Below are 230,655 nucleotides of genomic sequence, written 5' to 3' on the forward strand. Positions count from 1 at the left end.
AAAAAACTTTGCATCATATTTTAAGACAGGGGTGCAGTTTTTCTAGTAAGAAAGCTCCTAATCTGGGTACTATGCTTTCGCCTTCTCTATTTCGTTCCACTTCTCCTTCCATTTCATGGTTGGGGACAGTGCGCTTCTATCCCTGTGGTTATAACTGTGGTTATAACACCTGTAAACAGTGTAAAAGACACAGAAAAAGCAAGTCTGTTATTTCTTTTTCAACAAGTAGAACATATCCAGTAAAAAGTTTTATAAATTGTAATTCAAAGATGATTGTCTACCTAATTGATTGCAGTACTTGTAGAGTACAGTATGTGGGATGCACTATCTGCAATCTACGTATTAGAATATCAGAACACTACAATGACACTTTAGCAATGCAAAAAATATTTCAAATGTATCTAAACATTTTAGAACAGTCCATGGTGATAATCTGGAGTCTTTTTCCTTTTGCGGTCTGAAACAGGTGAGAAGATCTGTTAGGGGGGGCATACACACCATGCCCTAGTTCAGCGGGAGGTGTGGTGGATACACAGATTATTACTTGATTTCCTAGTGGAATGAACAGTAGAATGGATGTGAATTTGTTTTTAAAATAAGTTAATTTGATTCCACAGGGGTTTAATAATTGTTTGCCCTTGAGTTTTCAGTCTGTGTTTCCACTCTCCCCCCCCCCCCTTTTTCTCTGGTTCTACCTCACATGATTTTAATTGTTAATTGATTGTACTGCCCCCCTTTTTTTTGGAGGAATGGATACTTTTTCCTATGTAAACTTGATTTTATTGTAAATCTGTATGCTATGAGGAAGGCTTTTGCCTGAAACATGTTAGAGTTTTGATGGCTGTTTGTGCTCAATAAAGATTTAAGAAGAAGCAATCGAGTTGCTGGCATTCTTTTTGCAGTAAAACAAGGTTACCATTAAAAAACCGCTACCCGCTCCCTCTCATACCTGAACTCTTTCAAAGATTTTGAGGGGCTCAAGTCTTCACTAAACTAGATCTCTGGGGTGCCTACAACTTAGTCCGAATTAGAGAGGTAGACAAGTGGAAAAGGCTTTCTGAACCAGTTTCGGACATTTTGAATACCTTGTAATGCCTTTCGGACTATGCAATGCCCCAGCCACTTTCCAACACCTCGTAAATGACATCTTTAGAGAATTCCTGGATCACTTCCTTATTGTCTATCTCACAGACATCCTCATTTTCTCAGCATCTCTCGAATTGCACCGTGTCCACGTAAAGAAAGTCTTGTCTACCTTCAGAAAGCATGGACTCTATGCAAAGGTGGAGAAATGCAAATTTGAAAAACAAACCATCCAGTTCCTAGGGTTGATTATATCCACTGATGGTATCACTATCACAAAAATGTTGAGTTCAAACCCCACATACAGCTACGTATGAATGTAAATGCAAGGTTTAACATGTTGGGTATCTATATACTCAGCACAACCTCATCTTTTTTTTTACTAACCACAAAATGTGTAATATATTGTGTTTATGTGCCCTAAAAATGAACCCATTTATTTTTTGCTGAAATGTTTCGTAAACTGCTGTGCTAATATTGTGTGGCATAAGCAATTGGAACTACTACTAATTTATTCTGTAGGGTGTCTGCTTTCAGAAAAAAATATAATGTTGGGGTTTTAAAATGTATTTTAACATTTAAAAAAAATGCAAAAACTGCTCTGCCAGTGAAAGTGTTAAAGGTAAAAGAGTTAAACCTTGAGGCTGGGTTCACACCTATGCGAATTGGATGCAGCTTTCTCCGCATCCAATTCGCATAGCAGGAGAATGTGACTGGCTCTCTATGGAGCCGGTTCACAAATCTCCGCAGCGGGTTCGATGTGTTTTGCAGGAAAAAATGTGTGTCTTTTTTGGTCCATTTCAGGTCTGAATTTAGGCCAAAATTCAGGCTAAAATCTGACCCGAAGCGGTGAAAACGAGCCTCAAAAGGTGGACTTTGCTCCAAGAAACATGTTGAATGAATAAAGCATCTATACTGTAGGGAGTTTTTTGTTACCATATTTCTAATACTTTGGAAGCTAAAAATTTTATATTTGTGATCTTGGGAAACTTGTTCTACTGTAAACTTTGGAATAAAGAAGTTCTTACAAACCCTTGGTGTCTTTAATTGCTGTATGCCAAAAAAAGGTGCCCCTAGATGCATACCATTTTACCAGCAATATAACTCAGTTAACTTTGAACTTTGGACCACATGACAAATGGAGTGTGAATGTGACATCAGACATCAGAGGGGAAAATAGTCTGCAGCAGAGTCTGGGAGGAAGAAGGAGAGAAATCACCTTGTACGTGAGGTGCAGCATGGTGCGGAGGTCAGGGGCAATATAAAACTTGCATTGAAGTAATGCAGCAACAGTTCACAATAGACCCAGTGGGACAGCTACCCAGCCGGGCACACCCACAATTTCCAATGACGTAAAGGAAATTTAAATCCAATGACGTAAAAAGAGAATTTCACCCAGCCTGTGTGTTTTTGAACCCCCTGTTTAGTCAGTCCAACAGATCAGAGGATTTATGCATACCACACATTTCTGCTGCTACCTAGAGAGTACTAGAGGGAGGAGAGAGGGGCTGCTGCAGAAGGGCAGCTACAACTGACAGTAGGAGCGTGCAGGCTGCAGGTGCGCACTTTTAGGTCTCATGCACAAAGGGCATTTTTCCTGCTGTTTTTAAGAGCTTCAGGCGTTTTTTTTTTACAGCTTAAAAATGCCTCTCTATGTTATTCTATGTGTCCATGCATACATAGACTTTTAGGAGTAGTAGGTGACGTAGGCATTTTCAAGCTGCAAAAAAAACATGGGCCAGCGTGTCCTGGAGCAGCAGCGCTACAGCTGTAAAAACATCTGACACGGCTAAACATGTGTTAATGCTGTATACAGCGTTAAGCTGCATCAAGCATGTTTAAGGTGTAGTAATTGGATTTGGGAGTGTAAAATAGAAGAGAGCAGAAAAATGCTGCTAAACGCTAACGCAGCTAACACACATTAACGCCAATGCCAAACGCTTCTAAAAGCGCATTTTACAGCTGCTTTTTACTGGTGTCAGTACTGGTTTTGCAGTTCATTTTTTTTAATGCCCTGTGTGTATGGGGCCTTGTGCTATGCACCCCGGCCCCCCCATGGAGGGTTGTGTGTGACAGAATTGCTGTAACTTGCCCATATAGAAGCCGGGCTCCTGTGTTTGCAAGTGACAGTAGTGGACAGCAGGCAAGGGGCTAGCAGCAGAAATGGTGGAAATTCGTTCTGTCACGTTCCAGCTGAAAAAAAACCTTGGCCCTGATGAGGTTGATGAGGACAGCATAATTAGAGGCTTTCAGAAGTCCTCTGATTTGCAAATTTATTTTGGTGACTTCTACATTGTATTTTCATGGTCCTCCAACTATACTATAGAAAAAGGAATCTGATAAGGGAGCTCTAATGGTTCCATTTTGGTTTTCCCACATTTACCATTCAGAAGGCCAGAGCCTGCAAACCCGGAAGGAAGACCAGGAGAAGATGGAAGCCCTGTCAGCAGTAACAACGCACCACTGGAGGGATCCATGTATTTCTTTCTGCCATTACATTGCAGGGGGCCCAGAAGCTTTTTGGTTTTATATTTAAGATTTACTACTGCTTTAAGTGAGGAAACCTCTGACTTAAATCGGTGTTTCACCCACAAATTTTTTTTTTTTTTTTAAAGTCAGCAGCTACAAACACTGTAGCTGCTGACTTTTAATAAGGACACTTACCTGTCCAGGGAGCCCGCGATGTCGCCCCCCCGAGGCGGATCTGTCTATCGGATCGGGTGCAGGCGCCGCCATTCTAATTGAGGGAAACCGGCAGTGGAGCCTTGCGGCTTCACTGCTCGTTTCCTACTGCGCATGCACGAGTCATGCGGCGCTTTGTGAATGGCTGGCTGTCTTCTGGGACACACACATGTCCCAGAAGACATTGGGGGGGGCTCGCCAAAGAAGAGGATATAAGGTCCTGCGCTGTGGACCGGATGGATCGGAAGTACAGGCTGTACTTCATAAAAAGGTAAGTTAGAAGAAAAAAAAAAATTTTTAACTAACCAAAAACGAGCAGGGGAGAGGTGGTCTTCCATTTAAGACCACCTCTCAAAAGTGGGTCAACCTCCACTTTAAAAACTACTGTTAGAGGGTTCTCTATTCCCTCAAGAAATGCTGACACCTCCTCTGTAGGGGGGGGGGGGTTGTGTTGTACTGATATCTTATCTGCAGAGTTCACATTTTCACTCTGGCTCACCACTCTTTGGATTAGAGGTGAGAGGGTTATCTGAGCTCTGTGTCCTCCTCTCTAAGCTGTCTGCAGCCATGCTCCCTCTGTTATTGCTCCTTTGACCCCAGTTATCTGAAGCAGTGCCAGCACACCCTCCAGTGTTTCAGGCAGCCTGTCAGACAGTGGCTAAAATACTGCTCCGGCCTGGTGATCTGTATCTCCCAGGTTTGAGGTAAGAAGAATCTTCTTCAGCATGTTTACACTGTTAATGGAAGCTGGACCTGGGTTATAAGATCCTCCACGTTATCCTCTCCTTATTACGTTTTAAAATAGAGCAGGGCACACTAAAATAAGAAAAACAGAGCTGAGCAGCTCTCTCACAGGCACACAACAGGAGAAATAGGGCTGAACAACTCTCAGCCCCTGTTCACAATAGTGCATGTTTTCTTGTGTTTGCTGTCACACTGACATGCACAACAATGGAAATGACATTATCCTCTTTGATGCTGATTCACATCAATGCAGTGCAGCACAGGCTGTTTTTTAAAAAAAAAATATAGGCGCTTCTTTTGGTGCAGTGGAGTGCACCTCATGGAAAGCGCATGCATACCCCTGGCCACTAGGGGGTCTTAAAGGTGGATTAAACCGAATCTTCGCCTACTGTATACAATGCTCACATACATTATCTCACAAAAGTGAGTACACCCCTCACATTTCTTTAAATATTTTATTCTATCTTTTCATGTGACAACACTGAAGAAATGACACTTTGCTACAATGTAAAGTAGTGAGTGTACAGCTTGTATAACAGTGTAAATTTGCTGTCCCTTCAAAATAACTCTACACACAGCCATTAATGTCTAAACCACTGGCAACAAAAGTGAGTACACCCCTAAGTGAAAATGTTCAAATTGGGCCCAAAGTGTCAATATTTTGTGTGACCACCATTATTTTCCAGGACTACCTTAACCCTCTTGGGCATGGAGTTCACCAGAGCTTCACAGGTTGCCACTGGAGTTTTCTCCCGTGACGACATGACAGAGCTGGTGGATGTTAGAGACCTTGCCCTCCTCCTTTTTCCATTTGAGGATGCCCCACAGATGCTGAATCGGGTTTAGGTCTGGAAACATGCTTGACCAGTCCATTACCTTTACCCTCAGCTTCTTTAGCAAGGCTGTGGTCGTCTTGGAGGTGTGTTTGGGGTCGTTATCATGTTGGAATACTGCCCTGCAGCCCAGTCTCTGAAGGGAGGGGATCTTGCTCTGCTTCAGTATGTCACAGTACATGTTGGCATTCATGGTTCCCTCAATGAACTGTAGCTCCCCAGTGCTGGCAGCACTCATGCAGTCCCAGACCATAACACTCCCACCACCATGCTTGACTGTAGGCAAGACACACTTGTTTTTGTACTCCTCACCTGGTTGCCACCACACAGACTTGACATCATCTGAACCAAATAAGTTTATCTTGGTCTCATCAGACCACAGGACATGATTCCAGTAATCCATGTCCTTAGTCTGCTTGTCTTCAGCAAACTGTTTGCAGGCTTTCTTGTGCGTCATCTTTAGAAGAGGCTTCCTTCTGGGACGACAGCCATGCAGACCAATTTGATGCAGCGTGCGGCGTATGGTCTGAACACTGACAGGCTGACCCCCCACCGCTTCAACCTCTGCAGCAATGCTGGCAGCACTCATACCTCTATTTCCCAAAAAAAACCTCTGGATATGACACTGAGCACGTGCACTCAACTTGTTTGGTCGACAATGGCAAAGCCTGTTCTGAGTGTAACCTGTCCTGTTAAACCGCTGTATGGTCTTGGCCACTGTGTTGCAGCTCAGTTTCAGGGTCTTTGCAATCTTCTTACAGCCTAGGCCATCTTTATGTAGAGCAAAAATTCTTTTTTTCAGATCCTCAGAGAGTTCTTTGCCATGAGGTGCCTCGTTGAACTTCCAGTGACCAGTATGAGAGAGTGAGAGCGATAACACCAAATTTAACACACCTGCTCCCCATTCACACCTGAGACCTTGTAACACTAACGAGTCACATGACACCAGGGAGGGAAAATGGAAATTGGGCCCAATTTGGACATTTTCACTTAGGGGTGCACTCACTTTTGTTGCCAGTGGTTTAGACATTAATGGCTGTGTGTTGAGTTATTTTGAAGGGACAGCAAATTTACACTGTTATACAAGCTGTACACTCACTACTTTACATTGTAGCAAAGTGTCATTTCTTCAGTGTTGTCACATGAAAAGATGTAATAAAATATTTTAAAAAATGTGAGGGGTGTAATCACTTTTGTGAGATACTGTATATCACAGTGCTTGTGCTAAAAAAAAAAAAAATGATTGTGCCACAACTGACAGTCTCACAGACGCAAATAAACCTCAGGACAAAGGATCATATACATACACTCACCACCTTGTTAGTACCGGGTAGGACCCTGTTTTGCCTTCAGAGCTGCCTTAATTTTTCGTAACATAGATTAAACAAGGCATTGGAAACATTCCTCTGAGATTCTGATCCATATTGATATGATAGCATCACGCAGTTGCTGCAGATTTGTCGGCTGCACATCCATGATGCAAATTTCTTGTTCCACCACATCCCAAAGGTGCTCTATTGGATTAAGGTCTGGTGACTGTGGAGGCCATTGGAGTACAGTGACCTCATTGTCATGTTCAAGAAACCAGTGGTGAGATGATTTGAGCTTTGTGACATGGTGCATTATCCTGCTGGAAGGAGCCATCAGAAGATGGGCACACTGTAGTCATAAAGGGATGGACATCGTCAGCAACAATAATCAGGTAGGCCATGGAATTTAAACAATGCTAAATTGGTACTAATGGGCCCAAAGTGTCCCAAATATCCCCACCATCACACCACCACCAGCCTGAACCTTTGATACAAGGCAGGATGGTTCCTTGCTTTCATGTTGTTTACGCCAAATTCTAACCCTACCATCTGAATTTTGCAGCTGAAATCGAGACTTATCAGACCAGGCAACGTTTTTCCAGTCTTCTATTGTCCAATTTTGGTGAGCCTGTGTGAATTGTAGCCTTAGTTTCCTGTTCTTAGCTGAGAGGACTGGCACCCGGTGTGGCCTTCTGCTGCTGTAGCCCATCTGCTTCAAAGTTCGATGTGTTGTGCATTAAGAGTATTATGCATACCTTGGTTGTACTGAGTGGTTATTTAAGTTACTGTTGCCTTTCTATTATCTCTAACCGGTCTGCCCATTCTCCTCTGACCTCTGCAACCAACAAGGCATTTTTTGTTCACACAACTGCTGCTCACTGGATATTTTCTCTTTTTCGGACCATTCTCTGTAAACCTTAGAGATGGTTGTACATGAAAATCCCAGTAGATCAGCAGTTTTTATACTACTCAGACTAGTCCGTCTGACATCAATAACCATGCCACGTTCAAAGCCATTGAAATCCCCTTTCTTCCCCATTCTGATGCTTGGTTTGAACTTCAGCTAGCGGTCTTCACTACATCTAGATGCCTAAATGCATTCAGTTCCTGCCATGTGATTGGCTGATTATGAATTTGTTTTAACAAGCAGCCTTAGGTTGGAGTCTTCAGAGTCCCCCCTTACTCCAGAATCCAGTGGAGTAACCCATTACATCAGAATCCAGCAGAGTGCTCCCTTACATCAAAATTCAGCAAAGTGCCCCCTTACATTAGAGTGCCCCCTTACTTCAGAGCCTAAACAAAAAAGAACCCCACCAGTAAAAACAGTTGAATAAACAGTTGAATAAAAAGGTTAAAATATACATGCAGAAGTAATGCATATGGGCATATGCGTACAATACATAGTGTTATATGGTCAAAAATACCCTATATGTCCAAGATTTCACAATGTAAACTGCCTAAATATGGCTAAGTAGCTCTGACATGTAGCATTAGGACAGAGAAGCCCAACGCTTTTCAGAAATATATATTTCTTCTTGAGGAAATGAACAGCATAGACCATGTATTGTACAAAATGCTAAATAGAAACATCTGTCAAGACGAAAAAAAAAAAAAGGAAAGGGAAGCACCATCTTAGTGCAATATTAAAATAAGCTGATTTATTTGCAAAGGGTTAAAAACACTCACAAGATGTGGAATGGAAAAACACTCATCAAGTGGTTTACACAGTATTGGCCACTACGCGCTCAGAGCCTCTGGCTCCTTCTACAGGTCTTCTAGAGGCCTGTAGAAGAAGCTAGAGGCTCCGAGCACGTAGCCTGTCATTCTTCCGGTCCTGCTTCTCTTCCGGTGACATCACATCGCCCATGCTTTCCACACTGGTTAGCGTGGACTTCCTAGTTCCTACTAGGCATCCTAGCCTATTCAACACCATCTATCGGGACTCTGATTGGGGATGCCTGCAGGATGGAGAGGAGTGGCCAATACTGTGTAACCATTTGATGACCGTTTTTTTCCTTTCCAAATATGGTGAGTGTTTTTAACCCTTTGTAAATAAATCAGCTTATTTTAATACTGCACTTAGGTGGCGCTTCCCTTTTCTCTTTTTTTTCCCTCCACACAGAGCTGGCCAAACTCTGAGGATAGCAGCCACCGGTGTACAATTTACCTTTTACTAATATATACAGATTTATGAACTTAATGGACTTGTCTGGTCAATTGCTTACCCAAAGTGCCATTTAAGTATATGTATATGCTTGCTGGACATTGAACCTCTGTGAGCCAGAATACCCTCATCTGTACCACTGCCAAGGCAAAAAGCATATGCTGAACCAAGCTGGACTCATCCATCTAAGAAAGGATTTCAAACAGCAGGGCACCCCATGAACATCACCAGGCATACACTCTCGCCACCGCAGGTCAACATCAATCTCCTCCTCTGGCCCAACCCCTACCTGTTTAAATACCACTGCTATGGAAAGCTCCACAGACCAAAGAGAGCAGAAACATCACAGCATATTAAGTCCTAAATCACTAGACAGCAGCTTTTAAATACAATACACAAATTATATTTTTAGGCACCTGCCTACACTTCGTCACACTTAAACCCAGTAAACCTTTGTGCTATAAAAAAAAAAAATACTGGCAGTACAATACTGGTAGTACATACTTTACAGTAACATGTGCAAATTGAAACCAGGTAACAAATAATACACTCGCTCATACAAACCAAGATCAACATGGAAATGCAATATTCCAACATACTGTGGTACAAACATTAAAGGCAAATAAATATTGCATGACTAGATGTAATATGCTGGGTCCAGTAGGTTCACCCACTCCTCAGTGTTCAGGTCTTTATCATCATATTAGCATATCATCACTGCAGTTGGTAGGTGTGGGTTGTTCACCCCAGTCCCCACATATGAATGTCAGCAGAGGTGAATTGGACAGATCAGGCATAAGATCCGGTCCCATGTCCTGGGTTGATGACTTCTGCAATGAGGTTATGGTGGTGGAGATGGCTAGCACCTCTCCCACCACTGTGAAGTCTGGTTCCTCTGTAAACTGGAATTGGGCAAATGTGGGATCCAGTTCAATGAGGTTATTGTTGGGATGTACTGGAGGCTCTGACAAGACACCTTCTTCGGTGGATCCGCCACATACTGACTCAGCACCTTGCAGCTTGGGGGAATTAGCTCAGCCGGCAAACCATCTGTAATATCCTCTGAGATGAGATGGACTCCATCACAGCCTTAGCATCCCCCTCATTTAAATCTCGTGGTTCCTCTACTAAGTCTAGTACCTCCAGTGGTTGACAGGGGTTTCTAAGTGGCACGTACCTGTTAGTGGAACTCAAGATGTCAAGGGTGGCCTCTTGCAAAATTCCTGTCCAAACACCCTTAATGGTGGAGACAGGGACTGCTAGGGCAGAAAAAGGTCACAAGCCAAGTTCATTAACAGCCAGGCAGATAGGTACAGAATCACAATCAGAATCCAGCTTAGGTATGCATTGGCAACTTGCTGGCAACGCGGGAACAAAATAAGCAAGCGGAAAGTCCAGGCTGGGGTCACTAACACGAATCAGTAGCAGACATAAGCAAGGGGATTCCAAAGAAGAGTCAGATGGAGCCGGGAAAATAACAGGATCAAGAAGGCTTTCAGGAACACACATCACAAGTCAAAAGTGTAAAGATAAAGACCATCCAGCAATTATACTAGGCAGGCCTCAGGTTTAAATAGGCCACCAGGTGCCAGGATCTGTGGGCATACCCGTTCATTCATATGTGCACTGTGGCACACGTGTGCGAGTGTGCTTGTGATCTCATTCTTGCAAGTCCAGTTACACATCTATGCGCACGAGTATGACCACGTCTCTGTGCATGTGCATGAAAATGAGCATGACAGGCTTGAGGTTCCTGACACTAATGCCGTGTACACACGAGTGGAATGTCCGACAGAAAAAGTGTGACGGGAGCTTTCATCGTATATTCCGATTGTGTGTATGCCCCATCGGACTTGTTATGTCGAAAATTCTGACGGACCTAGAAAGAGAACATGTTCTAAATTTTTCCGACAGAACCAATTCCTATCTGGAAAACCGATTTTTCTTATTTACTAGCCACCAATGTAAGGGGGTAGTTCTACAATGGCTATCATTGTAAGGGGGCATTTCTGCACTGGCCAATGTAAAGGGCACTCTATTTTTCACATTCTGTGTGTGTTTTTTTCTTCTTCGTTGTTTAATCTCTTAATCATTATAATTACAGTATATACTATTATTGTATTGTTATAGAATGTGCATGTGTGTTGGGGGGGGCGGTCAAAAATTTAGCTACTCTGAGTAACAAATATGCAGTACCTTTGCTTCATTCACAGCATGAATCCTAAAACAAAAACCTAAGTAGGCTTTTGAGAATGGTCCATTGTCAAAAAAATGATTAAATATGATTTACAAAGACATAAAAAATCCCAGTACACAATGTACATATTTTGGTCATTGTATTTCCTTTTTTTTTAAATGCAGAACTGTTTGTTTTTTTCACCTGAACATGACTCACATTAAGTTCTATCTATCAGCACTTACATAATACACAGCTCTGCAGCACATTACACGGAAGTGGGTGGAGAAGATTTCCTATTTACTACATTGCAGAATGCTCTCCTTATTGTTGGTATGTGTTTTTCTTGGATATATATCTTTGCTACGTTTAATTTTCTCTAACTTTAATGCATAGTGTAACATGTTACTTTTGTAAATTCAGAAATGCAGGAGTATAACACATGTCAGATGGACTCATTTGCATGCTCTGTGCAATTAATGTCAGAAGCTGAGATAACAGAAAGTGGTAAGCGGAATCACAATTCCTTCATAATGTTAAAACCTGATTTCCTTATATAATTGTAAGATTTATGTGGATACGGTACTTCCTTTTGAGGTTAACAGATTATTATGATAAATCATGACTACAAGAGCTTAAATGCTTTTATTAGGAGTTTGCAAGTTACTTCATAGTATAGGGCAGCAGCATTAAAAGAAATAGTTAGGATTTTTTTTTTTTAACCCTTCAGTATAGTTTGAGTGTACTGTCAATTTTAGGAGACCAGAAAAGCTAAACTTGAAAGATAAAGCAAAACGTTGTCTATGCAGCAATATACCCACAGTATTATGAAATTTCCTCTATGGCAAGCAAGATATTATCAGGGCTCCAAGGCGTCATTTAAATCATGAGAACACACCTATATATTCTAGGCACCAAAACATTTATTATTAATTACTTAATAATTCATTATTATTAGTAGTAATTATTATAAAATAATAATTGATATATCCAAAAAAACAAAATTCAAATATACGGTGCCAGTCACATACAAAGTTTATTACATAAACACACATAATAGAAACATGTAAAATGAAGGCTTTGATGTGGTCTTAACTCATCACATTATTGTCACATAAGTTTCATTCATAGATACTGTAAGTATCTTAAAATCTTTCTTCCATACATAGTGAGGAATCAATGTATGAAGACTCCACATCAGTTCCCATCAAATATCACTAATGCCGCGTACACGCAGTCGGATTTCCGATCGTGTGTATTGGAATCAAGCAGAAGAGCTGCACTGGCTATTGAACTTCATTTTTCTCGGCTCGTCGTACGTGTTGTAGGTCACCGCGTTCTTGAAGTTTGGAATTTCCAACAACATTTGTGTGACCGTGTCAATGCAAGACAAGTTTGAGTCAACATCCGTCGGAAATAAATCCAGGGTTTTGTTGTCGGAATATCCGATCGTGTGTACGCGGCATTAGGATCAACTGTCATGCCATCCAGCCGAATCCACAAAAATGTTTAAACGAAGACAAGGGTTTTAATTTTTGATCTACAAACTGTCAAATGTATTGTTCAATTTGTCCCAGATACCAGAAACAATTGGACAACCAGAAGGGTTTTTCATGCCCCTGTGGATCATAGGTAGTGTAGAGAAGAAGGGTACTTTGTAATTTTCCACAAATTATCTTTTCTTTTTTGACATCAAGCCATCCTCAAAAGCTTACTGAAGTTTTAGAATTTTGCCCCACATTGACTCTTGTGCACAGCAATAAGGCTAAACACAAAGATAAACATAAATCTTACATATGTATACCTACACAAATAGGATAATTTAAAGAGACTCTGTCATTAAAAAACTGCTGCAGGTAAAAAGACACTTCAATATCAGTGGCGGCTAGTGTTTCTTTTTTTTGGGGGGGGGGCGGAAAACAGGCTGTAGGCGGAGGCACTACCTCCAACGCTCGCTGTCTGCCGGTCGTTCCAGCACTTACCCCATCTAGGTGGTGGGCAGCGGCTCCGGTGTCCTCTCGCCATGCATTTCCGCTCTCCTCCTCCTAGGCGCTAGGTGTCCAATAGGATCGCCTGATGTCTTGGCCAATTGGGAAACGGGTCTCACAACCCACTTCCTGATTGGCGGGTGAAAATGTTAATTCGCTATTGTCACACAACTGAGTGGGATTGGGGCGCAGTGCTCTGGGCCCAGAGCCCACCATTTTTTTGAAGCCTATTAGCCTCTGACTCAAATCACGTGCTTCAATCTCCCCCCTCAATTGAAATCCATAGTGCGGCACCCTGTATGTAGATCAGGGGGCCGGATGCATGGATGGGGGGGCGGTGCACGTGCCCGAGCGCCCCTAATGGACGAGCCGCCACTATTCAATACTGTATTGTTACAGCCAAATGCCAGGATGTTTTCACAGGCAAAACTTCCTTATAGAGATGAACTTTACCTGTTCTTCTTGCCCCTGCATATGTCTACTAATCAGTAAAGCAGCCCATCATTGTGGGCCAATAGGAATGTGGGGGCTGCAAGCATTTGTGACCCAGAAGTCATAGATGCTTGTGAACAGCCACCTGGACAGGAACTGGTGTGCACCCCTATATGGGAACCGCCTGCATCCAGGGGCAACACATCTGTCCCTGTATGCATGTAACCACTTGGATGTGTGGATTCCAGAGTACAGCCACAGTCAGTCATTGGTTTGGACTGGCAGCTGTACACAAACACATGGGACTCCTCAGCGCAGATATACTGTATGTTGTATACTGAATTCTAGCATTTACATTCATTGTTTAGATTCTCCCATAAGCCCAATCATGTCAGGATCTGTTTCAAGTACCCCTAAAGTAGACAAACTTTTGATTTTGGGCTTAATACCACATTAATTTTTGCTTTTGTGTCTCGCTCTCTGCTTTTCCAGAAATCTGCTCAAAGTTGCAAGTTAAATAAAGTTTCATTTTTATTACAAAGTTTTTAGCTAAAGGGATGTAGATAGATGGTACTTCTCTTCTGTCTAAAAAAGCACATCTTGGTATTATGAAAGTAGACATTCCCTTGACTTTTGTTTTAACAAGAATGGAGTTTAATTTCAAATGTATAAAGCTACTAATAATGCTGCAAAGCAGGCCATTTCCCAGCATGTATTCTGATATCCACAGAAGAGAGGGGTGGAGTAACTTTCTTCAGGACCAGAAGTTTTAAAGGATAAGTTCACCTTTCTAAACATGTTACAGGTTACACCCATATTTAGGGTGTAGCATGAAACATGTTCAGCATCTGACCCCTCTCCGCCCTTGTGAAAGTGGACCAGGGGATCTCTTTCCCGCACTCACTGTCATAATTCAAAGAGAGCGTAGCTGTGCTCCACCCACACGGCCGCATGATTGATTTACAGAACACGGCAAAAATGTTTTTGTAGTATACATTATAGGATTGTAAAAGACTAAGGACATCTTTGGCTGCCTCAAGGAAAGTAGTAATGCATATATAGTTACATAGTTACATAGTAGGCGAGGTTGAAAAAAGACACAAGTCCATCAAGTCCAACCTATGTGTGATTATGTGTCAGTATTAAATTGTATATCGCTGTATGTTGCGTTCATTTAGGTGCTTATCTAATAGCTTCTTGAAACTATCGATGCTCCCCGCTGAGACCACGGCCTGTGGAAGGGAATTCCACATCCTTGCCGCTCTTACAGTAAAGAACCCTCTACGTAGTTTAAGGTTAAACCTCTTTTCTTCTAATTTTAATGAGTGGCCACGAGTCTTGTTAAACTCTCTTCTGCGAAAAAGTTTTATTTCTATTGTAGGGTCACCAGTACGGTATTTGTATATTGAAATCATATCCCCTCTCAAGCGTCTCTTCTCCAGAGAGAATAAGTTCAGTGCTCGCAACCTTTCCTTATAACTAAGATCCTCCAGACCCTTTATTACCTTTGTTGCCCTTTTTTGTACTCGCTTCATTTTCAGTACATCCTTCCTGAGGACTGGTGCCCAGAACTGGACAGCATACTCCAGGTGCGGCCAGACCAGAGTCTTGTAGAGTGGGAGAATTATCGTTTTATCTCTGGAGTTAATCCCCTTTTTAATGCATGCCAATATTCTGTTTGCTTTGTTAGCAGCAGATTGGCATTGCATGCTATTGCTGAGCCTGTCATCTACTAGAACCCCCAGGTCCTTTACCATCCTAGATTCCCCCAGAGGTTCTCCCCCCAGTGTATAGATTGCATTCATATTTTTGCCACCCAAATGCATTATTTTTCATTTTTCTACATTGAACCTCATCTGCCATGTGGTTGCCCACCCCATTAATTTGTTCAGATCTTTTTGCAAGATTTCCACATCCTGCGGAGAAGTTATTGCCCTGCTTAGCTTAGTATCGTCTGCAAATACAGGGATTGAAGAGCATTGCAGTGAACAGTGGGTGCGGCCAAATTGCAATAACAGTGGGAGGGAGTTTAAAGGGCATGGTGAAGTAAAGCAGTGAATGGTGTCAGTAGGGCAGTCGACTGTGTCAGTAGGGCGGTGGATGGTGTCAGCAGGGCAGAGGTTGGTGTCAGAAGGGCTATGGACAGTGTCAGTAGTTTTTGTTTTTTGATTATTTTTTACAACTTTATATTTTATTATTTTTTACAAAATTGTTTTTATTTTTTTTACAAATTCTCACTTTTGAGAGAGAAAGGGACTGAGTACAGATTACCCGGTCATTTTCTTTGCAGCCTCAGCTGCACTGGACAGTGAATGAATAGGAAGCTGTCTGTGCTGAGCGGCTTCCTGTTCATTCACAGACTGAAGCATAGCAAACACAGTTTGCTATGCTTCCGTTATGAATACAGACCATTCAGAACAGGAAGGGGCAGGTAAATGACATTTACTGGCCCCCCTCCCCCACTCTCCATTCTGAAACATTTCCTGCAGCAGCCGGTGGGAGAGGAGAGCAGGGGAGCTGTCATCGCAGCGAGGGGAGGGGGAGAACGGGGCAGCAAAAAGAAGAGGGAGCTAGACAGGAGGGGTGGCATTTACTAGAACCGATCCCTTGTATTTTCCAGCTGAATGAAGGTGGGAGGAAGAGGAGGAGAAGACAACATTCAACTGCTACAGATATTAAATGCAGGTGAACAGTTCTAGTAAATGCCGCCCCTCCTATCCAGATGTGACAGGGAGGCCACTTGGGGCCCCTGAAGCATGGGCAATGTTGCCATTGTGACCCCTGCGACCCCAAAGCTATGTCCATGGTCCACTCTGAATAATGTGTTCAGGTTTCAGGCAGACTGAAACCCGGACACATAATTCAAAACCCGGTGAATCCAAGATGGCAACCCTATGGGTAGTATGTTCAACAGAGGGGTGCAGAATGTATGATGGTGGGTAATATGTTCAGCAGAGGAGTGCAGAGTCCACAGGGCAGTGACATGCATACAACTGAAGCCGGATGCAGACATACAGCACCAGTACTATCCTGCCAGCCGACACAGCCACCTCTAACCCCCCCTTTCCCTCCAGACCTTCCCTGCCACCTTAACACCTGTTCAAAAGTCCTTCCTTCCGCGCCAACTTACCTTCCTACACACATCCCTCAGAATGAACCTCTGGACATGCATTCTTCCCATCGGCATCCCTGAACTTGGCCAATAATCTCCCATTCCACCAGCGGCCGGCAGTAGAGATGCTCCGTCTCCACCCCTGTAATCTTGCTGCAGCTAGCGATGGAGCACACTGATTGAGAGTGCTCGGGGAAGACAGAGTGGGTAGAATCCAGGCAGGCGGAAGGTTGGTTTACAGAGTGGCAGTGTATTGCCTAAGCAGAGGTGTATTTATTTAGCGGGACAGTTGGCAAGTATGTGAATAATGTTCACATTATAATTTCAGGTGGCCTGAAACCTGGACACATGGTGCAAAACCCAGGCTGTCTGGAAGAATCCCAGGCATTTGGCAACCCTATGCTCTAGCCTATGTTGATTATCGAGCCCTGACCTAAAACTAGCTATAGAATCCCAGACCAGAAGGGACAGGGTTAACTAAATTAACAGGAGCTGCATAAAAACTCTATTGCAATAAACAGGTTTGCCTTCTCTGATACAGCAAGGTGACCACTAGGGATGAGCCGAACACCCCCCGGTTCGGTTCACAGCAGAACATGCAAACAGGCAAAAAATTTGTTCGAACACGCAAACACTATTAAAGTCTATGGGACACGAACATGAAAAATCAAAAATGCTAATTTTAAAGGCTTATATGCAAATTAATGCCATAAAAAGTGTTTGGGGACCCGGGTCCTGCCCCAGGGGACATGTATCAATCCAAAAAAAAAGTTTTAAAAACGGCCGTTTTTTCAGGAGCAGTGATTTAATAATGCTTAAAGTGAAACAATAAAAATGAAATATTCCTTTAAATATCGTGCCCTTTGGGTCTGGTATGGATATTAAGGGGACCCCGCACCCAAATTAAAAAAAAAAATGGCGTGGATGTCCCCCAGGCACTATATACTCTGAACTGCAGTATATATACTATACGGCCTGCCCTATATACATACATACATATATATATATATATATATATATATATATATATATATATATATATATATATATAATTGGGCCTTAGGTGTTGGTGGTACCAGAACACTGTAAGCCCTCACAGTTACTCTTGGTGAGGGTAAGAATGGGCCCTACTGTGAAATACTATAACATAAATTGTAATTACATGCCCCTGTTAAACAGGGGCATAAAAATTGGGCCTTTGGTGGGGGTGGGGGTGGGAGTGGTGGTGGTACCAGAACACTGTAAGCCCTCACAATTAATTTTGTTGGACGCAGGAACGGGCCCTGCTGTGAAATTGTATATCAAGAATTGTAATTACATGCCTCTGTTAAACAGGGGCAGAAAAATTTGTCCTTTGGTGGGGGTGGTGGTGGGGGTGGTGGTGGTGGTGCCACAACACTGTAAGCCCTCACAGTTACTCATGTTGGGCGCAGAAATGGGTCCTGCTGTGAAATATTATATCAAGATTTGGAATTGCATACCCCTGTCAAACAGGGGCAGAAAAATTGGACCTTGGGTGGTGGTGATGGTGCCACAACACTGTAACCCCCCACAGATACTCTTGTTGGGTGCAGGAACGGGCCCTGCCTTGAAGTATTATATCAAAAAAATTAATTACATGCCCCTGTTAAACAGGGGCAGACAAATTGGGCCTTGGGTGGTGGTATCTGGATAAAGGGGGCCTTGAGAGATAAGGAAGTCCTCCTCTTCCTCCTGCTGTTCTGCCTCAAGTGCCCTGTCCATTATTCCATGAAGCGTGTGCTCCAACAGGAAGACTAGAGGGACAGTGTCACTGATGCATGCATTGTCGCTGCTCACCATCCTTGTGGCCTCCTCAAATGGTGACAGGACAGTGCATGCATCTGGGATCAGTAGCCATTGGCATGGCGAAAAGAAGCCAAGCTCCCTTGACCCTGTCCTGGTGCCATACTCGCACAGGTACTCATTGATGGCCCTCTTAGATTGTAAGCTCTAAGGAGCAGGGCCCTCTGATTCCTACTGTATCAAATTGTATTGTATTTGTACTGTCTACCCTCAAGTTGTAAAGCGCGGTCACATAAATCTTGTCGGAAATTCCGAACGTCAAGAACGCGGTGACGTACAACAAGTATGACGAGCCGAGAAAAATGAAGTTCAATAGCCAGTGCCACTCTTCTGATTGATTCCGAGCATGCGTTGAACTTTGTGCGTCGGAATTGTGTACACATGATCAGAATTTACGACAACGAATTTTGTTGTCGGAAAATTTGAGAACCAGATCTCAAATTTTGCGTGACGGAAATTCTGATGGAAAATGTCCAATGGAGCCTACACACGGTCGGAATTTCCGACAACAAGCTCCCATAGAACATTTTGCGTCGGAAAATCCTATCGTGTGTACGGGGCATAAGGGGGGCTGAGGGGGACTGCTGCACACTGAAGGTTTTTTAACTTAATACATAGAATGCATTAAGATAAAAAGCATTCTGCCTTTACAACCACCTTAATGCATTACCATTAAGGTAAAAAAACCTCTCACTAAAAGTTTGCTCCCCCCCCAAAATACTTACCCGAATCCTGCATCAACCCAGTGCTGTGCCCATGCGCAGCAGCACTGCTCTTTCTCCCTGGTCTCAGAGAACAGATTGATAGCAGTGGATGCCCTTGGCTCCTGCTGCTATCAATCAAATACAATGAGGAGGGAGTGAGGGGCAGGGCCAAGCTGTGCTGTGTGTGTCTATGGACACACACACAGCCCAGCTCAAGAGCAGGCCCACACGTATTGTGGAGGACACAGAAGAGGAGGAGCCGAGATCACCATCATATAACATTGTTTTTAATATTAGATTAAAAAAAAGGAGCATTTAGAATCACTCTACTGCTGCATACACATGATCGGAAATTCGGCCAGCAAAAGACCGATGAGAGCTTTTGGTCGGAAAATGCGACAGTGTGTATGCTCCATCAGACTTTTGCTGGCCAAATTCCAGCCAGCAAAAGATTGAGAGCATGTTCTCAATTTTTCGGTTGGAAAAAGTTCCGAACGAAAATTCCGATCGTCTGTAGCAATTCGGACACGCAAAATTCCTACACATGCTCGGAAACAATTCGACGCATGCTCGGAAGTATTTAACATCATTTTCTCTGCTCGTCATAGTGTTGTTCGTCACCGCGTTTTTGACGGTCGAAAGTTCAGCGAACTTTTGTGTGATCGTGTGTATGCAAGCCAAGCTTGAGCGGAATTCCGTCGGAAAAACCATCCAAGATTTTTCTGACGGAAAATCCACTTGTGTGTACGCGGCATAAAATGGAGACTCTTGGTCCATATACATCTCTTAGGCTCTGAGCGACATGGAGCAATGCTGCAGCGTCTTTTTTTTTTGCACAATTTTTTGGTGCGTTTTTTTAATGGCACTCCCTCCACTCCAAAAACATGCCAAGGAAACTCATGTACCAAATTATTGCACTGAGCCAGGCACGTTTGGAATTGCGTTTTTTGCCACGATTTTCATGTTTTTGTCGCACAACAGTTACGGCAAAATCGCAGTGTTTGGGGTGCCATTAAGGAATGATGGCAACACAACAGCGTCCCGCATATTACTGCAATTCTGGAATCTCAGGCAGAATTGCGCTAATCTGCCCGCAATTCCAAAACTCTCAGGTGTGCACAGGACCTTAGAATTGTTATTTCCCTCACTTTGCAGAGCTTTCCACTAACTTCCCGTTATATCTACAGGACAGAAAGCAAATCAAAATCTCCCCAGTGGGAACCAGAATGAAAAAATAAAACTGGCAGGGGTTTTACCCATTCCCTGATCCCTATATCTTTCGATTTGTGTACAACAATGATGATATACAACCAATCTTAGTTCTGGCCTGTAGTGTAACAGCGCTTTGAACATTGTTTTTAGCCTTTTTTGACTAAGCCACTCTGTATGCAAACACACATTATAGTCCACATGATGCAAAGAAGTAACAGATGCATGTTACCTGTAAACTCAGGACGAAGAGGAAAAGCCTGGAAGATTCTTTAACAGTTGAAATGTTTCTGATTTGTTTTTTTGGCAATTAGACATTGTCATGTACAGGCAATGCTAGATCAGGAATTTACCTTGCAAAATTTCTAGTAGAGAAATTTTGCATGTCTCTGCAGTCACACAGCTATGGAGGGGGAAATCAATTTCTATAAAATCACCATCTAACAGTGTGATTCCTAATGCCAGGGCACACTACGTTTTTTTTCATTCAACTCAGCGGGCTGAGCGAAAAAAACCTACAGATCACCATACTAACTCATGTTAATACAGCGATCTCCCCGCTGAGCTATTGTGTTCTGAAAGGGGATCTGAAAACCTGATAGGTGTTGCAATCCCTCTCCATTCTATCCAAAACTAAAAAAAATAGTTTTGCCTTTAATTATACTGTAAAGTGATACTAAAGGATTTTTTTTCAAATAACAAACATGTTATACTTACCTACTCTGTGCAATGGTTTTGCATAGAGAAGCCCCAATCCTTCTCTTTTCAAGTCCCCCGTCAGCACTCCAGGCCCCCCCCCCTCCCCCCTAGAGTGCCTCCATTGCAAGCCACTATGGACGCCCTTGTGCATGTTTGCTACCAAGCCCAGCCCTGTGTATCTATTGACACATAGAGCAGGGCTTAGCCCCTCCCCCTGCTGTGATCCACAATAGTGGGTGGCAATGGCTCTTACTGCTGTCGCTGAGCCAATGAGGAGCAGATGCCCAAGAGCCCAAGAGCGGGCTCGGTTATGTATTAGGGGGGCTGGAGTGGAAGCTGCACACAGAAGGTTTTTTTTACTTCCATTTATTTATTTATTACAGGTACTTAAATAGCACCATCAATTTGTGCAGTGCTTTACATATATAATGTACATTCACATCAGTCCCTGCCCTCAAGGAGCTTACAATCTAAGTTCCCTAAGTCATATTCATATATAAACGTACGTGGGCAAAGTTTAAGACAGGAGCCAATTAACCTACCAGCATGTCCTTTGGAGTGGGGGAGGAAACCAGTGAACCCAGAGGAAACTCATGCAAGCACAGGGTCCGGGAGAACATGCAAACTCCAGGCAGATAACACTGTGGTTGGGATTCAAATGGAAGACCCTAAAGCTGCTAGGCAGAAGCGCTAACCTTCTGCCTTTAGAACTAGTTTAAGTAATGCCATGGGATGCCTGCAGACCTCCATTTACCTCTATAATGAACACCTGCAGTGCAAAATATATTGGGCTCAGTTCTATATTTTATTCCTATACCCCATAGACAGCTGTTTGGTACTGCCCTTTTAAAGTCTTTGTGGGGACGCACAGTTCTGCACATCTCAACTACTCAAAACTGCTGAGTTTTGAGTAGTTGAGATTTGTGGAGTGATGGAGATTAAATTAGTTTATCTGTTATCTCTGGCATCTTTTCCCTTATTCAAAATGAGGATGCTGTTACCATCCGAATCTCAGACTGAGGCGTGGTTCTTGTATATAAATTTCAGTGAGTCAGCACGCATCCCCTGCCCCAGGACGACGTCATATTGTGACGAAATGTGTCGGAAGGTGAGAAGTGCTGACGTCACCGCGTTGTTTGTATCCCGAAAGGACAGGTATTTGTTTTTAGCCGGCCGACTTTTTTAAACCTGCTATATATCATCCTATTTGATATAAGTGCATTACGTTTAATCTATTAAAGTGAATGTAAACTCGATTTTTTTTTTGTTTTTTTTTTATGTCATAATGTAGAGTATAAGATTTCCTATCATTTGAGCCCAGTCTTGCCACAAAGAGTTAATCCAGCTCTGAGCAATCCTCTTTTATTGTTCAGTGAGATAAAACTTGACAAACTGAGAAAAACTTTGTCAAATCCTCCCCCTTGCTGTGAGTGACAGGTGATTTACATATCTGGTGCACTAGCCTAAGACATGCATTATTTTTTAATTTCCTCCCCCACTCCTTTCTTCAGCAGCTCTGCAAGGATTGGCTGTTCCACACCTCAGCATGATTTGGCATTCTGAAGTCATGTGGTTACTTTCCTGTCTTTTCACTGGATATTAGGGATCATAGCAGAAGTTCAGTGTAAGAAATACACAGGAGAAAATGCATATTGACAAGGGGAGTGTAGAGGTGGGCGGGGGGTCTATTGACATCACGACTCCACCCACCGAGCTCCAGACAACAGACCCGCCCACAGAATATGCAGTTTTTTGGGTCTAATAAGAGACAGAGGGGAGACATTTGACAGGTAAAGATACATGCAGGAGGCGTGTATATCCTTATAGATAACCCCTATGGCAGTAGTTTAGAAAGGATGACATTGGGTTCACATCCACTTTAAATGATTAGTTTGGTTTTACACTATGGTGAGTCTCTCTCTTCTCGGATCCACAATCATGGTGCCTGAGTGACGATCCTTATCCAGTGGAAAGTTTGTTTATCTAGCTACCTCTGTTCTGAAAGTCTATCTGTTCTGAGTGGTATCTCCCTGACATCCTGTGAGGAAAAGGCCCTGGCTGGGTATTAGTCACAAGCGATTCAGCTTGTGTAAGCTGGTGCAATGTATGTGGTGGTGGATACTCACTTTGTTTGTCAATGTGATCTGATACATCACAAGGAGAATTTACAATTACAATTAGTGGTTATGGTGCCATATGTCACCCATCAAGGTACTATACTCTTTGAATTATTTATGGACATTTATTATACAGCATAACTGGTTCGTGATTATATATAGCCTATTCATCATGGGTTGTATCTGTTGTGAGGAATTTGTTTCTCATTGTTTATTTTAGAGTGCAACTGCATTCCTTTATATATAATTAATGGCTGTGTGTTGAGTTATTTTGAGGGGACAGCAAAGTTACACTGTTATACAAGCTGTACACTCACTACTTTACATTGTAGCAAAGTATCATTTCTTCAGTGTTGTCACATGAAAAGATATAATAAAATACTTACAAAAATGTGAAAGGTGTACTCACTTTTGTGAGATACTGTACATATGGAAAATGTGAAGCAATTAGTAGTACTCTGCCCTAGGTTCTGGCCTATATAACCATTTACATGTTAAACCTAGGCCTACTGTAGATGGGATTATTTACGACTATTTCAAGAAACTGGTGTTTTAGAGTGATTTAAAAGTGGTAGATTTAAATACAGTTAATTAATTTTGCATGTTGTAGGCCTAAGGCTAAAGAACGTGTGTGCATTCAATGAAATACTTTTGCAATGAGTCATAGAAGTATACATGGAAAGTTTAAGCGGAAATTCTTGTTTTTCTTTTTACTGACAATGACACACTGCAAAAAACAAACATGTTCCTTATCTGCGGGGGGGAGATGTATGTGGAATAACACCCATGACTAAGCTTCTTTCCAGAACAGGAGGGTAAGGTCCTCCTGAGCAAGGTATGCTATGGTAAGGTAAGTTAGATAATGTCTTCTATAAAATGAAATGTTTTTCAGACTAAAAGGCTTTGACATATGAAGTTCTTGTTTCAAAGTCTTGTCTGTCTTTTTTACATACGAGAACAATATGAATCCTCTCTTATGTCCACTCCTAAAACTTTAAGAACTCAGAGTACCGGATTTACTGGCAGCCTTATTCCAGTCCCCTACTTAATTTAAACTATCATAGGGGATGACTAAAAGGGGGCATTTCAATATCCAATACCTGTGGCTTTTATTCTGAAGGAATCAACCCTTGTTCTGCAAATTCCTTCTTTCATGGTTTGCAAAATTGTTAACTCATCAGGTGGCACACACAAAAGCAAGCATGAAATCCAAAATTTACTTAATGGACATAACAAAATGTAGAAGAATTTCACATCCATGATCCAAGCAGGGGGACAAAAATACGCAATTTGCTCTCTCTGTATTCTCACAGTTTTTCACACTTTCTGTCAAGGGTGCTGAACCCTACAATGTGCCTAGGAGGACTTGTAGCAGTTGAACACATGGCCGCTGGTGTGCGCATTGCAATGTTTCCTTTTTTTTCACAAAACTTTATTGAACTATCACAAGTGACATTTCTATGGAATGCTATACATCTTCGTGGTGGCTCACATCACAGCTTTCTGCAATGAAAAAACGTATTGCATGCAGTGCTTTTTTTCTTCACACACCACAGCCACGCTGAGATGTGAACGGTGCCATAGGAAGCAGGGCAATTTCCCCTGCCTATGGGATGAGGCTGTGCTGGAAATAGCAGCCAGCCCTGCACCATCGCATCTGGTGCGCAGTGTCCCTGTAAGCAGCTTCCTCTTTTTACCTGCTTGCACACTTTTAACTGGGAAGGAGTCTGCTTCTTGCAGCAATTTTCTCCCAGACAGAAATGCTCTACCAAGCCAAAAGAGATTAAAACTGAACTCAAGACATAGTTAAAGTGACAATAAAGGTTCAGATTTTTTTTTCTTAATAACAAATATGTCATACTCACCTGTTCTGTGCAGTGGTTTTGCACAGAGCAGCCCCAATCCTCCTATTCTTGGGTCCCCCGCCAGTGCTCCTGGCTCCTCCCTCTTAACCAGTGCCCCCAATAGCAAGCCGCTTGTTATGAGGGCACTTGTGCATGCTTGTTCCTTATCTGCGGGGGAGATGTATGTGGAATAACACCCATGACTAAGCTTCTTTCCAGAACAGGAGGGTAAGGTCCTCCTGAGCAAGGTATGCTATGGTAAGGTAAGTTAGATAATGTCTTCTATAAAATGAAATGTTTTTCAGACTAAAAGGCTTTGACATATGAAGTTCTTGTTTCAAAGTCTTGTCTGTCTTTTTTACATACGAGAACAATATGAATCCTCTCTTATGTCCACTCCTAAAACTTTAAGAACTCAGAGTACCGGATTTACTGGCCCCATGTGGGCCCCATGTGTTCCTAAGACACACAGAGTCACGGCTCAGGCCCCAACCCCACTCTCTCATCATTGGCTCACTGGCTGTGATTGACAGCAGTAGGAGTCAATTGCGCCCATTGCTGTCTCAAACAAAGAGGAGAGAGAGTTGGGGACAGCCGAGTCTCTCATGCACATTGTTGGTTTGAAAAGGGCCCAGGTGAGTATTAGGGGAGGCTGTGGGGGGAGTAGCACACAGAAAGGTTTTTATCTTCATGCATAGAATGCATGAAGGTAAAAAACATTCAGCCTTTACAACCCCTTTAAACAACACCAATTAATGCAGTACCACATCCATTAAACATCAAAGAAGCCCAACTGAGCTTTGACAAGGCTACCTTTATACCTACCTCACTTATATACTTAATGATACATACGTGATTAAAACCTTTTATCTATATATGAATCAACCCATGAAATTAAGGACGAATTATACCTGTTCGAAAAGGGGAACAATCTAATTTATTTAAACTTACTATTGTACAGAAAAGAAACTTGTATTAATATGAGATTAGCAACTATAACATAAATGATTCAACTTTAAAAACAACAATGTTACCAATGATAATAAATATTGCTATAATGGTCATACCCATGCTATCAAGAGATTAATAAGGTATTAAGGCCAAATCCTATGATAGAAAAGGTTACAGGAAAGAAAAGAGACATAGAGATACATTGTATGGAGAAGTCTTACGTAACCATCCTTCATCTAGACCGTCAGCCGAAGAGCCCTAGCCTCTCCAGGTTTTTGGTTTTATATTGTTAGAACCCACTCCCACCAATCAGAACTTAGGGTCACCTCATTGGTTCAGAAGTGGCATTGAATCCTGATTGGCTACCCCTGAAGCCTAAAGTTCATTGGCTTACAGTTGCCTTCAATTCTGATTGGTTACATCTGAAGCTGTCCAGAAGTTCATGCTAAGATTTTAAGAGGTCCGGTGCCATTCTGTCTGAGAGCCTGATTACTTGTTTAACTATCATATATTAGCATTTCAAGGACTCGAGAGACACAATGTCTGCCAATACTCTTTGATTCAATTAACACCTGGGGACCTTCCCTGGTTCCATTCAGTGTACTGGAAAAACAACATTAGCTGTGTCCTTTAATGATATTAAAACATTTATATATATATATACCCATACATAAATATATATACACACACATATACACGTAGATATATATATATATATATATATATATATATATATACATATACATATATACACATACATACATACATACATCCTATGGGGCAAGGCAGTTTAATTGGAGTCCTTGCAATGGTCTGCTTGAATCTCATTGATATAAATAAGGAATTCAATATCTCCATCACAGCTTTCAGTTTAAATTAGCTAAGCTCGATAATTACTTCCTATTAGAGGCGAAAGTAAACACCACGATTATACAGATCATCATCTTACAGAGGACTGACTTGTCCTTTGTACTGGGTTCCCGGAGGCCATTATGGGGAAGCAGTGTCTGATTGGACATCAAGTTCTCCTGAGATATGGGCAACCATTTTGGACCCAGAGAGGCTTTTAATAGCTCCTGCTGGGTCAGTCTGGTGCACCTGCAATGTGGGAAGTATCTTGGCAGTGACAGTGCACACACTGGCTAGGGAAAGGTAGACCTAGTGCAGGGAAACATTCCTGCTGAGACTGGACACAGTAGAGACAGTCCAGAAAACCCCTGGGACTGCTGTAAATTGGAGATAAACCTGGACCAGCCTGCATTTGGTCTGACACATTTGTGCAGCCAGAATTGACAGCCCAGCACCCAATTGAAAGGTTACTTTATATCAACCAAGGTGGCCTGTTTAAAGAGGACTCCTCAAGCACACTGCCACCTTTAAGTTCTGCATATATGTACTGCCTTGTTACAGAACTGTGAAGTGCCCTATTGTATATACAATTATATGTTATCACTACACGCTTACTGTAAATTTCATGTTGTGCAGACTAGACCTTTGCACAAACATCAGACACATCATACACTCAAATAAAGATAAAGTACAGACCTCTGAATGCTTAAAGGAACACAGTCTCCTCCTTCCCTCCCTCTTTGTGCCCCAGTCCCTCCCTCTTTATCCCTCTCTCTCTACCCCCTCACCCTCCTTGTCATTGATGTAATGAGAGAGTGGTGACACTAAGGTAATGGGGGGGGGTAACTGGTATAGGAAGGGAGAGAGGACACTGATATAAAATGGACACTGATGTAAGGGGAGACTCTGATGTAAAAAGGGAACTCTGTGGACTCTCATGTAAAGGGGAACTCTGATGTAAGGGGGGACTCTGGTGTACGGGGAACTCTGCAGACTCTGTTGCAAGGGGGGGATTCTGGGAATTTTGATGTAAGGAGGAAAAGCTGGGGGAGCACTGAAAAAAACAATAAATGATGAACAAAACAAAGTCCAAAGAAAGTGACTATAGGTGCTCCAATCCAAAGTGAAGGAAATATATAGGGTGCTTCAGAAATATTCAGGTGTACAACACCCCCTCATGTATCCCCACTTACCAGATCAAAACGACCCCCAGCTTTTCAGTCTGGTGGGTCACTTAAAGCTTGGTAAAGATATCCTGGGATGGTGGATATGGTGTCAAGTCATCAAGACCAGGATTCCTTTATGAAGTTTCTCAGCCAGACAAACAGGTACCCAGAAGTAAAAAAGAATGGGACTGATAGTGAAGTAACATTAACAGGTGGATGGGTACTTACAACAAGTGAGATCAAACAAGCCTCAAACATGGAGCTGTGAGTGTAAAAACGCTGTTCCTGGCGTGCGTTCCACGGGAATGCCGTTTTTTTACACTCACAGCTCCATGTTTGAGGCTTATTTGATCTTACTTGTTGTAAGTACCCATCCCCTTGTACAATAAAACCTTTTTAAATGGTACTTCACTATCAGTCCCATTCTTTTTTACTTCTGGGTACCTGTTTGTCCGGCTGAGAAACTTCATTAAGGAATCCTGGACCTGATGACTTGACACGATATCCACCATCCCAGGATATCTTTACCAAGCTTTAAGTGACCCACCAGACTAAAGAGCTGAGGGTCGTTTTGATCTGGTGAGTGGGGATACATGAGGGGGTGTTGTACACCTGAATATTTCTGAGCGCTATATTTATATTTATATGTGCATAGATCAAGCCAATCTTGCTGCAGCTCCTACAGTAAAGTTAATAACAAATAACAACACTATTCTAAAAATAAAGATCTAATTTATTTACACAGATGGAAATATTTGCTATAAATCAAATAAAATATAATGTAGCTGATAAAACTTAAAAGCAGTGATGTTACAAATAAAAATACAGAATGTTGCCAATGGGCAGAAACAATTGCAGAAAAAGAAAGTTACAGATAAAGTAAAAGAAATAATGGAGTTAGGCGAGGGAGAGAGAGAGAGCTGTGTCTTGATTTTATACACTTATTCTGATGCCACGCCTAAACCCACCCCCTCCCATCCCTCACACTTGTGCTATTCCGATTTCGAGGCCACGATTTTGCCGCGATTTGGGAGCAGTACTACTTTGTACGACTTTGCCACAACTTTGGCATTAACCATTCTCAGCTTGTGCTTACAAAGTCATACTGAAATCATGTCTATATTATTCAGGTACGATTTGCATGCTACTTGAGGGTTTAACGTTGAGGTCTATGGACATCAACTCGCATGGAAATTGGACCAAAGTAGTGCAGAGACTACTTTGAAGTCGGCATGACTTAAAGTCGTGCCAATATGAGTGGTAGTCATTGAAAATCATGGAGAATGACTTGTCATGCGATTTTGCAGTCCAAAACCGTGGGACAAGTCGTATAAGTGTGAAAGGGGGCTTAGAGTTTTCAAATATCTTAAGATCCTGCCATCACCATCATTGCCAACGAACAGATGGCGCTACTTTACTACGATCAAATCTTAAGATAATAGTCATCTTTAGGTAACCAGCTGGCATTTATGAAGGACATATCTAGCTGTGTCGCATCTTTTCAAGTCAATTTCTAAATATCTATTTTATGACCCCTGTTTATGGAATTCTAGTTAATTCCCAAACAGTGTTCTTAAGATTGAAACTACAGACTAATTTTCCAAAAGTTCCTTATTAATAATGTTTATTATTAATGATGTCTATAAGGGTAAAAATCGCTGTAGGCCCATATTTCCAATTTCATGACTTTGGGGACACTGGTGTAGAAGGGACTCTGCAGGCTGTGATGTAAGGAGGAAATCTGGGCACCCTGATTTTACAGAGGAACGCTGGGGACTTTGATATAAGGGGGGGAAATCTGATATAATGAGGTACTCGGGGAACCCTAATGTATATGGAAATTCTGGGAATTCTGGGGACTTTGATGCAAGAGGGGACTCTGATGTGAACATGGGGGTAATCCTGACTGCTATAATCCATATGCTGTTTTTTTTGTTTGTTACTTACACCTGACCCCTGTTGTATGTTACATAGTCCTGACCAAGATGTTCATTGTTTCAACCATTGCTAGTTTTAATGACTTTGTTCTTTAAGGTTGGCTCAGTAAGACAATATTGATGTGTGTGCATACAATTATATGCAATGGAAATGTTTATTTAAAAAAAAATAATAATCCTTTGTCCTGAAGTTTATTTGTATCTGTGGGACTGTCAGTTGTGGAACAGTAATTAGGAGGTTTTTTTTTAGTACAAGCACTGTGGTATACAGCATGTGCGCAGTGTATACAGCAACTATAGGCACAGATTCTGTTTAAAGCCATAGTCAGGGCCGGTGTAAGGATTTTTGTCTACACAGGCGAAGGTGCATTTTGTTGTCCATCCCCTCTGTCCTCCCACCACCTGCTTGTTATGTGATGGGACGCAGTGTGAAGGACATAATGCTGCATTTAAATTTGTTATCAAACAGCCTCTGAACAGTGTGTGTATTAGGGTGGAGGACTTATTTCCTTCCCACATCCCCTCACTGTCTACAGCCATGCTGGTATCTCCTTCACATTGCACCCGTAATATGATGGGTTGCAGCTTGAAGAACGTCACACAGCATTGAAATTGGAGATGTGCTGAACTGCCACTAAATGGCAGGTTGTAATAAGGGGGCAGGGTTATACATTTCCAGCTTCCCCTTACCACTGGCTATGGGCAGCTGGCAGGTGAGGCAAATAAAACTTTCATGCTGCGCCGGGTAGGGGAGAGGGCGCAGCGTGACAAAAAAATGGTATTTTAAAAATCCAAATACCCAATAAGTGGCTGGAAATTTGGATTTTAAAAGAGAAGTTTAGGAATAAAAAAAAAAAAAAAAAATGTACATACTCACTCTGATGCTGTCCCTCACCGGCTCTGCACTGTGAACTGAGTGATCAAAGACAGCTGATCACTCAGTTCTCCCCTCCGCTCTGAGCAGAGAGCCATGACTGTCAGTCATTGACTCTCTGCTCTGCTACTCCAGGGCTCAAGTGCTGGTCAGGCATCTGGGTGGATCTCGACTTTAAAGTCGGGGTCTCTCCAAAGTCTGGACCGGCTCTGGACTATCAGCCGACAGCAGGCTTTATTCTGCTGTTGGCTGAATCTGGGTAACAGGAGGGCAGAACAAACTGCACTCCTGTGATCCTTAGGAGAAGTATAGCCAAAATAGCTTTGGCCATACTGCTCCTTTAATGTCATCTGTGAGATTAGTTAGAGAAGTGCCATAGGTGTGAACTGCAGCCAGGATTTCTTTTAAAGAAGGTTCTGAATACATCATCAGTAACAGAGCAAGCAATATCAGAAAGCTGAGCAGCCCTGCTCTGTGTTTGAAGGGTATGCCAACTTATGCAGCCTGACTCATGCAGCCTGTGTGTGCTCCAGAGATAGTGAAGACTCTGCAGGCTGGGGGGGGGGGGGGGGGTCGGTACAGCAGGAGAGGGTTGGGAGCAAGTCTGGAGTCTAAGCAAAAGTTTGGAAGCTGTGTCTCTCTGCTTAGGCTTGGTGACTCTTGAAGGCAGTGCTCTGCTATTCTGGATCCGCCAGCCGCTCTGCTACCATTTTTCAAGAGGATTTTGTCATGGCTTGGGTGCAGTGAAGTAGCAGCGACAGAGATTGATGGGTACAGCTGGTCTCCCTGCATAAGCAGCTCTGTGGGGGAAGGTCTGTAGGTCTGGACAGAAATGTGAAAAGTGTGGCGTGCATTTGTATTCAGCCCCCCTGAGTCAATACTTTGTAAAACCAACTTTCGCTGCAATTACAGCTGCAAGTCTTTTTTGGTATGTTTCTACCAGCTTTGCACATCTAGAAAGTGACATTTTTGCCCATTCTTCTTTGTAAAATAGCTCAAGCTCTGTCAGATTGGATGGAGAGCGTCTGTGAACAGCAATTTTCAAGTCTTGCCACAGATTCTCAATTGGATTTAGGTCTGGACTTTGACTTGGCCATTCTAACACATGACTTTGATATGATCTAAACCATTCCATTGTAGCTCTGGCTGTATGTTTAGGGTCGTTGACCTACTGGAAGATGAACCTCCGCCCCAGTCTGAAGTCTTTTGCAGACTCAAACTGGTTTTCTTCTAAGATTGCCCTGTATTTGCCTGCATCCATCTTCCCATCAACTCTGACCAGCTTCCCTGTCCTTGCTGAAGAAAAGCATCCCCACAACATGGTGCTGCCACCACCATGTTTCACGGTGGGGATGGTGTGTTCAGGGTGATGTGCAGTGTTAGTTTTGCGCCACACATAGCATTTTGCTTTTAGGCCAAAAATTTCAATTTTGGTCTCATCTGGCCAGAGCACCTTCTTCCACATGTTTGCTGTGTCCCCCACATGGCTTCTCGTAAACTGCAAACAGGACTTTTTATGGCTTTCTTTCAACAACGGCTTTCTTCTTGCCACTCTTCCATAAAGGCCGGATTTGTGGAAGGCACGACTAATAGTTGTCCTGTGGACAGATTCTCCCACCTGAGCTGTGGAACTCTGCAGCTCCTCCAGATTTACCATGGGCCTCTTGGCTGCTTCTCTGATTAATGCTCTCCTGTCAGTTTAGGTGGAGGGCCATGTCTTGGTAGGTTTGCAGTTGCGCCATACTGTTTCCATTTCCGGATGATGGATTGAACATTGCTCTGTGAGATGTTGAAAGCTTGGGATATTTTTTTATAACCTAACTCTGCTTTAAACTTCTCCACAACTTTATCCCAGATGGTGTGTTCCTTGGCCTTCACGATGCTGTCTGTTCACGAAGGTTCTCTAACAAACCTCTGAGGGCTTCACAGAACAGCTGTATTTATACTGAGATTAAATTACACACAGGTGGACTCTATTTACTAATTAGGTGACTTCTGAAGGCAATTGGTTCCACTATTTTTTTTGCACGATTTTAGTTAGGGGTATCAGAGTAATAAGGGCTAAATACAAATGCACGCCACACTTTTCAGATATTTATTTGTAAAAAATTTGGAAAACCATTTATCATTTTCCTTCCACTTCACAATTATGTGCCACTTTGTGTTGGTCTATCACATAAAATCCCAATAAAATATCTTTACATTTTTGGTTAACATGACAAAATGTGGAAAATTTCAAGGGGTATGAATACTTTTTCAAGGCACTGTATGCTGGCTTTGGCCCTGGGCGTAGTTCACCTTTACCAAAAAACTGCCTGTGCAGATAAGAGGTGTCTGTAGATAAAAAACAACTTTGCAGCTTTGGATAAAGTTGAATAATGCCCTTGTTATAGGTGTAGGTCATTTACATACCTTAGGAAGCCTGACCTGAAAACTCCCAAGACGTTGCTAACTGAGCCTAGTTAATACTGTTCACCTTCCCCATCATAGGAGTGAGCTCTTTCTCTGATTCAAACTCAGTGTTTAAGAATGCACTCCTGTGATGGGGAAGGTGAACAGTAATAACTAGGCTTCGCTTAGCAATGTCCTAGCAACGTCCTGGGAGTTTTCAGATCAGACTTCATGAAGTACATAAATGTTCTACACCTATAGTAAGGGGTTTATTCAACATTATTCAAAACTGCACAGTTTGCTTCTATCGTCAGATGCCCCTTATCTGCATAGGCAGTTTTTTGGTAAATGTGAACTAACCTTTTAATTATCCCCTTTAAACCCCTCCCACAAATTCTGGCCATGGCAATTGTTCACCATCATGTGCTGCGTGTGCTATGTGTGCTGCAGGGCTTGTTTTTTTGTTCTATTCCAGTTTGCCAGGGGACCTATTCCTAGGTCTTTCATAATCTTAGTCATGCTTACATTTAGTCAGGCTGTTTTGGCTTTTTAATTGTAAAGCCAAGCAGATTACTTGTTATGAGCATCCTAAATATTGTAAGTTTATACTTTTTAAATATCGATTGGGGGGGGGGGGGGGTGTACTTGCTCCCACCTCTCTGTGGTAAGACCATACCTCCTTGACAATAAATTGTGTGTACACTTCTGTTGGGAGGTATACAGAATCTAAAAGGAACTACCATCATGGTAGAGGCGGAATGCATCCTTGAGGTGAGGGATGAGGGGGTAGTGGTTCAGTAGTGCAACAAGAGAAGGTCCTGCTCTAGACTGCTAGTTTAGGAACCTCTCTTGTTCAGCTACACCCTCAACTGGCTATCATAGAACTTTAACAGTAATTTACATGCAGTTTATGTAATAACTGCATTTGACTTGGTAGCAACTTCTAGTAATTCCCTGTGCAGCAGCACCTAGACTAGTGAAGCGGTAACCTTGTAAGGGCTGCTAATTGACTCTGTACCCCACTGGTTGCCCCAACTCTGCAAATCCTCCATCACCTCTGACACCCTGGGTTCAGTCATCTTACCAACTGTATCAATAATAAGAGACTCACACACTGTCAGTGAAACAGTTCAAATTGTTTACTGTATTAATGAGAACACAGAAAAATGTGAAACACACACTGCAAATGGTATAAGGTATTTTAATCTGAACACTATAACTTTACTTATGAAAAGCAAACATAGTGATTTGAACCCTTCAGTACACAGTATGATTCAGAGGTCTGCAGAAGGAGGGGAACTGGCACTTTATTTCCTATGTCAGACTCACTCCCTTCTGTTTCCTCAACCCACAGGCTGTTATCAGTATTACAACCTGACAAACAATATGCAAACTATTGTGTTAATGTTGGCTGCCTCCTATAAATAAAGTTCCAGAGAAATAAGAACAGACCCTCTGTGCTAGAACAACTTTAGTCACTTGAGCAGATGAAGAGAGGGTAAAAAGGGTTAAAGTGCTACTCCTTGAAATCCAGAAGTCTTCAGCTAGCTTTAGAATGATGTGATCAAAGGGATCCTTGGCAATAAGGTATAACAGATTTAGTCCATCTGGAGTTTATCTGTATATTACTTTAAACTCTTCCTGTTTGATTTTAACTGTGTGGTATCCAGTCAGATTTAGTAGGAAAGATGTGAACAGGCATTGATGTCTGCATACAGTGTCCTAAATAATATATGAACTAGCTTACAGTGGCACCACAAGTACCAGCAAACTGAGCAGAGCAAATAGATGTCTGTATTCAGTGTTCTTAATAATCTAATTGGGCTATGCCCGCTCACCACCCTGGATAAAGAAGCTGCTGGAGCGATGCAAGCGATGGATGAGACTCTTTCAGGAACTCCCTCTGGATCCTGGCTCTTGGAAACTACATCTGGCATCCACCACACCACGCTGCGGCCTACCCAGATCTGAAGTGCAGGCATCGCTGGATAACTTGGAACAGCCTCCGGTCTGCTTGAGAAGAGAAACTAAGCTGTCCGCAGAGGTCCCTCCGGGTACAGCTGATTGGCTCCCCGCTGTGTAGGCCACAAATCAGCAGCAGCTCGCTATGACACAGAGCTTCCTGTTGGCAGATTCACACTGGTGTCCCAATAAAGCATTGTAGGCTGCTGCAGCCCTTTTTATACCCTTTCCCAGCAGTCTGTTCTTCTATATCCCAGCAATCTGGATGTTGTAGTTTAAGCCATTCCCGCTGGAATGGAAACTTCAGCGTTCTGAACTACACATCCCACGATACTTTGCTCTGAGTTTTGTCACAAGAAAAAAGGAAATGACACATAGAGTCCAGCCAACACAAGAGGGAGCCAACCCCACATTAATAATACTGCAAAATGTCTGAATTGCAGGCATAATAGCCAGCTCCTGGCTATATTCTCCCCCCACTTGAATTCTTTTGTCCCCAAAGAGGCGGAGACATTAAATTTATTCAAACTTTATGGAAAGAAAGGGTTAATAGCAGGTCTATAATGACAACCACAAACTGAATTCAACAAATATTGACGCACACCTGGGTTTTGCTGAAACCATTTCTATACATTTTCAGTTAATTCAAAATCAGTTTTTTAACAGGCCAAGGCAATTGCCGTGTTCTGTTAAAACAACAGAGTCGCCCTCTACCCAATTGACGGTAGAGGGATTAGGCATTGGAACTTGCCTTTGAATGGTATGAATCCGTTCATCAGAGTTCTCTCCTAAAGTATCATAAGTGAGTCTTTTCGGAGAATGTATATTTCATCTCAACCGAATAGGAGAATACTTCTCAGAGGGTTGAACAGAATTTCCTGCTGGGCTCCTGGCATGATCAGGACTGCTTGATTCCAAAGGGAGATCCATAGCTGCAGACCCAGAACTTGGCCATGGAGAGAAAAGATTGATCTCCTCAATAAGTCCAGATATATAGTTGTGCTCATAAGTTTACATACCCTGGCAGAATTTATGATTTCTTGGCCATTTTTCAGAGAATATGAAAGATAACACAAAAACATTTATTTCACTCATGGTTAGTGTTTGGCTGAAGCCATTTATTATCAATCAACTGTGTTTACTCTTTTTAAATCATAATGACAACAGAAACTACCCAAATGACCCTGATCAAAAGTTTACACACTCTGGTGATTTTGGCCTGATAACATGCACACAAGTTGACACAAACAGGTTTGAATGGCTATTAAAGGTAACTATCCTCACCTGTGATCTGTTTGCTTGTAATTAGTGTGTGTGTATAAAAGGTGAATGAGTTTCTGGACTCCTGACAGACCCTTGCATCTTTCATCCAGTGCTGCACTGACATTTCCGGATTCTGAGTCATGGGGAAAGCAAAAGAATTGTCAAAGGATTTGCGGGAAAAGGTAGTTGAACTGTATAAAACAGGAAAGGGATATAAAAAGATATCCAAGGAATTGAGAATGCTAATCAGCAGTGTTCAAACTCTAATCAAGAAGTGGACCAACTAAAATTTCAGCCACAACTGCCAGGAATATTGTTCAGGATGCAAAGAAAAACCCACAAACAACTTCAGATGAAATACAGGACTCTCTGAAAACTTGTGGTGTGGCTGTTTAAAATACACAATAAGGAGGCACTTGAAGAAAGATGGGCTGCATGGTCGAGTCGCCAGAAGAAAGCTATTACTACGCAAATGCCACAAAGTATCCCCCAAGGCCTATGATGAAAGGTACACCATTGCTACTGTGAAACATGAAGGTGGATCGCTGATGTTTTGGGGATGTGTGAGCTACAAAGGCACAGTAAATTTGGTCAAAATTGTTGGCAAGATGAATGCAGTATGTTATCAAAAAATACTGGAGGAACATGACAATGATCCAATACACAAGGCCAAGTCGACCTGTCATTGGCTGCAGCAGAATAAATTGAAGGTTCTGGAGTGGCTATCTCAGTCTCCTGACCTCAATATCATTGAGCCACTCTGGGGAGATCTCAAACGTGCAGTTCATGCAAGACAGCCCAAGAATTTACAGGAACTGGAGACTTTTTGCCAAGAGGAATGGGCAGCTTTACCATCTGAGAAGATAAAGAGCTTCATCCACAAATACCACAAAAGACTTCAAGCTGCCATTGATGTTAAAGGAGGCAATACACGGTATTAAGAACTGGGGTGTGTAAACTTTTGATCAGGGTCATTTGGCTAGTTTCTGTTGTCATTATGATTTAAAAAGAGTAAACACAGTTGATTGATAATTAATGGCTTCAGCCAAACACTAAACCATGAGTGAAAGAAAAGTTTGTGTTATCATTCATATTCTCTGAAAAATGACCAAGAAACCATACATTCTGCCAGGGTATGTAAACTTATGAGCAACAACTGTAGGCATCTGACAGCCTCTTTTTTTTTCACACCCATCCGGGGAACTTCAGCCTCTCAAGGGCAATCTGGTTCAGGTAATAACAAGGTTTCATCAGAAAAACGAATCAAGTCTCTTACTTCTTTCTCAGAGGTTGGACTGGTACTCTCAACCTTGATCTGGTCAGCTTCCCTGAATGATGGTAGGATTTCAACGTCTGGACTGGCTGATCTTTGTATTGACTTGGTCAGCTCTCCTCCTTCTATCACATTTGTTGTTCTTGCATCAGTCTCAGTTTCTGTAAACCACATCCAGTAGGGCACTATTTCCTCCTCATCTTCTTCCTCTTCCTCATTATCTTCCTTTTCTACTGGCAACACAGTGGGAGTAGGAACTTGTCGCTGTGATTGAGTCTTAGGTGGAGTTGGCTACGGGGGAGGCGAAGGAGGCACCCTGACTGCATCAGATAATGGAAGCAGATGATTTTGATACCACATCTTCAAGGGCCCTTGCTGCCCCTCAGGTCTGATTTGATAAACTGGTAACCCAGGAAGCTGTTTACAAATGACATAGGGTTGTGATCGCCAAAGGTCGGCTAGCTTAGGTTTCCCTGGTACCCCCAAGTTCTTTAACAACACACAATCTCCAGGCTGAAAATCCTGTACTCTCACTTCTAGGTCAAAGTTCTTTTTGTTCTATAATTCTCTAGTTGAAGTATGTTCCATGGCTTTTTCATATGCTTGCCACAGGTTCTTTCGTAACCTTTCAACATACCCTTGATGAGAATTCAAAGAGGTGTTATCAATGGAAGTTCCAAAAGTTAAATCAATAGGAAGGTGAGCTTCTCTTCCAAACATGAGTCTGTAGGGAGAATAGCCAGTTGCATCACTCACAGTACTGTTGTAGGCATGAACTACAGCTGTAATATGATTTCCCCAGTGCTGTTTCTTCTCTGGGGCAGAGTCACCAACATATTCAACAAAGTTCGGTTAAACTTCTCAGGTTGAGGATCCCCTTGTGGGTGATAAGGCGTGGTCCGAGACTTCTTTATGCCTAGCAAGGTGCATAGCTGACAGACGTACCGGCTTTTAAAGTCCCTTCCTTGGTCAGAGTGGATTCTGACAGGCAGCCCATAATGCACAAAAAACTTCTCAACAAGGACCTTGGCCACAGTGGTTACTTGCTGATCTGTAGTGGGATAGGCCTGCGCATAACGGGTGAAATGGTCAGTCACCACCAGGACACTACTTCTTCCACCTGTGTCAGGTTCTAGGCATAGGAAGTCAGTGCAAACCAACGCTAAAGGCTCCTGGCTCTGCAAATGTCCCATGTGAGCAGCCTGACCCGGTAATGTCTTACGCTAAATACATGCTAAATAGGAGTGACAGTAACTTTCTACCTCTCCTCTCATATTGGGCCAGTAAAATCTATCTCTGACTAAACGAAAGGTCCTTTCTGTTCCTAAATGTCCGTGGTCATCATGCAAAGCAGTCAAGACAGTTTAACGATGTTTTTCAGGAAGAAATACCTGCCGTCTTTCCTCCCTATCCTCTGAAGGTCCTCGCCTACACAGCACTCCGTCCCTTAACTGTAATCTATTCCATTCCCGATGTAAAATCTTCGGTCCAGCCACAGAGCTCTTCATGAGTAAGCCTGGATCCTGCTCGTTCAGGGTTTGAAAAGCCAGGTGGCATTGCGGACCCTGATCCTTTCTCAAATCTCTTTGACAACTGAGGAAGGCTCTCGCCTCAGACTTTCATCATCCCACAGTAGTGTCTGGGTATCCCCAAGGGGTGGACTCCGATGGATTCAGCTGCAACATCTCCCTTCATCTTTCGAGCCATGCCTTGACACAAGGCCCGCACACCTTTTGCAGTCACATAGGCCCAATCTCCTGGATCCTTCTCCTGCCTATAAGGTCTACGAGATAAGGCATCTGCATCTCGATTTCCTGCCTCAGATCGGAATTTTAGACTGAATTGAAACCCAGCAGGGGCAGCCATCCATCTATGTCCTGTGGCATCCAATTTGGCAGAAGTCAGAAGATAAGTCAAAGGATTATTATCTGTCTTTACTACGAACTCGGCTCCATACAGATAATCCTTCAATTTGTCTACTACAGCCCATTTTAGAACCAAAAACTCCAGCTTGTGAACAGGATAATTTCTTTCTGATGGACTGAGACTGCGACTCGCATAAGCCACTGGTCTGAGACCACCGTCTTGTTCCTGATAGAGAACTCCTCCCAGACCATCTCTACTGGCATCTACATGAAGTTCATAAGGCTTGCCAGGGTCAACAGAGGCCAGAACTGGAGCTTCAGTGAGACTCTTCTTTAGGTGCCAAAAGGCCTCTTCACACTGATAAGTCCATTGATCTTGTACTGATTCTCCTTTAATACGACAGTCAGACTTCTTCTCTTTGGACTCATTCTCTTCTTCCCCCACAGCCACTTGTAAACAGTTCATTAAGGGGCTGAGCAATCCTAGCAAAATTTGCTACAAACCTTCCATAATAGGAGCAGAATCCCAGGAATGCTCTTAATTCTGTCACCGTCCTTGGCCTAGGCCATGTAGTGACGGCCTCCAATTTATTCGGGTTTGTGGCAACCCCTCCTGCAGAGACAAAATGACCCAGATTAGGGGATCTGATAGTACCCACTCTTCGGCCTCATGCACACTGGACGTTAAACTAATGTTATAAAAATGGCAGTAGCTTTGCAGTGAGTTTTTCAACTTTTTTTTAACATTTTTACAATAGCATTTAGTATCATTTTTTATCGCTTTTTCCATTTTAGCTTTTTTTTTTGGAAAATTGTATTTTTTATTTCAATGGATCAAAAACGTTAAAAACTCTGGTGAGCTGCATTTTTGAGCGTTTATCAGCGTTATTTGAAAACAGTTGAAAAATTTCTCTCAGAACCCACTAGTTTTTTTTTTTTTTTTTTTAAAGCCAAAAAACACCCAGCCCAAAACTGCTGATAACAACCTATGTGTACTTCGACACATAGGATAACATGATGGGGAGTTTATTGACTGTAAAAAAAAAACATCTGAAGCCAAAAACAACTGCTGTAAAAACATCCAAAAAACTCCAGTGTGCATAAGGCCTTCAGGTCAAGTACACTGAACCACTTGGCTCCAGTAAGACACTGGAGAGCGTCTTCAAGACGAGGGGTTGTGTACTGATCAGGAATAGTGCTGCGATTCAAAGTCCGGTAGTCAATGTACATGCCCGGTAACCCATTCTTCATGCATTCTAGGAGACGCATAGGGGCTTCTGGACTCTTGAATGACCCCCGATCTCTTCAACTAGGCCAACTGCTCTCGAAGATCTTCCAGGTCACTGGGAAGTATTCTCCTAGCTCACTCTCAAAAGGGTTTGTCCTCTTGTAACCGAATTTGGTGCAGAGCGCTTTTGGCACTTCCCACATTGAAATCATCCTTTGAGAAAATCTTCTCCCATCTAGCCAGTTGTGACTTAATTCTTCGCTGCCATGCAGGGGGTTAAGCTTCAGTACAATGCTGGAACTCCTTCTGCATCTGCTGACAACTTTCTCTCTCAGCAGCCTCTTCAGGAAGCACAGGGGTGGCTGCACCCACTCGTTCTACTAGCATACATGCCTCTAATCGGATGATCTGTAACATTCCGAAGACTAATCGGCACCTTCTTTCCAGTTCGGGACAGGTCCTTGGTGGGGACCAACTCAGGGACCATCTCTAATCCAACAGCTTGGGCCTGTTCGTCAGTTTCTAGCACAACGTAGGGGCTGGGTTGGTCCCACGTCAACTTGACTGTAGCCTTAAGGCTAGCAACTTCTCTAGGCTGCAACACTTTCTCCCTGGTTTCCAGCTTCCACAAACATCCTACCCCCTCGGCGGGGGCTTCTCTGTTCCTTGGCCACACGTTGGCAAGCTTGAAGTAGCTGAGGGTGAATCTTGTTGGGGAAGGAACCATCTTTTCCCAATATGGGCGATAACAGTCTCCTCACCAAGTCAGTGTTCGTCCCTATCAATATAGAATTTCTTCCGGCCCCTGGTGGCCTGGGGCACACAACTGCCACCAAATTCTTCCACTTTCCCAACAGCTGCTGGTCCGAATGCTATCAAGATGGGGATATACCCATCATATGGGCATTTTGCAGTTCCAGTTCCCCAGATCTCTAGTTCTTCAAGCATGCAGAGAGGAATGTGCTTCAAGTATTTGTCATAAAAGTCTCTGTATAGGAGCGTGACTTGAGCCCCAGTATCTAGCAGGGCCCTAGTGTAGATACTCTCCACTTGTACAGACACAATTAGGGATGGCCCCACTAACTTTTCTGGGAAGCTTTCTAGGTTATTTCCAGTAAGGTTGGGTCTGTAATCTCTCTTTGGTGTACTCTGAGAGGACTCAACAGTGGCCCTAGGTGGTGATAAGACTTACTTGACTGCAAGGCTGACGAAGATGTCAACCCCAGACCTTTCTTCTGTTGTCCCTTCTTAGCCTTCCTCCATTTTTCCAATCCTGGAGCTCTGTTTCTTGTCGGGGGTTCCCAGTTGGCTTCTTCACTGAGACCCCTGAAAGTTTCCCAACGTCTGATTTGAGAATAACTTTAGTAACACTTTCATGAGTTCTGAAAGAAGTTCAGCATTCCCTTCCTATTGTGGGCACTGTGCCCTGAAGTGTCCGGGTTCCCCACACTGGAAGCAGTTCCGGATATTGGTCCTTTCAGCCTTAGCTTTTGCTTGGACTTCCATAACATGCATCAAGGTCTGTTGCATCTGCTCTTGGACTTGGGCCGCCTGTGCAGGCAATTTAACAGGGGTAACTTTGGGTGTAGATTGCACCACGGGAGACTTGGGGCACTCCCCCCACTCTGACTCTTCGTCGCTTTCCTGCACACCGGTATCCACTAGTTACTACTTTCTCTACCTTTGGTGAAGTCTTCGTCACATCCCGAGACCCTTGAGTTTTTTCATCCAGCAAAGCTTCTTCTTCCCTCACCAGTTTCATTAATGCTGGGTAAGTCAGAACCCCTTTTGTTCCTTTCAGCAACAATCGGAGTACGATTGGGTGATTAGGCCTAGCCTGGTTTTCCCCTCTTCAGGATTGGAATAACATCAACTGCTGGACTCTGGAGACTTTCACTGATCCGTTGTCTCTTCATCATCTTGGGTACATTCCAGTCTTCTATGTATAGCTTGATCCATCCAACTGTCAAACTCTTCCTCCCCTTGTGGAGTGGGAACGCGGCCCGAGAAGAATTACAGCTTCCGATACCCCTGGTTAGCAGGGATAGCGTGATTTTTTATCAGGCTCTCGACCAATCGACTCATATACGTGTAGAACAAAGCTGGGGGCATTCCAGCCATTGGACCATCCGTGGTTGGACCGTCTACAGTTGGACTAACTTTAGCATCCAAAACTGGGCTCTCCAACTGCAACTGGGGGGAGTCTTCATCGAGGTCACCTGTTGGCAGCAATGGGATCACTTGAACATCCAGGCCTTCTGCCAGACTTACAGCACTCTTCCAGAATTCAACTGGAACACTCGTCCGCCATTCCTAGGGAACATACGTACAATCGTCATCATATTCGTATTTTAAGTCTAGGAAATAAGACCCTTGTTCTGGAACAGTTTTCCTCATCAAGTGTCTCACCTCTTTGTCAAACCACCTGACTCCAGGCAATTTCAAGATGGTGGTTAGCTCCAATCGGCTCCCCTGTTCTCGACGCCAGTCAGTGGCAGCAACCGAGTCCATTTTCTCTTCAATCCTGGACACGTCACCTGACTTGCTCGAGCATCCCAGATGGGGTATTTCGGTGGGACCTCCAAATGTAGCCTTACCCTTGTATAGGCTGCTAATAGACTCTGCACCCCACTGGTTGCCCTGATTCTGCAAATCCTCCATCACCTCTGACACCCTGGGTTCAGTCATCTTACCAACTGCCAATAATAGGAGACTCACACACTATCAGTGAAACTGTTCAAATTGTTTACTGTATTAATGAGAACACAGAAAAATGTGAAACACATACTGCAAATGGTAAAAGGTATTTTTATCTGAACACTATAACTTTACAAGCAAACTTAGTGATTTGAACCCTTCAGTGGTTAATAAAACACAAAGTACACAGTTTGATTCAAACACAATTAGACCTTACCCAAATCACAGAAACCTTTGTGAACAGGTCAGCAGAAGGGGGGGGAACTGGCACTTTATTTCCTATGTCAGACTCACTCCCTTCTGTTTCCTCAACCCACAGGCCGTTATCAGTATTACAACCTGACAAACAATATGCAAAGTATTGTGTTAGTGTTGGCTGGCTCCTTTAACCACTTCAGCCCCGGATGGTTTTACCACCTTCCTGACCAGAGCACTTTTTACAATTTGGCACTGCGTCGCTTTAACTGATAATTGCACGGTCATGCAATGCTGCACCCAAAAAAAATTTCCCCAGAAATAGAGCTTTCTTTTGATGGTATTTGATCACCTCTGCGGTTTTTATTTTTTGCGCTAAAAACAGAAAAAGACCGAAAATTTTGAGAAAAAAATGGTATTTTCTAATTTTTGTTATATTTTGTTATTATATCCAATAAACTCAATTTTAGTCATACATTTAGGCCAAAATGTATTCAGCCACGTGTCTTTGGTTAAAAAAAAGTCAATAAGCGTATATTTATCGGTTTGCGAGTTATAGTTATAGCGTCTACAAACTAGGGTACATTTTCTGGAATTTACACAGCTTTTAGTTTATGACTGCCTATCTCATTTCTTGAGTTGCTAAAATGGCAGGGCAGTACAACCCCCCCCCCCCCCCATGACCCCATTTTGGAAAGTAGACACCCCAAGGAAATAGCTGAGAGGCATGTTGAGCCCATTGAATATTTTATTTTTTTGTCCCAAGTGATTGAATAATGACAAAAAAAAAAAATATTTTACAAAAAGTTGTCACTAAGTGATATATTGCTCACACATGCCATGGTTATATGTGAAATTGCACCCCAAAATACATTTTGCTGCTTCTCCTGAGTACGGGGATACAACATGTATGGGACTTTTTGGGAGCCTAGCCACGTACGGAGCCCCCGAAAACCAATCACCGCCTTCAGGATTTCTAAGGGCGTACATTTTTTATTTCACTCCTCACTACCTATCACAGATTTGAAGGCCATAAAATGCCAAGATGGCACAAACCCTCCCCCCCAATGACCCCATTTTGGAAAGTAGACACCCCAAGCTATTTGCTGAGAGGCATGTTGAGTCCATAGAATATTTTATATTTTGCCACAAGTTGCGGGAAAATGACAAACTTTCTTTTTTGCACAAAGTTGTCACTAAATGATATATTGCTCAAACATGCCATGGGAATATGTGGAATTACACCCCAAAATACATTCTGCTGCTTCTCCTGAGTACATGGATACCACGTGTGTGGGACTTTTTAGGAGCCTAGCTGCGTTCGCAATCACCGCTTTCAGGATTTCTAATGCCGCGTATACACGACCGGACTCTACGGCATACTTGGTCCTGCGGACCGGAGTCCGTCAGACAATTCGATCGTGTGTGGGCTCCAGCAGACTTTTTTTCCCCAAAAGTTCAATGGACCTAGAAATGAAACATGTTTCAAATCCTTTTGACGGACTGGAGTCCGGTCGAAAAGTCCGCTCGTCTGTATGCTAGTCCGACAGACAAAAACCAACGCTAGGGCAGCTATTGGCTATGAACTTTCTTGTTTTAGTCCGGTCGTACGTTATCACGTACAAATCCGTCGGACTTTGGTTGATCGTGTGTAGGCAAGTCCGTTCATTCAGAAAGTCTGTTGTAAAGTCCGTCAAAGTCCGCTGGACAAAGTCTGCCGTAAAGTCCGCTCGTGTGTACACGGCATAAGGGCGTACATTTTTGATTTCACTCCTCACTACCTATAACAATTTCGAAGGCCATAAAATTCCAAGATGGCACAAAACCCAACCAAATGACCCCATTTTGGAAAGTAGACACCCCAAGCTATTTGCTGAGAGGCATAATGAGTATTTTGCAGCTCTCATTTGTTTTTGAAAATGAAGAAAGAAAAGAAACATTTTTTTTTTCTTTTTTCAATTTTCAAAACTTTGCTGACAAAAAGCGAGGTCTGCAAAATACTCACCATACCTCTCAGCAAATAAGCTTGGGGTGTCTACTTTCCAAAATGGGGTCATTTGGGGGGGGGTTGTGCCATCTGGGCATTCCATGGCCTCCGAAACTGTGATAGGCAGTGAGTCTTGAGGCACTAGATCTCTCTTCTGCCCTCAAAGCATCTGACCACACCAAGATCGGTGTGATAAAATGCTTTCCCAATTTCCCAATGGCGCTGTTTACATCTGGCGAAATCGAAGTCATGAAATGCTTGTACCTTCCGGTTTCTTATGCCATAGAGTTGATTGGAGCCATTCTGGTCTCTGATCAGCTCTATGGTCAGCTGGTCGCATCACCGGCTGCATTCTTGGGTTCCCTGTTGGGACAGGAGAGCCAGAGAAAAACATGGAAGACGGTGGGAGGGGGGGGGGGGGACATTCCCTCCCACTGCTTCTAAAAGCAGTCTAGAGGGTAATTAGCCGCTAGGATTGCTTTTACATGAAAGCCGACCACTGGCTGAAAAGAATAATACCAAGATGATACCTAAACCTGCAGGCATCATTCTGGTATAACCACTCAAAGTCCAGCAACATACCAGTATGTTGCTGGTCCTTGTTGGGCATATATTGTAATCTTTTTTTTCATGCAGCCTGTGGGTTGAACGAAAAAAAGAGATTGATCGGTTGGTATGTCCACCATTAGAATATCTCCCTTCATCCACCCACTTCTAATGATGGGCATACATGCACCATCTATATATGCCGAAGCATGGGGACATCCGCCCCAAAAGTTAGGAGCAAATCGCTCCTCCGCCCCTGCTGCCCCCATGCTTCGGCATATATGCTCTTTTTTTTAACTGTGGTGGTGAAATCACCCCCCACTGGAGTCTTGGCTTTATGTATCATGGGAGCAAACGCTGTTGCTATCAAGATAAATAAATCCGCGCTGCAACTGAATGGCGTACCTGCTAAGCAAATGATGGTTAACAATAAAACAAAGTAACATTACAGTATAACAGTAAGACATACCATACCTGCAAAGCAAATAAAAAAAAACATAGTAAAAAATAAAACATTTTTTAACGCAACCTGTGCCTAAAATATATCTATGCCGAAGCATGGGGGCATCCACCCGCAAAAGGTAGGAGCAAATCACTCCTCCGCCCCTGCTGCCCCCATGCTTCGGCATATATGCTCTTTTTTTTAACTGTGGTGGTGAAATCACCTCCGACAGTGCTGGAGTCATGGCTTTATGTATCGTGGGAGCAAACGCTGTTGCTGTCAAGATAAATAAATCCACGCTGCAGCTGAATGGCGTAAACTGAAAACAAAAAAATGGTTAACAATAAAACACAGTAAACAGTAAAGTATAAAAAAATTACATACCTGAAAAGCAAACATGATAAAACATAATAACAATAAAACATTGCAGAATAGAATACAGTAAAAAAGAGCAGAACAATAGAAAGAGTATAGAGAGAGAGAGAACAATAAAACGACGACTATTTTTGTTTTTTTTTATCTTATATTTTTTTGTGTATTTTTTATTTTGTAACTGTAACTTTTGTAACTGTAACCGGTTCCAGGTTCGGGTCTCTCAAAATGCAATGGCATCTTGGGAGACCCTGTGAAAGTGTGCCTAGTCTGTGCAATGCTGTTCCCTAAGCTAAAACTCAACTAGTGTATGGTAGCGCTCAAAACATTCACCAATGCAAAGACCAGGAATGTCAGGACAGGAGGGACAATAATAGCGGGTGTCACGCCTATATCTGCGCTTTCTACAGACGCGACATTTTCTTTGGGAGGCTCGTTGGGTAGGGGTACTCGGGAGGACATAAGGAAAATGCCTCTCATGCAGCCGGCTTACTGCATTTGGTTGGGGAAGGTGAGGTGGAGCACCGTCTGGAAAAAGAAGGGCTCTGACGATCTCTTCCTGGAATTTAAGGAAGGATCCAGTCCGTCCTGAAGCTCTGTATAGCACATGAGCGTTCAGCAAAGCCAATTGAAATAAGTATACAGACACTTTTATAACAGCGTCTGGCCTTACGAGCAACTAGGTACGGCGCCAACAAATGGTCGCTGAGGTCCACCCCTCCCATATTTTGGTTATATTCGTAGACACAGAGGGGTTTCTCCACAACACCAGTCGCCGTAGTAATTTGGACAGTCGTGTCTGCATGAAGGGAGGTAAAAATGAAAACATTCTTATTACCCCTCCGCTTTATAGCGAGCAAGTTTTTACACTTCAAGCAGGCTCTCTCCCCCAGTCTAAGACAGGAATCTACAAGCCGCTGGGGAAAGCCCCGGCGATTAGATCGCACAGTGCCACATGCTCCAATCTGATGATCCCACAAGTGACTAAAAAGTGGCACGCTCGTGTAATAATTGTCCACGTACAATTGGTACCCCTTTCCAAATAAGGGTGACACCAAGTCCCACACAATCTTGCCAGCGCTTCCTATGTAGTCAGGGCAGTTTGTCGGCTCTACGTGACTATCTTTGCCCTCGTAAACCATAAAACTACATGTATAGCCTGTGGCCCTGTCACAGAGCTTATACATCTTGACCCCGTATCTGGCACGCTTGCTGGGAAGGTACTGTTTGAATGACAAGCGGCCAGAAAATTTAATCAGGGACTCATCAACGCAGACAACTTGATGGGGAGTAAACAAGTCTGCAAAACGTTGGTTGAAGTGGTTTACGAGGGGCCGAATTTTGTAGAGCTGATCGTGTTCAGGGTCTCCAGGAGGACGACATAGTTCATTGTCATTGAAGTGCATGAACCGCAAAATCAGCTCGTATCGTGCCCTGGTCACGGAGGCAGAGAACAAGGGCATATGGTGAATTGTAAACCCGAAAAGAAAAATACTGCGCTATCCCTTAAGTTAAATTTACACACAGATGTTTGGTGAAAAAACAAAAAACAGAATGAACCTAAAAACTCAAAAAACAGCTGCAACCTCAAATGTGAGACAACCCCCACCTTAATAACCATGCAAATATTAGGCTGAGCTACCAGTGAATAAACGTGGTCATAATTAATAAAACCAACTGAGTGACAATCAAGCATAGACAGAAGAAAAAAAAATTATTAATTTAAAAAATTCAATATCAGCAAAATTTAGATCACATTGATAAAATGATGGTGAAAAAAAGGGGTTCAATGATCGAAAGCAATTAGAATGAGTCCATATAATCAGAAAATAAAGTCCTTATGGATACAAAAACTTTATAGATAGAAGGAGAGAGACACCCTTTCTTCAAGTGATATAGGCATGCAAAAAACACTGTCTCCCTAAGGAGCGTGATGTTGCTGGGAGTTCCTCCACCTCAAGTAAATGGGCCCCTTACCAGATCCAAAGATCTCCTGTCACAGAGATCTTACACGCAAGTCTTCCCCCAGCCACTGGGTCTCTGTTGCGGTATATGTCACAGGCCACCGCTCCAGGAAATCAACCTAGTGAAGATGTTTCCGCTCCCAATCCACAGGTAATCAAGAAAAGAGAATGCTCCATAGCGTAATACAGTAAAAAACTCTTTAATTAAATAAAAGAATAACACTTACAGTGTGTGCAGTAAAAGATCGCTTAAAAATCGTTAAGTGACGGCCGGGTTCAGCTGCTGCCCGTTCCTTCTGGGTTCAGCGTGGTATGGTGGTGACGTCAGCACGCCGCTCCTCCCTACGCCGTTTCGACAGAGCTGTCGTCTTACGACCCCAGGAAGACGACAGCTCTGTCGAAATGGCGTAGGGAGGAGCGGCGTGCTGACGTCACCACCATACCACGCTGAACCCGGAAGGAACGGGCAGCAGCTGAAGCCGGCCGGCACTTAACGATTTTTAAGCGATCTTTTACTGCACACACTGTAAGTGTTATTCTTTTATTTAATTAAAGAGTTTTTTACTGTATTACGCTATGGAGCATTCTCTTTTCTTGATTACCTGTGGATTGGGAGCGGAAACATCTTCACTAGGTTGATTTCCTGGAGCGGTGGCCTGTGACATATACCGCAACAGAGACCCAGTAGCTGGGGGATACAGCCACTTGCGTGTAAGATCTCTGTGACAGGAGATCTTTGGATCTGGTAAGGGGCCCATTTACTTGAGGTGGAGGAACTCCCAGCAACATCACGCTCCTTAGGGAGACAGTGTTTTTTGCATGCCTATATCACTTGAAGAAAGGGTGTCTCTCTCCTTCTATCTATAAAGTTTTTGTATCCATAAGGACTTTATTTTCTGATTATATGGACTCATTCTAATTGCTTTCGATCATTGAACCCCTTTTTTCACCATCATTTTATCAATGTGATCTAAATATTGCTGATATTGAATTTTTTAAATTAATAATTTTTTTTTTTTCTGTCTATGCTTGATTGTCACTCACTCAGTTGGTTTTATTAATTATGACCACGTTTATTCACTGGTAGCGCAGCCTAATATGGTGAATTGGGTCGGTGGACCAATATGACCGCAACTCACTCTTTTTGGTTATGCTCATGAGGAGGGATAGGAGTGGCGATGTGTTGACCAGCGTACAAATTGCTGGTGCTTGGCAGTTCACCGGAGGGAATAGCGGCGCTAGTACTTCTCTGCTCCGTACGAGAGCCCTGCGGTTCTTGCACCTCAACAGCAGAAGATTGGGGTCTGGTACGCCTGACCTTGGTAGGGACCACAACTCCGTCATCAGAGCTATCTGTCATGGAGCCGCTGCTGTCTACAGGTTCGTATTCTGAGCCTGAATCTGACAGATGAGTGACTTCCTCTTCACCATCTGTCATGCTCAGAAATGTGTAGGCCTCTTCACTACTGTACCTTCGATTTGCCATTTTGGGCTCTAAATTTAGTGTTACAGTAGTGAGACTCACAGGTAAAAAAGCTCCTGACTGTTAGCGACTGTATCAAAACGCTACCAAAAAAACTGTTAGCGATCGCAGGGATCAGGCCTGACTCTGCGAATGCTGCAGTTATGTGTTTAGTGTTTTGTAAGAGACAGTGATCGATCGATACTGCACTTGGGTGGGCTGGGCGGAGGGGCAAAACACAGGTGCTAACAGGTATCTGGGCTGATCCCGCTAACACTGCGTTTTTGGGAACCTTAAACTGCTGGGGATGCTAGTATAGTTCTGATCAGATCAGATATTGATCCGTTCAGATACTATACCACTAAGGGAGGTGTATGCTGCGTGCGTGGGTGTTAGCGGTACTGGCACTAACCTGACGCTGCCTGGGACAACGCAGACCCTATCTGACCCTAAAACCTAACTTATATCAACCGCCGGGCGATCAGGGGGTTAAACCTTTATTAGGTAATAAACGGCGGGTGCCCTGACACTATAAAAAACAAACTAACTAACCAGCGTCACCCGTAACAGTTATACGGTGATCACCGGTGAAAGGGTTAACTAGGGGGCAATCAGGGGGTTAAAACCTTCATTAGGTAGTATATGGGGGTACCTGACGCTATAAAAAGCTGACGGCGAACCTAAATACTTACCTGCCTAACTAGCGTCACCTGTGACACTAATACAGCGATCAAAAAAACGATCGCTTAGTGACACTGGCGACGGGGGGGTGATCAAGGGGTTGAACCTTTATTAGGGGGGGGGGTTAGGGGGGTACCCTAGAACTAAAGGGGCCTACCACTAACTGCCTACCACTTATAACAGTCACAAATGACACCAATGCAATAATCATAAAAAAAAGAAAAACTGATATTGGTGTCACTTTGACAGGGGGCACAGGGGGGTGATCGGGGGGTGAAAAGTGTGCCTGCGTGTTCTACTGTTATGCCCTGTACATATGGTCAGACATTGATCGGACATTACGACAACAAAATCCATGGATTTTTTTCGACGGATGTTGGCTAAAACTTGTCTTGCATACACACGGTCACACAAAGTTGTCGGAAAATCCGATCGTTCTAAATGCGGTGACATAAAACACATACGTCGGGACCATAAACGGGGCAGTGGCCAATAGCTTTCGTCTCTTAATTTATTCTGAGCATGCGTTGCACTTTGTGCGTCGGATTTGTGTACACACGATCGGAATTTCCGACAACGGATTTTGTTGTCGGAAAATTTTATAGCAATCTCTCAAACTTTGTGTGTCGGAAATTCCAATGGAAAATGTGTTATGGAGCCCACACACGGTCGGAATTTCCGACAACAAATTCCTATCACACATTTTCCGTCTGAAAATCCGACCGTGTGTACTGGGCATTAGTGTAGTGTTTAGTGCAAACTTACTTGATGTCTTCCCTCCTCGGAAGCCGGAACGAAAAGGCTTCACGGGGTGCGATGACATCACTTCCTCCGCTTCTGTTTACAGTTCAGAAGCTGAGGAAGCCTGTCATTCGCCAGGAGCGATCGTGAGGGGGTGGCCATGAATCAGTGGCCTCCCCCTCAGCTCGGATCGCTCCTGGAGCTAATCCATCTACCGCAGGCACCGGGGGGGTGCGATCGGACCCCCCGCCCGCAGGCAGGCAGGGACGTACAGGTAAGCCCTTATGCCTGCCCGTGCCATTGTGCCGACGTACATCGGCGTGTGGCGGTCGGCAACTGGTTAAATAAAGTTCCAGAGAAATAAGAACAGACCCTCTGTGCTAAAACAACTTTAGTCACTTGAGCAGATGAAGAGAGGGTAAAAGGGGTTAAAGTGCTACTCCTTGAAATCCAGAAGTCTTCAGCTATCTTTAGGATGATGTGATCAAAGGGATCCTTTATTTGTGTATCCGTATTAACTGTGTGGTATCAGGTCAGATTTAGTAGCAAAGATGTGAACAGGCCTAGATGTCTGCATACAGTGTCCTAAACAATATATGAACTAGCTTCCAGTGGCACCACAAGTACCAGCAAACTGAGCAGAGCAAATAGATGTCTGTATGCAGTGTTCTTAATAATCTAACTGGGCTATGCCCGCTCACCGCCCTGGATAAAGAAGCTGCTGGAGCTGGCTTCTTGGAAGACTCATACAGAACCATATAGAGGGTTGTCTGGTGCCCCTTATCTGACGCACCTGACCCTTCAGGGCACAGATCCTTATGGGTGGCAAAAATACCCTTGCCTGGACTGTATCTATGATCAGGCCTACATACTTCAGATTTTGAGCTGGTCTCAAGGCTGACTTTTCGGTATTTATGACCCAGCCAAGCTTTCTAAATACCGCACTGTGCAGGCTATGCTCTGTTCCAAAGCCTATAGTGAGTGATCTCTGAGCAGGAGGTCGTCCAGGTACCTGAGCACCAAGATTCCCTGGGCCATTAAAAGACCCAGTACTGGTGCTAGGACCTTTGTGAACACCCGGGGTGCTGTGGAAAGCTCCAAGGGCAGAGCCACAAACTGGAAATTACGTTCCTCTACTGCAAATCGCAGGAACCTCTGATGAGGTTAAAAGATAAGTATGTGTAAATATGCGTCCTTGATATCGATGGAGGCTAAGAAGTCTCCCATCTGGAGCCAGGCTACTACTAAGTGGACAGACTTCATCCGAAATGATTGGATTAAAATATGCTGCTTCAGGGATTGGGATCTTACATCCAAAATGGGCCTTGTGTCCCTGTTTGGTTTTTGAACCATGAACAGCTTCCAATAAAACCCAGCGCCCCTTTTGGGTACAGGAACCTGTATAATCACCCCCTGATGCACTAAATGATCTAGTGCCTGAAACAATAAGTTTCTCCTTGGAGAATCCGAGGGAACGCTTGATCTTAGAAACTTCTGAAGGGGGAACCCCCCGCAATTCCAGCTTGTAACCACGGGACCCACTCGTCCTGAACCACTGTTCTCCAAATGTCTGCAAAGTGCAGCAGCCTTCCCTCCCCTAACCCGATAGAGTGGGGGCGTCCCCTCAAAGGGAGGGCTTGGTGCCAGGTTTAGAAGAGTTTGGACCCAGGTTTTCTTCTGGCCCAGGCCCTGTGGCTTGCCCCTGGCTCTAGCACCCTGTTGGCGGCGGAACTGCCTTGGCGCTGAGACACCTCAGCGGAAGCAGGAAGCAGTCCCTGAGGTTTTAAAGGAAGTACCTGGGTTTAGTATTTACACAACCCAGAAGGGAGACCCTTTAATAAGGATCACCAAGCCACTATGCAACAATCCTGCTAAGTACCTTAGCCTGCCAACTAACACCTGGTGACTCACATGACCCGGGTAAGGAGAAATTAACTGCTGAAAGTGAATGATTCAAAGCCTGCTCTGTATCCCACAGCTGTCCCCCTGGAAGCACTGCATGTCAGCCATTCTCTGTTTAAATAAGATGGCTATGCGCTGGGACGCTCTGCGCATATGCGTGCATGCACGTGTGTGGTCCCGGCGAATACACGCGGCTGTATTCGCACATGACACAAGTCATTGTGCGCCAAGATCAGGCTATGGCGCATGCGCGGCTCAGAGTGCACACAATATATATGCCAAAGCCGCGTGCGCCATGGCCGCCAACAGCCGCAAATACTCGTGCACTCTGGCGAACGCAGGTGCGCCATGGCACACCCTTGTGCGTGAGCCATCCATTAAGGAAAAAACAGCCAAGATAACAAGAAAAAAAGGTACTCTTTGCAAACAACCGCAGCTAGCCCAAAACTCTGCCCTGTGGTTACCGCACACAGGTGTCCAGCCTCTAGCTGGCTTCACTGATTGTTACAATCACTGGGGCACTCCACAAAAAGTAAATAAGGGGGTTTCGTTTCCCCATCCAGGCACAGGGCAGCCTTAGAAACTAAGAGCCCAATCTTCACCCATCATGGCAGGCTTGGTAACTTGAGGACCCTCAAAGACTGGGTACCCTTTCATTTTTAGGGTCTACTACCTTGGACCTATACAGCACCTTGCAGGAAAGCCTTAGCTCTGTGGTATCCAGGATTCCACTACGCAGGGTCCAGAGCCCGAAGGTCATGTTACAGGCAAAACCTTGCAGGATCCTTGCATCTTCTTTGCGAGGCTTGGGTACCATTTATTTAAGCATATAAGCTTTTTTTCAAATGGATCCGATCGGTCAATCCCTTGATGCATTTAAGAATCGTTTTGGAACTAAAGACCTGGAGCTCTAGAGAGCTTAAACAAATGTGCCCATCCACCTTGCAGACACTGGTAAAAAACTGAAGTGCTTCCTGTATGGGAGGGATTATTTAGGGGCGGACTTCCTGTCTACGACTTTCTCTACCAGTGTCCAGTCACCTAGAGATGGCGTATAACCTAGTAAGTATTGAATAATAGCCTAACTTTGTGTCCTGTGATGTATGATAAAGAAAATGTCTCAACTTTTTTGGGCTAACCACCACAAACATGAGATTTAAATCTGTTTCTCTAGCAGGCTTGCATTTTTGGGGAAATTAGGGTGGCACTGTGTTCAGTATGACTCCCCAATTCTCTCCACACATTTTAAGTTAAGTCATACCTCTTTATCATCTCCCAGCATACATTCCTAGCCCAGAGTGGAGCTAGGTGCTGGAACTATGTAAACTCCAGCTGGAAACAGACTGGCTAAAGATGTCAGTGATAGCAGCAGATTGTAAAGGGCAAGTGCAGACGTCACATCTCTGGAAGAGGACACACTGAAAAATAAGTGTGGCATAAAGTGCATTCTTTGATGTTATTGTAAGAGCCAGCTCCCCGCAATAGCAGTTCCACATTAACACACAGTCTTTGTCATGACCCACTTTACACAAGATCTTCTTCCTTTTTGTCTTATTGTAGGCCCTCCCAGTTATATCCCCTGGTGGGCATCCTGTCCGACGCTATCTGCCGACACGCTATCTGCCGACTTCTGTTAATATGTAAATCATTTACGTTTATATCTTAATTCAGTGATATGTGATTTTCTATTTCTACCTCTATCTAATTCTAACTGTTCCTTTATTTAGGTAAATAATTTTGAAACTCTCAACTGAATTTAACCACTATGGATAATCAGAATTCCAAGTTACTTAGCATCATCAATGACCTGAGCTCTGATGAAAGTAGAGATGTGAACTTCTTGTGCAAAGACTTCGTTCCAAAAGGAGCTTCAGAAATGAAAGACATTTTCATGGTACTAAAGAAACACGGTTACACTGATCAAGAAATCACTGATTTTGTTGCAGAGCTGCTATACTATCTGAAGCGATTCGACCTTCTTAAAAAACATTTTAAAACAAGTAAAGATGAAATGGAGAAAAAACTAAGAATTCCAAAAGTGGCAAAAATTACTCCATTCAGGTAATCAATTGAAAGAAAAAGAAAATGTATAACTGACTTTTTATGAAGTTATTTGTGCTGATTTTCTGCTAGCAGATTAAAGTATAACTAACAGTAGCAGCCGGTCCATAAGGGTCACAGGGGTGCCGCCCCCCTAGTTTGCATGCAGTTTTCATTCGGGACCCTGGACTCATAGCTTTCTATGTGTTTTTTTTTTTTTCAGGCTGGGTTCACACCTATGCGAATTGGATGCGGGTTTTCGCATCCAATTCGCATGACAGGAGATTGGGACCGGCTCTCTATGGAGCCGGTTCACAAATCTCCATTCTGGCTTCTGAGCGGCTTGCACATGAACGTTGTGCGTCTTTGGCTCCATTCCTTGACCGAATTCAGGCAAAAATTCTGCCCTGATTCATACCTGAAACGGAGATGGGGTACGCACCGAACCCCTGCTGCGAGCCGCATCCATCGGAGGTGTGAACCCAGCCTTAAGCACATAGTTAGAGCCTGAGGCTCCAATTGGCTTGAAAAAGGTTGGGCTTGGGGAGCACTGCGCCCTAAACCCACCCACTTGTGACACTAGAGAATCAATATTCGCTATTGGTTTCTGGCTTCTCCTCCCGGCCAATCAGGACAGGAGGTGGATCTAAAGAAGACCGGGTCGACCGGCAGGAGAAGTCGACCAGGGCAGTGGAGGGGGTGAGCTGCGGGGGAGGTTTGTTTTCTGCCCCACACACCCCCAAAAAAGTTTAGCAGCAGTCGTCACTGATAACTAAAGGCAAAACTTTTTTTTTTTAGGTTTGGATTGAGGGAGGAGGGATCTGTCAGAACATCTGTCAGTTTTTATTGCTGTCTGCAGCCCCATTAGGGAGATTCACCCTCTCTCCATGGATGTGAAAGTAAATGAAAATCCCAAATTTTGGATTGTCCCCAGAAAATAGAGGAGAAATCTTCCAATGGTTCTGATGACCTAGGGGTCCCCAAAAGATTACCTTAATTTGCAGGGATTTCTTCCCACTTCCTGTTTTGGCTATTGGATGGGAAGTGAAGGTAAATCCCCCCTTTGAGACAAAGAGGGCAAAAATAAACCTTACAGGAGTTATAATCCTCCCTTACTCTATTCAAAATGAAAAAAATAAAGTTTTGCCTATAGTTCTACTTTAGAGGAGATACACCCTCTCTATTTGTCCTGTTTACCATTATCATTGAAAGTAAAAGAAAATACCACATTTTGAATTGTCCCCAGAAAAGTAAGAGAGGGTAAATCTTCCAATGGGGACCTTAGTTCTGGGGACCTAGGTGTCCGCAAAGAATTCCCTTAACTTGCAGAGATTTCCTCTCACTTCCTGTTTGGCTATGGGACAGGAAGTGAAGGGAAATCTTCACAATGGAACACAGATGGTGAAAAAAATCTGACAGGGGTTATAACCCTCCCTTACTCTATCCCAAATGAAGAAAAGAGTTTTGCCTAGAGTTCTACTTTAAGGAGCATTCACACCTGAGCAGAGTGATTTTCAGGTGTTTATATTTGAGCATCTTAAAAGCATATTTCAAGTATGTTACATGTGTATTCAGTATTCAGGCATTTTTGTTTTAGCCAATGGAAAACACTAGGGGAAGGAGACCAGCTTTTACAGGCTAGAAATGTCTGAAGTATGCCTGAAAAAAACAATAAAAAATGCACAATTTGAGTATTGTTAGGTGCTTCCATTGCAGACTCTAATGACAAAAACACCCAGGCCTGCCTCAAGTAGCTCATGTAGCTTTTGTAGCATCAGGCTACGAACTGCACCTGAGCACACACATACGTGAACAGTCACTATTAAAATACATAGGATTTTGGATGCTGAGTGTTTTGGAGCTTCAAGCTACATAATGCTTAGGTGTGAATGGTGCCTGAAAGTCATGCTGGCTAACAAATGGCTTCATGATGGCTGACAAAGTAAGACCATTGCTCCCCCACCCAATTACCATGACAAGCACATAAGCAGAATTTTGAAATCTACATATTGAGCATTGCTGTTTTAGTAATGCAGTGTCAGACTGGTAACATATAGTTGTTGCTAGATCCAAACGACATGGAAAAATCAGATTGTAATAAACATATATATTATTATTATATAGAAAGGGCAAAGTGGTAGTAGCCATCAACACATCTTTTAGACACTGCCATTCCAGAACATATACTTGCTCTGTGAGTATGTTATAAACTGTTAGCATATAGGGAGTCTTTAGTGGACAGTAATAGGTATTCAGCGCAATTGGTCAGAAGTTCTTCTCTTCAATGCATTTCACGATGAGCTTTATCAACAAGATAGCACTACTTATATATAGATCTGTCATATAAGAAAAGCAAAATAAGATCAAAGATACATACAGTAAATATATACACATTGTGACTGAGCAGAATATATCTCCCTGCAGGTCACCACAAGGCCCTTTCTGGGCCTTGGTGCTGGCTATCCTTGGGTGGTGACCAGTGACACCTCAAGGGACCATTTGATGTATACTCATGTATTGCGCCTACTCAGAGGGTCCCTTGAGGTGTCACTGGTCTTTACCCAAGGATAGTCAACCCCAAGGCCCAGAAGGGGCCTTGTGGTGGATCGCAGGGGTATATATTGTGCTCGGTCACAATGTGTATATGCTTATGTAAATTGAGCTTATTTTTCTTTTAATATATGACAAACCTATATACTGTATAAGTAGTGCTATCTTCCTGATGATGATTGCAAAACTCGTTAAAGAGAAGAGCTACTGTAATGAATACCTATTACTGTCTACTAAAGACTCCCTATCTGCTAATGCTTTATAACATACTCACAACTATATGATGTGGAATGTCAGTGTCTAAAAGATGTGTTAGTGGCTACAACCACTGTATTATTTCTGTAGCCAGGTGCTTGGCTAAGAAGAGAGTGAGTGAAACTTTGGCTGCAGCTGCTTTCTATAGCTACTTCCCTGCGGTGCTGAACTGGTTGGTGGGTGTTTCCAGCGAGAGTAGGGAACTGCTAAGCAGGAAAAGTTCAACAGACTGAGTCAGGCTGTGCTGCATAGCGGAAGGAAGACTAATTGCTGTGTGTGACTGGATTGTGAATTGCAATATCACTGGGACTGGTGAGCTGCCACTCTGCTGCTAGAAAGATTGAGCCCTTTAGGAACTGACTATACAGCTGTCTAGTAGCCTTACCTGCTGCCCGCAGGTTTTATTGGGACTGAACTCAGGTGCACCACCAGGAAAACTGGACCCCAACACTAGCCAGTTGAAGAGATAGGACTAAGGACTGCCTCTCCCATAGCTGCTTCACAGAGGCCTTTGTCTATTGCTTATATTAAGAGGTACCTCTCAGGGGACATTACACCATATCTTAGCCATTCTCTTATGCCCCGTACACATGGTCGGACATTGATCTGACATTCCGACAACAAAATCCATGGAATTTTTCCAACAGATGTTGGCTCAAACTTGTCTTGCATACACACGGTCACACAAAGTTGTCAGAAAATCCGATCATTCTGAACGCGGTGACGTAAAACACGTACGTCGGGACTATAAACGGGGCAGTAGCCAATAGCTTTCATCTCTTTATTTATTCTGAACATGCGTGACACTTTGTGCGTCGGATTTGCGTACACACGATCGGAATTTCCGACAACGGATTTTGTTGTCGGAAAATTTTATAGCCTGCTCTCAAAAATTTGTGTGTCGGAAAATCCGATGGAAAATGTGTGATAGAGTCGGAATTTCCGACAACAAGGTCCTATCACACATTTTCCGTCGGAAAATCCGACCGTGTGTACAGGGCATTAGAGTGCACTCTAAACCACTCATAGTGTTCTTATCCACACTGCAGTTATTGCTTATATGTACTGTTTATTGCTGACTTTGCTGACTAATGAGTCGATTTCAGTCTAGTTGTACAGAACTCTATTCTAAGTTACCATGATTTAGTGATTATACTGTCTAGCAGACTGTATATGAATCCTACCCTCTATCTGCTAATTTGTGTTTATACCACCATTTACTCTAAACCATACTAATACATTGAGTTCATTTACTGCTAAATGGTCTTGTGCCTATTTCCTGACACTAATCCACAGCCAAGATAAAGTATCTGTACTCATGTTGTTATTAGTGCTTGTAGGAATTTTCATTCAGCCAGGTGTGTCAGAGGGGCTGAGGCTAAGACAAATAACTGATAACCCAATCAACCAAGTGGCTCCTGCGGGGGTAGCACTACATTTCTATATGTATGTATTTTAATTTATTGCAACATGTATTTTTGGTTATCTTTTAATGAAATTCTCTTTTGAATCAAAGGAACCTTAAAAGTCCTGCTTGAAATATTTATCTGTGTCCAATGTTCTAGTACTTCAAGATGTGGTGCCTGAGTGATCTCTCATCAATTTTATCTTTTAAATCTGATTGTAGTGTGTAAGGTCACATAAAAGAAGCAATGGTCCTTCTCTACAGCATGTTTTTTCTACTCAAGCTATGGCTGCTTTACAAAGTAATTGAACTGTGTAATGCCCCGTACACACGGTCGGATTTTCTGACGGAAAATGTGTGATAGGACCTTGTTGCCGAAATTCCGACCGTGTGTGGGCTCCATCACACATTTTCCATCGGATTTTCTGACACAAAAAGTTTGAGAGCAGGCTATAAAATTTTCCGACAACAAAATCCGTTGTCGGAATTTCCAATCGTGTGTACACAAATCCGACGCACAAAGTGCCACGCTTGCTCAGAGTAAATTAAGAGATGAAAGCTATTGGCTACTGCCCCGTTTATAGTCCCAATGTACGTATTTTACGTCACTGCGTTCAGAATGATAGGATTTTCGGACAACTTTGTGTGACCGTGTGTATGCAAGACAAGTTTGAGCCAACATCCGTCGGAAAAAATCCTAGGATTTTGTTGTCGGAATGTCCAATCAATATCCGACTGTGTGTACGGGGCATTAGACTTTGCACAAATTTTTGTTTTGATGCTCCTGGAATGTATTTAGCTGATTGAAAGCGGTAGAAAAGTCATTTTTTCACTTGTACCTGTAATAAAGCTTAACTGTAAGTACTGTGAATATCTCCAAAATTTAGGAGATATTCACATTTGTCGCAGCAGGGGGCGTCACAAGCACATGCACACTGCGCTCTGAATGGATGGCACATTCAAGTGTGTCGTTCATTTAGAGTGATGTCCCATGATCGTGACTCCTGTGCGCATGAGCAAGAGTGATTTCATTGCAGCCTAGCCATTCAAACTGCCAGGGAGCGCAAACCCGGAAGGAAGACCAGATGAAGATGAAAGCCCTGTCAGCAGTGACAGCGCTCCGCTGGAGGGATTCATTTTACAGGTAAGTTTGTCATAATGTGGAAGTATGCAGTGCATACTTCCACATTATGACATTAACCTGCAGGGGACCTTTTTTTTTTTACATTTATAGTGCCTTTACTACTGCTTTAAAGTGGTTCTAACGTATAATTCTTCATTCTATACATTAATTTAAACTCTCCAATCCCCCCCACCCCCTTGATCCCCAAATACTTACTTGGCTCCTCTGTCAATCCAGCGCATTCACCGGCAGCACCATTCTCCTCTCTCCTGGTCTCACAGGAGACTCTGAGAGCAGCAGCAGCTGCCATTGGCTCTCAGTCAAATCCTGTGAGGAGGGAGCAGTGGTGGCTTTGAGTCGTGCTGTGTGTGCCAATGGATGCACATAGCTCAGCTTGGGAGCAGGCATGCATGGGTGTCTGCTCCTCCTTTCCTGCAGGTGCACCCTCACCCAGTCCAGTGTTGAGGAAGCATCTGCAAGAAAGTAGGAGCAGACATTGCTGATGGAGGACTTCAGGAGAGGAGGTAAGGGACCATTCTGTGCAATACCATTGCAAAGAGCAGGTATGTATAGCACATTTTTATTTAAATTATAAAAAAGTTTGCCTTTACAATCACTTTAAAGTAAAGATCTAACTGAGCTTTACAGTGTACCAATATCTGCACAGCATATATACTCACAGGACAGTCCTATCTCTTGTAGTGACCTATGTTTTTGCTTTTTTATAGGTTGCTTCTCTATGAGCTTGGTGAGCTTGTACCAGACTCCGAGTTTATGAAAATCAGAAGTGTGTTCAGTGAAGACATTCCCAATGCTAAACTGGACAAAGCAACTGTAGGAGACATTTTTTTTTATGTTAAACATTCATGAAGCTTCAAGTTCATTCAAGTTCATGAAGCTGTTAAACTCTTAGGCCTCTTGCACATGGGAGTAAAAAAACAACACTTTTTTACTGATCTAGATATAGATGCATGTTTGGAACCATACACACAGCTGTGTAATGATGAGTAATAGAGCAATGAGTACAGAGCTGTAAAACAAAAATAGAAAATTTTATGTGCGAGTGCAGTAATTTATGCACATACGCGTTTTTATGCATGTTTATGCGCGTATATTGCAATAAAGCATTTTATGCTTGTATATGTTTACGCGCCATCCACTCCTTTACTTGCATTTATGCAAGGTCTTTACAGAATATTTTACTCAGGCTCTTTTTGTCAACAAGATCCTAAATATAAACATCAGGAAATTATTACGTCCGTGTGCAACTGTGTCGTCGTGAAAAGGTAACCCCTATGTATACTGTCCTATATTTTACCTCTAATACCCATATCTTTTGCACCATATTGTAGCCCCTTATTATTGCTACTACAAATAGTCTGACACCAAAGGTTGGGATAAAACTGTCCGTTTATGGTCCCTTTATTAAATAAAATAATTAACAGTATAAACCAAAAACAAAGCATAAACTTTTTGGTTGTCGATCCTTGGAGGCACTACGTATCCAACTCTTTGCCTTATATCTGCTTAACCATTTATGGTCCCTGTCGCTTTTTTCAACCAACTCGGGGACGAATCACCTTCAGCAGATAACCATAAACTCCCAGTTAACCACGTAACTGGCATTCACCGGTGACCCATACCTCAGATGTGTCCCAAACCTTTAATTCCATCATTTTACTTCCAAATGCCTCCAAATACCCAACCGCCTTCCTAAGAGAAAATAAAACACAAAAGGAAAACAACAAACACAAAAACAGAATCAACATTATCAATTCCCCATGCAACCAATCTCAAATATGTAGGACAGACGGGCGGGATCTTTTCCTTTCCTCGTGTGCTGACAAGATGTCTGCACTTCTGACCTCCCTTTACACTGCCTCCCCCTCACACTGCTCTGACCAATCCCCTGTGAGCTCAAGTTAACTTCAGGAATAATTTCATCCTCACTGACCCAGCCTACAGGGTCCCATTTCATGTAGCCCTGCGCTTATTTCTTCTTTTCTTTTGCTGCAGGCTTTTCTGTATACACAGTGCATGTGAAGCACATCCTGTCCTTCTGCCCTATTTCCCCCTCCCAGTACACAGCAATTTGGCTGTGATTAATGAAAGCTGTATTGGGGTGTACACAGAGAAGGTCGGCAGTTTTAGGCTTCATGTACACTAGCAGCTCCTAAGCTTGAGTTAAGGCACTTTTTGAGTTTTTCTGCCAAAGCTCCTAAACTCAACTCCATAAAAGCATATGTGTCCATGTACACATAGGCTTTTAGGATAGTTTAGGAGCTGTTGCAGGTAGGGAAGGTTCAACCTCCCTTAACCGCCCTCTCCTGAACATGGAAGAATCGCATTCAGAATAGGAACATTTTGACCACCAGCCACAAAACGCGCCGATTTTGCCATGTTTTGAAATTTCCAGCGGCCGGCGGTCAAAGTAGTTCAAGTGTACATGAAGCCTTAGTTGTAGAAAAAAGACGTCTGACAGTGTTTTTAAATAGGAGGGCCCATGAAAAAAAAAAAAAAAATAAAAGTCAGCAGCTACAAATACTGCAGCTGCTGACTTTTAATTGGACACTTACCTGTCCCAGGGTCCAGCGATGTGGGGGATCGAAGCCCCGCTCGTCTCCCCTTCCGTTCAGCGGCGCCGGCATTGCAACTGTGCCGTGATTGGCCGCTTAGTCACCTGGGACCTGTAATGGGTCCCAGATGATTGACAGGAGGGAGGGAGCAGAGCCGAGTCCTTCCTGTGCCGAGGGGGAAGTGATGTCACTAGCCCAGGCACTGGAAGAGGCAGACTACGAGGGACCCCCTAGCAACAGGCATTTAGATGTAAGTTAAAAAAAAAAATTTCCAAATGATTTTTTTTTTTTTTAGGGTGGAACACCACTTTAATTAACACTGCTCAAACACTACAGAAAGATAGCATGTTACATATTGTAACATTTGTATCATTATGCTCATTTATCTGCAGATCAAAAGGGATAAACTTCTATCTGCAGATGAAGTCAGTTAAAGCAATCTGACAAGTAAAAAAAAAAAATTTAACAAAATGTTTCTCTGTTTAACCCCTTATTAACCCTTATATTACTTTAATCAGGCCTAATTAAATCCTTATTTTCCTTATCCATGCAATTATTATTTTCCTGCTGATTTTTCTTTTTTTTTTTTTTTTGTTTGTTTCTATTCTATTAACCATTAATATTTACATTTTTTGTTTGTTCATTAATATTTTTACATATTTAACATAAATTTGCAATGCGTAAAAGTGAAAAAAACAAACAAACACTTTATTTAATTTGAATTGTGTTTTGTTACATTTAACAGTCTAAGAAATGTGGGGGAAAAAATAATTGTTGCAAGACAATAATTCTGACAAAAAAAAAATCCTTGTTTGTCCTTAAAAAAACTATATATGTATTCCCTTGTTATCTTAAGTCATGACAACGTTAATTGCAGAATAAACAAGTCCATACAAAAATTTTTAAATTGGTCTGGCCCGTAGGGTGTGAACAGAGAGGCGAAGTGGTTAATTAACCACTTAAGGACCGAGCCTCTTTCTGAGATTTGTTGTTTACAAGTTAAAAACATTTTTTTTTGCTAGAAAATTACTTAGAACCCGAAACATTATTCATTTTTTTTTGTAACACCCTAGAGAATAAAATGGCGGTCGTTGCAATACTTTCTGCCACACCGTATTTGCTCAGCGGTCTTGCAAGGGCACTTTTTTTGGAAAAAATACACTTTTTTTAATTAAAAAATAAGACAACATGAAAGTTAGCCCAATTTTTTTTATATTGTGAAAGATAATGTTACACTGAGTAAATTGATACCCAACATGTCACGCTTCAAAATCGCACCCGCTCGTGGAATGACGACAAACTTTTACCCTTAAAAATCTCCATAGGCGACGTTTAAAAAATTCTACAGTTTGCATATTTTGAGTTACAGAGGAGGCCTAGGGCTAGAATTATTGCTCTCGCTCTACCGATCGCGGAAATACCTCACATGTGTGGTTTGAACACTGTTTTCATATGTAGGCACTGCTCACGAATGCGTTCGCTTCTGCACGCGAGCTTGGCGGGACGGGGCATGTTTAAAAAAAAATTTATTTTTCTTATTTATACCTTATACCTTTATACCTTTTATTGTTTATTTTTGCACACAAAAATAGTTTCACTTTTATTCCTATTACAAGGAATGTAAACATCCCTTGTAATAGAAAAAAAAGCATGACAGGACCTCTTAAAGTCAAAAAGACCTCAGATCTCTTATTTACACTAAAATGCAATGGTATGAAGATGGGTGGGGGCCATCTCCATACCAAGCCAGGGAGAGGACCCGATCGCCTCTGCTGATACCGACGGCTCCGGTAAGTGGCAGAGGGCACCAGGGGCCCTCTCCGGCCGCCGATAAAAGTGATCTTGCGGTGAATTTGCCACAGATCCCACTATTATCGGAAACCGGACCACTCACTGAAGAAGAGGATACCAGGGTTATGGCAGCTGGTTGCTGCCATAACAAAGATATAAACAAAAAAGTCAGTGCTACTACCCATACATCACATAGAAAGCAGAGATCCCAGATGCTCGATCCACAGTCGCTGGCTGAGTAGGTAAATGAGGAAAAGATGATCCGCACTCCGGTGATTGCTCTTAAGAAGTATAATATTTATTGACAAGCCACAGTGACCAAACGCAAATAAGAACACTTGACGCATTTCAGCCTATAAGGCCTTAGTCATAACCACATTACAGACATGAAACTTTGAAAATAAATAGTAGCTCCAAGGATCACTGGCTCCACCCATTAATTGTCTTAATTGACTACAGGCAATTATCCAAAAAAGGGGAATCAGCTATACTACATATTGAGTGATCCATATGTATGCCACTATTTGTCACACACCTTAGAGTGATAATAAGTGCATGTGTGCACACACTCATGCAGGCACTCATGCACATATACATGATTAAAACACACCATGAAATACAAAAAACATTAGATACAAAAAATAAAAAATAAAATAAAAATAATAATTCAGGTATGTGAAAAAGACACCAGAGGAGGAAAAGAGAGAAAGAGAGAGGAGGCTCTGGGGAGAGGCATGTTTAATGTAAGTGCAAATCCAGATCCCACCTCAGGTTTAACCCCTGAGGCGATCTAGTTTTTAATCTAAAAATCCACCATGCTTCTCTCCCCAGTAGCCTTCTCTCCCTGTCACCTCCTCTGGGCGAGTGAGACAACCGTTCTATTCCTCTAAAGCAGAGAGAGGAGAGATCGCACTGGTGACATTCCCTAAAGTGACGCGCTGCATTCAAAATATTTCTAGCATTTGGGTTAATTGTGTCACAGTAATGTTCCCCTATACGGGCTCTCAAAGGATGTGTGGTACAGCCTACATATTGGAGGCTGCATGAAATACAGGTGATCAGGTAAATTACATAGTTTGTGCCACAGTTGATGTATTGCTGTATAGTAAACTCTTCACCTGTAGCTGCGGCAACAAATGTTTTACCCAGATCACACAAGTTACAGTACCTACAGGTTTTTATATTACAAGGGTAACTGCCAGGATAGGAGAGCCAGGTGGGTTGGCATTGTTTGGATGAAAATAGACTAGGTGATAGTGCAGTCCCCAGTGTGGGCGCATGTCGGCTAGAAAAAAGGCAACCTGCTTGCAGAATTTCATTGAAATCTTTATCTGTATGTAATATTGACAGATTCTTTTTTATTATTCTGACTATTTGATTATATTCTTGGGAAAATGTGGTTACAAATGTGATAGGTTTACCCGTTTTTCTATTCCTAGAGTTGTAAGATTGATGAGGTTTGTTATTATTTTTATTTTTATGCTCTCTCTCAGTTTTAGGCTTATCTGACAGTAATTCATCTCTGTCCATCATCAAAACCCTTTCTAATCCTTGGTGTATAACAGATTCGTTATAACCTCGGTCCAATAAGCGCTGATGGATGACCTTACATTCTAGTTCAAAGGTTAAGTTTATTGAACAGTTAAGTTTAGCTTGAATAAACTCCCCATAAGGGATGGCATCGATGGTGTGGGATGGATGACAACTGGTTGCAAAAAGCGTAGTGTTACCAGAGCAAGGTTTCCTATAGGTGCATGTTGAAACATCACCTGTGGTTGGATCACCCTTTGGGGTGATGTCTAAAAAGCTGATACTGGAAACATCATGCTCAATTGAAAAATGTAGATTTAACTGATTATCATTCAGAAATTTCAAAAATTCATGCAATCCCATAATGTCACCATCCCACACCATCACAAGATCATCAATGAAACGACCATACCAAACAATCTGCTTAGCAAAAGGGTTGCTGGGAGAGAACAAAACTTGTTCCTCCCACCAACCCATACAGAGGTTCGCCATGGACGGTGAGAATCTAGCACCCATCGACGCCCCGCAGCGCTGGACATAATATGTGCCATCAAATAAAAAATAATTATGCTTTAATAAAAGCTCAACACTTAATAGAATAAACTCCTGTAGCTCCTGAGAGTAGGAGCTGTAGTGTTGAAGATGATATTGGATGGCCTGCAATCCAGCGCTGTGGGAGATCGACGAATAGAGTGCCCTCACGTCTAGTGTGGCCCAGACATAGGTGGATATCCATTGGGATAGGACTGTGCTCGTATCTCTGATGTAGCCAGGCAATCTGTATACCAAAGGCTGTAGGTGCCGGTCTACCCATTCTCCCAAACGTTCAAAGAGCCAATTCCAGCCACAATTGGTCGTCCCTGGATGGGACGATAAAGCTTATGAATCTTAGGGAGATGATGGAATACCGGCACCACAGGTTTATCCACATAGAGATACTCAGCAGTTTTGGATGACAGAACTCTCATACTAAAGCCCAACTGTAAATGTTTCAAAAGAGTTGAATGAAAAACAGTAGTGGAGTTGTTAGACAGGGGTAGATATGTGTCACTGTCACTGAGCTGTCTAATGGCTTCAGATCTATATTGTTCCCTAGTCATCACCACCACTGCTCCTCCCTTATCTGCTTCCTTTATCACTAACCCTTTATTGTCTTTTAATTGCTGTAGAGCCTCTTTCTCTTGCTTTGAGATATTAGTCTTTCTAGATGTTGAGCTATGTTGTTTCAGTTGTATCAATTCCCCCTCTATTACAGCCTGAAAAGTGTCTATAGTAGAGTTTCTTGCATTTACAGGGTAAAAAAACTTATCCCCATATTGTGATGTACTGCATGAAGCTCCATAGGAGCCCATATGCGATTCTGAATACAGCTGTTCTAAAGTTAATGATGCAGATAAATTCTGAAACATAAAAGAAACATGCGGGCAAACATCTTATTCTGCAATTGATTGGTTTTGGTCAGATTCACTCACCATCTCTGATGTCAGTGGGTCATCCACCTGTTCGTCAATTCCCTGTTGAAAATGTTTCCGCAGTAAGAGGTTCCTGACAAACCTGTTGGTGTCCAAAATGGTATTAAAAATATCAAAGTGATAGCTGGGTGAAAAAGATAGACCCCGTGACAACAGAGATAATTCAGAATCAGTCAAAACCTCATCTGTTAAATTAACTACTGAGGTAATGGTTGATAATTCACTATTTATTTATTTTTTCTCTGTGGATATCGCCGATCTCCGTCTTTTCCCCCCTCGCCTTTGCATTTTCTTGCAGTGTCCTGTTTTCTGGTTGTTTGTTTTTTCTTCGGCTGTTGGTAGTATGTTGCAGACAAGGCGTTTTTGACCCCTCGGGGTTAACACTTCCACCGGAAAAAACCTTGTCTGAAGAGATTTGGGGAGTAGATGTTCTTAGAGCTGCAGTAGTGTCAGACAGAGACAAACCATACCCCTCAGCTGTATCTGAGACTTCAGATAAGGAATCCTGGCCTGTTGTAAAATGAAGCCTGGATGGGTGTCCTCCTATCCTTGGTGGACGTCAAATGATGTCCACCCACTCACGCACCTCAACCGCACCCCCTGGGGTATGCAGCGGTGCGATCTGCTACACCTGTGTTCACCAGAGACAGTGAAACAGACCGATTGGTACTGGGCCTCTATGATAGGCCAGGTACCATGTGATCGCTGTGACCAATCAGACATATCAGACTGGATTTTACACCGCTTCCTCAAACTCAATCTGTACAAAACCAAGCTCATAATTTTTCCTCCCCCACGTGCCCCTTCAATCCATCCCCTCATGCCAAGGTGCTGGGTGTAATCCTGGACCCTGAACTCTCCTTTTGGCCCCACATCCTATCAATGTCCAAAGCTTGCTGCCTCAACCTTTGCAACATCTCCAAAATACGCCCCTTCCTAACCAACAATGCTGCAAAACTGCTTGTTCACTCCCTGGCATTCTCTCACCTTGACTACTGCAACTCCCTCCTCATTAGCTTACCTTTACATAGGCTATCCCCCCTTCAGTCCATCATGAATGCTGCTGCCAGATACATTCACCTTACCAACCGCTTAGTGTCTGCTACCCTTCTCTGCCAATCCTTCCACTGGCTGCCGCTCACCCAGCAGATTAAATTCACAGTACTAACAACAACTTACAAAGCAATCCACAACTTTTCCTCAAAATACCAACCTCCCAAGGTCTTGTTCCTCCCAAGACCTCCTGCTCACTATCTCTCTTTTCACCTCCTCTAATGCTTGCCTCCACGACTTCTTCCAGGGGCCTCTCCCATCCTCTGGAACTCCCTACCCCAATCTGTCTGACTCTCTCCTAGTCTGTCCACTTTTAGACGGTCCCTGAAAACCCTTCTCTTCAGGGAAACCTATCACACCTCCACCTAACAACTGTACTTTTATTTTCTGTAAGCTCTAATGAGCAGGGCCCCCTGATTCCTACTGTATTAAATTATATTGTAATGTCTGCCGTTACGTTGTAAAGCACTGCGTAAACTGCTGGTGCTAAATCCTGTATAATAACAATAATTACCAAAAGCAGTTGTAAAACAGGGAAAGTGTGTAATCAAACAAACCTTAGAGTGCATATAAACATAATTATTGGTAACCATTCTAGGATCATGGTGAAAATCTACCTATATGACATACATATTCTCAATCTGTTCCAGAATATGATGGATGTTTTTATTGAGTTGGAGAAAAAAAGTCTATTGCATAACCTGGAGTATATGAAAAACAAATCTGAACATTTTGTTAAAGACTTCAAAAAGAAACTATTGGAATATGAGCAAAACAACCCAGGTATGTGATATTTTGCCAAAAAATAAGATATCAGGAGACAATCTAGATTAGTTTAAGGGAAGTTTAGTTACTTAGTTCAGTCAGTGGGAATTCTTATGGGCTCCAGAAAGGAGATCCACAAAGCATGGGTTATTGATGTAAACCAGTGATTCTCAACCAGGGTGCTATGAGCATGGGACTTAGTTTGTCCTGGATTAGTGTCTCCAGTTGTCATGGTGCAGGCAGTATGGTTGCCAGCACCATAACAACCATTGACGCCCTGGGGCCAGCTTGCCCACACCAAGGCAATACGTGACTCTGATTCAGGGCAGACAGCATGGAGGGCTGCCCCCAGCATTCAGGAGAAGATGGAAATGTGCCTTCTCTAGACCTCCTTCAACTCCCACCCTCTGTTGCGCTGCTGGAGCCAAAAGGTAGGGCTCTGATGTGAAGAGGGGACTGTGTGATTGGGGAGCTATGTGATGGGTGGACTCCGATGTGATGGGGGACTCATGCATAGGGGGACCTTGATGTATAGGAGAGACTCAGACGTCATGAGGGGCTCACATGTATGGGGGCTTTGATGCAATGGGGGACCTCTGATGTAAAGTGGGGACTCTGATGTGAAAGCGAAACCTCAAATGTGTAGGGTGGCTTCTTAATTGAAGTTAATTTAATTAAAGGAGAAGTGCAGTCCAATGCTGCAGCTGTCCTCCCCCTCCCCCCATCTCTAAGACATAGAACCAAGCAATCACATTACCACTAATCGCTCAGTTCTCAGTCTTCACTGAGCAGAGAGCGATGACTGTCACTCACTGGCTGTCTGCTCCAACTGCCCACAACCAATTTATATTGTCTCCACCTGACCCACCTCCAAGCCAGGTTACCTCATTGAACTACAGGACTCCCTATGTTTTGGAGATAAAGAGTAAGCATTGTCGCCCTAGGACAGGAAGTGTGTTATTGGCAGGATCACCAGGTGGGAATTAAGGAAACAAAGCCTATACAAAGAAAATCCCACTACATCTAGACTGGTAAGCTGCAACATACACAGTGTTTGTTCTTAAGTTGCCATTTCCATTGCTTTTGTCAAATGGTTAAAAAAAATAATACAAAAAAGTGCTTTTACACAGAGAACTACTAGTTATTTGTACAGACAACCAAAAGTGAAAAATGGATAATTGATGCATGTGCCTGAGATACAGTGAGTTTTGCAAACCCTCTGAACAGGTGAACAGGTCCTGCAGCGAGTTACTTCAGTTTAGACTTTGCGCTGTCTTCTTTGACCTTAGTATGCTATTATCAAGCCATGGAGAGCCTTGTGGTAACTATATCCACTAGTAACTGAGTTTTGTTGAGAGTTATGTCACTGATTTTATGAACTTTAAAATCATTTGACATTTATGAATGCTTTTGTCTAGTTTCTGCCGACAATACTGTATACATACAGTATATTTCAATTATGAAGGATAGGGCAGGATGCTTGGGAACACACTAAGGTGGGTGAGAACACCCTAAACTCCAAATTTGTCAGAAACAGAACCATAAAATACTAAAAGCAAATTTCATGTCTGAAATTTCCCTAGCAATGAACACACCCATTGGTGACTCAACACAGAAAGTTCCTCATGAAATTAGTTTATCAGTTTTAGGTGGGTTCACCTTTTTTTGCAAACTTTTGAGATTAGATTAATACATGGAAATACTTTAGGCTCCATTCACACTTGTACAACTCCAAAGTTGCATAGACTTTGGAGTGCAACTTTGATATGACTTTGGCTTTTACCAGTGATAATGGACAACTGTTGCATTATTATTCTGACTCTGATTGTTGTGAAGCGACTATCCCTTGTGAGACCTCTATGCCTGACCTGTATAAGATATAATCACTGAGGACAATCAGATAATTTGAACTCACCAAATACCGATTCCATCCACAAGATGCTTTTATTCTGAACATCAGGTTACAGCAGATGACAGGATACAAACAGATGAATAGGTTGTGGTTATTATGTGGTCAAAAGATGATATTGTCTGTAGTTTACAATTCAGAATACATGTGCCCTGCTACATGTGGCTTGTAGCTGCATCCATGACACAGGAAGTACAAACACAGGAAGAATGGTGGAGCATTACATATAAAGGAAGTGTGTCATAACATCAGGGGGAAAAAACATAAGAAACAAGTGCATTACCACAAAAGGTCACTAGATGGCAGCATGTGAATTAAATATAAAAGTCCATAGAAAGTGGTTAGGAAAACAGTCTATATAAATTCTATGCCTGTTGGGGCAGCTCAATTGTATAACATTCAGGTACAATTTTCATACAACTTTTCTTGTACAAAAGGTTTTATTGAAAATATATATCAACAAAAAAAAGAATACAAAACAGTGATGGATACATCGTGAATTAACTGGTATTCTGACGTAACGGTATGATATCAGTATGTAATAATATGATTGCAAACATACATGGATAACTAAAAGTTACAATGCGAAATGTTGTTGCAATACATAACTTTAGATGAAGAAATATATACATACATATATATATACATATACACACATATACATATACATATATACGCACATACATACATATACACACATACATACACATACATATATACACACACCCACATATACATACATACGCATACATACACACATACACATATACACATACACATCTACATACATACACACACATAAAAAAAGCAAAATAAAAATTTATAAAAAACCAGTATTAAATTTTCATACAACTTTTGAGGGCTAACATTGAAGTCTATTGTCCTCAAGTTGTATGAAAGTCAGACCAAAGTAGTGCATGAACTACTTTGAAGTTGCTGCAACTTTAAGTCACACATATATGAATGGTTATCATTGGAAAACATGGGAAACTAATTGTCATGCGACTTTGATGTCCAAAGCTGCATGACAAGTCGCACAAGTGCGAATGGAGCATAAGAGTATTTGATGCTCTTCTTGAAAATATGGCCTGTACTGGAGCTTGGAACCAAAGTTTGAAAATCTTGTGTAAGCAACTTTAAATGGGCATTTCTAAGTTCTTAATAACATAGAGAAATCATCTATAATTAAAGTCATATATACATGTTTTAGAAACCAAATTAAGACTTGTTTTTAATTAAATTTATTTATTTTACTAACATATGTCATATACACCTGCAAAGTTACAGACTTATTTTCTTTAGTTGCAGATGAAGATCAAGGTGAAAAAACACAATTACTTTCAGAAGATTATTCAGAGGTACATAAAATAAATACCACTTCAGCATGAAGATAAAGAAAACCTTCTGTGTGCTGCTCCCCCCACAGCTCCCCAATAGAGCGATGTGCACGAGAGCCTCGGCTGTCCCGGGACTCCCTCTGCTCATTGGCTGAGACAGGAGCGGGAGCCATAGGCTCCCACTGCTGTCAATCACAGCCAGTGAGTCAATGAGGAAAGAGCAGCTCTATGTGTCTTATGGATGCATAGAGCAGGGCTCGGGAGAAAGCACACACCAGTGCCCCTATAGCAAGCGGCTTGCTTTTGGGGGCACTGGTGAAGGGGGAGAAGCCAGGAGTGCTGGCGGGGGACCGGAGAAGAGGAGGATTGCGGCTGTTCTGTGCAAAACCACTCCACAGGGCAGGTAAGTATAACATTTTTCTCTTTTTTTTTTTAGAAGCCGAACCTTCAATACCACCTTCAAGGGCAAAGCATCCAAGGTGGTCACCTTAGGCCCCCACAATAACAAGTGCCTGTATGCAGAGTGGCAACAAGGCTAAACAGTCTAGCACCTGGAATTTTACCACAGTTGAGTAGAGTGATCTTCTTCCTGACAATGCCTGCATTCCCCTGACACTGATGAAGGGGGGCACTGTTCTTCCCACTGATAACAACTAGGCACTATTTCTGCAACTGACAACAAAGATGGGACACTTTTGGGGCATTTTTACCCCCACTTCCCATGAATGCTGGGACATTTTAACTCTTACTGACCACCCACTCTGGGGCAATTTTTATTCCCACTGACTCCAAGGTTTTTTTTTTTTCCTCTCACTGGCCACATATACTGGGGTATTCTTCATCCTGTCCTGTCTCCAGGACTGCAAGTGAAAGGAAATCTTCCCAGTGGGGCAAACCCTGAAATATTTTGACCCTTCCCTACTCCATTAAAATTTTTTTTACCCCAACTTTCATATTCCTGATATGTGCCTGCTGTACCATGTACTTGAATGAAATAGTATCTTGTTCTCTTTGTATTGCTTCCTGGTGTTGCTGCCAGTCCTTTTGCTTTCATATTAAAAACTGGCAACACTAAGCAGGAAAACACACTGTAGTCAGTTCTCTAGCTGTGCTGCCAATTCAGCCTGCTCTCCTCCAATGATCAGACTTGTCTTGACACCCACGCCCAGCCATTCACTGGGAAGCTCAGTGTGCTGTCGCTTCTCCTTCCCCCAGCTCTTATGCAGCTAAGAACTGAGGGAACAGAGGGTATGTTATCACTTATAAAAAAAACAGAAAAAAAGGTATTTATAATGTTTTTAAAAAGAAAAAAAAAAAAAAATATATATATATATATATATATATATACACACACACACAAACATTTTGCCTTTCATTTCTATTTTTAGCTTTTACAAGGTAATTGCTTACAATCACTTTAAGTTCTCAATCTAAAATTATAAAAATGTTAGGTTTACATACATTTTAAAATATTATGCAATACATATGACTTAACATTTGTTACTTCTGTCTTACCCTTTTTTAAGGCATCTGAGGAGTTTTACAATATGAGCAGTGAAGTACATGGGATCTGCCTCATCATAAATAATTTTAACTTTGAAAAGGCAAGACAGAACTCTCCTGAATGTGAAACAATGAAAAACAGAACTGGAACAGAAAAAGATAAAAGTAAGAGTGACAAAAAAATGGACCCATATCTTGACACTTTATTCTAAGAAGTTAAGTTAGATAAATTATTTTGCATAAAAAAGATGAATTATAATAATAATAAAAAAAAACATTTTAAGAAAAGAAATCATGGCAAAATTAATCCATACATCTAAATAGGGTTTCCGCAAGTGTTATTGGGCTCTTAAAGGAACACTGTTAATGGCGTTTGTCATTTCTGACTTCTCCTTTTTAAAATGGAACTTATCTGGCTGTCATCATGACGGTTTGACTTCAGAGCTGTGCTAACCTGGAACAAATATAGAAAATAGTAATTCTGGCATTTTTCTTACACTCATTTTCAGTATGTTTGCTCCAGATCTGTGATTGTAACCTACTTAAGTCTAATGCCGCGTACACACGGTCGGACTTTCCGGCATACTTGGTCCGGCGGACCAGAGTGTGCCGGACAATCCGCCCGTGTGTAGGCGCCGGCGGACTTTTCCGGCGGACTTTTTCCCAAAAGCCCGCCGGACCTAGATTTGAAGAAAGTTTTAAATGTTTCCGCCGCACTCAGTTTCGGGCGGAAAGTCTGCTCGTGTGTGTGCTGGTCCGACGGAAAGCCCGCTCGTGTGTATGCTGGTCCGACGGACCAGATACGACACGAGGGCAGGGTATTGCATCTCACGCTCGCTGCAATAGGAAAAACACATTTTCCTATTGCGGCGAGCGTGGGGCATACCAGGCCCTTAGGTCTGGTATGGATTATAAAGGGAACCCCCTACGCCGAAAAAACGGCGTGGGGTCCCCCCTAAAATCCATACCAGACCCCGATCCGAGCACGCAGCCTGGCCGGTCAGGAAAGGGGGTGGTGACGAGCGAGCGCCCCCCCCCTCCTGAACCGTACCAGGCCGCATGCCCTCAACATGGGGGGTGGGTGCTTTGGGGGAGGGGGGCGCCCTGCGGGGCCCCCCACCCCAAAGCACCTTGTCCCCATGTTGATGAGGACAAGGGCCTCTTCCCGACAACCCTGGCCGTTGGTTGTCGGGGTCTGCGGGCGGGGGCTTATCGGAATCTGGGAGCCCCTTTAATAAGGGGGCCCCCAGATCCCGGCCCCCCACCCTATGTGAATGAGTATGGGGTACATGGTACCCCTACCCATTCACCTAGGGAAAAAGTGTAAGTAATAAAACACACTACACAGGTTTTTAAAATATTTTATTAAACAGCTCCGGGGGGGATCTTCCTCCGGCTTCGGGGGTCCCTCCGCTTCATCTTCTCCCGGCGTCCGGTTGGTTCTTCTCCCGGTGTTCCAGTTCTTCGGCCGGCTCCTCTGCTGTCTTCAGGTAGCTCTCTTGCCAGCAGAGGTCCGGACTCCTGGGCTTCTGGGCTTCTGGGCTTCTTCTCTTCTCTTCTCTTCTCCAGATGTTGACACGACGCTCTCTCCGGCTGGACTGCTCTCCGAGGGCTGCGTTGTGACTTATATAGGCGGAGACCCCGCCCCCTTTTGATGTCACAGTCCCTGGGCATGCTGGGACTGTGACGTTTTAGGGGGCGTGGTCAACATCACCCAGTGACCACGCCCCCTAAAACGTCACAGTCCCAGCATGCCCAGGGACTGTGACATCAAAAGGGGGCGGGGTCTCCGCCTATATAAGTCACAACGCAGCCCTCGGAGAGCAGTCCAGCCGGAGAGAGCGTCGTGTCAACATCTGGAGAAGAGAAGAGAAGAAACCCAGAAGCCCAGAAGCCCAGGAGTCCGGACCTCTGCTGGCAAGAGAGCTACCTGAAGACAGCAGAGGAGCCGGCCGAAGAACTGGAACACCGGGAGAAGAACCAACCGGACGCCGGGAGAAGATGAAGCGGAGGGACCCCCGAAGCCGGAGGAAGATCCCCCCCCGGAGCTGTTTAATAAAATATTTTAAAAACCTGTGTAGTGTGTTTTATTACTTACACTTTTTCCCTAGGTGAATGGGTAGGGGTACCATGTACCCCATACTCATTCACATAGGGTGGGGGGCCGGGATCTGGGGGCCCCCTTATTAAAGGGGCTCCCAGATTCCGATAAGCCCCCGCCCGCAGACCCCGACAACCAACGGCCAGGGTTGTCGGGAAGAGGCCCTTGTCCTCATCAACATGGGGACAAGGTGCTTTGGGGGGGGGGGCCCCGCAGGGCGCCCCCCTCCCCCAAAGCACCCACCCCCCATGTTGAGGGCATGCGGCCTGGTACGGTTCAGGAGGGGGGGGGGGGCGCTCGCTCGTCCCCACCCCCTTTCCTGACCGGCCAGGCTGCGTGCTCGGATCGGGGTCTGGTATGGATTTTAGGGGGGACCCCACGCCGTTTTTTCGGCGTAGGGGGTTCCCTTTATAATCCATACCAGACCTAAGGGCCTGGTATGCCCCGCGAGGGGGCTCGCAAGGTGTCAATCTCGCCGATAAAAGCGGCAAGATTGACATCCTTTTCTAGTCCCGTCGCACCTGAGTCACGTTCAAAATGAACGGACTTGTCCGTGTGTGGGCAAGTCCGTTCATTCTGAAAGTCCGCCGTAACTCCGGCGAAAGTCCGTCGGAAAGACGGGCGGACTTAGCCCGCCGGAAAGTCCGGTCGTGTGTGGGCAAGTCCGTCCGTTTTAAAGTCCGGCGCACCTGGCGGACAAAGTCCGTCGGAAAGTGTGCCGGACCAAGTAGGATAGAAAGTCCGACCGTGTGTGCGCGGCATAACACAGCCAAGCATCTGGCATTTTCAAAAGCAGACCTGTAATGGCAGCCCTATACTTCTCTAATGATAGAGTCACTTTAAGACCATTTCAACATGTTGTATTTCTTGAGAATTATACTTCATATGTGAAATGCATTTTCTGGTCAAACCAGTTGCTAAAATAGAATATTCCAATAGGCACTGTCTAAGTAAAAATGTATCTCAAGGGACTAAGGCAAAAGATAATTGTACAATGGAAGATATGGTCACCCATCCAGGCAGTAGATTTTTATCACAGCTGTCCATATTTAAAGAAGACCACTATGTCATTCTCTACCTGTGCTAATACAGTAGAAGTGGGTGCCAGACAATGATACACATGCACAGATATTGACTCCTAGAGCACCAGCATCAGCCACCTTGGCTATTCTATATCTAAGTGTAGCAAGATCCAAGGCCTCCTTTAGTCTAATGAGAACCTCCAGAGCCAGGAACAGCTGACATCCTTCTGTATAGAGTGGGTTGCAGGGCATAGTGGGTGTAATGTAAGGTAGATTTATGGGCGCCAGACACTTCTTGAATGCAATTTATTTTCTCTTGAACAGAACTGTGGGAGAGAGGGTTTAGGGCCAGGACACCCTTAGGTAGTTGCAATGTCAGTTGACAGACTCCGAGACTTCTACAGGTAGACAGCCATGCAGGGAAAGGCACCCAGCAAGGCACCACATCTGCATGTACAGGAGCGCTGTCTCCTATGGCAACAGTCTTAGAGCAGTTCCTAACACAGATTGTAACAAACTCCTTTACTTTTATACAATCACTTCTTGTAGATTCTCAGACCACTGAGCTCTCAGTCTCTCTCACTAGACTTGCTGATTCACTGCCACTGAATCTCGTGAGCTCTTCTGAATTTCTTTATTTAGTATCTTTCTCAAGCGTCACCCCCGCTTCCCTGCTGGGTCCCTGGCTTGGTACTCCAGATACTCCTCAAGCGTCACCCACTGGCTGGGTCCCTAGCTTGGCACCTGCTGAAGTTTTCGGATTCTTCACCGTCCCCGGTTGGTGAGAACATTGCTCCGTTACTTGCTTCAGCTACTCACTGTGGTCCCTGGTAACAAGATTGTTGGTCCCTTAGTGGCGACAGCTTCCCTCTATCTCGACCACAACAGGTTCTCTGGCCAGCAGAACCGTCACTTCTGGTTGGACTGCAAGCTGCAATCCCAACCCTACACTGGTCTCTTGCTTCTGGATAGGCCCTCAGACAGTCTAGCAGCCAGATGTGCCCGGGATAGGACCAAACTCCGGCCTAGCAGCCCGGGCAGCACAACACACGTCCACCCAGACAGCCGTCCAGGTGGCACAGAACCCTGAACACCTGACCTCACCCAAATAAATAGGCTCTCCCAGCAGACCAAGAGACCCAAGAAGATTCCTGCCCATTGGCTGAGATACCCTATCAATTCCTAATCTGTCCTTGCAATGCCCATGTCTTATCTAATGTCACCAGATACCTGGCCATCTAGTGACAGAAGAGAGAAGTGCAGCAATTCCAGACTTAGGGTGAACGCAATTGATCCCTAACAATTGGCCAACGCCAATACACCTGGCAGGTAAATTTAGGAGCAACCCTGCCTAGACATCAGGGTGCTACATCAGCAAAAATGTATATATCTTAAAAGACCCAGATAACCTCCAAACTGCACAAATAATGGCAGATTATTTCTAAAACAACTGATTTTGACCAATAAAAATTGGATGTTTGTGAGCTCACTAAATTTACATTTAGAACTCAGCCCAGGTTCACATTTGGGCGGTTTGGCATGCAATTTGACATGTTAAATCGCATGCCAAATCCGCGGCTATTGCCAGCAATAGCACCGTCTGAATCGGTGCGGCGCCACACCGATTCCCAAAAGTAGTCCCTGTACTACTTTTGGAGACTTCGGGGGTGATTTCAATAGACATCTGTGCAGGAACCCGCACAGATTTCTCTGAAATTGCTGCTGAAGTCGGACTGACATGCGGGCTTGAAATCGTGAGAGTTCAGCTGAACTTGCATGATTTCAAACCCGCATCAGTGTGAACTTCGGCTTAAAGTGGTTGTAAAGGCTATCAGTTTTTTACCTTAATGCATTCCCTGCATTAAGTTAAAAAGTGCCCCACTAACTGTTTCCCTACACACATCCCTAAAAACGTACCTGCTTCCTTTCATGATCTAGCGCTGTCCCGTCTGCAACTATTCTCCCTTCACTTAGTTTATTCCTGTGAGTAGGGATCAAGGGGCGTGTTCCAGTCACTCTCTGTGTGTCTTTGGGTGCACACAGCCCGGATCAGAAGTGTGCATGTATGGGTGCCTCAAAGAACAGGGCTTGCTATGAGGGCATGCGCAGGAAGAAGGAGCAGACAGCGCTGCCAGGGAACTGCCAAAGAAGAGATGAGGGGCTGTTTTGTGCAATATCATTGCACAGAGCAGGTAAGTATGAACCTCTTTTTTATTCTAATTGAAAAAAAATCCTAACCTATTGAATCACTTTAAAACTGAAGTTTAGTGAATTTAATTTTAAAAAGGCACCAGAGCAAGTACTTACCATGAAGGTCAACTGTCCTGTGGCTAGCCCTAGCAGTTGTCAGTATATGTAGAACATCTTCTGAATGGATGTGAAATTGACGTTGTAAAAATGCTAGTAAGCATGGTTCAGGCCCTGGCATCTCCTTAAATATGCTGAGACCTCACCCACACGACTTGGCAATTGAGAAGAAAGTTGTACAGCACAATACTAAAGTGGAACTCCAGGCAAATGGTTATACCCATAACCTAAACACATAATTGTTTACTGTTTTACCCAACAAAGCGTTTGTCATTTTGGCTGGTTATTCTTGTGATAGACACTGCCTGTCATGAAGATCACGCTTTTGCTTTCTGGGTCAACTACTGCTATCTAGGTCATCTCCCTGTTCATTGGATATACAGTGCCTTGAAAAAGTATTCATACCCCTTGAAATTTTCCACATTTTGTCATGTTACAACCAAAAACGTAAATGTATTTTATTGGGATTAATACAGCGGGGAGCATCGCTAATTTCAAAAAAGTAATTGATAAGCACCTGAACAACCACAACATACAGGGATATACAATGTAATACTGACATATAATCACCTCGCCTACTATGTAACTTACGACATTTGATCAATGCTGCTAAGTCTTGTATCTCCTTGAAGTGGAGAGACCCACATCCACCCACACTATCATTATGGTTTCCTCTCCTCACACAACCTACATGAAAATTACAATAAAACATGGCTCCTATGGAATGCCTTTAACTGCTTCAATACCGGGCGCTTTCACCCCCTTCCTGTCAGGGCCAGTTTTCAGCTTTCAGTGCTGTCACAGTTTGAATGACAATTGCGCGGCCATGCAACGTTGAACCCAAATTAAGTTTTTATCATTTTTTTCACACAAATAGAGCTTTCTTTTGGTGGTATTTAATCACTGCTGGGTTTTTTATTTTTTGCTAAAAAAAAACAAAAAAAGACAGAAAATTATGAAAAAAAAAAATCTTTCTTGGTTTCTGTCAGAAAATTTAGTAAATAAGTAATCTCTCTCCTTCACTGATGTGCGCTGATGAAGCGGCACTGATGGGCACTAATAAGGCGGCACTGAAGGGCACTGATTAGGTGGCACTGATGAGGAGGCACTAATATGCCTCACTGATGGGCACTGATAGGTGGCACTCATGGGCACTGAAAGGCAACACTAATGGGCAGTGATAGGCGGCACTTTTAGGCAGCATTGATCGGCAGCACTGATGAGCACAGATTGGCATTACTTGCTGGGCACTATTGGAGCTGCACTGTAATCAGGGCACTGATGATCAGTGCCCTGATTACTTGTACATGTCTCCTCTGCGAGGTGATGCTGCTGATCGGCTCTCCTCACCTCACACTCTGTCAGTGTGAGGCAAGGAGAGTCGATAAACGGCACTTCCGCATTTACATGTGATTGGCTGTGATTGGATACAGCCAATTACATGGTTAAAGAGCCATGCCGGATCTTCACCTAGACTGGGGTTGCGCCGTGTCGTAGGGGTTTGCAAACATCACGCTGCACGCCCCCGTGGGCGCAAGAGCGGTGACACTGGGGTGACGTCATATGACGTCATCCCAGAATGAGATGAGATTCTGCCCGCCGTCATTTCCCAACACGGCAGGCGGTAGGTGGTTAAATATTCAGATGAAGGAAAAACATTACTCGTAACTAGCAGTTGATTTATGACATTCTGGTTGCTCACTAATTTCTTGTCCCTTACCCCCATTCCCTAACCTACATCCCCCCTTTTCCCTTTTGTTTTCTTTATTTACACATTTTATAAATAAATACTAAGGAAGTTATACGTTATTTTTATTTGTTTATTTATTATTTGTGACATTTGAACTATATTGTTCATTATTGTCCAGTGGCGGAATAATGTCATCCTGCGCATGTGTGTGGGAGTGTTTGTTTAATAGAAGACTGAAAGCAGGCAGGTAAGTGTTTGTTAGTGCAGAACAGACATTGCACATCTCTTCTGCAATAAAGAGTTGCCTGCTCGCAGGTTTTTATTATTTACCTTTAGTTCTGCTTTAATGCCTCTTCCTTGTCTAAGCCTGGGAGTATAGGAAATAAGAAGCAGTAGGTTCAGCCTCATTTGGGAAGAAGAGTAATGCCCCGTACACACGGTCGGATTTTCCGATGGAAAATGTCCGATCGGAGCGTGTTGTCGGAAATTCCGACCGTGTGTGGGCTCCATCGGACATTTTCCATCGGATTTTCCGACACACAAAGTTGGAGAGCAGGAGATAAAATTTTCCGACAACAAAATCCGTTGTCGGAAATTCCAATCGTGTGTACACAAATCCGACGGACAAAGTGCCACGCATGCTCAGAATAAATAAAGAGATGAAAGCTATTGGCCACTGCCCCGTTTATAGTCCCGACGTACATGTTTTACGTCACCGCGTTTAGAACGATCGGATTTTCCGACAACTTTGTGTGACCGTGTGTATGCAAGACAAGTTTGAGCCAACATCCGTCGGAAAAAATCCTAGGATTTTGTTGTCGGAATGTCCGAACAAAGTCCGACCGTGTGTACGCCCTATAAATGTGTGTTTGTGCAAACCTGATCAGCTCAGGAGCAGGTAATGATTAGGGGAAAGGTGTCACCCTCCTGGTGGTGAAAGTTAACCTCTCATGGAGCATATGCCAGGTGACAATGGCTTTGTGTTTGGTCAGACACCAAGAGCCCTGATCTGGACTACGTTAAAACACAGACCTGTGTAACAAGTACTCGAGGTGTAAGGGCTTAATGTGGATTATGGATATATGGCCAGGGGTGTGTGGGATCTCAGACCAGCATCTGTGCACGTGTGGGCTTGGGCATGGAATACTATAGGAATAGCCCTTGAAGCCCAGTTTGTAGGTGGGGCCCCAGCTGCATTATGAGTCAGAGCTGGGCAGCCTGCTTTCACAGAAATGGCAGCCCCAAAGTTTCTCTAACCATACCTTTCATTTAAAGGTATAATCAGAGACCTTTTGACTTTAGCATAGTTGTAATATTTCTTGAGCATTAGCTTCGCACATTTATTTTCCTTGTTGCATAGAGTTGCTATTTAACGCTTAATATACTGTATATTTAAATCCAAAAAACATTTTTGTATTGTTTTACAGTTGTCACTGGAAGAGGAATACAAAAGACATATTTTTTTAGTGACAACCGTTTAAGAGGTAGTTTCCTCTTACATTGTATTAGGCCTCATGTACACTGCTGCTCCTAAACTCACATTTAGGAGCCTTTGCCATTTTGTTTGCTAAAGCCACTAAACTCAACTCAATAAAAGCCTATGTGTCCATTCACAAATAGGCTTTTACCAGAGTTTGGGAGCAGCAGAGTTTAGAGGCAGTTAAAGCTCCTCTCCTGAATGCAGAAGAATCACGTTCAGGAGGAGAGCTTTTGGGTAGGGTGGGACCGATACCACTTTTTTAAGACCGAGTACAAGTACCGATATTTTTTTTAATGTCATATGACAGTGGCACATGTGTCAGTCATTTTTTTTTTTTTTACAATTTTATTTTTTACAAATTTTTTTTTTCATTATTTATTAAAATGTTATATTTTTCTGTTATTTTTTTACAATGATTTCTCTTTTTGGTGGTGGTGGGGGGGGGGGGGGGGTGGACGGTAAAGGTGTTTTTTATTTTATTTTTTTTCCTACAGTTTACTGTAACTTTAAATATTTATTACAGTTTTTCTTTTTTTTTTTTTTTTTTTTATTCTTTTTTTTTTCAGCCCTGTTGGGCGAGGGGCTTTGGTGAGATATCAGGGGTTGTCTAAACAGAACCCTCACATCTCCCCTTTGAAACAGGGAAAGGGACTGAGGGCACAGATTCTCCTGTCCCTTTCTCTGCAGCCTCAGCTGCACTGAAAATGAATGAACAGGAAACAGAGGCTCCTCTCCATTCATAAACGGAAGCATCGTAAACACAGGTTACAATGTTTCAGTTATGATGAATGGACAGAGGCAGCGATCACTGATTCTGTTGATCTGGAAAAGGAAGCAGCTGGTAAATGACAGATTTACTGGCTCCTTCCTCCGCTCTCCATTCTGAAAGATCTGGGGCAGGGGGAGACCAGTGGAGGAGCTGGAGAGCTGTGGAGGACACAGGGGGACAGGGAGGAGGACAGGGGGGGACCGAAGGAGGACATGGGGGGACCAGAGGAGGAGCCGGAGAGCCAGGAAGGACACAGGGGGACCCGGAGGAGGACATGGGGGGGACCGAAGTAGGAAATGGGGGGGACCGAAGGAGGACATGGGGGGAACGGAGGAGGAGCCAGAGAGCTGGGAAGGATGCAGGGGGGACCCGGAGAATGGCACAGAGGGGGACCCGGAGGATAAAACGGATCAGGACCCGGAGGAGGATAGGGAGAGCCAGGGAGAACGCAGGGGGACCCGGAAGAGGACACTGGGAGCACAGAGGGGGACAGCAGGGGGTTATCGGTGCGGCGGTGGGAGCAGTTACAAGCATCGATCTCCCTGACAGCCTTGGGAGGGAGAGGAGGAGAAGCGGTTGTAAGAAAAGCTTTACAAGGAGATCAGTGCTTGTAATTCCCCCTACCGCCGCATAGATCACCCCTGAGGCTGCCTAAGTATGGGGTCAAGAATCGGAGCATTTGCATGAGTACAAGTACTCATGCAAATGCTCGGTATCGGTATCGGTGCAACCCTACTTTTGGGCATACAAACCGCTAAACGCTAGGCGCTTTTAGCACTTCAGAGTTTAATCATTTTAATGACCATGATGAATTACAATCCTGGCCAATTAAATAAAATCCCAAACAGCAAATGCTTCTAAACTAACCTAAACTGGTTTGAAAAATGCAGCTTAGGTCATAGCTCCCAACTGTCCCTGATTTTGAGGGACTGTCCCTGATTCGGAACAAAGTCCCTCTGTCCCTCTTTCCTCCCTCATTTTGGTCTGATCTATATAGTTGTATATAAAATGCACTACTTATCTATGAAAAAGTGTTTCCCACCTTTCATCCAATTTCTAAATTGCTGCATTTGTGGATTCCAATAGCCAATATAAAGGAATAGTAGTGGTAAAAAAGTACTTGTGAGTTTAGCCAATCTTTTTTTTTGTTTCTCCTTTTAGGGGGGCGTGGCAGGGGGTGTGTCCTATGCCTAAAAACTTTTGCTAATAGGTGTCCCTCATTCCCATCTCAGAAAGTTGGGAGTAGGATTGGGCTCGGGCGTGTTCGGGATTCCACCTGCCCAATCCCACCAGGAAGCCGACACTGCACACTGCTAATCACAGACAGTGAGACATTTGATGATCAGTAGCTGCACAGATCGTTTCACTGCCTATGATTAGCGGTGTGCAGTGTCGGCTTCCTGTCGAGTTCGGGCAGGTGGGATCCCGAACACGCCCGAGCCCATCTCTAGTTGGGAGGTATGGCTTAGGTGAGTTTTTAATGCTGATTTACGCCTGTCAGGAGAAGCAGCGTTTACAATAAACCAGTGTGCATGAAGTCTTAAAGTATCCTCCTACTCCCTTGTGCCTTCCAAACAGGAAGTAAAGAAAAATCTCCCCAATTGGACACAAAGTAAAACTTAATAGAGGTTTTAGCTGTTCCTTGCTTTATCCAAAACTAAAAAAGTTTAAGCTTTAGATATGTTTTAAAACGGTTTCTACTGTTTACCTTTTTATGAACTAACATGGGATTTCTTTAGTTAAAGCATGTTTGTGATGCATCTTCTGTTTTTCTTTAATTGTATACCATAAGAAATCTATTTTTCTCTGGCAGAGTCGCTCAGTGAAGTGTTTTCCAAACTTGGCTTCCGTGTTGAGGTGAAGAATGACCTTGATGGAAATGAGATTTTTGAGACTGTTCGATCTTACAGCATGAAGAACTATGAAAATAATGACTGTTTTATCTGCTGCATTATGTCCCATGGAAACAAGGGATTTGTTTATGGCACAGATGGGCAATGTGTATCCATCAAGAAACTTACCTCTTGTTTCTGTAGAAGCTCATGCCGCTCATTGGATGGAAAGCCCAAACTCTTCTTTATCCAGGCATGTCAAGGAAGCGAAACTCAGAAATGTGTACCTGCGGAATCAGATGCCTGTAATGCCTCAAATGATACTAATGTGACAAAAGGTGACCTGATTCCAGGTGAACCGGATTTCCTGCTCGGGATGGCCACTGTATTGCACTGCTTAGCTTTCCGAGACCCTAATGAGGGCTCCTGGTACATTCAGTCTCTCTGCAAAGAGCTCATTGCAAATTATCAGAGGTAATATGATATGCTGTGATTTGTTTTTCTTTCCTATAAGGTACTTATAGCTATTAGATAACACTTGCGCAGGCAATGATTTCATATGTATGTGGGTCAGGAAGATGCATGGAAAAATGCACTTGACAGGATAATCTTTGCAAGTCACTACATATGACTCCATCAATTTGTTGCCATTACCACCCTCCCTATGTAGGAGGTAAGTTGCCTGTTACAGCAGGATGAAGGATGACTGCTAAAGAATGTGGCTTTAGCTTTCAGCCTCAATACTTTCCAAGACACCAGGGATGTACCGTTAGTAAAGGCAGGTGAGGCAGAAAAAAAAAAAACCGAGCTTTGAGGGTCATAGCTCGGCGACCTGGGGTCACAGAGACCCCAAATTTGGGGAGGTAGGTAGCTGAAGTCCTACCCCACCACTGGTCAATTTTGGGGCTCCTACGACCTATGGTTCCAGGGATACGGGTCTCCTTGTGCAGCCTGTCAGAAGCTACATACAGAGCAGCCAGTTTAAATACAAGCTGGCACAGTCTGTTTGCAGCAGACTGAGGATGTTGTCAGAGGCACTGAGCTCAATGGACAGCTTGGAGTCTTTGACCAATAGTAGAGTACTATTGGCCCAAGCTGTCCAATAAAAATACTGCAGTGGAGGCATGCCTCTTACTGCAGTGTCATAGAAGGGTGCATGTGTCTAAAAGACAAATGCTCCCTTCCAGCCCAGCCCTCGTAAATTCAAGGAAAAAACATGGGTTTATGTGTATAAGATTTACCCACAATCCCATGTTTTTCTCACACAGTTAAGAGGGAGAGTTAGAATCTGCTGCTGTTGAAAAGGTACTGTTTTAATCAAGCTAAATCATATATTTATATGCAGTATGTTGTAACATAATTTATTATTTATCTATTTACTGTGAAATTACTGGTTGGAAGTTATAACTTCCAACTTCAGTAATTTGTCCGTTAAGCCACCTGCTTGAGTACAGTTTTTGAAAATATAGTACATTTCCTTAAAAATAATATATAATAATTATTTGTATATTACTTACTTATGGTAATTAACCCCTTGCCACCCAGGCCAATTCTGACACCTCTTCTACATGTAACAATAATCATTTTTTTGCTAGAAAATTACTCAGAACCCCCAAACATTATATATATGTATACATTTTTTTAGTAGACATCCTAGAGAATAAAATGGTGGTCGTTGCAACTTTTTATGTCACACAGTAGTTGCACAGCAATTTTTCAAACGCGTTTTTTTTTGGAAAGAAACTTTTTCATGAATACAAAAAAAAAAAAAAAAACACTAACGTTAGCCTCATTTTTTTTTGTATAATATGAAAGATGATGTTACGCCAAGTAAATAGATACCTAACATGTGACGCTTTAAAATTGCGCACACTTGTGGAATGGCGACAAATTTAAGTGCTTAAAAATCTCCATAGACGAAGCTGTAAATTTTTTTACAGGTTACATGTTTAGAGTTACAGAGGTCTAGTGCTAGAATTATTGCTCTCGCTCTAATGATCGTGGCATATGTAACCTGTGTGTATCTGGCTCTGATACTAGCCAGTGCCTCACCAGCCACTGACCTCACTGCAACTCTCTGCAAGACACCTAGGAACATGCATGCAGCTACTGTAATGGAGTGATAGTGAAGTCTGAAGTCTTGATCTGCATCCTTTGAATGAACCCAATAGACAGGCAACTAGCAGTTTCATCAGTCACAGCCTACATATTTTCCCAAGTACTTGTTTTGTTAGGTAGAACTCCAGGCAAAGGGCCAATACACATATGAAATACATATTTGGGAGCTGTTTTACCTGCCAAAGGATTTATATTTCTGTCAATCCGGTCATGAAAAATTTACAAAGCTCTTTTACACAACACAAGTACTGTCTGAGAAGACCTGATTTTTATCTGCTGCAGTTAAGTCATATTTATGGATTTTGTCTCTCACTGAGCCTGGACAGTATAAATTGATGTAGCACACCGATGAGCTCATCTCTCTGTCACTCTGCTCTCTTCTCCTATCCACATGCTTCTTGTTGACACATAAGCACAGCAGAACTCATTGGCTCCTTGTGCTGCCTCTCCATTCCCAGTCTGAGCTCTGCTATACAGGGACTGTAATGCCCTGTACACACGGTCGGATTTTCCGATGGAAAATGTGTGATAGGACCTTGTTGTCAGAAATTCCGACCGTGTGTAGGCTCCATCACACATTTTCCATCTGAATTTCCGACACACAAAGTTTGAGAGCAGGTTATAAAATTTTCCGACAACAAAATCCGTTGTCGGAAATTCCGATCGTGTGTACACAAATCCGACGCACAAAGTGTCACGCATGTTCATAATAAATTAAGAGACGAAAGCTATTGGCCACTGCCCTGTTTATAGTCCCGATGTACGAGTTTTACGTCACCGCGTTTAGAACGATTGGATTTTCCGACAACTTTGTGTGACCGTGTGCATGCAAGACAAGTTTGAGCCAACATCCGTCGGAAAAAATCCTAGGATTTTGTTGTCGGAATGTCCGATCAATGTCCGACCGTGTGTACGGGGCATTAGAGGCGGATACTAAGTTGAATTCAGGTACTTATGCTGCTTTCCAAATGCATTTAATTAAAATCATGCAAATTTACCCTATTCTATCTGTTGTTAATTTTACAATGAGTGCATAAGATCAAGTACTGAAAACTTGCTGATTTCTCCATGGTGCCACAGATGCCCACAATATTTCAGTGACACACTGGAGGTTTAAATTAAAGCTAAAGTTTAAGCATGGCAAATTTTTCTTTATCTTGGATCAATGTAAGTATGTATGTGCTATACCTGTGGGATCCCTGTAGAAATCACTGTAGTAGGCACTGATACCACAGTAATCTCCACTAGCTTCCGGGTCTTGTGCCAAGCTGCACGAGGTGGAAAGGCGGGGCTATGGTGCCACAATCTCCATCTCATCCAGTCAGAGAATGCTTTGCATTCATTGAGAAAATGCTATTTTTAACCACTTGCCCTCTGGAAGGTTTTACCCCCTCCATGACCATTGACCAGGCCATTTTTTGCTATTCGGTACTGCGCTATTTTAACAATTGCGTGGTCATGCCAAGCTGTACCAAAATTTAATTTATATTATTTTTTTTCACACAAAAATAGCTTTTTTTTGTTGTATTTGATCACCACTGGGGGTTTTATTTTTATAATATAAATGAAAATGACTGAAAATTTAAAAAAAACATATCTTTTACTTTCTGCTGTAAAACATATCCAATAAAAAAAAAAAAATCTAATTTCTTCATAAATTTAAGCCAAAGTGTAGTCTATGGTAAAGTAAAAAAAATTCAGTAAGTGTATATAATTTGGTTTGCATGAAAGTTATTGCATCTACAAACTGTGGTATATATATACTGGAATTTTTTAAAATTTTTATTTTATACTAGTAATGGCAGTGATCAGCGACTTATAGTGGGACTGTGATAGTGTGGCAGGAAATCTGGCACCAGCTAACGCTGGCTGGGGGTACACTAACATTAACTGACACTGACTTCAATAGTGACACTAATACAGTGATTGGTGCTAATACTGTGCTTTGTCACTATACTAATGACACTTGCTGGCAAGGGGTTAACATCTAGAGGCGATTAAGGGGTTACCTGTGTGCCCAACAATATATAACGTGTGTAATATGTGCTGCTTTTACTAAGGATCTTGTTATAAAACAGCAAGATCCCATGTTGGTGAACAGAGCTCTGTCTTGTTTACAATCACAGAGCTCTCTGTTCTGTGAAACACTGAGCCAGTTAGCAGGGCACGGCGGTCAATCGTTGGCCAAGACCCGCTGATCGGCTTGTGCTGTAATAAATCACAGCATAGCCAGGCCGGCAAGCGCATGAATCATGTACTAGGTATGTAATCCAGCGCAGAGAGGTCACTTTGCTGCCGTACTTTTACGTTAGGTGGCTGGCAAGATATGCCTGTATAACCTGAATTGTGCCTGTGCTGAGCGAGCGACCTCTTGTGTTCAAGCTGCAGCAGGGCAGCCGCTCAACACGGGAAGGGCAAACTAGGGAAGGTAACTGCAGTAGTCGCGCCTACTACAGGGATTTCCAGCTACCACAGGGACCCCACTGGAATGGCACATATATATTTACATTGGTCCAACTGGACCAATGTAACTATGTAAAAATTGACATACCTAAACTTCCGCTCTTAAACTGAAGTCCAGGTATGTGTATTTTCGCACAGTTACATTGTTCTACATTGGACCAATGTAAGTATGCATAAGTATGCATGTGTCATATGTCATAGGTATGACATACATACTGATATTGCTCCAATGTGGACCAATTAAACTATCCAAGATCATGGATACCTGGAATTCAGCTTTAAGGTGTAACTTGTTGTATCCACATATTTAGTGACCACAGACATATCTTGCTACAAAGAGAGCGACTGAGGAAGTTAATGTGAACCTGTACCTAAACTATGCACATTAGAGTGTTTACATATTCTCAACAAGCAATAAAATAGCTTTTAAAACACCCCTTATCCACCTCTGTAGCTATAGGCACTGTGGAGAAGTGCATCTTTAAAATGCACAACAGAGGTATTTAATTTACAGCTCCTCCTATATTTTCTATAGCAGCAGTGATGTCAGCCCTGCAGTGTTCCAGTGTAAATCTCAGGCGCTTGTAGGCTGATAAAAACTGACTGAAGCTCCAAATTTGGGGTCTATTTTGTGATCTATTTTACTGCTTGTTAGGTATAAACATTAAAGCTCATAGTAGGCACAGATACACTTTGTGAACTAAGCCAAGAAACCAAATACTGCTTGAGCAAGTTAGGTTAATGTGCTCTGTATAGATAAGATAAGTGTCAGTCATTCATATTTATGGAAGGGCTGCCAAACAAACATGGCAGAAGGCAGTCGAGTGCTTTATTGCACAGTACTTAACCATGCCAACAACTCTGTTATCACAGCTTTATAGTATGTAAACTTATAAGTATAGCTGCATTTTAAAGCATTCTTTAACTATTTAACAAAGCTTTAACCAAGCTTAAAGGGGTTGTTTTTTTCACCTTAATGCATCCTATCCTATCCTTTTGTTCCCACGCCGGAGACGTGCACACCCTCTCTGGCCGGGGTTCTCTGCTCTTGATAGATTGATAGTGGGCGCGGGAGCCAATGCGAGTCCAGCATTCTGTGTCTATAGACACAAATGCTGGACTCGGGAGCATGCGCCGTACGGTAATCCCCAGGGAGAGTGCTTCTCCTAGGGGGTTTCCTGATGCAGGGAGGAGCTGAGAGCGCCATTGGCGACGATCTGGGCCACTATGTGCAAAACAAACTGCAAAGTGGAGGTAAGTATGATATGTTTGTTTATTAAAAAAAACAAAAAACGAGGGTTTACAACCCCTTCAAGGAAAAAACAAGGAGGGGGAGGCGCCGACCTGAGTGTAGTTTTAAAATGATGACTTTAATAGGATTACATTAAAAACACTTGGCATTCCACATGGCTCTGTGGGTCCCACCGCTGTTCCGAATAGCTGGAAAGGATTGGGCAGCTGGCTGGAATGGATAACAGTGTTTCTAGGGAGCTTCCTGGTTCCAGGAAAAACACTGTGATCCATTCCAGCCAGCTGCCCAATCCTTTCCAGCTATCCGGAACTGCGGTGGGACACACAGAGCCATGTGGAATGCCAGGACTGCACTTTACATTCAGGTCCATAAATATTGGGACATCGACACAATTCTAATCTTTTTGGCTCTATACACCACCACAATGGATGTAAAATGAAACAAACAGAATGTGCTTTAACTACAGACTTTCAGCTTTAATTGGAGGGCATTTACATCCAAATCAGGTGAACAGTGTAGGAATTACTAAGGTTTGTATATGTGCTTCCCACTTTTTAAGGGACCAAAAGTAAAGGGACAGATTAATCATCCATCAAACTTTCACTTTTTAATACTTGGTTGCAAATCCTTTGCAGTCAGCCTGAAGTCTGAAACGCATAGACATCACCAGACTCTGGGTTTCATCCCTGGTGATGCTCTGCCAGGCCTCTACTGCAACAGTCTTCAGTTCCTGCTTGTTCTTGGGGCATTTTCCCTTCAGCTTTGTCTTCAGCAAGTGAAATGCATGCTCAATCGGATTCAGGTCAGGTGATTGACTTGGCCATTGCATAACATTCCACTTCTTTCTCTTAAAAAACTCTAAGGTGTTATGCATTGGATCATGAGCAGTTCCTTTCCTTCTCCATACTCTTCACTCTGGTACAAGTTGATCTTGGTCTCATCTGTCCATAGGATGTTGTTCCAGAACTGTGAAGGCTTTTTTAGATGTTGTTTGGCAAACTCTAATCTGGCCTTCCTGTTTTTGAGGCTCACCAATGGTTTACATCTTGTGGTGAACCCTCTGTGTTTACTCTGGTGAAGTCTTCTCTTGATTGTTGACTTTGACACACATACACCTACCTCCTGGAGAGTGTTCTCGAACTGGCCACCTGTTGTGAAGGGTGTTTTCTTTACCAGGGAAAGAATTCTTCGGTCATCCACCATAGTTGTTTTCCGTGGTCTTCTGGGTCTTTTGGTGTTGCTGAGCTCACAGGTGCATTCTTTCTTTTTAAGGATGTTCCAAACAGTTGATTTGGCCACACCTAATGTTTTTGCTATCTCTCTGATGGGTTTGTTTTATTTTTTCAGCCTAATGATGGCTTGCTTCCCTGATAGTGACAGCTCTTTGGATCTCATATTGAGAGTTGACAGCAACAGATTCCAAATGCAAATAGCACACTTGAAATGAACTCTGGACCTTTTATCTGCTCCTTGTAAATGGGATAATGAGGGAATAACACACACCTAGCCATGGAACAGCTGAGCAGCCAATTGTCCCATTACTTTTGGTCCCTTAAAAAGTGGGAGTCACATATACAAACTGTTGTAATTCCTACACCGTTCACCTGATTTGGATGTAAATACCCTCAAATTAAAACTGAAAGTCTGCAGTTAAAGCACATCTTGTTTGTTTCATTTCAAATCCATTGTGATGGTGCATAGAGCCAAAAAGATTAGAATTGTGTCACTGTCCCAATATTTATGGACCTGACTGTACTTTGACGAGCATCCAAATTCCATCATCTTATAAGTGTTTTTAATCTAATCCTATTAAAGTCATCATTTTAATACTACACTCAGGTCGGCGCCTCCCCCTCCCTGTTTTTTCCTTACATGTCTTGCAGAGTTCTGGACACACTCTGAAGGATGGCTGCCTTCCTTTTTAACCCTTAATACCCATTTCTTTTCCAAACACCCAATCTATGGATACATCACCATCCAGCTATTACAGCAACAGACTATATCCCTAAGGATTACTCCATTTGGAGCACCAGATAACACTGACTATATTGTTAACCAAGCTTAAAGCCCTGATGAAGCCCACTAAAAGCATTGTGATTTGTAGTCCCAGACTAAAAGTAAAGGGTATTTTAGGGCTGTCCAGAGCTTTATAACACTTATAAACTGAAGCTCATCACACTGTATTTTACAGCTTAAAATTATACAATATCTGTGAGTACAAAACCGTCGGTCCTTTGTCTACTGTGAGAGCCATTCCATTGGTTTTTTATTGATTGTAAAAGATATAAATAATGACATTACAATGCAGATTATCAAAACAAGTATGAGATAGCAATTCTTGGCTATTATTTCATATATACATTATTTTTTTTACCTTTTTTTTCACTTTTCTTGTCTCCTAGAGGTGAGGACATCCTCTCCATCCTTACAAAAGTTAATAGGCAATTGAGCGAGAACTGTGCTCCAGATAGAACACAAATGCCACAACCCTGGACCACTCTCAGCAAAAAGCTTGTCTTCAAGAACCAGCCAGCCCATTTTGTCACAAACTAACCCTGATGTTATAAAACTTGTGAACACCTTTTGGAAAGATTGAACCATGCTGCTTCATCTGACTATGTCTCTCAATTCATTGATCAGCCTGTGAACTGCATTTAGCATTCAAGTCACAGAACAGGAATGTGGAGTGTAACAATTTACACTTTACAGCATCACACACTTCTTCAAATAAATGTGAAACCGCTGCAAGATTGCTGCTATTCTTAAAAAACAGGGCTTTTTTCAGCTGGAACGCGGAGGAACACAGCACCGGCACCTACATGACTGAATGTATGTAATGGCAAGGGGTGCTGAGGTGAGCTGCAGGGTCTGTTGATGCTGGCTGCTGGGGGATCTATTTTTGGGGGGGAGATCTATTGTTGCCTGGGGGTTTGGTCTTATGTTGCTGGGGGGTCAGTTATTGCTGGGAGGGATCTACTTTTAAGGGAGGGGGTCTGTTGTTGCTGCCAGGGGGTCTATTGTTGCTGAGGTGGGGGTGGGGGTGGTATTTTCTTGTAGGTGGTCCATTGTTGCTAGGGGGATCTATTGTTGCTGGCTGCAGGGGAACTATTTTACTGCTTTTCTTGTTATAATTAACAAGTTCTATACAAATAAGTTAGTACCACAAATGTTACTGTATTCTCTAAAAGGGGTGGTCTTGGGAGGTGGGTAGGGGATGGAACCAAGGAACGGTACTCACAGGTGGGTAGGGGCAGAGACAAGGGGTGACTTGGAAAGGGGGAGTTCCTGCATCCATTCTCTGGGGAAGAAAGCCCTTTAAAAAACCATTCCACCATATTAACAATACTGCCTTTCCTGGCAGTCCAGCCGAAGATCCTATTAGTTTCATTGAAGTCCCAGCTGTGCATAGCTAGGGGGTCCTATTCTGCTACAAATTCCTTGAGAGCTAAAAGAGGGGTTTCTTCAAGGATCTGGTCTGAAGGTTTCACTGAGGAGACTGTCCAAGTCCCATGGACACTGTGAGTACAGACCTGAGAGAAGGATTCTAGTGATCGTTGCTGCTGTTAATCCCTGGAGCACTAATATTAAAGCTTGCCTGGCCTGGAACATTGACGATGGTGTCCTAGTGCTGCCCACTTTATGTCCTACTGCTGTAGGGACTGTGTTAAGAATAAGCTGCAAACAGAAGAGTGTCCTCACATTCTTGTTCAATGTTCTGGAGAATCCCACAGCTTCCATAAGCCCCATTCAAGTTAATCTGCAATAAACTTTAAAAAGACAACCCCTAGACTGTTTACGGAGTCAGAGGAGTAAATGTTGCTGTTTGCCTGGCTGCCGCTGCACTAGTCGGCATTGGCCCTTTCGGGGGTGAGAGATGTGCTCCGCCCCCCTTGCGGATTAGATGCTTGACTGACAGCGCATTCCACTCCAAATGGTATATAAGGGGAAAGACTGTAATAGCTAAAGCGATGTTACAGGACATGTGATGTATAGCTCCACCCCTTCCATGCTACGGTGAAAATTGGGACAGTGATTACATGACCTAAGGAAGAAAAAAAAGGGGGGGGGGGGGTACAAACAGCACAGTGTATATACATATGTGGCTGTTGGTGTGCCCGAAATATACAAGGGGTGATAAATATTTGGGTTTACTACGACTTTAATGTGATAAAAGCCTTCAGTTTTTATGGACTTTCAGCGGCTGATTTAATCGCTTACAGAGTATGCAACTTCTTTAACCTTGTCTATGTTCCAGTCTAAGCTGGTGAAATGACCGTTGCCCCAGGTTTCCTGTTTCATGGTGGCTCCTTTGCCTTGCAGTATTATATGGAGTCACCCTTGCATGCAGGGAGTAGAGTTGTGTCTCTCTACACTGTGTACATCAATAGAAACACACAGCCAGATAGCTTAGGGTGGGGAGGCACTCCCCTGCTCTACCTTACATTCTTCATGTTAACAGACTGACTTGAGACTACATTGTCCACTGTTAAAGTTTTTTTGTGAAGAATGGAAGTTCAGGGAATTTGCACTGACTGAGCCAGGAGCCAGCGGCATTGAAAAGTTGTAAATTGCAAGTGCTGGGGTAAGAATTTTAACAAATGGTGTACTGGGGAATGTTTGTTTTACCGTGCTCAATGTGGTAGGCTAAAAACTACTGAGCATTTGATACTATTTTAATAATGTCTGATTTGCTGCATTACTTTACTTTGCACAGCATCTTTAAAAAAGATAACAATGTGAAAATGAATTTTTGTCTTCCTAAAATAAATATTAATGTACAATACATATTGGGGTGACAGTTTATTTTGAATTGTATTACTATGAGCAACATTAACTGATATAGAGGTACACTATACTACCCAAAGTATTGGGACGCCTGCCTTTACACACACATAAACTTTAATAGCATCCCAGTCTTAGTCCGTAGGGTTCAATATTGAGTTGGCCCACCCTTTGCAGCTATAACATCTTCAACTCTTCTGGGAAGGCTGTCCACAAGGTTTAGGAGTGTGTCTATGGGAATGTTTGACCATTCTTCCAGAAGCGCATTTGTGAGGTCAGGCGCTGATGTTGGACGAGAAGGCCTGGCTCACAGTCTCCCCTCTTATTTATCCCAAAGGTTTTCTATCTGGTTGTGGCCAGGACTCTGTGCAGGGCAGTCAAGTTCCTCCACCCCTAACTCGCTCATCCATCTCTTTATGAACCTTGTTCTGTGCACTGGTCCAGATCATTTGGTGGAGGGGGGATTATAGTGTGGGGTTGTTTTTCAGGGGTTGGGCTTGGCCCCTTAGTTCCAGTGAAGGGAACTATTAAGGCTTTGCATACCAAGATATTATTGACAATTTCATGCTCCCAACTTTTTGGGAGCAGTTTGGGGATGGCCCCTCCCTTTTCCAACATGACTGCGCACCAGTGCACAAAGCATGGTCTATAAAGATATGGATGAGCGAGTTTGGGGTAGAGGAACTTGACTGGCCTGCACAGAGTCCTGACCTCAACCCAAAAGGGGGCGATCAAAGGGTTAAATGTGTTCCCTAGGTGTGTTCTAACTGTGGGGGGATGGGACCGACTAGGGGAGGAGACTGATTGGTGTTCCTATATACTAGGAACACACGATCTGTGTCCTCTCCACTGACAGTATGTGGATCTGTGTGTTTACACACACAGATCCACGTTCCTGCTCTGTGACGAGCAATCGCGGGTGCCGCAATGTCCAGCTCCCGTGTGACGCAGCAGGGGCGCGCGCCCCCTATACCGCCGGAAAGCCGAGGACACCATGACGCCTGCCCGGGATGGGAGAGCCATCTTGCAGACATCATATTACTATAGGCAGGATGGGAAGTGGTTAAAAAAAAAAAACAACTGTTCTGGTTGTTATGCTGACCTTCTGGTTTTAAACTTTTTGAGTTCTTACGCAGAGGAAGCATATATTCTAGGAATGTCAGAGTGAAATCAGAAGTCCTTCTCTGCATACTTTATGCAGGTCAGTACTTAAAGCAGAACTCTACTGCAAAAAAAATAAGATAAAAAGGAAATACCCCATTAAAATATAACATAAAGCCAGCTTATGATGCATATTAACCATGAATCCAGAGATTTTCCCTGCAGTGCCTATTTTCTTTACCTAGTTAATCTGATTGACAGCATAATTTAACCTACTTCCTCTGTGCCCAGATCATCCTGAACCTGCCCCAGCCTCTGACTGGACAATGATAGGTGTAGCAGCAAAGTTCTCCCCTCTGTTACTTTGCTTTCTCCTCCCGTCAGCATGCTTCTTGTCCGCACATGATTGGTTCCTTGTGCTGCTTCTTCCTCTCACACTCAAACTCTGCTATACAGGGACTGCAAGAGGCTGATACAAGGTCAAATTCAAATACTTACACTGCTTGCATTTATAAACTACATTCAATGATATATTAATAATTACAGAGTTGCATTCGATTTTGTCTTTTAAAGCTGAACTCTGGAATTTAAAATTAAAAACCTTTGCAGTGGGGCTGCCGCACTACAAGGGTAAATGTTCATTAAGCCTAGGGTTAAAAAAAGACTGTTCTACTTAATTCTTTACACCCCTGGCTATCAGCGCTCTTCTCCCTGATGCTTCAGGATGCGGCTGGGCCCTTGTCACCCTACATTGTATGTGATGAAGTCGTAGTGCGACAACCAGTTAGGAGTACCTTAGAGAAGAGGCTTCGGGGCTGGATGTACAGCATGAACGAATGCTGCTGACGTGAGGAATAAGTTACTGTAAGTATTACAGCTTAGCCTGATAGACACCTTTTTACCCAATAACTATAAAACCCCAATCTGCTACCTACTGTTATATGCCGTTTACTTAACTAAAGAGGCTCATTGATGATTTTCTACCTAAATAAAAAAATGACACAATAGTAGGGTCTGCCCCAAAAATTCTATAAGATCTGGCAACCTTGCATCAACGCACTGGTAACTTGACTTGGCAGGTGTTGTTGGGAATGTGCACCCCCCTTTCTCGAGGACCTGTTATTTGCTCTGTGAAACAAGCAAATATTATAGTCCCCTTGATAATTGTATAGGTGCAGGATGTTTGAGCGAGTGCATGTGTCATTTGTTTTGTGTTCACAAACCTGCAAGTGTGTAATTTGCCAGTTATATAGAAAATGCATACACTGATCAGCCATAACATCATGACCGCACACCTAATATTGAGTAGGTCCTCCTTTTGCTGCCAATACAGCCCTGACCCATCCAGGCATGGACTCCACTAGATTTATAAAGGTATGTTGTGGCATCTGCTGGCCTTCTTCCTATAGTGCATCCTAATACCATCTCTTCCCAAGGTAAGCGACATGCACACACCCAGCCATCCACATAATGTGAAAGAAAACATGATTTATCACACCAGACCACCTTCTTCTATTGCTCCCTGGTCTAGTTCTCACGCTCATATACCCATTGTAGGTGCTTTTGGCTGTGGACACAGGTCAGCATTGGCACCCTGACCTGTCCATGGCTATGAAGGCCCCATGCACAATAAACTGCAATGCACTGTGTGTTCTGGCAACTTTTTATCAGAACCAGCATTACCTTTTTTCCAGCAATTATAGCTACAGTAGCTCTTCTATTGGATTAGACTACACAGGCCAGCCTTTGCTCCCCACATGTATCAGTGAGGCCTATGACCCTGTCACTGGTTCACCAGTCTTCCTCTCCTGGAACATTTTTGGTAGGTCCTGACAACTGCAGACCGGTAACATCCCAAAAGACCTGCAATTTTGGAGATGCTGTGACACAGTCATCTAGACACTACAATTTGGTCCTTAGTCTTAGTAAGGGTTCATTTCTTTGCAGTGCGGAGAGGCCACAGTCACACTGCAAAGTTTTTTTTTTGTTTTTTCTGTTGCCAGCAGTTGGGCTTTAAATATGGAAACAAGGCTTTGTGTATTTTTCTATGTGAAAAAATTATAAAAAATAATTTTTCAAAAAAAAGTATTGAAACAAGGGAGTCACAATGACTTTCAGGCAACTAATATTTGCAGATGGCAGCTTCCTCTTGCACTCAGAAAAGGTTTTCAATAATAATAAAATTGTATTATAGGTGTTGGGTTATAATGAGAAATCATTGTATGGGTATATTGGTTGTGCTGACACTGGTGTATGGTAATGCTGGTATTGGTAGAAGATTAACCACTTCCCGCCCGGCCCATAGCAGATGACGACTGGGTGGTGGTTCCGTTATCCTGACTGGGCGTCATATGACATCCAGCAGGATAACATGCCACTGCACGCCCGCGGGGGCGCGCATCGCGGCGATCGGTGGAGGAGTGTGCCAGCCTGACACACACCGCTACACCGATCTTGGTAAAGAGCCTCCGGCGGAGGCTCTTTACCACGTGATCAGCCGTGTCCAATCACGGCTGATCACGATGTCAATAGGAAGAGCCGCTGATCGGCTTTTCCTCACTCGCGTCTGACAGGGGGGTCTGCGCTGATTGTTTATCAGCGTAGCCCCCCTCATATGACCACATTGGACCACCAGGGATCGCCACTAGGACCACCAGGGAAGGGACAACATGTGGATGGCCAGGTATGTACCCCATGGCCATCCACATGTGCCCAATCTGTGCCAATCAGTGCCCACAAATGGGCACTGATTGGCACTATTATGTTTCAGTTCTGCCCAGCAATGCCACCAATCAGTTTTTCAGTGCCACCAATCAGTGTCATCAGTGCCACCTGTCATTGCCCATCAGTGCCACCTGTCAGTGCCCATCTGTGCCCATCAGTGCCACCTATCAATGCCCCCCATAAGTACCCATCAGTGCCACCCATATGTACCAATCAATGCCACCTACGAGTGCCCATCAGTGCCGCCTATGAGTGCCCATCGGTGCCACCTATGAGTGCCCATCAGTGCCGCATACCAGTGCCCATCAGTGCCACCTATCAGTGCCCATCAGTGCTGCCTATCAGTGCCCATCATCAGTGCCCGTCAGTGCAGCCATATCAGTGCCCGTCATTGAAGAAGAAGGCGTACTTATTTACATAAAATTTTAACAGAAACAAAGAAAAACTTGTTTTTTTTCAAAATTTTCGGTCCTTTTTTATTTGTTGCGCAAAAAATAAAAACTGCAGAGGTGATCAAATACCACCAAAAGAAAGCTTTATTTGTGGGAACAAAATGATAAAAAATTTGTTTGGGTACAGTGTTGCATGACCGCGCAATTGTCATTCAAATTGCGACAGCGCTGAAAGCTGAAAATTGGCCTGGGCGGGAAGGTGTCTAAGTGCCTGGTATTGAAGTGGTTAAAGTGGTTCTAAAGGCAGAAGGTTTTTACCCTAATGTGTTCATTGCATTAATGTAAAAAACCTTCTGTGTTTAGCTCCCCCCCAGCTTCCCCATATACTTCCCAAGGCCTGATCTCCATCCAGCGCCTTGCCTGAGAGCAGAGGCTCTCTCTGCTCTCTCTTCTCACTGGCCATGGAGGGAGCAGTTATCTGTTATCAATCACAGCCTCTAAGGGGAAAGCGGGGGGCAGGGCCAAGCCTCGCTGTGTGTGTCAGTGGACACATCACGGCTTAAGATCGAGCCTGCATAAGTGTACCCATAGCAAGCGCCTTGCTGTAGAGGCACTCAAAAGGGGGGGAGGAGCCGGGGTGCCATTGAGGGACTCCAGAAGAGGATCGGTAATGGACATAGCAATAATTTGGTTATGTTTGTAATGGTAGTGTTGAAATTGCTATATAGATATTCAGTTTAAATTCATTAATTCTTCACCAATTTTACAATAAAAACTTTTATTCAGACAAAATATAAATCAGCAAATAAAACTAAATGTAAAAAAGTGTGTTAATAATGCAAAACTGAGAAAATTTACAATTATATATCATAGCATATAAAGTAGCAGAATTGAATACACATAAGACAAACATTATATGTTTACAATCATAAGTCTGTTTTACTTCGTACACATACAAATTTATTATTTGATACGGAAAATTATACTTGACCAATGTGAAAATGTTGAATATGCAAACCCTATACACTGTATACTTTGATATATTTTACAGGAATAAGGAACAAGCTGTTAATAAAAAACTTTATATCTTCTGTGTAGACAGACAGGTTGTTTGTCGCTACAGATTAGTTTAGGGATGTTTAAAGTAATAGGGAAATTATTGGTGAGAGTGAATTTAGTTATTTAAAGTGTAACTTTATAGATTAAACAGATTAAAATTGCAAACCGCTAACGTGTTTCGCACCGCTCTCACTGGTGCTTAATCATAGCTATGATTAAGCACCAGTAAGAGCGGTGTCAAATGCGTTAGCGGTTTGCAATTTGAATCTGTTTTTGTACGGACTGTATCTACAATAAAGGAAGTGACTATTTTTGGAGTGCAGCTATCCGGATCTTTATTTGCTCATATGCATTCTACATACTGAGCCAGCACCCTTGGCAAGGAAGGTGTTATTCAGATACAGATGCCTAGAGCTCTCTCTCTCTTTATTTTGCCCGGATTGAAAAACTATTACATACTGTATATTTTAAAGTGTATTTCTAGGCACTACCTTTTTTCAGTTTGAGGAAGTATTAGACCCTCTGCTTTTATTGTTGTCCGTTCCCCATTGAGGAGATTCACTACTCTATTTGTACTGGTGACCATTGTCACCAAAACAGAATGTCAGGGGAAATCCAAAATGTTGGTGTTGTGTCCCAAGAACAAGGGAGGTTAGGGGAAATCCTCTGACACCTGTTCTGGGGGAATAATATAGGAATTAGCCTCACTTTGGAAGGTTTTCTCTAACTTCCTCTTGCGTCTCTGGGGCAGGGAGTAAAGGGATATTTCCCCCAATAATACGATGACAGCAAAAAAAAAAACGACCTTCCAGGAATTGCAACCCTTTCCGACTCGATCTAAAACTAAAACAAAATTCTGTGTAGGGCAATTATCTGAAATCTACCTTTATAATAATTTTCCATAATCTTTTGCACACTAGAAATCAGGCTGAGAATGGGAGTGTCAGCATTATGAATCACTTCACAGTGCTGTCATCCCTACAAGTATTTAGGCATTTTAGGAGATGGGGGATTGCACTCAGAGGGCCTCATAAGTGTTGGGAAGTTAATTTATAGTGCACTGAGCAGAGAGTTGCAGTGTCACCCATATTTGAATAAATGGTCAATTACTGGCTGTATAATAATGCTCAAGTGTTTGAATCACAGGGCCGTTTTTTCGCCTGTATAAGCTGGGCAGTTGCCCAGGGGCCCCACTTGCCTGGGGGGCCCCACCTGCCAGCAACCCCAGCCAAGCAGTATGTAGTTCCGCCAATTCAGGGGGGGCCCACCACCCGCCCGTTCACCCTGTGTGAGGGGCACGCCCGCCGCCCGCCAGTGTGAGGGGCCCACCTGACCGGCTGACTGTCCTGTCACTGTATGAGTGTGTGTCCACAGTCCACTCTGGCTGCTGTTTTTCCTTCGGCCCCGGGGAGGGGGGCTTTCGCCCGCTGAGGGGAGATAGAGAAGGCAGAGGCAGCGCTGAGACTGTGGACCGTCCCGCCCCCGCCCCCGCCTATCCAGAGCCATAGTGAATGTAGGGAGGCGGGGCGGACACTAAAAAATTAAGTCAGCAGACATGCTGACACCAAATGAGAGAAGGCGGGGAGGAGCTCTCCCCTCTGCGGCTGCGTGGAGTACCTGACGGGAGAAGGCACGGCCAGGTGACGGAATTCTTGGGGAATCGATTGACTGACGGTAAGTCAATCAAGTGACATTTTGCAGAGCTGAGCAATCAATCCCAACCTTCACCACCTGTGCCTCTTACTGATCCTATCCCCCCCACCACTGATCTCATCCCTATCTCCCCCCATCACCTATGTTGTAGAACTTATGTGGAGGGGAATAGAGATGAGATCAGAGGTGGGTGGATAGGATCAGTAAGAGGCACAGCTGCTACCCCTCCCCCCCAAGTACCACCGCTGCACCGCTGCCACCCCCCAAGTACCACCGCTGCCACCCCCCCAAGTACCACTGCTGCCACCACCCAAGTACCACCGCTGCCACCCCCAAGTACCACCGCTGCCACACCCCAAGTACCACTGCTGCCACCCCCCAAGTACCACCGCTGCCACACCCCAAGTACCACTGCTGCCACCCCCCAAGTACCACCGCTGCCACACCCCAAGTACCACTGCTGCCACCCCCCAAGTACCACTGCTGCCACCCCCCAAGTACCACCGCTGCCACCCCCCAAGTACCACCGCTGCCACCCCCCAAGTATCACCGCTTGCTAACCCCCTCAAGTACCTCCGCTGCTACCGCTCCCCTTCAAGTATCACTGCTGCCCCCCCCTTAACATCACCGTTGCCACCCCCCTCAAGTATCACCTCTGCCACACCCTCAACATCAGCGTTGCCACCCTCCCTCAAGTACCACCGCTGCCACCAATAAATAATTAGTGCTTTTGTACTGTCCCATTTCAATCTGTAATTTCTTGTTTTTCAATTTCTTGCTTTTCAAGCTCGTGTTATATTGTCCAAACGTTGTGTTAATGTTTAAACACTGATTTTGATGGAAGTACCAATAAATATAGCCTTATTGATAATTTGCATCTCTAGTCTCGTAAGTGATTGAGTAGACAGGGCCCCAGTGCACTGTATTGCCCGGGGGCCTCTAATGCTCTTAAGATGGCACTGATCACAGTGGCAAATATGCTTGACTGGAGTTTAATATGAAGACAGCTATTACATCCAACTGCTACCTGTGTGTGAAAATGGAATACATTACCTATTATTCCCTGAAGTATTTGCCATGTAAAGAGTGATAGTGAATGGTTCCAGTGATTGGTCATTTACAAACTCATGCTCAGTACTTTGTGCACCTACGCTCTCTAACACTTTGAACAAAAAACCCTCATAGAGCTACAGCTACAATTAAAATCTGACAGTTTATTAAGTGAAGTAACAGCTTACATGCCAACTGTCCCAGCCAGGACGGGCCAACATCCTAGTCTTCTGTCCCAGTGCTGTGTCCTGGACCATTTTCTGGGATCACAACATCACAGAAACAAGATACAACTACAGATCCTCCCACCCCCACCCCCTCCCCATTGTCCATAACATAGAGGGGTGTAGTTCTGCAGTTCTTAGTGATATTGTTTCTGTTCTCCTGATACAGAAGGGTGAGTGAATATTATCATACTAGGGCAGGAATTATGTTACTGGCAGGATCACCAGATGAAAAAAAGAAAGGAAAATAATGCAGCCACCACATCTGCTGGTAAACTAAAATATATCACAATTTAATTTGTGGTTTGGTTATGCTTTAAATCAAAAACTAGGAAATAGCCAATTTCTTGCTAAGTTTTAATCATTATATATATATTTTTGTAAATCTAAATAAATATTTTATATAAATAGACAGCACTATATATATATATATATATATATATATATATATATATATATATACCCTGAAAAAGTAATATACTTCCATGGGTATAACAGTAGCAGTTTCTGTGCCAGCATTTGATAGGAGAGATCTCTGGATGGTTTTCAGGCAACCTCACTTGGCTAGGTTCCAGGACGATCTCGGTTTCTTTCGCTGTAGAGCTGCTCATTTTTAACTATGAGTTTTCTCCTGTTTAAAAAAAAAAGGAACATTCAATGTAACAATGAAAATAGATATAGCTTTCTCACATTCAAAAAAGGATATTCAAAGCTACACAGCACTTCTTATCAACACATTAGCGCACAATGACTCATCACTGCCAGCCGACACGCCGTTCTGTTATCAACATCTATTATGCTACAGTACACTGTCCTGAGATATTGTATTACTTTCTGGCCTAATACAGAAGGTTTGGCATTACACTAGCACATCGTTTAACAAATTATAAGGCCCATTCGCCATTTTCCTGCAGTCATGTAAAATAGAGTTCAATGCAAAGTATGCATTACATTTCAAAAGGAAATCCAGCTTGTTATCCCCACGTGTCTCCTTCACATCTATGCGCTTAGAGTTACAAATTGGCCCCGTCTGCACCAGCACACTGTAAACTTCTTAGTAAAACTAAATGAATGTAAATGGCTTCAGCTCCCATTCTCCACACATAAAGGGATCCTCTAACGCATTTCGCCCATGTGGGAATGAAAGCTGAAGCCTTTTAGTTTTACTAACAAGTTTACAGTGTGCTAGATCTGAGTGCGGGCGGGCGCCATTTTCTTATAGCCTATAGGGAGCTTGATGAGCCCGTGTCTATCCCAACCAGCACCAGGCAGCAATGTGACCAGTGTGGTGGAAACATCACTCACTGGAGGCATCTGAGTGGTACCGTTTTATTTATTCTTTGGCCTATTGAGCTAAAAGTGTTTGAAAAAATAAATAAAAATTTAGCATATTGATGTGGTTAAATGCGTTAGATTCATTGAAAAAAATACAATATATACCTGCATTTTCAACACATTTGCAACATGGAAAATCTCTGTTTAACATTTTTCTCCTGTCGCACAATGAAACAAAGAAAGAAAAAGATTGAGAGCAGGCAGGTAAGTGTTTGTTATTGCAGAAGAAACATTGCATGTCTCTTTTACAATAAGAGCTGCCTGCTCACAGCTTTTTAGCACTTAGTTTAGTTCCCCTTTAAGGAAGGATCTCCACTGTCTTTTTTGATTCATCATAGTATAATTTGCAGTTTGTCATATATATATATATATATATATATATATATACAGTATAAACACTATATTACCAAAAGTATTGGAACATCCTACCTTTACATGCACAAGAACTTTAATGGCATCCCAGTCTTATGCCCCGTACACACGGTCGGATTTTACGACGGAAAATGTGTGATAGGACCTTGTTGTCAGAAATTCCGACCATGTGTAGGCTCCATCACACATTTTCCATCGGATTTTCAGACACACAAAGTTTGAGAGCTTGCTATAAAGTTTTCCGACAACAAAATCCGTTGTCAGAAATTCCGACCGTGTGTACACAAATCCGACGCACAAAGTGCCACGCATGCTCAGAATAAATAAAGAGATGAAAGCTATTGGCCACTGCCCCGTTTATAGTCCTGACATACATGTTTTACGTCACCGCGTTCAGAATGATCGGATTTTCCGACAACTTTTTGTGACCGTGTGTATGCAAGACAAGTTTGAGCCAACATCTGTCGGAATGTTCGATCAATGTCTGACCGTGTGTACGAGGCATTAGTCCGTAGAGTTCAATATTGAGTTGGCCCACCCTTTGCAGCTATAACAGCTTCAACTCTTCTGGGAAGGCTGTCCACAAGGTTTAGGAGTGTGTCTATGGGAATGTTTGACCATTCTTACAGAAGCGCAATTGTGAGGTCAGGCACTGATGTTGGACGAGAAGGCCTGGCTCAAGTCTCCGCTCTAATTCATCCCAAAGGTGTTCTATCGGGCTTAGGTCAAGCCAGTCAAGTTCCTCCACCCAAAACTCGCTCATCCATGTCTTTATGGACCTTACTTTGTGCACTGGTCCAAATCATTTGGCGGGGGGGGGGGGTTTTATGAGGTGGGGTAGTTTTTCAGGGGCTGGGCTTGGCCCCTTAGTTCCAGTAAAGGGAACTCTTAAGGTGTTAGCATCCCAAGACAGTTTGGACAATATTATGCTCCCAACTTTGTGGGAACAGTTTGGGGATGGTCCCTTCCTGTTCCAACATGACTGCCCACCAGTGCACAAAGCAAGGTCCATAAAGACATGAATGAGCAAGTTTGGGGTGGAGGAACTTGACTGGCATGCAGAGAGTCCTGATCTCAACCCGATAGAGCACCTTTGGGATGAATTAGAGCGGAGACTGCGAGCCAGGCCTTCTCGTCCAACATCAGAGCCTGACCTCACAAATGCGCTTCTGGAAAAATGGTTAAACATTCCCATGGACACACTAAACCTTATGGACATCCTTCCCAGAAGAGTTGAAGATGTTATAGCTGCCAAAAGTGGACCAACTCAATACTGAACCCTATGAACTAAGACTGGGATGCCATTAAAGTTCATGTGCGTGTAAAGGCAGGTGTGTCAATACTTTTGGTAATATTGTGTATAATTTTTTCTCAGAGAATAGGTACAGGAACCCCTTTCCGACCCCTTTTCTCTGCCCCTACCCACCTCTGAGCACTCTTTCTTGGTACCTCCCATTACTGCCCTTTTAGAAAATACAGAATCAAGTATAATTTTGTGGTGATAAGTCATTTGTAGGGAATATGTTAATAATAACAAGAAGAGCAGTAAAATAGATCACCCTCCAGCAACAATAGCCTCCCCCTCCCCCCACACACACAAATAGATTCCCTCCAGCTAGATTGGATCCCCCAGTAGCCAGCATCAATAGACCTGCAGCACACCCCAGTACCCCTTACCATTACATAAGTCAGTGCTGGAAAATAAGAGCCCTTGCACACTGGGGCGGTTTGCAGGCGCTATTGCGCTAATAATAGCGCCTGCAAACCGCCCCGAAAGTGCCGCTGCTGTCATCCCAGTGTGAAAGCCCCGAGGGCTTGCACACTGGAGCGGTGCGCTGGCAGGACGGTAAAAAAAGTCCTGCCAGCATCATCTTCGGAGCGGTGAAGGAGCGGTGTGTATACCGCTCCTTTACCGCTCCTGCCCATTGAAATCAATGGGACGGCGCGGTTATACCGCCGGCAATGCGCCTCTGCAGAGGCGCTTTGCGGTGGTATTTAACCCTTTCTCGGCCGCTAGCGGGGGGTAAAACCGCCCCGCTAGCGGCCGCATACCGACGGTAAAACGCCGCTAATAATAGCGGCGTTTTACCGCCGACGCCGCCCCCCGCCCCAGGGTGCAAGGGCTCTTAGCCCTGTATATAAACATTATATAACAGTGGAATTCATATAAAATACAAAGATATCCTGCATTAAAAAAACATAACTACGAAACAGTGCACTCCATTGACATTCCTTGTTTTTTTTATGACCCCTTTCACACATGTGGTCCGCATGTCCTATTTTTGACCCCTGCTTATAGCAGTATGTCTCTGTGAGTAAGTAGATGTAAGCGGCCTATTTTTGCAGCAGGAGCCATTCATATCAATGATTGACTGTACACTGCACCTAGGCTTCCTGGGGAAGAGATAACACGCCAGCAATGACGCTGAACAAGCTCAGCCAGCCTGTGTGCAATGGCCTAAGGCCACATTCACCCCATGACGTGCAACAGCAGCATACCTCCCAACTGTCCCTGATTTCGAGGGACTGTCCCTGATTTGGAGCAATGTCCCTCTGTCCCTCATTTTGGTCTGATCTATATAGATGTATATAAAATGCACTTTTTATCTATCAAAAAGTGTTTCCCAGTGCTAAACCTTTCATTTCATTTCTAAATTGCTGCATTTTTAGAATTAAAAAGCCAATATAAAGGAATAGTAGTGGTAAAAAAACACGTGTGGGTTTAACCAATGTTATTTTTTGTACAATTTTCCTTTAAGGGGGTGTGGCAATGGGGTGTGTCCTATGCCTGTATACTTTTGCTGATAGGTGTCCCTCATTCCCATCTCAGAAAGTTGGGAGGTATGCAGCAGGCATCATGTATATGTGCTTTTTTTGTGCATTGTCACACTACATGCATTAGGCAGTCCATTTTATGGACTGCACTATGTGCAACTAACAAGCTCATGCAACTTTTTAAATTTCAAATTTCGCTAATTTTTTAACTACACGTTTTACAGCGTTTTTCGTGTGGAAAACTGTGTGTCTGCTTGTCATGTTTGCGCTTGCGTTCTTCTAAGTGAACAGCCATCTTTGGAGGACATGAGATTTTTCATGTTAAGCATTTTGGAGATGCCTTAGGGGTCATTATAAAACTGGTTTTAATACTAAAGTCACAATGTTGGGTTTGTTAAAAGATTTGTGTATTTGGTTTCTTCTATGTGTAGTGCTACTCCCGTAGGAGCCACTGGGAATTTGCCCAGATTCTTTCCCGGTGGATTTCCCTGCAGCCAGGCACACAATCTCAGCCACACTTTTCCTCAACAACTAGTCTAAGGGTGTTGTTTTTTTGTTGTTGTATTTTTGGAGAACTTGGATATGGTTGAGGGAACTTAGTGGGATACTCCAAAAACAGAAAGTATGTACAAGTTGAGGACAGTGAACTCCTTCCTGAAAAACTGAAGCAAGCATCTGTACTCACAAAAAGGTCCAGGAACAGTTGGGTGCCTCCTTCCAACATCCATGCGACACCTTTCTGCAGTGATACCAGACTAGACCTTCAGCAGACAGCCCCTCATCAGCTCTTAGTAGCTTCAGCATCCAGGCCCTCAGGTTGCCCACCTGAGGCCTCACGAACAGCAAGCACATGGCAGCACTACCCTGGAGGGCACAGCGAGACCACCAGGCTGGACTAATGCTCTCCAGGAAAAGACCCAGTGTGCTCAGAGAATTTATACAGTTTCCCGGCATGCCTTCAAGGCCCAGCTCCCTAGGATTGGCCATGGCTACATGAATATATTAATGCTATAATCTGCATAGCTCTACACCTATATTGCTGAAAGCTTTCACAGCTTTTCTGGAAACCAGAGGGAGTAAACAAACTAGCAGCAGCTGAGAACACTGAGCAGGCCTAACTCAAAGGCAACTGCACTGAATACAGTGGACAGCTAAATTTGCCTAATATAACAATTGCAGCCACACTGATTACAGTGTGACAAGCTAAATTCACCTATCAAAAACACAGCTCCAGAAAACACAGTGAGCCAGCCTACACTAAATGTATTTATTTATCTAATCCTAGCACCTATCTAGGAGGGTGCTACATATGCAAAACAATTTTAAAAGTTGTTTTAAATAAATAATAAAATAAATAATAATTAAAAAAACAAAAGAAAGCTGCTTTCAATAATTCTTATCTGCCACTAGATGGCCCCAATCTTCTCAGTTGAATGGCAGCATCATTTAATCCACTTCCCCAGAGCCCAGGCTGTCCTGAATCTGCCCTTACTCTGTAAAGGGTCTGTGAAGGAAAAACAACACAGTGTAGAGACCTTCTCTCTGTAACTCTACTCTCTTCTCCTATCAGAATTGATTGTATTTTAAAAAAATTGCGTCTTTTATATCTGCTTGCATTAAAGCGGTATTAAACCCAAAACCAAAAATGTAATATATTGCAGCTTATGTGGTGGCTGCATTAGTTTTCTTTTTTTTAGGCTTTTTCCCTCTTTTTTACCTGGTGATCTGTCCAGTAACACACCTCCTCTATTAGAGCTCCTCCACTCTGGGTGAAGGAGCAACAGAGACACCTTGGACAGCAATATGGTCAGTCTGGGAGGAGGGGAGTGTTAGATGCAGTAGATTTAGATACACTAAAAAATTAAAGCCAGACTCCAGCTAACACTTTTTAAGCAGTTACAGCAACAGTTTTGTGCCTTTTGGGATAAAGGTTTTACATAAATAAAAGCTGACCACCCCTGACAGCGCTAAATGGTTTGTCCCAACCATCTAACTTCTACAGCTGCAGGACAGCTTGTTCTGTTGAAAAACAACAAATTTACTGATTAGATCACCAGGTGAAAATAAAAGTAAATAGAAAAAAGAAAACAAAAGAAAAGAAAACAAATGCAACCATCACATCTAAAAATTGATAAGCTCTCTTTTGTTTTTGTACGAACTTTATTTGAAGTGTACAAAACGCACAGAAATGTACAGTTGTGCCGTGCGCTACATTGCTGTGCACGAAATGCAGCATGTCTAGCCTTCATTGCTGTGTAAATGGGACACATATTCTCATGTGTCCCATTGCTTTGTGTCCCTGCGGTGTCAGACGTTTTACCATGTGGTAAAACGTCTGCCACCGCATATAGCGTGAATTCACCTTAATACTGCTTTAAGCCTATTTCACTTGCTCTATGAACAGCTGTATAACAGTTTTCAACAGCCTGCCATGACACCTACTGGACATTTGGTGTTACTACAGATTTAATGAAACCATAAAATAGTATGATTCTTTTACCTTAAATCTGAATTCTCATTCATAAGAGTCTGGATTCTGTTCTTGTATCTTGTCTCCACTTTGCTGACATTTTGGTCAAAATCTTTCTCAATTTTGTGAATTTGATTTTTCTTAAAAAGAAAGCACATATTTAAATTAAAAAAAACACGAAATACAGCACACTGAATAGGTTGTATATAGAAATACATAAAAAAATTGAGGTGTATTTTAGCATTGGTTTATAATGATATTTAAAAGTGGACTATGACCTCCCATTAAAAAGAAATATGCACAAATTATATCCGCAGATAGTTTCTATTAGTCCCCCTGGTAATATCCCACAAAAGGTGACCTAATACAGATTCCTGTGATGTTGTGACAAGGATGCTGCACTGCTCCTGAATTCAAAGCAGAGCTGCCACTCTCATGTAGGCTGTGCTTGCTTGCACTAGTCAGTGAGAAGAGAAAATGTTCCAGGGGTGGATAGCAGTATTGTCACTGCACATTCACCAGCCTGTAGGTTGTCAGTCAGCACCAGGCTACACCAAATCCTGCCCACCACTTTTTCGGTTGACACTGTGAGCTGCAGTGTCTAAGGGGAACATGTGAGGGAGGATTTAGATCAGTTAGTTACATACATTAATAGTTACATAGTTGGTAAAGGTTGAAAAAAGACACAAGTCCATGACTGCTGAGGCGCAATGGGCTTAGGTCCCACTTAACGTAAAACCAAGGGATAAAATCCCCCACCACCCTTGCCCTTCACTCCATTAAATAAGACACTTACAACCATTAGGTTGGAAAGGGCAAGGCCACAGCTTTATTAAATTCCAACACGTAATATGTGAACATATTTAACCAGTACCAGTCACAGTCGTACTGTGAGCACTTAACCAAAAGAGGGAAGTGGGGCCTGTCCTTACCATGAGTGCTGGACAGACAGCCTATTTCCAATTTTCCATCAAGGGCACAGCCCATTACAGCAACTTTAACTGCTGGCAAGGTCAAGAAAACCGCAGCAAGCTGTGACATACCAAACATAGGAAAAAAGGGGGCGGGAGGGTGGGCAGCTCTTCCAACGACTCTTCCGAAAGACCCAGAATTCCCTGGGGCACACGATTTCCTGAGCTCAGCCCCATCCCATCCCCATATCCCAACCAATCATTTCCCTTGTCACACACCTAGCCATGCCCCCATCAGTAAAGGCTCTCTTTCCCTATGGGGGTTCAGGAGGCCTTCATGACTGCTGAGGCGCAATGGGCTTAGGTCCCACTTAATGTAACACCAAGGGATAAAATCCCCCACCATCCTTGCCCTTCACTCCATTAAATAAGACACTTACAACCATTAGGTTGGAAAGGGCAAGGCCACAGCTTTATTAAATTCCAACACGTAACATGTGAACATATTTAACCAGTACCAGTCACAGTCGTACTGTGAGCACTTACCAAAAGAGGGAAGTGGTGAACATATTTAACCAGTACCAGTCACAGTCGTACTGTGAGCACTTAACCAAAAGAGGGAAGTGGTGAACATATTTAACCAGTACCAGTCACAGTCGTACTGTGAGCACTTAACCAAAAGAGGGAAGTGGGGCCTGTCCTTACCATAAGTGCTGGACAGACAGCCTATTTCCAATTTTCCATCAAGAGCACAGCCCATTACAGCAACTTTAACTGCTGGCAAGGTCAAGAAAACCGCAGCAAGCTGTGACATACCAAACATAGGAAAAAAGGGGGCGGGAGGGTGACTCTTCCGAAAGACCCAGAGAAGGGTCTCGAACCGGGAAAGAAACGGACGGCAACAGGGAAAGGATACCGGAGAGGATAGGGAGGGAAACCGGACACCGGGAATTGGGGGAATAAGTCGCACCCCTCCAACCCTGCAGGACCCGACAGATCGGAAACGCTTTTGTGATGTCCTCCCACCCAAGGAGCTGAAACCAAGAAGGACAAAGAAGGCATGACCGGCGAAACCGTGGAAACCCGGAGAACCTTTTGTAGGAAATAAACAAGGTAAGAAAATAAAGCCACGCGTATTACCTGAAGACGTGATGGAAAACTGAACGCCCGACGCCTGGACCCATTTTCCCACACGCGGCAATACGACACCCACGTCCGAAGGGAAGGCGACACCCAGAGGACTGGCAAACCTCGAAAACGAGGTTCCACAAGTAGGCCGGACAGGGGAGGCCCTCCGGGGGAAGCCGACGGGGCAAGGGCGCGGAAATGATGGAGCTGTGAACATGAGGGAGCATCGGAAATATCATTAGCAGTTCCAGGGACATGCCTAGCTCTAAATCAAACGTTAAACTGCAGGCATTTTAAAACCAAAAAACGCAGCAACGACATGACCAGAGGGGATCTGGCAGGCTGTTGATTGACCACCTGCACCACGCTCATGTTATCGGACCAGAAAAACCCACCTAACGATCACGCAACCGATCGCCCCACAGCTCAATGGCGACAATAATCGGAAAGTGCTCCAGCCGTGTGAGGTTGCACAAATGATCCATGCGGGCCCCTGAGGCCGGCCAACATTCAGCAGACCAATCCCCTTAGAAAAAAGCATCAAAACCACAGAAGCCTGCCGCATCAGTGCATAGCTCCAGCTGTGAGTTCAGTACCACCTCCAGCAACCAACATGACTGGCCGTTGTAGGACTGGAGGAAGGACAGCCACATCCCCAAGTCATGGGCTTGGTGATACGGATATAATGGTGGGAGGGGCAGCCACCCCCTTTGTGGCCCATGCCAGACGTCTACAGAAAGCCGTCCCATGCGGGTGACGTGGCAGGTAAATACCAATTGACCCAGCAAAGACTGAAGTTGTTTCAACTGCAGATTTGTTTTTGTTTTTTTCTTCTATTGCCAAGCAAACCAGGGAGAGTAGCCTGGCCAGCTGGAAAACCATCTCCACGGTGTCGATTTCAATACCCAAGAAGGCCAGAACCGTCACAGGGCCCTCGGTCTTGTCGACTGACAGCGGGATGGCACTCACAGCTGTTAGATGGGCCCGCGAAGAGGAAGTTATCCAAATAGTTTAACACGGACTGCAAACCAGCAGCCTGGACAACTACCCGTTCAAGAAAACTACTGGAGAGTTCAAAGAAATAACAAGAAATGGTACAGCCCATGGGAAGGCACATGTCAAAAAGTAGCTTCCCTGAAAGTAGCATCCCAGCAGATGGAAGCATTTTCGGTGGACCAGGAGGAGGCGGAATGCGGACGCAATGACCGCCTTGGTCAGCAAGGCCAAAGGACAAGCTGTCCTGATCAAGTGGAGCGCCTTGTCAAATGAGGCGTAGTGGACCCTTGATTCCTCCTTGTCGATGCCGTCACAGACTGAGGAGCCAGAAGGATAGGACAAGTGGTGGATTAGGCGAATTTTTTTTTTTTTTTAATTATCCCTCTTGGGGACCACACCGAGGGGGGGGAACCCCCAGGTTGTGGAAAGGGGGGAGACCAAACGGACCAGCCATGCGCCCCAAGTCCAATTCCTTCTGGAGTTTTGCGGCCACCACGGACTTAAAAAGAACGGCCGATTTTTTTTTTCTTTTAAATTAGGTGCCATGGTCGGCACACCCAAAGGCGTAAAGGGGGGGGTCCAAAAACCACGGTCTAAACCATCCCTCAAGGTCAAGGCTTCTCTATGAAAGGGGGGGTACCGGTCTAACCAGGGAAGCATCTCTGAGACGATCACTGGGGACCGGTTTAGAAATGTCAAGCTTGGCCCATGGCCGGGAAAGAGCATTAGCAACAACCACAGGCTACCATCCTGGCAATCAAGCAGAACTCCTTCCTTGAAGCCTCTTTTTGGTGAAACTGCGTATCATAGTGGAACACAGGTCCCCGTACACCGTGTATGCACCCCAAATGAGATCAAGATAACAAAAATGATGTACCAACTCTGGAAAATGCTCGCAAAGCACTCTGGCGTAAGCACAGAACCGCGGAAGCCAGTTCCTGAATGTCCGAGGAAGCTGCTTGGATTTTTCGCACCGCCACGTGAACCCAACAGGATTTTTCGATCGTTTCACGGTCGGGGAGGGACTAAGGGGATTTGTCGTTCGTTTTACGGTGGGGGGCTAAGGTGAGGAAATCCATAAATTCGCATCGCCAGATTTTATCCTTGACGTCTTCTGACAGGTGCACGCCGGTAGGCAAAACCACCCACAAAGCGCCACCCGCGGTAGAGGCCGGACTACATGCCGAACCCAACACACCCATGCGAGACAGGACCGATTTTATGACCGTGACAATGCGTTCATCCGGTGGACCCGATACGGCAGCGTCAACGGACCTACCCCAAATCAAATCACAATTATACTCACTGAGTCGCAGGTGTGCAGCTGAAGAAGGGCAACCAACAGCAGGTACAGGAGGAACACCCGGTACAGGATCGTCCGTGGGAGGAGCCGTCAGTAGGCCGCGACGGCCATCACCTTGAAGGATGTTGACGGCTGGCGAGGTTGAAGGATGCTGGTGGGAGGATAGGTCCAGGGGGGTGGTCCGGCCCCCGACCCTGAGGAGCCCGAGGGGCCGAGGACAGCAGCCGAGCAGCCTATGGAGCTGCCAGAGACCCAGGATGGAGGGCTCACAGCGGGCGCAGCCCCATCCCTGGCGTGGCGTGCGCATCTCCCGCCCTGCCGGGCGCAGGGAGATAGTGCCATGCAGCAGGCAGGTGCAAGGTCGCATCGGCAGGCCCTCAATGGGAATCTCCCGCCTGCCGGGCATAAGGAGATGGTGCCACACAGCAGGCAGGTGCAAGGTCGCATCGGCAGGCCCCCAATGGGAATCTCCGGCCTGTCGGGTGCAGGGAGATGGTGGGGCAAGGCTGTGGCAGTGGGCGTCCGGAAGGAAGCTCCAGCCTAGCCGGGCGCAGGGAGCTGCTGATGGTCAGAGATCAGTGATGATGGGGATGGGAGCCGGTGATCATCGGCCATCCCCTGCCCAGCCGGGCGCAGAGATATGTGAGACGGCAGGGGTTCGAGGCAGGGGACGAGAAGTCTGAAAAGCACTGCCATCCCCCACCTAGCCGGGTGCAGGGGGATGCGGGATGGAAGGGGTCAGTGGTAGGGGGTGAGCGGCATGCGCCGACCCCCACCCAGCTGGGTGCAGGGGGATGCGGGATGGAAGGGGTCAGCGGTAGGGGGTGAGCGGCATGTGCCGACCCCCACCCAGCTGGGTGCAGGTGGATGCATGAAGGCAGGGGTCATTGGTAGGGGGTGAGTGGCCTGTGCAGCACCACCATCCCCCACCCAGCCGGGTGGAGGGGGATGCGGGATGGAAGAGGTCAGCAGCAGGGTTGAGCGGCATGAGTCGACCCACCATCCCCCACCCAGCTGGGTGCAGGGGGGTGCATGAAGGCAGGGGTCAGTGGGGTGTGAGCGGCCTGTGCAGCTCCACCATCCCCACCCAGCCGGGTGCAGGGGGATGTGGATGCACAGGGGACCTGGCAGAGGCTGTGATGCCTGGAGCTGAATTTGTATCTCCCGCCCAGCTGGGCGTAGGGTGATACGCCAGCTGTGACGCTCCGGTGGAATCATGCTGCATGGAGGAGGGAGGAGGACGGGCGGCCAGTGCCGGAGCTCCGGGCTGGCATGCCCGGCATCTGACAGCGCAGGACACTCTACGTGCGCCCCCCCCTGCTGTTCGCCGGTGGAGCGGGGGGGCAGGGATGGCAACAGGCTGTGGCTCCCGGAGGTGAAAGACGGGGAGCGCAGAGGCCCCCGCACTAACTGACGAGCGGGAGCCGGGGGGGGGGACAGGCTGAGGAGCCCAAGCACAACGCCATGTGACTCTGGGGATCCTGGAGCGGAATCCCGGCCCGCGGAGTGGACATATAGGGAGGGGAGGGCCCGCTGGGGGGTGCTCTGGCAGCGGGGAGAAGAAGGGGGGGAGGGGCCGTGGCAACCGGATTTCCGGGGGGGTGACATGAGGAAGGCCTCGAGGGACTGGGGCTGAGGAAGAAGGGGGGAGGTACATCTCCTGACAAAGCAGCCTGGGCCCCCCGGGGGAGGTGGAGGGGGGGGCATTTCAGGGGTAAGAATACCAGTTACCATGTCCTTAGAGAGCCAGCTCGTAGACCCTGGCCAGCAGAAATTCAGTGTCCATAGCAGAGGTGCAGGGTCCACAGCAGCTCTTCCAACGACTCTTCCGAAAGACCCAGAATTCCCTGGGGCACATGATTTCCTGAGTTCAGGCCCATCCCATCCCCATGTCCCAACCAATCGTTCCCCTTGTCACACACCTAGCCATGCCCCCATCAGTCAAGGTTCTCTTTCCCTAGGGGGGTTCAAGAGGCCTTCATCAAGTCCAACCTGTGCTGGACTTAAAAGTAATAGAAGTAAAAGTTTTTTTGTTTACTTTATGAGACTTGTGCATCACATACTAGCTGGATTTCACACTTTTTCTGCTTTTTTTTTTTTTTTTTTTTAGGTATCCAGGAAGTTTAATTGTCATTCAGTCTTGTGGAAACTAAACTTCACCTGACATCAATCCTTGAGCATGTCCCTGATGAAGAGGAGCACCTCCTTGAAATGTTCCTGCACATACCCTTGGACTGATGTCAGATGGAGGTCGGTTTCCACAGGAGGACTGAATGACAACCTGGATTGTACCTTTCCCTCACACTGATTTTATAGCGGTACTTGCGACTTTGGATCACTCTGCAGCCAATATGCCCCTGACATCAGATTTTCCATTAATTTAATGTCCTCAACTCAATGGATCCATTGTTATATTGTCGGTGGGTAACAGGATTTCCAAAGTGCTGGAATGCAGGACTGTGCTGCCTTGGGGGGTTTCTGTATGTGGTGAAGAAGTAGTTTGCAGGGTCTTTTGGTACGGAACAGTAAGTACATTTTCTAAAATATCGAGTGTATCTGTTCAATAAGTCTGTAGATAGGACAGGACCAAAGGATGTGAAGCATATTACTTGGTCCATGGCCGTATCTCCAGAAGGATTTTGGTACTGAATGTTAAATGGAATTCAATAGGAAGGAGGTACCATACCAGCGAATCACTATTTTGTACTTGGACCCCTGGAATTTGTTACTGATGGAAAACCAACATGAGAGTGAGGATTTTGGACCTTGGTGCTGGTGAAAAGAAATACCATTGCACACAGCAGGTGAGTTTGTTTATTATTTATTTTTTTGAAATGTCTTGAAAACTGCTTTAAGAGAGCACTTGTCCAAGCATCATAACTATTGTAGTTATACCACTTTTTGAACTTAAATAGAACTTAAATTGTTACTTGCGTTTGTTCCAATAAAGACTTACGGCTTAACTGCTATTGTAACTATTCTCTGGCACTCATTTTCTAAATAAAAAAACCTGAGCAAGAAAAAGTGATCAGATTGATGCAGACATGTTTTCCAGGAGCCTTGAACTACCTGATTGCTCCTGACATCTGACTGATTAAATGACTGGTTGAAAAATCCATGCATGCATGGTCATCCTCATTCCATTTTTGTCTTGCAAAACCACATTACCTTTAGACTCATGAAGCTCTAAAGAATTCAGGTGTGCCTTGTTTTAATCATCAGCCCATGAATGTAAATGTAATATCAGGACAAAGAGGTACAAAACACTAATACATAGGGATACTTTCTGACTAGCCAAATTATGACCATTTAGAAAGGTAGACACACAATATAATGTATATTATGTTAAGGTCAGTGCACAGGGGGAACCAGTAAAACTTTGGAATGCCTTTATATGACATTACAACTACTGTATCTGTGGGTATGTGGGGGGTAGAAAATTTAGACAATCCCTCTCATTTGAGCATGTACATATAACACTGGTATACCTTACACTCTGAGACAAACACATGACACAGAGAGAACACTGGACCTTATTCAGTAACGCAAACCAAAGCCCTGCATGCAAAGTGCTGAACCAAAAGCAATACATCAGAATTCGCCTTGTTCTACTCTTACTTCAAAAATTAAATGATTAAATAATTAGTATGAATTAATTCAATAATTCCTATTGGTCTGCTGCACTTTCTTTGTTGCTATTTGCACTATTTATTGAATAAGTCTGTTGCTATGCATGATATGTCTACTTTAGACATTATAATATGGTAAAAGTAGCGCTGGTCCGCACACCAATCTCCAATATCAACAGTATTAATGTGCAAAGTACACAAAAAATATATGTAACAATTGCTTGTGCAATTACACTAAATAAACTATATGCAAGAATAACAATAAAGTGCTAGTGCTGCAATTAGTGCAAATCCTACAATCATGCGAACATCTACTACTAAAGTGCTTATATGACAATCCATTTAAGGTTTCCAAACTGGAAAGTATATATAAAAAATTAAAAAAACAAAATAAATGTTCAAAAATCAAACTTGTGATGTGAAATCCACTCACGTCACCTGACATTGTGTATGCCGATTCACACTCGTGGTCCGTGTTAGGTCCGAAGGTGAATGGCCAGCATAGCTGAGCGTGTTCTTCCCTAGTGCCAGGTGGGCACTTTTTAAATGTGAGTGGAACACATATATTTTTAATGAAAGCCTGTGATACAATTTTACGCTATGAGAGCGTCCTTCCATTTCTTTGCTTTTTTCCACATTTGAATACGGTGTTCTGTGAGAAGGGAACCTGACCATAAACCTGTGTGGAGAGGGAGTTGGTGTTCTGTGATCGTTGAGAGATATTTTGGCTTGTTTGCTGGTTATAATTTTACCAGCATATCCATCCGGTGAGTCCATTTTAGTAAGAATGGTGTAGGATTTGCACATTGTTGGAGCACTGGTGAATTTGGACACATAAAAGCTTGGATTTCACATCACAAGTTTAATTTTTGAACATTTCTTTTGTTTTTTACATTTTTTATACATACTTTCCAGTTTAAGCACTTTAGTAGCAGATGTTTTCATGAATGTACGATTTGCACTAATTGCAGCACTAGCACTTTATTGATATTCTTGCATATAGTTTATTTAGTGTAATTGCTCAAGCAATTGTTATATATATTATTTGTGTACTTTGCACATTAATACTGTTGATATTGGAGATTAGTGTGTGAACCAGCACTACTTTTACCATATTATATTGTTTGTTTATTGTCATTTGCAATAATTACAGTAGCAGCTGTCCAATTGGGCACACATATCTGTGGCACTGTTATTTTTGATACACTACTTTAGACATTGCCTTGTTTGTTCTGGCTTATCTGGAGGATATTGGAATTTGTAAAGTGGTTTTCAGAAGTTTCTTTTATTTTATTCAAGCAGGTTAATTGCTTTCAAGCTAATTTAAAGAACTCTATAGTATTGGTTTCATTTGAGTAAAAACAGCGCTCACTAAAAATATTTTAAAAAAATATATCTTTAGTGAGCACTGTTTTTATTTATATGTTGTTTCCCCATTGGGATTGTGGAGTTTTCTCAGCTGCCACTATAGCCTTGAGGTAGATGATACAAAAAACCATTGGTGCGCTGATTTTTTTATTTATAAGTATTGGTTTCATTAACTTGTATAGTACAGTACATACAGTATGCTAAAAGTAAGAATAGAACAAAAAGCATTTTTTATCTGGTTAACCAGTTTGGGGCATCAGGCTTGCTTTTTGTCACATCCTATTGCTAAAGAGGGTATCTGTTCTTACATTTTCCATTGAAGTCTTTACTGCCTCTGTCTTGCCAATGTACTTGCTAAAACACTAAAGCAATATACTTATTTACATTATTATTATTTTTTTAAGGTACTTATATAGCGCTGTCAATTTACGCAGCGCTTTACATATACATTGTACAATCACATCACATCAACAAATACAAAGACAGGGAGGACATTTTCCCATTTTATCAATAGGGTGTTAGAACACCTATGCTCCACTACTTTAGGACTGTTGGTAACCACATACTCTCACACACACACTTTTATGCATCTTCAGAGGAGGTTGGTAACACTCACCAATTTCTCAATCTCTTCATGGGCTTGCTTTAATTCCATTTTGATTGCCAGTATGGCTTCAGCTTTGTCATTTATCTCTTTCTGTAGGTGCTGAAAAGATATAAACCTCGGATTACATATCACCTAAACTCCAGGCAGATGTGAAAACACCAGTTCATGCATTTCATTTCATTTAATAATGAAATGGAACTTGAAATGCAACTAGTATAAGTACCAACTGATATCAGCCTCTTGTGATCCCATGTAAAGCAGAGCTCGGAATGGAAAGGGCAAAGCAGTATAAACATCTGACTTTCAAATGACTCCTACTTACAAACGGAGGGAGACAACAGGAGGTGAGAGGAAATCTACCCCAAGGAAGGGAAATTCAATTCTGTAAGAGTTATTATGGGAAAAAGCTACCTCCACTGAAGCTTTATCACCAAGGCTTGTTTCCAACCCAAAATTTTAAAAATCCAAATGTCATTGGGACAGAAAGTGAGGTGAGGTGGGGGGGGGGGGGGCGGTCACTGCCAGGTGTTTTTTCACTATAATGCATAGGATGCATTAAGGTGAAAAAACACGAAGGTTTACAACCCCTTTAAGAACAAACCTACAGACCCTATCTTGTTTGTAACCCGGGGACTGCATATACTTGGAGCCAGTCAGCTATACTGCAATTTTCATGTGCATACAAGGAGCATCTTGAAAGGAGGAGAGAACATTAGTAAGCAAGTGAGGAACAAACTCACCTGCCTCCTGCTGCTCCTTCTCTGTCTAGTCACTGGCTAGGGGCAGGAATGTGACCTAGCTGTATTGTCTAACCACAACAGAGAAAAGCCAGGGCACAACCTTGGTGTACTGTCTTGCTAGCTCTAGGTAAATCTTTAGAACTGGCTGATCAGGAATGCAAGGTCCTTGTCAAGTAAAACAGCTATATGCATGTTATTTCAAGAGGAAGCTTAGCTGTTTGCTTGGAGTTCAGCTTTAGGAGAAACTCGCATTTCATGAATTAAATGAAAGATTTGTATCAACTGACTTTATTATTGCTAAAAAAAAAAATCTTATACTCATATTTTATAACTTTTTTTGAACAAAAATACACGCAAAAGGTAAACACCAAATCAAATCCTGCTGTATACATTAACAGTGTAAATGGTAAAATACCAGAAATGAAACATCTAAATTAAAACAAAACCATTAGACATAGGCGTGCGCACAGGATGTGCCGGGTGTGCCCAGGCACACCCTAATCCCCCCATGCGCATTAGCGTTATCGTTCTGTGTAGCATCAGGAACATGGGAAAGATCTCCCTCTTACCGGCTCTGCCATAAGAGAAGTGTTTATCCTTTTCTATTTCACCGTGCCAGCAGGGAGGTCAATGTGCCGGAGTCATATATATGTAGATTCATACACATGCATGTGTGTTTGCGCTTAAGGGTGCACACCCTAATGCATTAGGCTGCGCACATCTATGCCATTAGAAAACAACTGAATGGTGAATACTAAAATGTGTATATCAACACACAAAAGGTATAGTGATACAAGACAGCACGCTAAAATGCTGACAAAGTATTCCCTCTACGAGACAGCACTGATGTAGGTCTGCGCAGGAAAGTTGGTACTGTTAATAACAATTAACATTTATGCACAGTGGAAACATTTCATTACCATTTTCAACACACTAAACATCTTTGTTTCTTGAGTAGCTTCTTTGTATTTCTTCCAGACTTCCTACAAGAACAACATTAACGTTATAACTTGAAACAGACTAAAGCATCTAAAAAGATAGGAACTACTGGAGAGTAGGGATGAGCCGAACACCCCCCCCCCCCCCCCGGTTCGCACCAGAACATGCGAACAGGCAAAAAATTTGTACGAACAAGCGAACACGAACATGAAAAATCAAAAGTGCTCATTTTAAAGGCTTATATGTATCAATGCAAAAAAAAGTTTTAAAAACTGCCGTTTTTTCAGGAGCAGTGATTTTATTAATGCTTAAAGTGAAACAATAAAAATGAAATATTCCTTTAACCAGTTCCCTACCCGCCCATAGTCACATGACGTCCGCAGGTGGGATCTCCCATCCTGGGTGGGCGTCATATGACATACTCGGCTTCCCAGCGGTATAGGGGGTGCACACCTGATGCGTCACTCGGGAGCAGATGCAGGCGCTCATCGGCCGGGATGTCCGCCGGGCACCCGCTATTCGTGGTGACAGAACAGGAACGTGGATCTGTGTATGTAAACACACAGATCCACGTTCTGTCAGGGCCGAGGAGACAGTATATTGAAACACCGATCGGTCTCCTCCTCTAGTCAGTCCCCTCGCTCCACAATTAAAATCACTCCCTAGGTAACACATTTAACCCCTTGATCGCCCTCTAGTGTTAACTCCTTCCCTGCCAGTGATATTTATACAGTACTCCATGCATATTTATAGCACTGAACACTGTATAAGTGTCACTGGTCCCAAAATAGTGTCAAGAGTGTCCGATCTGTTCGCCGAAATGTCACAATCACGATAAAAATCACAGATCGCCGCCATTACTAGTGAAAAAAAAATTATAATAAAAATTTCAGAAATCTATCCCCTATTTTGTAGGCACTATAACTTTTGTGCAAACCAATCACCTGAAGGGCCTGGTATGGATTTTGGGGGGACCCCTACGCCATATTTTTTTTTTAATTTGGTACAGGGTTCCCCTTAACATCCATACCAAACCTAAAGGGCCTGGTATGCATTTTCTTTTTAGTTTTGCGGGGTTCCCCTTAATATTCATACTAGACCCAAAGGGCCTGGTAATGGACTGGAGGGGAACTCATGCCGTTTTTTTCAATGATTTTTATCTATATTGCCAGGATCAGACAATTCATTAAAGCCGCAAGCAGTTTTAAAATGACTTTTTTTCCTTTAGAAATTTAATTTGCTGTGGCATTGTTCTAAACACGGGAAAATGCGCTACTTTACAGGCATACTAAGGACACCCCCCAGGCATGATAATTAAAGGAATATTTAATTTTTATTGTTTCACTTTAAGCATTATTAACCTCTTCAGATCCGCGCTATTGCCAAATGACGGCAACAGCGCGGATCTACATTGCCGGGACTACGTCTATTGACGTCGTCCCATGCACGAGCAGCCTGCGCGCCCCCTGCAGAGCACGCGCGGCACGCTCGGTGATCAGCGAGTCTATGAGACTCGCCTGATCACAGATCAGAGTAAGGGGTCAGTCCCGACCCTTACCACATGATCAGCTGTCAGCCAATGACAGCTGATCATGTGATGTAAACAGAGCCAGTAATGGGTTTTTTTTTCTCCTCGCGCTGACAGCGTGAGGAGGAAAAAACAGCCGATCACCGGCGGCCATGAGAGGGACATCAGTGCCCACCAGTGTCACCCATCAGTGCCCACAGTGCCACCCATCAGTGCCCACAGTGCCACCCATCAGCACCCACAATCAGTGCCGCAACAACAGTGCTGCACATCAGTGCCCATCAGTGTCACCTACCAGTGCCCATCAGTGCCGCCCATCACTGCCCATCAGTGCCACCCATCAGTGCCCCCCATCAGTGCCGCCCATCAGTGCCCCCATCAGTGGCACCTATCGGTGCCCATCAGTGCCACCTATGCGTGCCACCCATCCATGCCACCCATCAGTGCCACCCATCAGCGCCCATCAGTGGCCATCAGTGCCGCCTTATCTGTCCCCATCAGTGCCGCCTTAACTGTGCCTATCAGTGCCGCCTTAACTGTGCCTATCAGTGCCGCCTTAACTGTGCCTATTCGTGCCCATCAGTGCAGCCTATCAGTGCCCACCAGTGCCACCTCATCAGCGCATATCAATGAAGGAGAAAAATTACCTGTTTGCAAAATTTTTATAACAAACTATGAAACATGATTTTTTTTTTTTTAATTTTCCATCTTTTTTTGTTTGTTTAGCAAAAAATTTAAATTCCAGCTGTGATTAAATACAACCAAAAGAAAGCTCTATTTGTGGGAAAAAAATGATAAAAATTTCTTTTGGGTACAGTGTTGTATGACCGCGCAATTGTCATTCAAAGTGCGTCAGCGCTGAAAGCTGAAAACTGGTCTGGGTAGGAGGGGGGTTTAAGTGCCCAGTAAGCAAGTGGTTAAAATCACTGCTTCTGAAAAAACGGCTCTTTTAAAAGCTTTTTTTGCATTGATACATGTCCCCTGGGGCAGGACTCGGGTCCCCATACACTTTTTATGGCAATAACTTGCATATAAGCCTTTAAAATTAGAACTTTAGTTTTTTCTTGTTAGTGTCCCATAGACTTTAATGGTGTTCCGCAGCTTTCAAATTTGCTGCAAACACTGCATAATGTTCGCTGTTTGGCGAACACCCGATGTAGGAGGGTGAACTTACGCTTGACTCGAACATCGGGCTCATCGCTAATGGAGAGTAAAGCGTAACCAACAGAAAGGTATGAAGGACGTCTCTGCATACTAGTTGATAAGGCTTTGTGCAACATAATATGCTAATAATTTTCTTGTGTATTGTGGAACAATTCACTGAACATGGACATTAAAGGTAACCTGCCATTCTGACCTTTCTAAAATTCTTTCTGCACAGCTGCCACTGCTTTTAGAACTTTCTTGCTAAATGACCTAGAACTAGACATACAGCAAGATAAGTCAGAATTTCTGGGCATTTAATATAAAATAGGATTTTTATACTCACTGTAAGATCACTTTCTTGGATTCCATTAGGAGACACAGGAAGTTTTTGAGTAATATTTCTGCCTATAAAAGGATTGAACACTGGCAAACCAAAACCTGTAGGCCACTACAGGTAGGGTTGCCACCTTTTTTTCAATTCAAACCCCAACACTTTATCGGCGCACAGCATTTTTTTTTTTCATAGTATAAACTATACATATATTTTGCTATTAAATAACATTTCTAATCATATGAAGTTAATAACAAGAGTCCCCCTTTACATCTGAACTCACAGAGTTCCCTCTCACTGTAAGAGGGGACTCTGCAGACTCTGATGTAAGGGAGAACTCTGGGGCCTCTAATATAAGGGATGCTCTACGAACCTTGATTTATGGGGGAACACTGAGGACTCTGATGTACGGAGAAGACTCTGATGTAAGGGAAACACTGTGGCCTCTGGTGTAAAGGGGAACTCTGATGTGATGAGTGCTCTGAGAACCCTGATTTGCGTTAGTGAACTTACTCAGAGGCAGGAGAGAGAAGAGGGGCGACTTCAGTCACAGACAGGGATGGATGGTGAGCTCACTCACCCCTTGGCAGTCAGCGCCTCTCATCTAGATGTATCTGAGGCTGTTGGACTTTAATCCCCAGTGCTATGCCTCAGAAAAGGAAAGTTGGGGCTGGAAATTTGGAGTGTGGGCAGCCACAGAGCAGTAGCGGTAGGGGGGAAGAGGTGCAGATTGAGCCCTCTCTCCTCTCCCGTCTGTGTGTGTGTGTTTGGGGGGGGGGGGCGGGGTTTGTTAATGCTGGCTTTAGGTGTTGTGAAAGAGTAACAGACACTCTCAGCTTAGACAACTGCATCCAGCAACCTTGCTGGGAAGCCATAGTCCAGTCTGAATAATGTGTCCGGGTTTCAGGCAGTCTGAAACCCGGACGCATGATTCCAAACCCGAACTGTCCGGGTGAATCCTGGACAGGTGGCAACCCCAACCTCAGGATCACTACCATTCCTCAGTTTTGTAGCAAAGCAGTACTGAGAGCATTGCCATAAATAGAGAGAAAATAATTTTACTGAGAGTGCATTAAGGGACACAGGAAATATTTAACATTCTGAATGTCCAAAAGCAGTCCAATCAGAGGTTGGGAAACACAGAAAACAAACAAGAAGGCCAAAGAAAACAACACTTAGCTAGGAACGCCTTGCTCATCAAATATCTGCCGAAAGGATCTTACATATGAAACTGACACCAGAGGAGTCTGAAATGTCCACCTGGTAGAGCTTAGAGAATAGCCTGTTGGATTCTTAATGTCCAGCTATGATTTATGATGTATCATGGACTCACTGTTGTTGTTGTATTATGAAAATATTTGATGCACCTGTTGGCTTGTGAGTATATTTCTTTCCATTTTTTAATAATAAAATATATGTTTTGAGGATAACGCACTAGGCTGGTGCACCCTCTGTTTTGTTTTATGGTGTCAGTGTACCCTGACTTCCCCAGGTGTAAGAGGGCAGCAAGGCGCAGCATGTCCATTAAAGCCAAAATGGGAATCTAGGCAACTGCCACCTCTAGGGTCAACTCTCAAGAGGTTTTGCATTTGTTTGGTTTAGAACTTGAGAATGTGTGAACAAAAGACAAGGTGGCAGCCTTGGAAATCTGGGAAATAGTTGCGTGATACCAAAAAGCCTAAGAAGCATTTACAGATCTAGTAGAGTGCATCTCAACAGGAAGGAGGAAACCTGATCCTTGGGACCACAAGCTTGGATGATGGTGTGCACAAAACATATAAATACTTTCAGCACTTAGAGTTCTGCCTCAGAGTCTACTTGTGCAGTAGATCTTCAAAAGCAATGGAATAACATCATTCAGGTATGCTTCATCGATTCAACCCTCCTCAGATTGGGAAATCTAGTAGACAACTGTCAAAGAGCACACAGGAGGGCACACACGCCTAGTACATGATCGAAGGTTTATTGTATAAAACAATTGTTTTATACAATAAACGTTCTGTAATGCACTAGGTGTGTGCACCCTAATGTGTGCGCTTTTACAGTTGGATGATGGTCTGATTGAGCTACCAAGAGATGGTGGAACGAGAAGGCATCAACACCATCTTGTCCCTTTGTAGAACCAAAAAGGGTTCCTTGCAGGATAAGGCTAAATGAAACATCACCTTGTGGGTAAAATTAGAAAGAGGAATGTCTCAAATGAGTTCTGAGTGGTTTCTGAAGTGCAGAGACAGGCCAGATTCATATTTCGTGGAGTTATGGGGGGAGCTACATGGGAGACCCCCTGTACAATAGTATGAAGCAAACCATGAGAGGCATTTGAAACAGAACAGAAAGGGCAGAAACCTGACTGTTGATAGTGCTGTGAGCCAGACAATGGTCTAGACCCATTCCAGACCCAGCTGCAGGAAGGAGAGAATTCACCCTATGAAGAAGCTCCTGGGATGGAAGCCCTAACACTCAAATCAAGTGAAGTATGCCTTCCATATCCAGTGATACTGCAGGAAATAGACTTCCTAGTTTTTGGCATCTTATAAAACACAGACTCAGAAATGTCCCTGTCTTTTAGAACCTGAATTTCAACAGCCAGTCTGGTAAATCCAGTGACTGTGAGGAAGCATAGCAAATCAATCTTTGGGACAGAACATCCTAATTAAGCAGTAAGGCCTACAGAGCGTCTGCCAGGAATCTTGCCAGGCGGGCATACCACATTTGCCTGGGCCAGTCCACAACAATGAAAATCACTGGGATGCCCTCCCTCTTAATCCTTCAACACAGATGCAGAAGTTGTTTTAGGAGAGGAATGGCATAGATCAAGGTGTACGGATCCCATGGAGCCACCGGGATATCATCTACTTCAGCAGGAGGATCCCTGTACCTGGAGACCTGTCCAGAGGCCAGGAGGCCCACATCCACCATCTACCACTTGTGAAACTGATCCTGGGAATCTAGGTGTAAGGACCACTTCTCCCTAGGACGAGGAGCTGCCATCTAAGGTAATATTCCTGCCAATTGTCCATCCTTTAAATCTATATGGTTGATAAGTCTGGAACATCTCCAAGACAGACTCTGATCTACCCGTCTTGCCACGGCCAGACTTCTGGTTCTTCTCTGATTATTGACGCACGTCCCTGCTGTTTGACCAGCTCCAGTTTGATAGTCAAAAGTTGAGACAGCCAAAATGCCCAAAATTCCAAGATGCTGAGATAAGTTTTCTCTGATTACTAAATCCCCTGCACCAACAGGGTGCTTGGGACTCATCCCTAGCAAGATCAGATTTTCCATAGACAAGATTGAATTGTACTATGTTTTGTTGTTCCAACTGAATTGTAACGTTAGGACAGTCAATGTCAAGTTGTTCAACAGAGCCATCACTAACTGTTCCCTCAACAGGAGGTCATCTAAATATCCCACAATGGGCATGCCATGAGAATGCATCAGAGAGAATACTGGGGCCAGATCCTTGTGAATATCCAAGCTAGAGATGAAAAGCAAAAGGGCGGAGACAAGAACTAGTAGTGAAAGGGTCACACAGCAAAGCATAGGAATTGCTAATGCACTGGAAAGATGGGGACATACAATTCGTTATTCACAGTAGCCATAAAGTCTCCCTAGAAAAGAGTCAATAACAGATTTGGGAGATTCCATTCATGATCTTTGGAATCGAAAGAAGACATTTTGAGCTTTGAGAACCAGAATAGGGCAAACAGGTTGGAGTAAAACTCCTGAAACAATTATGTCAAAGAACTAAGGCAATGGCACCTTGATCCAGATGAACCAAGATGGATTGATGAAGATCTGCTAATTTGTGCAGTGACACGGATGCTTGTTGTAAGCGAGGCACTGAGGAAGGGCCAGGGAGGAAAACTGTGATACCACCTCCAAGTGTCTGAAATGCAAGCTGCACAAGCCTTCCGCAAAGGTAAACAAATGTCCTATCACGCTGAAAAGTGGCGGTGCACCTTCTTGCAGAGGAAGGCTTCTCTGAGGATAAGGCAGACTTTTAGGATAAGGCAGACTTTTAGAACCTGACCTTGCGGGTTTTACGTGGAAGGTGAAGGAGTGGAGAAACAAAAAGATGCTTCTTAACAGGTAAGTATGGTCTTAACAGACTTTGCAGTCTTTTCCTTAATTTCTTCCACTGATGAATATATGTGTTATTGCCACCAGTAGCATTTTTGATGATATTATCAAGAGCTGGTGAAAAAAACAGATGCTGTCCCTCGAAGGCTATGTTAATCAAACACTTTTTACACAAGGGTTCCACAGTCCAGAACTTTACCCGAAGTACCATGCATATGAACTAGCATGAGACGTGTCTGAGAAATGAGAAAGTCGACTTCTAGCGAACTGTCACAGCTGAAATGTATTGCTAGAGCCATCTTGTCCTTGCATTCTATTAGGAAGTGGGATCAACCTTGACAGCGGTTAGATCTCTTTAAGAAGATTTTGAGCACTCAAACATGGCTGGACAAAGGTCACAGCCAGAATCAGATGACATACAGCGCCAGAGAACAGAGTACTAGAAAATACTCCCAACCACTAATCAGCTGGGTCCTTAAGGACAAGGATGTTTATTATGTGTTACTGTAATAATTTATCACTGCTTAATAAACAGACACCTTGGTGTTTCAGTGAATTTATGTGTAGCGCTGGCAGATTTTTCAATCTACTGCTTATAGGTAAATTTAGTGGGTCATCTGTTCTGTACATAGTTCAGATTTAGTTTATTGTCAGATTTAGCCTCTGTTCCGGTTTGGCTGTGTTGCGTGTAGTTTCACACTGTGCCTGTGGGGTCCTTGTCACCATGGGTCGGTGTTGGAAAGGCAACATGCTGAAGTGTATGAGTGCTCTTCTGTCCCGGAGATAACTCGGTGGAGGTGGTCCTCCGAGTTGCATTCTGGGAGAGGGTATTTATGGAACAGACGCCATGTTTTGAGAGGTTCTTTCGCCTCGTGGCCCTCCTGGCCAAAAGAGGTCTTTCGCCTTGTGGCCCTCCTGGCCTAGAGGTATGTGTCGGTGAGTTCTACCTCGTAGCCCTTCAACCTGGAGGGTTGCGTTGCTACAGCCAGGCGGGTAGACCCAGAAGCCTGTCTGGGGCCTGCTATCGTTGGGATGGTCCTGTGCTGTCTGTCCTGCAGGAAGAAGCCAGACAATTGGGAAGATCAAGGGGAGGACCCATCTTGGAAGGGACCATGCAAGGCTGGTCTTAAGAAGGGCCTGGTGACTCGATTGGAGGACGTATCCTAAACTACCCTACCGCACAAGTACTGCCGGGTCGGCTTAAAGGTTCTGGTACTGTGTTTGCTGTTCATCGAAAACCACTACATCCTGTGGGGATCGTACGGGTTTTATTTCACCCAAGTCTGTGGTGGAGACTTTTTGTTCGTGCTGCGTACCGGCTGCTAGGTTGGTGAGAGAGACCTATCCGGGCGGGCAAAGATCTAACCCTGAAAGGAAAGTATATTCATCCCTAAGATTTCAAATCCTTAGTGCTACACCAAGAAAAGGTATTTGAACTTCCCTGCAACTCTTCTTCTACCTCTTTCCTGCTACTTCTTCCAGTTATCTCCCATTAAAGCATTGGAAAAAATACTCAAGTGACTGGTGCCTACACTGTCTGATAATAAGCTCAACGGGACCCTTTACCCAGTACTGGTGAAATTACAGGTAAAAAAAGGTGACGGTAACAGCCCGCTTTAAATCAACAGCTCCACCGTGAGTTAGTGCTACATGTGGGGGCTCATCCGGGATTGTTTGCCGTTACCCTAAGCAGCCCTGAGAAGTATTTCACCAAGAGTTTATACTAGAAGAGGTTTCTGGACTTTGTCACTTTTTCCAGGAAAAGAAGGGGTTAAATTGCAGGACTTTATTTCTGACTGCATAGGCTGCGGGTGAGAAGTAAAAGCCCGGGGAGCTACGTGATCAGAGGAACAAGTGTGAGGAGCCACGTCTACTTGTAGCCACGTGGGACGTGGGTATGTGTGTCTTGGCGCCAGAGGAGAAGATAGGCCTCGTGATCGTGTTGAGAGGATCAGAGTGCAACCATGTCTTCTTTTCCATTGGTACCATCAACTATGGGGTCCAAGATGTTCCCTACGAGTACCACTGCGGGTGCTATGCTGACCGGAACCCTGCTTACAGATACCGGCATTCGTTTGAAGCCGCAGGGGCGGTTCGTACTATACACAGTTGGAGATATCGAAGGGCTGGGCATGTTTTGCCACAAGTGTGAAGGACTGGCCATACATCTCCGTCCATTTGTTCGATGTTTGCAGTGCGGAGAATATTTGTTCACAGTGGAGCAACCTACAATGTCGCCTCGTGCTTATCGTGTGGACTGGGCTACAGATATCGCCACAGTGGAAGCTGCTACCATTGATGTTGGAGAGCAACAGGCCGTGGTCTCGCCTGCTACCGAGTGTGCTTCCAAGGGAGATGTCGCTGTCACCGCTTCATCAGCGGACTTCTACTTCTACCACACCTATCCCCGTTGCACCTGTCCAAAGCAAGGTGGGATATGTGAAGGCTTGATAAACGAAAAACCAAGCGCTGTAATGGACGCTCCGTAATATACGCAACTAAATGAATATAAATCTAAATCAAATCCTTGAGAAAGTCACGTGTCAGTGACGTAACACGTGGGAGGAGCCTAGGACGTAGTCTGTTGAGAAACACATTGTATCAAACAGCAGCGGCTTGTTTGACAAGCCTCGTCCGCAGCGGCCAACTGAGATCTGCTTATCTGCATGCCCTAACCTAATTGGGCGCACGTGAGTTCATCACTGTGCTATTTTGCTTGTGGACTTTTCTTTTAGCTACATTGCGCAATGATCTTTTCTCTTTGTTTATCTTCTATAAATCACCTGGCACTGAGAATCTATTAGTTACACTATTGCGGCTGTGGTGGAATTATCCGACATCATGAATAACAAGCATTACAGGAATTTAATTACCTTACTATACTGAGGAATGAACTGCTGTGGTAATCTTTAGTTTCATTCCATGGACTAAACCATCTATGTACAATCGCATTTTTTATATATATATATATATATATATATATATATATATATATATATATATATATATATAAATATATAAATTATTTATATATTTCACTGGTATTTAATAAGTTGATATCTATTTATTTATTTATTTCTCCATAGTATGGTCACAGAGTTTATAGTGTTCACCATGGGGAATGTTTGCATTTAATAATATCTAGTAATTATTCAGGAATTTGAACACAAATCCACATGGACTAGTATTTATTTTGGAGAGTTTTTTGCACAAATTCCAGCGCATTTTTATATATTTGCACATTTTTTTCAGTGCATTTTTTCAGAGCATTTTTGTTCAGCGTGTTTGCACACATTTTCCTTACTATTCATTTATTTTAGTGATTTTGTATTTTCAGACACAATTTATCACATTTGGTTTTAAGCACGGTTTTTATAGGATTACATTGATTGAACGGTTAATTAGAGCGCATCAATTTATTTTATATGCTTTTTATTTCTTATGTGAAGGCTTCCTGCGGCCGTGGTCGAGGCCTACCCCAGAGACTACCTGAACCGGAGTCGGAGAAATATATGGATCCGGAGAAGTCCACGCCAGGAACGGGTGAGAGATCAAAGGGGAACATATCTGGGACTCTTTGTAAATATTTGCCAGTGGAAGAGTTGAGAGACTCGGAGATAGATTCTATGTCAGATCTCTCCGGTGATGATGATTTGTTTTAGACAATGTCACAGGAACTATTGTGGGCCCAGGGTGAAGATGTTGCTTCTGCCCTCACTTTCTCAGAATGGACAGCCCTGGATTCTGGGAAGACATCACCTTGTGTGGAGCCACACAGTACTACCAAAGAGACATTGTCTAAAGTTGCTAGTTTGCTTGAGTTTGAGCCGACACCCATCGGATCTATGGTGCGTAAATCACAAAATTCTTGTGTGTCTCTTGGTTTGGGGAAAAATAGAACTTTGCCTAGACTTGCCCGTTTACAGAGAGTGCTCACCAAACGAGTTGCCACAGAATATGGTCTGGAATTTCCCTATGTTACTCAGGAAATTATGCAGGAAATTGAGGCCAACCGGGAATAGTGGTACCGTGAAGCTGTTTGGGACTATTTGTCTGTGCCAAAACCTTTCCGGAAAGCTGGGTATTCTGTTGCCATGGATGAACGCTTCAATGGATGTTTGCTGCATGGAACTATGGTCGGCACATCTATGCTGACAAGGTGGTCATTTGCAGACCTGGAAAAGATGACATTGTGTACCGTACTTTATCACTACCGTGGATAAACTAGGGAAGAAACTGACATTACCAGATCCCCGGTTTTATTGGTGATTATGCAAAAGAACTGTTGTCTTCTATTCTCCTTTAAAAAAAAAAAAAGGGGTATATAGCCAGATAGTGTCAGTGTTTAGAGATCTCCGTGGTCAAGAAATGTTATTCACCTCAGAGCTTTCAAATTCAAAGACTTTTTGCTAGCTGGATTTCCTTTATCGAAAGGATATAATTTGCCCAGAGACAGGGATGGACTGTTCAAGTTACTTTAGTTCATTTCCATTAAAAGGAAAATATGTGGGAAGAGAGTGTCATTCTTTTGTTGGAATGAGGCTTTGCTCCTGAATTGTTTAGTGATGATACTGTATATTTTTTTATGTGTGTGTCTAACTTTGTTTCTTTCAGGAGCAATCAGATCTCCTATCAAGCTCTTAGGCTTTTCAGCTAGGTAGATAGTGGGGTTTTGTAACATGTCTAATGTGATTTCTTTTGCTGATGTGAATATGTCGTTGTATAAATGTTAAAACCGTGACATTTCTATACTGTCTTTTCTTCTTTCTCATCCAAGTTTTAAGTTCAAATACCTACTCTCAGGCTTGAGAGTTATATTTTGACAGACATTGAGGACAACGTCTATTGTAGTGGGTGGAGTATATAGCGCTGGTAGATTTTTCAATCTACCGCTTATAGGTAAATTTAGTGGGTCATCTGTTCTGTACATAGTTCAGATTTAATTTATTGTCAGATTTAGCCTCTGTTCCAGTTTGGCTGTGTTGCGTGTAGTTTCACACTGTGCCTGTGGGTGTCGTTGTCACCATGGGTCGGTGTTGGAAAGGCAACATGCTGAAGTGTATGAGTGCTCTTCTGTCCCGGAGATAACTCGGCGGAGGTGGTCCTCCAAGTTGCATTCTGGGAGAGGGTATTTATGGAACAGACGCCATGTTTTGAGAGGCTCTTTCGCCTCATGGCCCTCCTGGCCTAGAGGTATGTGTCGGTGAGTTCTACCTCGTAGCCCTTCAACCTGGAGGGTTGCGTTGCTACAGCCGGGCGGGTAGACCCAGAAGCCTGTCTGGGGCCTGCTATCGCTGGGATGGTCCTGTGCTGTCTGTCCTGTGGGAAGAAGCCGGACAATCGGGAAGATCCAGGGGAGGACCCATCTTGGAAGGGACCATGCAAGGCTGGTCTTAAGAAGGGCCTGGTTACTCGATTGGAGGACGTATCCTAAACTACCCTACCGTACAAGTACTGCCGGGTCGGCTTAAAGGTTCTGGTACTGTGTTTGCTGTTCATCGAAAACCACTACATCCTGTGGCAGAGGATCGTACAGGTTTTATTTCACCCAAGTCTGTGGCAGAGACTTTTTGTTCGTGCTGCGTACCGGCTGCTAGGTTGGTGAGAGAGACCTATCCGGGCGGGCAAAGATTCAACCCTGAAAGGAAAGTATATTCATCCCTAAGATTTAAATTCCTTAGTGCTACACCAAGAAAAGGTATTTGAACTTCCCTGCAACTCTTCTTCTACCTCTTTCCTGCTACTTCTTCCAGTTATCTCCCATTAAAGCATTGGAAAAAATACTCAAGTGACTGGTGCCTACACTGTCTGATAATAAGCTCAACGGGACCCTAAACCCGGTACTGGTGAAATTACAGGTAAAAAAAGGTGACGGTAACATCCCGCTTTAAATCAGCAGCTCCACCATGACTTAGTGCTACATATGGTACTATAATCTCGTAAAGTCTCATGAGATTCCAGTATCAGGGGCCGTTCTCCACTGTTTAAAGTGTTTGTAGATCGCTTCACTGCTCCACGGGAGAAGCGATCTACAAAGCTTCATAAACTGACATGCAGAGGAAAACGATCTCTTCTGAGAATGCCGGAGAATGAAGCAGTGAATTTTTTTGCTTCATAAACGGACACCAGTACAGTGGGGCAAAAAGTATTTAGTCAGCCACCAATTGAGCAAGTTCTCCCACTTACAAAGATGAGAGAGGCCTGTAATTGTCATCAACTATGAGAGACAAAATGTGGAACCAAATCCAGACAATCACATTGTCTGATTTTTGAAAGAATTTATTTGCAAATTATGGTGGAAAATAAGTATTTGGTCAATATCAAAAGTTCATCTCAATACTTTGTTATATATCCTTTGTTGGCAAAGACAGAGGTCAAACGTTTTCTGTAAGTCTTCACAAGGTTGTCACACTGTTGCTGGTATGTTGGTCCATTCCTCCATGCAGTGATGTTTTGGGGCTGTCGCTGGGCAACACGGACTTTCAACTCCCTCCAAAGGTTTTCTATGGGGTTGAGATCTGGAGACTGGCTAGGCCACTCCAGGACCTTGAAATGCTTCTTACAAAGCCATTCCTTCGTTGCCCGGGCGGTGTGTTTGGGATCATTGTCATGCTGAAAGACCCAGCCACGTTTCATCTTCAATGCCCTTGCTGATGGGAGGAGGTTTTCACTCAAAATCTCACGATACATGGTCCCATTCATTCTTTCTTTTCCCCCGATCAGTCATCCTGTTCCCTTTGCAGAGAAACAGCCCCAAAGCATGATGTTGCCACCCCCATGCTTCACAGTAGGTATGGTGTTCTTTGGTTGCAACTCAGCTTTCTCTCTCCTCCAAACACGACGAGTTGTGTTTCTACCAAACAGTTCTACTTTGGTTTCATCTGACCATATGACATTCTCCCAGTCCTCTTCTGGATCATCCAAATACTCTCTAGCAAACCTCAGACGGGCCCGGACATGTACTGGCTTAAGCAGGGGGACACGTCTGGCACTGCAGGATCTGAGTGCCTGGCGGCATAGTGTGTTACTGATGGTAGCCTTTGTTACGTTGGTCCCAGCTCTCTGCAGGTCATTCACTAGGTCCCCCAATGTGGTTCTGGGATTTTTGCTCACCGTTCTTGTGATCTTTTTGACCCCACAGGGTGAGATCTTGCATGGAGCCCCAGATGAGGGAGATTATCAGTGGTCTTGTATGTCTTCCATTTTCTAATTATTGCTCCCACAGTTGATTTCTTCACACCAAGCTGCTTGCCTATTGCAAATTCAGTCTTCCCAGCCTGGTGCAGGTCTACAATTTTGTTTATTGTGTCCTTCGACAGCTCTCCACACCATAGTGGAGTTTGGAGTGTGACTGTTTGAGGTTGTGGACAGGTGTCTTTTATACTGATAACAAGTTCAAACAGGTGCCAAGGAGTGGAGGATAGAGGAGCCTCTTAAAGAAGAATATACAGGTCCGTAAGAGCCAGAAATCTTGCTTGTTTGTAGGTGACCAAATACTTATTTTCCACCATAATTTGCAAATAAATTCTTTCAAAAATCAGACAATGTGATTGTCTGGATTTGTTTCCACATTTTGTCTCTCATAGTTGAGGTATACCTATGATGACAATTATAGGCCTCTCTCATCTTTTTAAGTGGGAGAATTTGCACAATTGGTGGCTGACTAAATACTTTTTTGCCCCACTGTATGTGCTGTGCATTTACCCATGATTTAAGTTGTACAGCTGTACCTGTTTTTGCCTGCCGCTCCTGCCCCTTACATTGTCTGCACTAGCTTTGCAGTGTGCCTGGCAATGAATCTAATAGACAGTATGTAACTGTTGTGATCTATTAGATTTTAGATTTAAATGTTGCACTTTATTGTTCTGCTCCACACAGCTTACTTCAATCTGTGCTTCATGGCTTTGTTGTATCATGGCTTGTTCTTCCAAGGCTCTTTTCTGTATTTCCTTTTTCTGTATCTCAAACATATCCAGCAGTGACTGCCCTGTGGAGAAACATTTTTTTAATTTTTTTTTTATTTCAGTCATAAGGTTTATGTTGTGTACAAGAAAGACACATTTTTAACAGCCATTTTATCCGCAGTGGTTTACAACCAATAGATTATATAGCAGGGATACGCAATTAGCGGACCTCCAGCTGCTGCAGAACTACAAATCCCATGAGGCATAGCAAGACTCTGACAGCCACAAGCATGACACCCAGAGGCAGAGGCATGATGGGACTTGTAGTTTTGCAACAGCTGGAGGTCCGCTAATTGCAGATCCCCGTTATGTAGCATGTTTCCAATTAGGTTCTGACATGGATGGGCTGGAGCATGCTGTAATGTTGATGACCCTATAATAATAGAGGATCCAGGATCTAGGTTACAGGTGTTGGTAGCTTTTGAGCTTTTGGGAAGATCTACAGTGTCCGAAAGACCAGATAAAGCCAAGCAAAGGTTTGCATCTGGCCTGCTGGCTGTAGTTTGGAAACCACTGATCTAGATGTCTGCTGTAACACCCCTGTCCAGCCTATTGCCAATTTCCAGCACCAGCTAAAGGTTTACAATTCCCTGTTCTAATCTAAGCATATCTGCCAGTCATAAGAAAGCAGTGCTTAGACAGGGTTCCCACTAATTTCTAACTTCCAATTTTCTTATAAATCATTAAACTTCACACTGTACATGAACAAAAAAAAAAAACAGTGGGAGTAGAAAAGTACTTTCTGCTTGTCATAAATTAAAAAAAAAAACTGAGGATCCCTCAAGTTACTTAAGCCTAGGCAACTTAGATCACATGGTCTCTGGCTAGCAGGAGTATTGGAGGTGTTCTTTATCATTATAGACTGAACAGTATCTGTTGTTCTCATATAGGCAGACCCCAGACTGCAAAGCAGGTTAATGGATCTAACAATAAAACAAGGTATACAGTGATTATTGTGTCAAGTACTTATTTTTATATCTGCAGAATTGTATTTGTGATTGTGGCTCCTAGAATACCATGCATATTCAAATGTTCACAAGTGTTGACACACATCAATAAGATAGGACAAAGAATTATTGAGGTCACATTCACGTGGAAGTTTTATGCACAACAGCATGCAGTGTCTCTGTTTTTCAGGCAACATGGGAGAAATGGACATGCTTAGCAAGTGTTTATAACCACATTGTAAGGCATAAACTGCTCTTAAATAATTTACGAGAAGGTGTTACTTTTGTAGTTATTTTCAATCATTTCACTCAGCAAAGCAAGCCTATGCAAGTATATAAGTTGATTTTACTTTGCTTTGACAGTTCCATCGACTTTTGTTCTTCACTTGAATCTTTCCACGTGGCCTCCTTCCTCAGCCATTCCTCATTCACCTCCTCTGACAGGCTCTCCTGCAGCAAAATAATCATCATTTTTATGTTTAATTATACATCGCAGTAACACACTGAGATACCATAGACCAAACAGCAGAGGGGACCTGTAAGATCTTGAGACATTATACTCTAATAATATATACTGTATTATATATCTTGGCAGAAAATGAAATACAGTAATACCTTGGATTACGAGCATAATTAGTTCCAGAAGCATACTTGTAATCCAAAGCACTCGTATATCAAAGCAGGTTTCCCCATAAGAAATAATGGAAACTCAGATGATTTGTTCCACAACCACTGCTGGTGTATGCAGTACTGTATGTGGCCAGAGGTGCGAGGGCGCTGGTGTATGCAGTACTGTATGTGGCCAGAGGTGCGAGGGCGCTGGTGTATGCAGTACTGTATGTGGCCAATGGTGCGAGGGCGCTGGTGTATGCAGTGCTGTATGTGGCCAGAGGTGCGGGGGGCGCTTGTGATGCTAGGGGACACTCGGGCACTGTTGACACTTTCGGATGCTCCGACGCACTTTGCGCCCGCCCCACCCAGCTGGGAGTGTCTGAGTGTCTCTAAGCGTCTCCGAGCGTCTCCGGGTTCTGCAGGAAGCGCTGGGAGCCACCAGCACCCCCTGACCTCTGGGCACATACGGTAATATATACACAAGCGGCTTGAGTCCTGCTCGTCTTGTGAGACAGCGTTCGCAAATCAAGTCAGGATTTTAAAAAATATATAGCTCGTCTTGCGAAACGCTTGGTTACCATGTTACTCGCAAACTGAGGAATCACTGTACATTTTTTTATTTCAGGGAAAAGTGCACTAATGATCTGCTTTTCCAAAGTAAATCATGCAAGTGTGATGACTGTACTATAGAACAATTAAATGAATATTTCAATCAAATATAAACATTCTGCAAGGAAACAGATTGCATATAATTGCAACTAGTATACTGTATGGTACATTAATTTGTGACACAAATTTATTGGCCAGGTGGAATGATTCTTTATCTACATAAAATGAGTTTACTAAGCCCTTTCATATGTAAACTAGTGAACCTGGATTAAAAACAGTGCTTAATTTTACCTGATAAGTCTTAAAAGAGCTTTTCACTAGTTCTAGTTCTTTCCGCAGCTCCTCTATAGAAAAACAATAGAATTGTGACAACATAAAATTAACAATAATGTTGCACTTTATCAAACCTTTGGACAAAAGTTGTAACTCATCAAGTATGATGCACACGCTAAGGGAAAATGCATACATTTGCAGTCAATGTGGCTTTTAAAGCAGTATTAAACCCAAAAGCAAACATTTTTTACATATCAGGTAACCAAGCCTAATGGCGCGTACACACGAGCGGTTTTGCCGTCGGAATAAACTCTGAAGGTTTTTCTGACGGAATTCCACTCAAGCTGTCTTGCATACACACGGTCACACCAAAGTCCAACACGTATGACGGCACTAGAAAAAGGAAGTTCAATAGCCAGTGCGCCACCCTTTGGGCTCCTTCTGCTAATCTCGTCGGAACAGCATACAGACAAGCATTTTTTCCGATAGCAATTTGTTCCGTCGGAAAAATATAGAACAAGTCCGTCTGAATTTTCGATGGAAAAAGTCTGATGGGGCATACACACGGTCGGAATATATGATGAAAAGCTCCCATCGGACTTTTTCTGCCAGAAATTCCGCTCGTGTATACGCGGCATTAGATGTGATGGCTGCATTAGTTTCCTTTTTTAAGTTTTCTTTCTTTTATTTTCATCTGGTGATCCAGCCAGCAAGTCTGTTGTTTTTCAGAAGCTCAGGCTCTCTGGCAGAATGTATTAGTTTACATGGATGAGACAAAACACTTAACACTGGCAGAGGTGATTAAAATGATCAGCTTTTATTTATTAGTACAAAACCTTTATCTCAAAAGACAAAAAAACGGATGCTGTAACTGATTATAAAGTGTGAGCTGGAGCTGTGAGCTGGAGTTTGGCTTCAATTTGTTAGTGTATCTAAATATGCTAATACATTTAACACAACGTGTCATATGACCGTGATCTTGTCCGCTGAGGGGTGTGGGCGGTGTGCTCTGTGATCACAGTGTCCTCCAGCCACTGTTGATCACAGATTGAGTTAAAGAGCCAATCAGCAGTTCTTTGCCATATGCTCAGGTGTGTCCAATCACAGCTGATCACGGATGTAAACAGAAGGCGGTTATTGGCACTCCTTTCCTCATTGTGAAAAGAGCCTTCGCGCCACTAAAAAGTGCTGTATGCAAATTACTAAAACCAAATGGTAAATAAACAGTGACTAATTAGTGAATAAAGTGCATATAGTGCAATCTAATATAAGCTGTCTGCAGCAGAACCTAAAGTGTGTCACAGTTCACTCTCAATAAATAAAAACCATAAAGTGATCCCGCGCTACAGCAAACAAATTAAGTGATAATAAATTAATATATATATCCACTAAATACACTGAGTGTATCTAAAGTGTCTTAAGAGATAATACATAAGTGAACCTAAAATATTTCTTATAAATTAAAAGACACGCAAATGTAAAAATAAATAGATCAATCCCAGGGCATGACCAAGAGAGTAATAATAGTCTCTTAATCTGATGTTCAAAAAGTCATATGTACTCTTGAAAAAATAACTAAAAGAAGGAATCCTGTATAAATCGTTCCATTAAAACACAGTGGGCAGGGAGAGATAAATATCCAAAGAATGAGCTCACAGAGCCCTCACCTTCACAACGTAATAAATAAGCATGTAATAGAGGGAGTTAGTTCCGTTGTTCCAACCTTGACCACCAGGGGGTCCTGCTGTTCCACTCTAAATACGACCACCTTCCCAAACGTGATAGATCAGCATGCAATAAAGGGGATCAGTTCCGTTGTTCCAACCTTGACCACCAGGGGGTCCTCTGTTCCACCTAAGCCAGACTTCCCATCAGAGTCCTCATCCGACCTCGTCACCTCCGCTCGGGGGCGGGGGGGGAGACGAGGGTGAAAGGTAAAGGTGGGAGAAAAAGAGAGCTCCAATAGTGTAGCAAGTTAAAGCATAAAGGTTTATTTTAATACTAAAGCTGGACTCTTAAACTGCAATGTTAAAAATAAGCATGTATCAGCAAACACATGTATCAGCAAACAAGGCGTCTGAACGCCACTCTCACGTCACTTCCGGTGCACTTCAACCTCTGGCCACACCCTACGCGTTACGTCATCACGTGACTTCATCAGGGGATCCCCCCCGAGCGGAGGTGACGAGGTCGGATGAGGACTCTGATGGGAAGTCTGGCTTAGGTGGAACAGAGGACCCCCTGGTGGTCAAGGTTGGAACAACGGAACTGATCCCCTTTATTGCATGCTGATCTATCACGTTTGGGAAGGCGGTCGTATTTAGAGTGGAACAGCAGGCCCCCCTGGTGGTCAAGGTTGGAACAACGGAACTAACTCCCTCTATTACATGCTGATTTATTACGTTGTGAAGGTGAGCGCTCTGTGAGCTCATTCTTTGGATATTTATCTCTCCCTGCCCACTGTCTTTTACTGGAACGATTTATGCAGGATTCCTTCTTTTAGTTATTTTTTCAAGAGTACATATGACTTTTTGAACATCAGATTAAGAGACTATTATTACTCTCTTTGTCATGCCCTGGGATTGATCTATTTATTTTTACATTTGCGTGTCTTTTAATTTATAAGAAATATGTTAGGTTCACTTATGTATTATCTCTTTAGACACTTTAGATACACTCAGTGTATTTAGTGGATATATATATTAATTTATTATCACTTAATTTGTTTGCTGTAGCACGGGATCACTTTATGGTTTTTATTTTTTTTACTCCTTTCCTCATGCTGACAGCATGAGGAGAGGAGAAGAGCCGATAACCAGCTTCTCTAAAAGGGACATGTACATTGATAATCAGGGCACTGATTATCAGTGTTCTGATTATCAGTGCAGTCCCAACAGTGCCCACCAGTGCTGCCACCTGTGCCCATCAGTGCCTCATCATCAGTGCCGCCTCAACAGTGCCACCTCAGCAGCACCCATCAGTGCAGCCTATCAGTAGCCATCAATGCCACCTCATCAGTGACCATCAGTGCAGCCTATTATTGCCTATCAGTGCAGCCTTATCATCGCACATCAGTGAAGGAAAAATGTACCTGTTTGCAAAATTTTATAACAAACTATGAAAAAGTTTGTTTTGTTTTTCAAAATTTTTCGGTCTAAAAAACCCAGTGGTGATTAAATACCACCAAAAGAAAGCTTTATTTGTGTGAAAAACATGATAATTGTTTGGGTACAGTGTTGCGTGACCGCGCAATTGTCATTGAAAGTCCGACAGCACTGAAAGCTGGGCAGAAAGTGGGGAAAAAGTGCCCAGCAGGCAAGTGGTTAAGCTGCATCAGACATTCCATATGGGAACCACACTAGTCACCAATGTGTAAATGTACATAATAAGTTTAGAGAACATGCCTCGGTGCAGAAAGGTTTCTGTTTTTGGTGCTCTGGTAAGCCACCTGTCCCCCTCTGGCAGCAACAGCAGTCAAAAAAGACAGACACAGAGGAACCTTTAACCCAGAATCCAAAGGCCTATGTCATAAAGTAGATGCCTTTCCACTGAGCATGGCCAGGCTCCCTGATTGCTGGGCTGCACCAGAGTTAATTTAGGTACATTTAAAAATACTTCTGAGCACAACGTTATATTTATCAATCACAACATTTTCTCACTTTAAATATTCCTGTTTCATGGAACTGATCCACCTATCTTTTAACCTAGAATGCAGGATGTACTTAACCAAATGTCTCCCCACTCATTGCTCATATGAAGATTCTTGCCCATCTGTAGCCAGCCATTGTAATAAAAGTTTTACCTTTAAACCTTTAAACTGCACTTAAAAATCGATAATGTTTATATATATATATATATATATATATATATATATATATATATATATATATACACACACACACACACACACACACACACACACACACAGTGGGGACGGAAAGTATTCAGACCCCCTTAAGTTTTTCACTCTTTGTTATATTGCAGCTATTTGCTAAAATCATTTAAGTTCATTTTTTTCCTCATTAATTACACACAGCATAACAAATCTGCAAAAATTTCAACAATTCTGTGTTTTTCTGTCAATATGGGGTGCTGTGTTTACATTAATCAGGAAAAAAATGAACTTAAATGATTTTAGCAAATGGCTGCAATATAACAAAGAGTTAAAAATTGAAGAGGGTCCGAATACTTTCCGTCCCCACTGTATATATATATATATATATATATATATATATATATATATATATATATATACACACAGTATATAAAAGTGTATGTGAGGACAAAGTTGCATGCACATTTTCCTATGTTTTATCCCTTTAACCACTTCACAGCCCATTGACATATGACGTCCGAAGGTGGAATCTCCCATCCTGGGTGGGCGTCATATGACATAATTGATTTCCGGGGATATAGGGGGCACGCGTGTGCGCCCGCCATGTCACCGAGGAGCCAATGCATGTGCCCGGCGGCCACTATGTCCACTGGGTGCCCTCAAATGCTCGTGACAGAGCAGGAACGTGGATCTGTGTGTGTAAAGTCCCATCCCCTCACAGTTAAAATCACTAACTAGGTAACATATTTAACCCCTTGATCACTCTCTAGTGTTAATTCCTTCCCATTTTTATAGCACTGATCGCTGTATAAATGTCAGTGGTCTCAAAATACTGTCAAAAGTGTATGATCTGTCTGCCGCAATGTCATAGTCACGATAAAAATTTGCAGATCACCGCCATAACTAGTAAAAAAAAAAAAATAATAATAAACATGCCATAAATCAATAACCTATTTTGTAGGCACTATAACTTTTGTGCAAACCAATCAATACACGCTTATTGCGATTTTTTTACCAAAAATTTGTAGAAGAATACATACTGGCCTAAACCGAGGAAAAAATTCTTTTTTTTTTAAATGGGGATATTTATTATAGCAAAAAGTAAAAAATATTGTGTTTTTTCCAAACTTGATGCTCTTTTTTTGTTTATAGTGCAAAAAAAAAAAACACAGAGGTGATCAAATACCACCAAAAGAAAGTTCTATTTGTGGGGAAAAATGATAAAAATGTCATTTGGGTACAGTGTTGCATGACCGCGCAATTGTCATTCAAAATGTTACAGCGCTGAAAATTCGCCTGGGCAGGAAGGGGGTGAAAATGCCCTGTATTGAAGTGATTAAAGACCCTGCAAGTAAAAAAAAATTCCCCATTAATCTGGAAATGTACTCAGCTTCTAATTCCTGTTGTGATCTGAGAACACACAGCATTTTATGTGAGCTAAATAGTGCCAGCCCTGCCCAGTTTTCTTTTGTTAAACTACTCAGAGTTACCCACTTTCACATCTCCACAACATAAAGGCTAATAATTTTGTGGTCCAGAGATCAAAACTATATAGGCTACAAAAAACACTGCACACAGTACAGCTCTGAATTTCTGACATGATCAAAATGTATTTTTCGCAACTATCAAAAAGATATAACAAAACACTCTCCTTAGTTTACTTAAAGTGATTGTAAACGATCGCCTTGTAAAACAACCTATTCAGTTTAAAATGGAAATGAAAGGCAAAACATTTGTGTATAGATATAAAAAAAAACATTAAGATCCCTTTTACACTGGGGTACTTTTCAGGCGTTTTAGCGCTAAAAATAGCGCCTGTAAAGCACCTGAAAAGCGCCTCTCAAGCCACCCCAGTGTGAAAGCCTGAGTTCTTTCACACTGGGGCGGTGCGCTTGCAGGATGGGAAAAAAAGTCCTGCAAGCAGCATCTTTGGGGCGGTGCGGGAGTGGTGTATACACCACTCCCAAAATTCCCTGCCCATTGAAATAAATAGGCAGCGCAGCCGAAGCGCCTGCAAAGCACTTCAGCAGCGCTGCAACACGGGCGCTATTAACCCTTTCTTCGGCCGCTAGTGGGGGTTAAAAGCGCCCCACTAGCGGCCGAAAAGCTCTGCTAAAACCGCTAACGTCAGCACTGTCCCAGTGTGAAAGTACTCTTAAAATACCCCTTTATCCCCCTTTTTTTTATAACTGATCACTTTCCCTCTGTTTTCAGCTGCATACGAACTGGGGGGGAGGAGAAGCAACAGCACACTGAGCTTCCAAGTGAAAAGCTGTGCGGGGGGGTGTGTCAGGACAAGTCTTATCATTGGAGGAGAGCACACTGAGTTTCCAGCATAGCTAGAGAACTGACCACAGTTTGTTCTCCTGCTTAGTGTGGTCAGTTTTTAATGGTAAACCAGAGGGGTTTGCAGGAACACCAGGGATTTCACACAAAGGAAGCAATACAAGAGAACAGGATTTCTTTTTTTATACAAGTACATGGTACAGCAGACACATATCAGGAATATGAAATGTTGGGGTAACAAACACTTAAACAGGGCAATGTGGAGGAAAAAAAGAGAAGTTCATTGTTAGGGTTTACAAACACTTTAGGCACACTAGAGCAATTTAAATCTACAAATAGTTATAAGTGAGCAAAACAGCAAAAATATTCAAAAGTCATAAACAAATGCAACCATTTTCATGCTTGACAGTTTTTATTTAGCACAAGTTGTATGTGATGATGAATTATAATGTTAATCCCCTAAGATGCTATGCCCACCCAAGGTATGTTTCTGAGAGACCTAATTGAGGGCAGTAGGATCTTACTGCCCTTTTGAGACTGTGGCCTGTTGGCTTAGGGTTCTTTCACACAGGGCGGATCAGTGACGATCCGCCCCGTGAACACCCGCTTGCTCAGCGGGGATCACTCCACGGATCCCCGCTGAGCAGGAAGATGACAGGTCCATCGCTGCACACTGTGCAGCGACGGACCTGTCAGAGCGCTGCTCTCCCGTATGAGGGATCGGGTGATGACGGACCGTAGTGTCCGTCGTCTCCCGATCTGATCCGAAAACAGATGGAAAAGTAGGATTTTCCTCCGTTACACTTTTCCGATCGGAGCGGGTCGGATGTCAGCGGACATGTCACCGCTGACATCCGACGCTCCATAGGGATACATGTATGTCTGTTTTTCATCCAAAAACGGAAGAACGGAAAAACGGACATACGGATCCCTCGTGTGAAAGAGGCCTTAGTCTAAAGCCTGAAAGCCTAAAGCCTGAAAGTAAAGGCTTTTATCAAAGTTTATCTAAAATCATTACTGAATTACTGAGCCCCCAGTTTTGAAAACCCCCTTATATTAAATATACTTAATAAGACAGCTGTTAATTACCATATCTGCTTTCAGCATCTTCCTTCTCTTGTGATAGTTTAGCATTGTCTTCTTGTTTAAGAGCAAACAGCTTGGTGGCATGCTCCTCCTGGAGAATCCTTAAATCAAATACAATAACATATTGTGCCTTCGGTTAACAAAATTACAGGATTATGGTGAGAGAAGAAGCTGATTTGCTATAAATAACAACATTTTTTTTTCTTCGAACCATAATGTTTTTTTACGCCAGTTTATTGTATCAAATACAGGTTGCACCCATGACACCAATTTTTCAGAGCATTCTGGGCCTTCTACACAGAAAGCCCAGCAGTAAACTTTGGCCATGCTATTCAAATGAAAGGAGTCATTTTGCTTTTCTTGTGGAAAGCAGCTTAGAGTTCTACTTGCTTGCTTACAACACTTTCAATATTGACAGTCAATGAAACAAGTCAGTTCCACACCTCGAAGTGAAATAAGAATAAAATGTATCAAAAAATCAAAAACATAAGACCACAAGCACTGCATATAACGTATACCTGATTTCCTCTTCTTTTTGCATTTTTAGCTCTGAAACTTTCTTCTCCAGCTCATGGGTCAGCTAGAAGAAAGAAAATATATTTTTATTCTTAGAAAATAATAGGAGACCCTACATCTTTACCAAAAAAGTGTCCTTAACCACTTCAATACAGGGCATTTTCACCCCCTTCCTGCCCAGGCCAATTTTCAGCTTTCAGCTCTGTAACATTTTGAATGACAATTGCGCGGTCATGCAACACTGTCCCCAGATGAAATTTTTATAATTTTTTTCCCCACAAATAGAGCTTTCTTTTGGTGGTATTTGATCACCTCTGCGTTTTTTTTTTTTTTGGTTAGAGTTAAGGGTAGGTTAGGGGATTAGGGTTTTTTGCTTTTTTGTTAGGGTGTTAATACTATTACTACTATTAATAATAATAATAATAATAATAATAATAATAATAAATAAATGTAAAATAAATACACAAATAAATCAAAATAATAAATAAATAATAATTTAATTAATACTAAGTAATAATAAATAAATAAATAATGAACCCCTAACCTTAACCCCTAACCCTTAAAAAAATGAAATAAAATAATAATAATAATAAATAACTAAACACACAACTTAACACAAAATAAATAAATACATTATTATTATTATAATTATTATTATTATAGGAACAGTAATTTATTTTTTTATTTGGGTGTTTAGTATATTATTATTAATTTATTTTATTCCTTTTTTTAAGGTTAGGGGTTATTTATTTATGTATTATTACATATTATTCATTTATTTATTATTAATTTATGATGATTTTTGTTATTTGTGTATTTATTTTACATTATTCATATATTACTGTTTTTTTTTTTCATTTAAGTAGAAAATTGTGCAAATATGTGCAACAAAACACGCAACTGCGCACAAAATGCGTAAAAAGCATGTTTCCATTAAACATTTCTATGAGAATAAAAATGCGACAAGAATGCTCAAGTCTCTGTCCGATTCAAGCTACAAAAAAAGCTCCAAAACTTTTTTGAGCTTCAGGCATTTGGCTTCAGATGACTTGGAGTGGAGATGTGAACCATCCCCATAGAAAATAATTCATTATTATTAATTAATTAATTTTTTCTCCTCCAGGTGTGAATGGGGCCTTAGACATTGGAAATCAGCTGACCCACCCTCGCTGAAGGAGTGGATTACCCAAATGCGTGATACGCTACGCCTTAAAAGTATATTTTAACACAGAGGACGCCCTAGCAAATTTGATATATTATGGTCCCCTTGGCTGGATATGCCAGGGCTGTCTCCAGTTTATTTATTTTGGATAGACTACTATGAACCAACCCCCACTTTGCAAATTTCTGTAATGCTATAATGTCTCGGGTTATCATTGTAGACTGGTGCTGTACTGCTAGTATTGTGGATTTAATAATATGTGCTGTTGTGACATTGCTGTAAGATGGAACTTCCTCGTGGTTATATATGCTCTATTCTCTCTGGAACATGTAACTGTTTTTCTGTTTCAATATTTTTATTATAGTTTTCACAAAAGAGAATACAAAAAGGTTTATAAAGAACATATACAGTATAAAATATATACTAAATAGGTGGATATCCAAGCTTTTTATAGGCAGGAAAATATACCCAAGTATATTCTTCTTTCTTCCAAGTATAGATCTTTACTGTCAATATAGATTGCATTATCAGTGTCGTTATGGGGTAGCCCCAATGCTCGTTTAGTACTCCACATGTCCTATTAACAAAATGCATCTCAGTCTTCATATACAGTTAAAGATAGAGCTTCTACATATTGCAAATTCAAATTAAAAGTCAGCTCACAACTCATAGTAGATTTCAAATGTGCTTTGGATCTACTGTATACCTTAGTGAAAGGGGTCTACACCTTCATAAAGAGAATAGCACATCCCTAGTCACCCTGAAATCAGATTTCACCCTAATGGGGTAATCACTGATCAGGGTTTAAAGGGAATAGGCCAGAAAACCCTTATAAGACTACAGCAAAGACCAAAACAAAAAAGAGGCAAAAGAAAGAAAATAAATGTTGAAAGGAAAAAGTAGGAAAGGACCTCACGCTCCGACCCCCACCACCCTGAAACCGATCTAAACGGGTATAGATCGAAGATCACCAGTCAGATACCTGACCCATGAATCCCAGACTTTCTCAAACATCTGCATTTTGTCATTCAAGATCGCTGTCATGCGCTCATTAATCATAATTTTCAAGATTTTGCAATAACAATAATTTTTGCCGATATAAATGCTATGAGACATCCCTGGGATTGCTGGCTCCACCTTACAGCCCAACAGCGCCTGTTTCAGGTATTTGACAAGGTTCACCCGAGTAATTCCGTGTATACACGATCGCACATTCCGACAACAAAATTCATGTTTTTTTTCCGACGGTTGTTGGTTTAAACTTGTCTTGCATACACACAGTCACACAAATCTTGTTGGAAATTCCGAACGTCAAGAACGCGGTGACGTACAACACGTACAACGGCACTAGAAAAGGGAAATTCAATAGCCAGTGCACCACCCTTTGGGCTCCTTCTGCTAATCTCATATTAGTAGAAGTTTGGTGAGAGACGATTTGCGCTTTTCAGCCTCTTTTCGGCCTCTTTATCGATCGTTACTGCTCTTCAGTTTGTGCTTGTGGGTTCGTATCTGGTTTTCAATGCGTGTAGTCAGTTCGCATTTGTTTTTCAGTGTGTATTATTATAGTACGTATTTGATCTTCAGTGCGTTCTTGTCCGCTCGTTTCTGATTTTCAGCTCGCTCTTCTCAGGTTCTTTCTGATTTTCAGTGCATTCTGTTAGTTCGTTCTAACCAGCCAACCATTTTGAAGCCATGTTGCGGGTACGTACTCGCCGTAGAGTTCGTGCTGTGCAGGGGCTTGGTGTTGGGGTTCTTACTTTGACCCAAGTTTAGTCCATGAACAGGGCGGGGAGGAGTTCATGGACCAAGAATTGGTTACTCCAGCGTGACCAATTCTCTCATATGCCTTTGCTGCGGGAGATCTGTGAGAATAATCCTGATGATTTCAGGAATTATCTCCGGATGACGGACCCCGTTTTTCATCATCTGTTGGCTTTGCTGTCCCCTTATATTACCAAGTGGCAAGCCATCATTTCCGAGCAGAGGCTAGTCATCACGTTGCGGTACTTGGCGACAGGGAGAAGTCTGCAGGACATCAAGTTCTCGACAGGCATCTCCCCCCAGGCTCTGGGGATCATTATTCCAGAGACCTCTTCTGCCATCATTCAGGTCCTGCAGAAGGACTTTATTAGGGTAAGTTTTATCCTTTAGCATCACATTATATGTATTTAATGTTTGCTAATGTATTGTATTTCTTTCATCATTCCCTAATTACCATGATTGTAATATGCTGTGAATGTCCCCATTGTTCTCATGCATGCTTAAATTTTTTAAACTTCCTTTTTTGTCCTTCATGCATATTTGCCTTCACTAACCTCCCCAGCTATCCTGGGCCCATACACACCTAGCCTAGTCACGTAACAATGTATTTTGTCAGCTCTATTGTAGTGCTTTACCCTAAACACCCCCTAAAATATGTACAAATGTTATTTGTGTCCTTAAATTCATGCAGAGTGCCAGAGGCTTATTTTTGGGTCACAAAATCATTTGGAACCCTCCCTCCCCCCAACCGCTAAGTCAATCGATACCAATCCTCTATCTGCTGACTTTGCCAGACCCATACACACTATACCTACCTCTTTTGTGGTCAGATTTCTGTATGAATTCCCCAAAGTATGTAGTAAAAGGGCCTGCCAGAATACTTTCAAATGGTACTGTTTAAAGTTTTGTTCTCCTATTATCTTGATAGGTAATTGCAGAATGTAAAAAATTGCTTCAATTTGTACAGTGTGTATTTATATTTTTGTATTATGACACTTCTTACCTGTCCAGTGGGCTGCCAATAGTGTAAGGATGGGCTGGTTAAAGTAAAACACATTATTTATGCATTCAGCTCTCAATGAAGTGGAGAGGGTTACCTGTCCCAAAAATACCTCCACCCCCCCTCTCAATTTTTTACAATGGGCCATCAGAAAGGGTGAGGAATCTGATAAGTGGACCTTTTATTTTTGTCTTTAAATACTCCTTAAAATAAATGTTATACTGATGTTGGCCAAGAATGTTTGTGTCTAATCTGCTTGCAATGTTTATGTGCAAAATTACTAAGTTCTTTTTTGTTCTTGTTTGACTCCACAGTTTCCTTCAACGCCACAGGAATGGCAGACTGTGGCTTCCCAGTTTGCCCAGCAGTGGGACTTGCCACCCCCCAACACGGGGTCATACTATTATAATTACAAAGGGTTTAATAGTATTGTGATGTTGGCGGTGGTGTCGGCAACATATGAGTTTCTCTATGTGGACGTGGGGAAGAATGGCCGGATGTCGGATGGTGGAGTCATCGCCCAGAGTTCTACACACAGCTCCAGAATGGTGGCTTGGGATTGCCACTTGCTGAAGAGAACGAGGAAGGACTCCCGTTTGTCTTTGCTGCTGATGAAGCATTTGGGCTGGGTGATCACCTGATGCGGCCGTTCCCGATGAGGACCCTCACCCTGGACCAGAGGGTTTTTAACTACCGGCTGGCCAGAGCTAGAAGAGTGGTTGAGAATGCTTTCGGGATAATGGCCAGTCGGTTCCGCCTATTCCTTACGGAAATCAACATGGCGGAATATGAACGTAACCATATAATCCTTGCATGCTGCATTCTCTACAGCTATTTAAGGAGAAATTCAATGAACTATGTTGCCTCAGTTGGGCCTGAGGCCGGACTTAATGAACAAACCCTGATGGCACTTGAAGCTGGCCATCTTGGCTTGCCCCCCCAAAGCGCCCGCGAGGTCCGTAACAAATATATGGAGTACTTTGCGGGTAGGGGGGCCATTGATATGCCAGAAAATCTTTAAAAACATTTTAAAAATACATTTTTTAGTTAAACTGGAATAAGATTTCCTTTAATTTACTGCTTGTGTTTCTTTTAGCTGTCTCCTAGGTTCTCCAATGGGCTTTTTTGGGGGCATTTTTTTCAAAAGTGCAAAAGTAATTTATTTGATACATGAGGCGACAATCTCTTCTTCAGCAAACTATTATTATGTCGTGGGTCAGCTACACACACACCTTGTTTTTGTTGTTAATGTATGTAATGCATTACTGTTAAAAATATACATCATTTTCTGCACCATGAATGAATTTTGGTGAGTCACCAAAATGGCATGGTTGTGGCAAATTATAAAGCACTGTGGTTTTTACTAAAGGAAAATCCACTTTGCACTCCAAGTGCACTGCAAAAGTGAGAGTGCACTTGTAGTGCAAATTGGATTTGCCTTTAGTAAATAACCCCCATTTCAGTGTAAACACCAACTTAGTCCAAAAAATGATATTGAGCATTGAAAGAAGAAGCCACACATTGTTGAGTAGAAAAGTAGAAAACCTTTTAATCTGTGCACATTCACATGTGCGTTAGAAAATGTATTTTGAACAAACCAACATATTTTAGTAATAACAGTTTGTTTTTGACAGTACAAATAGCCTTTTTTGTGTTAAAACAGGCATGTTTAAAACCATAAAAGAATACACAACTCAGGAACTTACAAAGTTCAACTTTGACAAAGTGAAGGCAATATCAGACATTAGTATGTCCAAACTGTGTTGATATTGCCTTCATCAGAGGGGTTAATGTCACCCCTGTGAAAGCCAAATTTTGAAGATGCACATAAATTGAGAGTCAAAATGGGGATTTCCCTCCTGATCCCACGCCTAATGTCAACATGCGCTAGCCCCCATCATGGGGGATCAATTGACGTGTTTCGGGGGTGCAACTCTCTCCTCTCATCTACTTTAGTTGCGAGGAAGGGGTTGCACCCCCAAAATGTGTACCTTTATATCCCATGATGGCAGATAGCACTGTGCACTGTGTGCATCTTTAATATTTGGCTTTCTAAAAAATATTTAAAATGTGTGAAAATAATAAAAATACAAACAAACTAGAAGAATTTTTGGGGTGTTTTAGACTAAAACATCAATGATGTTTTTGAGTCTTTTTTCCACTTCATTGATGTCTTTCTTGATCTTCTGTAAATCACGATTGCACACCATGATCTCCCTGATGAGGACATGTGCACTTGCACTTGTGAAATGAGATTCTTCTTCCACAACATCCACATCACCTAAAATAAAAAAAACACACCATGTAGTATAAATATGCAGGCATCCATCTATTACCTGAAGCTGTGGTCTCAGACACTCACCTGTTGTGGTCACTATTTCACCCACTTCATAAACCTCTCCTTCCTCCACATCTTCTGGATGTGGTGTGGGGATTTGCTTTTCTTTAGGGGGTGGGGGGTCCCTGGTGTCCTCAGATGTCCCGAGTCTTTTCTCCCCTATGTGAATAAAAAAAAGGTACACTTAGCACACAGATATTTGAGGCAGAGGCGTAGACTAAAGCCTGTGGGCCCTGATTCAGAAATTGACTTGCCCCCCCCCCCACTACCATCCGCCACTTCCTCTGCACGCCAACATTTTTCCATTATGCGCTACAATACTTTAAGTGGCTAAAGAGTTATTAAGCCCTGTTGGATGGGGCGAAACATGTCAGGGGGCGTGACCCAAAGATCGGTATTGACTGAGGCTTCTACATGTATACGTCCATACTAGGACTGACTAGGGTGAGTGGCAGTTTCTTGCTTAAAATGTGAGCCTGACTAGGATTATAATGGTCCCGGCCAGATATGCTGGGGAAGTGTTTTTCAAGGTGATAAATCGTGGAGACATGGATAAATTGATGTGTTTACTTTAAATATTAAAAGTAAATTAAAGTGGAAGTAAACCCTCCTATTATTTTCAGTCAAGGAAGCTGACATTTTGGCCTCTGTTTAATCTACAACTGCCATGATGCTGCTCTTGTGAACAGTTATGACTCCAGCCATTGGATGGTTTGACAGTTTGAGAGCACAACCAATTCCTGGCACATGCCGGAATGTAACTGTTTTTTAAACAAATAAATGGATGGGTTTACTTCCGCTTTAAATAGTGTTTTTAGTTTGTGGAGCTCATATGCCATGTAGTTACTCTTTAAAAAAGAACTTCAATAAAATCAGCAACTATTGGGACAGTGAACACCCGGGTCAGGACTATGTAATGCACAACATAATGTATAGAGTACAGGGGTCAGGAGTAAGTAACATACAAAACAACATGTAGAGTGCAGCAGTTAGAATGAACCCTGTGTTCACATTGGAGTCACTCCTTATATCAAAGTCCCAAGCATTTCCCTATACATCAGGGTTCCAAGAGTCCCTCTTTACATCAGAGTCCATAGCATTCCCCCTTACACCAGAGTCCTCAGAGTTCCCCCTTACATCAGAGTCTACAGGGTTACCCTTTACAGTGTAAGGGGGATCTCTGTGAACCCTGATGTAAAAGGAGAACTCTGTGGACCCTGATGTAAAAGGAGAACTCTGTGGACCCTGATGTAAAAGGAGAACTCTGTGGACCCTGATGTAAAATTAGAACTCTGTGGACCCTGATGTAAAAGGAGAACTCTGTGGACCCTGATGTAAAAGGAGAACTCTGTGGACCCTGATATAAAAGGAGAACTCTGTGGACCCTGATGTAAAAGGAGAACTCTGTGGACCCTGATGTAAAAGGAGAACTTTGTGGACCGTGATGTCAAAGGAGAACTCTGTGGACCCTGATGTAAAAGGAGAACTCTGTGGACCCTGATGTAAAATGAGAACTCTGTGGACCCTGATGTAAAATGATAACTCTGTGGACCCTGATGTAAAAGGAGAACTCTGTGGACCCTGATGTACAGGAGAACTCTGTGGTTCCTGATGTAAAAGGAGAACTCTGTGGACCCTGATGTAAAAGCAGAACTCTGTGGACCCTGATGTAAAAGGAGAACTCTGTGGACCCTGATGTACAGGAGAACTCTGTGGTTCCTGATGTAAAAGGAGAACTCTGTGGACCCTGATGTAAAATGAGAACTCTGTGGACCCTGATGTAAAAGGAGAACTCTGTGGACCCTGATGTAAAAGGAGAACTCTGTGGACCCTGATGTAAAGGAGAACTCTGTGGACCCTGATGTAAAAGGAGAACTCTGTGGACCCTGATGTAAAAGGAGAACTCTGTGGACCCTGATGTAAAAGGAGAACTCTGTGGACCCTGATGTAAAATGAGAACTCTGTGGACCCTGATGTAAAAGGAGAACTCTGTGGACCCTGATGTAAAAGGAGAACTCTGTGGACCCTGATGTAAAGGAGAACTCTGTGGACCCTGATGTAAAAGGAGAACTCTGTGGACCCTGATGTAAAAGGAGAACTCTGTGGACCCTGATGTAAAAGGAGAACTCTGTGGACCCTGATGTAAAAGGAGAACTCTGTGGACCCTGATGTAAAAGGAGAACTCTGTGGACCCTGATGTAAAAGGAGAACTCTGTGGACCCTGATGTACAGGAGAACTCTGTGGTCCCTGATGTAAAAGGAGAAATCTGTGGTCCCTGATGTAAAAGGAGAAATCTGTGGTTCCTGATGTAAAAGGAGAACTCTGTGGTCCCTGATGTAAAAGGAGAACTCTGTGGTCCCTGATGTAAAAGGAGAACTCTGTGGACCCTGATGTAAAATGAGAACTCTGTGGACCCTGATGTAAAAGGAGAACTCTGTGGACCCTGATGTAAAAGCAGAACTCTGTGGACCCTGATGTAAAAGGAGAACTCTGTGGACCCTGATGTAAAGGAGAACTCTGTGGACCCTGATGTAAAAGGAGAACTCTGTGGACCCTGATGTACAGGAGAACTCTGTGGTCCCTGATGTAAAAGGAGAAATCTGTGGTCCCTGATGTAAAAGGAGAACTCTGTGGTCCATGATGTAAAAGGAGAACTCTGTGGTCCATGATGTAAAAGGAGAACTCTGTGGACCCTGATGTACAGGAGAACTCTGTGGTCCCTGATGTAAAAGGAGAAATCTGTGGTCCCTGATGTAAAAGGAGAAATCTGTGGTCCCTGATGTAAAATGAGAACTCTGTGGTCCCTGATGTAAAAGGAGAACTCTGTGGTCCCTGATGTAAAAGGAGAGCTCTGTGGACCCTGATGTAAAATGAGAACTCTGTGGACCCTGATGTAAAAGGAGAACTCTGTGGACCCTGATGTAAAAGCAGAACTCTGTGGACCCTGATGTAAAAGGAGAAATCTGTGGACCCTGATGTAAAGAAGAACTCTGTGGACCCTGATGTAAAAGGAGAACTCTGTGGACCCTGATGTACAGGAGAATTCTGTGGTCCCTGATGTAAAAGGAGAAATCTGTGGTCCCTGATGTAAAAGGAGAACTCTGTGGTCCATGAAGTAAAAGGAGAACTCTGTGGTCCATGATGTAAAAGGAGAACTCTGTGGTCCATGATGTAAAAGGAGAACTCTGTGGACCCTGATGTACAGGAGAACTCTGTGGTCCCTGATGTAAAAGGAGAAATCTGTGGTCCCTGATGTAAAAGGAGAAATCTGTGGTCCCTGATGTAAAATGAGAACTCTGCGGTCCCTGATGTAAAAGGAGAACTCTGTGGTCCCTGATGTAAAAGGAGAACTCTGTGGACCCTGATGTAAAATGAGAACTCTGTGGACCCTGATGTAAAAGGAGAACTCTGTGGACCCTGATGTAAAAGCAGAACTCTGTGGACCCTGATGTAAAAGGAGAAATCTGTGGACCCTGATGTAAAGAAGAACTCTGTGGACCCTGATGTAAAAGGAGAACTCTGTGGACCCTGATGTAAAATGAGAACTCTGTGGACCCTGATGTAAAAGGAGAACTCTGTGGACCCTGATGTAAAAGGAGAACTCTGTGGACCCTGATGTAAAAGCAGAACTCTGTGGACCCTGATGTAAAAGGAGAAATCTGTGGACCCTGATGTAAAGAAGAACTCTGTGGACCCTGATGTAAAAGGAGAACTCTGTGGACCCTGATGTACAGGAGAACTCTGTGGTCCCTGATGTAAAAGGAGAAATCTGTGGTCCCTGATGTAAAAGGAGAACTCTGTGGTCCATGAAGTAAAAGGAGAACTCTGTGGTCCATGATGTAAAAGGAGAACTCTGTGGTCCATGATGTAAAAGGAGAACTCTGTGGACCCTGATGTACAGGAGAACTCTGCGGTCCCTGATGTAAAAGGAGAAATCTGTGGTCCCTGATGTAAAAGGAGAAATCTGTGGTCCCTGATGTAAAAGGAGAACTCTGTGGTCCCTGATGTAAAAGGAGAACTCTGTGGTCCCTGATGTAAAAGGAGAACTCTGTGGACCCTGATGTAAAATGAGAACTCTGTGGACCCTGATGTAAAAGGAGAACTCTGTGGACCCTGATGTAAAAGCAGAACTCTGTGGACCCTGATGTAAAAGGAGAAATCTGTGGACCCTGATGTAAAGAAGAACTCTGTGGACCCTGATGTAAAAGGAGAACTCTGTGGACCCTGATGTAAAATGAGAACTCTGTGGACCCTGATGTAAAAGGAGAACTCTGTGGACCCTGATGTAAAAGCAGAACTCTGTGGACCCTGATGTAAAAGGAGAAATCTGTGGACCCTGATGTAAAGAAGAACTCTGTGGACCCTGATGTAAAAGGAGAACTCTGTGGACCCTGATGTACAGGAGAACTCTGTGGTCCCTGATGTAAAAGGAGAAATCTGTGGTCCCTGATGTAAAAGGAGAACTCTGTGGTCCATGAAGTAAAAGGAGAACTCTGTGGTCCATGATGTAAAAGGAGAACTCTGTGGTCCATGAAGTAAAAGGAGAACTCTGTGGTCCATGATGTAAAAGGAGAACTCTGTGGTCCCTGATGTAAGAGGAGAACTCTGTGGTCCCTAATGTAAAAGTAGAACTCTGTGGTCCCTGATGTAAAAGGAGAACTCTGTGGTCCCTGATGTAAAAGGAGAACTCTGTGGTCCCTGATGTTAGGGAGATCTGGAATAAAAGGAAACTCTGATGTAGGGGGTTTCTGAACACCAGAGCCTCCCCCCTCTTACAGAACAATCCCAGTCCCCCCTTAAATTCAGGTCTGCATCATTCCTCCTTACATCACAGTCTACAGTGTTCCCTTTTTATATCAGGATCCACAAGAGTTCTCACTTGCACTGTAAATGTGAATTCTGCAAACTCTGATGTTGTAATGGGGAACGCTGAGGACGCATTTCAAACAAAAAACAAAAACAAGCCCTGCAAGGTAAAGGCATAATGTGCTAGTATGCACTGCCTACTAGCACATTATGAAAGACATACCTTAGAACGAAGCCCTCCAGCGGCATGCTGTCACAGCTGCAGATACTTCCATCTTCACTCGGTCTTCCTTCCCAGTTTGGGGACTCCGGCCGTCTGACTGGATGGGCCACGATGACATGCACGGGAGTCTCTGTGATGTCACGGCTGCTGCTCAATCAGTGCAAGTTTAGGAGATATTAATTTTCAAAAAAAAGTCTACTACCACTTTAGGCTGCATTCACACCTGAGCATTTTCAGCCCATAAAACGTTTGTAAAACGCCCCAAAAAAACACCTGAAAAATGCCCGACAAGCAAAATCCCATTTATTTTAATGGCACCCGTTCACATCTAAGCGTTTTGTCACATGAAGCAAAACAGCTGAAAAACACCTTAAGCTCAAAAAATAACATGAGCTTCTTTGGGGCAGATTACAGGCGTTTTTCTGCTTTTTTTTCACATTGGTGACCTGAACAAAAACGCGGAAAAAACTTGCAAGAGTGAATACACTAAAGTGTGGGGGGTCACTGATATAAGGCTTGATTGATATCAGTGACCGCCTTACTTTTGTGTATTCACCCGCCCCCTTACATAAGCGATCTGACCCCCCTCCCCCCACAGACAGTGTGACCTCTTGGCAGGAGCTGTTGTGTTATTCACACTGACCTCTGTAATTTCTTGCCAGGTAAGGGCACTGAGGGTAAGCTTTGCCTTTTCCAACTCTAAGTCCCAGGGCAGCACTCCTTGCATTTCAGAAAAGGTGCCAAACACCATGACGTCACTATCAGTGTTCATTTTGGCAGCAAATTTCAATTTAGTTTTAGTCTTAGTCTTAGGACTAAAAACTAAAATTTTAGTTTTAGTCCCATTTTAGTCTTCTGCAATTGTTTTAGTTTTAGTCGTATTTAGTCGACTAAATCTCCAGTACATTTTAGTCGACTAAAATTAATTTTAGTTGTCTAAAATATAATGGGTCTAATTAAATTGTAATGCATTATTTAACATTTCTCTGCAATTTCCAAACTCATTATATACTGCTGGAGTGAAACATCTTATATGTTATTATTTATGGTATTGAGGTATGAACATGCACTACAGACCAGTGTTATTTTGAAGTCAAACTTCAACTTAGTTTTAGTCGTATTTTAGTCATCTCAATTGTTTTAGTTTTAGTTGTATTTTAGTTATCTCAATTGTTTTAGTCGTATTTTAGTCGACTAAAATAGTATTCATTTAGTCGACTAAAATGTTTTAGTCGACAAAATTAACACTGGTCACTATGCCTACCCCAGCCCGCCGTGAGCACACCCTGAACCCAAGCACCACTTTGCTGCTTTTGGAACTGCGCATGTGCAGTTGCAAGATGACCTGTGGCCTTATTTTGTGTATGGGCAGTGGCTGCCATTCCCAGACATTTAGCCTGGTTTCACACTGGTGTGTGCAGAACACTGCATGTGATTCGCGCAGGAATCACAACGCATTCTTGTGTACATCACATACAATGTCTGTGTGGTGCGATATGAGCCATACATTTTGTATGACTCAAATCACATCCGCACAAAAATGGTGTAGGAGCCTTTTTTCCCTGCACCTGAATAGATGTGATTCTGGCAATCGCACAATCGCACTGTGTTTTGCAATCTGTTTTGGGGTGTCGTTAATCTAACACTCGTAGCAGACAGGGCTGGACTGGGACAAAAATTTGGCCCTGGACTTCATCCAGACTGGCCCACTTTGACAGGTCTCTCCCATGCCGGCGGGACAAACCCGCCTCCCCCGGCCTGCCACCCAAGCCCCCCCCCCACTAGCCATTAGCCGTTCTACATTATTTCTCTTATAGGTAGTACCAGTGGGGAAGTTAGACATTATTTCACCTGGGGCAAAGAATCAGTTTGGCGCCCCCCCCCCCCAATGGGACAAGATTAGGCAGGAAAATGAGGCCACCCTCCTTCCGGATCGTATGATGAGCTTCTCAGTGTTGACCCCTGAGCATCATGTCTGTATTCAGGCACGCTGCATAACTAGCCAGGGAGAGGAGGTGAGCACTGTGGGGGGGACAGAGGACCGGAGGGAGGCGGCGGTCCACTGCCACTGAAATAGGCCCACTGAGCCATCGGCCCACCGGGAAACTCCCTGTAGTCCCGATGGCCAGTACATGCCTGGTAGCAGATCGCATGGATGTCACGTGATTGCTATGCAGTGCAATGTGGGGAAACACAGTGAATCTTCTGTGTTTCCCACATCGCATCAATGTGAACCAGGGCTTACAAGCACAGTAAAATTGGCTGAGTTTTACAAATTGTCTGTAAATTTACAGGTGGTTGGCAATCCTGTGCCCCCCTCCTGGTAATGACACATGCACCCCCTTAGTAATGAAAAATGTCCCCCACCTCTAGGTAATGATAGGTGTCCGTTATGTTTTATATTACGAATATAAAACATATCCAATTAAAAAACTCTAAATATCAAATTTCTTCATATACTTAGGCCAAAATGTATTCTGCTACATGCTACAGGAGGAGGAGGAGTGGTTATAAAAAAAAAAAAACGGACTGGAGTTGAAAAAAAAAAAAACGCCTGTCAAATACTCTCTGAAAAGCGATCTCAATGCAGTACCCACTTACGGGGTTAGTTTTTACACTTATTTTTTAACACACTCTACCTTTATTAATTTTTTTTTATTAATCATTTTTAAAAAAAATATAAACCCGGACTGGATTTAAAAAAAACTCGGCTTGGAGTTGAAAAAAAACCTCGACTGGAGTTTAAAAAAAAATCGGACTAGAGTTGGGAAAAAAAACCCAGACTGGATTAAAATAAAACCCGGCTTGAGGTTGGGAAAAAAAACCCGGACTGGATTTAAAATAAAACCCGGCTTGGAGTTGAAAAAAACCTGGACTGGATTTGAAAAAGAAAACGGACTGGAGTTGGGGAAAAAAAAACCCGGACTGGAGATGGGAAAAAAAAACCCGGACTTGTGGAGGAGGAGGATGATTTTTTTAGTTATTATCCCCCCCCCCCAAAGAATAAGTGCAGCAACCCCCAGCGGGACATAGATCTGGTTAAAAAAAAAAAAAAGCCCCCAGCAGCTACCATATTTATAGTAATTAGTGTAACATAGCAGTTAAGGTCACTCCAGTGCCACATCCTTATAAATTACAGAATTTGTATAGAGAAAAATTGGTCAGATTTCAAAGGCAACATTGCACAATGCATATTTAAAATCAATATGTTTTATTGGTAGACAAGTAACAAAAGAAGCATGCCTCCACAACTTTATCCCAGAGATGTTTTGACAGTGTCTTACCACTTATAGTTGATTGCTTCAGTTGCACTATTGGGGACTAAAATGCTCCAGGAAAGCTCTTTTCATGCAGAGCTAATCAGAGTGTTCAGTTGATAGTCAAATCCTCCTCCTCCTCCTTGATTATAGCAAATATTTTTACTGAATGACAGTGTGTAGACACTGTGTATTGTTGTGATTAGCTGTGATTGGTCACAGCTAATTAAATGGTACAAATGGGCTGTGACTGGCCATCTCTCTACCATATGATCACTGTGTCAAATACTCTCTGAAAAGCGATCTGAATGTAGTACCCACTTGCAAGGTTATTTTTTACACCTATTTTTTAGCGACACACCCTACCATTATTAATTTTTTTTGGTTTTGACTGGATTAAAAAAAAAAACGGACTGGAGTTGGGAAAAAAAAAAACCCGGACTGGATTTGAAAAAAGAACGGACTGGAGTTGGGAAAAAAAACCCGGACTGGATTTAAAAAAAAAACGGACTGGAGTTGGGAAAAAAAACCCAGACTGGAGTTGGGGAAAAAACCCGAACTGGAGTTGGGAAAAAAACCCGGACTGGATTTTTAAAAAAAACAGACTGGAGTTGAAAAAAACCCGGACTGGAGTTGAAAAAACCCGGACTGGAGTTGAAAAAACCCGGACTGGATTCGGAAAAAACGGACTGGAGTTGAAAAAAAAAACGACTGGAGTTGAAAAAAAACAGACTGGAGTTGAAAAAAAACAGACTGGAGTTGAAAAAAAAACAGACTGGAGTTGAAAAAAAACCCGGACTGGATTTGAAAAAAAAAACGGACTGGAGTTGGGAAAAAACCCGAACTGGAGTTGTGAAAAAAAATGGAATGGAGTTGGGAAAAACCCGGACTAGATTTGAAAAAAAAACGGACTGGAGTTGAAAAAAAAAACCCGGACTGATTTTGAAAAAAAAAACGGACTGGAGTTGGGAAAAAACAGACTGGAGTTGAAAAAAAACAGACTGGAGTTGAAAAAAAAACAGACTGGAGTTGAAAAAAAACCCGGACTGGATTTGAAAAAAAAAACGGACTGGAGTTGGGAAAAAACCCGAACTGGAGTTGTGAAAAAAAATGGAATGGAGTTGGGAAAAACCCGGACTAGATTTGAAAAAAAAACGGACTGGAGTTGAAAAAAAAAACCCGGACTGATTTTGAAAAAAAAAACGGACTGGAGTTGGGAAAAAAACCTGGACTGGGTTTGAAGAAAAACGGACTGCAGTTGGGAAAAACCCGGACTGGATTTGAAAAAAAAAAACAGACTGGAATTGGAAAAAAACCCGGACTGGATTTTACGAAAAAAAACAGACTGGAGTTGGGTAAAAAAACATAGACTGGATTTGACAAAAAAAAAACGGACTGGACATTTTTATTGGAATTTCCATTCAAATTTGGCTAAAGTAACTCTTAGTGAACGTAACGAATACAAATGCATTTGGAGTTACGAATTTTCTGAAATAACTAATGCTGCATCTAAATGAATGGAATGGAACAAATATGAATGCATTTGGAGTTACGAATTATCCAAAATAACTAAAAAAAAAAACAAAAAAACAAATGAAACGAAAACGAAACAAATTTTTCGGTAGTGCATATGTCTAGCCATAATTAATTATATATAATATTTTAGTGTAATCAATACCAGTGGGCTGAGTGACAGACCTAGACACTGCTACTGGAATTGATTAAATGGCTACACATTCATCACATTATTACACCCCTTTCACACTGAGGCGATTTGCAGGCGCTATGGCGCTAAAAATAGCACCTGCAAAGTGCCCTGAAAGAGCTGCTCCTCTTACTCCAGTGTGAAAGCCCGATACAGCATATCAGCCAAAAGAGACAGAAAATTTGTGTGGAAAAAAACATTTTCTACTTCGTTATAAAACATATCCAATTAAAAAACTCTAAATATCAAATTTCTTCATACATTTAGGCCAAAATGTATTCTGCTACATGGTACAGGAGGAGGAGAAGGAGTGGTTTAAAAAAAAAAAAACGGACTGGAGTTGAAAAAAAACCCGCCTGTCAAATACTCTCTGAAAAGCGATCTGAATGCAGTACCCACTTACGGGGTTGTTTTTTACACTTATTTATTAGCAACACATCCTACCTTTATTATTTTTTTTTTTTTAATAATAATTTTTTTTTAAATAAAAACCCGGACTGAATTTAAAAAAAAAAACGGACTGCGTTTGAATAAAAAACGGACTGGATTTGGGAAAAAAAACCCGGACTGGATTTGAAAAAAAACGAACTGGTGTTGGGAAAAAAACCCGGACTGGAGGTGGAGGAGGATTTTTTTAGTTATTATTCCCCCCCCCTCAAAGAATATGTGCAGCAACCCCCAGAGGGACATCACAACGCATTCTTGTGTACATCACATACAATGTCTGTAACGGTGCGATATGAGCCATACATTTTGTATGATTTAAATCACATCCGCACAAAAATGGTGCAGGACCCTTTTTTCCCTGCGCCTGAATCGCATCACATGGGTGTTCACACCCAATGCGATGTGATTCTGGCAATCGCACAATCGCACTGTGTTTTGCAATCTGTTTTGGGGTGTCGTTAATCTAACACTCGCAGCAGATCGCATGGATGTCACGTGATTGCTATGCAGTGCAATGCGGGGAAACGCAGTGAATCTTCTGCGTTTTACACATCGCATCAATGGAACCAGGGCTTACAGGCACAGTAAAATTGGCTGAGTTTTACAAATTGTCTGTAAATTTACAGGTGGTTGGCAATCCTGTGCCCCCCTCCTGGTAATGACACATGCACCCCCTTAGCCCCCTTAGTAATGACAAATGTCCCCCACTTCTAGGTAATGATAGGTGTCCTCCTCCTGGTAATCACACATGCCCCCTGATGTTAACGCTAGATTCCCCTGCCCCCCCCCCCCCCATCTTCTAGTACTACTAGAAGATGACACAAAAACATCTTGGTGGTGTTAGGGGATTGTTTCCAGCTGTCAGTGTTCCCACATGAGCAGACATGTCAGGTTGGGGGAACACTGAGTGACATGACTGAGCAGAGCAGTGTCATACCTCAGCTAAAGCCATCCTGTCCCAGCTATCTTCTTCCTCCTCCTCGCACACTCGCACACACAAAGACACAGGTCTTTGTGACCTGTGTCTTTGTGTGTGTGAATATGTGTGTCCCGGTCAGCTCCAGGCCACATGTTGATTGCAGTTGACAACAACTGTACTGATTAAACGAAAATCGTACGATCTGGTATCGTATGAGAAAAATATTTGCTTGTCCCATCGGATAATATCGCATGAATTGTTGTAATCGTCTCTCGAAAAGCTGTGTACTAATGATCAGATTATCGTATGATCGCTGTCATCTCAGCACCCATCTGACTTGCAACATTTCAGCATCTATCCGATTCATCCCCTGAAACGGCAACATTCCAGGTGACTGAGTGTGTTTGCCCTCTCAGACTTTTAAAGCTGAAGATCTGCCATTGTTTGATGAGTAAGGTCTCCCTAAAGGGAATCCACATACCCTATTTAGGACTTTTTTTATCCACATCATATCACTTTTCATCACGTGGTATTGTTACACTGTTATTTTGCCATTTATTTTTTGTTAATTTCATGTGCTTATTGTGTTCATTCATAGACACACATTGAGGGTGTCATTATTGTTTTTATAGTGTTCAGTGTTGTTTTGTACTGTTATATGTTTGTCTTGTTTGTTGATATGTTTATGGTAATTAATTCATTGTCTTATTGGATTAAATCAGCTTTTAAGAATACTGCACTGTTTCTAGTTTAAACCTTTTGATACAATAAATATACATTTGTAAATGTAATAAATTCAACATATATTTTTTTTTGACAAATTCTGTTTCGATCTATTTTTTTGCTGCTAGAAGTAACCTCTTACCCAGTACTCTCTATAACCAGGTACCACCCTTTTTCCCTATATGCAATATGGTTACAGCAACAACACCTTAACAGGTGAAAGATCGAAATTGGTCATTCATTGTACTTGACCGTTTGTACTTGACAGCTTGTTCATTTCCCCCTCCCTTTTCCCCTTCCCCTTTTTTTCTAATATGAAACATTGCTTGGAAGTGTCGTACAATTGTCTTTTTTGGCAGAGTTCCTAACTGAAGACATTATTTTTTTCCCTTTATAAAGCTGGAGTACTTACCTATTTTGTACAATTTTCACACATGGAGACACCCCGAGTATCCACTGGAGCACCTGTGTGGGACACCCTAAAAAAGGTGTTCTGGTGTCCCACACTAGTGCTCCTGTGTCCAGATGTGTAAACAGCTGTTGAGTGTCCTCTCCTTACACTGAATCAAGTTTGCATTTCATTCTAGTTACAAACCCATCTAGACAACAATGTCATAAACGGCTTTTAATACAAATAGGCCTGAACAAATGTAGATAACCTGCATCTGTCAAAAACATCGTATTAGTGGGCTAACGAACGACGTTTACTACAAATGATTACTGTGCCCACAAACCTGAAACTTGCCATTTTAAACTGTACAACATTAAAGAAAAGCCCATGGAGCAGCATGCAAGTAATAATAATAACAGGAACACACGACAACTACTTACTTTTTTGAAGAACTCTCTTGATCTTTCTGTACTAATCGTGCTCCCTCAATTTCAGGTCTGACTATCATTTCCTCAATTAATGCTTGGATTGTCGTACCCCAAAATTTCTGTGCAGACTTGTCACAACTTTAGTCATAATCTTGGCCTTTCTCACATTTGGGTTTGGGTAAGGTCCATGCTTCCATCATAGTCGGCCCTCTTCAAGATGTCCACCATCTCCACCATCTCTATAAAGGTCATATTTGAGGCCTTAAATCTCCTCCGGGATCGGGACGTTCGTGGCTCCGGCCTTTTGTCGTTGCTGCTGCTGTCTGCATGCACTTGCTCTTTCTCCGCCATGTGCTCTCCCACTGCGCTAAAAGACAAGGGGCAAGAAATAGACTAGAAAGAACGTCAGGGGCGGGCGGAGTTTCACGCATGCGCAGTGTATATAAAGCGTAACACGCGTGCGTTGTACGTACGATCTGTGAGTGGAGGAAGGAGAACGTAATAACGAAGGTACAATTTGAACTTGGTGTGTCATTGACCTATACTGCTTCGAGATTGAGGCCTATATTGGGACAAGATTAGAAGAGTTTAGCCTGACATTAGGGTTTGTTTTGTGTTGTGTCTTGCAGAGAAAATGGATCCATTCAATGATAGGGAATTTCTAGCAAAATTCATTGACATGTTCAGGGAGCTGCCCTGTCTGTGGCAGGTGAACCACCCATTTTTTAATAAGCTAAGAAAGAGGAAGGCAGCGCTGGAGAAACTGCTTGAATTTGTGAAGCCGATGATCCCCACGGCAGACATCACCTGTTTGAAGGCCAAAATTGGTGGCATGAGGAGTACTTACCTTAGGGAGCGAAAAAAGGTCCAGAATTCCCAGAGATCAGCAGCAGCAGATGATGTTTATGTCCCCAGGCTGTGGTACTATGACAGACTGCATTTTCTGTCAGACCAGAGTGAACCCAGGCCAGCACTCTCCACTCTTCCTTCAAGGCTTCCTTCCACCTCAGCTGAGGCTTCCGATGTCCAACCTGGGCCTTCCAGCCAGGAAGATGTGGAGGAGCCCAGCTTGAGTCAGGTATAGCATTGTTCAACATATTTCTTGTTGTAAAATTAATGATGTTAACTAGATGTTATTATTGATCACTAATTGCTGATTTAACAAAGTGGTTTACACATATCAATAGACAGTAGTGGCCAAAAAGGATTGGGACAAGAATGAAAAATGCTGGACTCAGAATGATAGTCTTTTCTATTTGTTAACATTCAATTTGAAACAGTCATGAGCTGAAAAATTGTGTGTGATTGATGACCAAAAAACTAAAACTATGTCCCTTTTTCATACACAGGAAAGCCTCAGCCAGGAGGTGGCGGGGATAAGTGGCGGCCAGGAGATCGACCATCGTCCTCCTCCACCTCCTGCCACAACTCCAACACCAGAGCCACAGCCTCGAAGGAAGCGTCTAAGGAAGACAAGAGTGTGATGGCCTGGGTTCAATCTGGTCTGGCAAAAGATGCAGGCTGTTGTATGACCACAGCCTGGGGACAGACATGTCATCTGCTGCTGTTCCTGATCTCTTAGACTCCTGGACCGGATTGTGCTCATTATTATATGGACTACTCAAGCCAACAATTTTGCCTGTAAAATAGTTTTGATGTGTGCCCTGGGATACAAAGGCTTCGCAAATTTCACCAGTTTATCCAGCGTTGCCTTCCTCTTTATTTTGTTATGACCCATAATAAATGGCTATTTTTTTTTGTTAAAATACTTGCCTATGTGTTTTACTTCAAAAAGGACAGTTTGTTTGTGAGTAGGCAGGTACATTTCAAAAATACAATGTCAAATTAACAAGGGACACCAACCAACCTCCTTGAGGTTAAAAAATACAGGATAATAATGGTGTTGTGGTAACTTGACACACAAAACGAAAAAAAAATAATATGGAGAGCACTAGAAAAAAATAAATCAAACAGGAGATCTTGATTAAAAAAAAAATCACTATAAAAATAAATACAAAACATTATTATGGAGATCTGACGAAAAAAATAACTGATATTATTCAGGAGATCACGAGAAATAATAAAGAAATAATTTTTTCTGAACTCTGTGTGAATATCAGCAGCAAAACAACTTCATTATTCTAGCATTATAAAGAAGAAAGCGTTGCATTAAAAGATTTCAAAATTTGCAGCGTGACAAATGTGCTATCTCCATTACGAACGCTAGTTTTACCAGACCGAGCACTTCCGTGTCATAATTGATTCAGAGCATGCGTGGAACTTTGTGCATCAGAATTGTGTACACACGATCCAAATTTACGAGAACGGATTTTGTTGTTGGAATATTTGAGACCCAGATCTCAAATTTTGTTTGTCTGGAATTTCGAAGGAAAACATCCGTTGGAGCCTACACACAGTCGGAATTTCTGACAACAAGCTCCCATCGAATGTTTGTTGTCGGAAATTACGACTGTGTGTACACGGCATAAGAGTGTAAATGAAATTATACACCCTGATCCAATAACTCCTTACCTTAGGGCATTGCCATCACACATGGTACATCGTTCCCACCTGTCCGCATCCACGAAAACACAAAGGAGATGCCTCCGGTATATAAGTTGCCAGCCTGGGTGGAACCATGTACCATCTCAGAGGTACTTTATAATTCACTTCTATAATAGAAGTATTTATGAGTGACCGCGAGGCCCCCTTAGCTATAGTATGCCATTCATCCAGCTCATTGCTTTCCTGGGGGTCCGTCTCCCATTTTTCCATGTAGCCCTGCTTAACAGGAGAATTAGTCAAAATAGTATAACTTTCAGAGATATGTCCCCTGATTTTATCAAACTTCTGACACGTATTCCATAGAAGACAAAGTTACTATATCAGAATTTTGTGATTTAGTACTTAAAAAATGTGTTATCTGTGTATAATGGAAGTACTCTGAGACCGGCATTTGATATTTCTCTACTAAAACCTGTCTTGTCAATATTTCACATAAGTCAGTTATATGCAGCAGACCTTTGTTGGTCCACCAATCTAATGTTCTGGGGGTGAGGCCCGGGATGAAGTTCTCATTTCCAAAAATAGGGGCCAGTGGGGTATGCGGGGATTTTAATTTATACGTTTTTGTTAACCTATCCCAAATATTTAAGGAAAAGGAGAGTGCTGGGTATAAAATTGGGGACCGTTCCTTGGGTGATAGCAAAGGATGTGGGAAATCAACCGTTCTTGACAGGCATAAGCCTCCACCTGCATCCAGATAGGGTGGGGCTGAGCAGAGTGAAATCTGACTAACTGGGCCATCTGTGCCACATAAAAATATTTTTGCATGTCTGGAGTCCCCAACCCTCCTTTCCTCTTGGGAGTAAATAATGTACGCTTGTTCACCCTAGGCCTCTTATCCCCCCAGATAAAAGACACTAGTTTTTTTTGGAATGCTAATAACTCTGATCGGACAATTGCCACTGGCAGCGTGCGAAAAAAATTATAATACTTTCGGAAGAACATTCATCTTCACAGAATGTAGTCTCCTAAACCACGACAGTGGGTGGAGCAAATGTAACTGTTTTTCATGTTTTTTTCTCAATAAAACTTCTTTGAGATAAGAAGAAAAAAATAATAGGTGACCCATAATAAGCACAAAGGCATTCTGCAAAAAACAAACAGAATTTAGCCCACAAAGATGTTTACGTCCATTCAAGAAAGCTGTGTTCAAAGATCAAAAATACTGTACAGTGGAACCTTGACTTACGAGCATAATCCTCTCCAGGAGAATGCTTATAATCTAGGGCACTCGCATATCAAAGCGAGTTTCCCCATAGAAGTCAATGGAAACTAAGATAATTTGTTTCGCATTGACTTCTATTGCATGCAATACCTCATGTGGCCATGGTGGGGGGCGCTGGAGAGCCTCGGAAATACTCGGGGACAGCTCGGCTGAACTCGCAAAGCCTCTGAAAGGCTCAGAAAGACTCGGGAACTGAGTATTTCCGAGTGTTTCCAAGTGGTTCCGAGTATTTCCGAACAGCTACGAACCGTTCCGAGTGTCACCGGCACCACCTGCACCTCTGGCCAAATGCAGTACTGCACACCCCATTAGCTTAAATTTTGCTTGTTTTGCGAGACAACACTCGCAACACGAATCTGATTTTTTTTTTTCAAAAGTTGCTTGTCTTTCAAATCGCTCGTTAACCGCGTTACTCGTTAACCAAGGTTCCACTGTATATACAAGAAAGGTAATTATAAAAAAACATAAAACTGAAAATTGCAGGTGTTGGTAATAAAAGGAATGCTTTTGTTTATTGACCTGACATTGCTGGTGCTATGTGTAATAACTTATTTACCTATTTCATCCCACAGTAAAAGGCCCTTTCACACTGCAAAATCGTAGTAAAACGCATATGTGTTTTTACCGTGATTTTGCTGTGTTTCAGATGCGTTTCCTGTGCGTTTCTGGGTTGCCTGCACCTGTAAGAAAAATAGACATGATGCGGCATGCAGGACTTTCCAAAACACACAGCACCTGTAACACAGTGGTGTGAAGAGTCCCACAGGATTTAATTTAAAGGGAAACATTTTTCTTGCAAAGTAATAATGCTGACAAAACGTATCAGGAAAGGGCCCTACCTCTGCATTGGCATAATTTCCACAAGTAAAAGCATAGCAAACCTGGCTTTCTGCCAAGCTCTATGAAAGGAATGAAGAAGAAGGGAATCAAAGGAAGGAAAATATTTTCTCACAACAAAACCTGACCCATAGTTTTAAAAAATGTGATTTTCAGGTCAGCTGGTAAGTTGGTAAACAACATGGAAATAAAGACTTGGAAGTGGCTGATGACAGATGACAGAAACAACACAAAGAAGAAAAAAACAAACAACAGCAATATTGGATCTTCACAAAAGTGGTACAATAGTTCCATCCCATGGGATTTTTTTTTAAAGATCTCATACATTGTTTAAAAAAAGAATTAGGGTCAGTTTGCTTAGATGTATCAGTAATTTGTTCCATTTCTTTTATTTCGTGATAATTTTCTCTTCTCTTCTTCACATACATAACACTTTACATCCACACCAACAAGTCACATAGTAGCCACCTTAGGCCAAGTTTAAATTTGAGTCTAAACTTCCATGCCTTTGAAAAGCAATCTGTGATTGTCAACTCCCCTAGTGATCTCTCAGGTATTAAAAATGAATACCATCATTGGTCCAAACTGGACCATTGTAAGTATGAAATACGGATTTGGAGTCCAGCTATCTAAGCATTATCTCAGTCTTGATAATAGAGAACAATTTATGGTTCTACCTCAAGCTCTGATGAAGTCAAGGAATATCACATATATGTACATATTTCAATGTTATTTTCAGTTTACTGGGAGTGTTTTAATGAACAGTAAAACAAAAAAGAGCAAAACATGAAGACCTTGAAGTCAAAGGACGATGAGGCAACGAAATTGTTCACTTGATCTTTATAGGCCTTTAAAAATGTCAGAAAGACATTACAAATAAGAACCTCACATCAAATTCTCTAAGCACAACTTTTATTGCCCCAATAGCATGGCCATTAAATTCACATTTTATTAAACTGTATGCTGTTTAGAACATGCAATACACATTTTACATAATGACCAAATTGCAAAACACTTTACATGAATTTCCAAGATTAACCAATTCAGTCATTCCTTCTCTAAAGCCAATAACAATTTAGAGTTTTTTCATTAAAGTCAAGCTTCAGTCAAAGGTAAAAAGGTGCCAAGGGACCCACGGTGCACAGGGTGGGTGCTGTATAACCTGGTATACAGTGTGATAGTAGCATTTGCCTAACAGCAATGTAGCCCAGAAGACCATCTAGGTCAGTGATGGCGAACCTTGGCACCCCAGATATTTTGGAATTACATTTCCCATGATGCTCATGCACTCTGCAATGTAGTAGAGCATCATGGGAAATGTAGTTCCAAAACATCTGGGGTGCCAAGGTTCGCCATCACTGATCTACTTCTTTGATTTAAGATTTCCAAAATTCCACTCCAGCCCTATTTTCAGTAGCATCCGGCACAGAGAGAGCAACAAATCACCCTGTGAGACTTATGCAGTGAAATGCCATTATAGGAAAGAAGATTTTGCTGCCCTTTTAAGATTGTTATGTTTAAGGTGGCAATGAACTTTTCCAAACTGACAGGGCCAGAAAAGGCCTGATATCAAACTAGACAAAAGGGGCTGTTTTCATGTCTGAGACCATGAGGCACAAAGCCATCATACAGAAGTGGATGGAAGGTGATTTTTGACACCCCAGGTGAAGTGGCTTGGTACAAAGTAGGGCAAGCTTTTCTGTGAAAATATATTATTTCCATGGAGGTTTTACATTTTCTATAGGACAAAGATAAAACCTAAAAAACCTGATAGCTAAAGATTCAACCAGAGTTCCTCTGCAAATCTAATCAACTAAGAATTTCCTCCCTAAAGGAAGCGTCTTTCTGGAACCAAGCTAGGAGTGGGGCTTGGGTTTGGAAAGAAGCAATGTTCTTAATGTGTAATCTCCTAGAGACGCCAGACATAACATTTTATGCCCAAGTGTATAATAGAGGATTGGCAAATGGCTTATTGTGAGTCTAAGGCAAGCCATAGAAGATGTAACGTTCTTTCCTGCAACCAAGGGTTGCACTAAAGAAAATTGCCCGATTCTTCCATGAACACAGCCGGCATTGATTGTGGAATCTCTCCCGCAGCGCTATTTTATTCCGCCAGCGGGAACCTTCCCAGCCTACAGAACTCAATGATTATTGCTGGCAGCTATAACCATCGGCAGTAACCACATGCAAAAATCGATTGATATAATGGGTAATATGGGAGTGCAGGTGGCACTGCCCTATTATATAAAACTATCCGTGATTGATTAAATAACAGGAGCTAAGACCTGCTTACTTCACACTCAATCACTTAGGTGCTCCGTCAATGTGTAGTGTACTACAGTCTAAACCAAAAAATAACTATGTATGTGAAAGAAATTATGTTAAGAGTGAGTGACTTATGTGAAAAATAGTGAGAAAAAATGATTCTTTAAATATAATTGATTAAATTAACATAACCTCAAAGTTCAAAAGTATTGAGACAATATGGCGCCTACTATAGAATTTTTTAAATACCTATTAAGTAAAAATCATATATGGAATAAAGTGTCAAATGCATGTGCTAATTTATCTCTACCAAATTTTATAGAGCTAATAGATAAACAGTGAAATTAACCCCAAGGTTCAAAAGTATTGTGACAGTATGGCGCCTGATAAAAGTAAAAAGATTTGTTTTTAAAAGTGAACAACCATGTGTGAAAATAAAGTGTCAGTGCAGACTCCAATTTATGGCTTCTCTAAGTTATTAGCCAGTGTATCAGTAATAAGATCTCTGTTGACGTTCCAAAATATGATAAATATTAAATCCTATCAAAATCATACAAAAAATGTTATATATAGAGAGAATATATTACAATCAATAGTTTTTAAAATTGATGGGTCTCTTAAAATATATTATCCATTTAAGACCAAAATGTTCATATAGCAAGATGATATGTAAGTAAAGTTCAGTATATATTCAGTGATTTGACCTCAGCACCAGCAGTAAAAGGCAGTGACTTCTGTGTATACTTTTAAAAAACGGTGACTTGAAGTGCTTGCCCCCTCAGTGCTCCCCCACTCACCAGAAACAAACACCCCTACAGGAGTATCGAGCGACAGAGTGGGTGCCTTGGGGTAGTGTTGTTCCGGTACCGCTACTATGCCTTTGTGCTGTATGATCCTTTCAATGGTTCCAGGATGGGCTGTGCTTTCCAGATAGACCAAACTGCTTCACTGTTTACCACCTATATCTGTTAGACTCTCCGAGATCCCAAAGATCTATATACATATATATATATATATATATATATATATATATATGTATATATATAAAATTTATATATATTTTTATATCTTTATTTTTATTTTTTATTTCTAATTTTCTATTTCTTATCCTTTATTATTATTATTATTATTATTATTATTTTTATTTTTATTTTCATCTCTAATTTTTCAATTGGTATCTGTATTTTCACTCTCCATTTTTAACTAACTAATCTCTTATCTTGAATTAGCCTATTGCATTTTATATATTACTAGTGTATACCACCTTTCCTATTACATATATAAAATATGGTAAAATTTACCTTTAATGTGGACATATAAATAGGAAATGGATAATAACAATTAGCTTGTATGCAATAGATCTCAATCATGTGATGTATAGCATCGGTGTATAGTATCAAGTAATGACTAATAGATTGTAATAGGTGAGGTATTGCTTAATAATGTTTAGGATGTATGCACACTATTGTTAAATATATGGTAAGTCTAACGGCTGCATCACATCCCCATCCCCACCTCTCGAGCGACATTACCATAATTTGGGGAGGAGCGGTGTGAGCCGTATGACTATAATAATGTGTGAAGCATGAGGCGTCGACACCGTCTTTGAAAACGTCCTATGACGAAACGCGTAAGGCAGAGTCACGCTCACACGTCATACCCGGAAGTGCAGGCTGGAACGCAAGGTGGGACGCACGCTCAGATCTTGTTTCCGGTCCCATCCTTGCATACAGCGATGCCTGCCAAATAGTTTTATCTTCTCTTGAGCCTTTTAATTATGGAATATTGGAACCTTTGGAATGTTTATGTGCAATAAAATACTGGACATACTTCACGAAGGAAGCCCCCTGTTTTTCTTTCTTTGGGATCTCGGAGAGTCTAACAGATATAGGTGGTAAACGGTGAAGCAGTTTGGTCTATCTGGAAAGCACAGCCTATCCTGGAACCATTGAAAGGATCATACAGCACAAAGGCATAGTAGCGGTACCTGAACAACACTACCCCAAGGCACCCACTCTGTCGCTCGATACTCCTGTAGGGGTGTTTGTTTCTGGTGAGTGGGGGAGCACTGGGGGGGCAAGCACTTCAAGTCACCGTTTTTTAAAAGTATACACAGAAGTCACTGCCTTTTACTGCTGGTGCTGAGGTCAAATCACTGAATATATACTGAACTTTACTTACATATCATCTTGCTATATGAACATTTTGGTCTTAAATGGATAATATATTTTAAGAGACCCATCAATTTTAAAAACTATTGATTGTAATATATTCTCTCTATATATAACATTTTTTGTATGATTTTGATAGGATTTAATATTTATCATATTTTGGAACGTCAACAGAGATCTTATTACTGATACACTGGCTAATAACTTAGAGAAGCCATAAATTGGAGTCTGCACTGACACTTTATTTTCACACATGGTTGTTCACTTTTTAAAACAAATCTTTTTACTTTTATCAGGCGCCATACTGTCACAATACTTTTGAACCTTGGGGTTAATTTCACTGTTTATCTATTAGCTCTATAAAATTTGGTAGAGATAAATTAGCACATGCATTTGACACTTTATTCCATATATGATTTTTACCTAATAGGTATTTAAAAAATTCTATAGTAGGCGCCATATTGTCTCAATACTTTTGAACTTTGAGGTTATGTTAATTTAATCAATTATATTTAAAGAATCATTTTTTCTCACTATTTTTCACATAAGTCACTCACTCTTAACATAATTTCTTTCACATACATAGTTATTTTTTGGTTTAGACTGTAGTACACTACACATTGACGGAGCTCCTAAGTGATTGAGTGTGAAGTAAGCAGGTCTTAGCTCCTGTTATTTAATCAATCACGGATAGTTTTATATAATAGGGCAGCGCCACCTGCACTCCCATATTACCCATTATATTCATGTAATTGGACCCCTTTGGGGAACTAATTAGGGAGAGGCAGCAGCTCTTTCATTGTCCCAAGCGCGGATTTATCTATTTTAAAAATCGATTGATGAATCAGCTTCAGTGTAACATGCTGCCTATAGATGGATCAAATTTCTGCCGGTCCCTGCTGAACCAGCTGAGATTCAATCCATTTACGGCCAGCTTATAAATAAAGATTTAGGTGATGTTTGTTTACACTCAAATCTGATTGTATGGAGCATTGTACTGTGTGTTATTACTATTGGCATTGTCAGATTAAAGAAGTTTAAAATGTTTGATTTTGTAAAAAAAAAAAAAGTTTACTGACTCTTATCCTTGTTTTCTGGTGTTCTGATGTTTCCTGCTCCAGCATCGCAGTCAGCTTAGCAATTTGCTCCTGCAAATCTTCCACAAATCCTTGACTGCAAAATGAAAAAAAGTTCTTGATAATGGAAATGTGTTTCTAATATGTACAAATATGTTTGTAATTTGTCATTAAATCACACCTAGAATTACAAAATCAGAATTCAACAGAACTAACTCGCTACAAGCCCAGCTGCAAGTATGGCAGAGCCACCGGCGGTCAAAGTCTGTATTTAAAGATTAGCCACCATAGACGAATCATGAAGCCTTTAAGACACACCATGTCCTTTTTTGTTAATCATGCAGAGAAACAAGAGATGGCAACATATTACTTGAAGTACAGAGGATCTCATGACTCTCCCTTTAGAGATGTATATGCAGACTCACTCTTGGGCCAATCGAAAATTCGATCTATTGGAGTTCACAGGAAAAAATATCAGTTTTGGGTGGACTGATCTTTAAACTGAGTTGGTTCCCGAATTACTCTAAATTCATATGTCGGTATAGACCCATTTTGCATCTGAAAACTGCGTTGCACGCTTTACATACACTGCTGGGAAAAAGTATTTGCCCCCTTCCTTATTTTTTTTAATGTTTTTGCATATTTGTCATACTTAAATGATTCAGATCATCCAACTAATTTTCATGTCGCAATCTAAATAAATTCAAGAACAGATGAGAAACAAAATAATTGACATGTATCACTCTGGAAAGGGGTTACAAAGCCATTTCTCTAAGGCAGGGGTGTCCAAACTTTTTTCAAACATGGCCAGATTTGATGAAGTGGAAAAATTCAAAAGTGTGGCGCTATGAGCTACGTGAGAAAGTGGTAAATAAATGATTCAAATAAATCTTAAATATTCAGTGACTTCAAAGCAAATATGTCGGTATGAACCAAAAAAAAAAGGTGCTACGTGAATAAATGTAATAGTGAATAAAATGGTAACACTTCAAATACATGTATTAGACCAAGTATGAAAAAAACACAAAATAATATTGAATGCAAAGTCCAAATAGGTGAACAAACAAAAGCAAAGAGTCTGTGATATCAGTGAAAAAATGATGATGGACAGGTATCTCCTGAGCATGCAGGGGGATTGTTCCGAACCGGCAACCTGGTAGATAAATGGACCGTAGGGAGACCAGAAGTGCACAGAAGATTGAGATCGGTGCCAGGACCTTCACCAGAAACTAAGGAGGCTTACCAGAAGTTGTGGCCTGAAATGGCGTATGCCATACAGGTCAAAAAGGCTTGATGGCCACCAGGTCTAGGTATAATATCTGGTCGGATGTCATCACACAGATGGGGAAAGAAATCAGCATGGCTTCCTCATCAATGGGTACACCATGAGCCAAGCGAATAATTTGTATTACATGTGAGGGATAAAAACACTCACATAGCGTGATAACGTTTGAACTTGGATTTATTTAAAATAAAGAAAAAATAAACTCACATTTCCAGTAGATAGAAATAGCATGTAATCTTGTAGCGGTAGTCATGAGGGGTCCACCCAACATGTTTCAACTAAAAAGTCATCATCTGGGGTGTGGACCCCCTCATCCCACCGCTCTATATATAAATAAATAATGACCCCCACTGGAAGTGTCCGAAACCGGAAGTGCTTCTGATGACCTCTATTTCCGGTTCAGGGTGTGCTAATATGCTAGTGGTTCCCAAGAATCTAAAAAGAAACTATATGTATGGGAATCTGTAATATGTTCATTTGTTAAAAATCCCGATTTACATTGAAAGGTGTAAAAGCAGCTTAACATAGGTCCGGTTATTAAATCCGGAACCAAGCCTCGCTGTCACTTCCCCATATCTGATAGGTGGGAGCGCAGCAACAGCGCCGCGCTCCTCACACTGTGCCAAGCCTCGTTATCATGTCGCGCGATGACGTCACGCGCAGGTCGAGATAACGGCGGCAATGCGCTCCACGCTTAGTCAAGCCAAGCCTCACTTTCAAAACGCCTGCAACCACATCACATCTGGTCACAACTCCACAGGAAATGGAGCCCGGCCTAAATGAAAGGCCGGAAGGACCGCCAGAGTGTCAACAAAGGCGGACATGTGCAGGGAAACATAATAGTAAGATATATGGGGGCTGAATATGTGAAAATTACTTTAAAAATATATATAAAATACATAAAAATTATATATAAATGAATTACACTAAGAATAAAAATATCAAAATCAGTAAATGTAGAAACATATTAAAAATATGTAAAAAACGAGAGCGTACTTAGCCACGTGTAAGTATAGAAACTCAAGCATAGAACCTACCGGACACTGCCAATAGGGGGCATCAGTACAATCCGTGACACAGCTTAGAACCCCAAAACACATATAAAGTACATAAAAACGATCAGAGGAACATAGATATGGTATATTGAACATTACATGATTATGTAAATGAATGTTGATGACTGAACTAAAAAAGTGAAAAAAAGGAAAAAAATTTAAAAAATGCCCATATTGGATACAGGAAGGAGAGAGATCAGAAATATATTTATGCCTGATTGATAAAAAAGTTGATGTCCCATTCAACGTTGATACCTTGCGGAAAATGGGACCCCAACTCATATATCCAATATGTCTTTAACCGGGAAACACCCCTAAGCGTCGACCCCCCCCGCCAGGGAGCCGTATATTTGTCTATGATAAGAAACTGAGTGCCCGCAGGGTTTCTATCATGACATTCCCTGTAATGCCTAGGGACAGTATGTTTAGTGCTGCCTGCTTTAATTAGATTAATATGTTCCGAGACACGTACAGTAAAAGATCTAATAGTACGGCCCACATATTGTTTCCCATAAGGGCAAGTTATCAGGTATACGATCCCAGTAGTTGCACACGTGCTAAATTGTTTAATTGCATACGTGCGACCAGTTACAGTAGAGGAGAAGTCGTAACTTGTCCTTCTGCCACAGGTGTTATGCTGGCAAACCAAACATTTTTTACAAGGATGAAAGCCTGTCCAATTATGAAAAAAAGATGTTTTTTTTGGTGGATCTATGACGTTAGGAGCCAACTTGCTCCTAAGGGATGGAACACCCCTAAAGACCACCTTAGGGGTCTCAGGTAGCAGTGGTCCTAATATTTTATCTGTTTTAAGGACGTCCCAATGGTGTTCGAAAATCCTTTTAATATGCTTATGTTGCATAGAAAAGGACGTCAAAAATGACCATTTGAATTCGTCATTGGGTTGTTTGGGTCTATCCTGCAATAATGTCTGGCGATCAACCTTGCAGGCATTCTCGATCTCTTTGTCTAGATCGGGCAGGTTATAGCCCTTTTCCACAAACCGATCCCTCGGCGTCCTGGCCTGAACCATAAAGGTGTCACGGTCAGTGCAATTCCTGCGTAACCGCAAGAATTGACTCCGAGGGACTGATCTTATCCAGGAACTGTGGTGACAGCTATCAGTTGGTATATAGCCATTTCTGTCGGTGGATTTAAAATAAGTACTAAATGTAAAACCACCTTCCTTTCTATCAATGACCAAATCTAGAAAATGGACAGAGGTGGTACTGGCCTCAAAAGTCAGGGAGATCCCCCTATCATTTGTATTCAGAGAAGCCATGAAGTCGACCAGATCATCATGGCTACCCGTCCACAAGAGGAGGATGTCGTCTATGTACCGGGCCCACACCAAAAGGTTACGCAGGAATTGCACCGACCGTGACACCTTTATGGTTCAGGCCAGGACGCTGAGGGATCGGTTTGTGGAAAAGGGCTATAACCTGCCCGATCTAGACAAAGAGATCGAAAATGCCTGCAAGGTTGATCGCCAGACATTATTGCAGGATAGACCCAAACAACCCAATGACGAATTCAAATGGTCATTTTTGACGTCCTTTTCTATGCAACATAAGCATATTAAAGGGATTTTCGAACACCATTGGGACGTCCTTAAAACAGATAAAATATTAGGACCACTGCTACCTGAGACCCCTAAGGTGGTCTTTAGGGGTGTTCCATCCCTTAGGAGCAAGTTGGCTCCTAACGTCATAGATCCTCCAAAAAAAACATCTTTTTTTCATAATTGGACAGGCTTTCATCCTTGTAAAAAATGTTTGGTTTGCCAGCATAACACCTGTGGCAGAAGGACAAGTTACGACTTCTCCTCTACTGTAACTGGTCGCACGTATGCAATTAAACAATTTAGCACGTGTGCAACTACTGGGATCGTATACCTGATAACTTGCCCTTGTGGGAAACAATATGTGGGCCGTACTATTAGATCTTTTACTGTACGTGTCTCGGAACATATTAATCTAATTAAAGCAGGCAGCACTAAACATACTGTCCCTAGGCATTACAGGGAATGTCATGATAGAAACCCTGCGGGCACTCAGTTTCTTATCATAGACAAATATACGGCTCCCTGGCGGGGGGGGGGGGTCGACGCTTAGGGGTGTTTCCCGGTTAGAGACATATTGGATATATGAGTTGGGGTCCCATTTTCCGCAAGGTATCAACGTTGAATGGGACATCAACTCTTTTATCAATCAGGCATAAATATATTTCTGATCTCTCTCCTTCCTGTATCCAATATGGGCATTTTTTTCATTTTTTTCCTTTTTTTCACTTTTTTAGTTCAGTCATCAACATTCATTTACATAATCATGCAATGTTCAATATACCATATTTATGTTCCTCTGATCGTTTTTATGTACTTTATATGTGTTTTGAGGTTCTAAGCTGTGTTACGGATTGTACTGATGCCCCCTATTGGCAGTGTCCGGTAGGTTCTATGCTTGAGTTTCTATACTTACACGTGGCTAAGTACGCTCTCGTTTTTTACATATTTTTAATATGTTTCTACATTTACTGATTTTGATATTTTTATTCTTAGTGTAATTCATTTATATATAATTTTTATGTATTTTATATATATTTTTTAAGTAATTTTCACATATTCAGCCCCCATATATCTTACTATTATGTTTCCCTGCACATGTCCGCCTTTGTTGACACTCTGGCGGTCCTTCCGGCCTTTCATTTAGGCCGGGCTCCATTTCCTGTGGCGTTGTGACCAGATGTGATGTGGTTGCAGGCGTTTTGAAAATGAGGCTTGACTAAGCGTGGAGCGCATTGCTGCCGTTATCTCGATCTACGCATGACTTCATCGCGCGACATGATAACGAGGCTTGGCACAGTGTGTGGAGCGCGGCGCTGTTGCTGCGCTCCCACCTATCAGATATGGGGAAGTGACAGCGAGGCTTGGTTCCGGATTTAATAACCGGACCTATGTAAAGCTGCTTTTACACCTTTCAATGTAAATCGGGATTTTTAACAAATGAACATATTACAGATTCCCATACATATAGTTTCTTTTTAGATTCTTGGGAACCACTAGCATATTAGCACCCCCTGAACCGGAAATAGAGGTCATCAGAAGCACTTCCAGTTTCGGACACTTCCAGTGGGGGTCATTATTTATTTATATATAGAGCGGTGGGATGAGGGGGTCCACACCCCAGATGATGACTTTTTAGTTGAAACATGTTGGGTGGACCCCTCATGACTACCGCTACAAGATTACATGCTATTTCTATCTTCTGTTTGGGTCTATCCTGCAATAATGTCTGGCGATCAACCTTGCAGGCATTCTCGATCTCTTTGTCTAGATCGGGCAGGTTATAGCCCTTTTCCACAAACCGATCCCTCGGCGTCCTGGCCTGAACCATAAAGGTGTCACGGTCAGTGCAATTCCTGCGTAACCGCAAGAATTGACTCCGAGGGACTGATCTTATCCAGGAACTGTGGTGACAGCTATCAGTTGGTATATAGCCATTTCTGTCGGTGGATTTAAAATAAGTACTAAATGTAAAACCACCTTCCTTTCTATCAATGACCAAATCTAGAAAATGGACAGAGGTGGTACTGGCCTCAAAAGTCAGGGAGATCCCCCTATCATTTGTATTCAGAGAAGCCATGAAGTCGACCAGATCATCATGGCTACCCATCCACAAGAGAAGGATGTCGTCTATGTACCGGGCCCACACCAAAAGGTTACGCAGGAATTGCACCGACCGTGACACCTTTATGGTTCAGGCCAGGACGCTGAGGGATCGGTTTGTGGAAAAGGGCTATAACCTGCCCGATCTAGACAAAGAGATCGAAAATGCCTGCAAGGTTGATCGCCAGACATTATTGCAGGATAGACCCAAACAACCCAATGACGAATTCAAATGGTCATTTTTGACGTCCTTTTCTATGCAACATAAGCATATTAAAGGGATTTTCGAACACCATTGGGACGTCCTTAAAACAGATAAAATATTAGGACCACTGCTACCTGAGACCCCTAAGGTGGTCTTTAGGGGTGTTCCATCCCTTAGGAGCAAGTTGGCTCCTAACGTCATAGATCCTCCAAAAAAAAACATCTTTTTTTCATAATTGGACAGGCTTTCATCCTTGTAAAAAATGTTTGGTTTGCCAGCATAACACCTGTGGCAGAAGGACAAGTTACGACTTCTCCTCTACTGTAACTGGTCGCACGTATGCAATTAAACAATTTAGCACGTGTGCAACTACTGGGATCGTATACCTGATAACTTGCCCTTGTGGGAAACAATATGTGGGCCGTACTATTAGATCTTTTACTGTACGTGCCTCGGAACATATTAATCTAATTAAAGCAGGCAGCACTAAACATACTGTCCCTAGGCATTACAGGGAATGTCATGATAGAAACCCTGCGGGCACTCAGTTTCTTATCATAGACAAATATACGGCTCCCTGGCGGGGGGGGGGGTCGACGCTTAGGGGTGTTTCCCGGTTAGAGACATATTGGATATATGAGTTGGGGTCCCATTTTCCGCAAGGTATCAACGTTGAATGGGACATCAACTCTTTTATCAATCAGGCATAAATATATTTCTGATCTCTCTCCTTCCTGTATCCAATATGGGCATTTTTTTCATTTTTTTCCTTTTTTTCACTTTTTTAGTTCAGTCATCAACATTCATTTACATAATCATGTAATGTTCAATATACCATATTTATGTTCCTCTGATCGTTTTTATGTACTTTATATGTGTTTTGAGGTTCTAAGCTGTGTTACGGATTGTACTGATGCCCCCTATTGGCAGTGTCCGGTAGGTTCTATGCTTGAGTTTCTATACTTACACGTGGCTAAGTACGCTCTCGTTTTTTACATATTTTTAATATGTTTCTACATTTACTGATTTTGATATTTTTATTCTTAGTGTAATTCATTTATATATAATTTTTATGTATTTTATATATATTTTTTAAGTAATTTTCACATATTCAGCCCCCATATATCTTACTATTATGTTTCCCTGCACATGTCCGCCTTTGTTGACACTCTGGCGGTCCTTCCGGCCTTTCATTTAGGCCGGGCTCCATTTCCTGTGGCGTTGTGACCAGATGTGATGTGGTTGCAGGCGTTTTGAAAATGAGGCTTGACTAAGCGTGGAGCGCATTGCTGCCGTTATCTCGATCTACGCATGACTTCATCGCGCGACATGATAACGAGGCTTGGCACAGTGTGTGGAGCGCGGCGCTGTTGCTGCGCTCCCACCTATCAGATATGGGGAAGTGACAGCGAGGCTTGGTTCCGGATTTAATAACCGGACCTATGTAAAGCTGCTTTTACACCTTTCAATGTAAATCGGGATTTTTAACAAATGAACATATTACAGATTCCCATACATATAGTTTCTTTTTAGATTCTTGGGAACCACTAGCATATTAGCACCCCCTGAACCGGAAATAGAGGTCATCAGAAGCACTTCCAGTTTCGGACACTTCCAGTGGGGGTCATTATTTATTTATATATAGAGCGGTGGGATGAGGGGGTCCACACCCCAGATGATGACTTTTTAGTTGAAACATGTTGGGTGGACCCCTCATGACTACCGCTACAAGATTACATGCTATTTCTATCTTCTGGAAATGTGAGTTTATTTTTTCTTTATTTTAAATAAATCCAAGTTCAAACGTTATCACGCTATGTGAGTGTTTTTATCCCTCACATGTAATACAAATTATTCGCTTGGCTCATGGTGTACCCATTGATGAGGAAGCCGTGCTGATTTCTTTCCCCATCTGTGTGATGACATCCGACCAGATATTATACCTAGACCTGGTGGTCATCAAGTCTTTTTGACCTGTATGGCATACGCCATTTCAGGCCACAACTTCTGGTAAGCCTCCTTGGTTTCTGGTGATGGTCCTGGCACCGATCTCAATCTTCTGTGCACTTCTGGTCTCCCTACGGTCCATTTATCTACCAGGTTGCCGGTTCGGAACAATCCCCCTGCATGCTCAGGAGATACCTGTCCATCATCATTTTTTCACTGATATCACAGACTCTTTGCTTTTGTTTGTTCACCTATTTGGACTTTGCATTCAATATTATTTTGTGTTTTTTTCATACTTGGTCTAATACATGTATTTGAAGTGTTACCATTTTATTCACTATTACATTTATTCACGTAGCACCTTTTTTTTGGTTCATACCGACATATTTGCTTTGAAGTCACTGAATATTTAAGATTTATTTGAATCATTTATTTACCACTTTCTCACGTAGCTCATAGCGCCACACTTTTGAATTTTTTTACTGTTAGTTTGATCCTGAGTCTAGGGGTGTGTTGGCTGCTGTTTGTCATTTCTAGCGCAGCGCTGTACTTAACCTCTATATATCTATTTACATCAGATTTGATGAAGTGAACATGCGTGAGGGCCGACCATTTTGCCTGACATTCTTTGAACCATTAATATTCGGTCTAAGTGTGTTCGTCCGAGCACTAATACACTGCCCAACAAGAATTCACTTGCCTTTGTGGTTGTGTGTGGTGAACAGATGAGCTTGGGCGTGTTATTTGGATATATATATCTTTAGTGGCGCTAACGAATCCCAGAGCGCTGCTCAGGACTAAGGATGAGCTTGGGCGTGTTATTTGGATATACCATATTTATATGGTATAGGTGCGTATAACACGAACCTTCACTTTAACCGCTTGCCGACCGGCTCACACTGATGTACGTCGGCAGAAGGGCGCATACAGGCAGATTAACGTACCTGTACGTTGCCCTTTAAGAAGCGGTTTGCGGGGCGCGTGCTCGCCGCAACCTCCGTGAGTGTGATTGCGGGTCCCGTGGATTTCCCCATTCTGCCTAGTGACAGGACACTGTAATCGGGAGCAGTGATCAGTGTCGTGTCACACATAGCCCCTCCCCCCCACAGTTAGAATCACTCCCTAGGACACACTTAACCCCTACACTGCCACCTAATGGTTAACTTCTTCACTGCCAGTCACATTTACACACTAATCAATGCATTTTTAATCGCACTGATCGCTGTATAAATGTGAATGGTCCTAAAATAGTGCCAAAAGTATCCGATCTGTCCACCATAATGTCGTAGTCACGATAAAAATCGCTGATTGTCGCCATTACTAGTAAAAAAAAAATTATTAATAAAAATGTGTCAGAGAACTCACAGTGCTAATGCCGTCTCCATGCAGCAGTGGCTAATTCCCATTCCGCTAATGCCAATGGCCATGCGCAGTGTCCCCGACAGAGGCAAACGAGTTCCGGAACTAACGTGCGCACTCGCACACCCATACGACCATGTACGCGCACTCCCACACCCATGCAAACGTGTGTGCGCACTCGCACACCCATGCGAATGTGTGTGCGCACTCGCGCACGCACATTCACGTCCACCAATCCTGGCGCATGGCGCCCTATATAAACAGAGTCTCTGCCTGATATTAGTGCTGGATCATCTTCAGCTTGTTCCTGAGTTCCTGATTGCTATTTGACCTGTTACCTTGCTACTGACAAACCCAGCTTCCTTGACCATTCTCCTGGATCACCCCTGCCTGTTATCTACCTTTACTGATTATACAGACCTTGGCTTGGATTCACTACTACGGCTTTGCTTCCTGATTCTGTACCTCACTGCCAGCCCGTTGCTAACCTCTGCCTGTCCTTGACTATGAACTTGCCTTCCGTTTATGTACCTTGTTGACAGCCAGTTGCCAACCTTTGCCTGTTTCTGGCATTGCAGTTGTTCCTGAATCCATACTTACCTGCCTGGCTTCTGCTGAACAGTTCTGGTGATCTTCACGCCTTCCTCCAAGAGGATCCTGTATCTCCAAGCTCCAGCCTTCAGCCTGCAGGCACCTGCACCCTTTCGTTGCCCCAGCACTCCCTGTCCTCACTACCAGGGGTGTTGGGACCGGAACCGTGCAAGAGGCCACCCTCAGCATTTTGGTCTCCGCTGTAAAGTACATGACAAAATGCCATAAAACTATCCCCTATTTTGTAGACGCTATAACTTTTGCGCAAACCAATCAATAAACGCTTATTGAGATGTTTTTTTACCAAGAATATGTAGAAGAATACGTATCGGCCTAAACTGAGGGAAAAAAATGTTTTTTTATATATTTTTTGGGGATATTTATTATAGCAAAAAATAATGCGTTTTTTTCACAATTGTTGCTATGTTTTTGTTTATAGCGCAAAAAATAAAACACCACCAAAAGAAAGCTCTATTTGTGGGGAAAAAAGGATGTTAATTTTGTTTGGGAGCCACATTGCACGACCGCGCAATTGTCAGTTAAAGCGACGCAGTGACGAATCGCAAAAGACAGCCCAATGGTCCGGGGGCTTAAGTGGTTAAGAGGGAAGTTTCAGGAATAAACTTAAATTTTAAATAATGAACTGTGAAGCAAAATAAGTACCCATCAATGCAGCCTAATCAGTGCCCATCTGCAGCCTCACCATTGCCATGAATGCAGCCTCACCATTGCCATGCATGCAGCCTTACCATTGGAAAGAATGCAGCCTTACCATTGCCATGAATGCAGCCTTACCATTGCCATGAATGCAGCCTCACCATTGCCATGAATGCAGCTTCACAATTGCCATGAATGCAGCCTCACCAGTGTCATGAATGCAGCCTCACCATTCCCATGAATGCAGCTTCACCATTGCCATGAATGCAACCTCACCATTGCCATGAATGCAGCCTCACCATTGCCATGAATGCAGCCTCACCATTGCCATGAATGCAGCCTCACTATTGCCATGAATGCAGCCTTACCATTACCATGAATGCAGCCTCACCATTACCATGAATGCAGCCTCACCATTACCATGAATGCAGCCTCTGAATACAGCCTTACCATTGCCATCAGTGCAGCCTGATCGATGCCCATCTGCAGTCTCGGAGGGGGCGAGATGAGCACCAACATATTACCTACAGGAGAATCTCCTGTTTACATGGCGGCATCTTTAATACAAAGTCCCACCTCCTATGATAGACAGAAGAGTTGTCCAATGGCAGCCCAGGAGACAGGACTTCCTATTACAGACGCCACCAAGTAAACAGGAGATTCTCCTGTATGTAATCTGACTGCGCTCGTCCCGCCACCGCCCCCTCCCTGTCCCCTTCAAGGCAATGCCGATAAATACAGTATATATCTTTTGTGGCCCTGGGGGCCACAAAGGATAAATACAGTATATATATCTTTTGTGGTCCTGGGGGCCACGAAAGATATATATATACAATTTACCAGAGGGGCCAAATTAAACCAGAACGCGGGCCAGCAAACCACGGTGAGAGACATTATCTACAAATGGAGAAAACTTGGAACAGTGGTGAACCTTCCCAGGAGTGGCTGGCCTACCAAAATTACTCCAAAAGCACAACAACAACTCACCCAGACAGTCATAAAAGAACCCAGAACAACATCTAAAGAACTGCGGGCATCATTTTCTTCAGTTAAGGTCAGTGTTCATGAATCAACAATAAGAAAGAGGCTGGTCAAAAATGGCATCCATGGGGGATTTCCAAGGCAAAAGCCACTGCTGACCAACAAGAACACAAAGGCTTGTCTCACATTTGCCAAAAAACATCTTGATTATCCCCAAGACTTTTGGGTAAATATTCTGTGGATTTATGAGACAAAAGTTGAACTTTTTGGAAGGTTTGTGTCACGTTACATCTGATGTAAAACTAACACAGCATTTCCTAAAAAGATCATCATACCAACAGTCAGACATGGTAGTGGTAGTGTGATGGTCTGGGGCTTTGCATTTTCAGGACCTGGACAACTTGCCATAGCTGATGAAACCATTAATTCTGTGCTGTACCAGAAAATCCTGAAGCAGAATGTCTGGCCATCAGTTTTGGACCTCAAGCTCACTTGGGTTATGCATACAGCGTGACTGGAGATGGGCTCAGGCGTGTTCGGGACCCTAGTCCCAACCCTCCTGCCCGATCCCGCCAGGAAGCCGACACTGCACATTGATAATCACAGGCAGTGAGACATTTTCCGGTCTGCAGCTGCATAGATGGGAAATGTCTCACTTTCTATCATTGGCAATGTGCAGTGTCGGCTTTCTGGCGGGATCGGCAGGTGGGTTGGGACTAGGATCCCAAACACGCCTGAGCCCACCTCTAAGCAGGACAATGATCCGAAAAACACACCAGCAAGTCCACCTCTGAATGGCTCAATAAAACATAATTGAAGGTTTTGGAAAGTCGTAGTCAAAGTCCGGACTCAAATCCGATTGATTTGCTGTTGCATGACCTTAACCGCTTCCGGACCGCCCACCGTACATACACTGCGGCAGGGCAGCCTGGCTGCGCAAAATCACGGACCTGTACGTGATTTCATGCATGTGGTGTAGGGGGCGGGCGCCACCGGAGCGCCGTCCCACCATGATTGGACACAGCGGGTGCAAATCAGTGGGTCTGGGGGTCGCGACCCATTGATTGTTCTGTGGAGAGACGAATCAGTGGTGTGCTTATGTAAACAAGGCAAACCGCTGATCTGTCAGAGAGCAAAGAAGACGATCCCTCTTTTCCTCCAGTCTGTCCCTCCTCCACACAGATAGAAAACACCTCCCAGGCACACACTTAGCCACTTGATTGTCTCTGGTGTTAACCCCTTCCCTGCCACTGTCATTTATACAGTGATCAGTGCATTTTTCATAGCACTGATCACTGTATTGGTGTCACTGGTCCCCAAAAAGTGTCACTTAGTGTCCAATTTGTCCGCCGCAATGTCACAGTCCCCCTAAAAATTGCTGATCACCGCAATTACTAGTAAAAACAATAAAAAAATAAAAGCCCCTAAATCTATCCCATAGTTTTTGGACGCTATAACTTTTGCGCAAACCAATCAATATATGCTTATTGGGATTTTTTTTTACCAAAAATATGTAGCACAATACATATTGGCCTAAATTGATGATGAAATTAGATTTTTTTAAATTTCTTTATTTGGAATGTTTTATAGCAGAAATTTAAAAAATATTGTATTTTATTCAAAATTGTCGGTCTTTTTTTGTTTATAGCGCAAAAAATAAAAACCTCAGAGGTGATCAAATACTGCCAAAAAAAATCTATATTTGTGGGAAAAAAAGGACATCAATTTTATTTGGGTACAACGTCACTTGACCACGCAATTGTTAGTTAAAGCAACGCAGTGCCGTATCGCAAAAAATAGCCTGGTCAGAAAGTGGATAAAACCTTCCGGAGCTGTAGTGGTAAACAGGTCGTTCATGCTCGAAAACCCTCAAATGTTGCTGAATTAAAACAATTCTGCAAAAAAGACTGGGCCAAAATTCATCCACAGCAATGTGAAAGACTCATTGGCAGCTATCGCAAATGCTTGATTGCAGTTGTTGTCACCAAGGGTGGCACAACCAGTTATTAGGTTTAGGTGGCAATGATTTTTTCACATAGAATGAGGCAGGTTTGGACAGCTTTTTTCCATTAATAAATGAAATTATCATTTAAAAACTGCATTTTGTATTCACTCAAGTTATCTTTGTGTAATATTAAAATTTGTTTGATGATCTGAATCATTTAAGTGTGACAAATCAGGAAGGGGCAAAATCAGGAAGGGGCAAATACTTTTCCACAGCACTGTAAGGTAAATGTAGTTTTTTAAAAAATTTCTTATAGGTTTTGTTTAGTTTCTTTAAATTTTAATCATCTACTGCACATACCTTATTAATGCTTTTTCTTTCTTCTTTGGCTTCTGAGAACTTGTTTGCTCATTCTGTCTATGGGGGTCATTGTGAACATTTAAACACTTTTGTGTTGTCACATATTGATCATTAGAATTTTCTCATGCAGTGCTGATTAGCCAGCCACGCTGTGCAGCTTCTAAGCAAGATTTAAAACTATACAAATCACAGAAGTGCGCTAGCACATTACGTATCAGTGAATATAGAAGCAAAGCTTGGTCATGCATAAGATGATCTTTGTGAGAAGCACAAATATATGCAAGCAACAATAAAGCATAAAACCATCAAAAGCTTGCAAGCCAGCTTTGAAAATGACATATTGTAACTAAAATCCCATGATTATCATGACAAAACTTGTGTAATCACCAGATAAAGCAGAGCGACTGAGGAGACACGCTTCAGCTTTAAGCCAATACATACAGTAACTAAAATTTAGTAACCACCACCTACAAACACTTGGGCACCTTTTTCAACTTTATGCCCGAATGCAACTTTCTAGAATTCAAGTTTAAGCATGCTGCTTTAACTTTTAGGCTGGGTTCACACTGAGAAATGGAGCGGCTCACAGCAGGAGTCCAGTGCGTCTCCATTCACCATTTCAGGTCTGATTTCAGCCCTAATTTTGGGCTGAAGTCAGACCTGAAACAGACCAGAAGACACACAGGGCTCCTGTGCAATTCGCACTGGAGCCGCTGCAGAGATGTGTGAACCGGCTTCATAGAGAGCCGGTCACAATCTCCTGCTATGCGAATTGGATGCAGGTAAACCCGCATCCAATTCACATAGGTGTGAACCCAGTCTTAGAGGAAAAGGTCTACCCTAGGAGCAGGCACCAAATGATACATTATATTACCTTTATTAGTCAGAGAACCCTATTCTGTGTGCCTTTCTGAAATTAGCTTTACTTTGTTTCTAATTTTAAGAATAGGTCCCACCAACTGCCATGTACTTGGCCAACAAAAGTGTCTTGATGCAAGTTACTCCAGATTGCTAAGGGGACACAATTGGTTCCCTGGTAACACAAATAAATTAGCTCCAGAGAGGCCCACAAAAGAAAGTTTTTAGGCTACCAGAAGTAGAAATAGACATTGGTGGTGTCTGCTCTGAGACAGAACCTTTTAATGTTTACAATGATCAAAATGGTAAAGTAAGTCCACCCTAACACTAAAATCTCTAAATCTGCTGGCATCAACGATCTAAGACTAACCTATCTAGCCCTGTAAAAAAGCTCTGCAGAGGAGATAGCCGACAACGGCTCAGAAATAAATAAGTAGTAATGTCACCCATAGAGTTACTATGGGGCTTCCGTTGTCAGCTGCCTCCTCTGCAACCGCCTCCACAGCAAAGCCACCACTGACAGCTCAGCGTGAGACCGGACCAGAGTGGCTTTAGAAAAGGTATGTATCGCAATTTCTTCTTTACAGGGCTAGATAGGTTAGTCTTAGATTGTGGATATCTGTAAATTTAGTGATTTTAGTGTAGGTTGAACCTCTACTTTAACTTTAAATTTCTGTTAGATCCTGTAGAAATCAATGAATTGAAAAGAAAACATTTTAAATAGTTTGTGGAAATTTGCTATATTTTGTTGCTGGTTTCACACTAATATTATAAGTTCTAATTATAGTATCAGTCGATTACAGGAAATAAGAGCAGGCTGCTGTAAAAACCTTTAAGTACATCTTAAGTTTCAATATTTTTCAATGTCCCGAAACCTTTTTCCAAGTGTAGAAATTCCACAATTTGCCTGCACCACCAGCTGCTGGTGAAACCTGACATAAAAAATGTAGCACCCATAGCTTTTTTTGAGCTGGAACGTGGTGGAACTCCGTTCAGTCACCTCCGGTGCTGGCCCTGTGCTCAGCGCTCTTCACTTTAACCTATAAACACAGAAGCCTGGCTTGTGTATTTGAATGTGATAGTGCAAGTTCTCCTGGTGGCTCTCACAGAAACCTCCCTCCCCCTGAATTCAGAGGCGGGAAAAGGGCTGTTGGCCAAGTGAAGTGTGTTCACGGGCAGAAAGGGGGTGTCGCCTGGTGAGCTGCACTCTGATCCCCACCTCTTGTCTGGTGGGGGAGGCAGAGCTGAAAATGGGTGTGCACTGTGTCCGAAAAGGCCCTTACTAGGACCATGCTGGCTGCTTAAAGGTGGAAGGTTAGCAAGTAGGTGGAGTTTTAAAGGGGGATGGGTGGGTGAAGATGAGAGGGTGTGTATCCACAAGTCGGAACTGAGAAAGGGTCCAGAAATGGGATGTGGATGGGGTATGCAGAGCTAAGGAGCTGTTGAAGAGGGCTGAAACCTGCGCACTCCTAGACTATACACTCTGTACTTAGTGCACACCTGAATCCTGCATTTCATGCGTAGTGCACTCCTGAACCTTGCACTCTGTATGTAACACACTCCTGAACCCTGCACCCTGTGCGTAGTGCACTCCTAAACCCTGCACATCATGCATAGCTCACTCCTGAACACTGCACCCTGTGTGTAATATACTCATGAATCATGCACCCTTTGCGTAATGCACTTCTGAACCCTGCACACTGTGCTTCACACAGTCCTGAACCCTGTACTTTGTGTGTAGTACACTCCTGAACCCTGCACCCTGTGCGTAGCTCACTCCTGAACCCTTCACTTCATGCGTAGCTCACTCCTGAACTCTGCACCCTGTGTGTAATGCACTCGTGAATCATGCACCCTTTGCGTAATGCAATTCTGAACCCTGCACACTGTGCTTCACACAGTGCTAAACCCTGTACCCTGTTTGTAGTGAACTCCTGAACCCCTTCTCTGATAATACCTGCTATAAAATTATATCCATGTGACAGAATGTAGGAGTCCAAAGCAGTGCCTGAATTTCACAAAAGCATGTAGATACCCCTTCAAGATCTCCTCCTGCCATCATGACCCAACAATAGTCACTGGCATTACTTAGCCAATTCAATAATCCCTATAGATATTGTTTTAGGTGATAATAACAAATAGTATGGGCTTTTGACATCTCCTTGAATGGAGTGTAGCACCCTCTAGTGTAGAGTGCTAGAAGTGTACATCGTTTTTTGCAGTGTAGGTAAATTGTTTGGCTTGGCTGGCAGCCAAGCCTGTGTATGAATCTGGGTCAGGGTGAGTGACTTTAGAAAGGCTGGATGACTCATTAGGCAGCATCTCTGGTACTCCCCCCTACTTGCAGGAACCTTGGAGAAGTTTCCAGAAGAATGGGAGGGAGGTTAGGTGGAGCTGCCTAGAGTATTGATGAGGGCCCCAGTCAATCCCCTTTGAAATGAGCTGGCAGGGTGAGGGCACCTCTTAAATACCCAAAATCAGCCCAGCAGGGGCAGTGTGGTGTCGGGTGGAAGCTTGAGATGGAGTGCTGAGGAGGCTGTCGGAGGCCCTTGAGGGTGCCCCCTAGTCTGGGGGGGCCTTGGGCCTGGGGCAGGACGCTGGAGGGATCCTCTACAACACACAGAGGGGTCCTGTCCTGGATGCACAGGAGTAGGTGTGAGGACAGCGGGAGAGAGTCAGCGCATCCAGGAGATCTCCAGGGGGAAGTCAGCCAAGAGGGCTGGTGAGTGAGCAGTCTGGCAGGACTGTGGGAAGTAGCTAGGTGGGCTAGTGAGAGAGGCAGCTGCAGCCAGGCGGGCTGGCAGTGCTTGAAGAGGCAGTGCTGGGATCAGTAGCCACAGGGATGGAAGCTGGACACTGACTTTTGCTACACAACCAAAGGGGCCCGTGATCCCTGCCTGTAAAGGGCCTTTGCTGCTTCTGACTGTTCACTTTTGTCAGATTACCTAACTGTGCCAGCTGGATCTGTGTTGAAGTTCTGCAAGCAAGTGAAGTGCTGGAGGAAGAGGAGTGTATATAGACAGTGCATATAGTTGTAGTGTACCTGAAGAACTTTGTTTCAGTCAAGTGGGCATTCCATTAACATCCCACCCCATCCAAGTTTATTAACCTCTAATAAAATACAAAAAGAAGGGGGGCGTGGCCTGGCTGGAGTCCGAAATGGTCACTTGAATACAGAGCTCCGGCCAACCGAGGATTCATTTCAGCCTAATACGGGGAATTAACGCTTTAATCCATGATGGGGAAATCCAACAGGAGTGTCTCGGCCTCCCGGACACCGAAGGAGCCGACCACACAGCTCAGTCGCAACATCCCGGAGATATTTCGCACACTCCGCTCTGGCGACCATGAGGCCTCGCAGACACCACAGGCCTCAGGCCCTATCTCCCCCAGTCATGACTCAGACTCCCAGCTAGAAGACGGGGATACCCGGACCCATCGCTTCAGCCAAGCGGTTAACCTGTCGGACTTACAACATGTTGCTTCAGACATTACCAATAACATTACGGGCACCTTAAAAGCGGCAATCTTAGACCTCAAGATGGACATTCAGGCAGTGGCAGCTCGTATAACAGACGTGGAGCAAACTACGCAGCTCCATACAGCTGCCATCAGGCAAGTGCAGCACACGTATGATGCCCAACTTTCTTATTTATATGATTTACACCGCCAAGTTGAAGACCTCGATAACCGAGGACAGAGGCATAATATCCGAGTCAGGGGAGTACCGGAGAGCTTAGAGGCAGGTTCCCTGCCCCAGGTTGTTTGCGCCATCTTTAATGATCTTTTAGATCGCCCACCAGACTCCCCGATCGAGATGAAGAGATTACATCGAGCCCTCAGGCCGCCCCCTCGAGATAATGAACCCCCGAGGGATGTTATATGTTGTGTTGTGAACTTTCCGCTTAAAGAAGAAATCCTGAGAAAAGCTAGGGAAAGAAGCCAAATACATCACAATGGCACTGAGATCAAACTTTTTCAGGACCTTTCTCCAACTACATTACAGAACAGGCGAGCCTTGCGCCCCCTGCTGGACCAACTTAGAGCGCAGAATATACAATACCGCTGGAAGTTTCCTTTTTGCCTGTCCGCCACCGCTAGAGGCCGCTCTGCCCTTTTAAGATCGCCAGACGATCTTCCAGCCTTCTGTGAGCAGCTCGACTTACTGCTGACGGAGCTTCCAGACTGGTGTGCGTTCCACTTCCCGTCTGAGCCATGGAGACCAGTGACACACAATCCCTCTCCCAAAGCGCAGAGACACCGCTCCAGACGCAGGAGATCGGGACCCTCCTCTCCTGGAGCTCATTCCTCCCGCCAAGATTTGGATTATCACGCCATGGGACAACCTGCAACTCCCGCTATTTACTATCCTCCCAGCCGTGTATGGGATGCCGCGCAAAATGCCTCGGGGGCTCAAAGGACTATAGTATTACAAAGGTTTACAAGATTTACCAACAAAGAGGCTCGTTTTAAAATCAATATGTGGGTAATTCTCTTAAAATGTAGGAGGAGGGAGAACTCTCCTCCCATTCTCAGTACCTCTCATTATCTAATTTTGAGATGAAGAGTTACAGATATCTGCCCCTATACACTTACGGGCGGAAGATTTAGATTGTGTATGCCAATTGATGTGAGCCCCCCATATTAACAAGATGGGGAGGCAAGTACATGGAGTCATGGGTCACAATGTCTAGGTTTATGCTTATGTTTCTGTTTATCACACGTTTTGAATCTGTATTAGTCTCTGGATGTTAATTCACATACTTGATCCTCAGTGGCGGGTAATCAGGATGTCTATGTTGAGTTGGATGATGACACGAATCAAGTTTCCCATTTTCATTCTTGCACTGTACCCCCTTACACCACTACCTACTCTCAATCCTCCCTGTGGCCATGGAGTAGGATTCCAGACACTCTCACCAACCCCCAGCAGTAGTACTAGGATCTAGTCTGCTGACCAACCAGCTCCCTCTCTAATAGGTGGATTGGCATTTCCACTTCCACCTCTGGTACTTCTCCCTACCCAATACCTTCCTCGCTCTCTCTGATCCCCTCTTTTTCTAACCTATCTTACCCTTTGCGGGATTCTTCCCCTTTACTTCCTAGACACTCCATAAAATCTACCCCAGCACCCTCCATAGCTGCTGACTAGAGCGCCCCGACGTGGACTGACAATTGTCAGAGGGGATAAATAAAAACCCAGGCCTCTAACTTTGTATAGGAACCCATCTATTTTTTACGCAGAAAAAATGCCCTCCCACGCTCCTCTATCGCTGAAATGTGTCTCTCTTAACACGAAAGGCCTCAATGTGCCTGAAAAGCGTTCGCAGGTCTTGTCCTCCCTCACCAAACAAAAAGCTCAATTTATCCTCCTTCAGGAGACTCACTTTCGATCTAACGCCATCCCAAAAATGACCAACCATATATACCAGACTGTCTTCCACTCTACAAATCCTACAGCAAAGACCAAAGGGGTTTCCATACTCGTCTCTAAACATGCCCCATTTAAGTTTTCAGACTCCTTGTTGGACCTGAGGGGAGATTTGTGTTCATTAAAGGTACCTATGCTTCTAGGCCGATTACACTGGCAAACATATATGCCCCAAATGAACACCAGGTATAATTTTTCAGGAAAGTGAGTGATCTCTTGCTCTCCTTTAAAGAAGGGGTACTGCTTTTGGGAGGTGATTTCAATGTACCCCTCAACCCAGACCTGGATACCTCCTCAGGCACCTCAGTGCTGCCTTTCAGGGCCCTAAGACAAATTAAATTACAGCTCCAAGGTCTGGCGCTGCACGATACATGGCGCACATTGTTCCCTTCTGTGAAGGATTACACCTTTTATTCCACCCCCTTTCAAAAATATTCACGACTAGACTATCTGTTCCTCTCCCAGCCTGACTTAACCTATCTTACACATGCCACGATTGACCCCAAGTACCTTTCTGACCATCACCCAAACTCAGTTACACTAACTTTCCCAGATTTGACCCCGAAAACAAAAACTTGGAGACTTAACTCCTCCCTGTTAAAAGATGCGGAGTTCACCACACACCTGGCAACAAGTATTAACACATACTTCAAGGAAAACTCTACCCCAGACATATCTCCTACTACTCTGTGGGAAGCTTACAAATGTGTGATCAGAGGGGAATTGATGGCCCATGCAGCGAAAGTAAAAAGGAATCATCAGATCACCATAGACAACCTGATCGCTAACATTAGGCGATTGGAGGCCACACACAAAAAATCCCAGTCACAGCAGACACTGCAGGAGCTGACGCATTTACACTCAACGCTCTTGGAAGAGCTAGGTAAACGTACTAGATGCCGGTACGTTCTCCATCAACGAGTCTTTTACGAACATGGTAACAAGTGTGTTAAATTACTAGCCAGAGCGGTACGAGCCTCTAGACCATCTAACACAATTCACCACATACGGACCCAACAGGGCACTTTGCTATCTAGAAATGAAGACATAGCCCACGCTTTTGAACAATACTACAAAAACCTATACAACCTAGACTCCCCCAATCTGAATCCGGACCAAGTGTTATGCAGAACGGAAGCTATACAAAGCTTCCTGACCCAACATGGCCCACAACCACTCTCACAGACACAGGCAGAAGAACTAGAACAGCCCCTTTCCACAGTTGAATTGCAAGCTGCCATGGGACAGATGAAAACGGGTAAAAGCCCAGGCCCAGACGGGTTCACTCTGCAATATTACAAGTGTTTCTCCCAGACCTTAGTTCCAAAAATGTTAACTACCTTTAACTCGTTAGCTGACCCTACAACGAACATGGGGCGTATGTTGGAGGCACACGTCACAGTAATCCCTAAGGAGGGAAAGGATACCACACAAGTACAAAATTACAGACCAATTTCAATACTAAATGTAGACATCAAGATCTACGCCAAAATTTTAGCTAACAGAATGTCCACTCTCCTGCCAAGACTAATCTTGTTAGATCAGGTTGGGTTTGTCCCTGGTCGTGAGGCCAGGGACAACACCATGAGAGCATTAAATCTACATCATTGGCTCACGACCACAAAAACGCAAGGTTTTTTTCTGTCATTGGATGCTGAGAAGGCGTTCGACAGAGTGGCCTGGGACTATATGGGTGAGGTCCTGAAGAAGATTGGCCTCTACCTGCGTATGCTGTCCCACATTTTAGCGCTGTATTCCAACCCGAGTGCAGCTGTAAGAGTAAATGGCCACCTGTCGAACGCCTTCCCTATAAGTAACGGTACGCGTCAAGGCTGCCCCCTTTCACCTTTAATATTTGTACTCTCTTTAGAACCCCTCCTTAACAGATTAAGGGACAATTCCGACATTACAGGTCTTACAATTCAAGGAAAAGAATACAAGATTTCTGCTTTTGCGGATGACATTTTGCTTTCCTTGACCTCCCCAACCACCTCTATACCTAATTTGCTCAAAGATATTGAACACTTTGGGACTTTATCACATCTTAAGATTAACTACGCAAAATCCCAAGCCCTAAACGTCACCCTCACAACACAGGAGCTCGAACGCTGCCAATCTTCCTTCCCTTTCCAGTGGAGCCAACGGGCAATAACCTATTTAGGTGTTCAAATCACTACTAAACTGGAAGACCTATATAGGGTTAATTTCCTTAGGGTCCTAAAGAAAGCTCAACTCGACTTAAAAGATTGGGGAAATTTGAATATCTCTTGGTTTGGCCGCTCCGCCCTTCTAAAAATGATAACCCTACCGTGATTCCTTTATTTTATCCAATGTCTACCTATTAATCTTCCAGCCTTTTTTTTTGTTGCGTACAGGAAGATGTGCACTCTGTTTCTGTGGAAAGGCTCCCCTCCGCGCATTAAATTCACCCGGCTCACGAGGCCAAAGCTTAAAGGAGGCATCGGGCTTCCAGACCTCCACAAATACTTCCTAGCGAGTCATCTTACCCAGCTTGTGGACTGGAATATCCACGAGCCGGATAAGATTTGGGTCACCTTAGAGAAATCATTATCTCAACTCCCACTGGAGTCTCTCCCCTGGATCCTGCCAGGACAGGTACCACAGGAGACAATAGCACATCCTTTCATCTCAGCGTCGCTGAGTTCTTTTAGACGAGCAATCAAAACCTCGTCAATATCCTCCATACTGGGCCGTTAACCCCTTTGAGGGGAACCCTGGTTTTACACCAGGGCTCTCACCATCTTTCCTTAACCAAACATGGCCACATGACAAAATGTCAGCTTATCAGTTCTATGATGGCAAAACCCCTAGATCATACGAGAACCTAGTAGACTTGTCCCTGTTCAAATCCTTCCCCTTTTGGACATATAGACAGATTCGACATTTCCTTTCAACTCAGGGCACGACATTGACTTGGACTAGACAACTAACTCCCTTTGAGGAACTATGTACCCGTACCTCCCCATAGAGACACCTAATCTCATACATGTATAATGCACTCATAGACGATAACACTTACGTCCCTGACTCAGCACACACAGCATGGGAAGCGGCCTTCCAGACGACCTTTACGGAGGAAGATTGGACTCGTATCAATGAATATATACACAAGGCTCCCCTAATGTAGCCATTCAGGAAAATGGATATAAAATTCAAACACCCCGTCTCTTTTACATAAATTCTCCCCAACCATCCCAGATACATGCTAAAAAGCTAAAGGTACCATGCTACACATATGGTGGGATTGTGATTCCATACAGCCATTCTGGAAGGAAGTTCATGACCTCATTTCACATATTACAACATACTCATTAGCCTTTTCTCCTGCCCAATACCTCCTACACCACACCCACCTAACTAAAAATGAGTACTATAAATCATTGGCTATGCATTTGCTGAACGCGGCTAGGCTATGCATCCCGACACACTGGAGATCCACCTCCGCCCCTACGATTGGGGAGTGGTTCTGGAGGATCTCCAAGATAGAGGAGATGGAGGAACTGATACATATTTCTCAAGAACAACGATTGGCCCCTCAAGGGGTTAAATACAGCTTAAGTCACGTTGGGGTGAAAGTCCCACACAGAGGAGACTGGGTAGATCGTACTTTTCCTTGCTGCCCCCTCCCCCCCTCACCCCCCCCAACCCCACTATCTCTTCCCTTCTTAACCCGCCATTCCTCTCCCCGTCCCCACACGCCCACGTTCCTAACGTCTACTTTCTCTGATACCTTTTTCTCCTTCTCCCCCATTCACTCCTTTTCTTCCTTTTTCCCTACTTTCCAATCTCGGTCCCACTCTTTGGTACCGTCTTTGCTTTCTTTTCCTGTTCTTTATCTTGATTTCTAAACACATGGCTATGTATGGCTATAGTCTAAAAACTAGGCTATGCATCCCGACACATTGGAGATCCACCTCCGCCCCTACGATTGGGGAGCGGTTCCGGAGGATCTCCAAGATAGAGGAGATGGAGGAGCTGATACATATTTCTCAAGAACGAATCCAAAAATTTACAATCACATGGGCTTGTTGGAAACATTTCAAATCTTCCCAATGCTACAGTATATATATCTCTTGAACAACCACGATTGGCCCCTCAAGGGGTTAAATACAGCTTAAGTCACGTTGGGGTGAAAGTCCCACACAGAGGAGACTGGGTAGATCATACTTTTCCTTGCTGCCCCCCCCCCCCCAACCCCACTATCTCTTACCTTCTTAACCCGCCATTCCTCTCCCCGTCCCCACACTCCCACGTTCCTAACGTCTACTTTCTCTAATACTTTTTTCTCCTTCTCCCCCATTCACTCCTTTTCTTCCTTTTTCCCTACTTTCCAATCTCTGTCCCACTCTTTGGTACCGTCTTTGCTTCCTTTTCCTGTTCTTTATCTTGCTTTCTAAACACATTCCCTATCTTTTCAAATGGGGCTATCTGAACCCCTCTGAGTACTCTACAAGGAGTTGCGTTCAGTACCATACGAACTTATCAAACAATAATCGAAAACTTGACTTGACATTTGCATGTTTGTGTTTATGTAATATATATGTAACTCAGAACAGTGTGACAAAAAGTAATATATAATACCCTTGTTATTGTACAAGATGTTTCTTTAAACGCTTATGTTAATAAAAATTATTATGGAAAAAAAAAATACAAAAAGAAAGCTGCTGGACTGTTTTCCTATCTCAAGTGAGCCTGTGGAAATTTGATGTGCCTGGCTGTGCAGGGTGGGGGATCCTATTCACCAGCAGCTCCTACAGGGGATACGCTACAGGAGTTACAAAGGGACACTTCTGTTTTAGCACAAACTCAGTTATTTAAATCCTGGAAAATCATGTTTGATTAGAGAAAGATTCTGCATGAGCTGAAAGTGAGCAGAGTGTATAATCATGCTTCATGTCTAGCAGAGAAGGGCTCACACTTTGGTCATTCTTTGGCATGCCTCCTTGTAGGTGATACTTACATATTATTGTCTACTGGTGGTCTAAAAGTAGAAAGTCAAAAACAAAACAAAAAAAAACATTGTTTCTGTATTTGCAAAAAAGCACCAACATAAATAGTTTTGGATGAATCAAATTGGATAATTTGGTGAAACCACAGAGGGTAGTTAGTCACTGGTCCATCTATGGGGGAGATGGTGGATCTCTAGATTTATTTAATTTCTATCAAATATCTATTGAACATACAGGTAAATTGAGACTCATAAGTTGCTGCTCAGCTTCTTTGCACACCTAGGAAATTGATTAAAAGTATATGTGTATGCTAAATATTTTATCAATATATTGTTTCTTTTGTCTAAATTTATGTTTCATTTTTGATCTATAGTGACCATATGTACAGTGCCTGATATTAAGTTTTCCTGAAGAAGCCACCGTTGGCGAAACATGTAGAGACCCAATCAGTTTGCATCTGTTCATGTATTGTATGGTTATCTTTGACATTAATATGTCGATTTTAATTTTTCTTTAAAACATTTTTATATATTTTTTATGTAAAATTATTTCATTGTGTTGTGGCACCCTAAAAATCCCATTTTTTTGGCTCTTGATCTACTACATATATACAAGGGATGTGGTGCAAATGACTCTCAGATTTCCAGCAACATTTTCTCCATACATGTGTCTACACTTATTAAACCTTTTTTGTATAGCTAATCTCAGGTTAAATCTACACATCATGCAATTGAGGCATAATATTGGGCCTGTGTCCCTCAATTAACGCTGAAAAATTGATTTTGCGTACTAGAGTTTTAAGTACAAAAAAAAAACTTTTTTCCCTTATTCATTAAAAGAAAAAGGGTTCAGATACAATTGGGACACACAAAAGCAGTCCAAAAGAGTGGTGGTCAACAGTAACAAAAACTGTTAAAAGAAACAGCAAAATAACAGAACCAGAGGCTGCCCACACCTCAAGGAGTTGCATAAAAAGCCTTAGGCCCCCAGCTAGATTAGACAAGGCCAGAACATCCACCTGCTAGAACTTAGAGAACGTGTGAAGAAAGGGCCAGGTTACTGTAAAATTTACAGGATCCTAGTGTTCCCGTTTTAGTGGCATATGTCTTCTCCTCTGAGGGTCCCAAGCCTAACATTACTAAACTTTTGATATTTAGGCCAAGGTCTTTGCTTGGATGCTTTCTCATTATTTTAGATTTCACTCATCTATCATTTACCTGAACTCACTGTATTTTATCTTTCGCTTTAATGATGTAAGGACCTTAAGCGTTGCCAACCTGTTTGGCTTTTCTTGAATGATGTATGCATTGCCACTAAAAAGAAAGAATTTAAAAAAAGAGAGGACCAGATGGCAAGCCTTGCAAAAGCTTTGATGCTGAAAAGCTCAGGAGGCACTTACTGATCTAGTAGAAAGTAATTGACAGGAAAGGGGAAAACCCAATCCCAAAAAACATAAGCTTGAACTATAATTTATTTTAGCCACTGAGAAATGGTGGAACAAAAAGCAGGTTCTCTTTTACAGAGACAATCAGGAATGACAAAAAAAGTCAGTCTTCCTGGTGGAAGCAGTAACTGCGAGGTAGACATATACAGTACTAACTGCATCCAGACAGGGAAAGGGAAATTTCATATCTCACTCTCAACTGTAGTGAAGTTGAAAGTGATATTGGTGTCTGAAACTGCCGTTTGGATCTGCTGAAATGCTGTTTCTCTGCTGGGAAATACCACAAAAATGTTAGGACTGTGATACCCCTCCTGCACATCTATTTGGAGTCTGCTTACCAGAGTCTGTTTAAGCACAGTCAAAATTCCTAAGCCCTGATGAAGGGGCAATATGTTTGGTGCCCAAAATGCATCCATTTTATTTGATCTTTTTCTATAAATTAATTTTATAACTAGAAACTAGAACTAGAAACTAGAAATTATGGACTCTTGGATGACTGTTTGCCACTTTCATTGGACTGTATGTAGGTTTTTATTGATGTCTATGTCCACGCTGGGGACATTCACCTCTCAGTTTGTATTGGTTGCTATTGTCATCTAGAAAGAGACTGAGGGGAAATCCAAAATGTAGGAGTTGTCGCTCAAACAAAGGGTAAGAAGAAATCTTCTGAGGGACTCATTTTCCAACTGGATTTCAAACCCTTTGGTATATTTCCTTTAACTTCCTGTTGCATCTCTTGAATAGGAAGTGAATGAAAAAATTCCCAATGATAGACAGGAAAAAATACACTGACTGGGTGTTAACTCTTACCTGCACTATCCAAAACGAAAAAATAGCTTTGGCTATACATACACTAAAATGGTATCCCAGATAGCAAGCAAATGAGCTGCAAGTTTGAAAATGACTTGTTAAGCTATTGCTAGACTTGCCAGGCTTTACAGGTTTGTTGTACAATTGCAGCAAGTCTGCATTGCATGACTCCAGAGATCAACTCTTTTGCAAACATTCTGCAAGTCTGCTGCAAGTTCTGGACTCAGTTATGTTGTGCAATAGTCATCCCACCACATGGGGTCACTGTGTCAGAATTTTCATGCTGTAGACTTGCAGAGCTCTTGCTGTAGACTCCCCACTGCAACTTTGCTCTTGCTAGAGACTTGACGCCCAAATTTGCTAAAATTTGGAAAAGTGTCAACTAGAACTTGTGCTTTAAGTGCTCTGCAAGTGTACAACTTGCCAATGAAAATGTGCAGCAAGTTAACAAGACTTACAATTCAACACTGCCACAAATTTGTGGCAAGTTTTTCTTGCTACCTGGGATTAAACTCAAAAACGATTTTTATTAATTTATTAAATTTCAGCTTACCAATTCTTGGATGTGATGGTTGCATTCGTTTTTATTATTTAGGCTTTGCTTTTGATCCAGCCAGTAAGTCTACTTTTTTTAACTTATGTAAACAAACTGGTAAGCTGCAATATATTACATTTCTGTTTTTGGGTTTGTTTTAATCGGTAATTCATAAGCAAGCAGAGGCAGTCTGAGGAATGGTAAGACCAGTTCTGCTTTTAATATACTACACAAATTCTAAGTTTTCTGTAGAGTCTTCATAAATTATAGCACTCAATTTTAGTTACCTAGGTGTGACTGGCAATTTTACATTTCGCATGGCACCCCCAAAAAACTCTTCATCTAATGTCACTTCAATATGGTCCTTGGTTCTCTTCATACTGTAGCCAGGTGATATGGCCAGAAATGTTTCCGTCTAGAAAATAAAATATGGGTACAGCAAATTTTGAAGCTGAACATTTTGAAAGTCTTTTTTCATTTTATTTTTAGGAATAAACAAATCCTGTTTATTTATAAAATTGCCAGCAAATTGCCCTAAAACTTGCTCTCGTTGAATAAAATAATAATACAGCCCTTAAAGACATTAAAAAAATGCTGAATGCCCATAAAAGCAGTGGTTTTTAAGCTCCATGTGCATGAGGCCTTACATTAAGACACTTTAAGAATGTATACAGTACTTTTTTCTTTTATAGCACATATAAGAGACACGTCCCTTTACTCAACATTGGCATTCATCATTGTAAAGAATCCAATGGATGGTAAAAATCTATTGCATACTTGCTTCCATACAAAGCAAAAGTGCTAATCACATAGTCCTAATGCTGCCCCATAGTTAATTATTTGGTCTTTGAAAGAAAGTATGAACAAGTGAATTTTGAAGAGCATATAAAATGATTAAAACTCCTTTGAGGTTTTAGTTTTCTAAAACTGGATAGGGGTTCTAACACTTCCACATTCTATTCAAAACAAAAAAAAAGTGACTTCTGACACCCTTTAGTGTTTATTTAGAAAACATAAATACTCCTTTTTATATTATCCAGACTGCATAATGTTGCTTTAGTTGGGGAAACAATCATTTGTTTTCCAAGCACTAATACAATAGGGTAAAGTAACTAACAATACTAACTTCAGCAGATCCTCTGCACCTCAGGTTGGAAGCAGAAAGTCTTTGAGCTGGCCATTTCCTGCAAGCGAGAGAAGATAGTAAAAATATAGGTTGTCAGTTTTAGGTTATAGCTCAGCATCCTCCTCATATTTCCTCCAAACCATGTTTCCCCAGTCTTAAACTCCCACTCTATATCTTTCTCAGTTGCAGTGGCGGCCTGTCCATAGAGAGCACACGGGCCGCCTCCCCCCTATCCATGCGCTTGGTCCCCTGATCTACATATCAGGGCGCCAGACTATGGATTCCAATGGGGGGGGAAGTGGTTTTTTGAAGCACCTCATTAGAGCCAGAGGCTCTAATAGGCTTCAAAAAAGGGTGGACTCGGGGTGCAGTGATCCCACCCAGTTATGTGACAATAGCAAATACATTTTCAATATTTTCAAACTAAAGTTCCTCCCTGCCAATTAGGAGGCAGACCTGTTTCCCGATGGGCCAAAGCATCAGGCAATCCTATTGGATGTCTAGCGCTTAGGAGTAGAGGCGGCTCTAGGCTTTGTGAGGCCTTAGGCAAAACTTAGACATGAGGCCCCACTCACGCCCGTAATGGAAAAAAAAAATGTAAGCGATACAAATTAACTGTATAAACTGCATATATTAAGAACCTTAAAGTGCTGGTGTCAGTTTCCTCTATCTCAGCGCTGGCGTCAGTGTACCTTCTCAGCACTGGCATCCGTGTGCTCTCAGTGCTGGTGTTGGGGCACTCTATCTCAGTACAGTGTGTCTTAGAGCTGGTGTCAGTGTCCCCTATTTCACGCTGGTGTCAGGGTGCTCTATCTCCATGTCCTCTATCTCAGTGCTGGTGTCATGGCACTCTTTCTTAGTGCACTCTGTCTTGATGCTGGAGTCAGTGACCTCTATCTCAATGCTGGTGTCAGTGCTGGCATGCTTTCAGTGCTGGTGTCAGTGTTCTCTATCTCAGTGCTGGTGTCATAGCACTCTTTCTCAGTGTACAGAGATGGGGTCCCTGTCCTCAGGTGAGATGGGGTCCCTGTCCCCAAGTAAGAAGGGGTCTCTGTCCACAGGGGAGATGATGGGGGCCCTGTCACCAAGTAAGAAGGGGTCCCTGTCCGCAGGGGAGATGGGGTTTCCCATTCCCAGGGAAGATGGTGGGGGCCCTGCCTCCAGAGAATAAGGGGTCCCTGTTGCCAGGGGAGATGATGGGGCCCTTTCCCCAGGGGAGATGAAGGGGTCCCTGTTGCCAGGGGAGATGATGGGGTCCCTGTCGCCAGGGGAGAAGGGGTCCTTGTCCCCAAGGGAGAAGGGGTCCCTGTCTTCAAGTGAGAATGGGTCCCCAGGGGAGATGGGGTTTCCATCCACAGGGAAGATGGTAGGGGCCCTGTCCCCAGAGAAGAAGGTGTCCCTGTTGGCGTTGCCAGGGGAGATGATAGGGGCCCTGTCCCCAGGGGAGATGATGGCCTTGTCTCCAAGTGAGAAGAGGGTTGCTGTCCCCACATGAGAAGGTGTCCCTTCCCCAGGAAAAGATGAGGTCCCCATCCCCAGGGAAGATGGTGGGGGCCCTGTCCCCAGGGATAAAGGGGTCCCTGTAGCCAGGAGAAGTAATAGGGGCACTATCCTCAAGGGTGATGGGGGCCCTGTCCCCAGGTGAGATGATGGAGGCCCTGTCCCCAAGGGAGATGACGGGGCCCTGTCCCCAGGGTAGATGACGGGGGCCCTGTCCCCAGGGTAGATGACGGGGGCCCTGTCCCCAGGGGAGATGACGGGGGTCCCTGTCCCCAAGTGAGAAGGGGGTCCCTGTCCTCAAGTGAGAAGGGGGTCCCTGTCCTCAAGTGAGAAGGGGGTCCCTGTCCTCAAGTGAGAAGGGGGTCCCACCCCCGGGAAAGATGGTGGGGGCCCTGTCCCCAAGTGAGAAGGGGTCTCTGACCGCAGGGGAGATGGGGTTCCCGTCCCCAGGGAAGATGGTGGGTGCCCTGTCCCAAGAGAAGAAGGGGTCCTAGTTGCCAGGGGAGATGATGGGGGCTTTGTCCCCAGGGGAGATGATGGGGTCTTTGTCCCCAGGGGAGATGATGGGGGCTTTGTCCCCAGGGGAGATGATGGGGGCCCCTGTCCTCAGGGGAGATGATGGTGTTCCCGTCCCCAGGGAAGATGGTGGGGGCCCTGTCCCCAGGGGAGATGATGGGGGCCCTGTCCTCAAGGAAGATGGGGTCCCTGTCCCCAGGTGAGATGATGGGGGGCCCTATCCCCAGGGGAGATAATGGGGGGCCCCTGTCCCCAGGGGAGATGATGGGGTTCCCGTCCCCAGGGAGGATGGTGGGGACCCTGTCCCCAGGGGAGATGTTGATGGGGGCCCTGTCTTCAAGGAAGATGGGGTCCCTGTCCCCAGGTGAGATGATGGGGTGCCCCTATCACCAGGAGAGATGATGGGGGGGCCCTGTCCCCAGGGGAGATGATGGTGGGCCCCTATCCCTAGGGGAGATGATGGGGGCCCCTGTCCCCAGGGGAGATGATGGGGTTCCCGTCCCCAGGGAGGATGGTGGGGGCCCTGTCCCCAGGGGAGATGATAGGGGCATTGTCCCCAGGGGAGATGATGATGGGGGCCCTGTCCTCAAGGAAGATGGGGTCCCTGTCCCCAGGTGAGATGATGGGGGGCCCCTATCCCCAGGGGAGATGATGGGGGGGCCCTGTCCCCAGGGGAGATGATGATGGGGGCCCTGTCCTCAGGTGAGTTGATGGGGCCCCTGTCCCCAGGGGAGATGATAGGGGGCCCTGTCCCCAGGGGAGATGATGAGGGGCCCTGTCCCCAGGGGAGATGATGAGGGGCCCTGTTCCCAGGGGAGATGATGGGGGTCCCTATCCCCAGGGGAGATGATGGGGGTCCCTATCCCCAGGGGAGATGATGGGGGTCCCTATCCCCAGGGGAGATTATGGAGGGCCCTGTCCCCAGGGAAGATGATGGGGGCCCTGTCCTCAAGGAAGATGGGGTCCCTGTCTCCAGGTGAGATGATGGGGGGCCCTGTCCCCAGGGGAGGAGGGATGGGGTATGGGATGGTGTGAGGGGATATGGGGTCAGCTCACTTACCATATCCAAGCTGCAGGGCACTCCTCTATGTTTGCCTGGCTGGGCTCCCTCCAGCAGCAGCACAGACAGGGCGATCAGCATATCTCCAAGGTGAGAGAGATCTGTGTATGACGGGGGGAGGAGGTGGGGGCTGGCAGACCAGCCTGCAGTGTCCTCCGGCTCTCATAGGGCTGCTGCACATGTGTCCTTAAACTTCCTTAGCGCGGGGGTGTGCAGAGCATCTCCAGAGCAATGCAGAAAGGAATGGATGCAGCCGACTTGGGGGGGACGGGACTCTGGCTGGAGAGGACACTGAGCTGGGCGGCGCTGCATTAAACAGGAGAGAGGAACCCGGAGGAGCTGGCCAAGGACAGAGCATGCAAAACATAGCAGCCAGTGCGATAGAGCAGGGAGCTCTGCTACAGAGCCGGCTCTTCAGTTAGGCAAATTAGGAGCCCGCGGGCCCCTATGAGTTGCGAGGCCTTAGGCGGTCGCCTAATTTGCCTAATTAGAGAGCCGCCTCTGCTTAGGAGGAACAGAGAGGAGACACACGGCGGAGGAAGTCGCAGGAGGAGCCGACACCGGAGCCGCTGCCCGTACTACAGGAGAGGAGGAGAGGACACCAGAGCCTGGCAGCCCTAGATCGGATAGGTGTCTGACCATTGGCTGCCTGGGGGGGTTGTCAGAGCCACGTCACCGCCCTCCCGGGGGGGGGGGGTGCTTGTTTGGCACCCCCCCAAAAGAAAAACCCACAAGCCTCCACTGCTCAGTTGTCTGTCAAACATAGATCAGTTTTCACTTTTCCTCCTCAAATGTGCTTATCATTCCACCCCCAAGCATCATTCATTTGTAGCTTCTCCTTATAACATGTCCCCACCATATCTTATTTTTCAGCTGCTGCTATTATTTATTACAGGTATTTATATAGCTCTGACAATTTATGCAGCACTTTACATACACAGTATATTGTACATTCACATCAGTTCCTGCCCTCAAGTTTCTTACAATCCTAAGTCCCAAATTCACTATAATATACATACCAGGGGCAATTTAGGCGGGTGCCAATTAACCTGTCAGCAAGTCTTTGGAGTGTTGGAGGAAACCCACGCAGGCACAGGGAGAACATGCAAACTCCAGGCAGGCAGTGCTGTGGTTGGGATTCAAACAAATGACCCTAGTGCTGCCAGGCAGAAGTTCTAACCACTTAGCAACCATGCTCTTCCTTTCTTCTCAGCTGTTCTTCTTTTTCTTGAGTTGAATATTTCCTCCTTCTGGCTCAGCCATCCTTTTCTTCCTTTCTATTTTGCTTTCCTTCTCCTCATTCCTTCTCAAATGTCTGTTTTTACATCTCAACTGTCCTCCTCCCTTCCAAACTATATTTCAGCTACATCCCTCTCAAATTTCCTTTTCCTTCTTTCTTCTGAGCTGCATATCATCTATCTCCTTCTCAGCTATTCTTTCCCTCCAATTTTATTCAGCTGCACTTCTGCTCCTTCCTTTTCAACTGTCCTCCTCCTTCCTTCTTAGCATTCCTTCGGCTTCCTCTTTCTGAACTGTCTTTCTCTTTCTTTCCTTTAAGCCAGGGGTCTTCTTGGGCCACACATGAAATACACTAACAATTAGGATAGCTAATGAGCAGAAAAATTCAGGCAGATTACAAGTCTCTGATATAGATAATGTACCTATCATCAGAGTAATAAAACTTCTTTGTTTTTGTTTTTTGTATTTTTTTTTAATTATAAAAGTAAAAAAGGGCAACACAAAACTAGTGGGATATTTGACATTGTTTTTGATGTAGCAATAACTCTCGGTGGAGCTGCTAGATTAAAGCGGGCTGTTACCTTCACTCTCGATACCTCTGTTTCGGGTCTAGGGTTCCTTTGAGTTTACCTCTGGGCGATGCAAGCACTGAACACTCGAGTATATTTTCCAATGCTTTAATGAACAAATAAAGGAAGTAGCAGGAAAGAGGCAGAAGGAAAGCTGCAGGGAAGCTCAAATACCTTTCCGAAGTATTCTTCAGAACATTCTTTGGAAATGAACACTTGTAGTTGAATAGTCTCCCCCTTTTGTAGGATCTAACCTTTGCTCGCCTGGATAGGCCTCTCTCACTTGCCTAGCAGACAGTACGCAGCACAAACAAAAGTCTCTGCCAAAGACTTGTTTGGAAGGAAACCCGTACGATCCTCTGCCACAGGATGTATTGGTTTGCGATGAATGTCAGACACAGTACTTGAACCTTTAAGCCAACCCGGAAGTACTATGTAGTAAGACTACTTCAGGATACGTCCTCCAACCGAGTCACCAGGCCCCTCTCCAGACCAGCACTCTGCATGATCCTTCCATGACGGGTCCTCCCCTGGGATCTCCTCGGTTGTCCAGCTTCTTCACTCAGGATAGACAGCTCAGGACCGTTCCTCTGCTGCTGTGGTAGGCCCCAGACAGGCTTCTGGGCCCACCCACACGCCGCAGCGGCGTGGGCCTCCACGAGGTGGTACTCTTAACACATACCTGTCAGCCAGGAGGGCCAGCAGGTGGCTGAAAACGAACCCCAAAATATGGCGTCTGTCCCATAAATACCCTCTCCCAGAATGCAACTCGGAGGACCACCTCCACCCAGTTATCCCCGGGACAGAGGAGCACTCATACTCTTCAACACGTTGCTTTCCAACACTGGCCCATGGTGACAACGACACCCACCGGCACAGTGTGGAACCACATGCAACTCAGCCAAGCTGGAACAGAGGCAAATCTAACTTCCTCTAACAAGTGACCCACTAGATTTACCTATCAGCGGTAGATTAAAAATCTACCAGCGCTACATTGATAAACTAGCGCATCAATATCTGGTTCGATGGATGTAATAGCAATTCTCATTGAATTCTCAGATATTTTGGTTCTAATTTTGCGCTTCATGTGCTTCACCCTTAAAAATAGTCGAGATATTTTTCCTTGGGGAGATATACCTTATAAAACTCCAGTAAAGAGACACTGTCAAATTATTCCTCAGCCAGCTGTGTTCCTTAAGTGTAAATGCATTTTTACAAAAAATTCCCCCCAAAAAATCAACATTTTTAACCACTTCCTCACCCGCCCATAGTAATATGATGCCCACAGGGGGAATCTCCCATCCCAGGTGGGCGTCATATGATGTCCTGGACATCCCGGCCGTCTAGGGGGCGCGCGCCCGCCGTGTTGCTTGGGACCCGGTGTCCACCCGCGATTGCCCGTGAACACAATAGGACCATGGATCTGTGTGTGTAAACACTAAACACACAGATCCATGTCCTGTCAGGTGAGAGGAGACAGATGGTGTTTTCCCAGTACAGAGGAACACCGATCGGTCTCCTCCCCTTCTGAGTCCCCTCCCCCTACAGTTAGAATCACTCCCTAGGAAAAATAATTAACCCCTCGATCACCCCCTAGCGTTAACCCCTTCCCTGCCAGTCACATTTACACAGTAATCAGTGCAATTTTATAGCACTTATCGCTGTATAAATGTGAATGGTCCCAAAAATGTGTCAAAAGTGTCTGATATGTCCATCACAATGTCACAGTCACGAAAAAAAATCGCAGATAGTCGCCAATTCTAGTAAAAAAAAAAAAAAATGCCATAAATCTATTCCATATTTTGTAGATGCTTATTTTTACCAAAAACATGTAGAAGAATACATATCGGCCTAAATTGAGGAAAAAAATTTGTTTTGTTTTTTTAATTTGGGATATTTATTATAGCAAAAAGTAAAAAATATTGTGTTTTTTTTCAAAATTGTTACTTTTCTTTTGTTTATAGCACAAAAAATAAAAATCACAGAGGCGATCAAATACCACCAAAAGAAAGCTCTATTTGTAGGGAAAAAAAAGGACATCAATTTTGTTTGGGTACAACTTTGAACGACAGCGCAATTGTCATTCAAACTGTTACAGCGCTAAAAGCTGAAAATTGGCCTGGGCAGGAAGGGGGTGAAAATGCCCCGTATTGAAGTGGTTAAGTAAGTTTAAAATTTTGTGTTGGGCCGCATCAATAGCCATCATGGGCCACATGTGGCCCTTGGACTGCCGCTTGGACACCCCAGCTCTAATCTGTCCTGTAGGATCTTTCTCAGTTGTCTGAGTTGTTCCCCTTTTGGGCTGTCATTCTGTTCCTTTCTTCTAAGCTGTCGTTTCACTACTTTCTTCTAAACTGTCATTCTGCTCCTTGCTTCTGATCTGTTATTCATCTCCTTCTCCTCTTTCCTTCTCAGCTGTCCTTTTCCCGTCTCGGCGGTCTTTCTGTTCTTCCTTCTCACCTTTCTTCCATTGTCTTAGAAATCTGTTCCCTGTCCTAATCATGCCTTTCAGTAATCTTTTCTTTAAAATATTGTCTGTTTTTAATTTTTCATGTCTCACTGAATACAGTTTTTCTAAGCATGTCATTTTTTTGTGAATCTGTTGCAAAAGTTAATGCATTACTTCCTGTTGTAAATTGACAACTCTAGGGGCTCATGCATACTGAGCTTAAAAAGACACCACTTTTAGAGGCATTTGGTTTTTTTTTTCTTTTCTGCCTCTATACGCCCCTCTATGTTAGCCTACAGTATGTCTGTGCACGATATTGCGTACACTTCATTGTTCTGATCTATTTTTGGTAACAAGTATAAGATTTGTCACTGCATACCCATCGCTATCTTGGAAGGTCTTATGTAAAGGACAGCTGTAAGCTGGAAAAAATGTCCAAAATGTTTGATAAAAATTACTTAAAAAAAAAAAAGAAGAGGATCATTTAAAGTGGAACTTCACTTGCTTAATCAACATTAACTAATTTTAACCCCTTCCCGACCGCCGCACGACGATATAAGTCGGCAGAATGGCACAGGTGGGCAAAGGGGCGTACAGGTACATCGCCTTTAAGATGCGGCATTGTGGGCGCGTGCCCTGTGCCCCGTGACCACGGGTCCCGCAGACTTGATGTCCGCCGGGTGCCCGCGATCGTGTCACGGAGCGGAAGAATGGGGGGATGCCTTTGTAAACAAGGCATTTCCCCGTTCTGTCTAGTGATATGACAGAGATCACTGTTCCCTGTCATCGGGAGCAGTGATCGCTGTCATGTGTATAGTAGCCCACCCTCCCCACAGTTAGATTCACTCCCTAGGACACACTTAACCCCTTGATCGCCCACTAGTGGTTAGCCCCTTCCCTGCCAGCGTCATTTACACAGTAATCAGTCCGTTTTTATAGCACTGATCTCTGTATAAATGACAATGGTCCCAAAATAGTGTCAAAAGTGTCCGATGTGTCCGCCATAATGTCGCAGTCCCGATAAAAATTGCAGATCGCCACCATTACTAATAAAAAAAAAATTTGCAATAAAAATGCCATAAAACTATCCCCTATTTTGTAGACGCTATCATTCTTGCGCAAACCAATCAATATACGCTTATTGCGATTTTTTTTTTTTTTTTTTACCAAAAATATGTAGAAGAATACATATCGGATTAAACTGAGGAAAAAAATATTTTTTTATATATTTTTGGGGGAAATTTATTAAAGCAAAAAGTAAAAAATATTGCGTTTTTTCAAAATTGCTGTTTTTTTGTTTATAGCGCAAAAATAAAAACCGCAGAGGTGATCAAATACCACCAAAAGAAAGCTCTATTTGTGGGAAAAAAAGGACATCAATTTTGTTTGGGTGCAACATCGCACGACCGCGCAATCATCAGTTAAAGCGACTCAGTGCCAAATAGCAAAAAGTGCTCTGGTCAGTAAGGGGTTAAATTCTTCTGGGGCTGAAGTGGTTAATCCTTATGCTGCACACCTTAGTAAATAGATAGGAACGTATATTATATTTACTTGGTTTTAAACTTTTTTCTTTACATTTCTTCTGACAAGCCTGCCACTATTTGCAGTGTTTTTATTATTAGGGTCTTTATTTTTTGAAGCTTTGCATTAGAGTGCCAAAAATGTTGACATGATGGCAAACACAATTAGAGTTTATATACACTCTGTAAGACCCATAAAAAACATATCTTAAAATGGAGAAATTAAATGTACTTAATCATTCAGAAGGCTATGCATGCGTAGTAAAAGTAAATGTCTTTTTTCTCTAGTACATTTGTGCCAGCCTCTGTAGTTATAGAATTAAGAAGCAAACAAGTAGAGCTTGAAGTTGATCATTAGAACATACTTGGAAAGCATAGATGATTTAGCAGACATTGGATCTCTTCTTGGGTCTCTGATTGCAGCAGAATAGACAGGAGAGGTTCTGTACAGAAATAACATACAATTAGAGCTCTGGTTGTGGTAACTTTGGACAAGCTTACATAAATGTTGCTAAGTAGATAATTATTAGGTAGTTTTAATACTTGGTATCTGATTACATTCAATACAAATAACTAACAACACCTGGTCTAATTTAAATACATAAAGTTTTCAAGCCATACAAATGTGTTGAAATAAATCACTTTGTAATGCATTTGCTGTGAAGCGAATTAAGTTGTAAAGAAATATAAGGTGAAATGCTTCCCAGCCCTAGGTACACATCTATGTACAATAATTACTGGCAACCTGCAATCCATCCACTTCTGTATCTTGGCATGATTCTTTTTAAAGCTATATGTCACTCAGGTACCACAATAATTTACTGCTAGAGTGTAACAGATAACATCTTAGTAAGGCTGGCCATACATTATACCATTTTACTATAAAATTTTCCTTCAGATTTACCAAAACCATATAATATGAGGTCAAACCTAAACACTGTGAATTTGCATGTTAGGCTCTTGCATTACATAGTTGAAGGTAAATCTAAAGGAAATTGAATAAGAAAATGGTATAATGTATGGCCAGCTTAAGTCATAAACTGTCAGAAACCAAGAGAGGCTGATCCATGGGGGAGGGGGGGGGCTGCTTGCCCACCAACATGCAGGAAAATCGTAATCAGTTACAGGCAGTGAGAGCATGAAAAGCTGTACTGTATCGCTGTTATACATTTTATTTATAGCGAGATTCACGAATGGATTGTATTGGAAAGCAGAAACATTCATGATCAGGACATCAGTATCAGTATATCAAAACACACGAAAAACAAATGATTTGCCCATAAATCAAAATTTTAAAAGGAACAGAAAGATTTTTTTATAGAACAAAGATTTTGTTAAAGAATGAGAGAACAAGGGTCACGGGTTGATTTACCTTGGTCTATTCCTGTTCCCAGAAGGCATTTCCAAAGGAGAGTTCCCATTTTTAGTCCCTGAAGCCACATGTTGGGCCCAAGGAAATAGCTTTTCACTGGACATGATGCTTCGAAATCAGCTACACCTGTAACAAGACTCAGAAGAGTATGGTAGAATTAATAACTTTTTAAAGGATTCTATATTTTGTAATAGATTAAATAATGAGACACCAATACATGCACTGATATGTTTATTAATCCTTAGTTTACCAAGGTATGTTTAGAAGCATCTTGGTACTAAAAGGGATTAAAGCAAGTTCATGGCTGCTACTGTAGCACCAGCAGTGGTTCCTGCACTCTCCCATTTCTCTGGGGAGTCTTGGATCGCAGTAAACTGCTGAATCTTTCAAAACAGCGGGAGACTGGGAATCCCCAATCTGCCCTGTGATTATTGAACCCAAAAGAGATGTATATTATGTTACTTATGGGTTCGGAGCTGTCAGTCCCTGGCAGTAGCTGGAGAAGCAGTTAATCAAGCGTGATCTGTACTTGGTTAACTGCACTGCAGGGCAGGTGAGACATTGGGAGTCTAATAGGCCTCCAATGTCTCCATAAAGAGGATCTGTCACCTGCCTATGGTATCACATAGGGTAATAGTTGGCAATAAATTTAAACTAAACTAACTTCAAAAAAAGAAATTATAATAAAATAAATAAAAATAATAAGTAAAAGAACAACCGTCACCACCATACACATCCAAATGAAAACGCGTACATGTATGTAAACCTAAATCCCAATTTATAATAAAAACAATATAAGAAAAAATATATAATAAAATATGTATAAATAAAACATTTCTCCCAAATGCTGTTATAAGAGTAAGCCTTTATGATACCCTCAATCAAATTTTTTAAGAATATTGCCCCGTACACACGATCGGACTTTCCAACAACAAAACCGTGAACTTTTGTCCGAAGTGTGTTGGCTCCAACTTGTCTTGCATACATACGGTCACACAAATGTTGGCCAACAATTACGAACGTAACATGGTTTTTCAGCTCTTTGGCGCCACCCTTTGGGCTCCTTCTGCTAATTTCGTGTTAGTAGAAGTTTGGTGAGTGTTGATTTGCGTTTTTCTTTTTGCGTTTTTCATTTATCGCTTTTCAGTTTGTTTCTGGACAGCCGTTTGTCAAGCAGACATGTTGCAGAATCGGAGGAGATAACGTGTTATTTATTATTGGCCTTGGAGTTATTGCTTTGACATTATTTTTTGGGTTGAATAATAATGATTTGATTTGGTATATTTTCTATATTTTTGGATGCATGTCTATTTTTTTTTTCTTATTTTTTTTAATGCACAGTAAAAAAATTGAGGAGAATAATACTTGGCTATGTGTTTTACTTCAAATGACATTTTGGGAGTAGGCAGTTACATTTTATAAAATACAATGTAAAATTAACAAGGGACACCAACATAGTTGTATCTTTGATCTTAAAAACGACAGGAGAATGATGTTGTGGTAACTTGCCCAAAAAAAAAAAAAAATAAAGCATAATAATATTATTCTTGATATCACTAGAAAAAAAAAAGCCTTTGAAACTTTGTTTACAATGACTCCATCAGTATCATCAGCAAAGCAGCTTCATTATTATCCCATTAAAGAAGAAGAGAATTGTGCGCTGCATTTTGAGATTTCATAATTTGCCACGTCACAAATGTTAATTCTCCATTACGAACGCTAGTTTACAAGACCAACCACTTCTGCTTCTGAGCATGCGTGGACTTTTGTGCGATGGACTTGTGTACACACGATCTGACAACAAACATTTGTTGGAGGAAAATTTGAGAACATGCTAGACAACATTTGTTGGCGGAAAGTCCAACAACAAATGTCCAATGGAGCATACACATGGTCGGACTTTCCACCAACAAGCTCACATCCAACATTTGTTGTCGGAAAAGCTGATCGTGTGTACGCGGCATAACACTGACCCTATGTAAAATGTTCTCATCTAGTGCAAATGATAGTACAATGCAGTAAATAAATATAGCATAGATTCCACTGATTAATAAAGTGCAATTTAATTTGTATACGGTGCCTTGAAAAAGTATTCATACCCCTTGAAATGTTCCACATTTTGTCATGTTACAACCAAAAACCTAAATGTATTTTATTGGGATTTTATGTGATAGACCAACACAAAGTGACACATAATTGTGAAGTGGAAGGAAAATAATAAATGTTTTTCAAAATGTTTTACAAATAAATATCTGAAAAGTATGGTGTGCATTTGTATTCAGCCCCCTTTACTCTGATACCCCTAACTAAAATCTAGTGGAACCAATTGCCTTCAGAAGTCACTTAATTAGTTAATAGAGTCCATCTGTGTGTAATTTAATCTCAGTATAAATACAGCTGTTCTGTGAAGCCCCCACAGAACAAACACAGGTTTGTTAGAGAACCTTAGTGAACAAACAGCATCATGAAGGCCAAGGAACACACCAGACAGGTCAGGGATAAAGTTGTGGAGAAGTTTAAAGCAGGGTTAGGTTATAAAAAAATATCCCAAGCTTTGAACATCTCACGGAGCACTGTTCAATCCATCAAAATGGAAAGAGTATGGCACAACTGTAAACCTACCAAGACATGGTCATCCACTTAAACTGACAGGCCAGGCAAGGATAGCATTAATCATAGAAGCAGCCAAGTGGCCCATGGTAATTCTGGAGGAGCTGCAGAGATCCACAGCTCAAGTGGGAGAATCTGTCCACTATTAGGGCACTTTCACACTGGGGTGGGCATCAGTGGTAAAGCGACGCTATTACCGTCGTTTTAGCCGCGCTTTTTGGCTGCTAGCGGGGCGCTTTTAAACCCTGCTAGCGGCTGAAAATGGGTTAAAAGCGCCTGCAAAGCGCCACTGAAGCAGTGCTTTGCCAGCACTTCCCATTGATTTCAACAGGCAGGGGCGCTTTGGGAGTGGTTAATACACCACCACCGCTCCTACAGTGCCTCAAAGATTTTTTTTAGCGACCTGCCAGCGCACCGCCCCAGTGTGAAAGCACTCAGGCTTTCACACTGGAGAGAGAGAGGCGCTTTGCAGGCCCTATTTATAGCGCTATAGCACCTGTAAAGTCCCTCAGTGTGAAAGTAGCCTAAGTCGTGCATTTCCACAAATCTGGCCTTTATGGAAGAGTGGCAAGAAGACAGCCTTTGTTGAAAGAAAGTCATACGAAGTCCTATTTGCAGTTTGCGAGGCGCCATGTGGGGGACACAGCAAACATGTGAAGAAGGTGCTCTGGTCAGATGAGACCAAAATTGAACTTTTTGACCTAAAAGCAAAACGCTATGTGTGGCGGAAAACTAACACTGCACATCACCCTGAACACACCATCCCCACCGTGAAACATGGTGATGGCAGCATCACGTTGTGGAGATGCTTTTCTACAGCAGGGACAGGGAAGCTGGTCAGAGTTGTGGAAGATGGATGGAGCCAAATACAGGGCAATCTTAAAAGAAAATGTGAAATAGTGTCACCGGCGCAAAAAATAATAATATAAATAAAAAATATATTTACAAAGTCTATCTGCTGCAGTTAGGATATTCTATACCTTGTATAGGGAGGAATGTGTTCAAATGGTGTAACTGCGCTAATCCAAACAAATACTTATATACTATTACCACTAATATGGTGTTTTATACCTTTATATTTTATGTGCCAACCTAACTCTTTAAAGTGCAACGTGACAATAAAAGTGCCAATTATTGTAAAGTGCAATCAGAAAAGAATCACAATTTTAAACCGTAAACATATAATATTAATCTCAAATGTCCATTGCCTTTTAGCATGTATATTCTAAGTGCTCATGTGCTTCAAATTTCATCCGTGCTGAATAACCATGACTTATCACCCCTTCTTGTGCCACCACCACCTTCTAAAATTGTCACTCACCAGAGCCTAGAAAAAGCACGGATGAAATTTGAAGCACATGAGCACTTAGAATATACATTCTAAAAGGCAATGGACATTTGAGATTAATATTATATGTTTACGGTTTAAAATTGTGATTCTTTTCTGATTGCACTTTACAATAATTGGCACTTTTATTGTCACGTTGCACTTTAAAGAGTTAGGTTGGCACATAAAATATAAAGATATAAAACATCGTATTAGTGGTAACAGTATGTAAGCATTTGTTTGGATTAGCGCAGTTACACCAATAGAACACAATCTCAGAAGAAAACCTGTTATGCCTTGTACACACGGTCGGAATTTCCGACAGAAAAAGTGCGATGGGAACTTTTCATCGTATATTCCGACTGTGTGTAGGCCCCATCTGACTTGTTACGTCGAAAATTCAGGCGGACTTAGAGAACATGTTCTATATTTTCCAACGGAACAAATTCCTATCGGGAAAACCACTCGTCTGTATGCTGTTCCAACGTACCAAAAATGACGCATGCTCTGAAGCAAGTACGAGACGGAAGTGCTCGGTCTGGTAAAACTAGTGTTCGTAATGCAGATAGCACATTCCTCACACTGCAAATTCTGTGATCTTTTAATGCAGCGCATTCTTTTGTTCTTTATAATGCTAGAATAACGAAGTTTTTTTGCTGCTCATATTTACACAGAGTTCTCACAAACTTATTTCTTTATTATTTCTTGTGATATCATGAATAATCTTTTATTTTTTAAAAGCTAGATCTCCATAATAATGTTTAGAATTATTTTTTATAGTCCTCTTTTTTTTTTTATTTCATCAAGATCTCCTTTTTTTTGGATTATTGAAAAATAATTTTCTAATGATCTCCATATATATATATATATATATATATATATATATATATATATATATATATATATATATATATTTTTTTTTTTTTTTTTTGTGTCAAGTTACCACAATGACATTATTATTTTGTATTTTTTAACCTCAAGGAGGTTGGTGTCTTTTCTTAATTTGACACTGTCTTTTGAAATGTACCTGCCTACTCACAAACAAACTGTCCTTTTTGTAGAAAAACACATAGGCAAGTATTTTCAGAAAATAAAATATCCATTTATTCTGGTTAACAAAATAAAGAGGAAGGCAACGCTGGAGAAACTTTTGGAATTTGCGAAGCCTTTTGGCCCCCAGGGCAGACATCAAGTTTGTGGGAAATAAAATTGTTAGCTTGAGGAGTCCATATAATTTTGAGCCCAATCTGGTCCTGGACCCCCAGAGATCAGGACCAGCAGCAGATGACATATATGTCCCCAGGCTGTGGTACTACACCAGCCTGCATCTTCTGTCAGACCAGACTGAACCCAAGCCATCACTTTCTTCTCTCCTTACTGCAGCCTTCCCTCCATGCTTTCCTGCACCCTTCCCTGCAGCCTTCCTTGGAGGCTGTGGCTCTGGAGGTGGACTTGTGGCAGGAGGAGGAGGAGGATGGGCGAGCTCACATACGTGTCTGTTCTCAGTCAGCTGGCCCCTCAACCCCTTCTGCAGGACCTGAATAATGGCAGAACAGGTCTCTGGAATAATGATCCCCAGAGCCTGGGGGGAGATGCCTGTAGAGAACTTGAGGTCCTGTAGACTTCTCACAGTCGCCAAGTACCGTAACATGGTGACTAGCCTCTGCTCCGGAGTGATGGCTTGCCGCATGCAGGTGTCCTGTCTGCTAATGTAAGGGGTGAGCAAAGCCAACAGACAGTGAAAAATGGGTCCGTCATCCTGAGAAAGTTCCTGAAATCATCAGGATTATTCTCCTGAATCTCACACAGCAAAGGCATATGAGAGAATTGGTCACGCTGGAGTAACCAATTCTTGGTCCATGAACTCCTCCTCACCCTGTTCATGGACTGGGCTTGGGTCAAAGCTAGAACCCCAACACCAAGCCCCCTCACAGCACGAACTCTACGACGAGTACGTACCCGCAACATGGCTTCACAATGGTCGGCTGGTCAGAACGAACTAACAGAACGCACTGAAGAATAGCAAGGCCTGTGAAGAGCGAGCTGAAAATCAGAAACGAGAGGACAAGAACTCACTGAAAAACAGATACAAACTGACTGCACACACTGAAGAACAGATACAAACCCACAAGCACAAACTGAAGAGCAGTAACGATCGGAAAAGCATGAGTCTGAAAAGCGCAAATCGTCTCTCACCAAACTTCTACTAACACAAGATATACACGAGATTAGCAGAAGAAGCCCAAAGGGTGGCACACTGGCTATTGAACTTCCTTTTTCTAGTCTAGTCGTACGTGTTTATTCCGACGGCAAAACCGGTCTTGTGTACAGGGCATTAGAGTCTGCAAAGACTTGAGACTGGGGCGGAGGTTCACCTTCCAGCAGGACAATGACACTAAACATACAGCCAGAGCTACAATGGAATGATTTAGATTAAATCATATTCATGTGTTAGAATGGCCCAGTTAAAGTCCAATTGACAATCTGTGACAAGACTTGAAAATTGCTGTTCACAGACGCTCTCCATCAAATCTGACAGACCTTGAGCTGTTTTGCAAAGAAGAATGGGCAAAAATGTCACTCCCTAGATGTGCAAAGCTGGTAGAGACATCCCCAAAAAGACTTTCAGCTGTAATTGCAGCAGAAGGTGGTTTTAAAAAGTATTGACTCAGGGGGGCTGAATACAAAAGCACGCCACACGTTTCAGATATTTGTAAAAAAAAATGAAAACCATTTATCATTTTCCCTCCACTTCACAATTATGTGTTGGTCTATTACATAAATTCCCAATAAAATGTATTTATGTTTTTGGCTGTAACATAACAAGATGTGTAAAATTTAAAGGGGTATTAATACTTTTTCAAGGCACTATATAACCTACAAAGCGTCATAAATAACTAAATAAATTATGTAAAAGCAAACAGTGCAGCAATTTTTAATGTGACATGCCAAGTTTGACAGGTAGCCTATAAAACTCTCAAATGTAAGTGAATGGGTCCACGCTGCAACTGCTTAGCTCACAGTTGGGGTACAATCTTACAATGCAAAATCCCCATTCAGATAAAAAAGAAACAAAAAAACAAAAAAAGAACAGACTTCAGGAGGTGATAGCATCGCCTCCTGAATGCCTGCAAACATTGTCCTCTAAAAAGCAATCCATCGCAGATCGCTTTTTAGGGGGGCAGTAAACATGCTGCTAGTGTGAAAGGAGCCTTTTATGGCAGTTGTTTATGATTCAGCATGTTATCCAGTTACGGTTTAGATCTACTTCAATTATGCAATGTGTTTATTAAAACAGTTACTAACAAATTCTGATCAGACCTTACTGTAATAGTACAGATATATTATATACAAAGTGACATACTGAATTATTTGTTAACATAAAGATTGTACTCACTTTTGCAACGACCACAGGCTCATCTTATCTAATAAAGGAGAAAGTGTTTAAAGTCCTGAAAACTCAACCAGGGAAAGAAATCAAATATTGCTGCTTGAGCAAGTCAGGTTTACATGGTCACCTTAGAAACAATAAAGCGTCACTTCACTGGCTGCATTGTCACACTGCACAGCTCTCAGTCCAAGTAGACTGTCTGTAGTTAACCTCTTTTGTGCCAGAGGGTACAGGTCTGTGTACAAGCTGTAATTAAGGTTTCCGGTCATACATTAAATGATTGAAAAGCTCATTAGAAGCATTCTATTACTATATACTGTAACAATAACTACAATGAGTATTTTTTTTTTTTTTTTTAGAAAGTTACAAATTATTTGCCAGCTAATAGGGAGGACTATGACCAGGCTTTATTGTATGCAATAGTTAATTTGCAGTCCACTAGACACAGAGTTGAGATTTTGCCTAGCCCTAAGACTGTGAATCCGTACATTTAACCGAAAAATGCATTTGAATACAAACAGCAGTAATATCGCTGCACATTAACGTATTTGTCTCTTAAATATCTAAATGGTAGGAAAAAAAAACAGACAGCTACAGTAAAATTTTGGGTGTCAATGTGGTCATTATTTGATTAAAGATTGGAATACACAACTTGTAATATGACATCAATAAAAGACATGCAATGTTACTAAACCTTGTTAGTATTCATGGTCCTGCTTTTTTTCAGATTTCCTTGCATTGAAGGAAAAAAATGCGTGTGTGTGTAATATGTCTAGGAAATAACTGGATTTTCTTGCACCAATGGTGATGCACTTTATTTGCCTTTGTTTGAACTGTTTGTATTTTACATTGTTTGTCTAAAATGAACTATAGGAATTTACCGTTAAATTTTGTACCTTGGAGTACAGTACAGGACAGGGGCTGGATCGTAACAGAAACTGGGTTTTAGCCTAGGTTGCTACATTTGTAATTGGACACTGGCAATGCTTTGCTGGACATGTCCCCTGGGCATATTCTTATACCCCCAACACTCTGTGAGACCTCAGTTTTCTAGCAAGCAATGTACAGTAACACAGGAACAGATGGAAATGCTTATGTCCTGTACTGTACTCCAAGATATAGACTTTACAGATAAGTCAAAATTCCTTTTATCTTAATCATACAGTACAGGACACATGCTGGATATTCATAGCCCGTGGGATGTCTCCAAGCAATGAATCAGAGGGTTGGGCAACAACAACGCAAACAGAACTGTGACAATATGCTCAACAATATCATCAGTCAACAGACCCATTTTAAGAACTGTTTCAAAAACCTTGCGGATAAAAGGTGCTTCCATTAAGCTTGTATGTCCACCTGGTAGAACTTAGAGAAGGTATGAATTGAAGACCAGGTGGCAGCCTCACAAGGCTGGGCAATAGAGGCTTGATGTTGAAATGCCCAGGAAAAACACACAAACCTGTTGGAGTCAGCATGTAAAAGTGCTGGAATTTCCTTCAGCCCTTAGAATGTAAGTTCTTGAGATGAGTTTTAATATTCACATAGCAATAGTCGATTTTGAAGCAGGATGTCCTTTGTAAGCTCTTATGATCGCACAGAGAGAGCGTCCCATCTTTCTGAGAGAAGTTGTGGCTTTTACATAAACTCTGATAGCTCTGACATCAGCAATCCTTTTGGGTTGCTTAAGAGCAGGGCATAAAAAGGAAAGGACTATGTCTTCATTAAGGTGGACACTAGGCAGGGTCTTAGGAGCAAAATGACTTTGTCTTTGTAAATGTTGCACCTTCTACCTAGGTAGGTGCTAGAAGTGAGGATTTTTGTAGTACAGTACAGGTAAATTTATGCAGGCCTAGCTGGAAGCTAGGCCTGTTTAGTTTGATCTATGTGGGCTGGTATTGGCTCAGAGCAACAGCTGTGACTCACAGATAGGGATGAGCCGAACACCCCCCGGTTCGGTTCGCATCAAAACATTCGAATGGACTGAAATTCGCGCGAACTTTCGAACCCTGTTAAAGTCTATGGGACTCGAATGTGAGAAATCAAAAGTGTGAATTTTAAAGTCTAATATGCAAGTTATTGTCCTTAATAGGGTTTGGGGACCCGGGTCCTGCCTCAGGGTACATGTATCAATGCAAAAAAAAGTTTTTAAAATGGCCATTTTTTCTAAAGCAGTGATTTTAACCACTTCAGCCCCAGAAGAATTTACCCCCTTCCTGACCAGAGCACTTTTTGCGATTCGGCACTGCGTCGCTTTAACTGACAATTGCGCGGTCGTGTGACGTGGCTCCCAAACAAAATTGACGTCCTTTTTTTCCACAAATAGAGCTTTCTTTTGGTGGTATTTGATTACCCCTGCACTTTTTATTTTTTGTGCTATAAACAAAAAAAGAGCGACAATTTTGAAAAAAAAAACGCATTATTTTTTACTTTTTGCTATAATAAATATCCCCCAAAAATATATAAAAAGAAAAATGTTTTTCCTCAGTTTAGGGCGATACGTATTCTTCTACATATTTTTGGTAAAAAAAATTGCAATAAGCGATTATTGATCGGTTTGCGCAAAAGTTATAGTGTTTACAAAATACGGGATAGTTTTATGGCATTTTTATTAACAATTTTTTTTTTTTTTTAAATGGCGGTGATCAGCCATTTTTATTGTGACTGCAACATTATGGCAGACACATTGGACATTTTTAACACATTTTTGGGACCATTGTCATTTATACAGCAATCAGTGCTATACAAATGCACTGATTCCTGTGTAAATGACACTGGCAGTGAAGGGGTTAACCACTAGGTGGCAGTGTAGGGGTTAAGTGTGTCCTAGGGGCGTGTTTCTAACTGTAGGGGGGATGGGCTGTGTGCGACATGTCACTGATCTCTGCTCCGATGACAGGCAGCAGAGAACAGTTACACTGTCACTAGGCAGAACGTGGAGATGCTTGTTTACGTTAGCATCTCCCCGTTCTTCCTCCCCGTGAGGCGATCGCAGGTATCCCCGCAGCGATCAAGTCCACGGGACCCGCGACCCGACTCACGGAGCTGGCCGCCTCTTAAAGGGGAACGTACAGGTACATGATTCTGCCTGTACGTGCCCTTCTGCCACAGTATATCTGCATGAGGCAGTCGGCAAGCGGTTAATGGTGAAAAAAAAAAAGTGAAATATTCCTTAAAATATTGTGTCTGGGGGGTGTCTATAGTATGCCTGTAAAGTGGCATGTGTTTCCCGTGTTTAGAACAGTTCCTGCTCAAAATGACATTTCTAAAGGAAAAAAAGTCATTTAAAACTGCTTGCGGCTTTAATGTCATGACTGGTCCCGGCAATATGGATGAAAATCATTGAGAACCCCCCCCCCCAGCCCATTACCAGCCCCTTTGGGTCTTGTATGGATATTAAGGGGAACCTTAATACACCCAAATAAAAAAAAGGCAAAGCTTGGGGCCCCGAGGCCCTATATATTCTGAACAGCAGTATACAGGCGGTGCAAACAAGACAGGGACTGTAGGTTTGTTCTTAAGTAGAATCTGTTTGTAATTTTGAACTGGTACATTTTTTACGTGTAGCTCCAGCCAAAAAATCTATTTTTAAGCTTTTTGGAAAACATAAGGAAGGATTATCTCCCCTTTAACATTTGTTTTTCTGTCTGTGCACCTGTTCAGAAGATTTCACCTCACTTTCTGTCCCAATGACAATTGGATTTTGAAAATTTGGGGTTTTTAGTGAAGCAAGGAACACTTATGCCGCGTACACACGGTCGGACTTTCTATCCTACTTGGTCCGGCACACTTTCCGACGGACTTTGTCCGCCAGGTGCGCCGGACTTTAAAACGGACGGACTTGCCCACACACGACCGGACTTTCCGGCGGGCTAAGTCCGCCCGTCTTTCCGACGGACTTTCGCCGGAGTTACGGCGGACTTTCAGAATGAACGGACTTGCCCACACACGGACAAGTCCGTTCATTTTGAACGTGACTCAGGTGCGACGGGACTAGAAAAGGATGTCAATCTTGCCGCTTTTATCGGCGAGATTGACACCTTGCGAGCCCCGTCGCGGGGCATACCAGGCCCTTAGGTCTGGTATGGATTATAAGGGGAACCCCCTACGCCGAAAAAACGGCGTGGGGTCCCCCCTAAAATCCATACCAGACCCCGATCCGAGCACGCAGCCTGGCCAGTCAGGAAAGGGGGTAGGGACGAGTGAGCGCCCCCCCCTCCTGAACCGTACCAGGCCGCATGCCCTCAACATGGGGGGTGGGTGCTTTGGGGGAGGGGGGCGCCCTGCGGGGCCCCCCACCCCAAAGCACCTTGTCCCCATGTTGATGAGGACAAGGGCCTCTTCCCGACAACCCTGGCCGTTGGTTGTCGGGGTCTGCGGGCGGGGGCTTATCGGAATCTGGGAGCCCCTTTAATAAGGGGGCCCCCAGATCCTGGCCCCCCACCCTATGTGAATGAGTATGGGGTACATGGTACCCCTACCCATTCACCTAGGGAAAAAGTGTAAGTAATAAAACACACTACACAGGTTTTTAAAATATTTTATTAAACAGCTCCGGGGGGGATCTTCCTCCGGCTTCGGGGGTCCCTCCGCTTCATCTTCTCCCGGCGTCCGGTTGGTTCTTCTCCCGGAGTTCCAGTTCTTCGGCCGGCTCCTCTGCTGTCTTCAGGTAGCTCTCTTGCCAGCAGAGGTCCGGACTCCTGGGCTTCTGGTCTTCTGGGCTTCTGGGCTTCTTCTCTTCTCTTCTCTTCTCCAGATGTTGACACGACGCTCTCTCCGGCTGGACTGCTCTCCGAGGGCTGCGTTGTGACTTATATAGGCGGAGACCCCGCCCCCTTTTGATGTCACAGTCCCTGGGCATGCTGGGACTGTGACGTTTTAGGGGGCGTGGTCACTGGGTGATGTTGACCACGCCCCCTAAAACGTCACAGTCCCAGCATGCCCAGGGACTGTGACATCAAAAGGGGGCGGGGTCTCCGCCTATATAAGTCACAACGCACCCCTCGGAGAGCAGTCCAGCCGGAGAGAGCGTCGTGTCAACATCTGGAGAAGAGAAGAGAAGAGAAGAGAAGAGAAGAGAAGAGAAGAGAAGAGAAGAGAAGAGAAGAGAAGAGAAGAGAAGAGAAGAGAAGAGAAGAGAAGAGAAGAGAAGAGAAGAGAAAAGAAGAAGCCCAGAAGCCCAGGAGCCCAGGAGTCCGGACCTCTGCTGGCAAGAGAGCTACCTGAAGACAGCAGAGGAGCCGGCCGAAGAACTGGAACACCGGGAGAAGAACCAACCGGACGCCGGGAGAAGATGAAGCGGAGGGACCCCCAAAGCTGGAGGAAGATCCCCCCCGGAGCTGTTTAATAAAATATTTTAAAAACCTGTGTAGTGTGTTTTATTACTTACACTTTTTCCCTAGGTGAATGGGTAGGGGTACCATGTACCCCATACTCATTCACATAGGGTGGGGGGCCGGGATCTGGGGGCCCCCTTATTAAAGGGGCTCCCAGATTCCGATAAGCCCCCGCCCGCAGACCCCCGACAACCAACGGCCAGGGTTGTCGGGAAGAGGCCCTTGTCCTCATCAACATGGGGACAAGGTGCTTTGGGGTGGGGGGCCCCGCAGGGCGCCCCCCTCCCCCAAAGCACCCACCCCCCATGTTGAGGGCATGCGGCCTGGTACGGTTCAGGAGGGGGGGGCGCTCGCTCGTCCCCACCCCCTTTCCTGACCGGCCAGGCTGCGTGCTCGGATCGGGGTCTGGTATGGATTTTAGGGGGGAGCCCACGCCGTTTTTTCGGCGTAGGGGGTTCCC

The 230,655-nt window shown here is 43.0% G+C and overlaps 2 protein-coding genes across 10 annotated transcripts; one reads left to right on the plus strand and one right to left on the minus strand.

Annotated features, from left to right (window-relative positions):
- Window positions 1-11,207: 11,207 nt before the first annotated feature.
- LOC141146742 (caspase-8-like) lies at window positions 11,208-96,795 on the plus strand. 4 transcript variants are annotated; one of them, XM_073633260.1, is made up of 10 exons: window positions 11,208-11,325; window positions 11,416-11,499; window positions 55,230-55,309; window positions 55,397-55,730; window positions 61,771-61,876; window positions 70,115-70,247; window positions 73,441-73,496; window positions 75,002-75,143; window positions 86,161-86,653; window positions 94,415-96,795. In XM_073633260.1, the coding sequence occupies exons 4-10, from the start codon at window positions 55,435-55,437 to the stop codon at window positions 94,563-94,565; spliced, it is 1,377 nt and encodes a 458-aa protein (XP_073489361.1). In that variant the 5' UTR covers window positions 11,208-11,325; window positions 11,416-11,499; window positions 55,230-55,309; window positions 55,397-55,434; the 3' UTR covers window positions 94,566-96,795. The 4 variants fall into 4 exon arrangements, with proteins under 4 accessions (XP_073489361.1, XP_073489360.1, XP_073489362.1 ...); XM_073633259.1 differs by lacking the exon at window positions 55,230-55,309; XM_073633261.1 differs by lacking the exons at window positions 11,208-11,325; window positions 11,416-11,499; window positions 55,230-55,309 and adding an exon at window positions 25,080-25,184.
- An 8,474-nt stretch (window positions 96,796-105,269) lies between these two features.
- Window positions 105,270-225,045, minus strand: FLACC1 (flagellum associated containing coiled-coil domains 1). 6 transcript variants are annotated; one of them, XM_073633264.1, is made up of 17 exons: window positions 224,869-225,044; window positions 217,535-217,671; window positions 216,528-216,605; window positions 207,310-207,367; window positions 206,471-206,598; window positions 203,406-203,426; window positions 192,136-192,192; window positions 178,090-178,183; window positions 148,789-148,850; window positions 148,274-148,371; window positions 141,082-141,134; window positions 139,920-140,019; window positions 138,542-138,645; window positions 123,552-123,614; window positions 121,901-121,990; window positions 111,980-112,089; window positions 105,270-105,628 (listed from the first exon to the last, which is right to left on the minus strand). In XM_073633264.1, the coding sequence occupies exons 2-17, from the start codon at window positions 217,636-217,638 to the stop codon at window positions 105,562-105,564; spliced, it is 1,287 nt and encodes a 428-aa protein (XP_073489365.1). In that variant the 5' UTR covers window positions 217,639-217,671; window positions 224,869-225,044; the 3' UTR covers window positions 105,270-105,561. The 6 variants fall into 6 exon arrangements, with proteins under 6 accessions (XP_073489365.1, XP_073489364.1, XP_073489366.1 ...); XM_073633263.1 differs by having other exon boundaries at window positions 217,535-217,660; window positions 224,869-225,043; XM_073633265.1 differs by lacking the exon at window positions 192,136-192,192 and having other exon boundaries at window positions 217,535-217,660; window positions 224,869-225,045.
- Between the last annotated feature and the right edge of the window lie 5,610 nt (window positions 225,046-230,655).

Source organism: Aquarana catesbeiana, linkage group LG06 (genome assembly GCF_042186555.1).
Source record: "Aquarana catesbeiana isolate 2022-GZ linkage group LG06, ASM4218655v1, whole genome shotgun sequence".
Classification (NCBI taxonomy): Eukaryota; Metazoa; Chordata; class Amphibia; order Anura; family Ranidae; genus Aquarana; species Aquarana catesbeiana.

What these genes read in the sequence shown, in the direction of transcription:
- FLACC1 (XM_073633264.1), bottom strand. Translation starts at nt 217,638, where the DNA reads ATGTCCAGTGAAAAGCTATTTCCTTGGGCCCAACATGTGGCTTCAGGG. An exon ending in GGTGCAGAGGATCTGCTGAA is followed by an intron (nt 206,599 to 207,309) that starts GTTAGTATTGTT and finishes TTTATTTTCTAG; the next exon opens with ACGGAAACATTTCTGGCCAT. An exon ending in ATGAAGAGATTGAGAAATTG is followed by an intron (nt 112,090 to 121,900) that starts GTGAGTGTTACC and finishes TTTCTTTTTAAG; the next exon opens with AAAAATCAAATTCACAAAAT.
- LOC141146742 (XM_073633260.1), top strand. Translation starts at nt 55,435, where the DNA reads ATGGATAATCAGAATTCCAAGTTACTTAGCATCATCAATGACCTGAGC. An exon ending in GCAAAAATTACTCCATTCAG is followed by an intron (nt 55,731 to 61,770) that starts GTAATCAATTGA and finishes GCTTTTTTATAG; the next exon opens with GTTGCTTCTCTATGAGCTTG. An exon ending in CTCATTGCAAATTATCAGAG is followed by an intron (nt 86,654 to 94,414) that starts GTAATATGATAT and finishes CTTGTCTCCTAG; the next exon opens with AGGTGAGGACATCCTCTCCA.